The sequence below is a fragment of the Cyprinodon tularosa genome, unplaced genomic scaffold (genome assembly GCF_016077235.1).
Source record: "Cyprinodon tularosa strain WSP-4 unplaced genomic scaffold, ASM1607723v1 ctg511, whole genome shotgun sequence".
Taxonomy (NCBI): domain Eukaryota; kingdom Metazoa; phylum Chordata; class Actinopteri; order Cyprinodontiformes; family Cyprinodontidae; genus Cyprinodon; species Cyprinodon tularosa.
Genome location: NW_024039243.1, coordinates 43,908 through 332,265, shown reverse-complemented (window position 1 = coordinate 332,265; position 288,358 = coordinate 43,908). Strand labels below are relative to the sequence as shown.

General features: G+C 39.5%; 6 protein-coding genes across 12 annotated transcripts; 3 read left to right on the top strand and 3 right to left on the bottom strand.

Moving 5' to 3' along the window:
• Positions 1-26,109: 26,109 nt before the first annotated feature.
• Positions 26,110-32,866, bottom strand: mzt2b (mitotic spindle organizing protein 2B). Of its 4 annotated transcripts, none has more exons than XM_038303492.1 (5): positions 32,731-32,866; positions 32,410-32,598; positions 32,181-32,341; positions 28,165-28,302; positions 26,110-26,911 (listed from the first exon to the last, which is right to left on the bottom strand). In XM_038303492.1, the coding sequence occupies exons 2-5, from the start codon at positions 32,583-32,585 to the stop codon at positions 26,763-26,765; spliced, it is 624 nt and encodes a 207-aa protein (XP_038159420.1). In that variant the 5' UTR covers positions 32,586-32,598; positions 32,731-32,866; the 3' UTR covers positions 26,110-26,762. The 4 variants fall into 4 exon arrangements, with proteins under 4 accessions (XP_038159420.1, XP_038159421.1, XP_038159422.1 ...); XM_038303493.1 differs by having other exon boundaries at positions 26,110-26,908; XM_038303494.1 differs by lacking the exon at positions 28,165-28,302.
• A 1,219-nt stretch (positions 32,867-34,085) lies between these two features.
• trim23 (tripartite motif containing 23) lies at positions 34,086-50,055 on the top strand. The gene is made up of 11 exons (XM_038303499.1): positions 34,086-34,215; positions 37,910-38,072; positions 41,525-41,646; positions 41,722-42,000; positions 43,060-43,242; positions 43,318-43,533; positions 43,621-43,755; positions 43,829-43,958; positions 44,038-44,148; positions 47,896-48,020; positions 48,874-50,055. The coding sequence occupies exons 1-11, from the start codon at positions 34,117-34,119 to the stop codon at positions 49,051-49,053; spliced, it is 1,743 nt and encodes a 580-aa protein (XP_038159427.1). The 5' UTR covers positions 34,086-34,116; the 3' UTR covers positions 49,054-50,055.
• Positions 50,056-50,124: 69 nt separating this feature from the next.
• Positions 50,125-67,267, bottom strand: ppwd1 (peptidylprolyl isomerase domain and WD repeat containing 1). Its single transcript, XM_038303498.1, has 11 exons — positions 67,038-67,267; positions 66,804-66,906; positions 64,913-65,016; positions 64,696-64,816; positions 60,140-60,587; positions 59,868-60,058; positions 58,393-58,582; positions 58,130-58,311; positions 57,968-58,049; positions 57,705-57,887; positions 50,125-50,331 (listed from the first exon to the last, which is right to left on the bottom strand). Exons 1-11 carry the CDS (start codon positions 67,180-67,182, stop codon positions 50,188-50,190), a joined length of 1,893 nt encoding a protein of 630 aa, XP_038159426.1. The 5' UTR covers positions 67,183-67,267; the 3' UTR covers positions 50,125-50,187.
• Positions 51,827-53,909, top strand: LOC119795472 (THAP domain-containing protein 1 A-like). 2 transcript variants are annotated; one of them, XM_038303501.1, is made up of 3 exons: positions 51,827-52,088; positions 52,407-52,503; positions 53,433-53,909. In XM_038303501.1, the coding sequence occupies exons 1-3, from the start codon at positions 51,860-51,862 to the stop codon at positions 53,455-53,457; spliced, it is 351 nt and encodes a 116-aa protein (XP_038159429.1). In that variant the 5' UTR covers positions 51,827-51,859; the 3' UTR covers positions 53,458-53,909. The 2 variants fall into 2 exon arrangements, with proteins under 2 accessions (XP_038159429.1, XP_038159428.1); XM_038303500.1 differs by having other exon boundaries at positions 53,430-53,909.
• A 476-nt stretch (positions 67,268-67,743) lies between the features above and the next one.
• On the top strand, positions 67,744-140,289 carry cwc27 (CWC27 spliceosome associated cyclophilin). Its single transcript, XM_038303505.1, has 14 exons — positions 67,744-67,841; positions 67,948-68,044; positions 68,827-68,939; positions 69,087-69,230; positions 69,321-69,419; positions 69,528-69,631; positions 71,512-71,581; positions 74,345-74,424; positions 74,500-74,536; positions 74,626-74,801; positions 100,289-100,392; positions 124,458-124,564; positions 124,667-124,770; positions 139,803-140,289. The coding sequence occupies exons 1-14, from the start codon at positions 67,800-67,802 to the stop codon at positions 139,963-139,965; spliced, it is 1,440 nt and encodes a 479-aa protein (XP_038159433.1). The 5' UTR covers positions 67,744-67,799; the 3' UTR covers positions 139,966-140,289.
• Positions 140,290-165,786: 25,497 nt separating this feature from the next.
• Positions 165,787-274,845, bottom strand: adamts6 (ADAM metallopeptidase with thrombospondin type 1 motif, 6). Of its 3 annotated transcripts, none has more exons than XM_038303507.1 (25): positions 274,322-274,845; positions 271,213-271,616; positions 270,746-271,110; positions 262,401-262,575; positions 259,523-259,746; positions 259,316-259,399; positions 256,416-256,561; positions 252,321-252,364; positions 247,856-247,961; positions 242,178-242,324; positions 232,723-232,864; positions 227,625-227,732; positions 220,451-220,596; positions 218,919-218,982; positions 215,087-215,189; positions 212,753-212,886; positions 205,739-205,862; positions 204,992-205,072; positions 188,311-188,474; positions 186,079-186,217; positions 183,336-183,465; positions 174,385-174,589; positions 174,127-174,303; positions 168,115-168,271; positions 165,787-166,074 (listed from the first exon to the last, which is right to left on the bottom strand). In XM_038303507.1, exons 2-25 carry the CDS (start codon positions 271,301-271,303, stop codon positions 165,965-165,967), a joined length of 3,366 nt encoding a protein of 1,121 aa, XP_038159435.1. In that variant the 5' UTR covers positions 271,304-271,616; positions 274,322-274,845; the 3' UTR covers positions 165,787-165,964. The 3 variants fall into 3 exon arrangements, with proteins under 3 accessions (XP_038159435.1, XP_038159434.1, XP_038159436.1); XM_038303506.1 differs by having other exon boundaries at positions 274,370-274,845; XM_038303508.1 differs by lacking the exon at positions 274,322-274,845 and having other exon boundaries at positions 270,746-271,108; positions 271,213-271,345.
• Between the last annotated feature and the right edge of the window lie 13,513 nt (positions 274,846-288,358).

Below are 288,358 nucleotides of genomic sequence, written 5' to 3'. Positions count from 1 at the left end.
CAGGTAATTGTAAACTGTTAGATGGTTGGGTTGTACTCTTGTTATGTGGACTCCCAACAGGGTACTGTTTTGTTGCTGTGGTTCTCTTTGATCTTACATCCATATATTTATTTTCCTTTGATGCCAATTTTAGTTCATCTCTTTGTTTAATTTGGTTTACACCATCCTGTTGAGTTGTTGGATTTTCAATTTCATTTTTAGGAAGAAACTCTTTTACAGATGGGTCCAAACTTTGTTTCAATCCCTTTTCCTTTGTTTTCTTTTTATAGTATGAGCTCACTGAGTTTGAAGTTTGTGAGGAACACTCCAGCTTTTTATACATCTCCATCTGCAAGTCAGATTCAGCCAACTCAGTTTCCAGTGCAAGCATCTCTTTTCTTTTCCTCAATTTTTCCTCCTCTTCTTCAATAGCATGTCTTTCCTTTATAGCCTTCACACGGGCCAAAACTGAAGCCCTTTTGGCTGCTGCCTTTAACTTTACAGATGAAGTGATGCTGGAATTAACACTCCTTTGTGAATGTCCACTAACATTTGACACACTGTCAGTGGGATTTACACCATCGTCATCATCATTATCATCATTTTTGCTCATTTCAGTTTGAGAGAGCCACTTATTCACACTAGAAATACACTCATTATTAGAAATCATTTTTGCTTTAAACCATACTTCATGATTTTCTTTTTCATCATGTGGCAAAAAACCCAAAAAAGACTCATGCAAACATTTAGCATCATCACACAACTTAATCAACATATCAAGAGCACTTAAAACTTTTGTTCTTTCACCTTTAGACATTAAATCATGAATTTCATATCTTATATTACCCGTTTTGTTTAATTTTGATTTTCGTTCCTTTTGTAATGTTTCAAGTTTTTCAGCCAAGGCCTTTTCTGTTAATTTAACAGTACGTTTTTGAGTTTCCCCACCGGTAGCCATCTGTTCAATCTCAGTATTTTTGTCCATTTCCATAATGCAAGGGTCCACTTGGAAGAACGCGCGAACAACAACTAATAAATGAGCCTCGAACGCAAAGAGGTATGCCCAATTATTATTTAAACGACGCAGTTACCAATGCATTGGTTTTAATGTGTGCACACAAAACAAAAACAAAAAAAACAAAAAAGAAGGCCATCAAGGTGTAGCGCTACACATACCTCGTTGGGCGCCTGTTGACATTCCGTGATCCAATCCACGACGACATTCAAAGGTCCAGGAACTCCATCCAGCGATCTGATCCTCCTCAATCTCTGACTGTCACCGCGTCCATATGATCCGTTGCTGCAGCGGCCGCAGCCTGATGCTTAAGCTCTTGTAGCAATAGTCCAAGTGACGAACACCAGCTCATCTCAGCCCAAACTGTCTCAGTCTGCTCCACGTAGTCTCCATTACTTTGTTCAAAGACATCGCAGTTCATCAAAGTTCGAATAACAAAGGGCAAGTTTTTGACAGTATTATAGCCAGTTTCACACTGCACTATTTTGCGTTGATCCGTTGCTGCTTGTTATGACGCGCCTGGCGGCTAACGTACCTGTCGATCGCGTGTAAACGTGATTCAAACGATCCTCTTGCAGTACATAAGTTGTTCCAGCCAGATGAACCATTTTGTGCATAAAAAATCATTTATTCCACAATGCACGGCCACAGGGATAACAACGACTCCGCCACAGCGGTCAAAAACTTGTATGCCCTTCCGGATTCAACACCTGTCAATTACCTGTCATCTCTTCATTTATATACTGGAGCCGACAGCCCCATCTAGTGATCACAAACAAAACAAACAAAACAAAAAAAATAAATAAATAAAAAGAAACAAAAAATACACATATTTGGCTCCAATAGGAGCACCACAGGGGACGGTACTCTAACCATGTCTTTTTACTCTGTTCATCTCCGACTTCCAGTTCCAGTCCTGTCATCTGCAGAACTACTCAGATGACTCAAGTGTTTGGGTGCATCAAAGATAGACAAGAATGAATACAGGGAGCTAGTGAACCACTTTGTGGCATGGTTTGGAAACAAGAGAATATGAACAAAACCTGGTAGATCAATACAGATTTCAGAAGAAATAGGATAAAGTTGAATCCTATTATAACATCATGGGAGATGAAGTGAGGGTGGTGGAGGAGTACACTTACCTTGATGCTCACTTGGACCTGCCTTAAACTCAGCTGTAAAGTCTACAACGGAAAGGGACAGAGCAGAATTTTCGAGGAAGCGTAGGTCCTTTATAGGGGAACAGCTTTTTTTTTTTACAGTGGGCCCCTGATTTTACATTATTACATCATGTTCTATAGCCTGACGTAGTCCTACTCAATTCTAGTCAGAATATGAGTCTGATACTGCTCCATAGAGCTGTGATTATGGGGCGTGTTTCGAACGAACCAGGAAAAAAAATGCCTCTGCACTCAATTGGATAGACCTACAACCAATAAGAGCAACGGAGTGCGTGACGTATGTTAAGCGACGCATAGTTGTTGGCAACAAAAATCAAAACATGCAGTTGCACGCCTAGAATAAGAAGATGAGACTTGATCGCGTTTCTCTGTTCCTCTTTTAAAATTAATTTGCTGTCGATATCTTCTAGAACAGACCTAATAGCAGAATCTACTCACCTCAACTCTCCAGCGGCAGCCATTGTTGTCACCCAAGCGCGCTTTGGTGACGTGATCGATTACGTTACTGTTGATCATCTGTCCATCATCGTATAAAGCCCACCCTGACAATTTGATTGGCCCGCCATATATTGTGTGAGCATACTCGCGCTACTATAGAGCAATGCCAGACCGCACTTCCCGACCTCAAACGTTGTGGGCGGGACTAAGTTCGGAATGGCACCCAGGCTACATGTTCTACTCACCCATGTAAGTTTTGTGTCATCCGGCGTGCGGATGACGTCATACACGCGCCGCTTTGTTTTTAAAAGATATAAATATAAAAAATATAACCGCCGATGTCTGGGGGACTGTGATTCGCCAATCATGTTATAAATGCTGGCGTACCATAAATGATAAATTACTAACAGTTTAGTTTGAGCCTTCAAGTCGTTGCCCATAGGAAGACGTTACTTGGATATAACCTAACGGAATATCTTCAGAACAGCTCCAAATGACACAAAACTCATATGGGTGAGTAGAACATGATGAAAAAAACCCGGCATTTCCCTTTAATGCTTGCAGCGAGATGTTACATATCTTCTATAAGTCTTCTGTGAAGAGTGTGATGTGTTCTACGATGATCTCCTGAGGTAACACCACCAGAACTTAAAAAAAAGTTCAAGAAAACCGAGAAAGAGGGCCGGCTCTATTCTAGGAACTCCTCTGGAATCTCTGAAGATTATTTTGCAAAGAAGACTTTTTCATAAAGTGAAGAACATTGTGGACAGCAGTGAGCCTCTTCATCAGCCTGTCAAACACAAACAGAGTGTCTTCAATCAGAGGCTTCTCCAGATCCAGTGCAATACAGTCCACTACAGGAGATCCATGCTGCCTAAAGCGATCCACACCTACAGCACATGGATAAGAAAACCCTATGAGTTACTGCAACATTTGATTTCCCTTTGGGACTAATGTAGTATCTTTTAATTGAATGTCAACATTTGGTTTCCATTGTGCATTAAGATAAGATGTTTTTTTTTGGGTATCAGATTAATCCAATATGCCTCAGTTGTTTGTTTTTTTGTAAGCAATTGGGAAGGTTAGATATAATATTCCATTTGCTTTATAATTCTAAGTTACTTTCTACCTGATTAAACCACAAACAAATGTGTGGAAGTTTATGGCTGTAACATCACAGACTGAAAAAAATGCACAGTGGGTTGTCAATACTTAAGCACTGTATAGAGAACTCTAAACTGTCATTGATTGCTACTCAACAAGCAAACAAGTCCTTCATGCATAGAAAAAGCTCAAATTCAATTAAAACTCAACCACATCCAAAGATCATAAACTGAAAAGTAAAGGTGTATTAATTAAATATGCATGAATAAAGGCAATTAAAAGATCCATAGTTGAAAATACAAAGAATTAAAATATTCATTAAAATCTAACTGCTATAAAGATAGACAAGTAACCAGTGTCTCTGCCTTAATGAAAAGAAATTTTGAGCACTCCAACATGTCTGCGAACATAAAAAGCACTTTTGGAAGTCCCTTAATTGAGAAGTGATTAAACTCCTCTTCCATGTTTATACTTCAGTCAACAATTAGCAGTTCAAAATCAAAAGTAATCACATTCTTCACTTAAGTTGAAATACATATATGGTGTGGAAAAGAATTGAATCAGTAAAAGTACGGAAATGAACTCCTGAAATAAAAAAGTACAGGTTCTGAAATTTTCTCGTGTAAAAGTTAAAAAAACTAATTGTACTTTCAATCATACTTAAAAGCTCTTTTGATATAACCAAAAAAAAAGGTCTACTCTTATGAAATAGGATAGTTTTCAGCTTTAACTTAACACCTGCCCTGAAAATACTTGTTTATCTGCTTTTTTTTCTTTTTGATGATGATTTCTTGAACGGCAGAAGCTCGTGGCTTTTTTTAGTGTGGCAAAAAAAAACAGAACAAAATTTGCCACTTATAATGTTTGTAGATTATAATAGAAATTATTTGGAACAGCAAGCCTTGCAGATATTTGTCTTTAAATTCAGGCAGTAAAAGTAAGAAAATGTTAAGTACCCTATCAAAATATTTTTACTTTAAATTTTCCCCCCTACATCATAATCGACAGTTAAAAAACCATTACTTCTCCTTTACACTTACTTTACTTTACTTTACAAGAGCTCTTTTAGAAGTCACAGTGAAGAAAAATTGACAATATGCAGTTATCGGCTGGGATATATTGGTCCAAGACCAATACTTTAGTCAACAAGAGACTTAGAGGCTTAGACACTGAGAACAACTGAGGACATGTTTGTAGTGGCATCAATTCAATTTTCAATTCGGTTTGTTCATGTAGCGCCAATTCACAACACATGTCATCTCAAGACACTTTACAGTTAAACCAGATCATACAGTCAGATTGATTCAAAGTTTTCTATCTAAGGAAAACCAGTTGATTCCATCGAGTCATTGACTCAAATGCAATAACTCACACTAAGCATGCTTGTAGCGACAGTGGAGAGGAAAACTCCCTTTTAACAGGAGGAAACCTCCAGCAGACCCAGACTCAGTGTGAGCAGCCATCTGCCGAGGCCGCCTGTGGTTCAAGGAGACAGAAGCAGAGATACAAAAAGCAGCTGAAAAAGGCAGCCCCGTCCAGGAAACACACAGCCAGGCAGACAAGTTGTGAGCCAGCTCCCATGTCAGAGGATGAAGAGAGCACATAAAGTTAGTCACAGTCAGAGAAACAGTACTACACTGGAAAAACAGGCCGATCTTAAACAAAGGTGTTAATGGCAGCAGCACAGCAACCACACTAACAGCTTTTTTCTGTTCCCAAAGTCTCACGGATATTAGAACATTATTTACAAATCATTGCAACACCAAATCATTAATCCAGTGTTGCAATGTATACAGAATAAAATTAGCCAGAAAGTTAACCTTAACTAATATGCTGGAAAAAGCATGTACGTTTAATGTTTTGGTTATGAGGACCCAGAGCAGGATAAAAATCTGTTCAAAGGATGAGGGGGGAAAAAATATAAATAGTGTTAAATGAGGTGGCCCCAAAATAGAGAACAAGGAGAAAATGAGAGGAACCGATATTGATCAAAAAATTATTATTTGTTTTTTTATTATTATTTTGTCATTTTGTACACACAAATGTATACAAAAAAAATTTTTTAAGTACAGCTTTCTACACTTTTTCATTTTTTTAAGTGCAGCCTTAAGCAGCAGTGACAAACAAAATGTGATGAAAAACATTGTGGTAAAAAAAAAAAAAAAGTGATGTAAACATATGACTGTATAGTTACAGTTCCAACATTCATGTTTATTTCAATACTGCATTAATGCTATGTATACTAAAGCGCAGTGGTGGTTCTAGACCTAATTTACCAGTTTCAACTATAGTTCATTGTTTGAAATATTAAGAAAGCCAGAGAACTTTTACAATTCTGGAAGCCTCAGATATAGCAGAAGGAAACTGAATCTCAATATGACTCAAAATAAAAGTGCAAAACAACTTGATTTTTAAACAATTGATCGAATACAACAATAAAAAAGAAAAAAATAATAATAAAGCAGTTGCAATTTCTGTGGTAGAGCATATCTTCATAAGAAATGTATAGTATTATGTCTTTAGTCCAGGGTCCAGGAGCAGTTTTATTAGATAACTGTTCCCTGTTGCCACTCTAAGTTAAGCATGGATAAAGCAATGACAGGTAAACTAGATAAGATAATCTCGGGGGATAAATGTTTACTGAGTGAGAGAGAAGGTAGAGCAATCAGAAGAATGTCTAACAGAGAAAAAATACATGTGTAAAATGATGTCTAGAAAAACAGAAACATGAATAAAAAATCATGCACTGGAAAAAATCCAAATCTGATGAGTCAATTTTTCTTAAATCAATTGCATTTTTTCTTGAATTGATGAGGTAAGAGAGATACTCTGACAATGGAACAAGTGCATAATATCTAATTATCTTATTTTAAGAGTAAAATTTCTCATTACATTGGCAGATCATCTTATTTACTTACTCAAATTAAGGGTAAATACACTTAATTTAAGACATTTTTACTTATTTCTAGATTGTTTTTGCAGTGTGTACCTCAGAATTGTGACAGAAATCTCACAGCAGCAACTTGCTATTAGCAAGCATTAGCATTAATTAGCATTAGCAAATATGCTAACTTTACTTTCATAAAAACAAGAATGGTTGTCAGTATTTTGTAAGTTAAAAGAAATGGGAATCATTTAGTTAATTTTAGTGAATTATTTAAATTCTTAATGGAGTTTTCTGACAAAAGTAGGCAAAACTTGTTTGTTTGCCCTAAAATTAAGTTTTTGAATAATTTCACAGCTTTAATTATTGTTTTCTAGGGAAAAATCAGTTGAGCAAAATTGTAAATGCTTAATGTAATTCCCCCAATAAATTCTCAAAATCCAAATAATGATGACATTTATGCTGATAAGAACTGCATGTAAACTTCTGACCACACCTTACTACATTGTAATAATACTACAAAGTCATATAAAACCATCATGTTTTATTTATTTATTTATTTATTTTTTTTTTGGGGGGGGGGGGGGGGGGGGACTTTTATAAGTGCTCAGTCAGTCTGATTTCATTGTGAATTTCAATAGTTAAAATTATAATAACAGATGCAACATTTTGCAGCAAAATACCAGAAAAAGGTTTGTGATTGGACTCAAGATTGAATCTGAAACGTGACGATTTTCCCAATTAAACATACTTTAAATTATGTTTGCAAACAGGGTAAAGTCAGTGATATTTAGATAAGCACTGCCGACTGTTTATTCACAGTACCAATTGTTTACATATACATCTGCAATAATGTACTCTAACTGTAATATGCAATTACCTTCCACTGCACTTTAATTTAGATAGCTTCTGTCCAAACTTTATTCATTTTATAGTAAAACCCATCTGTATATATGCTACTGTACATAACTGTAAAAACCTTTTTATAGTAAAAGCCACCTGTATATTAAATTCGGTACATATCCAGCTGTAAATTTAGTTCATAACACTAGTTATCTATATATTATATTCATCTATTAGTAAGATTCTGTTTATAATGGTATTCATCTCTATACTTACCCAGTAGAAACCCATGTCCCGTATTTATAGAACCGTTATTTATCTTGCACTTGCTGCTACTTCTGGTTAGACCTAAACTGCATTTAGTTGCCTTGTACCTGTGCAATGACAATAAAGTTGAATCTAATCTAATCTAATAAGAACAAACCACAAAAAACTGCAGCAATGTCAGAAAACCATGAATTTGCGACTCACAGCTGTATAGCACCCCTTTCATTTGCTCTGTGTTTACGTGTGTGTTTGTGTGTAACCTGACAGCCTGCCACTCAACAGGGGTCCAAACGAGTGTGAACTCTACTCGTTCCCACAGCTGCCATTAGCAGACGGAAGAACTGCCTCTTGCTAACAAAGTGAATAAATAAATAAAGCTCAAGAAGCCATGTTTACCTCCTCCGTCGCTTGATTAGTGCTGCTTAACAGAAAACAGGATTCTCTGTAAGTGTGGATTAGGGTATATATTTACCCTGGTAATTAGAGTCATCTTCCCAATCCTGTTGCTCGGAGCTCAGAAGTACAAGTTGAATCTATGTAAAACATCGGTAGCTACAGTAAGTGACATCAGTAGTGGTTCATGCATGAATAGGGCCCAGGGGACATGGCCCCATTACAATCACTACCAATAAAAAAAAAGAAAACATACACTTTAAATGTGGGCATTAGAAAATAAAGAAACCAATCTGATATTAGTTGACCAATAAGGGTGGGAAAATTGCTTTCAACAGCAGCTTGTAGAAATCGTGAAATAAAAAAATTTAAATAAAACAATTTTTTTTTAGAACATCATACCACAACCCATTTTAAAGAGAGAAAAAGATTCACAGACATATTTAAAAGAAACCCTGTTTAGCACAAAATATTTCAGTTAAGGTCTGATTAGTTTAATATTTTCAGTGCCATATTGAGGATTCGGGGCAGTCAATCCACCCTCTTATTGACAAGAGATGCATAAAAGCAATAAAAGCTACTTCAAATTGTAATTATGAGACCATCTTTCTTTTTTTATGTAGCATGGAACAAAGTAAGTCCCCTTCAGCTATGCTGCCCTGTGCAGAGAGCCGTATGACCCATTTATAAAACATCTCTGAGAAACAGGAACCACATTTCATGTTGTTGTCTGCTTTACTTTTTCAAATAGTTTTTTTTTTTTAGTCTTTTTCCATTTAATCAAAGGCAAAATACCCTCTGACTGATTCGCAATGTATTTAAAACAACAAACAAGGCTTCTGTTAACATACATCCCTGTTTTTAGCAAACAAAATCGAATGAAAAGTGATTCCATACAGTGTTTAATTTTCTTCCCTTCAGTGTGTGGCACAAAGCCCAGGGGTTGTTTGCTCCTGCTGAGAACAGTAAATCTCTAAACTCAGATTACAAATATAGAGTTTCAGATTTAAGCTTTCCACTTAATTTGGAAAGAAGAACAGTCTGATTGGAAAGAAGTCATAGTGATAGGTTAGCTGTGCTCTAATGACCAAGATATTGGGTCATTACCATTTAATAAACTTACTGTGTCTGCGTGTGTTATCTTTGATGAGTAAGCACTTTACCCACGGCGCTCCAGTGTGACTCAGTTTTTAACCATTGGTTTATGAAGCTTTTGGCCACACAAGAGTAAAATATTGTCTGCAAGAAGATTGCATTGTTGTTGCAGAGTGTTTGATTGGCCAATATAACAAGAAAAGAAATGTAAGCTGGTGTTTTACCATTTTTTATAGAAATGATAAAGATGGAGGAGATAAAATACTTTAAAGTCATAGTTAAATGGGACATATAAAAGATTTGCATTTGGAATAGAAAACCAAGGAGGTTTCTATGTTTAGATAAATTGCAGAGTTTTACTTCATTATGTTCTGTGAACGATGTTCTCATGATATTCTTTGAGTGTGTCATGATTTTAATGCATAGATCTGATCCACATGCAGAAAACCAAACAGTGAGACCAGGGGAAGGTTTCACAGGTTTATTGAGAACTGGTAGAGATGGGTCCAATGCTGCTCTGAACACTGGCGAACCGGGACTGAAAAGTGAAGGGAAGTTCCTGTGGTTAGTTCAGGCCCAGTGGGAAATTTGAGCTTCGATTTGCAAAAGGGAATTAAGGCAACAGGACTCACGTTTCCAGAAAAGGTGTCATTCTCTGAATCCAGTTGGTGTGGGTTGTTCCAGTAATTGACTTGCTCGTTGGAGGGCGGACAGGGTTTATCCAGGTTGAGGTGTTTCCTTGAGGAACAGAGGAGCTGACTGCCACTTGGATTTCCTATGGTACTTGAACGGTTTCTTGTGGAGATTAGTCCCCTGCTCAGTGTGAAGCTCAAACAATCCTTTGGGGGAAAGTAGTTCCAAACCTCCAGTTTGAATCCCCAGCTCAGTTTGAAGCTCAGACAATCCTTCCAGGGGGAGAAGGTCCAAAACATCCAGTTTGCAAGATGACTTCCTGCCAAGAGGCAAAGACAAAAACAACAAGGTTAGGCTCAGGTTGACAAAAACTCATTTTGACTCAGCAAAACTCAGCTTGGCTAGAGTACCCAAAACTGGCAAACACTCTGGCGTTGAGGTAGTGGGAGTCAGCAGCTTAAGAGTCCTCCGGCAATAAGGCAACCATCCGCAGGTGTGTGAGAAGGCCAACGAGAACCAGGCGCCACCTGGTGGTGGAGGGAAAACACACAAAAACACAACCCACACAAACTGGATTGCTAACAGAGTGATCTGCTATAGTATGCTGCATTGGGCCTTTATTAAACACTAATTTCCCACTAGATTAGATGCCAGTTGGTAGAACAGGTTGGGCCCCTCAGATCTGCATCAAATTTACTTCAGACATGATAGCATCATGCAGTTATTTTATCTTTGACTTCACAATTCAAACATGCACTGATTGACCGAGATCTGGTTACCGAGGAGGCCATTAGGATACAGCGATATTATCATTTTAAGAAAAAATCCTTTAAGTTGATTTGATCTTTTCTATGGTGCATTATCCTGTTGGAGCTAGCCATCAGAAGGTGGGAAGACTTTGGTTAACAAGAGACCTATATGCTCTGCAGCAATACTGAGGTAGCCTGTGGTGTTTCAGTTACAATCAGATGGTATTAATGTAAAACACTCCCCACAGAATCACAGCAAGTTGATGAGAGGCAGGGTGGTTTCTCTTTTCAGATTTATGCCAAATTCTGACACCAACCGGATGTTGCAGCTTTGATCAAGGTTTATTGGAACCAAATGTGAGTCGTAGTTAGACTTAGACAAACTTTATTGTCGTTTTGTATACACAGAGTGTACCAAATTTCGTTTTTACACTTTTCCGACAGTGAATGAGCAGCAGCTTAGCAGTGAAAAAGAACATTTTCCATAGTTTATGGTCCTGTTGGGAGAGGAGTCCCCCGGTGGGTTGTGTTCTGCAGCTGTAGTCCCTCAACTTTAAGGTGAGATGTCTGGTGCCTTCAGAGAATTATGGAGATAGCTTTATTCCATGATTGGTGCAGGCAAAGAAGATGTTTAAAAAGAAACAAAGAAAAAGAGATTAAAAAGAGTATGTTTTGTAAATAGAAATGAAACTAATGCAATCCAGAAAATTGGAAAATCATGATAAAAATGCTCTTTACTAATATATAGTTTTTTTTATTATTATCCATTTTTCAAATATTATTTTCTCAAGATTCATTTGTTAAATTTCTCTTTTTGTACTTTTTTTTCTCACTTTTTTGCCTTTCCAGTACCTGGAACCAATGCATTGGTTCCAGTACCTGGAACCAATGCATTCATTCATTTAGTCATAAAGCAATGTGTAAAACTACTAGATATGGTACTTAAACACCCCTATCTGGCATCTTATACTTGCAATATTTAATTCTATAAAATCCTTTCAAACTTTGATGCAAACCCAAATATCCAGTTAGTCATCTTTACCATTTCTAGACACTCAAATTTATCTAGAAATTTGTAATCTGCTGCTTAGTTATGGCATCTTTTATGCTTATGAAGTATCGTATGAAGTACAAATTCAAGCCCCACTCCCACGGCCTCCACTCTGGGTCTCTGAGCAAGACCGTTAACCCCACACTGCTCCCCCTGGCGCACCACGATGGCAGCCCACTACTCCCCAAGGTGATGGGTTAAATGCAGAGGTAAATTTCTCCAATATGAGATTAATAAAGTTCAATTATTATTATTATTGTTTGAATAAAATGCATAGACATTTTCCAAGTTGGAGTTACTTTAAAAGTCCACCTTTGGCAGCTGTCAGCTGGAAAAACAAACCCCTGCATCTTCAAGATAAAGATAAAAACAGAGTTATCTACTGCTGGTAAGATAGCAACCATCTGTAACCTCCCGGTTGATCCCCACTTTAAAAAGAAATAAAGTACATATCTAAACTATAATGTACGTTTGGGATAAAATTCAAATGACATTAGCCTTAAATTACAAACCAAAGTGAAAAAAGTCCACAGCCTTAATCAACGAGTGTTTAAAAGTTGGAGGAGAGCTCATCTGATAGCGATCCTGTGTTTATCTTCTATGTGTTTTAAATGATGGATTTAGCGTCTGGACTTCTGCTTCGTCCACATTTGACAGACTTATGCAGCGTGTTCACTTTTAAACCAATGTATTTCAAACCTCAAACTACCAACCTGTTCTGTGTATCCTTGGCATCTCTGCATAAAAAATTTGTTACAGTAAACTGAAGGTCTGCTAATAAAAGCCCTCTTGTGTGATACCATAGAGCTGCTTTCTTATTTGCAACACAGGCTGTCTCTGAAGTAAAAATGTGCCACTATCCTCTGTGAACTCTGCAGCTCTTACCTCCCTACTGCTGAATAATCAAATGTTATTAAATCTCGATATTATGAATAGAGGGTCAGGGCACAGAGATTTGGGTTTCTTTCTTCCCATTGTCACTGCCTAGGATGCAGTTGGAATTTGTTTTGTAATCTACTGTACACTTGGTCTAACTTGCAGTCTAACACCTCATAAGACCCTGCATTGGGGATTGACTATGATACATTATCTTAACCACTTTTCTATTCCCTTAGCAAGCTGAACTATCAGCTATGCTGGGTATGGTTTTGTCTACTGTAGCACTGTGCACACGCTGGATTATATGCTTGAATATATGGCATTTAAGATGGACTAAACCCAAACTGTAAAGGCTAATTAAATGGTTAAAATGATACTTATTAAACTGTGATACTGAGAAAACATGTGGTGACAGTGGGAATCATCAACACCTTTTTAACAGAGATCAGTCTATAGTAGGGTGACCAGACGTCCCCGATTTCCGGGGACTGTCCCCGTTTTGGACCACCTGTCCCCGGCTAAAGCTGTCCCCGGAAATGTCCCAGATTTTACCGAGGCGAAAAATGTTGCGTGTAGACTGTTATTACAGTAGAGCTGTTGCGCGCAAAAATAGGTATTACGGTAGCTGGTTGCGCTGCTGATAACATAAAGATAAGGAACAGAGCGCACCACAATAAGGGCGGTAATGATCCTTTTGGATGTCAGCTGCCATTAAAAGACAAAGAGGAAGAAGAGCGCATCACTTTTAAAACAGAAGAAGAAGAAGAAGAGGAAGTTCGTTTTTTACAACCTGTGGCAACTGATGGGGAGCTACGCTGAGTGATGGTAAGTGTGTTAATCAATTAATTTTATTCTGATCGGGCTGATCTTGTGATAAATGTTTGGTTTGTGTCCAGGTTAAAACAATAATAAAAAGTAAGACAAGACCACGAGTTGAGCATGAGTAAAAGACGCTGGGTTAAAATGTAGCAAAATGATTGAAAACTCCTTGTAAGGCGCTAATCTGGTACGCTGGTTCTCCAGGGATCAACAAGGGTTTGTATAAAGATGATTTAGAATGGATAGGTGACCTTTAGTTTATATTTCAGATAGTTATTATAAGTAGAGTTATTTCAATTTGTTTTGATGATTTATGGTTGTGATTTATGAGCATAGACTTCCAGTTTTTGGTGTGCTTTTTTTCTGCTCAGTTTGGATATATATGAAAGTTCCTTGTGAAAAAATAGGAGTCAGTAACAGGAGAACTGAATAAGACAAGATCTACATGATTTGAGAATGATGGAGATAACCACCTGTTTAATGTCCATTTATTATGTGGTTTTTGCTTGTAGCTCCTAATATTGTGGTAATTAGCATTTTTAGTATTTAGATGAGATATTAATAATAATAAGTTTTCATGTTGCACATCCTAATTTTTTTGGAGGTGATTTTGATTATATAATGTCTCTGTTTTAGAATAATGTAAGATTGATGCTGGAGGAGTGAGGAAGAAGATAGAAAGACAGAAAGGAGATTGAATGAGAGAGGAGGAAACTAGGAACTCTGATAGAAAAAACGGTTGACAAGAAGGGAGAAAAATTTACTTTGAGGAGTAAAGCAGAGAGCAGGAAACATAAGAGGAAGCCTTAATGCACAATACAGAAGCTGTGAAAAGAAGGAAATTATATATGTATATGTTATTGCTGTTTATAAATATGGACTATTCTTGGATTATATACATTGTGTTGATGTTAAGCCTATTCTGCTGTTCAATGGTTAAACTTGTTTAAGACATTAAAAAGGTTATTTTGCTTTTTACTTGCTATGTCTTCTCTTATATTATTTTACCCAAATTACCAAGGCCACTGCCTCAGACCCTGTTCAGTTAATATTTCTGTTTCAAACATTTAAAATGTATAATATGTATTAATAAAGTTCAAGTGATAAAGCGTTGACATGATTTGAGTGATAAACTAACATATTGAGTGATGTAGTGTGCAAAGTATGCTGTGGAACACAGAGTGGCTGTATACTCAGGTTAGTAGGAAAAATGAACCTGCTACTTTGAGACACACAGGCCCCTGATGGGGAACCAACTACCAGTTTTAGTCCGTGAGGCAGACACCCTGTCTACTTTTAAGGCTAGGCTTAAAACTTTCCTTTTTGATAAAGCTTCTAGTTAGAGTGGCTCAGGTTATCCTGATCTATCTCTATAGTTCTGCTGCTATAGGCTTAGACTGCTGGAGGACATAGGGACCCCTTTTTCATCATTCTGCTTCATTCTATCTCTATTCTCCCACTCTGCAGAATCTGTTAGTTCAATCTCTAACGTTCTGCTCTCTCTGCTTTTCCTCAGAGTAGCTTTGCCTCGTCTGTTCCTGTTTGGCTGTGACTCCATCCTGGAAAGAAACATCAGCTGTGCTGCTGCCATCAACACCCTTGTTTATAGATGTTGGAGATCGGCCTGTTTTCCAGTGTAGTCCTGTTTCTCTGACTGTGACTAACTGGATGTGCTCTCTTCGTCCTCTGGCATGGGAGCTGGTTCGGAGCTCGTCTGCCTGGCTGTGTGTTTCCTGGACGGGGTCGCCTTTTACAGCTGCTTTTTGTATCTCTGCTTCTGTCTCCTTGAACCCCAGTGGGCCTCAGCAGATGGCCGCTCACACTGAGCCTGGTTCTGCTGGAGGTTTCTTCCTGTTCAAAGGGAGTTTTTCCTCTCCACTGTCGCTACAAGCATGCTTAGTGTGAGGGATTGCTGAAGAGTCAATGAGTCGATGCAATCAACTGGTTTTCCTTAGATAGAAAACTTTGTATTGATTTGACTGTATGATCTGGTTGAACTGTAAAGGGCCTTGAGATGACATGTGTTGTGAATTTGGCGCTATATAAATAAACTAAATTTAATTGATCTGGCTAGGTGACAGTAAGAAACATATATGAACCTTTACCTGCAGGCTTGACTACTACTTGTTTTTTTTATGTTAATGAAGAAAAAAAATATTTCTTATAGGTATGTAAAGTAGATGTAAACAGAATAAGTATTTGTTGCACTTTTTTGAAGAGGTGGGGAAACTCTGTCTCAACAGACAGCCACAGGCATAGAATAAATGTTTGTATTTACTTTTCTAAATTTCTTTTCCTCATGTCACTCTCCCCTTAGGAGGCGGCAGAGCTCATTGGGCCCCCAAAATTGGAAAGCCCTGCTAATGACCCTTGACCCCTCCGCTCCCACCCCCACCACTTTGCCCCAACCCAGAGACACAGTTCTAGTTTTCTACTAATAACACTATTCATGTTATTAATCTTAGGATATACTAAACGTTTGGAAAGGCACATTCCTGGCTTTTACACTTGATTTTTGTTGTTTAAATATTAATAAATACGTAAAAATATATGAAACCATTACTGTCCCCGTTTCCTAATTTCATCTCGATAAGATGTATTGATTTTTATCCACGAGCAAGAAATGTCCCCAGATTTGATTTCAGAAATCTGGTCACCTTAGTCTATAGAGATGCAAAGCTCATACAGTAGGATGCATTAAGTCAACTTTGCTAAAAAAAAAAAAAAAGTAGTTTCAAAAAATAAATGTTTGTGTACTTAAAAAAAATGTTAGTATGTGCAGTATGCACACATTAAGTTTGAAAAACTCAACTAGCTTACTGATTTTGAATAGACTTAACAGTTAACTAACTTCAAGCTAGCCTGAAATACTGTCAAGCTAACGGCTAAAGTTAGCCTGGAATAATTCCAAGCTAACGGCTAAACTTAGCCTGGGATACTTCCAAGTTAACAGCTAAAGTAAGCGTTGAATACCTCGAATACCTCCAAGCTAATGGCTAAAGCCAGCTAACGGAAGGTAGCTTGACCAAGCTAACCAACTAAAAACAGAGAAATACTGGCAAGGGCGTATTTTCCAAGCAGTTCTTACTAAAAATTATTCTGATACTGCCCCTCATATACTATATGAATTGGTGGTGATTTGCACTTGGCTGTGATAACAATGAATCAGCACTCATAGCACAAATAGCGAAGAAAGTCAGGAGTGATTAATGCAGCTTATTACTTAACTCACAGTGTATGAATGACAGGCTGATTGGTTCATGCTGTCAGGTTGTCACATTGCTGTTAAGTCTTCTATTTTGGCCAGGAAATGACCCCTCTATCCCGCCTTTGTCCTGTATTAGCTTTTTCCCCATATTATTGTATTACCAAATTCCGTGGCAAAAAAAAGGGGTAGGTAGGAATAGAGATGCTGCTATATCAGAGGAGCGCAGGAGTGCGTGCTTACATGGAGGAGCAGTGGTGTTAAAGATAGACTCATGTAAAGTGAAGCGCTCAGGAGCCCAAAACAGGAAAAAAAAAAAAATAGGCTAATAGGTGAAGGAGAAAGATGTTGCCACATTGAAAGGCAACTTATCCAAGTGGCTAAAAGAGGGCAAGTAAATGAAGCATAGCAGCTTGAGCTTCTGTAAGGACTGGTGGTTTTTACACATAAAGGTTAGCCTAAACTGCCAGTAAAAAAGCAGGTTACTATAGTTTGCAACTATATACTGAATAGCATTAATCAACTTTATTAAATAAATTAAAGGAGTGTTTTAAAGTTATTGTACAGGTAATTATCAAATTAGTTAGATGGTGAATCATTACAATGGTAAACATTGTTTTTAGTGTTGCACCAATACCGATACCAGTAACGGGCAGGGCCCAGATCCAACACTAAAATGTTGGTATCGGTATCGGCAAGTACCAACAAATAGGGTGCTGACGACATTTAGAGAACCAAAAGTTTATTCAACTATTTTCACCCATTCGTGGTAGGCAATAAAAAGTTCTACTGGATTCACTTTGTGTTAGTCTTTTTCCTGCTTTACCAAGGTAGGCAGCAGCAGCAAAGGTTTTAATGGGCAATTGAAATGTGAGAATGTGGTTGAAAAGTTAAATAGTATCGAGGGGAAGAAGATTTTTCGTTATTTTTTTTAGATACTTGGATCATTATGAGAATGTGAGGGATAGATATTAGGATTCAATAGATGGCAGTAGTACAAAAATAATGGATGCAAGCGACCATTTAAACCTAAAGAAGAAGAAGTTCGTTAGGTCAATTGATACTTCAGCTGGTTGTGATAGGTTTGGTTTTGTTGACCTCATTTTGTTTTTGGGCCAAGATTTATGTTAAGCGTTCATATTTTGGCTGGGGGCTTCGGCATTGCGGTGGCTCGGGGGTTTCCTCGGGGTCGTCTCTCATCTTTCCTGGGTTGGGGGGTCAGATTTCCTTGGTTGGCCCCTCCTGGGCGCCTTTGCTCTGGGGATCTCTTTGGACGTCTAGGGTTTTGGGTCCCCCGGCGCTCGCCTCGGTGCTCTGGAGGGGCGCGACTTTGGCTCTTCACAACCACTGTTGAGCATTTTTCCTTTGTATAAACTTTACATGCACAAGTGCACTCTTACAAACAATTACAGGTGCTTGGCTCCAGGTACTTAGAGATTCACTTCCATACAGAAAACCCATATTCTTATCTTCAGCTACCACAGTATACATGTCAGATTAAATAATACCATTACATACTTCAGCGATAGTATCAAGGTGCCACTTTATTGTATCTCTTATACTATATCCGTTGGTTGTGCTGTTCTTTTTACATCTCTCTCTGTAGGTGATGAAGCAGACTGAAGACGTTTTATCAATATCCCTCTTTTATCTCCTTTCTTTCATCTTTTCTCCTTTTTCCTGTTTTTCCTTTCCTGTTCTACTTACATTGCAGTGTCCATATAATCTGTAAAACTCCCTGCATGAATTATAATGAAGCTATTTATATGCATAAATCAAGCGGAAAACTATGGCGATAGCCGTACTGTTCCACTTGTGAAAGCAAAATCTGTTGGGCTCTTTTTGGCATCAAGACAATTATTCTTATTGCCAGTATGGACACTGTAAAAAAAATAGAGTGCATATTTTTTGTTGTTAAAAAAAAGCAATTTCTATTTGTTTCCCCTCAAACTTCCCTGTGCTTCTCTGATTTTTTAGCTCAATCCCTCACACATGTCTCATGAAGCAATTAGCAGATCTGGCTAATTGTAACAATAACTTCTCTCATATTGTTGTTTGGCCAACAAATCAGCCATTGAGGTTACTATAATCTACACACATCTAATCAACTATTAAATACTTGATTTTTTTACGTGCAAATTTGACCTTAGCAGATTTGAAGTTATCTAACAGTTCACTGCCCCTTTTAAAGTTAAAAACAAGTTGATGAGCAATGAGTTCTGTTCACTTTAACTTTGACTGAATGTTGGGTTTTACAGAAAGTGACATGAGGTTCTGCAAAGAACTGACCCAGGACAGAAAAATACAAACAAGTTCATTATTTTTACTAGAAAGGTTTAAAGCAAATGTTGTGATTACTTGGTGTTGGACCATTATATACGTATAATCCTTCTAAAACACATAGATTGGCACCATGGGAGAAAACACAGCTTGTTAATGCAAAGGTTTGAGGTTTTACTGCACAGATGACAGTCAGTTCCCCTCTATTTACAGCAGAGAGCTCAGCAGATCGAAGCGGCTATATCCGCACGGCTTGGCCCCACTACAGATAAGTAAAAATAAGGGTCGCTATCCTAACCTGTGAGGACTGACCCTTTCGTTTTAACATCGTTGTTGCTTTTAGAAGGTAAGAAAACAAAAAGAAAAAAAAAAAGAACAAGAAAAAAAAGTGACATTTATGGTTTTAAAGTGCTGATGGAGCTACAAAAGGGACCAAGATAGAAGAGGAGGATCAGCAGGAAAAAAATGTTTAGCTGGTGGATGAAAGACTGTAGAGCGAGGAGAGAGTATAGAGAGTGAAAAGAGATAGAGACAGAGGATAGAGGGATGGTGGTGGTGGTGGGAGGGGTGCTGCAACAAGATGGAGAGAGACTGCCTGCACATACTGTCAAGGCAGTTAATATAAGGCGTGGAGATAAGGCCCCACAGACAAACATTGACCAAATCAGGCATTTCAGCAGCGCAGCCCCAACTGTCAGTCAGCCTGAGAGACAGACCAACAATCAGCACTTTACTGCTGATAAGGGCTCTACTGGGCGCGTGCAGGAAATAGCCAATCTGCGCCCGGCCTGGCGAGGAGGGTGACGGCGGAGGAGTGGGGTTTGGAGGGGAAGGGGTGGGGTGTAAAGGCGGACCAGGATGATGGAGAGTGAAAGGGTTAGAAGAGGGGAGTGAATGCAGAGAGACAACAAGAGGAGGGAGGGGGGGAATTTAGACTCAGAGTTCACAGGCTATTGAGAGGTTGGTGAGAGCAGACTGGAAAAATGGGATGGTATTCCTCCACACCCAGATGCTCTTGAGGAGGAAGGAGATTCAACAGGGAATAAAGTGACAGGATTTCTTTCTTTTTTTTTTTTTTTAATAAAAGGAGGGGACCAGAGGTGTGATGTTGGCTCCTAAAATAGCGTCTCTTCCCAGGTTTTTGTCACCTGGGAACAGCTTGCTCAGAGAGGGTGTGAGGAACTTGGTTTAGACCAACACCTTCCATTAATGATTTGCCAACAGCTTTGACTGGCTCATTCTTCAACGCGCCGTTCGCCCTGCCTCGCCTCACACACAATGGCATCATTTCATCCTCTCTATTGATTAATGGTGCATATAGTGTGCACACGAGCAAGAGTCGCGTGCATGAGTGCCTGAGAGAAGGATAGCGTAAGCAGTTTAATGGAAGTATATGTGCAGGCTATGAAATTCCCCCATAACAAAATAAACACATCCAAAAAAAAAAAAAAAAAAAAGAGAGAGATTTCTGGACATGGGATGCCTTTGGAAATCCAAGGAAGCCAAAGGTCAGGCCTGTGGTAGCTTAGGTATGCACTGACCCCTGCAGGCAAGTAGGGGTACTGCAGGATGCATCTAAGTTTTGAAGGAATAAATTCCCAGTCTTTTACCTTTGTCAAACACATTTAGCCAAAAAAAAAAAAGCCAAAACAAAAACACAGGCGATCATCACAGCTGGTGAGTGTTTATTTTCGGAAGCGAAGTCGAGGGGGGGTGTCTGAGCCTTCCTTGATCATGAACCAAACCTCCATTAGCATGACCACAGACAAACAGTAGGAATCGTAAACAAGCTAATCACCCAAAGCATATTTGTATTCTCATTTGTGTTTGCATGCACTGATGTGCAGGAAGGTTGGGGGGGGTGAAAGGGTGATGCGAGTGTGAAAGGGTTAAGTTCCTTCCCTGGTTGCATGCTGCTTTCCCTTGCTCTGTCAAGCCCCATTAAACCTGCTACACCACAGCAATATGATGCCATCAATTACAGGCATGCTGCCATCAATGCAGCGCGCGGAGAAGAGGAGAGGAGAGGCAGGGACACATAAACAGGACAAACGGCCACATAAAAGCCCTGCAGCCTTCCTCTGTGTCTCCTCTCCTCTTGTCTCCTTGCACCTTTCACCTCTGAGGTGTCACTGCGTTTGTCAGTGAGCAAGCTGCAAACAGAAGCCAGAAAAACAACAACAACAACAATCCGGCACATGCTTCAAGTTCACTGTCACTCATGACACAGATCTGATTTGTTAAAAGGCCAAAAAAACAATTCAAATCCAAAAGGCAAAGGCATTAATTGGAAATGTGCCTCTACTGCCCCCATGTGATCAGAATTAAACTATTCAGGGCAGCAGAGAAAACAGAAAATTCTACACAGACAAGAAAAAAAGAAAAACACATCTGCCACTTCTTATACTCTTGGCTTTTATTCTCACCGCCACAAAAAAATAGTGAAAAAAAATCAATAAGATCATGTCATTGTAAGAGCAGTACAATTGGGATTTCAATGTCGGCAACACTTTAAAATCTTTTTCCTGCCCAGTGCAGAGGAAACGTTAATTTCTCAAGATGTTGGAGTTATCAGCCTTTGAAGACAAGGAGGATGAAGAAGCCACTCGTTTAGAGGAACACAAAGAAGTGTTAAACTGAGATTTGCCAGATCTGTGGCCAACAAGCACAATTAAATCAACTCTTCCTTTGCTGGAGAGTCTACGGTAAAAGCTTGAGTCTTGATACTAAAGAAAAAGAAGATAAAAAGGAACTAAACAAGGGGGGGAAAAAAGAATTTTGAAGTATCTGTCTGCAAAATGACATATGCTTTCAAGGAGTGGGAAATATTCAAAGCATGTTCATTCAAATTAACAGTCATGAATAAACAGAAAAAATATATAGGATATAGGAAGATATTTTACCTAAAGCTTAAAATGATAAAACTAGAAAAAGTGACTCTACCGTTAGAGTAAATGTAAAGAAAAATGCTGTACATTTACAAAACAAAGGGTGAAAATGTCCAAATGAGTAAAATAATCTAAGAAGATGAATGAAAAGGTCATGTATTTTTGTCTATATAAAAAAAAGTCAAAAACAGGGGAGCTATGAGCACTGTAATTAGTGCGTTAGAGTGTTTTTTGGGGGGAGTAGTTATGGGAGGAAGGATCTATAGTAATGCTTCTTTGTGCGCCTAGAAAGAAGCACTAACCTTTTTAAAAAGGTTGTAGATTAAATGTTTTCTCTCTCTAATCTGGCCTTATTCTACATTACGAGACTCTCACATGTACTCTTTACATTTTTATTGAGGTAATGGTCCTTTATCTACTTCATTTTGTAAAAACTTCTGTAGTATGACAGCTACTCATCTTCCCATTCAATATTTCACATGATTCTTTCCTTTGTAAAATCTCTCCAGATTATCCAGAATCCTAGGTTATCTTTTAATCTTTCTTCTCTTCAGTGTACCTCATTAGTTTTAGGGAGGAGGAAGGCTGATTTATTTAATATTTTGTCATGTTTTGGATCATTGTCCTACTGAAAGATTTAATAATGAGCCAGACTCAGCTTACTGACCAGGAGGCATCCAAAACAGATGCCCGACCCACCTCAACTCGCTCCTTTCGACGTGGAGGAGCAACAACCTTTCTTTATATATTAATCACATAAATCTTCTGAGCCTATCTGTTAAAAAGCTGGTCGGCATGTTACAGATCTTCTAGAGACTTGGAGCCCAAAAGATGACACTCTTTATCTTCTTTACATTGCTAATATTGTCCATCTAACCAAGTCTTACAATATATCTACCTAAATAGTCCATTAGATCGGAGGTTTTCAACAGGGGGTCCGTGACCCCTAGGGGGTCCACAGAAGTACTGCATGGGGGTCACAAAAACTTTGGTTGATTAGACTTTTTTTAATATTCCCTCTTGCAATTTTTTCCACTAATTGAAATGACTTTAAATACACATTAAAATGAATTTAACACACTGTAGTAAACAGATAAATGGAGGCAGAAGATGTCTTTCAGCCATTAATGCACACACTCAGTGACACACAGGAGATCTTTTAAGCTGGGCACCGTTTCATTTACAACACCTGTCCCATCAACCAGGAATCAGAATCAGACATACTTTAATAATCCCAGGGAGAAATTACTTTCATTACATTACTTCATCTGTAGCAGAGTGACTATACGATCAGTTTGATATAGATTTCATACAATATATATAATTAGGGGGTCCCAGCTCCATCTCGCCATCAGTTTGGGGGTCTTTGGCCTGGAAAACATTGTTAGAATAATAATTAATCTTTAATTAAAATTAATCCACTTCTGACAATAGTCTAGTCAAAATAAATGCAATAATCTGCCAATGCAGTGAAACAACTGCACTTGGTAAGACTCTTTGTTTTGATAATATATATCATGATTCCATCAAGTCTTACAAAGTTAGGTTGTTTCACTGCTTTGACAGATTATTGCATTTATTTTAACCAGAATATTATCAGAAGTAGATTGGTAATCTAACTGAATCTGCTCCTGCTTAGTGTATCAGGCAAAAGAAGATCAAAAACACTGTTGGGATAGATATAACATTTTAAGATTTGGTTCAGTTTACCAACCTCTGTAATGTGCAGCTGAGTTCCATTTTTTTTAATTATTCATTTGATTTCAACAAGTTCAGACAACTAACTGCTTAGCTGTAGCCTTTTTCTGGACCTTTAATAAACTCATACACTTTACCTGAATAGCATGCTCTATGTTCTATTCAATTATGAAAAACAGTCTTCAATGTTACTTTAAGGGTCTTAAATAATGATGTGTTCAATTCATTTCCAATATATTTTATTACTCCCAAAGGGAAATTCTAATTTGCAGTAACTTTCTTAGATGGCAGGAAGGATCTCCTGTAGCAGTCTGTCCGGCACAGATCTGGAAAAGCCTCTGACTGAAGACACACTGTTGGTGTCTGACCCCCTGATGAAGAGGATGTTTACTTAATGTTCTTCATTTTATGAGGAATTCATCTTTGTGAAATCATCTCCAGGTGATCTAGATGAGTTCCCAGAGCAGAGCCAACCTTCATCATCAGATTATTTGTTTGTTTGAAGTAATTTGCTCTAATGCTGTTATCTCACCACTAATTTCTAGCACTCTGATTAAACCGGAAAAGTAAAGGAAACAATTTGGAAATGAAGAATTAGAAGGTGTTAATTAGAGAAGCAACTGAGAGTCCTTAAGTATCAATAGTTCAGGTCGATAGGACCCTAATAGTAGAGAATTCCTCAGAAAGAAAGGTGTCGAGATAAAAGGCCCACTTGCAATTAACTGGCAGTAATCTGTGGACAGAATGGGCGGCTCTAGACAGGGGTCTGCTATGGACCCCTTACTAAACACATAATGCTAGATATAACACATGTAATACACATAACATAATAGTAATAATGCACATATTAATATAATACACATAATACTACAACTTGGATACTGTATCAGAGTTTTCATCTGATAGATATGGGATCTCAGCGCTGGAAAAAAAAAAAGTAAAGTATTGCTCCAGTTTTCTAATTCTGATTTGATTGAAATGGAACATTTTCATTAAAAATAAGTCAGAAATATTTACTATTCCCGAATCATGAATGCAGATTGAGATATTTTAAATCATATTTTTAATTTATCTTTAGCTTTATTCGAAAGGCTTATAAACATAACTTTGTTTTGTAATTAATTTTCACTTGGCTGCTCAGTGGAGCAGTGGGTAGCACTCTCTCCCTTGCAGAGAGAAGGTTCTGGGTACGATTCCTGGCCGCGGGCCTTTTTTAAAGGAGTTTGCATGTTCTCCCTGTACATGCTTGGGTTCTCTCTGGGTACTCCGGCTTCCTCCCACAGTCCAAAAACATGACTGTCATGTCAATTGGCTTATCTAATTCTCGTGAGTGTTTGAATGGTTGTTTGTCTCTGTGTTGCCCTGTGATGGATTGGTGATCTGTGCAGGCTGTACTCCGCCACTCGCCCACTGACAGCTGGAGATAGGCACCAGACCCCTTCGTCACCCCAGCAGGGTTAAATGTGACGGAGGATGGATGGATGGATAATTTCACTTCGAGCTACTGTTATTGACCATAGGGACATTACTTGAATCACAAAAACTTTAAAGAGCTGTTTATTCAGCTCCATTATTAGAATTATGCAGTACATAATCTACAGTAATCTGAAAGCTAATTTCATTTTTTAAATCCCCTCTTTCCCGACACGTAGAACCCATTATTTTTTGCAGTTTCTCATGTTATTGAATAACTTGGCCACATCCATCATCAAACAATTCAACCAACCAGGTCACTTTCACCAATAAAGGTGAGCGACATTAAGCGGCCGAATACATCCTTTTGACTAGAGGTAGGTATTTGTTTGGTATCTGATCGTTTAGATGATTTCTTTCATAGTAATGTTTTAATTTTTGTTAAAGTGAAATTAACATTTTCAAACCAGAAATAGTAGTTTCTTTTGTTGTTTTTAGTGAAAGATCAAATTTTTATAACTAAATGACATGAACATTTCACTTCTTTCAGTGGCAAAGCGGCTCTTTGATTCTACGGCTCACTTAATATCAATTGATGACCAAATGACACCTGGACCTACTGCGGAAATAGATCTCCCTACTCTGATCATCACCTTGTTCATTATAAAAGACACCGGTGGGAAGATTTTCTGTGGCTGAAAATGTGTCCATCCTGAAAGAAACCTAAGAGGCTGCAAGAGACACCGGCTGTTCTGAAGGACCGCACTATTGTATGTTTTAGGACTTGGTTTGCATCAACACACCTGAAACAGGTAATGGTTTATCAGCAGGCCTCTGCAGATCTTGGCTGCACCAATGACTTAATTCAAATATTTTTGATCTGCAGACTTGGAACAAGGATTCAAATTAATCTGCAGTTTGTCCTTGAGGCCTGGAGATGGACATGCGTAGGTTGAACAAGCATGTTTAGGTGCTAGAGTTGCCTAATCAGAGCCCAGGCTAAAACCCAGGAAAACCTGTGGAAAAAAAAAAAAAAAAAAGTGCGCATGGTCTCCATGCAGTCTGAGTGAAATGGAGCTTTTGATGTATGATTAATTTGAAGTGTAATAAATAATGTAACCAACTGCCGATGAAAATTAATTCAGCAAAGTTTGGTTAATGACTTCTGGGTAAATATCAGAACATTACTTTCAAATTATTCCATAAGAAAAATATAAAAATCAATGAGCTAATTTTGTAAAAAGAGAAACCAAAGGTAGCAAAACTTAAAAAACAAACAAAAAAACAAGGTATTGTGTACTTTAATCAGAGCTTTTATTTGAGTTCACTGGTATAAAAACATGCATGCATTAATGCATTTGGGTTTTTAAATAGAAAATATTCAGATTTAAGCTTTTTTTTAGCACCTCAGTCCATAAACATTGCAGCTCATGTTCCATTTATATGCAATACTGATAGAATTTTTTTTTTTTTTTTTTCAGAACAAGACAGAGTAATCCATTGGACAAACCTTACGCTAAAATCACTAAAGAAATCTGCAAGCAGAGGAATGTGTTGCTATATCATGTAAACATGTTTTGAAACATCTTTGCAGTGCAGTCGATTATTTTGCATGGGTGGGTTTTTCCAGTTAATTTGCTCCTAACTTCAGATGGATTAAAGTATGAAATTAAATACGACACATTGCATACATGTTGTGTTGGATTTTTTTGTAAAGGCATATTAAGATGACATGGGTTTACAGATTTTCCAGTCACTTTATATCATCTCTTCACAAACACTTCTCTCAAAAATATTCTCATAACATTTACAACCAAATGAGAAAAAAACACTTAAATGAATAAAAAGAAATGCATTTTTGAAGTAAAACTGTCACTCTGGCATTTTAAAACATTATTTATACGAAACCAAACCTACATATTTACAAAAGGTCCCCCACAGATGACACTCAGGAGGAGTTTATCTGTGAGGAAGAACTACTGCTGCCAGAGCTCTTAGTCTTCTGCCCCCTGGTGGCGCTTGGCTGCCGCTGCACCTTCTGGCTGGAGGGCTCTCGACTCTTCTCACTCTGGCCGGCTCCAGCTTTAGTGCGCACTGCTAAAAAAAACACACACACAAAATCAGTCCAGAAACTAACTACAGTTGACAAAGTTGTTTTCTTGTTCCAAGCAGAATTTGTGGAGTTAGGAAAAGATGGAGACGGATGCAGTACATATATATCGTAACGAGGACCATTTTCAATTTTCACACTTATAAAGTGGCAAGAAAATTATTTTTGTGTTTTTTGATTTTATTTCATAAAAAATAAAACAAAAAAAGTTACTAAATCTTGAATGTTTTTAATAACCTCAATAAAAAGTTTTCTCAATGCCCGATTAACGGAGTCTGTTTTTGCTACTAGCTGTTAAAAAGGAATTATCAACCCTTTTACTGTGACGTCAGTCTCTGGTCGGATGACTGACCTCATGGACTGAAGCTACTATAAAGTAGTAATGGTTTGCTGCAAAGTGAATTGTGTTCCATTGTTGCTGCATGCAAAGAAAACATTTTAGAAAAATATGCATTCAAGAAATACCATTTTGAAAAAGCTTTTAATCAATAAAAGAGTTGCTGTTTTTCCAATACTTACAACTGTTCTTTTCAAGTTTTTCGTTATTACTTTTTTTTTTTCTTTACAATTTTTTCCAGACTGAGTTGCATTAAAATTGCATTTCCAGCCCAGTACAAACCCTCACTGATGCTCATAAATAAAAATTAAATAAAATTGTTGTTGCTAACGTCCAGCTGACCAATAGAGACGAGTCTCTGCTCTTCACTCCAGAGGAAAAGCCCGCCCCAAAAAGTGAAGAGACTTTTTTTTTTGTAAAACTCAATCTGAAAGAGAAAACGTTGAAAAAGATTTATTTGAAAAATAAAATATGGATTTTTTCTAAAAAAACCTAAAATGTGAAAGTTATTATTTTTTATTTATTTATTTCTGGATTGCACTTTTTTTTTTTTTTTTTTTACTTCCACATACAAACCTTGTTCTTTGCTTTCAACAATAATGGAACAAAATTGACTCCATAGTTGTAAATTGGGTTCAAAATAAATAATCTCCATTTATGAGTTGTTTTCCCCCCATACATTTAAGCCACTTTTAGAACAAACATTAAACATAGAGCAAAAAGAAAAACTGAAAGCATGTTCCAAACATGCAACACGTGCCAACAAAACAGTTTCATTCATCATGATGTATGAATTTAAGAAGTCTGGGTTCGTATTGAAAATTAAATAAAGAAAAAGAAAAATGGTGCATGAAGAGCGGAGCGGGTAGATGGAGGCGAAGAGGGCAGTGCTGCAGAGGGGACCTTGAGAGTGCGGAGAGCTAGCGTCTTGGGGGCCGTAGACCACAATTTTAGTGTTGACCCTTGCGGATCTGGGGGCCGACGCTGAATGGTGAGCGGCGGCAGGCTTGGGGCTTTTCCCAGAGACCAAAGGTTCTTCATCTTCGTGAAACACGAGGCAGGGAGAAAAGAAAGAATTTGTGGGGAACAGAACAGAAATGTGAAGAAACACATGCACAGAGCTCGGCTCGGCTTTAGTTTCTAACAGCTTTGCTTTATGAGGTGCCCCCAGGGACATAAATCAGAATTAACTTGCATATACACATATTAAATTACACTCTTCCATATAATATACTGAAAACCTCACACAAACACTAGTAAAAAGCTCTCACATAAACTAGTGAAAACATTTACCTCTTATATAATCTACTCAAAAGCTCTCATACAAAGTAGTGAGAACTGTTCATATAAACTGGTGAAAAGCTTTACCTCTCATATACACTATTAGAAAGCTCTCATACTTCATTCTCACTACTTTGTATGAGAGCTTTTGAGTAGATTATATAAGAGGTAAATGTTTTCACTAGTTTATGTGAGAGCTTTTTACTAGTGTTTGTGTGAGGTTTTCAGTATATTATATGGAAGAGTGTAATTTAATATGTGTATATGCAAGTTAATTCTGATTTATGTCCCTGGGGGCACCTCATATTGCTTCGTCTTCATTTCACTCCAATATAGAGGGAAAGCCTTTACTGGGCAGAGATGAAGGCAGGAGGAGTTGGAGTGACGGATTACACAAAGAACAAGAGCCTGATCTAAGGAACATAGGCATTTTTCTGAGCTGAAACAGGAGCAAAGATTCTCAGAACTAGAAATATCGTTCCTGCAAAGGAAGGAAATTTTTTTCCCCCATTTTACTATTATTTTAGTTGTGTCTCTGGAGCAGAGTCCTGCACGGGAATGATGTTTCAAAACTATATCCATACCAACCCATAGAGTTCAGAACCCCGACTGCTTACCTGCAATTACCTCAATTCAGTCTGGGACTGAACTAACCCATAAATAATGAAGTGCGACCCGACCCATGATCATAAAGTGTACACGCAGCAACCGCTTCAGATGTGATCAACTATTAAATGGCCATTATTAGTGGTTATCAGTCCCATAAGGCTCCAGGCTGCGCCTCCTCTACCTTCTAGTAAGTTCCTTATGGTTGATAATATGCAGTTTATTGTCTATTAACAGCCGCTTCATCCAACAAAACCTCAAGTTTCACTTTCTTTTTACCTACTTTATATTTTTTTTATCTACTTTATTTACAGCTTTTCTTCTTAAAAAAGAAACAACTGAGTTTTAAAGCTTTACTTTGAGTGAATTCCACATTTTTCAGTCACATGGATTTAATGTGGTATTTAAAAACAGCTCAGCAGAAAGGATATGGGATTTTTTTGGGAGTCGTTCGATATGAGCGACATGTCAATCAACTTTTTCTTTTTTTTCTTTTTTACAATAGATGAAGAACTGCTACAATTATGCTCAGTTTACAGATAAATAGAACATAATTAATCAATCATTAATTCTGCAGGTAAAAAAGGAATAACCTTATGGTTAGGATTAATTTGGTGATAACAACCTGCTAAGCCTAATAACGGTCATTTAGTGGGATGATAACATCTGAAGCGGCTCTACGCAGCCATTTATAATAATAGAGACAAAAGAACATTGCTTCACGCTCACATCCAGTGCGATCTGCGCTCATAAGGTTTGCCTCAATGCTTAAAAAAAATACCGATATCTGGATATTCTTGAATCAATTTATTTTTTTAAGATGTAGAGGTAATAAATAAAAAAAATAAATATCTTTCATTGAAGCTGTAACACTATGATACCTGCATTTTGTTCATTTATACCAATACCCGCAAAATAATATGGGTTTTTTTCTCCCCGTAGTTATACGTTTTATACAAGTACCGACGAGGATAACCGCTGATGTCTAAGCTGCTGCAGGACTCTTTATACGTTTCACAACATCTGTTGATTCCAAACATAAAAGAGTGACATTTTTATTTTTTTAAAAGGCATAGGTGATATGTAAAAATGATGTTTTATTGTGATTAATCAGAAATAAAGCCTGTTGTTATGTATGCATGAATATTAAATCCCTAACATTTATCCAGCTTTTATGTTTAGATTTTGATTTCTTTGGAGAATGAAGCTTATCTGGACCAGGAAAAATTATTGAAGTAAATTCAAAAGTTCTTTTGGCTTTTTTAAATGGGTAAAAAACAGATTAGCAACTGCCAACATTGAAGTTTGTGTTTATTATTGGGAAAAATGTACTGTATTAATCCTGTTATAAATTTGAAATCTTGATTTTCTGTTCTCTGTCCATTCTGCTGTCCACCTACACCTTAAAGACAAAGGACATTCATCTAAGGACCAGAATGTTCACATTTTGGACAAAGAAGACAGATGGTTTAAAAGGGGTGTAAAGGAAGCCATTTATGTTAAGAGAGAAAAACCAACATTAAACAGAGGGGGTGGACTCAGGTTTCAGCTCTATAACACAGTTTTAGAGTTGATCCCTTCCCACTACCCCCCCCATCCTCATCACCATGCAGGTGGTCAAAACATCGTGGCCATAAGCCAGCCCAATAAAGTCCCTAACGTCTCCCCATTACAAAGGGGTGGACCAGTCGGATTTGCATGTTTTCTAAGCCATAACAAGGCTTTTGTTGGGTTAAAGCTTGTTATGCTCAGAAAACTGCTGCAGCTCTCCAAAATTGTAGGTGACTGCAGACAGGAGGCCTCTGATTGGTCAAATCTACATCCACTCTACGCTATGTGTATTTCCTGTACCTTATCGGTTTGTTTTGTTTGTGTGACCGCCATTGTGGAAAACGACTGATGAAGATGGACCAGCTAGAAGAGCGAGGTGCACAAGAACGCTGGTACCCTTTTTCCACCTGGATCCCCGCTCTTTTTGGCCCTCATGTCCCTCCGTTGTCGCACAAACTTGCCCCCACTTCCTCACCGCCTCGGCCGTATCTAAACCCACAGCTAGTTCCTGATTGTCCCTCTTGCGTTGTGGCGTGGAACAAAGCAGCACAGACCACCCTTCAATATTGGGCATAAATCAAAAAATATATGTGACAAGCTCACTGAGACACACTGCTGCGGGAGGATAACCAGCCTTTTACTCTATAAAACCTGGAGCTCCACGCTAATCCAGACCAGAGGTGTCAAGTAACGAAGTACAAATACTTCGTACTTAAGTACACTTTTTAGGTATCTATACTTTACTCCATTACTTATTTTTCTTCCTACTTCTGACTTCTACTCATTACATTTTCTTGTACTTTCTATTCCTTACATTTTTAAAACAAATGTTACTCCTTGGCTCCATCCACATCTAGTAAAACCTAGTGTAATTGGATGAGTCATATAACGCAAACACCCATTGGTTAGCTAAAGGAAATCATCAGAAGCAAGCAGGTGTTCTTCAAACTGCAAACGTGAATTGTCTATGCCATGCTACAATGTAGGATTCAGAAAAAGATGTTGAAATGTCTGAAAGGTCAGACACAGGCGAGAGCGTATCGGGAGACGGAGACCAACAAGACCTTCCTCATCCTTGGCCCTATCTCAAAGAATTTATGAAAATAGTCGTAAAATTGAGCTTTCAGTTCATGTAGTGGCATCTGGCTGTTTTTTTTTTTTTAAAGGTTACTTTATAATTTTATACTTTAAGTAGTTTTTGGAGCACATACTTTTTCACTTTTACTTGAGTAAAGAGGTCAAGTTGATGCTTCAACTTTTACTAGAGTGTTTTTAAACTGCAATATGTGTGTACTTTCGACACCACTGCTCCAGACATTTTGAATTGAGAAAAGCTTCCTTGTTGGGAAGCGAAATGTCTTCAAACTTGGAAAATGAAGTCCAGCAGATTGTTGTTTTTTTTTTACTTTTTTTGGAATGACTATGACCTGTATGACTCATAATCTTCACCAGCATATCCTAGTCTAACCAAAGACACTAACCTTTGACCTCTGTGGGTGCTGTGGTCATGCTGGTTGTGTGGGCAGCTGAGGCTGAGGTGTCTCCACAGCTCTCAGCCACTCTCTGGCCTGCACACATCGCCTTCAGGGTCTGGAAAACTGCCTGAGGGGCCACGTTCATCTTCAACAGGTCCACAATAATCCTGAAAATGATCTGAAATGAGTTCACTTCATCACAAACAGCCCAAAAAGGTCGATTAGAGACACTGACTTAAAGACTTCCTGGTCCACAGTGATCCCTGCAGCTTGAGTCAATTCAAACAGTTCACTTTCCTCGGCATTCAGGACCTTCTTCTTCTTCATGGCATATTTCTGCACGTTGCTCGTGACGACCAGCACGGGGGAGTCAGGGGCCGCGAGGCCCGTCTGCGGGGCCTGCTGAGACATCACTAAAGAAAACCTGAAAGGATAAGAACGGAATCAGAAAACGTTTAACCGCCCAGCGTCAAAATAAACGTGCATTCGGATAATTTCTTTTTTTTGTGGTAATAATAATAAATAAACTTGAAAAAAAATGTCTTAGTAAACATACCAAACCACACCGATTCAATTAACAGGGTTATTTCTGTCACTAATCGAGTAGTAGCGCTCAGCACAACATAAACAATAATGTTGGTAAAACAAGACGCGGCGCGCGAGAAATACGTCACCGCTGCGCGATCCCTCCGCGCGGGATGATGGGATATGTAGTCAGATGTGCTAGCGTATTCACACCTACCGGTGTTATGTTTACCAATTTTCTATTTTGAATAAAGTATTGTTTAATCCTGTATGGCCAAATCTAAGTCTTGATATAATTGTTTCTTTTTTTTCTGTTCCTTCCTGCACATCTCATTCCTGCCGCTCAGCTGCTGCTTTCTGAAACCGATTCTGTTCATCAAAACGTCCTTACGTCACGCGTTGTATAAAAAAATGTTAAAACACATTAAATACATTAATACAACGGGTGAAAATGCCACTGATTCACAGTTTTGAACGCAGATTTAGTGAATCCAATAACATTTATGGAGATTGATAATGCATATTTTACCAATGCATACCAATAACATTCATGCAAAAATGTGGGAAATTACAAGCCCAGTTAGAAACTTTTACTATTATTTATCTTTTTTTTTTATGAACTTTATTTAAACAAAGTAGGTGCAAACAAGTAAGGCAATAGCAACAGTACAAATCTATCGAAGGCATTGTAGAGGCAGATTTCAAAAATTGAAGTACAAGGCACTATTACGGAAGAGGATTAGGGCCACTGAAAAAAATAAAACAAAGATGACCAATTTTTTACATTTTATTTCAGTTTAATATGGGAAAAAAAAGTCAGAATTCTGACTTTAATCTCAGAATTCTGACCTTTTTTTCTGAGAATTCTGACTTTAATCTCAGAATTTTTACTTTTTCTCAGAATTCTGACTTTTTTCTCTGAATTCTGACTTTAATATCAAAATTCTGACTTTAATCTTAGAATTCTGACTTTTTTCCGAGAATTGACTTTAATCTCAGAGTTTTGACTTTTTCTCTCTGAATTCTGAATTTAATCTCAGAATTCTGACTTTTTTTGTCAGAATTCTGACTTTGATCTCAGAATTTTGACCTTTTTTCCCTCAGAATTCTGAATTTAATCTCAGAATTCTGACTTTTTTCCCATATTAAACTAAAAATAAAATTTAAATATTTGTTAACTTTTTTATCTTTTCATAAGGAACCAAAAAATAAAAGGAATGGCAGATAATAATGAAATAATTATTAACATGACAACAAAGGGATTCATGTTAGGATTGATGAACATCGGGGGGGCAAACCCATTAGTATTTCATTCCCCAGTTATAAACTTTAAACGCGTTTAATCTAGGTTCTGGGCGCTAACAGCGCCTAGCAGACGAAACCGGAAGTGCGTGGGGGATTGTCCTCCTCTGTCGTAATGGCCGCCGCTGCAGCAGGGATAAACAAGCAGGGCGCTGGAGCGACGATGGAGCCTTGTCTCCGGCATGGAAGGGGAGCCCATGGAGGCAGCGTCAAGGTTAGAGTTATGTCACCGACTATAAACAGACACAGTCTAATGGCCTCCCGGGGTTTGTTTAGCCAATTCTGGTCTTAATCGCCTTCATGGCTTCTTATAAAAAAAAGCTAATGTTGCTGCGTTGGCGTTGGCAACGGCTGCCAAAAGAGGATCTACCTCCACTTTATTAGGAACTGCGTCTGTATATTTTTTCATAATAGTGTTGCTCTCTAGTTATTATAAGAAATACATCTAAAATGTCCTTTTTGGTGTTTCCAGGCGCTGCAGCATGCTAACAGGCTGGCTATGTCTCCATCGCTACTAGTTTAGGATCACTGCAGCAAAACTCACACTTTGTTGAGCTGCAAGAGAAAAAACTGCGTGTTTGCTTAAAGTAAAACGGATAAAAATACGCTAGATCAGGGTCTGCAACGCTTCCCAGGCCAAGGACCCCAAACGGATGGAGCGGGGACCCCCTAATTATATACACTATATTGCCAAAAGTATTTGCTCACCTGCCTTGACTCACATATGAGCTTAAGTGACATCCCGTTCCTAATCCATAGGGTTCAATATGACGTCGGTCCACCCTTTGCAGCTAGAACAGCTTCAACTCTTCTGGGAAGGCTGTCCACAAGGTTTAGGAGTGTGTTTATGGGAATTTTTGACCATTCTTCCAGAAGCGCATTTGTGAGGTTGCACACTGATGTTGGACGAGAAGGCCTGGCTCTCAGTCTCCGCTCTAATTCATCCCAAAGGTGTTCTATCGGGTTGAGGTCAGGACTCTGTGCAGGCCAGTCAAGTTCATCCACACCAGACTCTGTCATCCATGTCTTTATGGACCTTGCTTTGTGCACTGGTGCACAGTCATGTTGGAAGAGGAAGGGGCCAGCTCCAAACTGTTCCCACAAAGTTGGGAGCATGGAATTGTCCAAAATGTCTTGGTATGCTGAAGCATTCAGAGTTCCTTTCACTGGAACTAAGGGGCCAAGCCCAGCTCCTGAAAAACAACCCCACACCATAATCCCCCCTCCACCAAACTTTACACTTGGCACAATGCAGTCAGACAAGTACCGTTCTCCTGGCAACCGCCAAACCCAGACCCGTCCATCAGATTGCCAGATGGAGAAGCGCGATTCGTCACTCCAGAGAACGCGTCTCCACTGCTCTAGAGTCCAGTGGCGGCGTGCTTTACACCACCGCATCCGACGCTTTGCATTGCACTTGGTGATGTATGGCTTGGATGCAGCTGCTCGCCCATGGAAACCCATTCCATGAAGCTCTCTGCGCACTGTTCTTGAGCTAATCTGAAGGCCACATGAAGTTTGGAGGTCTGTAGTGATTGACTCTGCAGAAAGTTGGCGACCTCTTCGCACTATGCGCGTCAGCATCCGCTGACCCCGCTCCGTCAGTTTACGTGGCCTACCACTTCGTGGCTGAGTTGCTGTCGTTCCCAAACACTTCCATTTTCTTATAATACAGCTGACAGTTGACTGTGGAATATTTAGGAGCGAGGAAATTTCACGACTGGATTTGTTGCACAGGTGGCATCCTATCACAGTTCCACGCTGGAATTCACTGAGCTCCTGAGAGCGACCCATTCTTTCACAAATGTTTGTAAAAACAGTCTGCATGCCTAGGTGCTTGAATTTATACACCTGTGGCCATGGAAGTGATTGGAACACCTGATTCCAATAATTTGGATGGGTGAGCAAATACTTTTGGCAATATAGTGTATATTGTTTAAAATTGTGTTGCATCAAACTGGTCCTACTCACTCTGTTACAGATGGAGTAATGTAATGAAAGTAATTTCTCCCTGGGATTATTAAAGTATTTCTGATTCTGATTCCTGGTTGATGGGACAGGTGTTGTGATGAAACGGTGCCCAGCTTGAAAGAGCTCCTGTGTTTCACTGAATGTGAGCATTGATGACTGAAAGACATCTTCTGCCTCCATTTATCTGTTTACTACAGTCTGTTGAATTCACGTTAATGTGTATTTAAAGACATTTTAATCAGTGGAAAAAAATTGCAGGAGGGAATATATAAAGTCTAATCAACCAAAACATTGGCAACCCCCCATGCAGTACCTCCATGGACCTCTAGGGGTCGCGAACCCCCTGTTGATGACCTCTGATCTAGAAGTCTAGTGTGATTTTCAAAAAAGGTCATCTGAAAAGTGTAGCATGTATTTATGTCTGCCAATTCTTTAATCCAGTAATCAGAATCTATCGGTGTCATTTAATCTCAGAGTAAATCCATATTTGTTTTAAATCCGAAGCAAACTGTACAAAGACTAGGGCTGTGTAAAAAAAATCGATTTAATCGATTTTGAATCGATTCTAGGGAATGAGATCGATGAGTTTTACAGTGACGCCTGTGACGTTCACATTAAAATGAGCAGGAAAGATGCTCTCAAGATGACTTCAAGCCAGACAGCTGCAAATATAGCCAATAGGTTGACTGAAGACATTAACCAATGGAGGCTGACCAGAAAACACCCTGTAGTTGTTACTGACAGCACCACAAATATGGTTTGCACAGTGGAGATAATGCAGCTCATGCATGTCTGCTGTGTCCCCGCTGTGTCACGTCTGCTTGCTCGAGTGAGGCTTCACTTTTCAACTTTTCACAAACAAGTTTGCACTTTTGAGACAGCTTTGTTCACATCTCACTTAAACCCCTTGGGGTCGCGGACTCCCTATTGATGACCTCTGATCTAGAGGTCTAATGTGATTTTCAGAAAGGTAATCTGAAAAGTGTAGCTTGTATTTATGTCTGCTAATTCTTTAATCCAGAAATCAGTAATCTATGGGTGTAAATTAATCTCAGAGTAAATCCATATTTGTTATAAATCCTAAGCAAACAATATAAATACTAAGGATCATTTCATATAATAGGTCAGGGTTAAGGTTTTGAAACTATATGCCAGGTAGGGCTGCAACTAATGATTGTTTTTCCTTAATCTATTAATCCGTAGATTATGATGGTGAAGATTCTCACTCATCCAGGTCATACTAGTCATTCCAAAAAAAAGATTAAAAACAAACCCCTGGACTTTGTTTCCAAGTGTGAAGACGTTTCGCCTCCCATCCAGGAAGCTTTGTTTCCACATTTAGAATTGAAAAAAAACTAAACATGTTCAAACTTGGATATATGTAGTTTAGTTTTTCAATTAAATGACGAATAATCGATAGCAAAAAGTTCCTTAAATAAGATGTTTTACAGCATTAAACCTGGTAAAACTAAATATTTTCCACTTAAGGAGTTCTGGGTAGAGCATATTGACAGACGGAAAAGTTTTTTTTATCTAAAATAGAAAATTGTAACATAATTCTTTTACAATTTTGTTATAATTACTGCTCTAAATGTGTTTTTTCTGTCAGCTACAGGTCTGTTTTAGAGTTTCCAGTTAATGATTAATTAAATACTAAATTAGTTAACGGTTGTTTCAATAATGATTTATCTAATTAATTAACTGTTTTAGCTCTAATGCCAAACTTTGGACATGACATTTAGCTGTTAATCTGTCATCCTGCAGTGGACCCCCTGTTGAAGAGCTCCGCTCTAGGATTAAAGTTGACATTATGATCTTGATCGGTTTGACATCATGTTGGAGCAAAGCATCCTTCTGCCTGAGCTCATAGTGAGCGCTCCCCCCCCACCATGCTGCTTCCAGGATCACTAATATTCATTCACTTTTGTCTCTTGCAGGTGTTGGAGTGCGGTGTGTGTGAGGACGTGTTCTCCCTGCAGGGGGATAAGGTCCCTCGCCTTCTGCTCTGCGGTCACACGGTGTGTCATGATTGTCTCACCCGGCTGCCTCTGCACGGCAGAGCGGTCCGCTGCCCCTTCGACAGACAGGTCACAGAGCTGGGTGAGTTACGCATGGATGGTTGGATGGTTCTCCTGCACACTGGATGCCGATACAATCTTTTTAGGAAAGTGAAACCAAACTGACTAAAGGTCAAGAATTGAATTTCCCAGAGTGCTTTGCAAATGATCACCTTTAATTGGATTTTTAGTCATTAATCATCTAGGGCAGGTGTCTTCAATGATTTCTGGTTTAAGGACCCCCAAACTGATGGAGTGGGGACCCCCTAATTATATATATTGTATTAAATTGTGTTATATCAAACTGGTCCTATAGTAAAAACAAACAAAAACTGCAAAAACAATCTAGAAACAAGTAAAAATCTCTTAAATTAAGAATATTTACCCTTAATTTGACTAGTTAAATAAGATGATTCGCCAATGGAATGAGATTTTTTACTCTTAAAATAAGATTATTAGATAACATGCACTTGAAATAAGATGATGCATTTGTTTAGTCTTATCTTAAATGTAACTGGTCTCGTTCCATCGGCAAATTCCTCAAATTAAGAAAAAAAATCACTTTAAGAGAAAAATGACTTAGATTTCAGTGTTTTGCAGTGTATGTTTGATCATTTCATAGTGAACACGCGTATGGATCCCAGCAGGAAGGCGCCGCATTGCCTGAATATCAACGCTGCACAGTTTGCATAAATATATAGTCTGTCAGGGAAATTAAATAGCATCAACTTCCATCGTCGTAACGAATGGGGAAAGGCGAGGGTGTAGCTTTGTGATGAAAGCTGGTGAGGAGGTGGAGGCTGATGGAGTTACTCGACACAAACACTTTCATTAGGTTTTTATATTTTCCAAAAATGAGCTCAGACATATATTTATTGAATGCTTTCCTATTGTTGAGAACATAGAAGAACCAAAATACACTGATATTTATGTTTATGGGTATTTAGACATTAATGTATTTAAAAAAGGATGAATAACAGCCAACAACAAAAGATTGTTTTTGCTAATCATAGTCATTCCATTAAAAAATAAATAAATAAAAACAATTTACTGGACTTTATTTCCAAGTGTGAGGACGTTTCGCCTCCCAATCCAGGAAACTTTTTTTTTACATTTAGAACTGAAAAAGCGAAACATGTTCAAACTTGGAAATCTGTAGATTTGTTTTTCAATTAATGATTATTAATCTACGGAGCCCCTAAAGAGACATGGAGAAAAAAATAAAATTTGCAAGATCCCACAATACTTTTGCGAGATCCCGCAATATTTTTGCGAGAGCTCGCAAAACGCTTTGCCATGTCAGCGAACCGGAAGTTAAACAAACACACAACAGTGGAGGTGCAAAGTGTACTGCTATGGGAGGATAATACGCCCATGTGTCAGCTATAACCATGGAGGAAGATTTGGAGAGGTTCTTAATTTATAGACAAGTCCCAAAACACGACATTACACGAACGAAGAGAGACAAGGTCAGTATGCAATCCTACGGAGCCCCTAAAGGAACATGGAGGGAAAAAACGAACTTTTAAGAGCAACAGTTTTGCGAGCTCTCGCAAAGGCGATGTCCCTTTAGAGGCTCTGTATTAATAATAGCAAAAGGTTCCTTAAATAAGATGTTTTGCAGCATTAAATCTGGTAAAACTAATTATTTTCCACTTGAGGAGTTCTGGATAGAGCATATTGACAAAATGTTTACATATTTCTTTTGCAGTTTTGGTATAATTACTGCTTTAAACGTGTTTCTCTGTCAACTAAAGGCCTGTTTTAGAGTTTCTATTTTCCAGTTAATGATTAATTGAATACTAAATTAGTTAACGATTATTTTAATAATGATTTATCCAATTAATCAACTGTTTTAGCTCTAATGCCAAACTTTGCTCATCACATTTAGCTGTTCGTCGGTCATCCTGCAGTGGAACGAGAATGGCCCAACCTAAAAGGAGAACATTGTTCAACAAGAAAGACCTGTTTAATTAGATGGAGCTTCAGAAATGCATTAAAAAAATTAATTTAAAAAATAAGGCTATAAAATAAATAGGAAAAAACATAAGAAAGGTGGTGGAAAGGTTCGAGTTGCATGTGGGAAAAAAATATAAAAGCTCTGATCAGATGATCTCAAACACAGAATCCCTACAGAGATGCATGGTGGTGGCAGCATTATGCTGTGAGGCTTTTTTACAGCATTACATCTTTTGTTGATGTGGTTTAAAAAAAATCCAATAAAAATCATCAGAAAACACTCCAAACTGAACAGGTTTTAATTAGGGCTGGGCGATAATTCAATAACGATATATATCGATCGATAGACGTGTGGCGCAATAGAAAAAAAGAGGGTCGATAAAAGTTCGATAAAAAAGAAACGCAGTTTTCCTTCCTTCTCATTGTAGCCTAGCATGTAGGTTTATGCTAGTCACTACTTCCTCCCAACCAATCACAATCGCGGACCCAGGCACGACGTCACCAAGCGCCGCCCTCTCACACCACAACACAGAGCACATGAAGATGTGCAGCAAGGAGAGGCGGAGGAAATTGTTCCAAAGAAGGGTTTTTGTAGTTCGCCAGTTTGGCAGTATTTCGGTCATGGCAAGTCGGACCAAAAACAAACCACAGTCATCTGGAAAATGTGTCGGGAACCAGAGAAAACCAAGTCTGATAACACAACCAACTTTTTTTTATCATCTCAGCCGCTCACAGCCGCAGGAGTACGAGCTGTTTAGGCCCCGGCGCGGCTCTCCTCCGAGGAATCTTCGGAAAATATATATATATATTTTCAGTTCTGGGTAGTTTCCCACGTAGTTCTAACAATTGAGATAAAAATGCTGAGGGGCCAGAAACTTCAAAGTAATAACTCAGGTTAAAGCAGGAAACGGGGGCGGTGGGGGGGGCATTTATTTATTTGTTATATTTATTTTGGTTACTTTTTTGGTCACTTTAGTTTATTCTTTGTCAGTATTTAATAACATAACTTAGGTCTCTTAAGTTATTTTTCTTTAAAACAATTCTGTTATGGTTAAAAAAGTTGGTTAAATAAAGATTTAATTCGAAGTCTGTGTTTTTTATTAAAATTGAATCATTTAGCAATATTATAAAAAGTCCAACCAGAGCTGCACATAAAATATGGTTTCAAATCTTTTCAATAATTATCGATATCGATCAATATGCATTTTTTTTTTATCGATAAGCTTTTTTTCTATATCGCCCAGCCCTAGTTTGAATACTTTTAGAAGGACCTGCAGGTTTTAGGACTGAAAGGTGTCTCTACCTGGACAGCCAAAGAAAAAGGTTATCACTATTAATCACTATTAAAGCAGAAGTAGCAAAGGCACTGTGATATCTTTCAATTGGTTTTATTGCATCAGGCTGTTATTTTCACTGAAGCCTTTGCAGTGCAGGTATTTCCTAATTTTCCTAATGTCATTATTGCAGGAAGGATTCTTTTAAACCAGCGGAAAACATAAAAAAGTAAAATATGTTTGTTTCTGTCGGTCTGTGTAGGGGACTCTGGAGTTTGGGGTCTAAAGAAGAACTTTGCTCTGCTAGAACTCCTGGAGCGACTCCAGAACGGAGCGAGCAACCAGTCAGGAATGGCGGAGGATGTTTTGAAAGGGATGGGAGAAGTAAGGCGGTCACCTTCACACCTTCTTCCGTCTCCTCAGCTTATTGGTTTTAACCGTATCGCTTCCTCTCCGCAGTGTATAATCCGCTGCGACGAGGACGAGAGCCACACGGCGTCCGTGTACTGCACGGTGTGCGCCACGCACCTGTGCGCCGAGTGCTCCCAGCTCACCCACTCCACCCGCACGCTGGCCAAACACCGGCGAGTGCCGCTGGCTGATAAACCGCACGAGAAGATGCTCTGCCCGCAGCACCAGGTTCACGCCATCGAGTTTGTCTGTCTGGAGGAGGCCTGCCAAACGGGGCCTCTCATGTGCTGCGTGTGTAAGGAATACGGCAAGCACCAGGGACATAAGGTGGGTTGAGAGGCATACAGGGAATGGCTGAAGGACTCGCATCTTCTGAACGTTCCTGCATTTTGTTAGGTTCCAATCGCAAACAGAATTAGCACCTTTCATTCATGCAGCTCAGGAGCTTTGTGTGGTGGCAGCATCATGCTATGGGGAGGCTTTTCTGTTGCAGATGCTGATCCTTTGCCATTATGATCTCTTTGTATTCCACAGACCATTTGGACTGCAGTGTTTGTTAGCTGATATCATTTCCTGCCAATAAAGATATTCAGCCTGTTGGTTAGAAGCTCAATGAGAAACAAGGAGGCGATTTAAAGTGGAGCACTTTGATGAGAAGGAACCAATCCGAATCAGGGGCAATAATTCAAAACTAATATTAAAGTATGGAGTGAAATTTGGTCCATTATTTTTGCAACAAAGAACATGTGTGTAGATGGAAATTTGCAAAAAAAAATTCAAGTGAAATGAAACTTTGAAGAAATCTAATTAAAAAGAGAAAAGAAGAAGAGAGTGTAACTGTGCTGTTTTTTCAGATTTTATTCTTTTTTTTTATCTTTTTCCATATTTTGTTTAATTATTATTATTTTTTTTAATTTACTTTTGGAGAAAAAAGGCTTTAAGAGCAACTTTTCTCATATTTCGTTAATTTCATGTTTTTTTTGTTTTGTTTTTTTCATTTGATCGATTTAAACACAATTTGAAAAGAATGCAATTTGTGAAAGTAATGAAAATAAAAATTTGGCAATTTAAAATATGTAAAAAAAATTGTAATTTGAAAAAAATGTCAATACTAAAATCTCAGAGAACAAAGAACATTTTAGAAAACTGCAAGGTTAATAAGTTATGTTTTAAAAAAAAAAGAAAATTTCAAAGTTTTGTCTTTGGATCTAATGTTTTATTTCTTTTTCAGTTTTCAAAACATGTTATTTGCCTCCAACAATAATCGAATTAAGTTCCCTCTTATTTTTTCTCTACTCCATTAAACCAGAAAGCTGTATAGAGGTGAGCGGGTGTGAATACTTTCCTGCTCCCTGTGCTCTGAATGAGCCTCTGTTGTCTGTGCAGCACGCCCTCCTGGAGTCAGAAGCCAATCAGATCCGTGCGTCCATCCTGGACATGGCCCACTGCATCCGTACGTTCACCGACGAGGTGTCGGAGTACTCCAGGAAGCTGGTGGGCATCGTGCAGCAGATCGAGGGCGGCGAGCAGATCGTAGAGGATGGAGTCGGAATGGCGCACACGGAGCATGTACGACGCGCTGAAAGGCTTTTATTTTTTAAACCTGCATGATGGGTTTTTTAAACTCCTCTCTTTGTCTGACAGGTTCCCGGCACAGCAGAGAGCGCTCGCTCCTGTGTCCGCGCTTACTTCGCCGACCTCCATGAGACCCTGTGTCGGCAGGAGGAGATGGCCCTGAGCGTGGTGGACGCTCACGTCAGGGAGCGGCTGATCTGGCTGAGGCAGCAGCAGGAGGACATGACCATCCTGCTGTCTCAGGTCTCCACTGCCTGCCTGCACTGCGAGAAAACGCTGCAACAGGTCCGGAAACCTTTTTAAACACCAAAAAAACTTTTTTTTTTTACATCAAAAGGTTATAAACTGTCTGTCTCTGCCTCTCTGCTGCAGGACGACTGCAGAGTGGTGCTGGCAAAGCAGGAGATCAACTGTTTGTTGGAGACGCTTCAGAAGCAGCAGCACCAGTTCACTGAGCTGGCAGATCACGTTCAGCTGGACGCCGGCATCCCTGTCACCTTCACCAAGGTACGCACCATCGGCCGCCAAACCATAGGCGAACAGGACAGCCAGAGAGCTGAGGAATACGTTTTTCTTTCAGGACAACAGAGTCCACATCGGCCCAAAGATGGAGATCCGAGTCGTGACTCTGGGACTCGACGGGGCGGGAAAGACCACCATCCTTTTTAAGCTGAAGCAGGATGAGTTCATGCAGCCCATCCCGACCATCGGTAAGCGCTTCTAAAAGCGCCAGACACCCGGCAGCAGAACAGTCACTTGAGTCAGAAACGTTTCTCCTTTTTCCTCCAGGTTTCAATGTGGAGACGGTTGAATATAAAAACCTGAAGTTCACAATCTGGGACGTTGGCGGGAAGCATAAGCTGAGGCCTCTGTGGAAGCACTATTATCTAAACACTCAGGGTAGGTGGGGACGCAGAAAAGCTGACTCATGATTGATGGTTTTACAGTTTGATAATGGAGGAAAGGGCGGTCAGGTGAGATGAAGAAGACAAAAAGCTCTTAATTTAAGCAAAGGGGGCTTTTCTTCACATTTTGTTAAATGAGGGAAAAAAGGCTTCATAAAAAAACAGCTGTGACTTCGCCTGAGAGGTTTAATTCAGAGCTTTGATTTGGTCTAAAGCCAAACTGCAAAAACAATCTAGAATAAGTAAAAATGTCTTAAATGAAGTGTATTTACCCTTAATTTAAGTAGGTTAATAAGATGATTTGCCAATGGAATTAGTATTTTTCCTCTTAAAATTAGAAAATATGCACTTATAATAAGACAATCTAATATATTTTCTTTGTTATTTAAATATAAATTGTAAAGTTCCATTGGCAAAATGTCTCACCTGCTGAATTCAGGAAAAAATGCATTTATTTTAAGAAAATACGACTCTTTGAGATTTAGTTTTTTTTGCAGTGCATGAAGCCTCCTGGGCTCTTTATTAATATTCTGATGCCTTGAATAATTTTACGTCTCATTTGAAGTCAAAATTCTGACAAAAGTGTAAAAAAATACTCACACCACCCATTGTATGTAAACTACTTGTGCATTTTGAACGTTTTATAAGTGCAGATTTAAACCAACACTAAGTCAATTTTCAAACTTCATAAAATATTTTCTCAACTTTTGTGATTATATGTTGACTTACTATATGAATGATACCTCTGTCATGGAGTGAGGGGGTCTGCATCACTTTAACCTGCCCTTAAAAACTTTGAATGTGGCAATAACCCTGCCACACAAAACAACTACAAATGTGCAGACTGCTTTATGACATACGTCACTTCCTCCTTTCCCCATGCTACTAAATTTCCCTGACAGACTATATATTAATGGAAACTGTGCAGCGTTGATATTCAGGCATTGCGGCGCCTTCCTGCTGGGATCCATAAGTTCACTATGAAATTATCAAACATACAATGCAAAAAAACTGAAATCTAAATTTTAATATATTTTTCTTGAAGTATTTCACTTTGTTTTCTTGATTTGAGGAACTGCGACACTTTGCCGATGGAACAAGACCATTTACATTTAAAATAAGAATAAACAATTGCATTGTCTTATTTCTAGTGCATGTTATGTAATTACCTTATTTAAAGAGTAAAACATCTCCTTCCATTGGCGAATCATCTTATTTACCTACTCAAATTAAGGGGAAATACTCTTAATTTAAGAAATTTTTACTAATTTCTAGATTGTTTTGCAGTGTAACTTTATATTTATCTGTTTAAAGGCTCTAAACTCGTCAGCTTATCAGTCCCTAATGAGTTCACTGGAAAAACGATCTAGAAATAAGTAAAGATTTCTTAAATTAAGTGTATTTACACTCAATCAGAGTAGCTAAACGAGAAAGTTTGCCAATGGAATGAGTATTTTTACTCTTAAAATAAAACAACTAGATAATATGCACTTGAAATAAGACAATGCAATTGTGTTTTCTTATTTTACGTGTAAATTGTCTTGTTCCATTGGCAAAATGTCTCTTTAACCTCCTCATTCCAAGAGCAAATGCACTTATTTTAATAAAGTCATGACTTATCTAGATTTCGATTTTTTTTTTCCCACTGTTGTGTGTCATGGCGGTGCAGGAATATGGTACAAAACCAAAGTTAAATGTCTCTTATTTTCAACATCGTCATATAACATTGTTTCACCTTAATTGGATTCATTATCTCGTCGATATTCATCTTTCACACAGCGACTGGAAACAGAAATGTAGTTCAATGCAACTACAGCTAACCAGGAGATCAGGAGTTTACTAAACCATGCTCTGTTCCTCATGGGAAATGCTGTCTTCCTTAAGGCAAAACAATACAGCTTTTGTCCACCGTGGGGAGCTAAAATCAACAAAAACTGAGAGTTCTTTAGAACTGCTCTAATGCTATGAGTAAAGTTGTGCCAGTTCATAATTAAAAAGAACTAAGGTCAGTTAACACAGATTAAAATGAACTAGCTTATGTTCATAGTTCACTTTTGATAAAGTGAACTAAGTTCACAAACCTATAAATTAACTAGTTTAAGTTAATTTGGTAAATTTGTTCCTACACAATAACATCTCATATTTCACCCTTTAAAAGTGTGATGATGATGTAGAAAGAAATGAAAAAATAACTAAAAATACTTGATGCAGTCAAGGTATACTGTATGGCCATTTTTGTCAATGGAGTTGTAGGAACTCTTACCTACACGCTCTGAACCAACAAAGGATAAATGTCTCAAGAGGAGGAGTTTCCTGAAAATAGCCAATCACAGAAGGTTTACTTTCTCAGGTTGGTTCCATCCTCAAAGTATCAAAAGTTGACATGATCCACAGGAGAGAATCTCCAGGAGCATAAAAAGCAAGAGAAGAATCATGAAGTCATGGTGTTGAATCTGAACACGTAGAACCTTCTAAATAAAGATGGAGAATGTTTTCAGTTTGCTAGTTTTAATGAAACTGCTGGTATGAGTATTTAGCAGATATGTGAACTTTTTGGCTCAATTCTGACTTCGTATAATTTGCTCCAGTGTTTTTAGGTTTTATTACCAAAAAAAAGGGATCTTTATTTTTATAAAACTGATAAAACAGGAAAACCTTAAAAAAAAAATGGGTTTGATTCGTTATAATTGCTGCTGAACGGCAGCTTCCTGTTCTGCAGAACATAGGGGGAAAAAAACTTAACATTTTAACATCAGACTAATGTATACAGACAAATAATCTTTATGATGTAAGATAGCATTAAAAGCTTCGATGTAGCTGGATGATCTCAGTTCCTAACAGCTTTTAACGATGGCAGAGAAAAAGTTCAGGACCGAACAGGGCAGACATTTTCCTGCTTTTATTCAGTTTTGAAGAATTTAAAAGTACAATTTAGAAATTTCAGATGCTGTAAATAAAAGGCAACGCATTTTAGAAAAATATTTACAACTTTTCCAGTGAAAAATGTAGACTTTGGATAAAAGGTGAAACAGAAAGATGTCTTTCTTGGTGAGAAACAGCCAATCAGAGGACAGGGTTTCTATGGAAACGGTCCTACTCCCTACGCCCGTCACAATAGCACATGATTTCTGCATGATAAATTATCCCAGAAAAGTTTGCGACAAAACATAGTATTGTCATTCGCTTTAGTCCTCCCACACAGCTGTCACTTTCCACGTTTAGTAGACGTGGATTATTAAAATTAATCGTGCAATTAATTGATTTATTGATTTATTGTGACAGGCCTACTAGTCCCGCCCACTGAGATTAATGGGTGAAGTTGACAGATAAAACATTTTATGATAAATCTGCTGCGCTGATGCCATGAAATTAATAGTGAAATAATGAAATGTATATCTAAAAACATTTATTAAAACATTTTTTATGCTTCTTTGTAAAAGATGTATTTAATTTATAATTCATAATATTAAAATATATTTAGATGTATATCATAAATACATTGTATATTTAGTTATTTAATGGTAGATTTGTTTATTTTACATCCATAATTTAATGTTTAATTTTATTTTGTTCCCTCTAAGCCTCCGTACATCAAATTCACAATTTAAAAAAAAACTATGATTGTTGACCACCACGTGTTTATCTGTTCATTTTATGAGATTTCTATAAAATATGCCGAGGATGAGCAGATCCTGGATCATTTAAGCTCACGTCTGCCTGTGGTGTCCGTTTCTCCTCCCAGCTGTGGTGTACGTGATCGACAGCTGCCACAGAGACCGACTGATGGAGGCGCACAGCGAGCTGGCCAAACTACTGACGGAGAAGGAGCTGCGCGACGCTTTGCTGCTCATCTTTGCAAACAAGCAGGTGCTCAGATATCTGGAAGCATATTTATCCTTGGCCTAATTGTGAGATAAAATGTTTTGAGTGTGCCTTTTCTCTCCTAAATAGGGGTGATCTTTAGAAATCTTGTACCAGTCTCTATGCTGGAGTTAATTTATTTAGGGAGTTAACCCTATAATGCCAAATGTATCATATTTGATACGTACGGTTTCTGCAATGTTTTGCATCTGACACCTTTTGCATAATTTAATGGTAAAAACTTTGCTCAAAATCCTATTTTACACAATCAGATATACCTGATAACAGAGGGCAGAAGACTACACAAAAAATAATCTTGACTTATCGCATAGTAATAAATAATTAATATAAAAAATGTATTTCTGTTTTTTCTTTTTACATATTTTGTTAAAAGGGCAAATAAGAAATTCAAACCAAAAAAAAAAGTAAATTTCTGTTTTGTTTTATTCTTGGATCAGGCTTTAAAGGGTTGAGTGGGAATGACAGAAAGCAGTTGCCTCCCTACTCTAGACAAGGGTGAAAGGACAAGCATGAGAGATGAGTATAAGTTCACTGTGCTTCCTTCATGCCGTGAACGGGAGTGTTTATCTGACTAAAATCTATGTCCTTGATGAATTGAAGTGTTTTTTCTTGGGAATAATCAAACGTGTGAGAAAGTTCTTAGTGTAGGGGTGGGATAGTTCCAGGGAGAGTGTCTGTGTTGGGATTTTGTAAGGTATAAATGTATGTGCTGAGGTAGCCTCAGTCAGAGCGCTATCTCTCCGTCTGAGGATGTTAAATAAATTTGAACATTCTCTTGCAAGAGTCTATATTCTCCGCAGTTTAAGTTTTAACCATCCCCATGCTGTTTGCCTCACAGGACGTTCCCGGCGCGCTGTCTGTGGAGGAGATGACGGAGCTGCTGAGCCTCCACAAGCTGTGCTGCGGGAGGAGCTGGCATATCCAGGGCTGCGACGCCCGCAGCGGGATGGGACTCCACGAGGGGCTGGACTGGCTCTCCAGACAGCTGGTGGCAGCAGGGGTCCTGGATGTAGCCTAAAAGCATCATCATCATCATCTTCTTCTCCGTATACTGACTAATCCAAATAAAAACCCAACCCTCCTAACCCCAACATCTACTCTCTTCAAACCTCCAGGCTGCGGCTGAAACCCTGATCCTCCATCTTTCTTTCTTTGGGGAATTACGCTGTTACACTTTCTAAATATCAGAATGAACCGGTCATTCGCGACCATCCACATAACGAAGCGTTTCCGGATGCCTCCTTCCTTAACTAGCTGAACCCATTTACTCCAAAACGCTCCTTCTTCCTCCAGTCTGGAGCAGATATGCTCTTTCAAACCTTCTTATTCTGTATATTGTTTAATCCACTAACCATTAGATAGTTCAGGTAAACGACTACAGTGACCTTGAAGTAATCAGAAATATTAATCCGTTATCGCTTCAGTGAGTAGAGTGGCTTCTAGTTGCTGTTCATTTCATCGCCTGACGTAAAACAGTATCTGCTGTGGTGCAATTGGCTCTTTTTCGTCAAGCTTGTTTTGTTTTTTTCTGTAAAGCTTGTGAACCTGTTTGAAACTCCAGCTGGATTTGAAGGGTTGCACCGCTTGAGCGCTTTCTGTTACGCAGCAACTGTTTACTGAATTTATTTATAGACAGGAAGAGGATGTTTCTGTGACCAGAGAATGAAAACGAGATTTCAACCAACTACGTTTAAAAAAAAACAGGACATAAGTGCAAGTATCTTCTCGCCTGTTGTTGATTTATCTGGTCGTAGTTCTACGATGTGAAACCTTAACACTGACACTTCTTAATGAGAAACCGCGGTTTGAGTTTATTCATTGCTATGTAATGTTTACTATTTGTATCCATGTATTATAAAAAGAAAAAAGATGCACGTGTGAAAAGCCTTTTCGTGTCGTTTGTGAGAACCGAAGCAAAGTACGCAGCCAAACCTTTGTTACAAGTGGACTTGATGACTTTGGCTTTTGTAAATTATAAAGAATGTGACGCTGTAAAAAAGAATTAAACTATTTGACATCATTTGAGCGGCTCAGGTTTGCTGCTTTTTGCTTGATGCAAACATTTTTTGCAAAAGAAACCAGAACTCAGTGGGTTAGAAATCATTATTCTTTAATAAGTTGGTAAAAATGATGGAAGAAAATGGCGAGAGAATCACTTTATGGTGATGTTGATTATGCTGATGTCCTCGTACGGTTTGTCGGTCTTGGGGTTGACTTTAGCGTTGGAGATCCTCTGGACCACCTCCATGCCCTTGATGCACCTTCCAAACACCGTGTGCTTGTTATCGAGCCAAGGCTGCGGGGCGGGGGGGAGTATAAAAACACAATACAGTCAGCTGAGAGGCCTCAGTTTGCTCAGATTACAATCTTGTCTGTTACAGAAGCTAAAGAGAAGTTAGGCTAATTCCTTTTTTATTCTTAGTGCTGCATAGAAAACACTTTCTTCTAGCATCAAACTGAAAACTAGAGTTTTTTTTACAAACCTCTGAGGAGCAAATTGTTCTTTCAATCTAAAACTAAATTCACTTCTTTTGCAGAAACTGTAAATAGAGCCTTTAAGGTAAACTTTTCATCAAACCCAAAAATAGAATATCTCCAGATTGGTGCAGAATAAAATAAAAGTTTAACTTTAACAAAAAGAAATGAATACTATAGTATATAAATAGTTTTATACGTTTTGACGAGTCCAAAATATATATAAGCATTAGCTTCTAGTTATGATAACAACATGAAGGGATTCCACGGCAACAGGAAGAATAGGTTGAGACTAGGGTTGTCAAAAGTATCGATACTGAAACGTTGTATCCGGATACAATACTCGTTTTTAAAAGTATCGATACAGTGCCACCACCAGTCGCACCTAAGCAGTCATTCATCTAAAGTGCAGAATAGAGGACAATGCACTTTCTGAACACTGTATGATTGAATAATTCTACGCACTTTTTAGTTTCAGACTATTTTCTGTAACAGGTGCAGCTGATGAGAATTATTTGTGTTTCTTAACCGGTTTGGCTAGTGTCATTGCTATGTGTGCAAAGCATAGCCAAGTAAGGAAAACTTAATTTGATAAAAAACTAAACTTTTTATCAAGCTTGCTTAATATTGTGCACAGCATATAACCTCAAAATATTGTTCCTATTGTTTATTGTATTTATTTATTGTATTTTATTTATTAATGAAAATATTTCTGTAGAATTTTGGAGTCTTTGTTTTTATCCTTGTGGCATCGAAAATGGTATCGAGTATCGAATATTTTCCTCAGTATCGGTATCGAGTTGAAAAGTTTAGTATCGTGACAACCCTAGTTGAGGCTGAGCTGTTGGCAGGTGGTTGTAGATTTTTAATTGTGCTCAGAAATGGCTTCAGGGATATTTCTCAGACTCCAGTGTAGCTAAACCTCAAGTTACAGCTCTTAACTTTTCCTTGCTGATTTTTCTTTCACCTTTCAGAGTCAACAGTATAAAAGATCATCAGGGGTAGGAAAGGAGCTCAGGACTGCTGCGCTGAATCTGGACAACCTTCAACCTTACAGATGTCATTACACACTGGTCAAACTGGGATTACAGCTTCCCAAAGAAGAACTACAAATGACGAGTTACACTGAGGAAAATAACATCTGTCACACGCAGAAAAAAATCATGTATTTTGGTTAAACTCGGTGAGGTGAGCTGCGCCTATATGGTCCTATACGTTATTGTTCCTAGCTCTGGCTATGCTAAATGAATGGGTGCTAGGAAGCTTCCTGCTTCCTCCTCCTAACTCCTTACTGACACCATTATAGAGGGATTATCAGGCAACGTCACTCTACGTCACTTCCGGCACCAATGCGCATGTCGCCTGCAGAAAGAGCCGCTAACATGTCTTGTTGTGCTGTCGGTTGCACGAACCGTTTTGATAAAAACAATAAAACGCGCAAGTTTTACCGAATCCCATCAACTCGCACCCCTTTCAAGGCAAACAAGAGACGTCTTTGGTTGCAAGCCATCAGAAGAAGCGATTGGAACGAGCAGATGATTAAAAATGCATCAATCTGCAGCGATCACTTTATATCAGGTAAGTCTTATCTATAAAAAAGCTAAACGGCATCGCTGGTTTTACAAACAATGGTTTTACATACAATTATTAAGTATTACATATATAAACGGGATTAATGAATCGTACAAAACACATTGGAGCATAACTAGCATACAAGCTAATGTACCTTGATTCAGTCTTATCAAGTTGCAACTCATCGGGTCAGCCATAAGTTTTATCATTAACATCATCACGTTGTCTGGTCTAAACTTCTCTGTGTGTGCTGTCTTTTCAATTGATTGACTAGTGTCTTAAATAAAGGTTGATGATGATTGCGTCAATACATTATTTGTACAGGAGAGGCATCAGACGACATCGACAGCCCAGACTTTGTCCCGTCTATCTTTCCATACTCAATCCAGCCCGGCAAAGACGGTGTTGCAAAACTGGAGCGGTAAGTATCACATCTGTGTGCTTGATTGTTGTCTGATTACAAGCATGACTCCACATAGTATGACTGGAAGTGCAAAGAAAAAATATTGATATATTGTAGCTATATAGGTTACCCCGGTTAAAGGTCAGAGCATGTAGTTTTTATTAGACATCTGATATGGAGAGTTGGGATGACTGAGCATGTGATTTTTATGGACTTGAATTCAGGAGATAACACCTGTGGAACTGTTTTTTTGGGGTTTTTTTTTTTTTTTTTTGCACTAAATCATTGTTCTCCCCTGTGTGTTTCAGATATAAAAGAAAAAGAAGAAGGGATGCAACCCCCAGCAGGTGTCCAGAAGATGGACATCAGTGTACACCCTCTTCCATCTGTCCAACTGAGTGTGGAATAGAGGCTGGTGCTAATCTATATAATGGTATGAAACCTTATTACTAACCTGACCAAGACGGCCTGCAAACTCATTTGGATTTTTATAAAGGGACGTAGATCTGTGTGTTCCTAAATGTTAACATATTAATTATTTTTTAAATTTTTAAATTTTATTTCAGTTTAACATGGGAACAAAGTCAGAATTCTGACTTTAATCACAGAATTCTGACTTTATTCACAGAATTCTGACTTTAATCACAGAATTCTGACTTTATTCACAGAATTCTGACTTTAATCACAGAATTCTGACTTTATTCACAGAATTCTGACTTTATTCTCAGAATTCTGACTTTTTTCCCATACTATACGGAAATAAAAAAAAAACAAAACAGTTAACTTTTTTTTTTCCAGTGGCCCTTATCCTCTTCCGTACTAGTGGGATTAATCAGTTAGTAATGTTTATATTTGTTGCGAACAGGTATTTGCCCTGATCACCCAGAATGTAACCATTTGTTTTTTGTAAAGATAAGAATGTAAAATTTGTATTTATTTTTCAGAAGGTATGGTCCCAAAGACTGTCCATGATGACCTCCAGCTGAAGTACAGCCAACTTCATACAGAGTGTGATAACCTGCGTGAGGACATCAACAAACTGAAAACAGAGAATGAACAATTAAAAGAAATGCTCGGGACTGCACAGTTCTCTTTTGCGTCACTGCAGTGTAAAGCAGCACAGGTGCTGTTTTTCACAGGTCTAACCAGTGCCCTCTTTAATTGGGTCCTGCAGACGGTTAAGGACAGTGTTGAGGTCATCCGTGGCTCTCTGACCCTAGAGGATCATCTTTTGGCTGTACTCATGAAACTCAGATTAGGACTCACCAACAAGGATATTGCATTCCGATTTAATGTTAACGAATGTGACATCTCTAAAATCTTAAGAAGTTGGCTGCCTATTATGTCTCAGATTTTGAAACCTTTGATCAAGTGGCCAAGTAAGCATGCTATATTAAAGAATATGCCAAAATGTTTCAAACCTAAATACCAGCGTCTCAGGTGCATTATTGACTGCACAGAAATTTTTATTAATAGACCAACAAATTTAACAGCCAGAGCCCAAACATATTCAAATTATAAGAGCCATAACACGGTTAAGTATTTGGTTGGCATGTCACCTGCAGGAGCAATTACATTTCTGTCTGCAGGTTGGGGTGGGCGTGTTTCTGACAAACAACTTACAGCCGAGTCTGGATTTTATGACCTTCTACAAGTAAATGATGGGATACTAGCAGATCGTGGTTTTACCATTAGAGATGAGCTTGCCTTGCGTGGTGCTACCCTGAGGATCCCTCACTTTACCAAAGGTAAAAAGCAGTTGTCCGCTCAAGAGGTGGAAACATTGAGGCGTTTGTCCAATGTTAGAATACACATTGAAAGAATAATAGGGAGATGGAAAACTTTCCGAATTCTTACTACTGTTATTCCTTTATCACAGGTGGACCTGTTAGATGACATTGTAATTGTTTGTGCAGCATTGACAAACATTTGCAAATGCATAGTCCCTAGAAAATAAATTAAAAGCCCTTAATTGAATTGTGCCAAAATTAAGGCCTTAATGTTGTTAACATCTATGAATTGAGGTTTAAATGTCATTGAATATTTTTTTTTTTTTTTAAATGACTGCCTAAGTATTTTCACTGCATAAGCTCATTGAACATTCAAAAGCTGTGGTTTAAAACATTTTGCAGCAGTTTTGGTTCAAAATGTGTGTTGTATCCAGTTTGCTTTTGAATATTGAGATTTTTCCTCATTCCTCTGTTGTATGATATATTTGAAAATCTTAAATGAAATATGCAGATATTTTGCTTTGTGTTTTGCCATTGAAAATAAAACAATTCAATCAGCTGATACCTGTGTAAACACGGTGTAAATATTAATAAAGTATTCAAGAGTCAAGGAAACATTGAAATATATTTATTCTTGTGCATGTAACCAATAATAAAAATAACAATATTAAACATTCTTGTCATAAGATGCACACTGAGAACCTTAGTGCATACTTTGAATGGTAAGCACAGGTACAGTTACAACTCTATGTTTCAGAGTGCATTTTTTCTAGTTTTTCTGTTTTTTGCACTGATCACAATACCATTCTTTAGCCTTTCTTTTTACTTTTGCACATTCGTAGTGGAAATGCCTATTGCACTTTGCACAAGTGGGAATGAATGTCCAGCCACTGAATTTTGGGCCATTTTTTCTCGTCATTTATCTACTCACCGGCATGTAACGCGTATGGGTCATTAAGACGTATTGCATTAACTAGTGTTAATTTAGCAGCATAACTTATTTTATCACTAGGTGATAAACTGTTGTAGTACGCTGACAACATCGCTAGCTAGCAGATCGCAACTGCTGAATAACCGCGTATAATCAAAACATTCAACCAGACGCTTTAAAGTACCAGGCACTTTTTGCAGTCAAGATGCGCGCGCATCCGCCGTGTTGATAAACAAATAATCCCTCTATTAACACTTCTGCTGTGACCTCTGTGTGTTCAGAGAATTTAGTTATTCAGATCGAACTCTGGTTTCATTCTGCCTCAGTGCTGCCCTCTATGGTTTGAAGCTCAGCTACTGCAGATGAAATTTTCTATGAGTTAAAGCTTTGCCTTGGCCCCAAACTTCATTTCTAATTATTAGTGCATGTGTTTTTTGTTTTTTTTTTAAGTTACATCTACACCTTTTTTAAGGGAAAAGGTGAGGTTTAGTTTTCTTAACATCTTTTGTAGTTTTACTAGTTTTAGTGTCATATATATATATATATATATATATATATATATATATATATATATATATATATATATATATATATATATATATATATGGTAAAAACATGCAAAGTATTTCTGCACTTGACACATGAGGTTGTGTAATAAATAAATTTATTTATTTAGTTGCTAAATCTAAATAAATAGGGTAAAAAAATACAAAGGAAGGATAAACCAGACAAAATATTATAACATGCTCATAAATAAATACTTAAAGAAATAAGTAATAAAGTTGAAGAATATAACTGGTAATAAATAAATAAGGTAAATATTACAAAGGCAAAGAAGCTAATTAAAAGATATATATTTATGTCTCACTGTATAATTTATTTTTTCTCTACATTCGTTTACTGCATTGGGGAGCAGTTAATTGTATGCTTATTTATTTATTTCTGTATTTTTAATTATGGCACGATTGGTCCTCCAGAATGGATGAGATGTGTATGTGTATATATATATATACACTATATTGCCAAAAGTATTTGCTCACCCATCCAAATTATTGGAATCAGGTGTTCCAATCACTTCCATGGCCACAGGTGTATAAATTCAAGCACCTAGGCATGCAGACTGTTTTTACAAACATTTGTGAAAGAATGGGTCGCTCTCAGGAGCTCAGTGAATTCCAGCGTGGAACTGTGATAGGATGCCACCTGTGCAACAAATCCAGTCGTGAAATTTCCTCGCTCCTAAATATTCCACAGTCAACTGTCAGCTGTATTATAAGAAAATGGAAGTGTTTGGGAACGACAGCAACTCAGCCACGAAGTGGTAGGCCACGTAAACTGACGGAGCGGGGTCAGCGGATGCTGACGCGCATAGTGCGAAGAGGTCGCCAACTTTCTGCAGAGTCAATCACTACAGACCTCCAAACTTCATGTGGCCTTCAGATTAGCTCAAGAACAGTGCGCAGAGAGCTTCATGGAATGGGTTTCCATGGGCGAGCAGCTGCATCCAAGCCATACATCACCAAGTGCAATGCAAAGCGTCGGATGCGGTGGTGTAAAGCACGCCGCCACTGGACTCTAGAGCAGTGGAGACGCGTTCTCTGGAGTGACGAATCGCGCTTCTCCATCTGGCAATCTGATGGACGGGTCTGGGTTTGGCGGTTGCCAGGAGAACGGTACTTGTCTGACTGCATTGTGCCAAGTGTAAAGTTTGGTGGAGGGGGGATTATGGTGTGGGGTTGTTTTTCAGGAGCTGGGCTTGGCCCCTTAGTTCCAGTGAAAGGAACTCTGAATGCTTCAGCATACCAAGACATTTTGGACAATTCCATGCTCCCAACTTTTTGGGAACAGTTTGGAGCTGGCCCCTTCCTCTTCCAACATGACTGTGCACCAGTGCACAAAGCAAGGTCCATAAAGACATGGATGACAGAGTCTGGTGTGGATGAACTTGACTGGCCTGCACAGAGTCCTGACCTCAACCCGATAGAACACCTTTGGGATGAATTAGAGCGGAGACTGAGAGCCAGGCCTTCTCGTCCAACATCAGTGTGCGACCTCACAAATGCGCTTCTGGAAGAATGGTCAAAAATTCCCATAAACACACTCCTAAACCTTGTGGACAGCCTTCCCAGAAGAGTTGAAGCTGTTCTAGCTGCAAAGGGTGGACCGACGTCATATTGAACCCTATGGATTAGGAACGGGATGTCACTTAAGCTCATATGTGAGTCAAGGCAGGTGAGCAAATACTTTTGGCAATATAGTGTATATATAAATATATATATGAAAAAATCACTAACCAGGGAGCACCAATATGGCGGACGGTGACTTCACTTCAACCCCGTACTACCAACGGGGTAGAGATCAGTGTAGCAAACAGTACAATTAAGGATGTAACAAGAGCGAGAGTGCAAGTGTGCCACCTACTGGCCAGGAGGAGTAAACTTGTATCTAGCTCCTATAAGGGTTCTATCTTTATGTTCATCAATGGATTGAAGGGCCTTTTGCGTAAATAAATGGGGAGCACATCTAACAGTTAACCTCTAGCTAATATAATGACTTACTGTTGGTACAACGGTGATGAAAAACTGGGATCCGTTGGTGCCGGCACCAGCGTTGGCCATGCTGAGCGTATACGGGCGATCGTGCCTCAGGGTGGAGTGGAACTCATCTTCAAACTCGCCTCCCCAGATGCTCTCTCCTCCCATGCCCGTGCCGGTGGGGTCTCCGGTCTGGATCATGAAGCTCTGTATGGAAATGGAGGCTCAGACTGAGACACAGCGTCACAACTGTTGACCCTCCAACTGAGGTGATAAAAATATCCCACCTTGATAACTCTATGGAAAATGTGATTGTTGTAATATCCGTTCCTGCTGTGAACGCAGAAGTTCTCCACTGTTTTGGGACACCTGAACCAAACACAGATAAAGAGTTGTTTGCTTTTTTATTACAACTGTTAAAAGGAGATCTGTTCAGGTTTTCAACCTACTCCACAGGGAACAGCTTGAGATGGATGTCTCCCATGGTGGTGTGGATGATGGCGCTGTCCGACACCCTCTTGGGCCCCTCGGCCTGAGTGGCGGCCATAACTTCCTCCTTGGAGGGCTTCTCGTTAAAGATGTCTCTGTCCGAGTCGGCGCTCTTTGTGTCTTCCGGTTCTCTTTTTGTAAACTGACAGAAGAAAACGAACCGATGACGACAGAAAGGAAATGTTAGAAGCTGCACCTTAAAGCGAGCGTCCCGCCGTCTCACCATGTAGAAGCGGTTCTTCTTAAAGGCGGTGCAGAAGATGGTGGGGTCGGGCTCTCTGCTCTGTAGGGCGGGGTTGTCGGAGGCTTTCATCTCTATCGTGGGGGCCACCTCCATGGCCTTTGCGACGCCCTGGAACAGACACAGCTGGACCACGCGGATGTTCTCCTGCTTCCCGAGGATTCGCACACATCTGGTAGAGAACAGACAAGTCTGTGAGGTCTGGTCCCGATTTTAGGATGCAAATGTGGACAAAATTGTTTTTTGCCCTAATTTGCCCACAATGCTCGCAGGATAACTTGAATCTGACAAAAAGTAATAATACAAATTCTAAAAACCCATCAAACGGGCCTGGACAAAAAAATGGCAACCCTAGAAAACAATGTGACCAAAGGGACAAATCAAGGTGTGATGTTATGTTATTTTTTAAATTTTGACTAATTTCATTGATTTCTGTGGCCATTGTTTATTTTTCTTAACTTTGTTCATGTGTGTAAAAACTAGGGCTGAAACAATCAGATAAATCGATTTAAATAGAGATTCTAAAACATGCGACCCACTTAGAACAGTAATTACATAAAAATTGTAAAAAATATATATAACATTTTGCACTTAAGATAAAAAAATGTTAAAATATTTAATCTGTCTATATGCTCTATCCAGAACTCCTCAAGAAGAAAAGTTTTAGTTTCACTTGGTTTCATTCTGTAAAAATCTTCTTTAAGGAAACTTCAGCTGTTAATTGATTGATCTAAAACATAATCGACAGATTAATTGATTTGCAAAATAATCGTTAGTTGCAGCTTTAATAAAAACATGATTTTTAGCACCATGGTGAAAAGATGCTACAGCTGCTAAAACTTCTGATTTTATTTAAAACTCTTCTTCTAATTCAACGGCCGTCACTAAAAAGTAGAGATAACGTCCATAAACCACAAAGAACCAAATCCACTGGAGGACGTGTGAACGGGAAGCCAGAGGCAAGACGGAAAATGTACTTTATAACGATTTAAAGTCGTTAACGGGGAGAAGAAAATAAAACTGCCACCTCAGAACTTTTCATTGGAAATATTTAGTTGGAACCAACTGCTCAACCTGCACACTTTGATTTGGATCAAAGAATAAACACATGAATGGATAAAAAAAAAAAAGATGGATGATCCAACTATTAGAAAACATGACAGAATAAAAAACAGCATTTTTTTCGATTTGTTTTCCTTTTTTCTTACATATTTATACTAATGTAGATTTTCTTATTATCAAACTTAAACATTTTCTTGGTTGATATAAATCCAGAAAAATCATAACAACCTGATTTTATCATTTAGATGCTAATAATATAGCCACTCATTAAAACCAACGCTTTGTTGACAGTAAAACAGAATCAGATTCAGAGACGGGAGAAGTTCTGGTTCCTCTGCTGTGTTTTTAGGACAGGATGTGATGTCGCCTTCGGGACGGACACATGAAGAACCCACCTGTTGGTTTCCACGTTAATGACCTTAATGCCCAGCATGGTCCCGTACAGGACGAAGTGACCCGTCTCGTCAAAGATGATGTTGGTCAGCCGGACGCCGTCCACCTTCTCCAGTTCCCGCTCCACGGCCATCCGCCTGCCGAACTCCATGTCGGGCAGCTGCTGCCTCATCTGCTGCAGCTCTGTGAACATCTAACGGACGGAGAGCAAGCGGGTCAAACGGGGCGCGGCGAAGACGAGGCAGAACCGGACGGATAAATAAGAAAAACTCACCGTCAGAGACTCGTCAAACACTCTCATCAGCTTCCCCGTCAGGAAGCGGAAGATCCTCACTTTCCTGTCAGACGCTATGGTCGCCATCTTCTTCCCATCGGGGGAGAAGGCCAGGCTGATGGGGTAGGTTTTATGCTTCGCAAATTCATACAAGTCTGTGTCCGTTTTGTACTCCCAGTCCACATGTTTGGGGAACTTGAATTCGTTCGGGAGGCCCGTCCAGTATTCCAACATTCCCGCTTTGTCCGCCGACACGATGACTCGGAATCTTGCATTGAGGCGGATTTGGGTGAGGGGAGAGGAGTGGAGCTTGTCAAAGAGGTGAAGGGGCTGGTTGCTTCCTCTTCCATTGTACACAAATATCTTTCCTGTGGGTTTTTCGGAGCAGGCCACGGTGCAGATGGCATCCCCGGGATTGTAGATCCACTCACACTGGCCTGGATGAAACCTACAGACACAAGGAGGCGCTATTATACAGCTTTTCTGAAGCAATCACACCCCTTGATCCTTGTTACAAACAAAAACATGTATGTGCTTTCATTGGACTTTTAAAACACATTTTTATAAACAAGATAAAATCTTAAACATGAATTTAAAAGCCCGGTCGCTTTAATCCAAAAAAAAACTGATTACAAGTCACCTAATGAGTCACTTCCTGTCATTAAATCTCCTCTGTGAAGACCTGGGAGGTTTGTTAGAAGACAAACAGCATCACAAATGTTAAATCACTTCACCTAAACCAACAGGGCGAAAGAGGAGAGCCTTAAAGCCGCCACATGGTTTCTCTGAAGGAGCTCATCCAATGTGCTGGTATTAAATTGCAGCATATTTCAAGAAGTAATTTTTCAGCAATAATATTGACTTTAGAGTAAAAAATACCAGGAAGAAGTTTCCTTATCTTCAGTGAGAAGCAGCCAATTAGACATCAGGGTTTCTAGTCCCGCCTCTTTCACTTTGATGGATGTCTGACAGATTGAATTCATTCAGGAAACATGAAATCATTTATTAAACCATGAAGGGCCCAAAATGTTAATTGGCTTAAATGGGATTAATCAATTATTGAAATAATCAACTAATTTAGTGATCGATGAATTGTTAATTGGAGTATAGAGACCGTAAAACATGCCTTTAACTGACAAACAGAGTACCGTGTTTTCACGACTATAAGGCGCACTTAAACGTCTTTTTTTTCCCTCAAAATGTGCGGTGCGCCCTATGTGTGTTGTAACTGCGACTTTTGAGACCACCTCATTGAGGAGATGATGAAAGAGTGGCTGAATGTAAGGAGACCAGGTGTTTTTTTTTTCCACCCCTCACCATCGCTGTTAATATGTAACTCCATGCGTGCCCATCTCACAGCTGATGTGAAAAACATGGGGAAACAAATTAACGCTGTGCTCGCTGTTCAACCGCTCAACATCGGTGTGAACCGGACCCAGCAGGTGCAGCAGAAGCAGCGAGTTTACATGCAAAGTCAATGGTTGACGCGCGTATAGGCGCAGCAAAGGTCCTGCAGCGCGTTTTGAGCCGCAGGTGCAGCACGTCGGGATCGTTTAAGTATCTGACGCACCACCAACGCGCTGCTGCTGCTCGAGATGGAAAAATTTAAGTTTTGCTGCTGGACGCGCCGCATCAACCAATCAGAGAAGCTGATCTGGGAGCTGACAGCGAGACAGACAGCGCTCTGATGACATATTATATTAAATGAAAAAGGCTGGATGGATGAGGAGATGATGAAAGCTTGGCTGAGGCAGGTGTATGTGAGGAGACCAGGTGGTTTTTTCCACGCATCACCATCGCTGCGTGCCCATCTCACAGCCGATGTGAAAAAAGGTGAATCAAATGAACGCTGTGCTCGCCGTTATCCCGGGGGTTCAAAGTAAGGCTGCGAGCGGCGTGGGAGCGATGGATGACAGACTGAGATCACAGTTTCAGGATAAGTGGAAGGCAGCGCCGGGCAAGTTACGCCACCGTTTGCGGATGGATTGTAGATGCTTGGACTAACGTGTCTGCTGGCTCTGTTGTTCAAGCTTTCGCAAAAGCCGGCATTATTTCTGAGGAGCCGCGCTGCACGGAAAGTGACTCTGACAGCGAAGAAGGGGAAACTGGCATGTCTGATTTAGCGCAGCTGTTTAATTCAGAAACAGAGGATGATGACTTTGATGGGTTTGATTAATACTTTGTAATAAATACATGAATAAAGCACAATCACACTCAGTTTTGCTCCCGCTCTATTTTTCTACCTGAAAACTTAATTCAACAGCAGGGCGGGTCTGGGCGGGTCTCCTCCTCTTCACCGCTGTGGCTGGCAGGTGTTTTTTCATCTAAATAATCTAAATCTTGCAGCTATATTTGCTGTGATCAGGGGGAATAAAGTAGTTTTAATATGTTTTTAAGTGAGAAAGTCCACCTGAAAACTTCATAATTGCAGTCAGTTCATCCAGATTATCTATTTCTGTCGGAGGCGCTCAGACCCCCACATACCAGCGGTGCACCGACAGTAGAAATCCTTTCGTTCACCGCGGCTGCTGGCAGGTGTTTTTCATCTAAATAATCAAAACTGCAGGCACCAGGATACCGGTAATAAAAGCGAACATATTCTGTCGGCAGGTTTCAGGATTTTAAGTTAATTTAGGAGTGATCACAGCGCTGTGTCATCTGCGATGTGTCTGTCTCACGGCCAGCCGCCAGGTTTGATTAATACTTTGTAATAAATACATGAATAAAGCACAGTCATACTCAGTTTTGCCCCCGCTGTATATTTAAATACGCAGTAGAGGTATTTAAAGGTAGTAGAGGACTTGTACCTGTATATAAAAAACGCGCCCTATAGTCCGGTGCGCCTTATGTGTGTGTTAAATACAGAAATGGGACACATAACTGAGAGTGCGCCTTTTAGTCCGGTGCGCCTTATGGTCGTGAAAATACGGTAGTAATCATATTAAAGTTGTAAAAAAGTAAAATACAATTTAAACATAATGCAATTAAGATAAAATAGACTTTTTAATCTATCAATATTCTCTATCCAGATCTCCTAAAGTGGAAAAGTTTCACCTGGTTTGATTTCGTAAAAAATCTCCTTTAAGGAACCTTTGGATATCCGATTATTAATCAATTAATCGAAAAAATTATCTATAGATTAATCAATTTGCAAAATAATCGTATTTCACATTTTAAAACATTTATTTCATAGGTTATTTAGTTACAGCATTACGCCACTCATCATCGGGGATATTCATATAACCCCAATTTGTTTTATGAAAGCCACTAAGCCAAAAAATTGTGTCCTGTAGAGAAAAGTCACCCTTAGTCCAGGTATTGCTTTCAAGTAGTGATGTCATGAGATGAGCCAAGGCTTGAGGCGTGTGTCGAGTAACGGAGGGGGCGTTTCCATGACGCGCGTGTCGAGGCGTGATTCATTTAGAGGAGGGGCCAAAATTGATGACGTCCGAGACCTCGCTACCGTGATAGTAGTAGTATTATTCAGTCAAGATTTGGGAGTTTGGAGGAGAGTTTCTGTCAGCTGGATAAAGCTTGGATAGATTCTAAGAATAGATTGGTTGTTTTTCTAACCAATCTAGTTGCTTAAAACTATTTTTGTTAGAATAAAAAATGTAATGATAAAAATCTTTGTTAACAGTTATCTACATAGGTGGCGTCAATTGTAAGACTCAGACTCTCACACTAGAGGTTGATGGTTTAAGACCCGTCTTTGCCTTTTGAAAGTGGCGATTAAACTTAATTATTTTGGCTGATGAGACTAATTTGCATTGTTTTGCCCGAGTAAAAATATAGATGGGTAAATTAGGTCTGTTTAGCCAAAAGATTAGTTGAACACAACTTCCAACCCGATTAAAACCAAAAAACGTGGAAAAACTATCATGTTTGAACAAAAATGCACCTTTCATTTTGCTCATCATTGCCCCATTTAAACAAACACTTTCCCTGCCTGCTTGAGTTTATTTCACTAAAATGGAAGAAAAACTGCACCTTAAATGATTGTTCTAAGAAATTTTTACACTTAAAACAAATGACAAAGGATTTTATTATACACACCAACCATTAACAATTTCAAAGAAAAAGAGGTGAAAAAAAGAAAAAAAAACTGCAAAAAATCACAGATTTCATTACAAACTGTAGTTCTGCTGTCCACCAGTAGGTGGTGCCATGTTCACATGGAGCCTTATGAACTGTGGGGTTCGTTGAAGCAATTTGGCCAAACGCTTCAATGCCTCACGAGGCTTCATCTCACTATCACTACTTTCAAGCCACCATTTTTAAGAATCCTTTTGACAAACTAATATATGCAGAAGGTGAAATATAAAGTTCTACGATAGAAGAATTCAATGTTTTCTAAACCAAACAATGACATACTATAGGAGGGGTAAATACAAACGCTTTGGACTACTTACTGTTGGTCTATCAGAAAAAATATATTCTAGTTTGTTTGTAACATGACATAATAAAAAAAAAGCTTCAGTCAGGGTTTTATACAGGTTATAATAAAGAAAACAGACCAATATCTGTGGTGTCCTGCAAACGGCACTCAGACTCACCCCAGCTTCAGCATGTTGATCATGTCAAAGTTGACCACATCAAAGACCTTCATGGCCTGATCGTCGCCCACAGAGCAGAAAAGAGCTCCCTCAGCGCTCACCGCGATGCTCTCTATTACAGCTGCACACCACAAAAAATGAAAATCAATAATTGTTCAAAAGAGTCAGTTGAAAACCAGGGAGAGGCTCTGCTGATCAGACTGAATCCACTTCATACCCAGATGACTTCGAAAGTGTTTCACAAACTCGATTCCCTCGTCCTCCTTCTTCTTCCAGAATTTCACGTGGCCGTCCTGGCTGGCGGTGATGATGAAGTCAGTCCTGGGATAAGTGAATAATAAAAAAAGAAAAAAGTCTTAAGATCCCAGTGGACTTTTCAGATAGACTAAAAATGTTTTCTAACCCTTTACCGAAAAAATAAGACACTTCTAAGATTTCAGACCATCAACAAATCCTGACTACCAGATATATTTTAAGAGAATGAAGTTATCCAAACCAGCCCAGTCCTATGTGATAAAGTAGTTCCCTTCTTTTCAATATATATAATTGTTTTGGTTAAACTCATATTCTGTTCCATTTTACCGGCAACAACAGACCCTAAGAATGTTAAGAACAGATGATAAACAGTCAGTCATTCACAGCTATTATCCACAAATGGAGAAAGGAGAACAGTGATGAAGCTTCCCAGGATTGGCTGGCCAACGCTGCTCAGATCATCATGTCAATTTTACTGTACACAGTGTTAATATCACAAAGGACTTTCTGGAATATGGTAATAGGAGCTTATTAGAATATTGACAGCTGTTTTGAAATCAAATTTGCATGCTCAATCTTTTTCAGCCGTTAAGATAGGAGTCAGCATTGAGCAGACGCCCACAGCTGAACCAGATCCAACTGATTATCCCCAAACACCTCAAAGAACAGACTTTTCCCCACTGCCATTAGACTGTTGAATGTTATGTAAAATGGGTTATAAAAAAACAAAAAAAAACCCCAAAACTTAATGTTAGAACTGTAACTACACAGTCATACTGTTTTTTTCATCACAATGTTTTCATCACTGCTGCTTACCTTATTAAGGCTGCACAAAAATGAAATAGTCTGGAGAGCCGTACTAAACGAAATTTATGTTTGTTTACACTTCTGCGTACATAATGACAAAATAAAATCCGTCTAAGTCTAAAAGTGGAGACAATGGGTGCTTAAAGAATGAGATCCCAGATACAGGCGAATGAACTGAGTTTTTTTTCGTAGTGTGTCTGGGATTTCCCTTAGAGATAGGATGAGGAGCTCAGTCATCTGGGGAGGACTCAGAGTAGAGCCGCTGCTCCTCCACATCGAGAGGAACCTGTTGAGGTGGCTCGGGCATCTGATTAGGATGCTTCCTGGACGTCTCCCTGGTGAGGTGTTCCAGGCACGTCCCACCAGGAGGAGGCCCAGAGGGAGACCCAGGACAAGCTGGAGGGACTATGTTTCTCGGCTGGCCTGGGAGCGCCTTGGGATTCCCCCTCGAGGAGCTGGCCAAGTGGCTGGGGGAGGGATGTCTGGGCCTCCCTAATGAAGCTGCTACCCCCTCAACCCTACCTCGGATAAGTGGAAGAAGATGTATGGATAGGTACTTATGCGAGTGACAGTGAAATTTCCTTCTAATAATGTTGTTTTTGCACAATTTTCTAATTATCATCTAATAGTAAAATTAGTCTAAGAGAATATGAACCCAGAACAAGATCTAATGCATGCAGCCAAACTGATTTCCTGTCTGAGTGATTCAGCAGGAAGACTGGATCAGATAAGATTCAACCTCTTTCTTAATGCTAATCCCAAAGCATATAATATTTAGTCTTGAATCATAACTGGAAAACAGCACAGCATGCATGACTGAGTACCAGATCTAAAACCACTGTTGGGCCAAAAAAAAAAAAAGAATTTCTTACACCAGGACTACTTTGGAGTTTAAAATCCAAAATGCAAAAACTCACTCAGAAATTATGTGAATTATTTCCAAACATTTAAATACAGCATCTTCATTCCATTTAATTTTAATTGTTGAAACAGAAATGTTCATGGTCATTACAATTTAAATTAATTTATTTTTGTTTGTCACTTACTTTGAGCAGACCAAGTGTGTGATGACGTCTCTGTGCATGTAGCTCCTCTCATACATGGCAGCTGAAGGCAAATTATCCAGGTAGACACGCTCAAATTCGAGCACTGATGGAAAAACAAACCCAACAACAAAAGAAAGGAGCAACAAACAGGATTAAAGGTTTGTTATTAGCAAACGGTAGCAGAAGTTGAACACGGCCGCCATAATGTTGCTAATTCTGTGCTGAAAACACCACCTTTTCTTTTCTTCGCCTTCGTGGCTTCGCTCGGCATGGGTCCCACCCAGTCCGCATCTTCTCCATCTCCATCCGTATTTAACTTCTGTTCCTGTTCATCTTCGGCTTTTCTCTTCAGCTCCGCGCTGTTCTCAGCGGCCGCCATAGCTGCAAGGCTTCCGTCTGGTCCGTCTTTGGTAGCGACACTTCCGTTTGTTATGTGTTTTTCGTCTGTTTAACTTAAAACCTTAGAAAAATATTATAATTAAACAACATTATTTCCCCAATATATACCGAAGTACTAGTTTAAATTATGATCAACTGTAAGCATTTTTCTGCTTCAACGTGAGGCTTCCAGAACTAAATAGAAACTGATGTTTCCGCGGACCAGTTATCATCAGCACTCAGGTTAAACCAATCCTCATCCATAGAGGGGTGTCCTTGAATGAGTTTAATTTCATATCTCTCTGTGTGTAGCGTTCTTTTGGTTGGATACACTTGTACTTAAATCAACATTATGTGTTTACATATATTTTCAAGTTTAGGGTCTTAAATGTACTGAATAAAAAATAATTATGAATATACTTCTTGGAAGCTACCCGGGTTCTTGCACATAAACACAGCGCTAGTCAACATGGCTGTAGAAAGGAAATCTTAATATTTCTCACTTTTACGAAAAGCATCCTTCAGTGTTAAGATTACTAGTTAATAGTTCTTCTGAGAGATAAAGTTTACTAAAGTGATTGTTGTACATTACAGAAAAAAAAATCGTAGCTCGTCAAAATGAGCAACATTTACATCCAGGAACCTCCAACAAATGGAAAGGTGGGCGCTTTTCTTTTTTATGTATGTTGGGATATCTTTGAAATAACTGTATTTAGTCATTAGAAGATAATGTGAATGCGTTTTTTCATATTTGAATGCCTTTTAGGTCCTATTGAAGACCACAGCCGGGGAGATTGATATCGAGCTGTGGTCCAAAGAGGCTCCTAAAGCATGCAGGAACTTTGTGCAGCTGTGCATGGAAGGTAAACAAGTCAATAAGTTTAGTTATATAGCGCCAATTCACAACACGTCTCATCTAAGGGCACTTTAAATTTCAACAAGATTATACAGTCAGATTGGTTAAAGTTTTCAATCTAAGGAAAACCAGTGGATTGCATCCACTCATTGACTGGAATGCAATCCCTCATACTAAGCATGCTTGTAGTGACAGTGGAGAGGAAAAACTCCCTTTTAACAGGAAGAAACCTCCAGCAGAACCAGGCTCAGTGTGAGCGGCCATCTGCTGAGATCGAATGGGGTTCAAAGAGACAGAAGCAGAGATACAACAAATTGCAGAAAACAAAAAGCTGAATTATTTTATTTCCAGAACACATGTCACGGGACAGGGTTCTTTTTTCCTGTTTTTTTTTTAAGTGAAATATAAGTCAATAAGAGAATATATATTTGAATATACGCTGTCATTTTAAATAAATGTTAAATATTTCGACCAAAAGTTGACATACCGTATATTTTCTTCCTCTGTGTTTTGGTTTTATTGCTCATTTTCAAACTATGTGTTTGTAGAGGGGAAAAAAACCTTTAAGTGTACAGTATACATTTATAAAAGATTTTAAAAAAATAGCAAATTGCCTTTTTTATAAAGTAGTTGTGTTGTTATTGTTTAGGGTTTAAAACGAGGAAGTACAACTACTGTATATATTGATACTATGTACATCATTTTTTACTAATCTAACATTATTTAGTTTTAGTATTTCATTGAAAAGCGAGGTTGCCTTGTTTTATAAAGCAGTTCTCTTTTCCTTAGGTTACTACGATGGGACCATTTTCCACAGAGTGGTTAGGGATTTCATTATTCAGGGAGGGGATCCTACAGGAACTGGAATGGGAGGAGAGTCCATCTATGGCCACCCGTTTAAGGTCAGGAGGCTTTTTTTTGTTTTGTTTTTAATTCCTGAAGTGTATTGAAATCTGCAAACCAAAACTTCTATGGAGTAAACAAACAATTCAGCTGACTCAATGTATGTTTGATCTTGAACATCTACAAAACCTTCCATAAAACTTTAGGATGAGTTCCACTCCAGGCTGCGCTTCATTCGGAGAGGTTTGGTCGCCATGGCGAACGCTGGGCAGCATGACAACGGGAGCCAGTTTTTCTTCACTTTGGGGCGTGCAGATGAGCTCAACAACAAGCATACGATATTTGGAAAGGTATTATATAAAGCATAGCCTTTTCTCCACACATCGATACAGGGACTCAGGATATTCTTAACATGTTAGCCCTCTGTTCTCTTGTTGAAGGTCACTGGAGACACCATTTACAATCTGCTCCGGTTAGCAGAAGTTGAATGCGATGCAAATGAAAGGCCTCTAAAGCCGCACAAGATAAGAACAGCTGAGGTATGTCTTTGAAACGTTGTGTCTTTTTATATATATATATATATTTATATATATATATATATATAATTTTGTGTTGAATCCAGCACTGATGTCGCTAATGTTTTCCAGGTTTTACATTCTCCTTTCGATGACATCGTACCTCGGGAAACCAAAAAATCCAAAAAGGAAAAGGATAAAGAGGAAGCTAAGAAATCTCAGTCCAAAGCTACAAAGTGAGTGTTTAAGACACCGTCTTCATCTTTTTTTCTTTTCAGGCTCATTGTAGCTGTGCAAAAAAACCCTTTTTTATAAATAAATCATAAACATACAAACATTAAATAAATAGACCTTCAAAATGTCTATTTGTATGTCTCAGTCTCGTTTTAACAAAAACATGGTGTAAAATTGTGAACTGCATGGAAGGCAGTCTGTTTGAATCCATTATTTTGGATCCATTCTTATATCATATTCTGTCCTGAACATTTTTGCAGTTAAGTTCAGGTATTTATGTGGTTTAAACTATGAAAACATTTTGGGTCATCTCTATCCGATCAGGACCTGAGTGAAGTTGGCCCCCCAACCCTCTTCAAAGCAGTACAAAAAATGTACATATTTTAAAATATGCATTTGATTATTATTATTATATTTTATATTATTTTATATTTAAAATTAATTTTAACATTTTATATTTTTGTATGGCAAACATTTTCATTTTTACTGCTGTCATTTTAATGATATTAATAATATTTTGTAGAGGTCATCAAAGGTCAGTTAACATCTGTTTTTGCTGCACAAACCAGCACAAACGTAGCACAAATGTTTGACACCAATTTTGTCTAATTTGAAGAAAGTGGGGGGGGGCTGGTTGACCTTTGATGACCTCTAGAAACATTTCTTTTTATCTTTAAAATGATAGTGGCACAAACGAAAACTTTTGCTGCACAAACGTAGCACAAAGGTTTGACACTAATTTTGTCTAATTTGAAGACGGTGGGGGTGGGGGGGGGGGGGGGGTGGGGGGGGGGGGGGCTGGTTGACCTTTACATTTTCCATTAATATCTTCAAAGCCAAAGCAGCACAAATGACAATTTTTGCCGCAAAAACAGCACAAACGGAGCCAAGTTAATCAACACCCATTTTGTCTGATTTGAAGAAGGTGGGGGGGCTGGATGACCTTTGATGACCTCTAGAAATATTTATTTGTATCTTTAAAATGATAGCGGCACAAACGAAAATTTTTGCTGCACAAACGTTTGACACTAATTTTGTTTGATCTGAAGAGGGTGGGGGGGCCAACCTCACTCAGGTCTGATCAGGTATTTTAAAGATGCAGGGATTTGAAAATCTGGGACCAAATCGACCTCTAATGATAATAATACCGCTGTAATGGCTGATAACGCTGGCATTGCTTATCTGCAACAGCTAAACACCCACAATCCTTTGCTGCATAAGTATCACCGTCAGATAACCAAACAAACCGATACAACTTTTTCATTTCTGATACATTTGCAGGAATCATTTATAATTTGATCACTTATTCTGTAGGGAAATGATTGAAAATGATTGATCAAGTCTTATAACTCAAACAGAGAATAGTTTTCCTCAGATATAAGAACAACTGACCCTTGTCTTATTAACCAATGAGTTACAGAAACTTAAAACAAAAGCAGAATGTTTTTTAGTAGCTTGCTGATATGAGACTCGAGATTAGGGCTGATGTATTCTGATATTAATTTATTCAATATTGGATCCTTTTCCTATTTTAATATCGAAATCGGACATCCCTAAAGCCCAACACAGCCGTCACCTTTCCCTCCTGAAACATAGGCAACTACTATATTGAAATAAACACTGGTTAATTATATCAGCCCTATTTTAGTGATTGGATCAACCTGTCTAAAGATGAGCAGCTTTGTCTGATAATGATGGTAATGCTGATATATCTTCCATCCCTGAGGATTTTCTCTTGGTGAAATTTCCCTTGCTGATTTTCTCTTCTTTTTTTTCTTTCCTTCTGACTTATCTATAGTGCCTTTGGGAAAAAAATGTCACCTTTATGCTCTTAAGTTTTGTTTAATGGTGATGATTCAGTGAACATTTTTTATATTTGTAGGAACTTCAATCTTTTATCGTTTGGAGAAGAAGCCGAGGAGGATGAGGAGATGGTGACCCAAGTTAGCCAGGTACTGATTAGCTCTGACTTTCTCTCCAGCTCCAACCGCCCATCAGTCACCCATTTTTAAACCTGGAATTGCATTTAGAGGAGAAGAAGAAAGTACCCGTTAAAGATTAGAGCTAGATTAATGTTCAGGGGAAGCTGTGCTTCACTTCCAGATATGAAACACGCAGAGTTTCTACTGAGCTTCTTTCTAAGGATTTAAGACTCAGATCAATAAACTTTCAATCTAACCATTAAATATAATTTCTTTGACCATAAATGATATATATATATATATATATATATATATATATATATATATATATATATATATTTATATATCTTATTACAATAAAATAAAGTTTTTTTTTCTAGATGCTCAAGGTTTTCTTTTTATTTTTCATTTTATTTTCTTTATAACTTACGCTCAAGAGCAAAATTGTATCCAGGGAATAAGCTTTGTGTTGATGTGTTCAATATATGCTTCTGACGCCTCTGCAACCATCAAATCAGTCTTGTCTCAAAAAAATTCTGACTACGTGTCGGACGATCGCAAACCCGCGCAGACTTTAAGCGGAAGTGCACAGATTCTCGATTTGGTGCCGGGTCGCAACATTTTTAAAAACCGAGGAACAACTACAGTGGACGACTACGACGAAAGGTTAATCGAGGAGGTACAATCCATCAAAGTTCTTGCATGTTCTCGAATAGGCTGCCCCTTGCGCTTTGATGGGAAACTGCTGTGCGTCCCTAGAAATTCCGGACCGACGGTGAAGAAGCATAGCAGCAAAACTGGTTTGCGACCAGACCCAAGAGACATTTGATGTGTGCAGTTGCAGAAGTCTAATCTGCCCTTTAAGCCACTGTCACACCCTGACGACTTAGACCAACATATGCCTGACGTATGAAAAACCTTGTAAAAATGCTGGCATATGTTGGATAAGTTATGGATCAGTTTTGTAGAAGTTGAAGCTGGCAAACATCGACATACGGCAAGTACGTCTATGTATGCCATACGTGGGCCTGGGCCATACGTTACAGGTAAGTTATCTGATTGTTTACATACGTTAAGTTTAAGTTACTCATAAGTCGTGGTGTCTGGCTTATCCAAAACCTATGAGTAACTTGTGCATAACTGATGCACAACTTATGAAGAACTTCTCTCCAACACATATCAACGTATCTGACGTGTTTCTAACTTACAGCTACTGTATAACGGCGTATTGGCAGCATTTTAGTATAAAAGGGGGTTCATAGGAGGAAACCATCAGTTCTCCTCCAGACTTCATCCCCATCATAGGGTGAGCGAGAAGCTGAGTGTGATGGATCCTCCCTGCATTTACGGCCATGACCACGACCAGCAAACTTCCAACAGACATTTTTTTTTTTTATTCTTTTTTTTTTGGGCGGGCGATAAACAGCAGCCATCAGATCAATCTTTTTATTCAGACCGGGCGCCTCTGTGCACATTAAATGATACACAAGCATCATTTTATAGGCATTATGCTGCCGTGCGTTATGCATAAGTTAGGCTGTCGTTGGGCATAAGTTCTGGACTCGTTATGAATACTCTATGTTTTCACCCAAAGCATAAAAAATCAAAAAGTTCGGCATATGCCAATTTTTTAGGAAATTCTTGGACGTCAGGCATACGCTGGCTAAATCGGCAAGGTGTGACAGGGCCCTAACACGTCTAAGCATTTGATATATAAAGAAAAAACTATTCTTTCCCTCTTTAACCCACAAATAACCACTCAGAGTCATTACATTATCCACAGGAGATCCTTCTTTCCTACAGTTATTGGCAAAAACTCAATGACAAAAAAAAACAACTTAAAATACAACATTTCATTTCCCTTCAGGATCAATAAGCTATTTTTGAATTGAAATAAATTAAAGGGGCATAGTCACGTTACATGACTTTTTTCCACTTCCATTTTTATGCCAGTAGCTCATTCTAGTAACATATTAAATCTGAAAGATTATGTAATCCTTTGTTATTTTAGTAAATAAAGCCCTTTGTCTATATTTTCAATAACAAGACTGAACCTGTGCACATGGAGTAAACAGGGCTCTTCCTAGCATGTTTCAGCAAAAACGCTGTTAACACTGTAAGTTTTCAAAATGAAACTGAGACTAAGCCAAAACACAGGCTATTAATGAGTGTAATGGCTGCAAAAAAATGTTTTTTAAAACACATTTACCCCCTTTGTTTGCACTTATAGCTGAGAAAATGCTGTGAAAACGTGAACCCTAAAACTTTCAGACTCTGTAAGGGCAGATAAACACATGTGGTACCAAACTGCCAGCAGACAGAGAATCAGATTTGAGGTTCAGGATTCCCCAACAGCTGGTTTGTTAATCTGAACAGACCCACAGTCAGACTGTTTATCTTTTTACCAAAGTAAAAGCAGCATTGCACATCCGTTTATGTCTGCTCATTGTGCCCTTAGCTGGAATTCCATTTAGGCTTAAAGCAAACCGTCTGAACACCATGAAGGCAAACGCCTCGTGTATACAACTATTTATCAGGATGAAATGCTTTTTGCTCTTTTTATATAGAGGCATATAATGTGACTGTGAAGTAAAGCTGACAATTTTCACTCGATGTCTGATTGATTTATGATTTATGGTTGTTAGATGGAAAACAGCCCTGCTGCACGTATATTAAAGGAAATCCTTTTATTTAAGTTTCTGCTTTGTCATTTCTAACTATATTTTAGTCAGTGGAAGAATGGCTCAACAGTTCATAAAATCAAAGGTGTTTGTTTTGTTATTGTTTCCTCAGTCATTAAAGGGAAAAAGCAAAAGCAGCCATGACCTTCTGAAGGACGATCCCAGGCTGAGCTCCGTTCCAGCTGTTGATAAGTACGCGATCTAAACAGTCAATAAGAGTTCAGATCTTTCTGAGTTTTAACTCCATCTTTCTCCTACTTTGAAAAGGGGAAAGAAGAAAGCGAGATCTGGGAACGCAGCCGATGTAAGTCGTCCAGGATGTCAAACATAGACGGACAATGTCTCCTTTTATTATTTTCCCTTACAGCTGTGGTCTGCTTTGATTCTTCTCAGTCAGGCAGCGAGGCAGAAGGTGATGTGGACCAGGAAGGACTCAGCGGCGAGGAATATGACTCGGACGAGCGAGAGAAGATGAGAGAACTCATCAGTAAGAAACTTAAGAAAGAGAAAGGAGGAGAGAAAGCAGACGAGCAAGGCGAGGAGGACAGAGAGAAGAAGACCAGCCGCAGGTACGGAGCAGCGCGTTTTCACTCTTATTGTTATTTATCTACTCTTTGATGAGGCTCCAAAACATTAAAGCAGGATAATGAAGCTGTTAGTTAGCTTGTAATGTAAGCTGATGGCCTGATGGTGGTGCTGTGGGACAATGTATGAAAATAATGATTGCCCTAAAATAGAATCCCTATACCTCTGTGACTGTAGACTGCTCTGATATTCTCCAAAATATTGTTTATGTATTGAACATTAATAATAGAAAAACACTGAAGAGGTTTTTTGTTATAGGACTTAAAAAAAAATCTGATTTGACTGTAAATTGGGATTTTTTTGCCCTACCTTGAAATTTCCCCGACCACATGAAGGGATTCCTAAAGGAATAATGTGACAGCTTCTGGGCGAGCCCCTCTGAAAACTATTCTGAACTTTGTGTCATTTTGTGGCAGGAAATCACTGCTAGAAAGCAGCTTGTTGTGCCTCCTGGTTACTCAGAGGTTTGTGGCGGGTTCTTTTTCCTCTCAGCAAACAATAAACAAAGGGATATGTGTTTTATAGGTTGAAATAAAGCTGCAATATGTAATTCAAATGAACTATAGACTGGTTGTAGACTAGGAAGGTTTTGTAAAGGAAATTAGGAAAAATTTCAAAATATTTTTCATGGGTGCAACGATTTATCGGCCGGCCTCGATTTTCTTAATTTTGGGTGATTGGTGACCGGCCAATACATGATGTGAAACCGATCTTTTCCGCCAATCAGATCAAACTCTGTAAACATCTGAAAAACCAGCCTCTGTCAATGCATTGCATTTAAGATTTTTTTATTGTTTCACGGTAATTAAAATAAGTAAAATAAGTTTGAAATATCATGGTTTTTTGTGATCTTATAACAACTGACAGTGTCAGTTATAAAAAATAAATCTGTATAGGTGAAAATCGGAATTGGCATGTATGGCTTTTGTAAAGATGGACAATCAGTGATCGGCCAGAAACCTGTAATCGGTGCACCTCTATCAGTTTCATCTTGATTTAACAAACAGGAACCAAAACAGCTGTTTTAGGAAGTTTGAAGGCTGCTAGAGATAAATGTCTCGGCCAAAATTTAGACATCTTAGAGATTTGCAGTATTTAGAAAATCAGCTGTTGAGGAATGGCTGCTGAATGCTGAAAACCAATCAGCATAAATGTACACAAATCAGCCTAGTAGAGCCTTTAGATCTAGCCTGGGTGCCATTCCGAACTTAGTCCCGCCCACAAGGTTTGAGGTCGGGAAGTTCGGTCTGGCTCTCCTCCATAGTAGCGCGAGTATTAAAGCCCACTGTCAGGCGATTCCAATCAAATTGTCAGGGCGGGCTTTATACGATGATGGACAGATGACCAACAGTAACGTAATCAACCACGTGACCAAAGCGCCCTTGGGCGACAACAACAATGGCTGCCGCTGGAGAGTTGAGGTGAGTAGATTCTACTATTAGGTCTGTTCTAGAAGATATCGACAGCAAATTAATTTTAAGAGGAACAGAGAAACGCGATCAAGGCTCATCTTCTTATTCTAGGCGTGCAACTGCACGCTTTGATTTTTGTTGACAACAACTATGCGTGGCTTAACATACGTCACGCACTCCGTTGCTCTTATTGGTTGTAGGTCTATCCAATTGAGTGCAGAGGCATTTTTTTTCCTGGTTTGTTCGAAACACGCCCCATAATCACAGCTCTATGGAGCAGTATCAGACTCATATTCTGACTAGAATTGAGTCGGACTACGTCAGGCTACTTTAGATCAGGGGTAACCAATTAAAAATCATCAACCAGTAAAGATTTTTAATTATAATCTGTTACTTTAAACAGAATTTACCAGTGAAATAAAATGAGGTGCTTCTCCATTGTGTTATAGATTGAATTTTTACATTCAAAAAATATATTTAATAATAGAAAATTTTGTGGTATTTTTTAATTTAGAGAACAAAATTCGCTCAGTTTGGTATATAGACAATTTCCTGATTTTATAAAACACCTAAACTGACTGTTTTTTATTTTCTTTCTTTTTTCTGTCTTAATGAAAGCAGTGGGCTTTATGCTGCCCTGCAAGGCTTAAACCTGGGTTTGAACTAACTGAATATAAATATGAATGTAAATATATGAATATAAACTAACAATATAAAGTAGATTTGAGCAGATATTTTTGGTTCCAAGCTTCAAATCAGAAGTTTAGGAACTATAGAACGACTGCGCTTTTCAGATTGAGAGGAGTTCAATTTGGCTTCTCTACCTGAAACAGACAAACCGTTAATGATACAGCCATGATGTTGTCTGGGAATCAATTTAACCTTAAAAAAACAATGTAAAGTAGATTTGAGCAGATATTTTTGGTTCCATGGAGACAAAGCCATTCTAAAGCACATATCAAGGACCTCATTTTGAGCCTGGATCCATATTTATTTTGATTCTGTTCACATTGGAGAATCCTGCTTCACAGCAGCAGGTTGAGCCAAACATCCTCTAAATGTTCAGTGTCATCTTTGAGCACCATTTCACTTTTCTTTCACCAGTTCACCACAGTTCTTCCAGCAGTCCACACTTTCTCTGCTCTTTTTCTCATCATCTTCTCCTTCTTTCTCATCGCCCGGCTTGCCACAGGTTTGCCTGCTGTGTCTAAAAGTAGCAGCAGCAGCAACCCAGACTGACAGCAGCTCATTGGATAATTTCTATCACATGCAGCCTGTAGCCTGTGAAATTAGACACTGTCGTCAGACAACATGCGGTAATTTATAAATGTTTTAAATCAGGTTGGGTCCGGATTAGCGGGCAGGTTGGTCTGGATTCAGAACGTGCTCTGCTAATCCATGACCTCTGGTTTAGGGCAATGTATTTCTTTTTTTTTCACCACATCATTAATAAGAACTTAATCCTAAAGGTTGAAGGTCAGATATTCATAGATTTCTGTTTTCATATTTGTCCTTAGAATCAGTAAAACCCTCTGCCGTTTCTATACAACTTTATATTGTTCTATACCCGGCGGGTTTCAGGTCTAAAACTGTTGAATTGGTTTAAAGTTAAGTAATTATTACTGATTTTACTCAAATTTAATGAGAACTTCAGCAAATTATGTTTGCTGTTTTAAATGATGCTGAATAAGCTTAAATTACAAATCACTGCTCCATCATTAGACCTTTCATAAAGCACTTTGTCATTTTGCTGGACATTAAATTGACCCAGAAGTTCTTGAGATAAACATAAAGTTTTTGCTTGGAGACCATTTTTAACTAAAATGATTAAATTAGCATAAAACACAAGTACACCCATCTCAAAGATCGATAAAACGTCTTCTTTAAAACATTTTCCACTAGAGCTGGAAGACATTTTGAATATCTTAAAAAAAAAATGAACGACTAAATAAAATGAGTTTTTGTTTCTGTTAACAAAAGTTGAATTAAAAAGCAAACAAATAAAAACACAATAGGATGGAAAACACAACAAGAACACAGCTCAAATAAAAGGGGTTATGAGTTCCCTGTAAACCTAATTTCACTTCACAAAATATGAATCATTAAGCTCAGAGAAAACAAGAGAAAGTTCCAGTTCCATGAACAAAAAGTACAAACTAACAACAAAATCATTCACTATGAGGAAGAGCAGATGCCTCATCACGACCGTTGGTGAGGAATGTTTCCCCAGGTAATTTCTACTGGGGATCTAATGCTTGAAACCTTTTTGGAAATGCTGGATTTTTAATGACACTAAAGGTCTTTACAGATGAAACAAACTACACCGTCTTCAAGGTCTCACCATTGTGTTTCTGTTTTCTGTTTGGTTTGTGGATTAAACATGGAGAAGATCTGTGAAAACTTGTTTTAGGTGCAGATGTTTGTTGTATAGCTACGCCTGGTTTATCACAAACGTGACTAACCGGCTTGCAAAGGTTAGGTGGTTTACCGCCATCATTCAGTTTGAATCCAGATGACTCCCACGTTCCAGCTTTCGCAAAAACCAACTCCATCTTTGCTTTAACAAATCTCAGATGGTATTTACTTGGTTGGTTCTTTGCTACATTCTGAGTTAAAGGTATTGTTGAGGATTTTCTCGAATTATTTTAAAAGTCCCGCCCTCTCCAATTAAAAGAAAAAGCACATTTGAGAGCATGCACAAGCCCATTTCTCCTTGTGCACACTCTGTTTAAAAGTTGCTGTTCTCATAACTCATACAGGCGTACTGTTTCTGAACGTCTGCCGTAACCCCTACTCCACAGTCTGCCAGGAGCCGATGCAAACACACTATACCACTCTATCCAGAAGCTTTATACCAGCTGTCCCCAACCACCGGGCCGTGGACTGGTACCGGTCCGTCGGTCATTTGGTACAGGGCCGCACAGAATAATTTATCGACGATCAGAGTCTGAGTGATGTTTTGTTTTGAAAAATATAAAAAAAATGCGGTATTGTCTCCCAATTACATCAGTCGGTGCATCTGTGCCTCTTGACTAGAGGTGAGTATTGGCATGAGTGTTGCAATTCGATACATGTCGCGATACTTGGGTCACGATATGATATTATCAAGATATTGCAGTATCACTATATATTGCCATATTTTCCCCAGCTATCAAAATCAAATGATGAGATAAAACAGCAAGTGCTGTATATTTTCATCAGAAAATATTGATTAGGTATTATTATCCATGTTGTTTGGGGTTTTCTTCCACTGTGACTGCCTTAAATACAGATTTGGTGCTGCACGCACAGTTAAAGGGCTCCACAGCGCTTTCTGCCAGAGTGGTGGTGCAGAGGTAGCCCATTTTCCCATCAATGTTTTATGTAACCATATTTTTTTTTTTAAATCGATACTAAGAAGGGAAAGATCGCCAAAGCGATTATTTCCCACACCCCTACTCTTGACACAGGTTCATTCAGTTCAAGACTCATCCTATCTATAACATCCTATCTTTGTGAAGCGGGATTTTCTGCAGTTACAGAGACCAAAACAAAGCTACAGAGCAGACTGGACATCAGGAGCACACTTTGTGTGTCATTGTCTCTGATTTTGATCAACTAAAAAACTGTCTCAAACTGCTGCCAGTTTCTCATCCATGTTCAAGGTGAAGTTGGATCAGTGGAACATGGACTGTGCAAGAGTTCACGTTGTTTTACGGGATGACGCTCATAATATCGCCAAAGCACTGAATGATGCCAAATTGTTGTAAACGAAGGACTGCCATGCACACCTTTGAAGGAGAAAATTGTTGCAGGAAGATCCAGATGTAGGACCTCCTGACATTGATGAACCTGCACCCAAAACGTGTAGTCAGTCTATTGTTAGCAGGAGATGCAGAAATCCTAAGGGAGAACATAGGTAAGGAGAACTGCTCTCCAGCCCTTCAGCTGTGCAAGAACAGAGCTACCTTTCTGAAGTTCCCATCGACCTTTTGGCCTACTGGAAGCTCAATGACATCTTGTCACTTTCCAAGGCCTATTTCTCTGCCTCATGCACAAGCATTGAAAGTAAGCACCTGCTTAGTTTGGCTTTTGTTTATCAATAAGTTAAGGAGAACAGCCTACCTGTTCCATTTTAATTGTTATTATTTACCCTTTGAGTTTTGAAACCGTTATATTGGCTGCATTTTATGCTGTAGATTGTTTGACTTTCACAAGCAGATTTTCTAGATTGTATTTGCATTTTAAATCGCCAAAAAATCAGCGTTTTCATTTTTCACTTCAAGAAAAGCTGTAACTCAGGTCACTTAATGGTATTTAGGCTCCGTCCACACAAAGTCAAAATGAACACGAAACGCTAATATTTTCCAGAACGTTTTTTCTTAAAGACGGAGATGTAAAATAAATGTGATCGACCACATTAATGCATGAAAATGCTGCAAAATGTATGCCAGGCCTGTAAGTGGCGCTGTGGTGCCAAAGCAAAAATAGGCGAAAACAGGCAACGAAATGTTGGGCATGCGTAGTAATATTTATACACGGTTGCCCTGCGGGTCCATTTTCGTGGTTCAGTCAAATTCAGGTGCTGAACTATGTCGTCGATATTGCTCTGTTCTTCCTGGAGATATTCCAGAAGAGGAAGATTCTGTTGTAAGCCCGACAGCAGGGTGAGTAGCATGAGCAGCACCCATTCAACACAGTACGGCGCCATTGTTGTTGTGATACTGTGTCGCGCATGCGTGTTTAGAGGCGACGCTATGACGCATGCATGTAAAAAAAAAATGCGGTTAGAGCTTAAAGATGGAAACGCGAAAACGGCGTTTCAAAATCTTCCCACTCTGAAGGCTTAATAAAAAAAAGATCGTTTACAGACCCCCGAAACGCCGGCTTCGTATGGATGAGAGGCTGGTTTGGTGAAAAATTAGTGAATTTAGGCCAGGGTTTGACTTCGTGTGGACGGGGCCTTAATCTTTCCCCAGCCGAGTTTAAGATTTAGTAAAAACAAATCAGCCAATTTTGGCCAAAGGTTTGAAACAAATCTAACCTTTTGTGCTGGTTTTGTTTTCATAATGTCAAAAATATGAAAGACTATATGGTATTTAGTTCATTTATTAGGTGGTCAGCAATTTTCAAAATGTGTTATTTATATATGAGAAGCTTTAAAGACCATATAACCCCGGAAAATATCAGTTCTAGAAATATTAAATTGGTATCAGTGGGTCTGGCTTTTAAAGATCGGTGATCGGCCAGAAAACTGCAATCAGTGCACCCTTACTTTTCATGATGTCAGCGTATCAAAGGTCATACAATTACTTAAAGAAGATGTCATGGTTTATGATGCTCTTGATTTCATGACCCTAACTTGTATTTTTAGTAGGATGGGTGACTTGGTGCGTTTTTATAAAGAGAAAACGATTAAAGTGAATTGTAAAGATGGGTTGGTCCCAACGGGTCTAATTTGGGGATATCTCAACAGATTTTTATCTTCCTGATCCTTACTGCCAAAGTCCGCTTTCCTGACCTCCCCTTTTTTTCACGTTTAGTCCCGTTTTTACACCCCATCGCCAAAAAAACACACACCCCTCAGTTATAGCTCACTGGACCAACATCAGTCGACCTGCTTTTGCAAGTAGGAATGTTGGCACGCAACGCAAATTACTTTCTCTGTTGAAGCAAACAGCGAGTGTGTCTGAGCCAGCATGGCTGTGTGAGTGTGAAAGGAAGGTGATAGTGGAAGGTGACGGTCTGTGGGACGACAGTGGTCTGAAAAAGGAACAGATGGTGATTTGTCTTTCATCTCTCTTTGATGCTGCGGGTCGCTCCAGTTATTTCTCCTCTATATCCTCTGAGCAGGTAGCCCTCAACACGCACAATGAACATACCTTTCTCTCATTAGCACTAATGGGATAAGGAGCAGGCTCTCACTCGGTGTGTGTATGTCCTGACTGACAGCCAGCCCAATGTAGGCAGACTGTAGTATATTAAACACAAGCGCAGATTGTTTGCCACAAGAACTGTAACCCAACACAGTGGTTTGTCTTGGCAGGAAATCAAAGAGCAGGCTGGTAGGTACAGTGTTAGTCCAGGACAAAGGGGGCATTGTTGCAGGGTGAGCGCCGCTCTCCCACCGCTGCTTCGCTGTGGGCTTTCAGCTCCTCTTTTCACAAGGACGAACTCCGACTGCTGTCCAGTTATCAGGGTAGAAGGAAAACACAATGGTACCATGACTTATAAAGGTGTTCTCCCCAAAGTTTTCCACATTTCATTGAGTCGAAACCCCAAAATGGAAAGTTTTTTTAGCAGAATTTTAGGTGGCAAAGATAGATCAACACAAAATGTGCACAACTGTTAAGAAAAGATTAAAGTTATACAATCTATAGAAATAGAGATCTGCAAACATTGGCATTAGGGCTGAGAAAAATTATATTAATGTTCAACCAATATTGCAATTTTATTTTGATTTTCCTTTGCATTAACATTTAGATGTTGAACTCCATGGATTCATTGCTTTCATGACCTTGAAAGCTTGCTTGTTCAGAGTCCATTGTTGCAAAAACCAATCAAACATATACAAAGTCATCACACCAGTATATTTATATGAATGACAACAACAAGAAACATTATAAAAACACTTTAAAAAAAAAAAAACATGATTTCATGAACAGGTTCACTTTTTGTACATAAATGTTGGCCTTCTGAGGCTTTGAGAAGGCAACTCTATGTTTTGCATGGTCCAATATTTTTTTACAAACCTAAGAAAAGTTTAATAATGGAGAAGCTTTTAGTGAGTTTTATATTTTTTTAATATAAAAAAACTATTTTCTCAGAATGTGTTTATTTATAAGCAAATTTGAAAATTAACAAAAATCTAGAAAAAGTACACTATATTATATTGTTTGCCATGTGACATCCAGATTGTTCATGCTTCTTTGCCTTTTCTAAAAAGTGCTTTAAATAAGTCCTAGCTGTCTTTATCCATACTGGGTCGGATCATGACGTTTGAAAAAGGAGGCAGGGAAATCAGAATAAAGCTACATACAGTTAGCCAAGCCTTCCTGCTAAACCAGGTCCTGGAAAAGGACGTTTCTTGCACCATTTCTCTCTCTCTGTCAATCACCCCGCAAAAACGTTTGCACTGTACCGGGAGGTGGTGAGCAAATATACTTCCTGTCACCTCAGGGTGCAGCTCTGGTGCAGAGGAGCTACTGCGCATGGACAACTTTTAACAAGAGATTTTTGCTCCCTAGGGCGGAATTACATCACCAATCCGATGAAAAATGGAATGACGCTTTACTTGTCTTTGTCTTTACTTACTTTGTCGTTAAAGATACAATATGTATCTTGCACATCTAGCGCCCTCTATTGGCCAGCCGCCACTGCCCTAAAGGCCAGTACACATTGGACGTCTGGTCTGAAGTAAAATTCAATCATTTACATCTAATTGAAATGCATAAAGATGGACGGAGTGTAGAAGATTCTCTCTAGGAGTGCTGGCATTCATACCGAGGTAGAGCCCTGGTGTTTTATGGCGGGAGCTATGCCAAAATTTGACAAGGATGTCAAGATTCAGAAAAGAGGAAAGTTCTAAGTAAATTCTCTGTATCTTGACGTAAACCATCCAAGTTTGTTCCTATATTGGTTCATCTGAATATACACATTTAGAGCAAGTAGGGCCGACTGGTACAAACACAACCAATGCAACATTGGAACAACCATTTAATTCAACCAAATACTGGGGGAATTTCTGGTACAAACTCAACTGCGACTGCACAGTGATGCATATAATGCATCACTACCAGTACTGTGCAGATCTGCTTGGAGCTCATAGAGTCAATGTGTTCCAGTCTTAAGTGGTAAATAGCGTAGAGCTATCTAAGTTTAGCAAGAATACAGCCATTCTACGATGAAAATGACTTTGAGGTTTGTTGGAGAACGTTAAACAATAAAACATTAAATGTTTTGCAGGAAGGTGAGCTACAGGTTTTGATCAGTGCTTTGTGAGATGCTCTAAGCTTGTGAGACATTTTTATACACTGGAAAAATGATATAGAAATATGTACAAATGTCTTAAATTAAGTGTATTTACTCTTAATTTGAGTAGGTAAATGAGATAGTGTGCCAATGGAATAAGCATTTTTACTCCTAAAATAAGATAATTAGATAATATGCACTTGAAATAGGACAATGCAATTTTGTTTTCTTATTTTAAGTGTAAATCGTCTTGTTCCATTGGCAAGATGCCTTTTTCCTTCTCAATCCAGGAAAAATGCAATTATTCTAAGAAAAATGACTTATTTAGATTCTGATTTTTTTTCCAGTGTAACTTCACACTGCTTTAAACTTCTTTGCAATTTTTTTTTCCTGACCTTTCTTATGTGTTCATTTATCTTCATCTTGCTAATTTTTCACTAATGATCTTTCAAAACCTTCAAAGGAGAGCTGAAAAATGGATTTTATTTAGAGGTGGGATGTTAAAATCAGGGCTAAATACAAATAAGAATGATTTAATCTTGGCTAATTGCTTAACTTCAGCTGTGTGCTAAAGTAAAACGGAGAAAAAATGCAGAATCTTTATCATCAAAGACGAGGCTGCTGGGAAGCCGTGGCATTAGGAGTCCCTCTAAATACCAAATGGTTTTCACATTAAGGCAAGTCTTTTGCTTTTCTTTCCAGCCACCCGATGATATGCTATTCCACCATAATATGCCATGATTACAAAAAAAAGAAAAAGATGCTTGGACTTGTTCTTATTGAAGAGAATGTTACCAAATGATGGTTACCTTTACCTTGGCAGAAAGAAATATGGCAATAAAAAAAGGGATGTGTTTGAATCCCTTTGCAGCTGCAGTTTTTGTATCTTGGAGGCACACTTGGACACTCACTTTGTCCTCCTATTGATCAAATCTTAGTTTTGTGTGCAAAAAAGGCCTCTTTAATGGTAGGAGGGGTGCTTTATAAAAGACACCACAGTCCCAAAAGCGATGTATGTGGTAGTCGCCACTTTTGTTAAACCTCGACGGGGCATGACTAGGGAAGCAAAATGCTTCCATATGGCGGCTCCTGCCAGCAGGGCCCTCCTCCGTCTGCTGCTTCTGGTAATCGCTTTTTAAGTTTCTGCAGCCAGAGGACAGTGATAGGCCTGCAGAGCCTGGTATCCACACTACTATAGTTATACTTTACAGATTTTAACAAGGCAAGCAGGGATACTATCCATAAAATTCAAGGTGGCATCTATTTTGGAGATTTTCCAAGGAAACTTATTACAGCATATTCCTAATTAAGGAATATCATCATTTTGCATTATAACTTTCTGCTATACGTTTTTTTTTTTTTTGCCACTGTGATTCATTGAGATTGCACACAAAAAATACTGTTCTCTTCATGCATTTAGGAATAAAAAAAGCTTTCATTTTAGGTTTATACCACAAGTAATGGTTTTACAGATCAGTGGTTTTATTGACTCAAAAAGTAACAAAATACCCTCTTAATTTGAATGATAAAACATGTTTGAATATTAAGCATTACTACACTTACCCACTGCAAATGTGAAGCAAAAGAAAAAAATATAGGCAGATTTTAATAACTTTATAATTAGTTAGTCCCTATAGTCTTAAAGTTTCCATCACAGTCACAGTTGTTTGAGGTTATTCCAAAGGTATTACATTGAAAATAATAATAACAACCTGAGAGTAATCTTTAACAAATCTCACCACTACAAACAGCCGCCTTTATTGAACACTAGTTTCCTAACTGCTTCTCCTTCTAAACTCTTGGATTCACAAGTTTAAAATGGTAAATGACACATACTTATATACTGCTTTTTGAAGTCAGAGGACTTGACCAAAGGGTTTTACATTAAAAGACATCTTGAAAGTCTTTATTGAAAGTTGCCTTTAAGACTTATGCCATGCGGTATGTTCTTTTAGATTTCTTTAGGCTGACATTTAGCTGCACAACAAAAAATGCCTTCTAAAAATAAGAAAAAAATATAGTGTTTTAAGTGAATAATTGCTTATTTTGAGCAAAATAATCTGCCAGTGCAGCAAGCAAATGAGACTTGGTAAGATTTCTTAAAACAAGAACATAATATCCAAGTAGTAAGCATCTAAAAAAAACTTCAATCAAGTATAAAAATCTATTTTTTCCTTTTACTTGTTAAGATTTCTTCTCTTATTTTAAGGAATTTATTCTCATTTATTAGTCATTATTGCTTAGAATTAAATGTCCTCTAACCAATTATTGCTCAAAACAAGCAGACAACAGGCTTAAAAACAAGCCAAATGTACTTGATACCAGTTCATTTAAAGGCTTAAAACTAGTCTGTTTTTCTTAGCTATAATTCATTTCATTATTTAGGTGTAGTGAATGTATTGGAAAAATACACTTGACAAAAACTTCAAAACGTTTTTTTTATTAATTTTTGGGCAGAAATGTCACAGAATTAAGTGAATTCCCATCATCATTATTGTCTTGAAACAAGTAAAAATGTACTCACAGTCTAAATGTTAACGCGACTCAGTCCACAATTTGTGCTATTTTATGAAAAAAGCTGCTCAGAATTAGTTGTATTATCTACGTAGTTAGGATGAAAAAGGTGAATTTTCTTAAAACAAGTCAAATAATCTTAACAATATTCAGTCTTACTAAGAAAATACATTGAAAAACAAGTGTAACAAGACCAAAATGCTGAATTCAAGTTTATTACACTTGCATATATTTTCCTTTTTCGCAATGTGAACACTTAGTTGTAGTTCTGAATACTCAATCAGTGAAATATCTCTGATTTTTATTTCAAGCTTTTTATAAAGCTTTCTATGCTACTTATTCACTTTCCTGCTCATTGGCTATAGTTCCTTTTTCTGTTTGGGACATCCTGAAAACATTCAGAAAGTAGTCACTTAGTCTTAAGAAAAAGGTGATTCAGAGGGGACATCAGGCCCTAATTATCCTGACCAAGGGGGCATATCCCAGACAACATGTTACTGCGTCTTAATTGGCTGCACCTGTCTCATGTCATCGGTCATAACCCAGTGAGTTCTCAGGGAAAGGTCGCCGAGATCAAGAAGGTTTTCTGCACCATGTTTGCGCTGAAAACTACATGAGATAATCCAGTTCTTGGCAGCGAGATTGTGTATGTTTTGGAAAGGCCACAGAGTATCAGATCTTCAGGCCCTCAAATGGGGCACTTTCTTACCAGCGTCTGGCAGCGATGCAGAATGACCACGTGGAAGTTACATTCAAGAAATGAATTCAACAAAAAAAAAAAAAGAAAATCTATGATAGAAATTCAGAAATTCTTTATCTGATAAAATATTTCTAAAGAGAGCGCAGGGACCACTGCACACTTTAAGGTGCTAATCTTATGTTGCCTTTTTTCCTCAAAGTCCTTCAGATCTCGATCAAAGATTGAACTCCTTGACTCCTGCACAGTCCTCCACTTCTCTGTGTCTTCACTCAGACCATCGAAGGCCCCCAACTGTTTACCCAAACACTTGTTTTTCAACCACATCATCAGCATCACCTTTTACGTCCGTACACTGGCTTAAATCCACTGCTGTCACGCTTGCTATGTGCTTACTTTAAACAAGACTAGGAGGTAAATTTTTAGATTTAAACATATGTTTGACTCATCTAAGTAATCCCTTTTGCCAATGTTTGAAAACCGAAGTTTCTTGATTTTTGTCAGTATTTACATTTCTTAACGACAGCTGAAGGCTATAAAGGAACACAAAGAATTCCTCAAAAGGCAACTACGTCTGTTTTTGCATTTTGGAAAAGCTACTGAATTGTTTTAATGAACCATACAGTCATCACTGTGCTATTTTTAAGGTTGTCAAATTCCTGTGTCAGCTGTAGACTTCTAGCAGACGCTGCACGGTTCGGGATCATGAGGGATTTCTTGGTCTACTGCCAGTCACCTTATATGCTTTCTTTATGAAAAGTTAATCATCCACAGCTTTCTGGTTTTCAAGTTTTTGTGTTTTCAGAAGGAATGACAGTAGCTGGCAGCCCCCAACTAGAATCTGTCTGCCAGCACAAGTTGGGAATTACAAATAGGATTCAGAAAGACTGTAGCCTTGTCAGTTTGGTCTGTTTATCTGGAAGCATTACAAAAGATGAGTGAAGAATGAATGGATAACAGAGGAAGGTTGGACACATGAAGAGAGTTTTTGGTGATGGCTTCTCTAGATTGATACTTAATTCTCTTCAAAACTGATTATTACCTTCAACCATTTTTCAGTTATGGAAGCTTAGAGCGGTCGTGTCCTTCCACTACTTTTTCACGGTGGTTTTCTCGTGAAAACAAGTTCATTTTCTAATTGTCTGACGATTATGAAAGCCATTTTCTCGTGATAACAAGATTATTGGTGTGTGTTAAAACTGATTACATTCTTCAATACCACAACAGCAGGAGGGGATTAATAAGTCAAGGCGGCTTATGTTTAATTCTGTAAATAATTACTTTTAAGGAAACAAGACAACGTTGTTGGTTTGATGATTTGCTTTAATTTCTGATTCATAAGCAATTAGACCTTTGCGTTCAGTGCCTCAGCACGGGGTGTTTTCTGAACAGCCCCGGTGTTACGCCTGTAACTGGTATAAGATGCATTAACCCCCAAAATGAGTCCAGATGAAAGATTTCCATTGAAAAAACATATTTGATTCTACTGTATTCCATGCAATCCAGTAATCCACGACGAACTGGCAAGGAGTAAAAAGGAAACTGAAAAAAAAAAAAAGACTATTTGCGCACACATGGTACCGCGACTGCTAACTACGGGCACTACAGGCATGAATTGACTGGGAATCCTGGGCTTTTGGCCAGCCTCATTTATTACTCATACAGGTAAATCATCTCATTATCTCAAGAAATCAATATTCGGAATCATTTCCCATGATGACGAGATAATTATCTTGTTATCTCAAGAAAACAACTAATGGTTAAACCGTGATAATGACATAGTTAAGTCATTATCTCGGAAAGACAAAGGAAAAAAAATAAGTCTAGTAAGACCGCTCTCGACTGCCGAATTCAGTGAATTCTCTTTAAAAATTGTAATCACTCTGATATCAGGTTTTAAAGGTACATGTATACATTCTATGCCCTTACTTAATAGACAGAAACCCAGTTGAGTTTAATAAACATAAGGCTATATACTCAATGCATTCATCCCGGTAGTGTTTCAATAGTCCTTTCTGAGATTAGAACTGCCTCTAATGTAGAACTACCAGCAGTACTTTTGAACTTACAGAAAGCCAGAAGGTGAGCATTGATTCATCCACTAAATAAGTCCAGACCGTGCTTTAATACGTTGTGGAAAACCGACAGGTAGGAAGAAAGGGCTTAAAAGCATTGCTAACACCAGTAGTACTATTAGTAAAGACGTGTATTCACATATCTTTCACTCAATAGAATGCTTCCTGAGCTTTAGTGAACTCCAACGGTCATGTTGTTTTCCCAGAGAAAACCCAAGTTTTTATACTTCTTGGAATCAAACATTGTCTTGCCTCTTTTTTACACTTGATCTTGGACTTTTCGTTCTCTTATGCTGAGAGTTCCACACACGCTCGTCGTCATTGCTTTTGCTTGTTGACCAATTGTATGCATACACAGGGACTTAATCGTAGCAAAAACAAAGCTTAAAAGACAAAAGTAACAAATACTATTAAAGGAACATGCTGCAATCGGTCATAAATAGGTTTTATGCAACCAGAGTTACTAGTGTATAATTTAAAAAATGTCAAACATGATTATGTACCTCTAAGTTTTTAGCCAAACGATATGGAAAACATTATGACTGAGGAGTGAGTAATTGGAGCATTCTAAATAAGTCATTATTTTTCTTAAAATAAGTGCATTTCTTCTTGAATTGACGAGGTAAGTGAGACACTTAAGACAATTCACACTTAAAATAAGAAAAAACAGTTGCATTGTCTTATTTCAGGTGAATATTATGTACTCATCTTATTTTAACAATAAAAAACTCATTCTATTGGCAAATCATCTTATTAACATACTCAACTTAAGGGTAAATTAACTTTATTTTTTACTTAATTTTAGATGTTGATGGTCAAGGACAAGCAGGGAAAGAAAAGGTACACTGAAAAAACTAGTTAATCTTAGTTACTATTTTGTTCTTAAAATAAGTGGATTTTTTCTTGACTTGAGCAGGTAAGGGAGACATTTTGCCAATGGAATAAGACCATTTATATTTAAAATAAGAAAAAACAACCGCAGTCTCTTATTTCAAGTGTATAATATCTAATTATCTTATTTTAAGGGTAAAAAAATACTAATTCCATTGGAAGATCATCTTATTTTCCTGCTAAAATTAAGGGTGAATACACCTTTTTTAAGACATTTCTACTTATTATTAGAATTTCTTTGCAGTATAGGTATGAATTGTATGGTAAGTCTGAAAGAGGCAAAGGTCAGAGCATCTCCAAACCTGCCGCTCTTATGTATGCCAACTGCCTGGTCTGTAATGTTCCAAGAAAAGGATAATTTCACACCAGTAGCCATGTCTTTTGGTGGGGAGGCAAGGTGGATCGATGTGTGTCATCATTGAAAGATGTTGATTGGTCCAGTGAATGATTAACACCCAACCAGGTGTGTGCTATGCCCACCAGGATCCACTAGGATACAAAATATGAAGAAAATGACAAGCCGGTTGAGGCACAATGATGCTCTCAGCAATAATATGCTTTGTTCCTGCTATCCATGTTTATGGTATTTTGATGCCTATCACCTATGATGCTGTGTACCGTATTTCATGGAAACAGTATTTCCCATTAGATGTGGTAATTTACCTTCCAACAAAGCAAACCACTTCAGGAAAGATTCTGGCTCAGGAAATATATTTTAACTACGTTACAGGTTTGTTTGAGCTCCACAGATTATATCAGGGAATTGGCATGAGGCATGTGGAGCCTGGTATTTTCTACCAGAGCACTCACTTTGTTAAAATTCCAGTTATGCAAAGTGGTTTACTCTGGAAAAACAATCTAGAAATAAGTAAAAAATTTCACTAAATTAAGTGCATTTACCCTTTTATTTAAGTAGGTAAATGAGATAGTTTGCCAATGGAGTGAGTATTTTTACTCTTAAAATAAGATAATTAGATAATGTGCACTAGAAATAAGACAATGCAACTGTGATTTCTTATTTTAAATGAAAATTTTCTTGTTCATTTGGCAGTCTCTTTTACCGCCTCAATCCATGAACAAATGCAGTTATTTGAATAAAAAAAATTGCTTATTGAGATTTCGATTTTTTTCCAGTGCACATCAGGAGAAAAAGGTTTTATTAGTTTAATCAGACATATTTGTACATATAGTTGACTTTATAGTATGTCCATCATTGAGTCTCACTTCTGCATTGCAACATATGATCATTTTCTACATGCCATGGTGGCACTTAGGAAACAGAACAGGTCCTACAGAAAGTTATGGGAAACCATGATAGATTTACTCTTACCATTATAGTGAGGGAAGCCATTGCATGTGAGTTGACCTGGATGAATAGATCAATTCACCCCTACTTTGTTGATGGACCTTTGTGTGGTCCGATAACTTGCCCCCACATTAGCTGATTGGCTCCAAAATACCTATTATATTAGCAGTTTCAGAACTAGTAACACCAAAACTTAAAGGACTTTAGCCATTGTTTTAGAATTTGGGGCTATAACACATAACCAATTTTGTTTCACATATAAGCTTTGCATTTTAAGGCTGTTGCTAGTGAGTTAAAGGCACAGCAACATGTGGTGTGTGCTTCACTAAGTCCTTCCTAACCACAAGGAAAAGCATTTATTGCTCAGAACAACTTCTAAAACCAAGACTTTGACATGTGCTATTAGGTGCTCACAGTCAGCCTGTGTGAAAAAAGAACAGCCAATATTTGGGCAGAGGCTGAGACATGCCTGCTGTTGTAAATAGTTGTGACACACACTACGAAATGTCGCCACCTAACAATGAGCAAAGCAGGTTAATATCGTCCCAACTGCTAAGTCATTGTAACCCTTTCATGACTCGCGCTCAAGAGAAGAGATCATTCTGACCACAGGAAGGCTTTATGAAATTCAGCTGTAGAGACAACAGCAGATGTCACAACCAGCAACAAGTTTTTCTTTTTTTCATCTTTTTATTGACAGTGTAATCACTGTCACAAGTACAGAGCAACGAAATTCACACTCTACATTTAACCCATCCCCTTGGGGAGAAATGGGCTGCCATTGTGCGGTGCCCAGGGAGCAGTGTGGGGGTTAAGGGTCAGAGAGCCAGAGTGGCAGTCTGTGGGAGTGGGGCTTGAACTCAGAACCTCAGGATTCCAAACTTTATGCCCTAACCACTTGGCCGCCACTCCCCTTATTAACTTTTTTTTCTAAAGTCTGAGTCTAATTCTACCCTCAGATACATACTCATGTGGAATAAGTACCCACAAACATTTTCTGTATACTGAGAGTGTAAGTGTGCAGGAGAGTAGCCAAACACCAGGCTGTTAAAGGAACTATAGGCAACATTTCGCCACTAGGTGGGCTGTTGAACACTGTCTGTACACCCAAACAGAACAAGTGACAAGCAGCACATCTCTCTAGGTTCACTCCAGCTGCAACCTTGCCCTGAGACCCCTCTGTCTTACCCTTTTCACCAGTCTCCATTGCGTGTATGTGCATGTTAGTGAAGGATAAATACTAAAATTTTTTGGGGCGGGGGGGTTTTAGGACAGTAGGTTGACAATAAAGGGGGTATGAGAGTGGGGGAGAGAGATGCGGCAAAGGACCCCAGGTCAAATTCGAACCCGAGTCGGCTGCGTCGAGGACTAAGGCCTCCATACATGGGCGTGTGCGCTATCTACCGTGCCACCAAAACACGCCCATAGGGGATGGAGTTTGATGCTTCCTGAATTGCTCTAGCTCATTACGCATGATCTGCAGCTGCTCTAGCACAAACAGAAAATGGGGGCCGAATACATCCATGTGCACTGATACGACCTTCACATCCTTCGAGATTAAAGAATAGAGACAGGGCTCCATTTCCAGGTCTGTGGCGGGGATGAGAAACGACCACACTGGTGAAAGCCCACATGAATATTAGTATTCTTTTTCTTCAGGCTGAAGATCTATTTCTTTGGCCATTTTGGAGATGGCTAAGATAAGAAAGGCAATATTATTGGTTGTGGATTCAGACTAAGGGGCATCCTTATAAAGTTGAAAAGTTACTCTTGTCGTGTTCCTAGGGGAGGGAGGGCACAGGCCATTGGAAAAAAACTGCCAGATTAAGCTGCCCTCCTAAGAAATGCCTTTCACCATTACTGCCAAACCAGTAATGTCGGAGCATGTTGTGGACAGCATGACATTCCAGTTTCTGTCATGTCTGTCACATGTGCTCAGTGTGAATCGTTTCTCATCTGTGAAGAGCACAGGCTGCCATTTGTTAAACTGCCAATCTTTGAGTTCTCTGACAAATGCCATTTGACTTGTAAAGTGTTGAGCTGTTAGCACAGGCCCCACTCATGGACGTCAAGTCCTTGTACCACCTTCAGGAAGTCTGTTTGTGACAGTGTAAGCAGAAACATGCATATTGTTGGCGTGTTGGAGGTCATTTTGCAGGGCTGTGCCAGTGCACCCCCTATTCCTCCTTTTACAATGGAGTCCTGCTGTTTTGTATTTGTCACTCCATAGTTCCATTAACATCTCTTGATGTACTGAACCAGGAGATGGGCAAAAGTGACCAAAAAAATGAGCCAAAAGGAATGAGAGTGGAAAAGGGTTCTGTGGTCAACGCCTGCAGAACCACTCCTTTTTCAAGGGTTGTCTTCACCTGTTAGCTTTTGCATAACAGCAGACAGATTTTAGCATTGAGATGGAGTCAGCATCGCTCTTTATCCGGACAGGTTGATTTCACAGGAGTGTTGTGTGTGACTTTGAGTAAGTTATATGTTGTTTTTGTGAACAGTGTATATTTATTCTAGATGTAAGTGTAGAGAATTAGGCAAACATTGTGTTTTCCAAGATTATAAGCATTTCCTACTTAGATGATTGCTCTTTGTAAAGGTTTTTTTTTACAAAGATTTTCAACTGTAGATAGAGTTAATTTTGTATTTATATGACAAGTCAGCACACATTTTGAATATATAGCGTCCCCTTTTTCTGTGAAGCAAAGGTGTCCAAAGATGGTTCTCAAGGCCTCAGCCTACGTGTTTTATGATTGCATGCTGCGGCTCACCAGAGTTGGACAATAACAGATTAGAAAAGAGTCGCCTGGTCTCAGCTGCACCATTCAGAAGGTGGGATGAGAATTTGAAGTAAACAACATGTGTGGGATGTTTTCTTTCCACACTGTGGGTGCCCTTAGCAACAACTGAGCATCATTTGAACACCGCAGCCTACTATGTTATGTATTGTTGCTGACTTTGTAAATCCCTTCATAACTACTGTGTACCAACCTTCTGATGAATACCTCTTGCAGGATAACGTACCGCAGAGCTTAAATGAGTTCCAACTGGTTTCTTGAACATGACGACAGTCTTTTATTATGCAGGATTATTTACTTCATGGATCTACAAAAACTACTGTTCTTTATACAATTATGTCAAAATATAACAACATGTCTGAGGAAAGGTTTCAAACACTGTTGCATCTATAATATAAATATGACAGATCTGGGGTGAAAGGGGTTCAAGCTGATGTACAGTTTAATGTTATGTTTTCACATCTGTGGAGCATTACTATTACGGACATGATGTTCCATAATAAAGGTTTGTTTTGAATACCTCTAAATAGAACTTTGGGATGTGACTTCCTGATTTCTCTAGAATTTTTTTTTTTAGGAAGCTAGACAATGTGTAGCTGTATGACAGTTTAACAGTGGAAATTAAAGAGAAAAAATCATGATATTAGGGTCATGCTAAGCTGGTAATGTCCCACTTTAAATGGTCTTTATACAGCAAACTTTCTCTTTTAGAGATTTTAACTGTGTTATATTCACATTCCTTTGTCATAATCATGCGCATTATGCTATTTTGCTTGATTCATGCATGTCTAAATAATTAAAATATTTTTTCTATTTTAGAATAAGTTATTGTACATTCCACCTTTGGACAATCATCAATACTTTTGACTTAGAGAGGTACTCCTGGTAAGACAACATGCCCAAAGGGGAACACAAGTTTAAAAAAAAAAGGTTGGGAAACACTGAAATAGATGACAGGTGTACTAGGGCTGAAACAATTAATCAGATTAATCATGATTAATAGATTATTGAAATAATTGACAACTAATTTAGTAATCAATTAATCATTAACTGGAGTAGAGAGACTCTAAAACATCCCTTTAGCTGAAAGAGCAACCCACTTAAACCAGTAATTAAGACAAGATTGTAAAAAGAAATATGCAAACATTTAGCATTTTAGATTAAAAAAAAGAAAACATTTTCCACCAATATGCTCTATCCAGAACTCCTCAATTGGAAAAGTTTGAGTTTCACCTGGTTTAATTTTCATGCATAGAACAGGGATTACTGGTCCCCCTCCACGAAGCACCTACTGCACAGTAAACAGCATTCCTTACTGTCTCCAACATGTGGTAATGTGAGGCAGAGCAGGATCGTTTCTGCTTAAAATTGAGACCAAGAGGCTCAATTTGTAGCTAATCTGAACAGCAACAGATACTATTGTTTTTTTTTAAACTAATGTCTAAAGCATTAAAAGTATTCTTCTCAAAGAAGAGCAGAATCACTAGAATCGAAGCTATACTGCAGTTCCATGAAGTAACTGGCTGGTTATACTCCCAGCATGTAGCAGTGGGCTTGTCGCAGGTATAACGCAGATATTTTTGATTTATGCCCTATTTTGAAGCGTGGTCGTCGCTATGTTATTCCACGCCACAACGCAAGAGACCGTCGCACAGAGCTACAAACTAGCATCCTGCACGGTGTCTGGGATAGTGTCCAAGGTTTGCCAGATGTTGTAAACGACACTACAGCTAGTTTCTGCCATTAGGTACCAAACATTAATTACGCATAGTGTAGAGCAGATGTAGAATTGACCAATCAGAGGCCTCCTTTCTCTCCACCCTGCGGCACTGTCTGCGGTCATCTACAATTTTTGGCAGATATTTATGCAGAGTGAAGTTCATTTTGTTCCATTTGTTAATATAAACACTAGATGAACTCCTGCTGTTATCACCTATATGGCGCCCGTTTAGCCGTGCAACATGGCGGAGCGGCGTCGACTTCTCAGCTGTGTTTAGAAGGTGAGGATGTTATGATAGAAAAATGTGAGGCCCTGAGCAAAACAGTTGTAACATGATAGAAAAAGTCAGTCCAGCAATAAGCTTAATAATGATTTATTAGTTTTACATAAAACTAGGCTTAAGGTAGGCTTAAGCCTAGTTTAAGCCCCCTCTCGACATTTATGCCTACAGTTGATTTCGGAAGGCCTAAAAAGCATGATATAGAACCTGCTGCTTTGCTCCCGACAATGTCTGAATTTAAAAAGTGTAACGGGAGCTTCAAACGAGTAAACAACATCTTTAGATAAAAGTACAGAAAAGGAAAGAAGTGAATGTGAGTCCAGAGCCGCAGATGTAAGAAACAAACGCTTCCATTGTTTGCTCTGGAGATTGCTTCTGGGCCAAGAGCCCAGACTCTGCAGCTTACCTGTGCTTTTGGGCAAGTCAGTGGGACCAAAACGGAGTTGTCAGGCAGTACAACAATATTATTATTTCCTGACATAACATTTCTACTATGCAACTATTATTCTTTTATCTTATGTCAGAGAACAATATCTGGCATTGATGGCCTCCTTTGGTTTGGGCCGTCACCCAACAGGGACAGTACCTTGTGTGAAATAAATGCCTCTGCCTGCATCTGCTGTTCTGTTTAATGTTTATTGGAGAGAGAGGCAATAAGCGTTAATTGTAAATGTTAACGTAGTGCCAATTTGAGCAAAGGAAATATAAAGTCTGTTTATTACCTCTGGCACTAACATTTTTCAGTTTCTCTACTGCAGAACATTTTTGTAGTCGTCATTCCATCACCAAGCGTGGACACTTTAGAGACAAATTAACCCAGAATGAATAAAGTACTCAGAGAGAACCCTGCATCCTTCCTGAGAACAAACTTTATAGAGAAATAGTGAGTCTGGGATACAAACCCACTTCTTGGAGTTTAATTTCTCATGATCAGCTTTTAAAATACAGTTAACAAGCTTTCTAGTACTTCAATAATAGCTTTTTTCTGTCATTTACGTAGTGGTCTTGACTTGCTTGGTTATTACGGATTACAGACACAACATCCAAAATCTGTCTTTATAAGCTGATAGTTTTGAAATATTTGCAATTTATTTTTTCTGCCTATTCTTCATTTTTTTTTCCACTATGGTTCTTATGAAATTTTTTCAGCTTTCTGTAAACCATTTTCCTTTTTATTCCCAACTTTAAAATTTTTATTATTTTGACCTAAATATTCTATTTAATAAAAGCCACAAACTGTTTTTATTTTGATGGGTTTTTTTCATTTTCTATACAGTTGTAGTTTGTTTTTAAATATATATTATACTCTTGTGCATACCAGTCAGTTTTGTTCCATCTATTTGTCACGTTACTTTTGAGATTCTCTGTGCGTCTGTTCCTGTTTGGCTGTGACTCCATCCTGGAGAGCAATATCAGCTGTGCTGCTGCCATCAACACCTTTGTTGTATATGTTCGGGGTCAGCCTGTTTTTCAGTGTGGTCCTGTTTCTGTGACTGGGTTGCTTTCTTCATCTTCTGACATGGGAGCTGGCTTGGAGCTCCTCTGCCTGGCTGTGTGTTTCCTGGACGGGGGCCGCCTTTTACAGCTGCTTTTTGTGTCTCTGCTTCTGTCTCCTTGAACCCCAGTAGGCCTCAGCAGATGGCCGATCACATTGAGCCTGGTTCTGCTGGAGGTTTCTTCCTGTTAAAAGGGAGTTTTTCCCTCTCCACTGTCGCTACAAGCATGCTTAGTGTGAGGGATTGTATTTGAGTCAATGAGTCGATGCAATCAACTGGTTTTCCTTAGATAGAAAACTTTGAATCAATTTCACTGGATGTTCTGGTGAACTGTAAAGTGCCTTGAGATGAGATGTTGTGAATTGGCGCTATATAAATAAAATGAATTGAATTGAACTAAATTTTTAAACTCTAACATCCAAAATTTCCAAATAAAGGTTTTTCAATTCTACTTTATTATCTTAAAGGAATAGTACACCCAAAACATGATTAGCCTTCATTTTCTACTCACCCCCATGCTGAACAACACTCTGGAGTACTTTTTTGATATCTCAGATGCATCTGGAGATCTGGGAGGCTTCTTGCTGTCTGCTGAGCTTCAAATAATGGAGGTCTATGGCGCCCGAGGCAGAAAGGTCCATAAAAGTCCACAAAAAACGTGTCAATATTCCTCCATACTGCCGGTCCAATGTATTCCAAGTGTCCTGAGTGGGTAACGCGCCTAAAAGCGCGCGCCTGCGCGTTCACGACGCTACGGAAACCGCGGCAGACCAAACCAGATGAAAGCGCATTCAGCGTCTGCTCTGCCAATAATGCAAGTGTAGAAGAAGAAATGTGCTGTTTACCTGTGCAAAGAAAGAAACAACGAAAGAAAAATGTCTGAGGACTTCAGTGTTGAGGAAGAGCATGAGTTCTTTGCCGAGCTGAATGCGCACATTCGTCTGGTTTGGTCTGCCGCGGTTTCCGTAGACTCGTGAACGCGCTTTTAGGAAATCCTATACACTACTGTTTATGCTCTAAAAACATTCTAAATGACTTCGTTTCGAGTAAATTCTGGATGCTACCCACTCAGGACACTTGGAATACATTGGACGAGCAGTATGGAGGAATATTGACACGTTTTTTGTGGACTTTTATGGACCTTTCTGTCTCGGGCACCATAGACCTCCATTATTTGAATGTCAGCAGACAGCAAGAAGCCTCCCAGATCTCCAGATGCATTTGAGATATCAAAAAAGTACTCCAGAGTGTTGTTCAGCATGGGGGTCAGTAGAAAATGAAGGCTAATCATGTTTTGGGTGTACTATTCCTTTAACTTTACAGGGATCAGTTAAACACGTTAGCCTAGATATATTGTAATGTTACTATTCATTTCAAATTTGGAGTCTGTTATGCTCATATTTAAATAATGTATACTTTGGTATATTTTTCACCTGTGCAATGCATGCTGGGTAGCAGTTAGGTCTCATTGGACTTTATGTAACTTAACATGCTAGTTATTAATGAATTTTTTATAAATATAAACCTGATGATCAATAATGACATTTGGAAATGCATCCTTAATGTTTTTTCATGGCAGTCTTATGCTTAATTATATTTGGGACGACTCCACTCAAAGTATATTTTCTTATTTGCAATTGAAGCCGGTGAGATAAAATGCTACATTTGGCCTCTATTTCAGCATTTTCAAGGGCAGATTAGACTTCTGCGACCGGACACATCAAATGTCGCTTGGATCTGATCGCGAACCAGTTTTGCTGCTATGCTTCTGTACCGTCGGTCTGGAATTTCTAGGGACGCACAGCAGTTTCCCCCCAAACAGCAAGGGGGAGCCTATTCAAGAACTTGCAAGAACTTAGGCGGATGGTCACAAGAACTTCATTTTGGCAGAGACATTGGCTTGTCTTTTCTGAGGCATCCTATAATGGGTTGTACTTCCGAACCTCCTCCATTAACCTTTCGTCGTAGTTGTCCATTGTAGTTGTGCCTCGGTTTTTAAAAATGGCGCGCCCCGGCACTGAATCAAGAAGGACGACCACACAGACAGCCGGAAAGGCATACCAAGGACCAATTACAGCTGCTTTTTGTCTGGGCACTTCCGCTTGAGGTCTGTGCGGGTTTGCGACTGTCCGACGGTTGCAAAACCTCTGCGTAGGGGGCGTGGTCGCGCACAGAGACAGATTTGAAGGTTGCAGAGGCTAAGCTGTCAGAAGCATAAATTGGCCTTTACCCTCTACCTGTTTATCTATGGTCTAGGACTGGTTGATATGGTAATATTCTGTATGTCTCTGTATCTTTGTTTTCATAAAGTTTATTTCTTTGCTTACAGTGATGAGTTGAAAAAGGAGGTCCGACAGCTGAAGAAGGAGCTACAGGCCATAAAGCAAAGGAGAGAGGAGCGTTCAAACCCCCCCGCAGAAGAAGTCAAGGAGGGTATGTGTGTATAGCTTTTATTTGTCTGTATGTACATATAAATGTTTACTAGTGTGACCGTTAAACATTGAATTTATTGCTGCTCCTGGACAAACTGTACATGCGTCTGATAATAACTTAGGAGCCTTTTTTTTATGGTTTAAAAAGCTCTCTGTCACGATTCCAGCTTTCAGTGTGAACACACGCTCTAAGAGGGTGGTCCACGCCGCATTCTCTGCTAATGTACACCAAGTCAGACAACCCTCTGATTTAGTCAATTAGTTGCAGGAGTTTATCCTCTCCCCAGGGGTCTGCATTTTTGTGTTGAAGTTGCTGAAAATTGCACGGTTAGAAATTGTTGAGCGGTCGCCACAGTTGCGTATCACAAAACCAGAGGGCGTTTGTTCGTTTGCAGCTTTGGCCAACGTGAATCTGTTAAAAACCTGACCCCGAATCTCCTCAGGGTCCTCACCACACTGCAGTCTGTCATACTGTTGTCAGTTCTGGACTTTTTTATTTATTTATTTTTCTGTTGAAACACATTTTTAACATTACAATAAGCACTTAGGCTCAGAGGTTAGCCTCAGGTTTGTGTTTTTGTCTCTCTGTCTGTCTGTGTGTTTGTGTGCTGTTGTGTGACGACACAAAAATGGCTTGCAGGGGGTTCTTCTGGGACCAGCCTAGCTGTGGGATTACCATCAGCCAAAGTTTATAGGAAGCATGATGGGGGTTCGGTTGCTCAAACATATTTTTTCTCTCCACAAACACGGATTTTATGGTTTTGAGTACAAAACCTGAAACAATCTTCAATTGTAGTTTATTAAGATATATTTTGTGAAAGAAAGCAAACGGCAATTGAATGTTTTTTCTCTGTGCTGAACAAGAAAAGTTCATTTAGGAGAGTAGAACCCCTGTCATTGTTTTAATAAATATTCCAAACTTTTGTTTTCCTTGTAAGGTATGTAAACGGCTAAATTATGAGCTTCCTTACCGGCTCATCCAGAGGCAGGAGTTGATTTTAAGAGGCTATTATTACATCCCCGTGTTGGGAGAAACGGTTAATTCAGTTAGATGGAATCTGTAGATGTCATGGGCCAATGACCACTGCAGGGGAGACGGATGTCTGCCCAAATGCTGTAAATCTCTGCACTCTGCTCGGCCACAGGCGAGCACTGTGGTGAGGATTTGTTTCATCTCGTCCCACTGGGGAAACTGCAAAACTGAAAGAGCTGCACTCATTATAGGGCTGATATTGACAGCACCATCGCTCAAACCTGGGTGAGGATGTGCCTGTGGTCGGTCAGTCCTAATGTGGACGAGCATTCAGAGCAGAGGTGTCAAATAACTAAGTTTAACTACTTCATTATGCTGCTTAAGTAGAATTTTTTGGTATCTGTACTTTACTTGTGGATTTATTTTTCTGATGACTTGTTACTTTTTCTCCGTTATTTCCTGAGATGTCAAGTAAAAAAGTACAAATACTTTGTTACCTTACTTAAGTAGAAATGTTGCCTTTCTATGCTTTACTGAAGTAATTATTTTTAAATCATACTAAAAATATATATCCCATGCACATTTTTCTTTCTTTGGCACCTTAATCTTCTCCTTTCAATTATTTGAGATGATGTAACGAGTAAATTTAAAATCCGACATGGGCGAAGAAATATAGTCAAAACTTCTATCATGTTTCTTAATTTTGGTCGATACGATATCATTTCAATATTGCTATATTTAGTGGGGGATGAAGTACTCGACAGTAGTACTTAAATAAAACTACTGATACTCAGTCAAATCTTACTCAACTACAAGTAAAAGTTGCTCAGTCAAACATCTACTCAAGTTAAAGTATTGAAGTACTCAGTCTTGAGAATACTTAGGTATTCAAAAATATTTAATTGTTAAAAAATATATGTACATTTTTAACATCAGAACTTTGCTGTATAATTTTCATAGTATTTTTTGTTTTATTGATCCGTAGAACCACCTGCTACAAATTCCACACCATCTGTAAAGAACTTCCATATAAAAATGCCACAAAATAATAACAGCTATTTTTATTATTAATTCTTATTTCAAAAGAAACCAGGAAAGTCTTTATTCTCTTCACACTTTTAATATGGAATAGAAGGTTATGGTTGAATCTATTACCACAAGGCAACAACTCACAGCTTGATAAAATGTATAAACTACAAATAATATCTTCCCTGAGTTCTCATGTTCTCATATTAGTGGAATTTCATGCAAAGCTCAAAAAAATTTGTCCTTATTCAGTCCTAATAGCTGCTATCTTGCATGTTTAAATTGCATTTCAACACAGCAAAAGCAACAGTAGATCACAAAGCTAAGCTGAGCCAAAAGAAACAAGTAACGTTTGGCTTCCTAGAAATGTAGTGGAGTAGAAAGTAAGCCCCCAAAAAATGACACTTAAGTAAAGATACTCAAAACCAGTACTTAAGTACAGTAATCAAGTAAATATACTTTATTTTCTACCAGAAAGTAACAAGACACATAAAACTGCATTTCATATTACTGATGAAATCTGTAATAATAGACCAAAAGATGTATTACATATTAAAAAATGTGTTTTAAAGTCATTAGGCTGTTTTGAATAAAATTTAATTAAATTTAAATTCACGTCAACTAAATGCCTTCTAAATTATTAGCAACCATAGCATTCAGGTTCAGTTTATTCTTGGTTAAAAGTTAGCAACAGTTTACAGGTGATTGCTTTGTGTTATATCCCTCATATCCAGCATGCACGAGGTGAGGGTGGGAGAAAGAAACGCCCCTTTAACAGGAAGGAACCTCCAGAAAAACTAGCCTCAGTTTGAAAAGTCTCCTGGCTCTGTGTTTAAAAAAAAAAAAAAAATACTGGACATCCTCCAATGGATGGGATTGAGGTCAAAGGTCAGAGAGGCTTATACACGAATGAACATTGGATTGTTTTGTGTTTTTTTTTTGTATTAAATAATTTGTTTCTTTCTTCAATTTTTTTTTATGAAAGTAAGTCAAAGCTACATGTCTGCTGTTGCAAAATATTTGAGTTAGGAAACTGGTGTTCCTGGAATGTTCTGAGTAGATAATAAAACTTCTGGGTGATACGTTTTAAAAATGTAGTAAAGAATAATGTTGCCTCACAGCTTGGCCTCATCCCACCATGACTTCTCTTTAAAATAGTTTGATTGTTTAACAGATAAGAAATCTTTAATCTCTGAGGAGCAGCGTTTGTCATTCACAACGGCCTTTGGTTGCTACAACATTAGCTGCTTGATTTGTTGCCTTTCAGGGCCCAGGTGACAGGAGAGGGGCAGGAATGCAGTTAGAGAGGCCATCAAGCTCAAAGCTAGGAGCTGCTGACAACAGCTGGAGAGGGTGATGTGTGTTTCTCTTGTAGAACCTGAGGGCATCATCAGTCAGCATGTCCAGCAAATAGGCCAAGTAGCAGAGGTGACCAAGGAAGGGATGGGAAGAAGATCAGTTGTGGGTCTCGTAAATCAGTTTGAAGAAAGTTTACCCTAAAGCAGTGCTGCAGAAAGCACTGTAGCACAAAAACCATGGATCAAGGATTTTTTCCATCCCAATGGACAGTTGTACATGAGAAGGGTCTTCATGCTTCATTTTTCTCTCAAAACACCTACTTAGTGTCGTAGGGAAATGGCCGTTCCAACCGTTGCATTTCTTAATTCTCCCAAGTTGTGCACGACTTTTAATAAGCGAATAAAGTGAATGTGATTGGTAGCAACTTAGTGCTAGCAGGTTCCCAATGGGAAATTCCATTGGGACCAAGTAGCACTAAATTGGTCACTTAGAAACGACACTGTCAAGTACCGCTATGGACAGAGGAAACATGCAAGAGGAGGAGAGTTTTGTGTTGGAGGCGGTGGATGAGTCTCCTCCGTCATCCATTTTTTATTTAGAAGAGGAAAGCGGGGATGAAGATGTTGTGGAAGAGGACGCCAGGGCGGCAGAAGCTTGGTTTGGTGTAGAAGGCTTCCAGCCGTACATGTTTGAGCCCTTGCCTCGCAACGCTGCCAGTTCTGTTAGCTCTACGCCTGCTGAAGACAGAGACGTCCATCCCCGTGAACACTGGGACGGAACTCAATGGGAAAGGAAATTATTCTTATTTCTTATTTTAACAATTGCGTATATTAGCTGCGACATACGAATCACGATGCTTTGCCCAAAAAATTTGATTCACAGATGCCCGTTGATATATGATTGGCCAAATTTAGGTGTTCAGGCTGACGTATAACTAACTGGCCTGTATAAGATAACGAAAAAACCCCACAGATTTTAAGACAGGATTTTTTTTTTATAGAAATGTTCTAAATTTTGGGACAATATGGTCTGATAAAGAGTAAATTTATAAACATGTTTAAGCCAGAATGATTTAACATTTAAATAAGACTTCCCTACGACTTTAAAATTAGAAGGACCATTAATCATCATCACATTAGGGACTGAGCTGGACTTACTTTAAAACAAGCGCTCATTTATTCATCTCACTATTAGAATTTTGAAACAAAAGAAGGTGTCCTTTGCACTAAACGGGTTAATATTGTTGATGCATGTTATCAATTAAGGATTTAATCGAAAGTTAATTGATCTTAACTTTCAATGATTCAATGATTTTCTTAAAAAACCAAGTTTTCTTTTGTATCAGGAGGAACTTTTTTTTACAACATGCTGTTAAAAATATCACATTATAACAAATTTTTTCAGCTAGCTTTACCAAATGCTTACTTTAAACAAAAAAATTTTGTTTTCACATGATGAAACGAGACCTTTTTAAAAAATTATAGCAAATCTGGAACCTAATAGATGAAATATAAAAAATGAAATAAAAAAAGGCTAAATACTTCTGACTTCTAATCTACAGATGTTTAACTGTCATTAGTAGGCAGGGTGTGTCGCTCCGTTATGCGGTCAGACCATTAATCTCTTCATTTGGATAAAGTGGACGTTAAGTCTGGTATAGTGACCTGTTTTTTGTGTATTTCAGCATTTAGTGCTGGGGTACACTTTGTGAAGGAATTTTAAAACTTGTCCTATAAAGCTACAGTGTGTAATTTTCAGCGACATCTAACGTCCAGACTGCAGACCGCAGCAACAACAACACCCCCCCCCCCCCCCCCCCCCCCCAACAGTACGGCGAGCGTTACGGGACAAAATGTCTTCCACGACGTCCGCATCACCTACCTTCTCAAGTGATGAGGTTTGTTTACATAGATAATTTTACTGATAGTATTTCATTAGTCTGTGTAGGGTATAGATTTCATGTAGAGTTAAGATAATAAATATACCCGTTATTTTTTTCTACATCGTTGTGACGTTTTGGTGAGCTGCTTTGCATGGTGATATGAACAGACGAAGGCGCAATCGCTAGCTTGTTGGCTCTGCGCTGCCGTAGCGCAAAGATGTCTGCCTCCATGGCTGCGAGACCCGCTCCTATGTAATTATAAATAACGAATTCTAAGGCAACGCAAATATTAAGGTTAAGAGGCTGAGCTCGTAGATGATGATAAATAACATAGTTATGTATATTACATTTCTGACTGTATATCCCTGTAATTATTACACACTGTAGCTTTAAACTAATTGGATTAATCATGATAATCGATCACTGGCATTATTTAGTAATCGATTAAAGGTTGAGTGGGGATATATATATAGACTTGAACAAATGACATGAGCTGAATGACCCTCCTACTCAGGGCAGTTTTTAACCGGAAAAAGAATATTTAAAATGAAAAACTTATTTTATATCCTTAAATATTCTCTATCCAGAACGCCAGCTTTAAATCAACATGGTTTAAAGTCTGTAAATAATATTCAAGGCACATTTTGCTTTCTAAATATTAATCAGAAAAATACATAAGATATTGATTGATGAACAAAATAACCGTTTTTTTACAGCCCTAATGAAACATTCCCCATCTACCATGCTAATTGCTGGCTCCTTAGCTTTTCCATCATTGCATCCTCTCGTTCCAAACATGGCAGAGAAGTCGATGCTGCTCTGCCATGCAGCATGTCTAAAAGGGTGCTATCTAGGCGATGACTTAAGGAGTTGATCCAGTGTTTATGTTAACAGACAGACACACATAAGTAGGGATGGGGATCGAAACCCAGTTCTATCAAGGACCCGGTTCCACTTTTTTCAAAACCCGAAAATCAATAACGTTTGGGCTTATGGATACCACTATCGAGTCTTGTCGGGTTTTTATTTCCTCCGGAAAAGCGAAATGCAACTTATGTTGCAAAATCATCTCTTTTAAAGGGGGGAAAACAACCTCAACGGCCAAGCACATTAGTATTGTGCATCAAATAAAGGCCAAATGCAGTACCTTCAACTGTCTCCGGGTTGAAAAGACTCCTCCTTCTCCTGCTGCTGCTGCCGCACCACAGTCGGGCCCGTCTTCATCATCCACTCAGAGTACCACCGGTAAGCGCGCACACAGACTTTGTAGCTTGTCCGGTCAGTTAAAAATAGTAATTGTGAAATCCCTGTTGTAATCGGCAGCATACAAGCTAGTTAGCTTGAAAAGTAAATAAAGTTTCAGACGTGCTGCGTGATGATGTGTTCAGATTGGCTCAGTAAAACGACAATTAGGTTATCATGATGCGTTCAAGTGTAACATAAAGAAAGGGGAAAGTTTTTGGCGAGAAACATAAGTAATACAGTTGTATGTTGCTCTAATTATTTTAGAATATATAATTAAACTACTGATGCCAACATTTATTAAAAATTACATTCAATTTAAAATACAAATATTTATTTGCTAAATATTTTCCTAATCACTAAAAACATGATGAAAAGTGACAGTAGACAATACATTAACAAACAATTGTGAAAATTTATATATTTTTTTAAACCAAAAGAAGAAATTTCTTCAAAATTTAGGACATTTCTTCAAATATTTTTTTTTCCTACTTCCTTTCTGTCTGTTAAAAACATCGTCGCATCGTCTTTCCACCAAATAACAGAAAAGTATCGATAGTGGTATCGATAAAGACTCGGATCGATAAGGAGTATCGATAAAGGTATCGATATCAATAAATACACTATATTGCCAAAAGTATTTGCTCACCTGCCTTGACTCACATATGAGCTTAAGTGACATCCCGTTCCTAATCCATAGGGTTCAATATGACGTCGGTCCACCCTTTGCAGCTAGAACAGCTTCAACTCTTCTGGGAAGGCTGTCCACAAGGTTTAGGAGTGTGTTTATGGGAATTTTTGACCATTCTTCCAGAAGCGCATTTGTGAGGTCGCACACTGATGTTGGACGAGAAGGCCTGGCTCTCAGTCTCCGCTCTAATTCATCCCAAAGGTGTTCTATCGGGTTGAGGTCAGGACTCTGTGCAGGCCAGTCAAGTTCATCCACACCAGACTCTGTCATCCATGTCTTTATGGACCTTGCTTTGTGCACTGGTGCACAGTCATGTTGGAAGAGGAAGGGGCCAGCTCCAAACTGTTCCCACAAAGTTGGGAGCATGGAATTGTCCAAAATGTCTTGGTATGCTGAAGCATTCAGAGTTCCTTTCACTGGAACTAAGGGGCCAAGCCCAGCTCCTGAAAAACAACCCCACACCATAATCCCCCCTCCACCAAACTTTACACTTGGCACAATGCAGTCAGACAAGTACCGTTCTCCTGGCAACCGCCAAACCCAGACCCGTCCATCAGATTGCCAGATGGAGAAGCGCGATTCGTCACTCCAGAGAACGCGTCTCCACTGCTCTAGAGTCCAGTGGCGGCGTGCTTTACACCACCGCATCCGACGCTTTGCATTGCACTTGGTGATGTATGGCTTGGATGCAGCTGCTCGACCATGGAAACCCATTCCATGAAGCTCTCTGCGCACTGTTCTTGAGCTAATCTGAAGGCCACATGAAGTTTGGAGGTCTGTAGTGATTGACTCTGCAGAAAGTTGGCGACCTCTTCGCACTATGCGCGTCAGCATCCGCTGACCCCGCTCCGTCAGTTTACGTGGCCTACCACTTCGTGGCTGAGTTGCTGTCGTTCCCAAACACTTCCATTTTCTTATAATACAGCTGACAGTTGACTGTGGAATATTTAGGAGCGAGGAAATTTCACGACTGGATTTGTTGCACAGGTGGCATCCTATCACAGTTCCACGCTGGAATTCACTGAGCTCCTGAGAGCGACCCATTCTTTCACAAATGTTTGTAAAAACAGTCTGCATGCCTAGGTGCTTGAATTTATACACCTGTGGCCATGGAAGTGATTGGAACACCTGATTCCAATAATTTGGATGGGTGAGCAAATACTTTTGGCAATATAGTGTATTAACGATCCCCATCCCTACACATAAGTTCATTAATCCTGCATCCTTGTAGCCATCGTACAGTAAATAACCCCAGACTGTTTCGTAGTGTTATTACCAGTAAGCCTCCGAATAAGAATGAATATCATCACCATCTAATGGATGGCAGTAATATTTCAACCCTGAAAGAATTTATTTCTAAGCGGTTAACCTGATAAAACAACTTTTAATCCTGAAAACCATTAATTAGCAATTAATCCTACGTGCATTATTTGCTTAGGTACCTAATTTATTTGCTATTTCTATACCTCTAAGGAAGTAAGAAATTTGTTTCTGTTTTCAAGGTGGCAAATGCAAGATAAAAAGTTCACTTTTATTTATTTTACAAGAGAAAATCAATTGCCTAACTCAAAGAAATGAACGTCTACTGTGGATTGATTAAGGAGGAAAAAGACGAGGGCAAAGTGCTTTATATTACTAAAAGCCGTGTCCTTTTATAATTCCAGTGCCTTGGCCAACTCGTCCTTAAAAGAACTCCGGATGTCACAGTATCTGATTTTCCTGTGCCACTGTTGCCAACTCCTCAGAAATCAAAGTGGCTGATGGATGTCCTAAAGGTTGCCAGATGATATCACCTGAATAAGCATATTGTGTTATACTTTGATCCAGGTTTTAGGAGATGAATAATACCTGTGGAAAGACAGATAGAGATTAAAGCACTATATATGTTTAAAACTAGGGATGGTTTATTTTAGCACAACTGTTTTTTTAATTACACTATAATTAACAAGAGTTAAACACTAAATATCTCCCTTCAACCCTTTAGGTGATGATTAAACACTTAATGTGGGTTTGTTGCCACACAGACAGGTAAAGAAAGTTGCAGCTAGAACCCTGATCCATGCATGTAAGTAGAAGTAAACAGGTTTTCACACAATTGTTACTTTGAAGTCCTGTTAAAATGGACTTCATAAAAAACCAAAAAGCCTGAGGTGAAACATCTACAAGCTTGGAGTTAGTGCAAAGGAAAATTAGAATAAAATCGCAATCGCAATATTGATTAAAAATAATCACAATTTTGATTTTTGGCAAAATCGTTCAGTCCTACTTAAAACTACAAACAATTTTTTTTTTTACTGATTTGTTGCAGGGTATTCACTAACAAATCACTGAGTGCATATCAGTGGATATGCCATATTTATTATGTCCAAATTTATGGATAGCAAAGGGAGCAAGCAGCACTACATGCAACTATCAGATTTCAAGGCATGGCTGCTGAGCTTCTGAGTCGTTGAAAGTATGCATGCAATCAAACCAAACAGTCACATTAAAAAGAAAACACCAATATCAGCCAAAAGTATCTGCCTATCTCTAATTCAGGCCTAAAATACTTAAATCAATTTTGTTACATAGAATATAACAAAAAAGGAATTTGTTGTCACAATAGGGTGGCGGTTTAAAAGGACCCAAAAGCAGACACAAAAGCTAAGGTGGTTACTTAAAGATTTATTAACAAAAAGGGGAAAAGAAGCAAAAATCCAAAATATAAATCTACAAAATCCGAAAAAACATACCGAGAACCAGAAATAGTCACAAAAAGGGGATAAAGAAATGACGACAAACCAGCAAAGAGGGACTCAACAGGAGGAGAATATGTGGGAGAGAGAAACAAATATCAGGCTAATTAGCAGATTGGGAGCAGGTGTAAACAGAGGAGTCTAGAAAGGAGCTAGGAAAAAGGAGACTGACCCAAGAGGGCAAACAAGAAATACCTAAGAACTCAAATACAATCAAAACTAACTAGAACAAAAAAATGGAAAAAGACCAATGAAAACTCAGAGATAAAACTTGAACAGAACCAAGACCATGACATTTATCAGAGGCACACATAGTGAAGAAGGTGAATATGGGACGTTTTCATTCAAATGCAGGGATTCTTTTTAGGTTTCAGAGGGAAAAAAATATTTACACTTGAAATAATATCCAATAATCAAGAATCGGTATTGCATTAATAGACCTATATTCGAATTTATTTATAACATTATTAGAATATCAGTAGCTTTTATTTGTCCCAGTTAGGGTTGTCAAAAGTATCGATACTCAAAAAGTATTGATACTGAAACGTTGTATCCGGATACAATACTAATTTTTAAAAGTATTGATACAGTGCTACCACCAGTTGCACCTAAGCAGTCATTCATCTAAAGTGCAGAATAGAGGAAAATGCACTTTCTGAACACTGTGTGATTGAATAATTCTGTGCTCTTTTCAGTTTCAGACTTTTTTTGTAACAGGTGCAGCTGCTGAGAATTATTTTTAACCGGTTTGGATAGTGTCATTGCTATCTGTGCAAAGCATAGCCAAGGAAGGAACACTTAATTTTAATTTAGTAAGTTTTTTATCAATCTTGCTTAATATTGTGCACAGCAAACAATCTCAAAATATTCTTCTTAATGTTTATTGTATTTATTGTATTTTTATTATTAATGAAAATTTCTGTTGAATTTTGGAGTCTTTGTTTTTATCCTTGTGGCATCGAAAATGGTATCGAGTACCGAATATTTTCCTTAGTATCGGTATCGAGTTGAAAAGTTTAGTATTGTGACAACCCTAGTCCCAGTATGGACAATTTTGAAATGGGCTGAATATTTACATTATCTTTGCATCCCGGTTTGTAATCCAGGGCAGAATCATCAGCAGTCTTGCACGTGCCTTTCAAACTGGAGTCAGACTCCTCTCTGACTCTGATTGCAGGTGCAGAGACTGACTAGTTGAAAGTGCTTTTGGAGGTTAAACAGACTCACTGCAGCTCGTCCAGCTGACTGAAAATAGCCTGCAGATCAATTGCTGCTTTCAAGCTTAGTCGCCAGTCTGCAATAACAGAAGGAAAAACTTCATGTTAGTTGCTAAATACTGCAACTATAGTGCTAGGTTAGAAAAACTTTGCACTGTACAGATTTTCATGCACCAAAAAGGGAATTCGAAAAGTGCTGCTGGATCATGGCTGCTTGCTGCGGAGCTTTAATTAGGCGAGGTAGGGTCCTGAAGCTTGGACAGGAGCAGCAGATCAGATCCCTGACAGAGAGACCACAGAAGCAGGGATGAGGAAGCCCGACGGGCAGAAAGCACAAGAGTACAAGGAGGCAACTGTTGATCGGGACTAGCTCTTCAGGATAACAGCACGAGATTGGACAATGGTAGACCGTGAAAGCCCATCGGGCAGAGATCACCAGAGAAGGGAAAATATTCTTCTGCCTCTCTCCTTCCCTTGTGTCCTGCCCTGGCTTTCTGCACTGGAGCTAAGGAAGAATAACGAAGAGTCCTTCAAGAGTTAAATTAAAACGGCATTTATATAAACCTCTTTAGACACTTCCCTAATTTACCGTCTGTCAACTTTATTTTCTCTATGTTCCGTTTTGTTTAATAAAAAGCTTGTCTCCACTGCAGTCCCTCATTCTGTGTCAGCCACATGTGGTCCCGGATTGGTTGTTGTGAGACAAATATATGCAAAGTTTTTAACTTGCCCTCCCTATGTCCTTCCAAGATGTGCCTTTTACCTGGATAGAATCGCAACCTTTGCCTTACTAATCTCTGAAGTTTCAGGGGTTAGGAGTTCAGAACTGGCTTTAGCACATTTCAAGTGACCTTTTTTCTCTGAACGAAGATTCGTTGTCTTTTCTCTTTCTTTTTTTCTCCATATAATAATACCTCTGCATTTAACCCATCCTCTTGGTGAGCAGTGGGCTGCCATTGTGGGGCATCCGGGGAGCAGTGTGGGGTTAAGGGTTTTGCTCAGAGACCCAGAGTGGCAGTCTGTGGGAGTGGGGCTCGAGCTCAGAACATCAGGATTCCAAGCTCTATGCCCTAACCACTAGACCGCCACTACAGTGGGGCAAAAAAGTATTTAGTCAGCCACCAATAGTGCAAGTTCTCCCACTTAAAAAGATGAGAGAGGCCGGTAATTCTCATCATAGATATACCTTGACTATGAGAGACAAAATGAGAAAAAAAAGTCCAGAAAATCACATTGTCTGATTTTTAAAGAATTTATTTGCAAAATATGGTGGAAAATAAGTATTTGGTCAGTTACAAACAAGCAAGATTCCTGGCTCTCACAGACCTGTGACTTCTTCTGTAAGAGGCTCCTCTGTCCTCCACTCGTTACCTTCATTAATGGCACCTGTTTGAACCCGTTATCAGTATAAAAGACATCTGTCCACAACCTCAAACAGTCACACTCTAAACTCCACCATGGCCAAAACCAGAGAGCTGTCAAAGGACACCCGAAACAAAATTATAGACCTGCACCAGGCTGGGAAGTCTGAATCTGCAATAGGTAAACAGCTTGGTGTGAAGAAATCAACTGTGGGATCAATTATTAGAAAATGGAAAACATACAAGACCACTGATAATCTTCCTCGATCTGGGGCTCCACGCAAGATCTCACCCCGTGGGGTCAAAATGATCACAAGAACGGTGAGTAAAAATCCCAGAACCACACGGGGGGACCTAGTGAATGACCTGCAGAGAGCTGGGACCAAAGTAACAAAGGCTACCATCAGTAACACACTACGCCGCCAGGGACTCAAATCCTGCAGTGCCAGACGTGTCCCCCTGCTTAAGCCAGTACATGTCAAGGCCCGTCTCAAGTTTGCTTGGATGATCCAGACGATGACTGGGAGAATATCATATGGTCAGATGAAACCAAAATAGAACTTTTTGGTCGAAACTCTACTCGTCGTGTTTGGAGGAGAGAGAATGCTGAGTTGCATCCAAAGAACACCATACCTACAGTGAAGCATGGGAGTGGAAACATCATGCTTTGGGGCTGTTTTTCTGCTTAGGGACCAGGACGACTGATCCGTGTGAAGGAAAGAATGAATGGGGCCATGTATCGTCAAATTTTGAGGGAAAACCTCCTTCCATCAGCAAGGGCATTGAAGATGAAACGTGGCTGGGTCTTTCAGCATGACAATGATCCCAAACACACCGCCCGGGTAACAAAGGAGTGGCTTCGTAAGAAGCATTTCAAGGTCCTGGAGTGGCCTAGCCAGTCTCCAGATCTCAACCCCATAGAAAATCTTTGGAGGGAGTTGAAAGTCCGTGTTGCCCAGCGACAGCCCCAAAACATCAATGCTCTACAGGAGATCTGCATGGAGGAATGGGCCAAAATACCAGCAACAGTGTGTGAAAACCTTGTGAAGACTTAGAGAAAACGTTTGATCTCTGTCATTGCCAACAAAGGGTATATAACAAAGTATTGAGATAAACTTTTGTTATTGACCAAATACTTATTTTCCACCATATTTTGCAAATAAATTCTTTAAAAATCAGACAATAGCTACGTTTACATGCGCAAAATTTCCCCGATCCGATCCAAACCTTGGTTGATCGGAAATTCAAAATCTCAGTTTACATGGACACTAAATGAAATGATCCGATCATGACGTGTGTATACATGTACCAAGCGTTGGATCAGATTAAATCTTTTAAGCATGCGCAGAACTTCCTGCCAAACTTGGCAGTTCTGTCTGCGTCTGGTTTTTGGGAGGCCTGACAAACGATGCGCTCGGAGCGAGCGGAAAGAAAAAAGGAGAGAGGAGGAAAAAAGCGCTTGGCAGCGAAATGTCCGAGAGAAAATGTAGAGAATGAGCGATTGAACCGGCGTGGGAGAGCGAGTGGGCTGTGGAGAGAGAAAAGAGGAAGAGGAGGAGGATAAATTCCTGCTTCCTGCAGCTTTAAATGAACTTGAGTCGGCATTCCTAGACTCCTCCCGCCATGTTGTTCACAACAAGAGCGAGAGCGACCGGTGGTTTCCTGTTGTTGACAAGGCGGAAAAACGTCACGCTGACGTCGCACACATGCGCAGTGAAGATTATTTTACTCTTAAGATCCGAATGGGTGTTTACATGGACGCCAATCGGAATGGCGATCGGTAAAAACCACCTCTCTCTTTCGGAAATAAATTTAGATCCGATCGGACCGAATCGGATTAGAATCTTCAGTCTGACATGTTTACATGAAACATTTTTGATCTGATCAGGCCTTCAATCCGATTAGTTGTGTCCATGTAAACGTAGCTACTGTGATTTTCTGGATTTTTTCTTCTCATTTTGTCTTTCATAGTTGAGATATATCTATGATGAAAATTACCGGCCTCTCTCATCTTTTTAAGTGGGAGAACTTGCACTATTGGTGGCTGACTAAATACTTTTTTGCCCCACTGTACCCTATCTCCCCTATATCCTACAACAAAGGGTCTTTTCTGATTTCCGAGGAAGATCAGGTTGACCTTGAAGATGTCTGGAGAGAAATGCCTGTTAACGAGGAAGGCCTGCTGTGTTGTCTTGATAGAGGGGATCCCTTTGCCAGTTAATTGAGAACACATAGTAATGTGATGCGTTTGAAGACTCAAAGGCTGGTTATACTCCCGCAGCAGTGTGTCACAGTGAGCTTGTCGCATGTATGACAGAGATATTTTTGATTTATGCCCAATTTTGAAGCATGGTCTGCGCTATGTTATTCTACGCCACAACGCAAGAGGGACAATCATGAACTGGCTGTGGGTCTAGACCAGGGGTGGGCAAACTTTTTGACTTGCGGGCCAGAATGGGTTCTAAAATTTGACAGAAGGGCCGGGCCAGGAGCATTTGGACAAGCAATGTCATTAATTAAACCTGGGGATTGAAATGTATAAAAAAACAGACAATTTTCACGACCATAAGGCGCACCGTACTAAAAGGCGCAGTCTCAGTTATGTGTGCCATTTCTGTATTTAACACACACATAAGGCGCACCGGACTATAGGGTTTTCTTATATACAGGTACATGTCCTCTACTACTTTTAGATACCTCTACTGCGTATTTAAAAATACAGCGGGGGCAAAACTGAGTATGATTGTGCTTTATTCATTTATTTATTACAAAGTATTAATCAAACCTACGTGCTGGCCTTGAGACAGACACGTTGCTGATGACACAGAGCGCTGTGATCACTCCTAAATTAACTTAAAATCCTGAAACCTGCCGACGGAATATGTTCGCTTTTATTGCTGGTATCCTGGTGCCTGCAGTTTAAATTATGTAGATGAAAAACGCCTGCCAGCCACCGAGGTGAACCCGGAGGCTGCCCGGCCTAGAGGCTGCTGTTGAAGGGGTTTCTACTGTCGGTGTACCGCTGGTATGTGGGGGTCTGAGCGCCTCCGACAGATATAGTATAGGCATGATGATAATCTGGATGAACTGACTGCAATTATTAAGTTTTCAGGTGGATTTTCTCACTTAAAAACATATTAAAACTACTTTATTCCCACTGATCACATCAAATATAGCTGCAAGATTTAGATTATTTAGATGAAAAAACACCTGCCAGCCACTGCGGTGAACGCGGAGGAGACCCGGTCCAGAGGCCCCCTATGGAGGGGGAACAGATTATTTCAGGCAGCTGAAATATATGGTTCCCCCCCTTTAATTTTTGCAAATAAAATATGACCAAATCCACAGGATTTGTTCTCGGTGGTGAGTGGAATAAGCACAGTTAAAGACTTGCAGGTAAATCAATTTCTTCCCCTGTTATGGAGGGGGAACAGAATATTTCAGTAAGCTGAAACATCCATTATCTCCTCTCCTCCTCCCATATCTTTGGGAAATAAAGAGCAACTGTTTCCAATTTCTCTAAAATTGATATGTGTGATGTGGTATACTATAAATGTCCTTAATCCAGTAATCTGTCATATTTTACATTAGAAGGTGATTAACCAGAAATTCTACTCTCATCTTCGCAGGACGTCTTAATCTGTGTGCCCTGCTATCAGCCAGTTTCCATCCTCTTATATCAGCAATGAAAAATTAAAAATACACTACGTGTTGTTGTGTTCGGTGACTGACGTTTATTTCTGTCAGGCTGAAGGGACAAAAGTTGGAGAAATACCGATTCTCTTGGCGTTTAAAAAAACACAAAACAGCGTGAGGACCTCGTTAATGTATTTATTTTACAATTTCTTAAAAAGAGCAACCGATTAAAATGGATGTTACAAAGTTGAGATGATTATATGAGCTGTTTTTACCGAAAAATGATCAGGAGCGCCTTAACAATGGTCAGATCCGCCTCTCTGGCTGCAATGCGCGCTCCCGACACAGGGGGAACAGATTTTCACGGGGAAACAGAATTTCTCACAAGACCTCTTCACACCGATGTCGAGCGGTTGAAGTTCCTTTGTCAGACCTCCCAGGATAACAGCAAGCACAGCGTTCATTCAGTCACAGATTAACAGCGATGGTGATGCGTGGAAAAAACCACCTGGTCTCCTCATACACCTGCCTCGCTGTCAGCTCCCAGATCAGCTTCTCTGATTGGTTGATGCGGCGCTTCCAGCAGCAAAACTTCTATTTTTCCATCTCGAGCAGCAGCAGCGCGTTGGCGGCGCGCTCCCGAAGCGCACCGACGTCGAGCGGTTGAACAGCGAGCACAGCGTTAATTTGTTTCACCATGTTTTTCACATCAGCTGTGAGATGGGCACGCATGCAGTCACAGATTACCAGAGATGGTGATGAGTGGGAAAAAAACACCTGGTCTCCTTACATTCACCTCCCTCAGCCACGCTTTCATCATCTCCTCAATGAGGAGATGAGGAGTTCTGCATGGTGCATGGTGGTCTCAAAAGTCGCAGTTACAACACACATAGGGCGCACCGCACATTTTGAGGAAAAAAAAAAAAAAAAAAGACGTTTATGTGCGCCTTACAGTAAAAGTGAAAATAGGGTAATTTGGACAAGTTCGGCGGGCCGGATTAAAAAGCCTAACGGGCCGTATACGGCCCGGGGGCCGTAGTATGCCCATGTCTGGTCTAGACACAGCCAAGGCGGTGAGGAAGTGGAAAAACTCAAGGGGCAAATTTGTGCGACAATGGAGGGACATGAGGGCGAAAAAGAGCGGGGATCCAGGTGGAGAAAGCATCCCAGCGTTCTCGTGCACCTCGTTCTTCTAGCTGGTCCAACTTCAGGAGTCGTTTTCCACTATGACGGTAATACGAACAAAACAAGCTGACACGGTACCAATCAGGAAATACACATGGTGTAGAGCGGATGTAGATTTTACCAATCAGAGGCCTCCTGTCTGAGGCACTGTTTGCGGAAGGGGCGGGGGTATATATGCGTTAACTGCGACACACATGCAGACGACCTGGTTTCTGAGAATAAACCAGCCTTCAGTGTGGGCAGTAGAGCTGGGCACAGTTTAGAGCTAACCTCCAGGAAAAGGCAACATCATTGCTGTCTTCCACTAATCTCTCCTTTTTGAATCAGAAGGATTATGCTGCTGTAATCACATGCAGTATTTACACCAACAACACGCACAAAAAAGATTTGCGTCTTTGATTTTGGCCCTGTTTATAGCAGCTTCTATGAGTGCAGCTAGAGGTATTAGCCTGGTTGCTAACACCCTTCTATTCAGACCACAAAATGATTGCTACATAAAAACGTGATGCTGAGCCAGGCTGGAGGAAATGAGTGCCTTTGCCCTTACATTTAAACCAATTAAGTGTTAGTTATTGCCTGGAGACATATACATATTTCACATATGATAAAAACAGCTCTCCCAAAATGTTTATTTTACATATTTAGCTAAATAACCCATGACTAAGATGAAATTTAGCCTCTCAACATATTCCGTATTTCTTCAGTCTCAAGTTTTTTAGGTATTTTTATTTTCACCATGCTTTTTCATTTGCAAGTCTCTGTCAGTTTGCCACCTCTTGACATACTGAATCCTCTATATTTTACACCTCGTAATAAATGGCTGTATAAATAAACACACAAAACAGAAAGAGGGGACACTGACGCTTAAACCTTCATGAAAGCCAGCAGCCTGGTGTTTGCTTTGTTACATCATCTATTTGGTTTCACCTGAACGTGTCTGAGCATCCAGCCGCTCTCGGCGCTGCTCCAGTCCAGTCAGGTAACCTTAGCTCTCTTTATTTTCTCGCTGTTGGTGTGACATCACATTTTGTTGTGGAAAGAAAGAGCTCCTCCAGCCAGCAGACAGTGCTCATCGTCTGCCACCCTGACTTCACAGGCTGTGTGCCGGAGCACAGATTTACGGACTGCTGACCTCATGAGCTACCAGTGCCAGCATGAGGATCGTCAGTGATGAATGTTTTCACATGTAAGGACTGTGGACAGTTTGGTGGAAAGTTGGCTTTAGCTTTACATGTTAACATCATCATATTATCTGTAGGGTTGTAGCAAAGCTTTTTTTCCCCTCCTACAAACTGTGTCTTTCTCACCAAAACCCCAGTTTGCTGCCTAGACATGATTTAGTTGACTGTCTCCTCAACTTTCTGCTGTTTATTTCTAAATCACCCATCACAGTAAAAGTCAGCTAATGATTTTCTTCTTGTTTTAAAGGAAAATTCTGTCACATTCAGAGTACACACTTCTGAAAGTACTTTAAATATGAAATTATAACATACTGTTTAATAAATGATAAGTGTATTTAATTGAGAGTAATTTATATTGAATGTTCTTTACTGGAGGCATCCATGTTTGTCAAAGCACACTACTGCCACCTACCGGTTTGTGACGTCACAGTGCTGTATCGGCTGTTGAGCAAGTCCCAGTGCTGTATCTGGTGTTTGTCAAATTATCCAAGTCATCTTGAAAACATTCTTCTTCCAAATGTTGGCTACACATTGTGTTTTTTCTCTGGCTTGAAGTTCAATGGCAAATCCTCCCTCTTGGTGTTGGCAATCCAACGACGAACCAGTGGTAGAGGATTATGAATCAGAAAAGGTGAAATAACTCATTTGTTTTTCACTTTTACCCAATGTGGGAATTGTAAGTTTAACCATAGCTCTCGCGAATTTCAATGGTGAAGTTCTCTGGAAATCTAAAATAGTGCAGATGTGTTTAGTAGTTCCCATTGATTTTGCTCGTAAACTAGGGAGAATGACGCTAGGCTTACCGCACCGCGTCGTCACTGCCGGAAGATGACAGCAGTTAGGCATTACCAGATTTGGGCAAAAATTGCCGATCCCGGACTCGGTGATCTCGACAAAAATCATAATTTTTATTTTATTACTTATTAACGCTAAATTGATTACATCAACGTAAACATATTAGTTTTAGGTAAAAATAATGATCCATTGATTATTCCTTGCTGACCAGACTTTTTCTAAAAATTACCTAATTTCACAAAGCAAAGTAAGTTCTGGGATCAATTCTTGTATACAAACATTAAATTACGAATTTCTCAATATGTGTACTTTTTTGTTCTCATGTGCTTGTGAAGTATCATCAGCCTCAACCCCAGCATTGTTCCAGTTCACAAGAACACAAGACAGAGAAGGGACAAAGACCCATCCCTCTAACAAGCGCCTCTTTACGACAGAAGCTAATTAAGCTAACAGTTCTTGTTAGCTAACAAGATGAGACATGTTTATTATCTCTCCCAATGTTTTTATTTGACCACTTTAAGAAATATAAATTTCATGAGGGCTGTACAAAAAATAATTTATTTTTGAATGCACTCTGTCTATACAAAATTACAATAAAGTTTGTCTAAGTGTTTTGATGTAGGATTTAAACTAGGAGGGTGACTGTTTCTGTCATGATCACTACCCTAATAGCTGACCTAATTACTCGTCTCATTCATCTGCCCACATGTCTGGTTCCCAATTATCACTCATCTTATCCGCCTGGTCCTGCTACTTTATAAACGGTTCAGTCCCAGACATCGGGGCCAGATCATTGATGTCGTCTGTCGAGTTTGAGATCATTGCATATTCCAAAGTTCATGTTCTCGTTCTCGGAGGCAGAGTGGCGAGAGGTTTTTAGTTTTCGTAGTGTTCCTGATCATGTCTGGTCTCTTATCCACTGAGCACGCCCTGTTTCTGTTTTTGGCTCAGTGGAGGGAGCGGGTTTTAAAGTAGCGTAGTTTTCCTGTTATCATGCCTTGTTCTGCCTCTCAAATACTGAGTTTGCCTATTGCCATCTTGTGCCTGAACTCTCTGTTGGACTCATGGAACCCTGAGCCTGCCTGTTCCTGTTCTGATCGGAGCCCCTTAACGCGTTACGGACTACTGGATCTCTGAGCCTATCTGTTCTGAACTGTATCCCTGACCTGGCTCGGATTCATGCTCGTTGACTGGGGCTGCTTTGGCTGATCTGTATACATCACTTGGTGGTCAAAGACTGCTTATTTAACTTAAATAGATGAGATGAATGAGTCATGTGACCCAGAGCGCCTCTTTACGACAGAAGCTAATTAAGCTCATAGTTGTCATTAGCTAACAAGATGAGACATGTTTATTGTTTCTCCCAATGTTTTTATTTGACCACTTTAAGAATTATAAATTTCATGAGGGCTGTACAAAAAATAATTTCGTTTTGAATGCACTCAAAAAATTTAAATTAAAATAAAGTTTGTCTAAGTTTTTTGATGCAGGATTTAAACTAGGAGGGTGACTATTTCTGTCATGATCACTACCCTAATACAGTGGGGCAAAAAAGTATTTAGTCAGCCTCCATTAGTGCAAGTTCTCCCACTTAAAAAGATGAGAGAGGTTGGTAATTTTCATCATACATATACCTCAACTATGAGAGACAAAATGAGAAAAAAAATCCAGAAAATCACATTGTCTGATTTTTAAAGAATTTATTTGCAAAATATGGTGGAAAATAAGTATTTGGTCAATAACAAAAGTTCCTCTCAATACTTTGTTATATACCCTTTGTTGGCAATGACAGAGATCAAACGTTTTCTGTAAGTCTTCACAAGGTTTTCACACACTGTTGCTGGTATTTTGGCCCATTCCTCCATGCAGATCTCCTCTAGAGCAGTGATGTTCTGGGGCTGTCGCTGGGCAACACGGACTTTCAACTCCCTCCAAAGATTTTCTATGGGGTTGAGATCTGGAGACTGGCTAGGCCACTCCAGGACCTTGAAATGCTTCTTACAAAGCCACTCCTTCGTTACCCGGGCGGTGTGTTTGGGATCATTGTCATGCTGAAAGACCCAGCCACGTTTCATCTTCAATGCCCTTGCCGATGGAAGGAGGTTTTTACTCAAAATTTGACGATACACGGCCCCATTCATTCTTTCCTTCACATGGATCAGTCGTCCTGGTCCCTTAGCAGAAAAACAGCCCCAAAGCATGATGTTTCCACCCCCATGCCCCCAACTCAGCATTCTCTCTCCTCCAAACACGACGAGTAGAGTTTTTACCAAAAAGTTCTATTTTGGTTTCATCTGACCATATGATATTCTCCCAGTCATCGTCTGGATCATCCAAATGCTCTCTAGCAAACTTGAGACGGGCCTTGACATGTACTGGCTTAAGCAGGGGGACTCGTCTGGCACTGCAGGATTTGAGTTCCTGGCGGCGTAGTGTGTTACTGATGGTAGCCTTTGTTACTTTGGTCCCAGCTCTCTGCAGGTCATTCACTAGTTCCCCCCGTGTGGTTCTGGGATTTTTACTCACCGTTCTTGTGATCATTTTGACCCCACGGGGTGAGATCTTGCGTGGAGCCCCAGATCGAAGAAGATTATCAGTGGTCTTGTATGTTTTCCATTTTTTAGTAATTGATCCCACAGTTGACACCAAGCTGTTTACCTATTGCAGATTCAGACTTCCCAGCCTGGTGCAGGTCTATAATTTTGTTTCGGGTGTCCTTTGACAGCTCTCTAGTTTTGGCCATGGTGGAGTTTAGAGTGTGACTGTTTGAGGTTGTGGACAGGTGTCTTTTATACTGATAACGGGTTCAAACAGGTGCCATTAATGAAGGTAACGAGTGGAGGACTGAGGAGCCTCTTACAGAAAAAGTTACAGGTCTGTGAGAGCCAGAAATCTTGCTTGTTTGTAACTGACCAAATACTTATTTTCCACCATATTTTGCAAATAAATTCTTTAAAAATCAGACAGTGTGATTTTCTGGATTTTTTTTTCTCATTTTGTCTCTCATAGTTGAGGTATATCTATGATGAAAATTACCAGCCTCTCTCATCTTTTTGAGTGGGAGAACTTGCACTATTGGTGGCTGACTAAATACTTTTTTGCCCCACTGTAGCTGACCTAATTACTCGTCTCACTCACCTGCCCACCTGTCCGGTTCCCAATTATCACTCATCTTATCCGCCTGGTCCTTATACTTTATATACGGTTCAGTCCCAGCTATCGGGGCCAGATCATTGATGTCGTCTGTCTAGTTTGAGATCATTGCAGATTCTATAGTTGATGTTCTCGTTCTCAGAGGCAGAGTGGTGAAAAGTTTTTAGTTGTCGTAGTGTTCCTGATCATGTCTGGTCTCTTATCCACTGAGCACGCCCTGTTTCTGTTTTTGGCTCAGTGGAGGGAGCGAGTTTTAAAGTAGCGTAGTTTTCCTGTTATCATGCCTCTCAAATACTGAGTTTGCCTATTGCCATCTGAACGATTTGCCTTAACCCTCTGTTGGACTCATGGAACCCTGAACCTTCCTGTTCCTGTTCTGATCGGAGCCCCTTAACGCGTTACGGACTCCTGGATCTCTGAGCCTATCTGTTCTGAACTGTATCCCTGACCTGGCTCGGATTCATAATCGTTCACTGGGGCTGTAGCATCTGCTTCACTACTGGCGGCTCCCGCTGTATCTCGTTTGGTAGTCCATTGGTAGGATTCTGCCTCGTTCTGAAAGGATGGACTGAACTGTTAAACCAGGTAAGTGACCCTCATGCATAATCATCTAACGTCAGATGATCATGGTCACTTACCTGTGTTTCTCCCTAACCAGAGTACCAGAGTACCAGTGATGGGCGGTCCCCCCGCCTCCCCTCTGCTGCAGATCCACAGCTCCACATCCTGATTATTTTTAATTAACGTGTTGAATCTTCCCAATGTCTGTCTTGCCTTGAATATTGGGTCCTAAGTTCTGAGCTCATTACAGTTTCTTTGTCTTTAAAAGTAACTCCATACCTTCTTAGTCTGCACATCCAAAATGGCCTGTTAGCAGATTCAAAAACACAGATGGAGGCTGGTTAATTTTGGGACAGTCCAGAAGTTACAGGTCTAGCACCCCTAGTGGCTAAAAGTTATTGTGCTACTTTAATCTAGAACTGGGCAATTTATGGATAAGCTGATTCGTCGAATTTTCTGTTTTTGATATATTTAATTTTTGGAAAATCTGGACTTTTTTTCTACCCCCCATTGCACTCCTTGGGTTTTCAAAGATCAGGCCAGCATTGGTTCATAACTTTTTCTTATTAGATGGGTATTTATCACTAATAAATGTGCTGTCTGTGTAACGCCACTAGCTGAAAATATTTAGATTGTAAAATGTTCATTGTTTGTTGTGAGACTTTGTTTTACAAGCATTTTCACGGCTTGAATTTTGTTGCCCATTAAACTAAGGTTGCCTCCCAAAGGGGGTGATAAAAATAAAAGCTAGTTTGTGAAATTAATGTATGTTATTTGTTTGTTTTTGTCATGAAACATAAGGGAGAAGGAAAAAAAAATCAGATTAGTTGGGAAAAAAATCCGCAAATTAGATTTTTAAGCAATATCACCCAGCCCGACCTTAATCTTAATATTTTCCGAGGTCTTTTATGGAAATTTACATGGAGAATTGTATTTTTTTTTTTTATCTACAATCTGTATCATACTATCATTCTTTTTTTTATTCAAATTCTTCCAGATAGACTGAGGGGACATCAGTATCTGCTGTGAATATTGAGCCATTGTTTTATTTTCCTCATGAGTGAAATAATATTGGAATGAGGAGGAAATAACCTGCAGCTGTTTTATCTCTGTCATCTTTCTGATACAGAGAAAAAGCCAACCAGCGAGGCCGTGGCAGAGTACCTGGAGGGAAGAAAGAAGTACGAAGACCTCAGGAAACAAAAAAAGAAAAAAGGTTCAAACAGAGAAGAACAGGTAAAGAATCAAGCATGAGGTCTTCTTATCAAAATCCATCCATTTGAGCAGCTCTATTCAAGCTTCTGTAAAAGCTAAAACCAGTGTGTAATGAATCTGCAGACATTGGCGCTACTCAACAGCTTCAAGTCTAAGCTGTCATCAGCGATCACTGAGGGACCAGAGGAGGATGTGGAGGAGCTGGCCGAGGATGATGATAAAGGATGGTTAGTAAGATTAACCTTTTTATTTCCTGTCTTTTATCGAGACTGTGGGATTTCAGCTCTTATCAACATATTAGCTGACATATCGGCTAACCATTGTTCTCAGAGTCACTGTTTCTCATTGGATATCATGAAATGTTAGGCTGGTTTAAACCTGTTTTTTTTAAACCTAAGCTTTCTTTAACATTTACATCCCCCCTCTGTTAGTTCAGTTGTTTATTTGACTAAAACATGTTAATCCAATAGAAGCATAGTTTCAGGCTTTGAAGGTAAAATTGCTCTGGTTACATCGAGTCACGTGACTTGGACCCAAGTCCTTGATTAGCTATGAGTTGACTTGAAAATATATATTTTTTAATTTGTATTTCTATACCAGTGACTTGAATTGGTTTTATTAAGTTTTAAGAAGAAAAAAAAAGATTTTAAAAAGAATGCATGGTCAATTATTTATTTTTAACATTTTAAAACAAAGGACTCAAACGGACTTGAAACTCACTTTTTCAGACTTGAGACTTGACTCCTAACATAATTAGGAGATTTAATAAATATAAATGACCAGATAAGCTGTAGGCAGTGTGAGGTGTTACAGTTAGGGCTGAAAAAATAAATCAGATTAATCATGATTAATTTTTTTTTTTTTTTTTTATAATCTTCAATTTATTTAGTAATTAATCAATTGTTAACTGGAGTATAGATACTCAGATTTAGAGGTGAGGCCCGTACCACAAAGGGAGCTCAACCTTGCAGGATTATTCCCAACCTTTGCAGTTAAACAATTCCAGAACAATGACAATCAGGATCAGCAGTGAAAATATTTTAACGAATCCTGGAGAATCAAAAATGTAGAACCGCTTTTGTTTGATTATCAATTCTTGGTGCTCGACACTATTGACAGCACGTTCATTTAAAACATAAATGTTAATGTTTTACTTTTTTCATTTGCAATCATGCATCAAATCTAAAGTACACTCACATACGTTCTGGTCCTGCGGTGTGTTATGAGGACCATGTGTTGACTTCCATTGATTTTTCAGTCATTTTCAACCCTTTCTAGGCCCAAATCCTGACAACAACCCTACTTCTAATGACTACCAGTCCATGCCTGGTAGGGGATTGGCGCCCTAGTGGTTAGGGCTTAAAGGTTCTGAGTTTGAGTCCCACTCCCACAGAGTGCTACTCTGGGTCCCTGAGCAAGACCCTTAACCCCTGATTGCTCCCCGGGCGCCGCACAATGGCAGCCCACTGCTCCCCAAGGGGATGGGTTAAATGCAGAGGTAAATTTCTCCAATGTGAGATCAATGAAGTTCAATTATTATAATTGTTATTATTATACCTAACCCTAAACCTAGTCCAAACCTTAGTCTTAAACCATAGCTGTTAGCTAAAACGTAACGCCAGGCATAATTTCTTGACTTTGGCAAAAACGGTCCTCAATTTTTTTGTGAAAAAATAGAGACCCCATTGAAACAATTTTACACCAAAGACACTCCACTCGACATTTAAACCTTTCAATCATTCATGCTTAGGTTCTTTTTCACGTTTTTGTCAACCTTTCATTTGACATTTTAAATTCCAGGTTTATTGGCATTTATTCCTTTAAATTTAGTTAATTCCCAGGAATGATTTTTTAGCTTTGAAATTTAGTTACTCATACACAATATGGCAAATGTGCAGATTGTGGTTAAACTACAAATCATTTTTTTTGTAAAAGTAAAAGTAGTGAAAAAAAATAGCGAAATGTCATATGTGACAAACGGGTCCATTATTCTCCTGGGAGTGATGAACCTGATCTGTCGCACTTCTATAGCTCACTGCTATAGATGTGTGTGAAAGTTGCATTTGTGTGTCTATATCTGAATCTGTATGTGTTTGTCAGGCTTAGAATCATACAGCCACCAGATTGGCCATCAGGAAATCAGTCCTGACGCTGTGTTTTCCTCTCATATTCTGTTTTTCACCAAAGATCTCAAACTGCACAGAGCGAAGTTTTGAAATGAATACCATGTGTGTGAATTTGAGTAGAGTGTCTGCAAGCGAGCGAGAGAGAGAGAGATATTAAAATAACAAAATCTGTACTTGCTATTAGTCTTGAGACCCACTCTCGAAGTGCTGTCTGGCAGGGTGTGGGGGGGGCCCCCTAATGAATTTGTGAGAAGCGTGGTCTGGCACTTGGCGCTTCTCTCAGGCAAAGATACTCCTCACTATGCCAGGTAGGGTAGAGGGGTTAGTGGGGAAGCATAGGAGTCTTAGAAATAAAAAAGTGTGGGAAGTCTGTGCCACTCTACGGGAACTGTGAGCAGAATGTAGGTTACAACAGGTCAGAGACTGAAAGTCAAGTCTGGGCCAGAGGAGGTAAACTATTCCATCTGTCTCTGTTTCTACGGGTCCTGGCTTTCCCTCTTCGGTCCCTCCTACCCGTCAGCTAGCGTTCATATCCACACAAAGCCTATTACAGGACTGATTCACGAACTGCTACTGCTCTCACCATCACCTCAATGTTGCCCCTTTAGAAAACGCACAAACTAATTTTGAGAAACTCCTAACGCTGAGTTTTAGCACCATGTGTGACGCCGAGGCCGAATGGTCGGCAGGCTGTCATCACTGAGTCTGGTAGACAAATTATCCGAGGAGGCCTGCTCACCCAGCAGGAGTCCTTAGGGTCTGCCAGACTCTAGCAATGACATCCTAGATGAGCTGTCACAACAAATGAGCACAGAGAAGACAGTCACACTCACACATTGAGAGGCTGATATCAAACCATACTCTGAATAATTCACCAAGCCAGAAAAAGGAGTAAACAATCTGCAGATATAAAATACTATATATGTTGCACAGAGGAATGTGCAGCAGCACAGTTGGTAGAACTGTTTCCTGGCAACAAGGTCCTGAGTTCAAAATCCTCTGCCGAGATACTTTTTACTATGTCGGTGTTCTATCAGATGAGCATACCCGGTCAGACCAGCATACTTATCGTCAATACCTGTTTATCTCTTTAGTTTATCCCTTTAGTTTTTTAAGAAAAATACACTTTAAACCACCTCAATGGGCGTGTATTCGTCGAGTTTTCCCCCGGGGGGTCACATTGAAAAGTCCTTATTTTTGAAGGAAAAGCACTGTACTTTTCAATGAAGATAACTTTAAACTAGTCTTAACTTTAAAGAAATACACTTTATACATTGCTAATGTGATAAATGACTGTTCTAGCTGCAAATGTCTGGTTTTTGGTGCAATATCTGCATAGGTGTATAGAGGCCCAGTTCCAGCAACTATCAATCCAGTGTTCTAATGGTACAATGTGTTTGCTCATTGCCTCAGAAGGCTAATTGATGATTAGTAAACCCTTGTGCAATCATGTTCACACATCTGAAAACAGTTTAGCTCATTACAGAAGCTACAAAACTGACCTTCCTTTGAGCAGATGGAGTTTCTGGAGCATCACATTTGTAGGGTCAATGAAACGCTCAAAAGGGCCAGAAAAAGAGAACTTTCATCTAAAACTCGACAGTCTGTTCTAGTTATTAGAAATGGAGGCTAATGCATGCAAGAAATTGCTAAGAAATTGAAGATTTCCTACAACAGTGTGTACTACTCCCTTCAGAGGACAGCACAAACAGGCTCTAACCAGTGTAGAAAAAGAAGTGGGAGGCCGCGTTGCACAACTGAGCAAGAAGATAAGTACATTAGAGTCTCTAGTTTGAGAAACAGAAGCAGAAACAGATGGTGGTGGTGAATTAGTGTGACTTTTCAGGAAAACACAAAATTGTATGGGTGACCCCAAACTTTTGAAAGGTAGTGTATACCAAAAACTAATCAAAGTTATCACACGAGTATATTTATATGAATACAGCAACAAAAAAACATTATAAAAACACAAAAAACATTTTCTGAGACTGTGTTTATTTAACAAACACCTAGAAAAAGTACACTATATATGATGTTATTTTCCATGTGAATCCCAAATTGTTCATTTCTAAAAAGTGATTTAAATCAGTCCTACCTGTCTTTATCCATACTGGGTCAGATCCTGATGTTTGAAAAAGTACTCTTCGCTATAATCTCTACCTCACTGCCTCACTGACTACTAGCTACATCACTTATATCACTGTAACAGGGGCGAAAATCCCAGGACCCCAAACCCATAAATTTTGGTGATGCTAATTGGCTAAATATTTCACAATAAACACTTTTTGAGCACCAGGTTCAAATGCAACGTCTATAGGAGACGGCATCAAGAGTGCAGAGAGTAGTTTGAGTCTTGCTGTATTTCTAGCTTTGGGAGCAGCACATTTTGAGCATTCAAGTATCCAGCATTCAGAACGGTGGACTTTGGAGGGAGGTATCCTTTTTATAATTTTGCACTTTTGTGTTAAGGTTTTCTGAATTGATCAAGAAACTACTTCTGTTAATACTTGGAAGCCTGAATGGAGTAAAGCTAGAGATAAGCCATATGTGGTTGGATCTTAAAACTGTGTTTTTCTCCTTTTTCTTTGTATGTTAGTTGTTTGCAAAGCCGGGAGTTTAAACCAAAGAGTCTTTCTCTCTCCGCTAGATAACCATGCTTTTAAGCCTGCAAAAACATCTGAATCACAAAAAATAAATCAGTTTTCTCTGAACACTTGGGATTTCCATCCTTGGAAGTTCAATAGAAACTGACTTTAGAAACAACTATGAAATGTACCCTAAAACAGTTCTCTAAGGAACTACATGCACATTAACTTAAAAATAGTGAAACATTGAGCGCCAATCAGCAGAGCAAAGGAAAATACCTTCTTAAAGGAATAGTACACCCAAAACATGATTAGCCTTCATTTTCTACTCACCCCCATGCTGAACAACACTCTGGAGTACTTTTTTGATATCTCAAATGCATCTGGAGATCTGGGAGGCTTCTTGCTGTCTGCTGACATTCAAATAATGGAGGTCTATGGTGACCGAGACAGAAAGGTCCATAAAAGTCCACAAAAAACGTGTCAATATTCCTCCATACTGCTCGTCCAATGTATTCCAAGTGTCCTGAGTGGGTAGCATCCAGAATTTACTCGAAACGAAGTCATTTAGAATGTTTTTAGAGCATAAACAGTAGTGTATAGGATTTCCTGAAAGCACGCACATGCGCGTTCACGACGCTACGGAAGCCGGCAGACCAAACCAGATGAAAGTGCGCATTCAGCTCGGCAAAGAACTCATGCTCTTCCTCAACACTGAAGTCCTCAGACATTTTTCTTTCGTTGTTTCTTTCTTTGCACAGGTAAACAGCACATTTCTTCTTCTACGCTTGCATTATTGGCAGAGCAGACGCTGAATGCGCACTTTCATCTGGTTTGGTCTGCCGGCTTCCGTAGCGTCGTGAACGCGCATGTGCGTGCTTTCAGGAAATCCTATACACTACTGTTTATGCTCTAAAAACATTCTAAATGAATTCGTTTCGAGTAAATTCTGGATGCTACCCACTCAGGACACTTGGAATACATTGGACGAGCAGTATGGAGGAATATTGACACGTTTTTTGTGGACTTTTATGGACCTTTCTGTCTCGGGCACCATAGACCTCCATTATTTGAATGTCAGCAGACAGCAAGAAGCCTCCCAGATCTCCAGATGCATTTGAGATATCAAAAAAGTACTCCAGAGTGTTGTTCAGCATGGGGGTGAGTAGAAAATGAAGGCTAATCATGTTTTGGGTGTACTATTCCTTTAACAGGTTGTTGTCTCTTCTGACCTTCCACATCTTATACTTATGTACTTTGGGTCTGATTTCTTGAAGTAAAGCAAAAATCTGATGATGGTGGAATCGTTGGTTTGCTTTAGCCTGGGTGGTTGAAATGTGGATCTGCCTGGAATGTTTGGCAAACTCTTTACACTCATTGTGTGCAGGTTCCCTTTTATACCGATCAGTTCCAACATGCCTCCACTGTGACTGACCATACACACGTGCATTTAATTTCTGATTTTTTTCACTGATAGGATAGACAGCGATAGAGACAACCTCACTGAAGCTGACCAGTTAGAGAAATATGTGCTTCTGAGGAGGGGGGGGGCAGCTTCCCAAGGCTTTTTATGCAAAACACTATATTATGTAAACTGGTAGAATCCTGGAATGTATTTGTTTCAAACATTTACTGTGGGAAGTTGGCAGGTTTTGTTCTTCAGATGCGTTGGGTCTTGAACACCTTTTAAGAGATTGTTGTGTAGGAAGTTGACAAATTTGGTGAAAAATCAGTGTTTTCCAGGTTTGGATAAAAAATACACATACCGTAAATTCCGGACTATAAGCCGCTACTTTTTTCCCACTGTTTGAACACTGCGGCCTATAATACAGTGCGGCTAATACCATGGGCGTAGGTTTGCATAGGGACCATAGGGACATGTCCCTACCAAAATTTTGAACCAACCTAAATGTCCCTACCAATAATTGGATGTGAGCAACATGTTTATAATTTACAGCAGTAGTTGTTGCAGCAGAGGCTTCTTTTTCTCTCACAGCTCCTCTGCCTGGTCTCTCCTGTCCCTTTCATGTAGCAGCGCATGGAACTGTGCTGCGCTGTTTAACTCAACTCTCATTGGTTGGTCTGCCTTAAGTTCCGCCTTCTCTCTCTCTGATTGGCTGTTTTCTAGTCAGCCTGCGCTTGGAGCACAACATTGAAAATTTATTCACACTAGAATGCTGCGGTTACTACAATTAATATTAGGCTACAAAACTAGTCCCAATAAAAAAAATGAATATCATGTACACTAAAAAACAAAAACCTTTTTTTTTTTCTTTTATAAAACGAAATATTCTGAGTCAGCCAGGAGTTCTGAAGACTGCTGGAAAAATGGGCAAATAAAGGCTGTAAGCATCAACATTTCTGATTCTTAGCCACAGCCACCTAAAAAAGAAAATGTGAGGGTTTCTTTTTTACCGATATTTAGTTAATATTACTGTTTTCATTTTTTTGTTTTTATTTTTACAATTTTGATATAATAACTGATCTAAGTGGGTTGCTCCTGGGGAAAGGCACATTTTACATTTATATTACTGTATGTTTTAAAGTCTCTATTCTCCAGTTAATGATGAATCACTTACTAAATTAGTTGACAGTTTTTGAAATAATTAATTAATATGATTCATTTTTTTCAGCCCCAGATGAAATACATGAAATGGGCTACACAGAGTAACTACAGCCCAGATGTTCAACTTTTATAGTGAAGTTAATATTTTAATGAATGTATTATTTTGCTTGATACAGAGAGAGAATAGTAGGTACAAATATTAGAGTGGGGTTTAACTCTGCACAATTCTATATCTTCAAAAGAAAATACTGTATTTACCTTCTCTCTTAGTCGTTCAAATGAAACCATTTTCAAAGTGGAAAACAGTCCTAATTCCACATTCATCAGAGCCGGTGATACTTCAAACATTGATAAACAGCATCTAATGAGTGTAGAGCTTATAACATTTTTATTAATGGAGCAAAATGTTTTTCTCTTTTAACAATGAATTCCTCTTATCAGTACGGATGCTCACATTGAGCATAAAAAAGGACATGCATATTGCATAGCACCAATGACACCAGGCCAATAGTGTCCCTACCAAAGTTCAAATCAAACCTACGCCCTTGGCTAATACATGTTTTTGTTCATGTCACAAAAAACAGACCAATAAAATTTATGAGTATTCACAGAGGCCAGTGGGTTCTCAATGCTAGGAGCCGTGTGAAAACATCCAACATCACCGGCGGGTTTCAGAAGGCTGGGCTGCTGCGGGATGAAGAGGACTGCGAGTGCTCAAGTGAGAGCGACAAAGATGAGACTGAAGTCAGTGACAGCATCCTAAGCTGTTCCATTCAGACACAGAGGAAGAGGACTTTGAGGGTTTTAGTGCGCAGGAGGAAGAAGAAAGTGATTAATGACTTTTCCTGGTCGGCTGCAATGTTCTGTGCGTTGTTCAATTAAAAGTACCGGTATATGCAGCGTTATTTGCGTGTTACTGACACATACGTATATTTAAAAGTGTTACAGTTTGAAAAAAAAAAGCATTCATAATATGTACCGTATTTGTTTGTTTTATCATACGGATTAAATCAAATGTTAAAAAAATGCTCACATGTAATATCTTTATTTGTAAATATCTCATACAACGTTGGAAACCTGCGGCTTAAAATCCGGTGTGGCTTATAAAAGTACAAAATTGATTTTCTTTCTAAAATTAGAGCGTGCAGCTTCTAATCAGGTGCGCTCTATAGTTCGGAATTTACGGTACTATATTTCTATATGGAAATAGATATATTATCTTCCTTCTTTTACTCTGTTTCTCTTTCTTTTTTCCTTCCTTCCTTCTTTCCTTCCTTCCTTCCTTCCTTCCTTCCTTCCTTCCTTCCTTCCTTCTTTCCTTCCTTCCCTCCTTCCTTCTTTCCTTCCTTCCTTCCTTCCCGTTCTATTGTCATTTTCTTTCCCTCCTTGTCTACTACCTTACTTATTTTCTTCCCCTGTCTTTTCTTTTTTCTTTTTGGTGATTTGTTTTACCAAGTTAGGTATTTTCCATTGTAGAAGCATCTGCCATAAATATAGTGGACTCAGTAGTGTGAAAGTCTGACAGCTCTGGAAAGCGGAGACTGGAACAATCTTGAACATGCGTTGGAAGCCTTTACGCTGATTATTTTTGTAGATTTTTAGTTAATGGTGTTAATAATAGAGCTGATAAGTGGATGTGTGGAAACAGCCAAAGGAACATCTGCTTGAACTTTCAGTCGAAGTCTTTCCTCAGACATAGGAGCACGTAGCTGTTTGACAACAGACTTTCTCCCCTTCGTTCTCGCATCAGTCTTCTGTCAGCAGAAGAAATGTTGTCGTTTGTTATCCTTGAAATGCCTGACACTGATATTTTTCCAGAGGAATGTAGTGATTCTTGAAACTATCTTGGTGGTGAAATCAGGGAGCATCTCTGCTCACAACTCAGACAGATCAGATCCTTGTAAATGGAAACATACGTATCCAGCCAAATTTTCAATGTGTCTATTTTCATTTCATCCAGCTTCACTGTTTTGGTTCAACTTGTGTTGTTAACCTTGGCTAGTTAACCACTTAAGCCTGGCATAAACTGTAAGTTTTTTGTTTTTTTTATCGTTGCATGCAGCTGCAGCTCACACTGTACGACTAAATCGCAGGGTTTAAAAGTTCACAGCTCACGATGTATGTTCTCACACTGTGCGGCCCGACGCTCTGATGCGATCTTCCTGCTCACACTGTACGTCTTAAAACCACGTCTGACTCAGCTCCGCAGTGAGATGGCGATACTCGGAAGTTCTATCTGGAAGCCAAACGCGTGGAACCACAAAAAGACGGAAGTGTCGATGCCTCCTGATAAATATGAAGCTCACTAGAGAGAGAGTTGCTGCCTTGGCAATTTGTGCAATTTTGTGCTGAAAGCCGCTAAAAGAAAAGGCAACAACGTATTTGGACAAAGACATGGCTGAGCAAACATGGCTACTAAAGTCTGTGAATTTTAGAGAAAGAACTGCATTTCACTCGCACCCCCGCGACGCTTCTATGTTTTCGTCTGAGAGGAAGAAGAAGAAGAATCCTTGTTTGTGCACTGGGTGATTTACCCACGACCACCTTACGACGGCCGACTAAATTCAAACATTTTTACTTTTTCCCGACATTACAATTCCTGATCAGGAGGTGGTCGTGAGAGGCTAATCGCCCACCGCTACCCAATGTATACTACACAATGAACGACGCATGATCCGGCTGAAAGTCGGCCCGATCGAAATATTCTCGCACGACTGGAGGGGAAACGTCGTACAGCGTATGCCGGACTTTAACAGATAAGACAATCATAACTGGTCACCAATAGATAACTTTCTTCATATCTTTGTATATCATTATAAATCTTCCAATTGACATTATTGCAATGTTATGAACCTTTAAAGTCATAAGGAAGTCATATTTAAATGTCTAATCATTCTGGCTTAAACATGTTTATAAATGTGCTCTTTATCAGACGATACTGTCCCAAAATTTGGAAAATTTCTATTTTAAAAGAAAATCCTGTCTTAAAATCAGTGGGGTTTTTTTTTATTATCTTAAGGCCAGTTAGTTATATGTCAGCTTGTACACCTAAATTCGGCCAATCATATATCAACGTTCATCTGTCAATCAAATTTTTTCAGGCATAACATCTCAATTCATATGTCGCAGCTAATATACGCAATGGTTCGAATAAGAAATAGGAATCATTTCCTTTCCCATTGAGTTCCGTCTCAGTGTTCACGGGGATGGACGTCTGTGTCTTCAGCAGGCGTAGAGCTAACAGAACTGGTAGGTTTGCGAGGCAAGGGCTCAAACATGTACGGCTGTAAGCCTTCTACACCAAACCAAGCTTCTGCTGCCCTGGCGTCCTCTTCCACAACAACTTCGTCCCCGCTTTCCTCCTCTAAATAAAAAATGTATGATGGAGGAGACTCATCCATGACCTCCGACACTAAATTCTCCTCCTCTTGCATGTTTCCTCTGTCCATAGCGTTCCTTGACAGTGTTGTTTCTAAGTCACCAATTAAGTGCTACTTGTTCCCAATGTAATTTTCCATTGGGAACCTACTAGCACTAAGTAGCTAACTGGTTAGCAAGATGCTTCCGATGAACCTTGTGAACCTTCCGCCACAACAATCCCGCCCTCATGATAAACGACTCACATTAACTTTATTCACTCGTGTAAAGTCGGTCACCACTCAGGAGAATTCGGAAATGCAACGGTTGGAACGGCCGTTTACCTACAACTTTAAAAGTCTTCATGTATTAACTATTCCTAATTTTCTAAAAGTAAATCTTAATTTTGCTTGTTATTTCTTTCTTTAACTTACATCTTTTTATACAGTAATTAACAGGTAAAAACACAATAAACACTGTAAAAACCAGCACTTTTGAAGAATGAACTGGAGATTTTTTTTTTATTAAACAAAAAAATGTTTGCTTGTGTCTCATGGACTCTTTGAACTATGCTAACGTAAAGAGAGCTTCACTTTATCTTAATACTGTTGCTTTAAAAGATAAGTCCCTTCATGATGCCCATCTCCTGTTTGAACAGGGTGTACTGTAAAGGCATTCTTCATGCTGTGTACTGTTACAATACTAAACATGCTTGATGAACCCAGTAACCTCAGCTGACAGCAGTTTGGGCTCTGATCACCCTTTAAATTGGATAAAAATCTGCCCTCTGGCTAAATTCCTTTAAATGTTCAAACTGTTATCTCATAATTACATTTGTCCAATTGGTAATTGTCTTTATGACCCTTGTAAAATGTTTGCGTTTTTTGTCAGTGTTCTCAGAGCTGAGGAACCTCATTTATATTAATAAAGCTGAGATTCAGGAGGATTATGCAACTTTATGTTGTCAGCGATTCGTCTTAGTGACATAGAAACATGTTTTTTTTCTTAGAAATCTCCTGATTTTATTAACACATCTTTTCAAATTAGAAGTATTAGAAGGATTTTATTAGTGAAAGAAAGTTAAAATTACTTTAATTACTTCCAGCGGTAACTAATGAATCAGCTGTGATTAATCCGTTTTTGATAAGCTGTGTTTAAAGGGTTATATAATAGTTTTTATTTTTGTCTTTGAGGAATCAGAATACCTCCTCAGCTTTAGGTCCTGTTTCATGAACACCAAAGCTCATATAGTTTCTGAGCACTATTTGTTCTCCATCCCTCATGGAATCCAATATTGCTTTTCACTTTTTCACATCGTATCTTGGACTTTTCCTTTTTCTTTTGGCACCAGGAACACAATTGCTGATGGTTTTCCTGTTTTTCTTTTTTATTTCTTTTATTATTATTTTTATTTTTTTCCAGTTTTTATAAAAAAGCTTGAGTCACCTGGTCTGGCTATGGTATATTTTTAAAAAGTGTTCTGGCTACTAACAAATAGACCAAATGAATTGTAACAAAGATGAGTGAGTGAATTAATTTAGGTATGTATATATGTGTGTGTATATATATATATATATATATATATATATATATATATATATATATATATATATATATATATATATATATATATATATATATATATATATATATATATATATTTGGTTCACGGTTTCGTTGTCACGGTTTTCGGTTCGGTTCGGTATATGTTTATTGTTACACCAAAAAAAAAAAAATTAATAAAAATTATTAAAAAAAAGAATGAAAAAAAAAATGAATGAGATTAATGAAAAAAAATCCCCAAAAATTAATGAATTGTAATTATTTTTATTGATTTGCGGAAACCCTGGATCATTTCCGTATGTTTTGCTGCTTTGAATTTAATCATCTCTCGCATGCTCTCTACGATCTCCAAGGAACTCAGAGCGGAGCGGACGGGAGCCACAGTGGAGGCTGTAGGCTTTGCTTTGAGCAGGCAGTCTGGAGCGCAGCGGGGTGGAGTGGAGCGCTGATGGAGTATGTGGGATTTCGGGGTTAGCATGACATGTTGGTCGTGTTGCTGTTAGCATAAACAAAACGTGTTGCACAATGCTTGCACACTGTTGCACTTTTATCCGCAACACCCCGTTACTGCGCGTTACTCAGGTCGCACAATGAACCTTTTTTTTCATGATAGGACTCGTGCGCGCCTTGTCATGAGAGAGGGGAGGATGAGAATGGCTGATGTATAGTGAGATTCCGTCTCTCAGTTGGGTAGGTGGGTGTTTCCACTGGTGGGTGTTAACGTACAGCACACACAGAGAGATGGAGAGTGAGTATGACTCCAGCGGCAAAAAAACGTTTTCCAGATGGAAATACTGGTGTTACGTCGAGCTGCGTGTCCCCATCACATACGGTTTCCTCTGCATCTCCGCACAGCGCAGGATTCACCGCGCAAGCGACAGGAAACGCGCATGCCCGCTAAAGGCGCGCAACAGTCGCCCTGTGCTCGCGCCACAGGAGAACTATGGAGAGCCTACATGGAGAAAGGGAGAAGGATGGATGGATGGATGGATGGATGGATGGAGACTGCCTTTTCAACCTACTGTATTTTTTATTTTAAACATTATTTGATGGCCTTTTTGGCAGGGATGGAGATCCATATTTTATGTCACACACAGAGTATACATCTAGATAGATAGATGTTGCAGTATCTATAACAACCCAAACACACAGGATTTCAGAATTAGACATCCCCAGTTATTAATTTCATATACTCACCAGATCTGAATGTCCTGTTAAAAAACTTCACATGGCGTTCCCCCCTGATGTCATTTATGTTGAGTTGCAATAAATGCTAAACTCTCTGCAGGTTCTTGTCTTTGTCGTCCGCTCTGTTCAGCTGGCTTTGGAAACACACGGCGAGAAGGTGGGGGCCGGGTGGTGAGGGTTACAGGGGCGAGAAACGCAAAAGTAACGCAATAGTTACTTTTACTAGTAACTAGTTACTTTTATTGTGGAGTAACTCAGTTAGTAACTCAGTTACTTTTAGTAACTCAGTTACTTTTTGGGAGAAGTAACTAGTAACTATAACTAATTACTTTTTCAAAGTAACGTGCCCAACACTGTATATATATATATATATATATATATATATATATATATATATATATATATATATATATATATATATATATATATATATTGGGGTCACCCAAAAAATTTTGTGTTTTCCTGAAAAGTCACACTCATTCACCACCATATGTTGTGAAATGAATAGAAAATAGAGTCAATACATTGAAGAGGTTAGAAATAAATATTTGTTTTTGAAATAAGATTTTTTTTACATCAAACTTTGCTTTCATCAAAGAATCTTCCATTTGCAACAATTACAGCATTGCATCCTTTGGCATTCTAGCTGTTAATTTGTTGAGGTAATCTGGAGAAATTGCACCACACGCTTCCAGAAGCAGCTCCCACAAGTTGGATTGGTTGGATGGGCACTTCTTGTGTCCATACGGTCAAGCTGCTCCCACAACAGCTCAATGGGGTTCAGATCTGGTGACTGCGCTGGCCACTCCATTACCGATAGAATACCAGCTGCCTGCTTCTGCTCTAAATAGTTCTTGCACAATTTGGAGGTGTGTTTAGGGTCATTGTCCTGTTGTAGGATGAAATTGGCTTCAATCAAGCTCTGTCCACTGTGTATGGCATGGCGTTGCAAAATGGAGTGATAGCCGTCCTTACTCAGAATCCCTTTTACCCTGTACAAATCTCCCACCTTACCAGCACCAAAGCAACCCCAGACCATCACATTACCTCCACCAGGCCTCCCACTTCTTTTTCTACTCTGGTTAGAGCCTGTTTGTGCAGTCCTCTGAAGGGAGTAGTACACACCGTTGTAGCAGGACCGCTACCTCCATCTTTGTGCAAGGAGGAACAGGAGGAGCACTGCCAAAATTACCTTCAAAAGGCCACAAATGTGCATGGGTCTGCACAAATGAGGATGTATGAGGGCCTGTCGCCCACAGATGGAGGTTGTGCTCACAGACTAACACCATGCAGGGTGCTTGGCATTTACCAGAGAACACCAGGATTGGCATATTCGCCACTGGCACCCTGTGCTCTTCACAGATGAAAGCAGGTTCACACTGAGCATATCTGACACAGAGTGGAGAGCAACCAGCAGTATGCAGCATCCCTCAGCATGGCCAGTGGGTTTGACAGTGGGTCAGTAATGGTGTGGGGTGGAATTTCTTTGGAGGGCCACACAGCCCTCCATGTGCTCAACAGAGGTAGCATGGCTGCCATTAGGCACTAAGATTAGTTTTTCCGACCCCTTGTCAGACCATATGCTAGTGCTGACACAAAAAAATGAAATGAAATGAAAAAGAGGATCTGTAAAGGATTTTGGGGGTGGGGGTGGGGGTGGGGTCATCTTTTTAGTGGAGTCAGATAAAAATAATTTTTTCTCCCATTTAGCTTTTTTTCCGGTTGTTCTCCTTTTTTGTTGCAGTGATTTTGGTTTGCAGATGGTTTTAACATGTACGGATTTGCCTCTAGGAAAAAGGGCTTCAGAGGGCTGATTTAGTGGATGTTCCTGTGCTGTGCTTTGAACTCTGTCCACCTCTTTCTATCTGATTTAGGATGGCCCACGTTCTGCAATTTGATGAGCAAAGCAGAAAAGTCAAGGATGCCAACATGCAGGATGAAGATACATTCGAGATCTATGATCCGCGCAACCCAGTCAACAAGCGAAGGAGAGAGGAGAGCAAGAAGATCATGAAGGAGAAAAAGGCCAAAAGGTGAAGTGCTGAAGGGTCAGAGGTGTGTTCCTGCCAGGGTCACTCAGCATCCTGCCTGGCCACTTTCCCATCGCTTCAGAAGGGCTTTGCTTAATAATCTCTCATGTTGAACATCTGGGTTGAGGATGCCGGGCTTAGCTTATCTGTGATTGAACAGCTGTTCTGGTTGCTGCTCAGCTCCTCAGCAGAAGTAACACACTGCAGTCATTAAAAGGTAGATGATTACTCGGTGTACCGTTCATTTCTGACTTTATGTTTAGGGTTATTTACACTGTGAGAAAAAAATCTGTAAAAGTTTCCTGAAACAAAATAAACCACATTCTTTTAAGTGTTTTGGTTCAATGGCAATTTTTTTTTTCTTTTTTTCTTTACTCCTGGAAAAACAAAATTGAAACCTGAAGTGAAAAATTTTTCGTTTTATGATGTAGAAACCTTTAAATCTTTTCCCAGTTTGTCTGCTTCATTGGAGTTTTATTCAACTGATCAAAAATCAATAAAACATTTTTCTAAGGTGTAATTTATTTTCAAAACATGTTACAAGTACATATCTGACAAAATTCGTATTTACAGGTGCTGGTCATAAAATTAGAATATCATGAAAAAGTAGATTGATTTCAGTAATTCCATTTAAAAAGTGAAACTTGTATATTATATTCATACATTACATACAAACTCATATATTTCAGATGTTTATTTTGTTTAATTTTGATGATTACAAATGACAACAAATGAAAATCTCAAATTCATCATATCAGAAAATTAGAATATTGTGAAAAGGTTCAAAATTGATGGCCCCTGGTGCCACACTCTAATCAGCTAATTAACTCAAACCACCTGCAAAAGCCTTTAAATGGTCTTTCAGTCTAGTTCTATAGGCTACACAATCATGGGGAAGACTGCTGACTTGACAGTTGTCCAAAAGACGACCATCGACACCTTGCACAAGGAGGGCAAGACACAAAAGGTCATCGCTAAAGAGGCTGGCTGTTCACAGAGCTCAGTGTCCAAGCACATTAATAGAGAGGCGAAGGGAAGGAAAAGATGTGGTCGAAAAAAGTGTACAAGCAAGAGAGATAACCGCACCCTGGAGAGGATTGTGAAACAAAACCCATTCAAAAATGTGGGGGAGATTCACAAAGAGTGGACTGCAGCTGGAGTGAGTGCTTCAAGAACCACCACACACAGACGTATGAAAGACATGGGTTTCTGCTGTCGCATTCCTTGTGTCAAGCCACTCTTGAACCACAGACAGCGTCAGAAGCGTCTAAAGAGAAACAGGACTGGACTGCTGGTGAGTGGTCCAAAGTCATGTTCTCTGATGAAAGTAAATTTTGCATTTCCTTTGGAAATCAAGGTCCCAGAGTCTGGAGGAAAAGAAGAGAGGCACTTCATCCACGTTGCTTGAAGTCCAGTGTAAAGTTTCCACAGTCAGTGATGGTTTGGGGTGCCATGTCATCTGCTGGTTTGTCCATTGTGTTTTCTGAGGTCCAGGGTCAACGCAGCCACATACCAGGAAGTTTTAGAGCACTTCATGCTTCCTGCAGCTGACCAACTTTTTGGAGATGCAGATTTCATTTTCCAACAGGACTTGGCACCTGCACACAGTGCCAAAGCTACCAGTACCTGGTTGAAGGACCATGGTATCCCTGTTCTTAATTGGCCAGCAAACTCTCCTGACCTTAACCCCATAGAAAATCTATGGGGTATTGTGAAGAAGAAGATGCAATACACCAGACCCAACAATTCAGAAGAGCTAAAAGCCACTATTAGAGCAACCTGGGCTATCATAACACCTGAGCAGTGCCACAGACTGATCGACTCCATGCCACGCCGCATTGCTGCAGTAATACAGGCCAAAGGAGGCCCAACTAAATACTGAGTGCTGTACATGCTCATACTTTTCATGTTCATACTTTTCAGTTGGCCAACATTTCTATAAATCCTTTGTTTTTATTGGTCTTCAGTAATATTCTAATTTTCTGATATGATGAATTTGAGATTTTCATTTGTTGTCATTTGTAATCATCAAAATTAAACAAAATAAACATCTGAAATATATGAGTTTGTATGTAATGTATGAATATAATATACAAGTTTCACTTTTTAAATGGAATTACTGAAATCAATCTACTTTTTCATGATATTCTAATTTTATGACCAGCACCTGTATATTCAGCCTCTACAATACCTCTAAATGAAATCCTTCCATTTACCGTCACAAGTGACCTAATTAGTAAATAGAGTCCACCTGTGAGCCAATGAGTGCTTGGATAGGTTCATCTGTTTAGCAAGGACCTCATAGTTGTTTTAGTAACTCAGGGCGGTTCCAGTCCCAGCCCGTTGACTCTCAATCCCTTTCCAAAAAGGAGTTAAAAAATAACAATAAAAAATGGCTCAACTACAAACCTACCAAAACATGGCGGAAATGACCCATTCAAAATGGATGCTGTCACATCTACAGTAGTTATATTTTCCTCCTAACCCTTTGCATGTATGTAGTATTTATATAGCATATTTCAAATCAGAAAATAAAAATAAAGTACCATTGCAGCTGCACAGAGGCAACACAAATAATTAGAGAATAAAAGTGAATAATTAGAATAAGATTGGACTGAAAACAGATCCATAGCATACAGGTACGTTATAATAATAATAAAAAAAAAATCTTAATTGAAAGCAACTGACAGTTTCAGCACTTATGTTACTTATGTTATGTTTCAGCACTTACTAATGTTTTCTGGAAGTATCTTCCAAATGGGTGGAGCATAAGAACCTAAAGCTGCTGCTCCATGTTAGGTTCTGGTTCTACATCTCCAAAGTAGTTTTCTATGTATTGCATCCTGGTGCTGAGTCATGCAGGGATTTATAGAGTGACACAAGGAAGCATGAGATACAAGGAGCTAGCCATAGATTTTAGAGCTGGGATGATGTGCTCCACTTTCTTAATTGTAGGGCCCTGTCACACCTTGCTGATTTAGGCAGTGTATGCCTGATGTTCCAGAATCTCCTAAAACATGTGCATACGCTGAACTTTCTATGTATTTTTTCAATTTTGGGTGTCTACATAGCGTATTCATAACGAGTCCAGAACTTCTGCCCAACGACAGCTTAACTTATCCATAACGCACGGCAGCGTAATGCGCATGAAATGATGCGCAAGCCAGTGACCTGAGGGGGGCAGCGATGTGCCAGGTCTGTATAAAAAGATGCGTTTGATCGCAGTATAAACCTAGTTGCTGTTTACCGCCCGCCAGGAAAAAAAGAACAACAAAGAAGGTTTGCAGTTGCAGCAGATCAGTGTCATTGCTAAGTAGTTTGTTGGTCGTGGGCGTGAACGGAGGGAGGATCCATCACACTCAGCTTCTTGTTCACCCTATGATAGGGATGAAGTCTGGAGGAGAACTGACGGTTTCCTCCTGTGAACCCCCTTTTATACCAAAACGCTGCCAATGCGCCATTTTACAGTAGCTGTAAGTTAAAAACACGCTCAGCAGGTGGCTGGAACACATCAGATATGGTGATGTGCATCGGAGATCAGTTCTTGATAAGTTGTGCATTATTTATGCATAAGTTCCTCATAGGTTTTGGATAGGCTGGACACCACGAATTATGAGTAAATTACAACATATGTCCACGATCAGATAACTTACCTGTAACCTATGGCCCACGCATGAGCATAGGCTGGCATACGTCGGTGAAGAGGTTGTGAAGTGAAGAGGTTGGGTCTTTTCAAAGATTCACAAAAATCTTCCACAATACCTTTAACATTTCAGTAGATATTGAATAAAAGGGACCCTAAGATGGACCCTTGGAGAACGCCACATGATTTTTGTGGTTTCTAATGTAAAGTTACCTGCTGACACAGAGCTCCTTTCCTTCAATATGGATTTAAACCAGTATAGACTGATAATGGAGTCATCAACAGTGTGGAATCCTGCACTAAGGTCCAACCAGTGAAACTAAGTGGCAAATAGTCTGACAGCTTGTCAGAATGAGGTATGCTGTCTTTAAATGACAGTTTTACATCTCTGGATATTTGAAATAATAAGTGATTTAGAGTTTTTGTCATGTTTATTTTTTTTTGGTTTGTCTAAAAACATCTAGTTTAATAATGTGTAAGAAAACCTTCTTGTTTTTGAAACACACTACTGAACGCATAGAAAAAGTTTCCAAACTACAAATTGTTTTTGCTTTTATTCAGTTTTTTTTATTATTATTATTTTATTATCTAATTCATGTAAAGTACTTTGAATAATACATGCACTGAATTGTGTTATATTAATAAACTTGCTTTGCCAAATGCAAAAAATAGATGCAAAAAATAGAGAAAGCTTCAACCAGGGACACTTTTTCTCCCTGTGCTCTGAAATGCTACTTGCTGCAGCACTATTTGTTCTATTGCTGTCCTGAGATTGTGCTTCAGTTTTTCATGTAAAGCTGAGCTGATCAGTGTCCACGTGAGGCCAAAAATGTGAAACAGGCGACACAGCAATTTAACAGGGTTTGCCTTTGGGTGCTTGACAGGTTAAAATGTGTTTGTCTTGACTTACTCAAAAAAGTGAAGAAAAAAAAAGATAATAAATAAGTTAAAGCTTTTAAGTCTGAGTTCAAAGAGTTCTGCATTTTCAGGGTCATTTTTCTTCCTGTCCAGAAGTAGGCTAAAGAGGTCCCCTTTTACAGTAGGGTCTCCTCTTTATGTGGAAAAAAATACCTCTTTCTCATTAATTGTAGTCCTTTTAGTGCATATTAACTTTTTTTTCTTTAAACGTAAATCATTTTTTCTACAGATATATCTTTGGGAATATCTAAAGAATTTTTTCTTGTCTGAGCATCTCCAGCTTTCAGCGCTCAGAGCTTTTTTTTTGGTGTTGTTTCACATATGGACATGTCTTTTACTCTTTTAAACTTCAAAGAATAGAAACCTTTTGATTGAGAAGTTTTCGTTTGATTGAAGATGAGCAGAAAAGCTTTGACTGCTTTTTGCAAGGATGTTGCCTGACACATAAATCAGTAAATGACGGTTAAAGTGAAGGACAGGACATTGTCGTATGTTTCCAGGATGACCGTGAGAATATTTCTCTGAGTCACAGCTCTCTGCTTATAGCATAAAAGCTTTGTTGAAGGCATTTTGATAATTTTATGCATCTGGGAGAACAAGAGATCTCAATTAAAAGGAAAATAATTAATAAAGTAATATTAATAATTAATAGTCTGTGAAGACTGAAAATGTATTTTCTTAAGACTTCAGTAACTGCAGTACTACCTCCAGAGCTGTCCTCATCTCCACAGGCTGAGGTCCTGCTTCAATGCTTCAGCCATGTTTGACCAAGCCATGAGAAAAAGGAGGCTGTGCCTTTAAATAAAAAATAAAATAAAATAAAAAAAAACCCCACCAAACTGAATTAAATAGCTTAATAAGTTGATTCTGTTTGGATAAGAACTTTTTTTTTTTTTTATTAGAAATGTAATTCAAAAATACTGTATTGATATTAAAGGGATGTTAAATGTTGTAAGCTCTAATTGGCTTTTTTCATGGAGTTTGATACACTGGAAGAACAATCTAGAAAAAAGTAAAAACCTCCTAAATTAAGTGTATTTACCCTTAATTTTAGCAGGTAAATGAGATAGTTTGCCAATGGAATTAGTATTTTTACTCTTAAAATAAGATAATTAGATAATTTGCACTTGAAATAAGACAATCCAATTGTGTTTTCTTATTTTAAATGTCAATTATCTTGTTCCATTGGCAAAATGTCTCTTTTACCTCCTCAATCCAAAAACAAATGCACTTATTTTAAGAAAAAAATGACTGATCTAGATTTAGATTTTTTCCAGTGTAGCTGTAGGCAGGAAGGATCTTCTGTAGCAGTCTGTGTTACCCTGCATCTAGAGAAGCCTCTGACTGAAGATCCCGTGTTTAAGTCTCCTGAAGAAGATGATCATTGTTGTCCAAAATGTTCTTCCTTTTATAAAGATTATTCTTTGTGAAATCACCTCCAAAGGTTCTAGAGGAGTTCCTCCTTTTAGTATTCCAACCTTTTTTAAATCTGAGGTCTTTCAGATTTAAAAAAAAAAAGGCTACAGAAGGCGCCTACAGAACTGTATGTCTGTCAGGGTGCTGACCACACTGACAGACACACAGTTCTGTAGGAGCACATACTAAAGTCTACCCGTCCGGTACGCAATGATCCAGGACACGATGAGGGCCTCCTCCTGCATCGCCTGTCTGGTCACCTGTCACCTGTCATCACCTGTCATCTTCTCACCCAGTAGAGCCGGATGGATTGGGTTGAAAGCACTGCAGAAATAAAAAAACATGATTCTCACAATGAACTGCAGTGGATCAGTGAAGGGTCCGACCATGGGCCTTAGCTGTTCCAGGACAAGCTGCTTGAAGTTCTTCATGATATGGGACGTCAGTGCCACCGGTCTGTCGACCTGTGGGCTGCTAGGACCCGCCATTTTTGGCAGAGGAACGAGGCACAACGTCTTTCACAGCCCGGGGACTCTCTGGAGCTGCAGGCTCAGGCTGAAGACTATAGGCTTAGTAGTCCACACAGTTGAAAGGCACAAGCTTTGAGCACCATACACCATCAGGGCCTGCAGCTTTTCCAGAGTGGAATTGTAATTCTATTGCTCCATTTCGACTCAAATCTCCTTAATTTTTGCAATGTATTACTTTCTCTTGCCTGTCTTCAAGCACTAAAGGAATACTCACTAATAGATAATGTTCATCACAGCATGTGCCTCTAATTTAAGATAAAAACAATCACAAGTGGAAATAGACTTCAGGACCCCCAAGTATTTTAGTTTATTTATTTTTTTACATAGGAAATGCAATACTAGCTTTATCACTATAATTAGTTAGCACCTGCAACAACTAGTAAATAGCAGCGAGTCTTTTGACTTGCAACTAAAACATGATCAGCTTAGGTGCATTTTTATCCCTAATATCTGAGTTCTGTTTCTAGAAGCAAACTGATGGATGTAGTATTAGACGCCAGAGACTAAAGCACTCTATTTGCTTTGCAGACATGTTTGGCCAACTGTCCCTGACCTCTTGAACTGCGACTGCTTAAAAGTGACTTTTAGTTCAACACAAGGGATATTGATGATTTTCAAGTATCAAACAAAAGACTCTTTCAATAAACACTAAAAAACATTTTATGCATCATGGCTGCTTGTTCTCAGACGTCCAAGGACGGAACAGAGAATGCATTTGTCTCTGCTGTCAGCTCTTTGTCTGCACCTCACTTCTAAGAACAAGATTCAAAATGTCCCAGCCTCTACTGATGCAGCAGACATATGGCCATGACTACATACACTAAAACACGAGATGATATGTTCATTCTGGCTCTGGAGAAAGCCAGACTCTTTACTGTCACTGATGGAGAACGATGAATAATATTAAATAATGGAAAAGACCTGAAGTAGCTTAAAAATGTAGATTGACAGTTTATGGTGAAAAAATGTATTTGGTTTAATAAATAGTAGGATATTTAAGAATTAAAAAAAAGGGCCAATTTCGGATCTATTTGGGATCAGATTCATTCTTATAATGTCAAATAAATGTAAATGTAAATCCCTTTTACTGTCCCACAATGGGGAAATTTACTCTCTGCATTTAACCTATCCCCTTGGGGAGCAGTGGGCTGCCATTGTGTGGCGCCCGGGGAGCAGTGTGGGGTTAACCCTCAGTAAAATACAGTGAAATACTTTGAAAATAAAAATTTTCAAAGTATCTTGTCCTGGATTCCAAGTGTTGTTGGAATTCAGGACAAGACCTCATTACCTTTGTAACAATCAAAAAATATGGATATTTTGATGGCAAAAATTTATGTCAATGTAAAAACGAGAAACGCCAACTAGCCCGAATATATTCAGAAAAATATCAAAAGTGTTTCTATAAGAAATTAATGAAAAACACTCTTAGAGTGAAACAATTTTTTTTTTTTTGGTACAACAGAACCTTAGATGCATTAATGCTGATACTGGCACTTACATTGTTTAGTTTATAAAGATAAATATAATTGTTAAATAGGCTTATTAACTTTTAACTTTACTTTTTAACTTTTCAATTAGCTTTTTCCCTTTTTTTCTTAACTTTTTTTTCTTGTGCTTCCTGACCTCACTGAGGGACAGGGGGGAATCCATGTGTAATGGGTATGCAATAGATCAAAAACTCTAACTTTCCCTATAAAGGGTTAAGGGTTTTGCTCAGGAATCCAGAATAGTTGCCATAAAACAGTTATGGTATATATGCAGCCATATTGATAGGTGCATTGTAGCTGCTAGCCTTTTTTCAGACATAGTTGATGGTTAAATTTGATCATGTGAGTTTTGTGTATCCAGCCACCATGACTGTATTAGATCTGTGGCTGTCAGTTTGTTGGCCAGTCTAGCTGCTTGGCACGAGAAAAAAATTAACCACTGGCTGCAAACAAACGCTCATAATATCACTCAAGAGGATTAGAGGCTTAAGTTTTAATCAAAGGTTGCCTCAGCTCTCTCTGACAGCAGCCCTCATTTTGGTTTTGTTGAGCTGATGTTATATTCTGAGTTGAAAAATTTGGAAAGGGAGCAAAGCCGTAAAAGTGAGCCATCTAAGATCTGTCCGCTTTGCCACCACTGAACCGACATATTAGAACAGCTTAGTAGAAAGAAATGTCTCTTTAAAGGTCTAAAATCCACTTGTGTCATCTTCCTGGATCAACTTTGGACCTGGATAGTTCTGGGAGGATTTATACGCTTCCATTTTGAAGTCAGAAAGCAGGGCAAGACTTAAAATAAATGAAAAGACAAAATGTATGATGGACAAAACCGCTTAAGTAAAATTTTATTTAATTTCTTTCAATAGCATGGAAACCCCTGTTTTTCTGGAGTGGAGTCACATTCAGAGAACATTATCGATAGTAGTTGTTTGGAGATAACCAAGGCATTAAATGTTAACTCTGCTTTCTCTCCTTTTTACACAACAGGATAATCTGGTAATCAGTAAATGAGTCAGACAGAGGACTTAGATTTTGTCTTTTTAAACATGAAGGAACAACACCAGCTGTATTATTTTATAGTACAAATTAGGTTTAATTATTGTACTTTGGCCAAATGTTTAAATACATCTTTATTAGCCGATACAGAACATTTTAAATTGGCGTTTTTCTCTGATTTTTATCACTCCATGGCCATGCTGCATAATCCTCATCAGTGATAATTCATTATTTTCTCTCTAAATGTGTCCTCGGCACGTCATAGAGATGTTCCAGGATCTGAGACCATTGAGGCGTCTGGAGGTGATGATGGGGCTGAGGAGAACCCAGCGGAAGCTGGCAGGAAGCATGAAATGGAGATGCTGTCATTATCTAGCAGCCTAAGTAAACTTCCAAAATGTCAGGGTTTGCTTCATATAATCTGTAGAGGGTGAAAGATGAGGTCTGAAGCAGCATAGCTCTTATACTAGCTTGGAGCAGGCTGCCTTCCTCATTTCCTCCCCCAGAGATGCTCTCAGTTCATCAGGTTCAGGAGTTACATCTGGATCACTAACTGGGCTTCCCTCTTGGACCTGAATCTATCCTACTTTGGAGACAGATCGCCCAGATAAGAGAGCTAAGGTGAAAATGGCACTTTGGAACAGGCAGAGAGTTTACCAGAACCGGGCAGAGAATTTACCAGAACCGGGCAGAGAGAGAACCAGAACTATGCAGAGAGAGAACCAGAATCGGGCAGAGAGAGAACCAGAACCCAGGCAGAGAGAGAACCAGAACCCAGGCAGAGAGAGAACCAGAACCGGGCAGAGAGAGAACCAGAACCGGACAGAGAGTGAACCAGAAATGGGCAGAGAGTGAACCAGAACCCAGGCAGAGAGTGAACCAGAACCCAGGCAGAGAGAGAACCAGAACTGGGAAGAGAGTGAACCAGAACCCGTGCAGAAAGTGAACCAGAACCCAGGCAGAGAGTGAACCAGAACTGGGCAGAGAGTGGACCAAAATGGGCAGAGAGTGAACCAGAACACAGGCAGAGAGTGAACCAGAATCGTGCAGAGAGTGAACCAGAACCCGGCAGAAAGAGAACCAGAATCGTGCAGAGAGAGAACCAGAACCGGGCAGAGAGTGAACCAGAACCGGGCAGAGAGTGAACCAGAACCCAGGCAGAGAGTGAACCAGAACCGTGCAGAGAGTGAACCAGAACCGGGCAGAGAGAGAACCAGAACTGGGCAGAGAGAGAACCAGAACCCGGGCAGAGAGAGAACCAGAACTGGGCAGAGAGAGAACCAGAACTGGACAGAGAGTGAACCACAACCGGTCAGAGAGTGAACCAGAACTGGACAGAGAGTGAACCAGAACCGGGCAGAGAGTGAACCAGAATTGGGCAGAGAGTGAACCAGAACCCAGGCAGAGAGTGAACCAGAATCGGGCAGAGAGTGAACCAGAACCGGGCAGAGAGTGAACCAGAACCGGGCAGAGAGTGAACCAGAACTGGCAGAGAGTAAACCAGGACCGGGCAGAGAGAGAACCAGAACTGGCAGAGAGTGAACCAGAACCGGGTAGATAGTAAACCAGAACCGGGCAGAGAGAGAACCAGAACTGGCAGAGAGTGAACCAGAACCGGGCAGTGAAAGAACCAGAACTGGCAGAGTGGACCAGAACCAGGCAGAGCGTGAACCAGAACCGGGCAGAAAGAGCACCAGAAACGGGCAGAACGGCTGGCCATGTTATCTGTAAATAAGGAGATTGGAGCAATTCATCAAGCAGACAGAGCGCTAAAGCAGGGAAGAGGAAACGGATGCGGGGGCTAGCTCTGGAAGCTAACAGCTCGATTGAGAGGAAAGTGGTAAATTGTCAGACAGAGAAAATAGAAATAGAACTTTATTAAGCTCACAATGAAAACATTTATTCTCTGCATTTAACCCATCCCCTTGGGGCACAGTGGGCTGCCACTGTGCAGCGCCCAGGGGAGCAATTAGGGGTTAAGTGCCTTGCTCAGGGACCCAGAGTGCCGGCTGTGAGGATTGAACCGGGAAATTGCAACCCACTCAGAGCACAAGCACACTGCTCTACCCACTAGGCCATGACCCCCCTCCACCCAGCACCACCATAACGGGGGAGCAGCATCGCTGGCTGTTCGGTGTCTGAAGCACAGGGAGGACAACGAATGACAGATGATTTAACAGTCCTTCTAAATGAAACAGCCTTTCTTTAAGCCACCCAAAAACCTCTTAAGAGCTTTTCCCACTTCATCCTTTGTTAACATTATTTTCTTTATCTTCCACCATCTGGAATACGTTCATATCATTAACAAAGTGACTCCCAAGGAAATATTACCTGAAAACTTTCAAAAGTAGTTGATAAACTGGTGAATTCTGTTTCTCTCAGCCGCTGAGTGTCTTCTTTTAAGACATAACTTTAAAAAATAGTTCTCCAGCAGTTTTCTAAGGTCTTTGAGGATACTGTCACGGTGCAAATAGAGACAGTAGAAGCAGCTTAGATGTCCAAAAAGGAACTTTCGAAGACTTTTAGAAAACTTGAGGTTAATTAAAATGACTTTGAATTATTAAAAATTACAGGCTGTAAAGAAATTAGGGTTGGTTTAATAATTTTGTGGAAGACTCTTGATCAATACTTGGCTTAGGTCAAAAAGCTTGAAAGCGCACTTAACAGATTGATATCTAGGAGCCAAATGTCAGTTGTTTTTGCTGGGCTGAGCCAAACGAGGTGCTGTCATCTTTTGCTCTAACTCTTTATTTTTGAACTCTCAGAAACGTGAGAGGGATTTCGGCAGTGCTAAGGTATGGGCAGTTTTTTTTTTTATCTTGATATTTTTAAAAGATATTTCCACATAACTGTCTTTCTTTCCAATGTGACCAGTTTTGTCAAGGGCACCAGTCTCTCTTGAAGCGAAATACGGACCCCCATGGCTACCGACAGGGGGATAAAGCTGTCTATCGTCCCTGGCTTATGATAGAAACCCATTGCAGAGCAGTTGAGACATCAGGATCGAGAGACTTGCTAAAACTTTATTCTTTCTCCATCATAAAAAAACTATACCAAGCATAATAACTTTCTTGCAAGGCTTGGTACTTTATATAGGATCTGCCTTACATCCTTTTATCTGAGTCATGCTTTGTACTTTTACTTTGACCATAGCTTTGCCAATACTTTCTTTAAGACAGATAGAAAAAGAACCAGGACTTTCAAAGTGGTCCAATTAAAGATTTAGCCGTTAAATTAAATGAATTCCCCTTAGGCTGATCATTTCATCTTTACAGCCTCTGTTTCACTGTAATGAGAAAGTGGAGAGATAACACTCACAGACCTTATAAAAAAGGATGACTCAGTATAATTTTTTTGATACTTCAGAACATGATTTGAGAGAGTTACAGGTCACTACAATAATAGATCTCAGAGAACAGTCGCATTAGAGTAGCTGCCAAATATCTCTACTGGAGAGACACGGCTTAATATGATTTTATGAAGAGACTCACCTTTTTCTTTTCTTCTGGGAAGGACATGTGAGCAATTTAACGGAACTAAAGTGTACAACTGTCCCGTCATCGTCTATCCCATTTAGCTTGTCATTTATTAGCTGAAGGGGAACCGGACAGTAGAGGATAAAACCTGACATTATTAATTCGTCATGCTCTTAATAATGGTGGTACACACGCATGCCTCATCACAACAAAGAAAACGCCCTGAAATTCACTTTAATGGTCTGAGTGATTCTTTGTACACCTAATCCACTTACCTGCCCTCTCTGCAAACTGACCGAAACCCGTCGACAGGGACAGTCGTACTACTTGAAGGTAACTTTCCTCAAAGCTGAATTATGATACATGCAAATCCAGCAGACTGAAACCTTTAATAAGGTTGTAGTGCACATCATTTTCATTCCGGAGAAGGACTCTAAGCTCGTTTAACTCAAGTTCTGTCAGACTGTAAGGAGAATATGTACGACAGGCCTGTCCGACTCTGCCAACAATCTAAATTGCTCTGCATCGACCACATCTATGCTCTCTTGATAAATGATTGTAGACAAGGTCTAATTATAAAAAATAACTTTGCAGCTTTATTAATACTGAATAGCTTGCTGAGTTAAGTATCAGTCCTTGCTGAAAATAAAGTGTGTAGCTAACCAACAAGTCTATGTGAAAGTTTTATTGGTAATTATTAATCATTTGTTGATGTTTATCGGGATACACAAAGTCGGCCAGAGTTTCACACTGCAGTAATTAAACTAAAAAAGTATTTAATATTGTTTTAGTTCGATAGGAGACAGACAAGAAAGGGAATTGGAGAGATTGGCAAGATTTACTGCAGTGGTCAACAGGCTGGGACTAAAACAGAGGATGGAAACATTAACGACTAAGGCCTCTGCATCTGAAACAAGAAAAAAATGAGCAAAGAAAAATTGAAATAAGTGTATTTACCCTTAATAAATTAGCATTTTTCACACCTAAAATAGGACACATATATATACTGCATTTGGAAAAAAAAATAATTGAGATTATTCTTATTTTTTAATTGCAAATACACTTTTAGTTTGCTTTTTAAAGTGCAGAGTTTTTTGGCCTTGAATTCTGTCTTGGAGAAACAATTATTTTCTTACTTCTGTAGGGCTGCATATTGGACATGTTACTGCCACCTATAGGGCTGGAGGGAAAAATGATGTGTCTTACCATTAGGAAATGCACAAATCTATGAAGGGCATTATCTTGGGGGGGGGTTAAGGACACCTGGTGGGGGCTTATTGTGTTGAATGTGTGTATGCTGTTTATTTATACTGATATGGACTGGGTGATGTGTTAGGAAAAAAGGATGCCACATCATTTGATGAAAATTAAAATAATCAACCTACAGAGGGCTGAATTCAAAGACGCCCCAAAAATTACACTGAAAAAAGGATGCGGCAGGCTAGTCCATTTTGCTGAAATTTCATTGCAGCAACTGAAAATGGTATTCAATAATTTGTATGGCCCCCACGTGCGTGCATGCATGCATGACAACGTCGGGGCATGCTCCTAATGAGATGACAGATGGCGTCCTGGGGTATCTCTTCCAAGATCTGGACCAGGGCATCACTGAGCTCCTGGACAGTCTGAGGTGCAACCTGGCGCGTCGGATGGATCGAAACATAATGTCCCAGAGGTGTTCTATTGGATTTAGGCCAGATGAGCATGGGGTTCAATCAATGGTATCAATTATTTCATCCTCCAGGAACTGCCTGCATACTCTCGCCACATGAGGCCGGGCATTGTTGTGCACCAGGAGGAACCCAGTACACACTGCACCAGCATAGGGTCTGACAATGGGTGCAAGGAATTCATCCCCATACCTAATGGCAGTCAGGGTGCTGTTGTCTAGCCTGCATAGGTCTTTGCGTCCCTCCATAGATATGCCTACTCAGACCATCGCTGACCCACCACCAAACCGGTCATGCAGAATGATGTTACAAGCAGCATAATGTTCTCCATGGCTTCTCCAGACCCTTTCATGTCTGTCACATGTGCTTGGGGTGAACCTGCTCTCATCTGTGAAAAGCACAGGGTACAAGTGGTGGACCTGCCAATTCAGGTGTTCTGTAGCAAATGCCAATCGAGCTCCATGGTGCCAGACAGTGAGCTCTAGAGGATGTCGGGCCACCCTCGTGTCTGTTTTTGATTGTTTGGTCAGAGACATTCACACCAGTGGCCTGCTGGTGCTCATTTTGTAGGGCTCTGGCAGTGCTCCTCCTGCTCCTCCTTGCACAAAGGAGCAGATACCGGTCCTGCTGATGGGTTGTAGACCTTCTAGGGCCTTGTCCAGCTCTCCTGGAGTTACTGCCTGTCTCCTGAAATCTTGTGGAGGAGCAGTGGCTCTGCTCTGAGTCCTCCACGGATGACTGAGCTCCTCACCCTATCTCTAAAGCTGGGCATACACTGTGCGATTTTTTCAATCGTTGCACGCAGCTACAGCTCACACTGTATAGTGTGAGTTCATAGCTTACGATATATGTGCAGCACTACGCTCTGATGTGATCTACCTGCTCACACTGAACGTCTAAAGCCCACATCGGACTAAGCTTCGAAGTGAGATGCAGCTACTCTGACTCGTCTATCTGGAAGCCAAACGAGTAAAAGAGGAATATGAAGCTCACTAGAGGGAAAAGCGCTGCCCCGGCAATTTGTGCAATTTTGTGCTGAAAGCCCTAAAAAGAAAAGGGCGACAGCGTGTTTTGGACAAAGTGTGGCTAAGCAAACGTGGCTACTACGGTCTGTCAATTTCACAGAAAGAACTCCATTTTACCCACACCTCCACCATGCTTCTGTGTTTACATCTGAGAGGAAGAAGAAAAAGAAGAATCTGTTGGGAGCTGGAGAAGTACCACCTTCCTCCAGCAGAGTCCGCCGTGGATCCTCCTGAGCTGAGCCTCCTGCACAGCTGCAGCCCATTCCATCATCAGAGGATCCACAGTACTTAAGCTGTCTTCAGACCTTGCCTCAACGCCGCAGTGTTGATCCAGTTGGTTAGCACCTAAGCCTAGTATCTCTGAGAACCTTTGTTGACTTTGAATCCAGACTGGATTCTAACTTTTGTCTCTGTCTACCAGGAAACCAGTTTTTCTCCTGTGAAGCTCAGGAAGAGCTTAACCTGCCGAGCCAGCCCTCTGAGCCAAACCTGAAGCCTCTCTCTGAACTTCCATGCAGCTCTGGACCAAGAGCTGGAAACTCAAAGTTAAGGTCTGCTCACTCTTAAGAAGTAAGACGCTGAAGCAGCTTACGGACTCTGCTGAACAAACCATCTCTGGACCCAACAGTTTCCCTCTCAAGGCTTTAACCAAGAACCCTCAAGGTACAAATCTGAAATTGTCAAGAATCAAACTCCTATGCGCAACGCTAACTGAACTGTCTCTCACGCAGACTCCGGTGAACCAGTTTCCCAGGCCTGAACCAGAACCAGTCATTCTCTCTGTGCTTGTGACAATAAACTCTGTTAAACCTTTTACTCCAGTTTCCGTCTCAGTGGTGTTCTGCATTATTGGGTCACACCAGTGAACCCATCATGACAGAATCCTTGTTTGTAATGATTCCTGATCGGGAGTTGGTCGTTAGAGACTGATCGCCTCTCGTTATCCCCGGTACAATGCACGACACACAATAAAGACTGAAAGTTGGACCGATCGGAAAATTCGCGCACAACTGGAAAATCGCCCCGAAAAGGGCAAACAATTGCACAGTGTATGCCTGGCTTAAGGGAGAGTCCAGACACACTACGGAATTATCTCATTTTGGCTGCTTGTATCTGGGATACCGTTCATTACCCAAAGCTCATGACCATAGATGAGGTAAGGAACGTAGATCAACTAGTAAATCGAGACCATTGCGTTTTTGCTCAGCTCCTTCTTCACCACAACAGACCGTTACAGCGCACACTTTGCAGCAATGGCACACCAATCCGCCAGTCAATCTCCCGCTCCATCTTCCCCTCATTTGTGAACAAGATACTTAAACTCCTCCACTAGGGGGAGTGCATCCTCCCCAACCCGGATACGGCTCTCTACCCTTTTCCAGCTCAAGACCCCGATCTCGGATTTAGGGGCACTGATCCTCATTCCGGCCGCTTCACACTCAGCTGCAAACTGCTCCAGTGAGAGCTGTAGAACAAGCCCTGATGAAGCCAATAAAACCACATCATCCGCGAATAACAGAGACGTGATCCTAAGCCAACCAAAACGGATACCCTCAACACCTAGAATTTCTGTCCATTTTTCTACCACACAGTATTTTGCAAGAAGGGGGGGGGGTGTTGGCCAGGAGGTTCTCCCACGTGCTTAGTGTTTCCTCTACATGGCATTTAGCAAACTTCAAAGCTGATGTCTTTCAGCATTCATTTTCTTCCAAGCTTACCTATAAAGCCTGTATATGTTAATAACGACTAGTAGTCCAGAAAGGGATTCTCTTATTGGATTGGGTTGGGAATCTCTGCATTTTATCAAGTTACCCTGGGCTTCTTGATCAGTGCTCCCAATCATGTCTTTGTCGCCTCTAATCTTTGGATGACGGATGGAGCAGAGCTCCTTGGAAAATTTCTTATAACCTGGCTTAACTTTAATCTCTCCATAGCTTTCTCACTGACCTGCAGCTGTGTTTCTTGTTCTTTTTGTTGCTGTTTGTTCCATGATGTTCTTCAGCAAACCTCTGAGTTCATCACAGAATAATCAGATTGATTAAAAGAATTAATGACATGCTCGTGCAATTACAAATTTTAAAATGAGTTACTGCAACATTTAATTTCCCTTTGGGATTAAGAAAGTATTTTTGAATTCGAATTGGATTATAAGATCAATAAGACTCTTCGTTGCTCTGGAGTTTATTTATTATTATAAATAAACCTGCATGCAAGTTTTGTAATGGGAGAAGGTTAGTGGCAGGGCTTACAGTTCAAACCAAACACTTCTTTTCGCTCATGGTTCAAAACTGTGCAGAAACAGGTAAACCACCTTTGATGTTTCTCCATCACCTATAATCACAATGAAATTAACTTTTACTTTTGAATAGTCTTTCTCAGGTCTTTATCGTCTATTTCAGAATAACTAGACAGAGATCGGCTGATGCTTTACCGACTATTGCTTACCATTACAGCAGCTGGTGGGGGTGAGTGGGAGATCATACCCCACAGCTGAGGCTTTTCTTTGCACATCCTCCTAATTTAGTTGTTGAGTCTGTTTCGTTTTCTCTTTTTCAGAGGCTTTGATTTCAAATATAGCGGCTTTTTCTCGAGCCTCAGCTGTGGGAAAGAGCAGCAAGGATTAACAGGACAGCGGCCTGTTGATAGTAGGTGCTGAAGCCGTGACCTTCCCATCCCAGGCCAGCATTCCTGCCACACATACCCCCCACCACCACCACCCAGGCCTGTGAATACACTATCTCCAGCCACACCATCTGGGGCTGTTTGTTCTGCAGCGCCAGGTTTGGATTGGAGAGTGTTTGGAGTGCTTCAGTCACTCAGCACTCACAATCCAGGTCCACAACTACTTTGATGTAAAATTATGATTCTTTCAAAGACTCTCTACATACATGTCCTCCAGGCACATGTTAATCTGCACACGACTGCTTCTAAGCTGAAATGACAACAATCTGATTTGTCAGCAAGATCTCAAGCTGAACCAATGCTATAAATCTATGTGGTATAATATGTGGGATTCCATATAAGAACCTATTTGAAGGATTTCAGCATAGCTCCTGCAATCGCTGCTGATAGGATCACCGTATCTGCAAGGCTTTGTTTTAAAGTTTTGCTCCAAAGCTATTTCGTTGCTGATAAGCAGATGCTGCAGCTTCTCTTAATCGCTGCAGTTTCCATTTAAAGAGCAGAATCCCAGAGAAGAGGAGAAATCTGTTCCCCATCCTCTCCACACCTCTTATCACAAGCAGGCTGTGAACACTATGTCTCCGCGACCAGATGCACTGGCAGTCGCTATGACATTTGTCCAGTTAGAGACACATTTTGTACCAGTCAAGGAGACTAATGGAAAAACGGTTTTGCTACTGTCAACAGACTTGTTGGAAAACTACTTAAACCCTTGCTACCACTGTGGGATTTAAGAGGGAAAGCACACCCTGATCATTAGCAGCTGTGACCAACTCTCTGAAAGCAGAAGTTTCAGCAGGTTTTCTGATGTGCAGAGTACAGATGTGTGTGTTTACACAATTCCAAGAAGGAAAGACACCCGCAAGGACTTTAAAAAGCAACGTTTATCAATCTGACAAGAGTTACAAGTGATTTTCTAAACTATTTGAAGTTGAAGTAGGAAAGCTTATGACCAAAAGGAAAGTGCTTGGCATTGTCAAAGATCTTCTTAGGCCCAAACCCACCTAAGGGTCCAATGATGAGAGAAATTACTACCCCAGCAGAAGCTTTTTAAACTCTTAGGGCCTCAGTGAGCATATTAAAATGTTACATTTCTCAACTATAAAATCAGAGAAACACTGAATAGCTTTGGCTGCTTTGAATGAGCAGAAAGTAGAGTAGCAGAAACTTCTCTCTCTTTAGAGAACATGATCACATCACGTAAGTTATATAGTTGAAAATAATCACAAAATTCTTGAAATATGACCTCTGGATGTTAAGATCAAAGCAGGATCAGTAATGTTCTGCCATGATGGACAGTACTATGCTTGCTTGATAAATTCCTTTATTTATTAAGTACTTTAGAGCACAAAACTGAGCCAAAAAGCCATACAAATTATTAAAATGCCAACCTACCAACCTACCAGCCAACCAACCAACCTACGAACCAACCAAACTGCCAACCTACCAGCCAACCAACCTACCAGCCAACCAACCAACCAACCAACCAACCGACTGACCGACCAAACAACCAACCAACAAAACAAACAACCAACAAAACAAACAACCAACCTAGCTTCCTACCAGCCAACCAACCTACCACCCCACCAACCAACTGACCTATGAACCAACCAACCTACTAGCCAGCAAACCAACCAACCTCCTATGTACCAAATAACCCTAAACTAAACCTAAACTACCTACCTTTCTACCTACCTACCTACCTACCTGACTACTGAATGAGCTTTATCCATATACAGAACTACCCACCTGTCCAACCAAGCTTCTGAACTACCTACCAAAGTACCTACTGAAACAAAATTATTTTGACTCTATGTAGGCAATAGACAATTCATTTTAAATTCAAACCTTAACCCAACTCCTAAAAGTTTAAATCAATATGTCTTTACTGAAACTAGATTTGTAACCAGCAGAGGATTCCCCATCTCTCTCTTTTTTTCCAGTTTCCCTGAGCTCTGCAGGGTAGAACTACTGTAATCCCAGGACTCTGCATAAGCCGGCCCTGACATATAGCCCATGTGGTTGCACTAAGCCAAACAGGCCATCAGTCTCTTTCTGTAATCGGACACTAAGGATTAGACGGAGACGGCGGCATTTTCCAGCCGAGTGGGCTTAGTTTCTGTTTATTTGGACTTAATTACCAAGGAGAGAGGAAAACCTACAGCTTCTTAAAAGGAAGCCCACTCAGAACGAGAGGAAGGAGAGTAGCAAAGGGACAATTTGGCCACACAGCTTAGCTAAGAAAGCACAGGGAGACGTCTGACGCACCTCTAGGTACTCCACGTTTGTTCTGTTGAGTCTCAGAAGATGACGCAGGTTGGACATGACAACTTGAGTCAGTGTGTTAGAGGATCACTTTAGCTTTGATAACTTGTATCCTGACTTGATGCCAGCAGTTACTCTCTAGCGGTGGGTGCTTTCCAAGTGCTGAATGAATGAGCAGTTTATTTCTCTTAAAGAGATGCCAGCTGTTCCTATCTGCTGTGCAGCGTCTGAGAGTGCCTAGTGATGCAATACTAATAAATATAAATATGTATGCCCCCAAGACTCTTTAATTAATCAGGTTATGGTTAATATGAGCTGTTTTTATATACCGCAATTTAAAAACAACAACAACAAAAAAACTGTAAATGATGCAACTAAAAAAAAGTAAGTATATATACTTATCCCCTTTAGGTACAATGTATTAGGATGTATCTTTGTTTGCAACGCAGCCGTAAGTTTGTGTGGAAATTTCTCAAACAGGTTAAAATATCTAGGCAGCTTTTCTCTGTTTTTTTGTAGAAATGTCATGATCTTGGCACTGATGTCTGGTCTGATTTCTCATTCCAAACACCTTCGCACCTCTGCCCAGTTCTCATTGCCGCTCATCTGATCAACCTGCTTCAGCCTTTATTTAACCAGCCTTCTGACCAGTCATCAGTGCCAGATTATTTGAGCCTGTGGTTAGAGTTCCCTAGCGTACCTGTGTTTCTGATTGGCCGATCGTGACCATTATTATCATCCTCCACCAGATAGACGTGGTCACTAACCTGTGTTCTCCTTCTGCAGAGGTTCCTGCCTTAGACGGGGACACTGTTCACTGCAGTTCTGTCTTTAATTAACGTTTTAATAAATCTAAATGTCTGTCTGCCATTAATACTGGGTCCTGATTGTTCTGAGCCGGACAGAAAACTATGGGATTCATCACTAACATCTCTCTTTTTTTTTAATCCAGCAACAAACTAGTGAAAGGATTTACATACAGGATTTGATTTGCCGACTTCAGACCATTCCCCTTGTTATCTTAGACCCATTTCTGTGTAGCTGTCGCCGCATACTTGCGCTCATTATCTTAATGGAAGACAGAGCTCTGCTACAATGAACTCTCAGCCAAAATATAATCTTTCTCCAGAACTTTGGATTATTTTTCTGCATTCGTGTTCCTCTCTGCCTTTGCCAGCCTCCGAGAGCATGCTTTTCAGAAGTGTCCCCAAAACATGCTGCAGCCACCACCTTGCTTCATGGAGGAGAATATGAATTCCTGAAGGTTTCCTCAAGGTTTGCCAAGCAGAGCAGAGTTCTTTCGATCAAAGGGCTTCAAGTCTATAAAATGTCTTTGGGTAAATTTTAGGCAAACTTGAGAAAATCCAGTAAAAATAAACCAGGCATCGTTACTTTTAAATTAAGAGTGACTTTAAGTACTTTGCTGTCCCATCTTTGTCTTGCCCATTGTGTGTTACTGCCACACTTCTTCCTTATCTAAAGGGTGGATTAAACTATAAGCCATGACAGATCCATTATATAGGAAAATTTTTGGGAGCAATGTTCTTTTATTCTCAGTGATCATTTCTCTGTGCTGCTTGGAGCGCTGTTTTGTCTTCCCATTTCAGTCGTCGCAGAAACACTGATGATCCAGAGACCTCCTGGGAGCAACTGTTTTTATGCTGCAATCACTTTTCCATCAAAGGATGGCTGGTAGTCTGTTGAATTAGGTTAGTCCCTTTAAAGGGGCCACCAATGTTTATGTAATCATTTATTCTATACATTTTTAGTACTCCCGACATTGCAGATAACAGACTTTAAAGGTTATTTTGTTATTTATTATCATCTATAAACTGAAAGTCTCAATTTTTATGTATGGGTTACCTTAGAAGTATCAATAGGAGTTGATTTTCATCTGTGGAGGCAGACATCTTTGCAGTATGGAAGCACAGAGCTGACAAACTAGTGACTCTAGATATGGCCATTACAATGTGAGGTCAGGCCTATATCCAATCCTACACAGACTAATTAAATACTATTTCTAAAATTATCTATGTGACCTAGACTTAATCAGGCTCAACTGGCTGGTTATTATGAAGACGACCGATTTCAGGTGACGGTTGTTGTGCTTTTTATAGAAAAACACATACAAATGGTCTCTGTAAAAGGTCTTTTTATTGTATCTACCTTTAAAAATTGGTGAAGAGCTGCACCACTGCACTTTCACTATGCTTGAATTCAGTTTACATGCAGTGAAATGAATGTACACGTGAGACACAGCAATAAATTAGGACATTATTAACATTTGAAAAGGAAAACAGTAACAGCCGACCAACATTAATACTGAATATAAAATAAATGCAATTAATCACATGATGCTTATCATTTTTCTAGCAATTTAGGTACAGATACAAGCAAAGTGACATTCAAACATCCGAGTTCACAGCAAATGAGCACCAGCTCGATTGAGTTCAAATCCTCTTTCTCTGAAGGCTGGGTCGGCCCGAGCAGTTTAAAATGCTTCTCAGCATCCTTGCTGAATCTTCTGTACCTAATAAAAGTCTGTTCGTCATCGTCACATGGAAGGAGGCTACAAAAAATGTAGCAGCAGCAAAATCAGAACACAGTTGTTAACAGCCGAAGAGACACGTTAATGCACTCCTGTGTTGGCGCTCAGATTCGTTTTCCTGTACCTCACTGTAACGCAACAGGCGTGTTCCCTTTCACACCACCGGCAGAAATGTCACTTGGATAGAAAAGGTTGGTTACATTTGGAAGAGGCTCCATTTTAGAACTTGAAAAGACAGCTTTACCTTTCTTTTTTTTTTAACAGCAAACGTTCCCAGTGTGAGGCATAAACAAATAAAAAGAAAATAGAAAAAATATATATGACCAGCATTTACCAGCAGAGATATCAACAAGTATATCAACTTGAAATATTTGGCTCATACTTTATTTCTAAGCACACTGGAGAAGGTTTGAAAGGAAGCACCTTGTTGATAGCACCAAAAGCCTAGTTAGGCCCTAAGTCTTGGAGCATAGAGGGAGAAAATAATGGATATGTAAAGAATTCATGCAAAACAAAAAGGCACTACGATGAACGGTGGGAATCACTTCAAGAGATAATACAGAAAGTTTAAAGGTTCTGTTAAGGAGACTGTAGTTAACAAAGAGTCCAAGAAGGGCTAACCCAAAAAAGTTTCTGATTATCTAAAACCTGCGAAAATAAATGAAAAAAAAATTCACCTAAAGCTCAATAATACTTGATCTTTTAGCTATTGTAGCTCTGTTTCACTTAGGAAACTTACTGCTTTGTGTCCTGTGTGAATAATTATCACCTTCCCATCGTTAGTTATAATGTTTTCCTAAAGTTTGTTGGCATTTTCTGTTTGAAGTTCCGTAGAAATTTGTGTTCAGTTGGCATTAGCTTTAGCTTTAGCCTCTGGTTCATGCTAATCAGAATTTACACTGAAGATTTCACCAGAGTTATTGACTTTAAACAAATACCTTATAGTAGTAAATGGGTATAAATGCTGTATGAGTTCGTTTTATAGAGATTAAGTAGAGAAAATAAAATCTAACCCTCAGAACAGCTCACAAAACATCTTGAACATTATGATACTCTATGTCGACATTCTGTTGTTTGGTATTCAACTTTCATGACTTTATATACTGTTAGAACAGTTCTGTTTTAAAAGTAATAATTTGTCCATCGATTAGATTTATCCTGTAAAAACGTTTAATCAACTAAACTGGACACAAACAGTAAGCAGCATATCCTCGTTAAAGGTATACTATGCAACCGGTGTTGATTTTCCAGCGAGGCTCCCCCCAGAGGGCGAAAGTAAAAGTGCACTGTCGTAAATATGCTCAGCTGTTCTCCTGGTTTCTCCGTCAAGCCAGGTGCGGTTGTTTTGAGCTTAGCAGACAGGCGAACGCAACGAATCAACATGTCTACTGCGGTAAGTGACTATTTTGTTTCAATTTTCGAGTTAGAAAATTTAGCATGTTTTCATACATTAGTTGTTATGCATGTGTCTAAATAACAAAGATTGTAGTTAGCCAAGTTCTCGCCGTAAAGCAAGACCAACTCTCGCGATGCCCGAGACTTCTGAGCCTGTGGGTGCGGGCCGAGGGCTCCTGCAATTGCAAGTACAGTATTTCGCGTACAGACCACCAGGGAGGCCGAGAAAACCTTTGTTCGACCTGAAATGACTCATTTAATCATCCAAAACATTATGGAACACATTAATTAACTGAAAAATGTTGCATAGTATGCCTTTAAGATTTGACAGGATGCTGACGATGGAACTGGGACTCAACTTTAGATATTATGAACGTCATTGTTGTGCCAAAAAAATGGTTTGAGAAAAAAACTCCAAATAAAAAGTCCACATAAGGCTCTGGAACAGGGATCTCCTCAGATCCAATAACCCTGGTGATCAGGGACTACATCTTTTAGACCTGCTGTAAAACCAAGCCTTTCCAGCACCTAGTGGCTGCTAAAGCAAATTTAACCAGCTGTGTTGGAACAGAGATGCGCCTAAAATAACAATAATGCATCCAGAAAAAGAGGAATGAATGTTTTTTTTTTTCAAAACAGAACTTGACATGAACTTTCCAGACCAGAATGCTGTTAATCTGTAAACCTTAGGTCATCCCCGGATCCACAACGCTGGATGATGCTACAGTACATGCATAGAAGCATTAACAATATCTGGCATGCCTCAATGTTTAATTAGATCTATAAATGTCGACGTCCATTACCGTAAGATGTGATGAAGCTTAGATTTCAGTCAAATCAAAACGTTATCTGGCTGCATAGCTCATGTTAATGCTTTTCTAAAACAGCCAAAAAGAACGTGTTTTAATTTTAGCTCAAATGAACAGGCTGCCTCTAATGCTCCCTTAAAAGGAATATTTCACATGTGAGTTATAAGCTGCTTGAATAGAAATTAAATAAACTCTTCTAGCTGGCAAAATTTCATGTGGCCCAAAGAAAACCAGGCAGAATATCTGGGATTAATGGGAAATTCTGCCTGACTGGGTGGAGCTAAGGCACCAAACTGGGAATAGAAATGATAAATTCTTCTATAACCACGTGGTATTTTCTGGTTTTAGATTAATATAATTTATAATACACAAATCCTTACAGTATACAAGGGTCTAACATAGGTTACGGTATAATTTCATTCCAGCAGACAACGTTATTGTTTATACCTCAATCATATTACATTCCCTTCCATGACAGTAGGCTACTGTTTGACAGAAACATCAGTGGATGCTCTGTTTGGAGTTGTACAATAAATATACAGTACACTGAGGAGGGGAGGGTTCTGTTCTATGTCTGAACTGTAAATTGGAGTATTTACATGAAAAAGTGCACTGAAGCCAGATGTCACCACGCACCTTTCCAAAGGCGGGAGTCCGACATGCTGGACTCCCGCCTCCCTCTTAATCTGCTCCTCTCCTGGGTGCATCACACGTGAGTGAAGCATCCAGCCCTTGACATTTACAACACAAAAAACATGCAGGAAGACTGATAATGATATCATCAATTATTATTATAATAAAAATAATATCATCAAGAATTAATCTTCCTAATTCCACTTCACAGAAGCGAAAAAAAAAAATAAATAAATAAAAATGGAAAAAGTTTGTTTCAGCGTTACGGGCTGAGCAGTGGTTAGGTTTCCACCAGAAAGGAGGGCAGGATGAAGGGCTCCGACTGTTTTAAGGTCTGGGCAGCAGCTCTGGGCTCTTTTTCTTCTTTTTACCTTTAAGAACTGAGCGAGGAGTTTTTTTTTTTTTGTTTCAGCCTGCCTCATTTTATTTTTTGTACACCATTTAAGTGCTTTATCCCTCCATCTTCTTTGCCTTTGTATCCATCTCCTGTTCTTTATAAGCACCATTCCTTGGTCAGTGCCCCTGGCAGGTCTTGCAACACATCTGTCTGAAGTATCCTCTGCTGCAGAACTTGAACTTGAGGACCAGAGGGCAGTACGCCACCTTGTTTACATCTTTGCATTCTGAGGAAAAAAGAAACAATGTTTGGTTACTCTGAGAGAAAAGCTTTCATTTGCATGTCTGCCTTTTAAATAGTTGACCAGCGTGTATCTGTGTTAGAATCAGTTAAGATAATGAGAAGAATCTAATATTCATTATCTAGTGGATTATTTAAAGGTCATAGCTTCAAAATAACTTTTCAAAGATATTTGAATCCAAAGAATCCCTACAGTGAATAAAAGTGTTTATTTTACTGAAAAACAAACCAACTAACATTAAAATTGTTTTCTAGGTTTTGGCAGGTCCAAAATGCATATATATTAACTCATCTTTATGATGCAAAAATCAACATAAAGGATTATACACTGATCGCAATAATAGGTAGATGCCAAGTGAGCTTGCGTTCAATCATTGCCACTTCCTTCTAGCTCTGTAGCAGAGCTGGGAACTTACTTCTAGGTAGCCTAGTAAACTAGCCCCACCTGCCAGCGGTTGCCTGAGAGTTGTCTAGCCTCGATCAATGCTCCAGGCCCTAGAACTGGCGGGCCAATCACAACGCAGAATGTGTTTTGAATTTTTGGATGCAGAGCGGGCGGGTTTTGAGGGCGTGACGACAAAGCTGCACGACGCTGGAGAAATCACAACAAGGAAGATGGGAACAACTATTGAACAGTAGCATGCACTGCGGCAGCAGCAGCAGGTTTCAATTGAGCATTCCATGGAAAGCTAAAAGTTCCCTTTTCTGTTGCTGTTATTCAATAAAGGTACGTTTTAAGATCATTTGAGGCGAGAACATTATATTTTAAAGCGTCACTATATGGTCCATTTACAGATTTAATGCATAATTAAAAAAACAATTTCCAAAGTCACGGGAGCCCGGGCTAACCACAGCCCGTCTGCAGCGACTCTCTCTCGGCATAGTCGGGTGTGAAGGACTGCTGGCTATAATGGAGATTTTTGACTCAGCTTTGGAATCAGTTTTTGGATGGATTAGACTTGGGGTTTTCGATGAAACGTGAGCACAAAGAGGCTCTACGCTCATTCATTTTTAAGAAGGAAGTATTCGCCGCTTTACCGACAGGCTTTTTGTTTACAGTCCCCCACCAGCTTTCTGTCGCGCTTACTATGTCACAGTCAGTTGTGCTGATTGGTCAGAGCGTTGGCCAATAGGCACAGACATGGTTTAAAACACAACAGGTTGTTTTCATCAACAATCTTCCGATGTCACACATTTAATCTCACATTTAGTCTGGTTTATCAGGCTAACTTCTGTGTACATTTCTTAGATAAAAGCATCATATTTTCCTTTTTCATTCTCAAGCTTAGCTTTGTTTATTGATCGTGATTTAGTGAACTTAGAAAGTACAAAAAATACAGTAGGGCTAACCTGCTGAAGGGGGGCAGATTATCCCCCCTGAGCATCAGTAGAGTAAAACTCTGCAGCCGCACTTGGATACGGAGACTAAGACTGAGAAAGATGCTGGCCTCACTCACTAACTGGGCAGTTTGCCATTCCTAGGTTACAAACGTCATGCTCCACCTCCCCCATCACACACACACGTGCAAACTTCTTTCTGGATGCCGGACAGGCAGCGCTCTATATGCCTTATCATGATCAGAGTGTCTTCCCTTATTAGGCTTTGGCCCCTTCCTCTTCAGAGCCAAATGAAACTAGACATTGCCTCACTGCTCTCCGTAAAGGAACAATTAGCCTACAGCTAATCCCATTAGCCAGCCTGTAAACGCTGCTCACGTTTTCCATTCGGGCTAATCGAAAGGCCCCTCTGTATGCATCTGAACAGCCATCCATCATGTGTAAGCGTATATGGAGGCTCGAGCCGCCTCGCTTTGACTAGGAGTCCACATTACTGGAAAGATTAATGTAGCTGGCAAAGTGCAGAGGTGTGTGTCATCCCCGAGTGTTTAGGTCACAGCAGAGCTGTGAAGTTGAAGACAGAGATGGTGTATAACCTTTAAGGTTAAAGAAAACATCAATGCAGAACCAGTATGTTTGGTGACATGTTTGGATTCTGTTGCTGCCTCGTTTTTAATGGGGGTCTTACCATCGCTGTTGGAGTTTGGGATGGCGTCACATTTGCTCTCACACTGCTGCATGGTGGCAGGCCGGAGGGATTCTGGACACTCATTTGATGGCTGTCCAGTATAGGACAGACAGGTGACCGTCCTCATCTGCTGGCCCAGGCCGCACTGAGCTGAACACTGAAACAGGGAGACGACAGCGTGTCATGATGATATTAAGGTCTGCATTCATCTGGATATGGGGTGGATTCTGGGGATGGTGTGACTGGGTTGCTGTGCTCTGTACCCGAAATCTAAGCATGTCTCTTTGGCCTCTGGGCCACTGTTCCTTTTTCACATGAAGCCAGGGAGGGAAAACATCCCATAATAATAAAAATAAAAAAAAAACTTCTAGTAGTGCCAAGTAGAGACTTAGAAATGGACAGCTGAGCAAGTTCTACAACTTATTGTTTTAGGATACAAACAATTACCAAACTTTTATAGGCAAATATAAATATTTTGCACGGTACACATCATATTTGCAGGAAATAATTAACCAGTTTGTGGCTGATTAAAAAGAAAAAATTCTTTTTTGGTCTTTTGTTTAAAGGAATAGTACACCCAAAACATGATTAGCCTTCATTGTCTACTCACCCCCATGCTGAACAACACTCTGGAGTACTTTTTTGATATCTCAAATGCATCTGGAGATCTGGGAGGCTTCTTGCTGTCTGCTGACATTCAAATAATGGAGGTCTATGGCGCCCGAGGCAGAAAGGTCCATAAAAGTCCACAAAAAACGTGTCAGTATTCCTCCATACTGCTCGTCCAATGTATTCCAAGTGTCCTGAGTGGGTAGCATCCAGAATTTACTCGAAACAAAGTCATTTAGAATGTTTTTAGAGCATAAACAGTAGTGTATAGGATTTCCTGAAAGCGCGCACATGCGCGATCACGACGCTACGGAAGCCGGCAGACCAAACCAGCGCATTCAGCTCGGCAAAGAACTCATGCTCTTCCTCAACACTGAAGTCCTCAGACATTTTTCTTTCGTTGTTTCTTTCTTTGCACAGGTAAACAGCACATTTCTTCTTCTACGCTTGCATTATTGGAAGAGCAGACGCTGAATGCGCACTTTCATCTGGTTTGGTCTGCCGGCTTCCGTAGCGTCGGGAGCGCGCATGTGCGCGCTTTCAGGAAATCCTATACATTACTGTTTATGCTCTAAAAACATTCTAAATGACTTCGTTTCGAGTAAATTCTGGATGCTACCCACTCAGGACACTTGGATTACATTGGACGAGCAGTATGGAGGAATATTGACACGTTTTTTGTGGACTTTTATGGACCTTTCTGTCTCGGGCACCATAGACCTCCATTATTTGAATGTCAGCAGACAGCAAGAAGCCTCCCAGATCTCCAGATGCATTTGAGATATCAAAAAAGTACTCCAGAGTGTTGTTCAGCATGGGGGTGAGTAGAAAATGAAGGCTAATCATGTTTTGGGTGTACTATTCCTTTAATAAGAGGTTGGTGTGTTAGCAAAAAAATTACTAAATAGGACTCCTTCAACATATCTCTATTGGCGTAAGAGTAAAAAATATCGATACAAGAAATTACTTTAGTATGAATAACATTCCTGTACTTAAGTACTAAATAACTATTATTCTAAAATGCAGTATGTCAGACTGACTGTAATGAAAAGTTGTGTTCACCTTTTGTTTTTAAAGTCTAACATAAAATAAGACTGGAAGAATAAAAAATAAAATCAGGATTTTTTTTTAAGCAAACATCTAATACCATTTCACAGTAAAAAAAAAAGCATGTAAGATCTTAACACTAAAACAACAAAGATTGTGTACAAAAAAGGGTACTGATTTTAGTGAAACTGTGTCTGGTGCCGAGGACAGAGTAGAGATACATCATGATACTATTACTTTGGTAAAAATAAAAAGTAGGGTGCAGTTTAACTACTCCTAAAAGTACATTTTTGTCTAAAACTTACATAAGTAAATGTAAAGCGGTAAATGTAACTAGTTACTACGTATGTCTGTGTTTTATGAGTAGATATTGCCTTAAAGACAACAAAACACCTGATAAAATGAGGTTTTACATTAGTTTTTTCATTTAAAATTACACTTTTAACAAGGCAAAATATTAGAAGCCTTAATTCATGAACGGAGTCTGGTGTGGTATTGCTTGGTTGGAAAGAAAACCCGCAGCTACATGGCCCTTTCTGGACCCGGTTTGAGACCCCTGCAATTAGAATAGAATTCAACTTTAATGTCATTACATTGTCACGAGTACACGGCAACAAATTTAACTCTCTGCATTTAATCGATCGCTTTGGAGAGCAGTGAGCTGCTATTGTGAGGCGCTCGGGAAGCAATGTGGGGGCTAAGGGTCTTGCTCAGGGACCCAGAGTAGCAGTCTGTGGGAGTGGGGCTTGAACTCAGAACTTCTGGGATCCAAGCGCAATGCCCTTAACCACTAGACCACCACTCCCGCATATATGACTCATATATGTCTGCATAATTTCAGGTCATAGCTTAGAGATCGTTTGAGCTAGGAGATAATTGGAGTTTTCGAATTGGGAATATAAATTAACTAGACCAATTTCGCCAAGAAAGTGAAAGTGGTCTAGATGAATGCCAGAAAAATAGCACGCAGTAGTGGCTTCAGATCAGTGCATGTTTTATCAAACCAAACAAACTACGTAGAATTGCAGGTGAAACTGAATCTGAACTTTTATAACTAAGAAAGATATAACTAAGAAACTGTTTTAGTGGGATGTGACCAAAAGTGTTTCCTTGTCTGTCAGGCTGCCAATTGTAATAAAAACTCATTTCTAGCCCATAAAATTTCTCTAAAGAAACAGAGAAACAAACAAAGGCCAATTAAAACACAAAGACTGGAGATGCCAGCTCACCTTTGACATTACGGCAATAAACGACATATTCCTAGAATGAAGCAGCTCATGAAAGCCGATGTTGGCAACACTGAACAACACACCTGTCAGCTACAAACAGTCAGGGCCAAACGTATTACCAGGGTTTGGGGGATCTAACTTTAACAACATACATTTATTTTGTTTATATGGTTATTAAGAAAAAAACACGGCTTTTATTTGCTAGCAATCCTTCAAAAATGTAGTTCGTTAAATTTGATATGGTCTTATCTGCACTGCTGTCCATCTTGTTCTGGGAAGGCTAGAAAAAAATTTAATTGTAAATTCTAATCTGTTCTTTAAAAAAATAAATCTAAACAAACCAAGTGAAAATAAAATTCATGATTTGTCAGCGCAACAGTTTGCAAAGCACGTCTGCACTAACGTCCTTCTTTCTGTCACCTTCAAAGATTTCACCTCACTGCGGCAGATCGGTAATCTTGCATGTCATCCCTTCGCAATTACAACGTCTTTATTATGACCGGTCCTGACAGACGCCATGCGTCAGTGGAGAAGCTTATGTGGGGTTTGAAGTGTCGACCTTTTGACCCCAGAGTGGAGACTCTCAATCTCTCTTTTCTGAGCATCTAGTTGCCCATCGAGGATGAAAGCTTCTGCCTCCGACGTGACAAAGACGTCTGAACGGTGACATCATCCACCCGGCAGAACTGCCCTCCAAACAAGGCGAACGCTCTGTTTAAATTCTTCACTTTCACTTTAAATTATTGACAAATCCTACAAAATAACAAGCCATACTTTCTGTAGATATAACTATGTATGACGCACAACTTTTTGGCTTCTTCCCGCCTCTGTGAATCAGCTGTGCTGTAATGTGTTCAGCAGATTTTTCTGCACGCACTCAGTCATGTCAGGGTGAGCTTAAGAATGCTACTCCTCTGTCTCTCCTTCCAAATCGTGTTCCTGGAAGTGACAGAGAGTCCTGCTCCGAGGCAGAGATAAACTTCAAACAGCCAGGAGAATATTACTGCCAACAATCACACACAGGCCTGTTGGAACACTTAGACCCACAAACACAGCCGCTATGCACACACACGTGTTACGGGCCGGCCTAGAACTCCCCGTCAAACATTTAGGGGTAAATTATACAAACATTACCTTGTTTTTTATTTAAAGCTTTAAAAAATATGAAACTATTTTATACTTTAGAGTTTCTCACTGAACTTAGATTGCCTTGCAAAAAAAATGTTACCCCATACTTTTTATGCTTTTTCTCCTTGAGATTTTATACGACCAACGCAAGTAGTGCACTTTATAACCTGGGCATGTATGGAGTGAACGTGGTTCCATTATTTTTGCAAGAAAGAATCACAGTTTGAAAATGAACATTTGCAAAGAAAGTGCAATCCAGAAATTAAACAAAAAAAAAGTTTTCAGAGCAACTTTGCTGTTTTCTAAGATTTTATTTCATTTTTTTCAAACTTAGTTTTTACATTTAATTTTTTTTCAAAAAGTATGTATATGTGTGTGTATATATATATACATATATATATATATATATATATATATATATATATATATATATATATATATATATATATATATATATATATATATATATATATATGTATACTTATTTTATTTTGTTCAAATTTCTGTTTCTTGGATTGAGTTTTACAAATTGCATTTTTTCAGATTCACTTTTGGGGGCGGGCTTTCCTCTGGAGTGAGGAGAGAAGACACATTTCTATTGGTCTGCTGGACGTAAGCAACAATATTGTATTGGACAATTTGTGAAACAATAGGGAGCATTTGAATTGGGATTAAAGAAAGAGAATCTGATCTGTGAAACGTAATTTGAAAAGAATAAAACTTAATCTGAAAAATGAGAAATTAAAACAAAAATATATGAAATTAAAATAAAATTGCTATTATCTGTTGAAAGATTATTTTGGAAAAACTTCATAAGGTAGTCAGTGGTTTTGAGGTAATGTCAGACAAAGGACTCCAACTCACCAGGAAGGGACATTGCAAGTTTTCTGTGCCTAAGGGACTAAGGAAGGAAACATAGAGGCTCCTTTTCTTACCTCCTTCCTTATTGCCAGCACTGTTCATACAGCAGCTCACACGGCGAACATTGATTCAACGAGTCATGCCTGGTTTAGACCAATTGAAACAAAACATAGGCTCAATCCGAACTGGGAAGATTGGTAAGGAAACTTGACTCTAAGCCGAAGTTCATTAGCGGTCGCAATTAAAAGTGCTGTCTGAATGGTGTTGGCAGTATGGAAGGAGGTAGGAAGATATTGATAGCTCATTTAGCACAGGGACATCACAACATTCTTGATTTCTTCTAGTTCTTTTCTGAAAGGCTATAGGCTCTTGGTTTTAACAAACATAATTTATGTGCGTTTCTGTAAAGTAATGATATAGGTAAGGCCAAAGACGGGTTTTGGTATAGCAGTCTGGAGCATCTTCCCTACCCACAAAAGTGTTCTTAATGTTGAACCCACATAAAGTGTAGAAAGAGGAGATAGGAATAGCAGCCAATTCTGAATCAGCCATATTGTCCGAACTGAGGAATGGAGCCAGACTACCTGTACAAAGCAGATCCCTGCAGTTTAAAAACATGCAACCCTCATGAAGAACCAAGGACAGGAGGCACCATTGCTCACAGCTACTCTACTCTGCAGCCCAGAAAATATTCCAAACACCACTCTTTTATGCCAGGTGTGTTATAAAGTAAAAATATAAAAGGTGTCTAATTTTCCATGAAGTCCCCTGAGTAATTAGAATGTGGAATTGCCTTTGACCTTTAAGGGAACGTGCCAGCTTTTTTAAGATCTACATTTTCCAATTCTTTGTGAGCTAACTCAGACTGGATGGAGAGCATCTCTGAACATGGTACTTGGCTGCTTTTAGTTTTCTGTAAATGAAGCGAAAGGCCAGATGTATAGAGTTAAAAACTAAAAAAACTGTTGTGTCACCAGTTTCTGCCAACTGGGCAGTGGATCTCTGATCCTCGCCTAGTGGAGCTTGTCAGTTTGTTGACCAAATCTGGCAAAAGGGGTCGACTACTGACCCACAGCTTTGTTTGAAATGTGAAAAAGTTAAAGGGTATGAGTATTTGTGTATTGGGTTCCAGTCATACCTGTCCCCAGTCACCAGGGATCCAGCGGGGAGGAGGACATCGCCCTAAGCTGCAGCGCATTCGGACCGGAGGTTTGTTGTGGCTCGGGCAATGGGTCGGCGGGAAGGTTTTGGTCAGATCGCTGCTCTTGCACAAGGCAATGCGATGCTTGAAACCTGGGCCACACTTAGGTATACACTAAATCCCAAGAAGAGAAAGCTGAAATATAAAGATTTCAACAGCAGTAGTAGCTAAAGGAAACAGAAAGCATCACCTCACCTCTGACCATTCCAGAGTTACCCACTTTGGGGGACAGGACTGATTATTGCAAGACTCTCTTTCAATAGGCCGATGCGTAAGGCAGAAGGTGTCCTCCAGGGTCTCCTCCTCAGCAGGGCCAATCTTCCTGATACACAGGACAGTCCTGGTCCGTGTCCCACCGTCACACGTCTTTCCGCACTCTGACCAGTCACCAATAAACCACCTAACAGAGTAAAGGTTTAAGGTTAATAAGACGAACAGAATAAAGCAAAGGAAAATCACATTATTGCTTCTGACAATTTTTTTTTTTTTTTCTATTTTATTAGTTATCAAATTGAAGTTCTGTAGCCAAACATTATGAAAGGGTTGTGTTTCCATCTTATAAGAGGAAAAAACACAGGTTTCTTGTCCGATATGGTCAGATAATGTGGAGGCTGACCGTTCAGACCACTGCAGTTGAACACAAATACTTCAAAATGAACTATGGAATCTATCCACTGAAGGGACAGTGTAAAGCCAGTGTTATTAGTTTGTTTACTGGATTTAGTAAAACATCCAGCTGCTCCATTCTTAATCCCTTGGAGGAGTCAAACTCTTAATTAGTCAAAACAAAATAAAGAAAGCATGGCAGTAATCTAGGCACAAGGAAACCCTTAATAAAAAAAAACAAAACAAACAAAAACGAATGAAATGAGATCTTGTTTTCCACAAGGATTAGTATGAGGACTTTTATTATTAAGTCTTTATATCAAAAATCTTCCACTCTATTGATAACAATGGTAAACAGGTCGGCGTTAAATAAGCTAAAACTGCAGCAAAGCTAGCCAGACTGCTAAAGAACCTTTTCATTAGCTTCATTAGACGTATTATTTTTTGTAATGCAAATAAAATGAAATCAAAGTACAATGGTTTTCTCTTAAAAGGACATGGCAAATGATCCAAATGTGAACTTTTATCAAATATGTTGGAAATATTAAAGAAAAGGTTAAAAAAAAAAATTTTTCTGGTCACGTCCAAGATTTTTTAGGCCTGCTGTGATTCTTATCAAGGCTTGTTGAGTCTTAAAAAACAAAAACAAAAAAAAAGATTGTAGGATAACAATGCACTTGAGATTTAATAAATGTCTGTCATTACAATTTAAGACTGTTTTCAAATGAATCTTATTCAACATCGTAAACGGTCCAGCCCCTTCTCCTCTAAGATATTTTTTTGCCGTTTTTGTTGTTTTTCAGGCAATCAGCCTCATCAATGGAACAAGATGTGTAATGATGTGAAGAGCTGTAGCTCTATCATGTTCTCCAAATCCAATCTTAAAACCTCCCACAGTTACTTGTTGTTTTCCCTGATTAAGATGTTGTTACATTACAGTGCACGTGAGCTGAAGGTAAATGCATCAGTTAATATGTGTGTGTGTGGTGTTGTTGTTGGCTTAGATCATATTTTCTATAATATACTAAATCTGTTCTAAAGCCTGTCTTTGTGAGGCCTGTTGCAGGGCTCTAGATGTAAGTAAGTTTACAGCTTTAATTGGGTATCCTACATCCAATAGTGGCATTTATGTTTGAGCTAAGGTAAAGTGTCTGATGTGTGAGTCAAATCGCAAAGGGGTATGTAATATTTCTGTGTCTTGGCTGCTGAGTGAAAGGAAACAACAACCAGGTTGATTTTAAGATGTTAGTTGTTAGAAGTCAGAGACAAAAGGCAAGAAAGCCAGTCATACACCAATAACTATATGTAATCCGCAAAGGTATGAACATACTATACCTATATGGAAGTCAAGATAAAACTATATTGTCCAAGGAATAAGCTGGATGGAATGCTATGAACTAGATCGTCAGACTAGCAGTGGGCTTATACTTAAAATAGATGTGTTGTGTAATAAGCTCAACATAAAAGGGACTGTAAATGACAGCTACAAATGGGAAAAGGCCAACAGAAAGGTGCAATGGCAATGGCTTGGAACATTTGTCTTCATTAAATTTGAATTGAATTGTTATAATTATGAAATTGGAGGGATTTTTAGATTTTCAAAGCAGTTCATCACTAACCAGGGATCAAGAATGAAAGAAGATTTTACTGAAGATCAATTAATGATATAATATAGGAGACAAAGGTTAATGGTTTCTTGATGTTGAAAGTGATTGTGTAGCATGCTCTTCTCCTTTTGGTTAGTCAATATAAACCTCCCTAGTGCCAATGCAACAACAACATCTTCCAACTTTCCTGTGTTGCGTCACAAGCCCATATGCATGACTTTTGCAGGTTGCTTGGGTGAAGCATTGAAGCTATGGGAGCAATATTGATTCAAAATGATTTGCAAATGTGTGTGGAGAGTTGTGTGTCTGTATCTCGCTTTGTGTGTGTGCAGTGGGATTTAAAAATGTGTAAATAAATCTGGAAATGCATCAGGAGATGCAAATGTGTAAAACTATTTGTGTGTGTAATCCGGTTTGCAAATGTGTAAAAAATTCCTCAAATGTCATGGTCTTGGTTCGGTTTAAGTTTTCTTTTGAGTTTTCAGTTTCACATTGATCCATATTTTTCTTTGTTTTATTGGTTTAATTCCTATTTTGTGGTGTTTTCTGGATGTATTTAAGTTCTTAGGTGTTTCTTGGTTGTCCTCTTGTGTTGGTCTCCTTTTCCCTATCTCCTTCTAGCATCCTTTGTTCACACCTGCTCCCAATCAGCTCATTAGTCCTGTCTTTGTTCAGTCTCCCATATACACTCTCCCTGTGCAGTTCCTCAGTGCTGGTTCTTTGTCTACGTTCACACTGCAGCCTGAAGTGAATTCCAATTTTTTGGCACATATGCGACCTGGATCTGATCTTTTCATGGCAGTCTGAACAACACAGATCAGATTTTTTCCAATCTGACCCAGGCCACTTGGCTATGTGGTCCTGAATCTGATGCGACCTGTGTCTAAACGGCCAGGTCGGATTCATCCGACCTGAACGTCATTAATACTGGACAAAGGTCACTATTCTGTGTCTTGCTATGCAGAAGCGGCAAGAAAAACAACAACCATAGCAGATGATGATGCGGAGAGCAGTATTTATGTATAAACATATTGAAAAGAATGAGTTTTTATGGTTGGAAAAGACGCGCGCCAGCACTACATTTCCGTAAACATGGAGCACGCTGGTCTGTGACGTCATCGCGTCCTCTACTGCGCATGCGGGACACTTGCGTTGTATGACTGCAGTTCACACAGGAGATCACATAGAAGTCGCATGTATTTGAAAATGTGAACGGCAACGCAAAAAGAAAATCGGATTTCACAAAAAAATCGGAAATGAGCATCAAGGCCTGCAGTGTGAACGTAGGCTTTGTCTTTTCCTGGCTCCCCACATGAGTTTTCCCATGAATTTGTCTGGTTTTCTGGTTCCATGTATTGTCTACTTTGGTTTTTGCCTCAGTTATTTGATTAAATGTACAAGAACTCACCTCTGTGGCCTCACCTCTGCATTTGGGTCCTCAAAACCCCAACCTAACCCTACCAACAACTCTGTATTCAGATCTACAAATGTGTACTAAGATTTGTAAATGTGTGGATCAATCTTTAAGCACACACAGAGACACTTATGTCTGAAGTGTTTTCGCTTCAAGACCCAGAAATATAGACAAATCATCAGTTACAAGTCAAGCATTTTCTCGGTTGGCTATACATGTGATTTTTGCTACAGTTCTGACGTGTGAGATCTGCAAATGTGTAGAGAAGAGTGGTTTGAGTAATATCTGGATTTGCTGCCCTGCACAAGTTCAATACAGAATGACTAGAGAGGGCCAGACGTTGCCTCCCTGTTTGTCAAGCTCTTTAGACTTAACCTAATCCCTTCGCACTCTTGAAAAACTGACTCATCTTTTGACTGCTCTCATATGTTTACTGTCAACATCTTTTATGAAGTCAGAATGTTCGGGAAACCCCACCTCTTGAGAAAGTATGTTTTTTTTTTGTTGCAATTTAAGACCTGAATTCTGGCTTCTTATCAAACAGCCATCTCTGTTATCAACTGACTAGTTTATAAAAACACAAAAGGAAAATTGCCTAACAGAAGATACAAATTATAAATGTGAGTTTTTATCTTCAACTATAAAAACAGATTTCATTCAGGGTATAAACAGTGAAGCTAATATTAGCTTTTTACAATAATCCTATTAAACATTTTAGAGCATGTTACCACTGCTGTTAGAACATATATATGATTGTGTTAAAATCACGAGTTTACTTAACGAATTTTTAACTCTTTTAAAGAAAAGTGATTAGCTTAAAGATACTTTGCTAACGTTACTAGTCGAGGACTAAGGCCTCCCTACATGGATCATGTGCACTAACCACTGCGCCACCTGCACGCCCTTCTGAGACAGTTTTGACGCTTCTTACATTTTCTTTGTTAAACTGCTTTTCTGACGTCATCATCAGACATGCGCAGAGCAGTCCAGCAAAAAAACGCTATAAACTCTGCATGCCAGCATCTCCCCACACACCAATTAAAATGAAAAACAAATCAGCTGTATCTGCATTTTTTTAATTATGCACAAAAGCCTTTAAAAATAAACACATTTTATTTAGTATTGTGTGTTTCTTCTTTGATTCCTGTTTGGTTGTTGGGATCTTGTTAAAGGTCTAATACTGACCCTGATATATGATTATATTATATGCACCCTATTGGTTTTGAATGTATTTTAAACATATCGTGATTTTTATCGTGTATTGTGATTAAAGCTAATATATATCATTATATTAGATTTTCTTCATAATGCCCAGCCCTATGTTAGAGACCACTGCACTAACTCTTACCCCTATACCTAAAGAAATACTTTCATACATGTCACCATACACTCCTAAAACTATCAACAATAACTTTGTTGGCTAAAACTGTCATCAAAGGTCACAGTCACGTGATGCAATGTCACCTACCTGCAGTCAGTACATGTTAAATATGTTATGTGTTGGGCACACAGGTCTGTCACAAAACAAACTACTGTATCTATCTACTGAAAGCAAAGTAAGAATAATGAAACTTCTAATCTGAAAAAGAATGTTAAACACATATTTAGGTCCAGATATCCATACGTGTCCACTACAAAATGAATGATCTCAGAGAGCCGATCGTTGTTACTTGGCAGTCAGGAAATAATGAGTGTATTTTAGTGTCCAGTGCGTCATAATTACTGGCTAGAAAGCTTTTGGCCTCATGAAAATATGAGACATATTCTTGTTCAGCTCTGTCTACTCACTTAAACATTAACATAAAACAACAGCCCTCTAAACATATTGAGCCAGTGAGATATTACATCATCTGCTGGAATGTATACAGAATTAACAACATGTTCAAACATCTGTGTCAGCTTTCATTAGCAGAGCCCATAAAACCTGGCTATTCTAAAACAATGATGTTTATGGTCTTCTTTAGATGGCCTTTTCTGACTCTGTGAGGGGTTGTTTGCCTTCCTTAACAAAAACAAATGTCATACTCAGTGCTATAACTCAGTACAGATATGCAAGGCTGTAGCTGTCATCAAAATAAATGTGATAAGGCATGTTTAAGTCCTTTGGATACAAATGTGGACGATGAATAACCCAGGACAATCATCATATGAATTCAAAATATGGTTGAGTAAATTTATGAGACCAAATGGTGCTAAAAACATATCCCTTCGCTTTATTAGGTGCATTTTCCAAGCCACCCGCTGTGAGCTCACAGATCAACAAGGTGTCATAGACATTCCCCCAGAGATTTATGTCCGTTTTGACATGATAGCATCACATAGTTGCTACTGATTGGTTGGCTGCACATTTCCACTGAACCACATCCCAAAAGCATCCCATTGGACTGAGGTTTGGTGAATATAAAAGCCACTGGAGTACAGTGAACCCTTTGTCCTTGTGAAGAAACCAGATGAGTTGGAGCCTTGTGACATTGTGCGTTATTCTGTTTGAAGGGTACCCAATAGTCATGGAGAAATTCAACATGGTCAGGAACAATACAGAGCTAAGCTGTGGTCTTCATCACAGTTATATCACTACCAGACTGAAGCATTGATGGATCCAAGCGTTTCTAATGTTAAAATCAAACTGCGATGCTACCTAATAAAAGTTGTGGCCGGAACAAGAATTGGTGAGCCTGGCAACAGTTTTCCAATCTATTATCATCCACTTTTTACGTAAAAGTCTAAACAACAATCCACTGGACTTGGTTTCCAAGATTTGAAGACGTTTCGCTTCCCCTCCAGGAAGCTTTCTCAATTCAAATGTCTGGATCCGCAGTGAGTTTGAGTTTTCATAAAGACAAGGCCTTGTATTGCTTGGAAACATGCAAATGAAAACCGACGAGTGTTTTGTTTGGTTCCATTGTTAGCCTGTAATAACTGAAACCTGTCTATGATTCTGAAGGTCGGTCGTCAAAGGGGGGGGATTGTCTCCTGTAATACCTGAAACCCTACAGGAGACAATCCCCCGTTTAACGACCAACCTTCAGAATCATAGACAGGTTTCAGTCGGTTTCCTTTGCATGTTTCCAAGCAATACAGGGCCTTGTCTATATAAAGACTCAATCTCACTGCGGATCCAGACATTTGAATTGAGAAAGCTTCCTGGAGGGGAAGTGAAACATCTTTAAATCTTGGAAACCAAGTCCAGTGGATTGTTTTTTAAACTTTTACGGAATGACTAAGACCTGGATGAAAGAAAATCTTCATCCGCGTCATCCACTTTTGGTCAGGCTTTGGGAATTATAGCCGTAGTATCGTCTTTTAAACTAACAAGAGTAATATATTTTGGAGATTTTTAAAATGCTGTTATTTTTTTTATTTGTAACCAGTCAGCTCATTCCTCCCTGACCTTTGACTGACCTTTGACATCACTGTGTACTTGTGCGTCCTCGTGTGCTTGTGAAACGTCATCAGCCTCAGCCCTAGTACTGTTCCAATTCACAAGAACAGCAGACCGAAAAAGGACAAACAACAGATGAGGTTCTCACCCCTCCCTCTTTACCCACAATGCATCAGAGCAGACTTGTCCGTTCTTGAGATTGACAGCTGTCCCAGCATGCACTGTGGCAGCAGCTTTCAATGGAGCGCTGACAGAGTTAGAAGTTAAAAGTTCTCTTTTCTGTTGCTGTTCAATAAAAGTACATTTTAAGATCATTTGAGGAGAGAACATTGTACTTTTAAACGTCACTATATGGCCCATTTACAGATGTAATGCGTAATTTCGTTTTTTTTTTTTTTTTTCCCCTTGCGTAATTTCCAAACTTAAGATGACTGATGCAACCAGCGGACCTCCAAGGGTAATGGCAGCCAGGGCTAACCGCAGCCCGTTTGCAGCAACCCCCTATTAGCATAGCCGTATGGGACCGCTCTGATGGTGAGTTTTTTTTTGTTTTATTTGGCAAAATGTTCATTTGATTTGTGTTTATCTGACTGTGTTAATATTATTCCCCCAATAAATGAAAAAAGGTGACGCCACGAGTACGCCTCTGTTTCAAATGACCCATATTTATGCTGCGTGTTCCCGTTCTCCACGAGTCGAGACCTTCCTGTGTTCTTCTCAAAGACATACTTGGTGAAGACACAAGTCCATACTCTAGTTCTTGTGAATTGAGAAATGACCCCAGGTTCTCACTCACTACTTTCACCATCAGGCTCGGAGGGTGGCTTTATCGGGCAGATTTTTGTGTTTGGCTCATTAATTGACATCAGCTAAAATGTGTCAGAAATAAAAATTCAATTTTTGATACAAACAGGTGAAAGAAACTTCGGCTGTGATTCTGCTCCTCCTCTTCTGAACGATGAGCTGGTCTCTGCCAACCCTGACCCCCGCAAACACGCACAAACCGCTGCTGCTAGCATTAGCATTGAGGTGAACAAAGAGCGAGAAAGTGTAGTTCAGTGCCGATGACAAAAAACATCCTCGTGGAAACACAGGCACATTAAGGAGAGCCGACAAGTTTTATATGCGCTTATTTTAGCAAATATATTAGCTTAGTGTAAGTTTTGCCTTTTTGTGAAATAAACATAATTTTATAAGAAAAATTAAATTATTATGTCGTGTTTATCCACACTGGCTGGAATGAACGTCTGTACTGGGGCTCAGAATTTAATGTTTTTCATTAAATTCATTTTCAAAAGGCTCCAACTTATTTTTGTTTTAAAAGCTGCAGCATTGTTACTTAGATTTAGTTTATTCCCTTGTGTTTAGTGGAGGAAGGAACTTCTCAGTTGCTTGTAAATATTACAAATGTATATTTCTGAGTGTTTTTGTGATTGAATCAGAAGTAAATCAGATACAAACAATCTTCCATTAGCCAGTGTGTTATCATGTTTAGCCTTATGCAGTCACGTATTTTAATATTTAAATGCTCATCTGTAGAAGTGAAATCTAATTATAAAAATACACTAAATGTTTATATATTCATTTCACAGGTAAAGGAAAACAGTCAGGTGTGGAGCCAGTTCATAAAGGATGTAATAGGAGTTGGATGCAGCATCTGCAGTGATTAAGTTAGTCGAGAAGGAGAAAAAACACCATCAATTTGATCTTGAACTGATTTTTTGCAAAAGATGAAAAAGGAACCAAGCAGGACATCTTCTGAGATCAATATCTCAGATTTTCAACTACATTATAAATGAATAAAATACATTAATGATCAAGGTTTGTAGTGAGAAAAGAGGAATGTTGTTTATGAGGTATGTTCATAATGATGAGCACAAACAAAAGCTTACATGAAGACAACTTTGTTGGCTATAAAACTATAACTTGTGTGTCAGCAGCACAGAAACACTGTGCTGAAATATTTCATCCAAAATTAATAGGCAAATAGTGTATAGTATATCGCCTCCATGCTTCTTAAAAATGACAGCATATAACTAACCATTTTAGAAGAATGCATTTTAAATCTTGTCTATAGTTAACTCTATTAAATACTTTTAATTTTTTTTAGCTTTTGGGTGTTACAAACTTTACTCACTCTGGGGGACACGGCTCGGTGTTGCAGTCCCTCAGGTTTTCCGGTGGTTTGCTGCCTGTCTCACAGTAGCTGTTCTGCACCACTGAGTTGTCGTCGAGCCTCTTACACACCACCTCTTGCTTCTGGCTGCCTGAATTTGAAAAAAACACACACACAAAAAACCTCCAGATCAATAAGGCAAGAGAGCTCATCTTAATAGCCCCTCCGAAACACTGAGGTCAGCGGCGTGTGCCAAGAGCCGTGTTTGGGTAGGGATGGTATTGTTTTCATTCTGTAGCTGGTCCAGACATGTAAATTCCTGATTCTTTGCAGGATATGTTGGCAAATCGTTTTTACAGAGCAGGGAGCTCTTTACTTTGGCTCCTGCCGGAGAGAACGAGGGCTACCGTATCAGGGTTGCACCTTCCACTTTGAATGTATGCAAGCATGTGTGTGTGAATGCCACGCTAACTTATACCGGGTCTGCATGGACCCTCAAGGGACGTATCCAGCCATAGACTTGTCTGGCAGATGTAATGAGATATGGATATGTGTGTGTGTAGAGCATAGGAAGTCTACCCATCTGTGTTCTGAGTTAACCACGGTAAGGATGAATAGCTTAGGCGTTGTGGTTAAACAGTTCCAGTTGTAATGTGTCAGAAAGTGTTTGTTTTGCACATATTATTAGTTTCGGAGTATATTAAATACAGCTTAGTAATTACTTGAACTAGTCCTACCAAAAGGGAGAATGATTAAAAACCATTTTGATGATTTAAATCTCTGAACAGTTGAGAGACACAGACATTTGGCTGCAGTTTTAAAATTTAGATTTACAATACAAAGAAGGGTTTAGGATACAGGAAAAGCCAAATGTGCTTCCCCACAGAAAAAAAAAGATCTGCTCTCAACTTGGAAGTCTTTCCTTTAGAATAAACCACATGCTTATTCAGTCATGCTTTTACAAAATATTACAAAACCCTGTCCAGGCCACGTTTGACAACTGGGTAGAAGCACAATTTATTGTTACATGAAACCCACAGAATTTAACTGTGGTTTCAGACTGAGAATGTCTGAATTTTGCAGGACGGGTAGTGTTGAGGAAGAGTGGTTGCATCTCTAGACAACACTGGCCATGCAGTAGAGGATGGATGGATGGATGGGTTGGTGGGAGAATGGATTGATGGATCGACAGATAGATGGATGGATGGATGGATTGACTGATGGATGGATGGGTTGTTGGATGGATGGATGGATGGATGGGTTGGAGGGTGAATGGCTGAATAGATGGACGGATCGACACATGGGTTGATGGATTGATGCATGGATAGACGGGTTGATGGATGGATGTTTGGATGGGTTTACTGATGGATGGGTTGGGTGGATGGATGGATGGATGGATGGATGGATGGGTTGGTGGCAGGATGGATTGTTTGATGGATGGATGGATGGATGGATGGATGGATGGATGGATGGGTTGGTGGCAGGATGGATTGTTTGGTGGATGGATGGATGGATGGATGGATGGATGGATGGATGGATGGATGGATGGATGGGTTGGTGGCAGGATGGATTGTTTTCGTGGGTGGATGGGTGGATCGACAGATGGGTTGATGGATGGATGGGTTGGTGGGTGGATGGTTTGGATCGTAGGTGGATGGATGGGTTGAAGGGTGGATGGATGGATGGATAGACACATGGGTTAGTGGGTGGATGAATAGATGGGTTGATTTAGGGATACATGGGTCGATGGATGGATGGAGAGATGGATGGATGGATGGATGGGTTGATGGATTAATGGATAGATGGATGGATGTTTGGATGGATGGATAGATAGATGGGTTGGTGGGTGGATGGTTTGGATGGTGGGTGGATGGATGGATGGATGGGTTGGTGGCAGGATGGATTGTTTTCGTGGGTGGATGGATGGATCGACAGATGGGTTGATGGATTAATGGATAGATGGATGGATGTTTGGATGGATGGATAGACACATGGGTTGGTGGGTGGATGAATAGATGGGTTGATTTAGGGATACATGTGTCGATGGATGGATGGATGGATGGATGGATGGATGGATGGATGGATGGATGGATGGACAGATGGGTGGATGTCTGGATGGCAAGATGGATGGATGAACGGATGGATGGATGGATGGATAGATGGATGGATGGATGTATGGATGCCAATTCCTTAGCCAGACTTCCCCACTGTTGGATAAAAAGAGCATTCCCACACATTGCATAAAACTTCACCTCCACTGTTCATCCAGGACTACAACATTATCAGTTGTTTAAACCAATATAGGCAGAGCTGGATTTGTGTGCAGATTTGATTTCCTGTTCACTGAACCATAACTTCTTAAGCTGTAATTTTTTGACAAGACCTGAAATGCCAATAAACAGATTCAAGTTCAAGTCACTATGTAACAACTCCTAGGTGGTCCTGATAACAGAAATGATCAGTGTAAATAAACACACTGACAGAGCCCCATTTCACAAACATGAATGTAGGTAAATGTGAAAATGTATGTAACGATCCTCTGAAGCTTTCTAGATCTGCTTTTCCAAGATGTTTGATGCTTTGATTAGCATTAATGAGTGCATAAACCAAAAGATAACATCTTTATAGTCTGATAAGCTGTCAGGATTTTGGCCACAACTTTCTCTCACATCTGTAATGCCTTAGTAGCAGTTGTATTGCAGCTGGAACTGACACAAAACTACATTTGAAGACAAAAAAAAAATGACTTTAATCAAAGACTTACCACCAGCACAAGTAGCTGAGCACTCGGACCATGGCAGGTGGTGCCAGGCGAAGCCTACCTCGTTGTCACCGCTCCCTGTCCGGTGGATGGGAACATTAAACTTGTAGCGTATTCCAAGGTTCTGCTCTTGAAGGAGAACCTGAATAAAAGGAGGGAAACATGTTTATGTGGCTACTTAAACTCATTTTGCAATATTTGTCTTAAAAATGTCTCAGAATTTCCCTCTTTGGTTGAATGGTTATTGCAGAGGAATTTCCTATATGTAAGAACTAGTGTTGCACAGAGACCGACACCAGTATCGGGCAGGACCCCGATCTAGCACTAAACTGGTGGTATCGGTATTGGCGCGTACCAACAAATAGGGCACCGATACCATTTTGAGAGCCAAAAGTTTATTCAACTATTGTCACCCATTCCAGGTAGGCAATAAAAAGTTCTACTGGATTCACTTTTTTATTAGTCTTTTCTCTTCTTCACAAAGGTAGGCAGCAGCTTGACAAAGCCATGATGGCTATTATTTTACATCCAAGTAGTATGCAGTTCTTCGTATATAGACACACGCATCCACTTCAAACAGATGGTATCGGTATGGTATCGCCAAATGACTGCACAGCAAGGTATCGGGTTTAGGTATCTGGGCCAAAAAATAGCCTCAGCGCAACACTAGTTAGAACGGTACATGCTTCTTTTACAGATACATGCTAATCGTGTTTAAGTATAAAAGCAAATCATTCTGACACACTGCTACCGAGCAAAGTGTCTTTACCTCCACGGCTAAATCACTGCTAAATCAGCAAATCAGCCTTAAAGCAAACAGCTCGAACTAAGGCTTCAGCCAACTGGACTCAACAGGGTTGGGGTGAAAAAATTCTTTACCTTAAAAAAGATCTGTTCGAAGCATAACTTTACTAAGTCTCCATGTTTCAAGCTAGGCTAAGCTAAGCTAGCTGGTGCCTGCTCTGATCCTGACCTGTTTAGGGTCTCTTGACACCAACCATTTTGGTGACATTTTCAGATATTTGTGTGGTGGTGGGGTGAATTACACTGTAAAATGAGGAATGCATTAGAATTAGCTTCCCTGCTTAAAGCTGTCAAGCTAATTTGGCTTGAAATCTGGCCACAGATTCCAAAAAAGTAAAAAAAAAACAACAAACAAACAAAAAAACAATTCACTGGAATTGGTTTCCAAGTTTGAAGATGTTTCACTTCCCATCCAGGAAGCTTTTTCAATTCAAATGTCAGCATTAGAATAGAATTCAAAGCTTTAAAAAGTAGCCCAAAAACTTGTTTTGGCTTAAATCTCTGCTATAAAATTCACTATAAAGTCTACTATATAGTCCCCACTCTATATAATGATTGAGGGATTTAAGGGTTAGCCTGGACGTTTGGCCTTAGTTTTTCATTTGATAAGAAATTATTCCACATGTTTTGCTAAGAAAAATCTTGGTAGGTGTGGAATTGAGCCACGCTCCTTCCAGCTTCACATGATACATTAAACAATGCAGCTTAGTGATATTTCCTTATTTTGGAATAGTGCTCTTTAAAACCTAACTCTGCTTTAACATTCTCGTCTTCTTTCTCCATGCTTTATCCCTTCCATAGATGAAATTACACTCATATTGTTTTTATTAACTGGGAATAACCAATTGCTTTTGAAATCAGTTGGTTCTCTAGATTTTATTCAGGGACATAAGAGTAAATGTGTTTGATGATGAATGCACACAGCCAACTAGTAAAGCAGACATATATGGGTTCTAAAATGTGCACTATTTTGTGTGGATCTATCATATTTCACAAGGACTGAATACATTTGTAAAGCACTGCATATGCCGCTAACAGTGCAATAGGTGGACATTAGAGTTGTAGACAGCACAGGCTCCTCTGAATCACTGCACTGTGCTTTGTTCTGAAAGCTTAAAACATACAGTAATCCACCAACAAAGGAAAAGAAAAGAAAGATCGAAGGCAAGTTCATATAAACATTACCACCACTGGGAGTAAAATAGTTTTATGATCACATTTATTGGAGGTCAAGTGTACTAAAGCAGTGATTTTATTGGTTCTACCAGATTTTATGAGGAAAAAAGTTGTTTTTTCAAAGTTATAAGCACAACCTTCAAATTTATTTAGCAAATTCCACATTCTCTTCACTATTGTGAAATACGTGTTTGAATTTATCACTTTTTGTGTTTTTACAGTTCTGAGTTGACATCAAAAAATCAGCTTTATTACCATAACAAAGAGGTTTTCAGTGGTAGGTCCCAGCGCCTCCAAGGACTCGGGTTCATCGGTAGGTCTCCTGTAGTGGAAGGCCGTCCCTGCGATGTCAAACTTCCTGGGCCAGTCAATGGTCCAGGCTCCGTTGATGAAGTAATCATCCTCTTCAGATTTTAGAGCTGACAGATCACAAGATAAATTCATTTAATATCTTTCAGAAAGCTAAAATCCAAAAAAGGCTAGAGTTCTGGTCAGAAGTTTGGATATACTTATCATGAGCATGAACAACATTATCTTTTGGGAGCTTAAATGATATATTGGAACTTTTCTTTGTTTTTTGTGGCCCGATAATGATAAAACTATGTGTGACTACATGGGAAGAGTATTAATCTTACAAATGAGAAGTTGTGGGTTTAAGTGTACATGTACACTTAAACCCACTTAGACGGCCAGCACTAATTTGTGTATCGCTTTATGAAAATTGTGAATGAGCATTTACTGTCAAATTGCTTTAAGTGTCAACCATGGGTAACCAAATAAAAATAACCAAATAAAGAAAATACACAACCAGTAAAGGTCTGGAGACATTTCTAATTATAATCCATTACTTTATACAGAATTTAACACAGAAATAAAATGAGGTGTTTATGCATCCATGTTATACATTGACTTTTTAAATGAAAATATATATATATAAAAAATAGTACATTTTTCCATTTTAAAATCTAAGGTGTTTTTTTTAAGGAGAGAACAACAATCGTTCAGTTTGGTGTATATATATAGACAATTTCCTGATTCACATATTTTATGAAACACCTCTCGTTTCGTTTGTTTCTTTTTTTTTTCTTTTTTATGTCTTTATGAGAGCAGTGGGCTTTAGGCTGCCCTGCAAGGCTTTAAACCTGGGTTTGAATGGAGACAAAGCCATTTTCAAGCACATATTAAGGTGGTGATTTTGAGCCTGGATCCATATTTATTTTTTATTAAATTCATGGCGGAGAATCCTGCTTCACAGCAGCAAATTGAGCCAAACATACTCTAAATGTGCAGGGTCATCTCTGAGCACACTATTTCACTTTTCTGTCATCAGTTCCAGCAGTCCACACTTTTTTTTCACTTTTTCTCATCATCTTCCCTTTCTCACCCATCACCCGGCTTGCCACAGGTTTGCCTGTTGTGTCTAAAAGTAGCTAACAACAGCAACCCGGACTGACAGCTCATTGGCTAATTTGTATCTCGTGTAGCCTTGTCCCAGGTCATCTGGATGGCTTTACCATATTAACAGGAGATGATGTGATTTATAAAGGTTTTAAATCAGGTTGGGTCCGGATTAGCCAGCAGGTGGGTCCTGATTCGGACCGCAGACCACTAATCCGTGACCTCTGACCTAAACTACCACCATATATCTATACATTTCAGACCAAATTATCCTGCTGGCAAATTTGAATTTAAAACAACTTTCAATATTCCCAATTTGTTTATTCTGATTTAAATCAGTGGGTTGAACTGCAAATTGGGATGATGGCAAAGAGGGTTTTCAACTGGATGGGGACTTCATAAAAGATAAATCACTGAAACACCAGTAGAAACTTGGAAAAATCTCGTCAGCAACTGTGATTGATTATTGAGTGGGTATGGATCATTTTTAACAGCTAATTTTTTCCTGGATCCTGTAAGAAATTACTCTTTCCTAAACAAGGTTAAGTTTATAGTTGAATAACGGCAAATCTACACTGCACTGGCCACTATATGATGTAGAGCTGTCTACCTGCTCGATAAGGCACATTTCTTGTCAGCCAATTACATGGCAGCAACTCAATGCATTTAGCATGTAAACATCATCAAAGGTGATTTAAGTGACTTTGATCGTGGCATGGTTAATGGTGCCAGACGGGCTGGTAGGAGGATTTCGGAAAATACTGATCTACCAGGATTTTCGTCCATCTGTAGGGTTTAATAAGAATGGTCCAAAAAAGAGAAAATATCCACTGAATTGCATTTTTGTGGGTGCAAGTGCCTTGTCGATGCCAGAGGTCAAAGAGAATGGCCAGACTAGTTTGAGCTGACAGAAAGGAAACAGTAACTGAGACAACCAGTCGTTAGAACGGAGGTATTCCAAAGAACATCTCTGAAGGAACAGCACAACAGACCTTGAGGTGGATGGGCTACGGTAGCAGAAGACCACTCCTGTCAGCTAAGAACGGAGGCCATAATTTTCTTAGTCTCATTCAAACTGCATAATAGAAGATTTAAAAAATTGTTGCCTGTTCTGACGAGTCTCGATTTCTGCTGCAACATTGCGATGGTAGGGTCAGAATTTGGTGTCAAGAAGATGAAAGCTTGGACCGATCCTGCCTTGTATCAACGGTCCACGCTGGTGGTGGGGTCATGGGGTGGGGGATATTTTCTTGGCACACTTTGGGCCCCTTAGCAGGAGTTGAGCATCATGTCATCATCATAAACATAGTATTGTTGGTGACCATGTCCATTACTTTATCACCACAGTTTACCCATCTTCTGATGGCTACTTCCAGCAGATAAGATGCCATTTCATAAAGCATACGTAAATAATCTCAGACTTGTTACTTGAGCATGACAATGAGTTCACTGTCCTCAAATGATCTCAATCCGATGGAACAATTTTGGGATGTGGAGGAACAGGAGATTCTCGTGATGAATGGGCATCCGACTAATCTGCCGCATCTATGTGATGCTATCTTATGAATATGGACCAAAATCTCTGAGAAATGTTTGCAGTACCTTGTCAAATCTATGCCATGAAGGATTATGGCCAGTGTTGTGCATGAACCAGTTCAATGGATGGCGTTCATTTAATATGTTCATATTTTTAGTGAACAGTGAACTGAATTAATTAGTTTTGAAGTAATGAAACTAGACTACAGCGATATTCACTCTGAGAATAATGAGCAACACACAGCTCACATTCGCCTTCAAATAATAAAAACACTTTTCATTGGATAACATCAGGTTTTACTACAGCAAACAGCATGACAAACCAGTATATCTACTGCTAGTACTAGTCTGTGGGATTCAGACTCATCTGCTGGTATTTCTGATGCCAGTTTTGCAGAGCGCATGGCGGAGTTTTATGATCTAACAAAGGAAGACTTGGAACACTTCTATGCAAACTGTGCCCATTAAGACTTAACAAACAGGTCCATTCGTCAGAAACATCCATATTAAATTTAAAGCGACACATTGACTTAAAGCATCCGAGCAATGTTGGGAAATATCTGCCACTGAATAAGGAATGTAAGAAATCATTTTTTAAGCAGATCTTTTTAGCAGAACCTGAATGTGCCCCCTATGTTTCTGAAGTTCTGTGTAATTTGGCTAAATAAAGGCTTCACTGCATACTATACTACACTATACCTTACCTGCATCAAGTATTTTCAATTTCTTTCTATATATTATGATCACACATTTAGAGGTTGAAATATGAGGTTGTATTTTGTAGGATTGTGACTTAATTTACCAAATAATCTTGAACATAAATGAACTAATTCAATTATAGGTTTGTGAGCTTACTTTACATTAATTTTCAGAAAAAGTGAAATATGAACATGAGCCAGTTCATTTTCATCTGTGTGTGAACTGATATTTGAACTTGTTCTTTTTAATTATGAACTGGCACAACATTGATTATGTCAGTTTTGAAAGTAAAAGGGGGTCCAATCCAGTACTAACAAGGTGTACCCAATAAAGTGGGTAAGCCAAAATCTTCCAGAGGTTAGAACCCCTGAAGGCTATCTGTTTTATTGGCAAAAAACAACTTTGGCTTAGCTACCTATTGTGTTTCAAAGCAGAGTTAGACGGCCACAACATGAGACTCTGGGTCACATGACTCATCCAGTGACAGATCCGACCCTCTCGAGTCGCCTAGGTGCGTTTTTTTAAGAAGGGCAATCCTTATGAAGCATCAATACCCAACAAATGCTGTAACTCCCTTGATAAACACTTTAATATATATTTAATAAAGCCAAAACTTGGGTCAAATGCTACACAGAGATGTTTTAAAGCTCTACTGGCCATACGGACAAGCCTTCTGGCTTTTACGGTCAAATGACAGAAGGATTTAACTATTTAGCCAAAATGACAAGAATCCACATAGGGAATGGTGCTGTATAACAAGCAAGTAGTGTAATATTCAAGATAAGGACATTTTATCTAAAAACTCCAATATTTTCATACTCATAGAAACACTCTGCTTCTGTTAAAAGTTCCTGTAACTGATCAGTTTATTTTACATGGGTCAGTTGCTTTCATAACTTTTATTGCTGATCAAGCTTTTCCTAACATTCTACACAATAAAATAAATACCAATGGCCGCTATGATTCATACTAGTATCCTATCGGGTTAATATCGGTATCAGCCAATTCTCTAAGCTGCAATATCGGTATCATATCGGAAATGAAAAAGTTGTTTCGGGACATCCCTTCCAGTGAGAGTACCTGATGGCTTCCAAAACTATGTGATAGAAATAGGATCTACTATTTAAAGAAATATTGATGGGAACTCTATGTGGGAGTGTTGGCCTAGTGGTTAGAGCAGTATGCTTGTGCTCAGAGAATGTTGCAAGTAGCCGGTTCAATCCCCATAGCCTTTACTCTAGGTTCCTTGAGAAAAACCCTTAACCCCACATGATGTGTTAAATACCCAGAGCGAATTTCACCAATGGGACATAATCCATCCATGCTTTTTCTGTCACTCTTATCCCAAGCAGGGTCGCTGGTGCCTATCTCCAGCTGTCTATGTGCGAGAGCTGGGGTCCATCCTGGACACGTCGCCCGTCCATCGCATGGTAAGACAGAGGCTATTCACATTTAAGGAAAATTTAGAAAGCCAATTAACCTTATCGTCATTTTTTTAGACTGTGGGAGGAAGCCAGAGTACCCACAGAGAACCCACACATGCTAAGAGAGAACAGGCAAACTCCTGGGAATCGAACCCAGAACCTTCTTGTTGCAAGGCAGCAGTGCTGCCGACTGCATCACTGAGCAGCCCAGTATGAGATCAATAAATTTCAATTATTAATATTAAGTCGGACACTGTTTGAATGAGTAAAAGAAATCCCTGTCAATTAAAGCATGTGCACCCAAGCACCCAGTCATTACATCCTGATAGAGAATGACTTGAATCTATCTTTGAATCACATTTAGCTGAAGATTTGGTATTAATTTCAGCTCATCTTGATCCTTTAACCTGAAGTCATTAACAACATCGCATTACAACGAATACACATACCTCCCCTGTAGGAGATGCATAGGAAAAAAGAAGTTTAGGTGAAAGCCTTAAAGCCTCATAAATAAAATAACAATAGGTGTTCCTTTTCAACAGATCTAGATAGCTCCTCTTTTTCTGCACCAAATCATTGTCAAATTGGAAAAGACAAAGCAATCCAGCCACTTAATAATCTGTCAGCCTGGTCCATGTTCTGTAAATACTCCTTCGCAGAATTTACTTGACGAACAATGGTTCACTGCTCCTTAACATACCACAGCCTCCTCCTTTATCTACAAATCCATTTTCAGCACATCTGGCACTGATTGTGAGCATTGTGATTTTTTGAAGAGTGTAGTTTGAACAAGTCGTGCGCAAATATCACCCTCTCTATATTTATGCTTCCTCATGCAGACCTAATAAAACATCGGAAAAAATGCAACATTTTCATACTAGAGGAGCAAAGAGCCAGGCAACGCTACATAAGAAAAATATTATCACTATCACTGAGGTCACAGAGGAAATTCATGACAAAGCTACAAACTGTTTGGACGGGTAAATAAAAGCCAAGAAATGTGAGTCTTTAAACGGTGATATATGAACATCATATCCTCCATGTTCCCGGCGGAGCAGGCAGCTGTCACCACGGCCCTATAAATCCGACACAGCTCTCCACTTCAGAGTGTGGCTTAAGTCCTCCATCACCACCATCCGCTATAAATTCAACATGCTGTCACATGTCTTTCTCTGGTTAATGATAAGACGCAGGGCTGGCTTAATTGAATCCGGTTGTCTGATTGTTTTGCTTCTGACACTGCCAGCGTTGCAAATGCTTTCTTGTTTAGTCTGGAACAAAGTGGATGAGTCTGGTGCCAAGACAGTTATTAATAGGTTTCAGGGAAGTTTATATATATATATATATATATATATATATATATATATATATATATATATATATATATATATATATATATATATATATATATATATATATATATATATATATATATATATAAAACTGTTTTATAGCTTTGCATTAAGCAAGAGGAGATTAGATGAAGAAATTCTCCAATTTTCTTTTAACAAAGATGTGAGGAAATGCAAATGACAGACAAGAAAATATGAAACAGATTAGTGGTGCAAACTGCCAAGCCATCACACTGTAGTTAATTAAAACCGATTCACTTCAGCAAATAAAATAACAGATGATCTGTTAAAGGTTATGTGAAGACGTTTTAGGCTAGTTCTCTAAAACAAACCCTTAACCTGAAACCACAGTACTTAAAATACTGCAATGCTTAAATGTAGCTTTTGCACAAGTCCATTTGTTGATTTCTGTCTTGATTTGTTTTTTACATCAAGAAAACAATTGTCTAACATATTAAATCGTTGCAGTGGTCCAGACTTTGACAGAACCAGTGCAACACATTGTTCCTCCTTTTTTCAGGTCAATCTGTTCTAAATTTGCTGCTGTGCTTGGAATCATGGTCCTGTTGCATGACCTACTTTCAGAAATGGGTAAGAAAAACTCAAAATAATGTTTAATAGTTTTTTACTAAAGACCTTTTGAATATTTTTTATGCCTTATTCTTAATGGGGACAGAACCTGCATTAAAATATATAAAAAATTATCTGGAAAATAGTTATGCTCTGCAAGGTCACAATATGAAACAAGCACTAAATGTCTGTAGCAAGATCTTTATGGTTAATGGTCATGGTGGCAGTATATACAGGCCTAATATTATCTTGGCTAGCACCCATCAAAACTAAACTGTTACTCATTACCAATTGTAAACTAACTGTAAACCAATGTCAATTTGGTCAGTTTGTCTAGAATTCGATCAATAAGTTGCTTCCTTCTCACTTCCATCATAGATATGTTTGTTATCATGTATTTCACGTCGATTCAACTCAAAATGGGCCCGGATTTTAGCTCCATTCCACGTTTGGTGTTCTATTCCGAGGCTTCAAAGTATGGAACGGTCTCCCCTCCTCCTTTGCTGAACCCTCACAAAACCAGTTCAAGAACAATTTATAACTTTTCCTGTTAGATAAATATAGTCTGTCATTTACACTACTGTATACTGAAATTATGTAGCAACATATCACATGCACGCTTTCATTGAGGTTAAATATTTACACATTTGTATGGAGGTTACCACTTTTTTGGTAACCTTTCCTCACATTTTACTGTAAAGGTTAAATCTGATATTGTGTATTTTACTGAAAATAAACTAAACCAAACTAGAAAATCTGTTGGGAGCTGGAGAAAATACCATTTTTCTCCAGCAGAGTCCGCCGTGGATCCTCTGAGGGAGCCTCCTGCACAGGTGCAGCTCATCAAGACCATCAGAGGATCCACTACTTAAGCTGCCTTCAGACCTTACCTCAACGCCGCAGTGTTGTTCCAGTTGGTGACTCGTGCTTCCTCCGTTCTGCTGCCCCGATGGCGGGGCCTCCTAGAGGTGGGGGGGAGATGGACTCTCCTGACCTTTCTTCTGTTCCCTCTGAGTATCACGACCTAGCCCCCGTTTTCAGTAAGGTCAGTGCGACGTCCCTACCTCCACATAGACCCTACGATTGTGCCATAGAACTTTTACCCGGTGCTCCTCTCCCAAGCAGCAGACTGTATAATATTTCCAAACCAGAAAGAGAGACTATGGAGAAATACATCAACGAATCATTGGCTGCTGGAATAATCCGTCCTTCATCCTCTCCTCTGGGCGCCGGTTTTTTCTTCGTGGGCAAGAAGGATGGTTCTCTGAGGCCATGCATTGACTATCGAGGTTTGAACCAAATAACTATTAAAAACAAATACCCACTGCCTCTTCTCGCCTCAGCTTTTGAACCAGTGCAGGGTGCAACTGTCTTTACTAAGCTGGATTTAAGAAATGCTTATCACCTCCTCAGAATTCGAGAGGGTGATGAATGGAAGACAGCCTTTAAGACACCCTTGGGCCAGTTTGAGTACCTGGTGATGCCCTTTGGTTTGACTAACGCCCCAGCCTGTTTCCAAGCCCTTGTGAATGATGTTATCAGAGATTTCCTCAACGTATTTGTGTTTGTTTACATTGATGACATTCTCATTTATTCCAAGGATCTCCATGAACACAAGAGACACGTCCGTCTCGTTCTACAGAGACTACTGGAGAATAAGCTGTTCGTGAAAGCCGAGAAATGTGAATTTCATCAGTCTTCCATTACCTTTCTGGGGTTTGTGCTCGAGGGCGGCCAGGTGAAACCTTCTGAGGACAAGATCAAGGCAGTCCTAGATTGGCCAGTACCTGAGAATCGAAAGCAATTACAGAGGTTTTTAGGGTTTGCTAACTTCTATCGCCGCTTCATCAGGAACTATAGCCAAACCGCCCTGCCATTAACCTCACTAACTTCTTCCAAACGAGTTTTTCAGTGGACTCCCGAGGCCCAAGCTGCATTCGAGAAATTGAAATCCATGTTTTCCAGAGCACCCGTGCTAATTCAACCTGATCCTTCGAGACAATTCATCCTTGAGGTGGACGCTTCAAATTCCGGTGTTGGAGCTGTTCTCTCCCAAAAAGACGACTCAGATCAAAGAATACACCCTTGTGCCTATTTTTCCCGTAAGCTCTCCTCTGCTGAACAAAATTATGATGTGGGTGATCGTGAGCTCCTGGCAATCAAACTGGCGTTGGAGGAATGGAGGCATTGGCTGGAAGGAGCTGAGCATCCGGTCCTTGTGTGGACTGATCACAAAAATCTGGCTCATATCCAGTCAATCAAACAAGCTAACCCTCGCCAATCCAGGTGGTCCATCTTTTTCTCCAGATTCAACCTCATTATCACCTACAGACCCGGATCCAAGAACGTGAAGCCCGATTCTCTCTCTCGTCTCTACTCTGCCGATCATCCAGAGACACCTGAACCTGTCCTCCCAGCCTCATGCACCGTTGGAGTGGTCAACTGGGAAATAACGGACCTAATCAACTCAGCCCTAGCCACCGAACCAGATCCAGGTACCGGTCCGTCTAACCGCACATATGTTCCTTCTTCTGTCAGGTCCCGTCTGATCCAGTGGATGCACGCCGCAAAATTCTCCGCCCATCCAGGAGTGAGTAGGACTGTCGCTCTAATCTCCAGGCGCTTCTGGTGGCCCACGCTCCATCGTGATGTTAGAGAGTATGTGTTGGCCTGTCCCACATGTGCTCGTAACAAGGCTTCGCATCAACCTCCTTCTGGTCTCCTTCAACCTCTACCTGTTCCCTCGCGCCCATGGTCCCACATAGCCATTGATTTCGTCACCGGTCTCCCTGTCTCCCGAGGTATGTCCACCATACTAACCATTGTCGACCGTTTCTCTAAGTCTTGCCATCTAGTCCCCCTGAGAAAACTTCCCACGGCCTTCCAGACAGCCCAGCTTCTTATCAAACATGTGTTCCGGCTTCATGGCATCCCCCAGGAAATTCTATCGGACAGAGGTCCCCAATTCATATCCCAGGTATGGAAGGCTTTTTGTTCTGCGCTCGGATGCAAACCATCTCTCACCTCAGGTTACCATCCCCAAACGAATGGCCAGACCGAGCGTATGAACCAGCATCTGGAATCCACTCTCCGCTGTCTAACGTCCAATAACCCGGTGGATTGGAGCCTATACCTTCCCTGGATAGAGTATGCCCACAACTCTCTCCGTTCCGCATCCACTGGACAGTCGCCCTTCCAGGTCAGTCTTGGATATCAACCACCTCTTTTCCCCGCAGATGAGAGAGAGATATCGGTGCTGTCCGTTAATCATCACATCCGTCGCTGTCGAAGGATTTGGAGGGAGACCATTGCCACACTCAACCAGTCAGCTGAATCAACCAAGCGTTTCGCTGACGCCAAGAGACGCCCCGCCCCTGAGTATTCTGTGGGCCAGGAAGTGTGGCTTTCCACTCGAGACATCCCCCTCAAGGGGATGTCTCGAGATTCATAGGCCCATTCAAAATCTCCCGTGTCATCAACCCGTCAGCTGTCCGTCTCCAACTTCCTCCTTCCCTCCGAATCCATCCGACCTTCCATGTCTCCCAGATCAAGCCTGTTTCCTCGAGCCCCTTGTGCCCGCCATCCGACTCCCCACCAACCGCCCTGGAAGTCGATGGCCATCCAGCCTTCACGGTCCGCCGTATTGTAGACTCCCGTCGACGAGGTCGCGGTTGGCAGTACCTCGTCGACTGGGAGGGCTACGGACCAGATGATCGACAGTGGGTCCCAGGCTCGTACATCCTCGATCCTGCCCTGATCGAGGAGTACGAGCGTTCCCGTCCTTCCACTTCCTCCGGACCGCCAAGGGGCGGTCGTTGAGGGGGGGGGTACTGTTGGGAGAGTCCAGCAGAGTCCGCCGTGGATCCTCTGAGGGAGCCTCCTGCACAGGTGCAGCTCATCAAGACCATCAGAGGATCCACTACTTAAGCTGCCTTCAGACCTTACCTCAACGCCGCAGTGATGTTCCAGTTGGTGACTCGTGCTTCCTCCGTGAAAGCTCTGGAAGAGCTAACCTGCCGAGCCGACCCTCCGAGCCAAACCCTGAAGATTCTCAGTCAACCTCCAAGCAGCTCTGGGCAAGAGCTAGGAAACCCAAGCCAAGGTCTGTTCTAATAAGACGTGAGACGCTGAAGCAGCTAACGGACTCTGCTAACACATCCTTCTCCAGAACCAACAGTGACTCTCCCAAGGAGAACCTCAAGAACCCTCAAGACTCCGGTGAAACCAGATTCCAGGCCCAAACCAGTCATCTGCATATTCTGTGCTTGTGCCAATAAACTTGTTAAACTTTTCATCCTGTGTCCGTCAGTGGTGTTCTGCATCTTTGGGTCTCCATTAGAGAACCGATCATGACAGAACACTGCGGCCAAACTCAAGGCCCAGCAGATCACCATCTCCGTCGGCTAGACGAACAGGCTGCTCAAATCCAAGGATTCAGCCAGGCCTTACGTGAGTTGAATGCACATATTGAAAGACAGAACCAAGCTATTCAAGGCTACGTTAGCTACTTCAATAGCGCTAATGCTACATCAGCACAGCAACCATTTCCGGGTCCAGTTCCTCCCCCGAGGTCACAACCTGTGACGTCATCAGAGTTCCGTCCTAGTCTGCCAGAAAAATTCTCTGGTAACATGAAAGATTGTAAGGGTTTTTTATTCCAGTGCCGGCTGATTTTTCTGAACTCTCCTAGTTGTTTTTCTTCAGACCACAAGAAGATATCGTTCATCCTCTCTCAGTTAACAGGAAGAGCTTTAGATTGGGCCCAGGCAAGATTTGCCACCGACGACGGTGTAAATTGCCGTTTTTCTGACTTTATTGCTGAATTTTCCCAGGTATTTAACCAAGAGACGGACCAAACGATCGATTCCAGAGCTCTTTTCAACCTAAACAAGGTAATTCTTCTGTGGCTGATTTCTCAATTAACTTCCGGGTTAAAGCGGCAGCTTCCGGATGGAACCAGAGCGCTCTAAAGGGAGCATTTTTCATGGCTTTAAATGAACAAATCAAGGATGAACTTGCTACCCTCGATGAACCAGCTTCCCTTGACGATTTTATTCGTCTCGCCATCAGATTAGATAACAGAATTCGAGCCAGAAACACCTCCAAGAAGCAAAGTAATTTTTCCTCCGCCACTCATAATATGGCTGTTCTCTCTCCCTCTACAGAGCAGATGTCCACACAGAGATCTAAGCCACAGACTCTATCGTTGCCTGTTCAGGCCTCTCATTCAGGCAAAAGGAATAATGAGCCTATGCAGGTGGGACACACTAGGCTTTCTCCTGAGGAGAGACAGAGACGTTTTCTTGGAAAACTTTGCATATACTGTGGTGAGAGTGGTCACTTTATCGCCTCCTGCCCGGCAAAATCAAAAGCCGGGGCCCGCCAGAGGATATGAGGAGTCTGGCGGGCCATATAAATTCAAGTAAATCTCCTCAACTTTTGCTGCCAGCAACTTTGTTCTGTAATAACCAGAGTCTCTCTTTCTCCGCCTTCATTGACTCAGGCTGTGAGCGCAATCTAATCGACTCTGAGCTCGTCCAGCAGCTTCAGATTAAAACCATTCCCCTGTCTCAGCCTCTCAGTGTGTCTGCCATAGACGGAAAGAGACTCCATCGTGTTACCCACCAAACCCAGCCCCTCGAGCTACTTCTGTCAGGTAACCACCGAGAAACTATCACCTTTTTTGTGTTTCCTTCTGCATGTTCCCCCCTGGTCCTTGGATTCGAGTGGTTGGAGAAGCATAACCCTCACACAAATTGGACCAAACGTCTCCTGGAATCTTGGTCTACTACGTGCCACGAAACATGCCTTCGTTCTGCTGCCCCGATGGCGGGGCCTCCTAGAGGTGGGGGGGAGATGGACTCTCCTGACCTTTCTTCTGTTCCCTCTGAGTATCACGACCTAGCCCCCGTTTTCAGTAAGGTCAGTGCGACGTCCCTACCTCCACATAGACCCTACGATTGTGCCATAGAACTTTTACCCGGTGCTCCTCTCCCAAGCAGCAGACTGTATAATATTTCCAAACCAGAAAGAGAGACTATGGAGAAATACATCAACGAATCATTGGCTGCTGGAATAATCCGTCCTTCATCCTCTCCTCTGGGCGCCGGTTTTTTCTTCGTGGGCAAGAAGGATGGTTCTCTGAGGCCATGCATTGACTATCGAGGTTTGAACCAAATAACTATTAAAAACAAATACCCACTGCCTCTTCTCGCCTCAGCTTTTGAACCAGTGCAGGGTGCAACTGTCTTTACTAAGCTGGATTTAAGAAATGCTTATCACCTCCTCAGAATTCGAGAGGGTGATGAATGGAAGACAGCCTTTAAGACACCCTTGGGCCAGTTTGAGTACCTGGTGATGCCCTTTGGTTTGACTAACGCCCCAGCCTGTTTCCAAGCCCTTGTGAATGATGTTATCAGAGATTTCCTCAACGTATTTGTGTTTGTTTACATTGATGACATTCTCATTTATTCCAAGGATCTCCATGAACACAAGAGACACGTCCGTCTCGTTCTACAGAGACTACTGGAGAATAAGCTGTTCGTGAAAGCCGAGAAATGTGAATTTCATCAGTCTTCCGTTACCTTTCTGGGGTTTGTGCTCGAGGGCGGCCAGGTGAAACCTTCTGAGGACAAGATCAAGGCAGTCCTAGATTGGCCAGTACCTGAGAATCGAAAGCAATTACAGAGGTTTTTAGGGTTTGCTAACTTCTATCGCCGCTTCATCAGGAACTATAGCCAAACCGCCCTGCCATTAACCTCACTAACTTCTTCCAAACGAGTTTTTCAGTGGACTCCCGAGGCCCAAGCTGCATTCGAGAAATTGAAATCCATGTTTTCCAGAGCACCCGTGCTAATTCAACCTGATCCTTCGAGACAATTCATCCTTGAGGTGGACGCTTCAAATTCCGGTGTTGGAGCTGTTCTCTCCCAAAAAGACGACTCAGATCAAAGAATACACCCTTGTGCCTATTTTTCCCGTAAGCTCTCCTCTGCTGAACAAAATTATGATGTGGGTGATCGTGAGCTCCTGGCAATCAAACTGGCGTTGGAGGAATGGAGGCATTGGCTGGAAGGAGCTGAGCATCCGGTCCTTGTGTGGACTGATCACAAAAATCTGGCTCATATCCAGTCAATCAAACAAGCTAACCCTCGCCAATCCAGGTGGTCCATCTTTTTCTCCAGATTCAACCTCATTATCACCTACAGACCCGGATCCAAGAACGTGAAGCCCGATTCTCTCTCTCGTCTCTACTCTGCCGATCATCCAGAGACACCTGAACCTGTCCTCCCAGCCTCATGCACCGTTGGAGTGGTCAACTGGGAAATAACGGACCTAATCAACTCAGCCCTAGCCACCGAACCAGATCCAGGTACCGGTCCGTCTAACCGCACATATGTTCCTTCTTCTGTCAGGTCCCGTCTGATCCAGTGGATGCACGCCGCAAAATTCTCCGCCCATCCAGGAGTGAGTAGGACTGTCGCTCTAATCTCCAGGCGCTTCTGGTGGCCCACGCTCCATCGTGATGTTAGAGAGTATGTGTTGGCCTGTCCCACATGTGCTCGTAACAAGGCTTCGCATCAACCTCCTTCTGGTCTCCTTCAACCTCTACCTGTTCCCTCGCGCCCATGGTCCCACATAGCCATTGATTTCGTCACCGGTCTCCCTGTCTCCCGAGGTATGTCCACCATACTAACCATTGTCGACCGTTTCTCTAAGTCTTGCCATCTAGTCCCCCTGAGAAAACTTCCCACGGCCTTCCAGACAGCCCAGCTTCTTATCAAACATGTGTTCCGGCTTCATGGCATCCCCCAGGAAATTCTATCGGACAGAGGTCCCCAATTCATATCCCAGGTATGGAAGGCTTTTTGTTCTGCGCTCGGATGCAAACCATCTCTCACCTCAGGTTACCATCCCCAAACGAATGGCCAGACCGAGCGTATGAACCAGCATCTGGAATCCACTCTCCGCTGTCTAACGTCCAATAACCCGGTGGATTGGAGCCTATACCTTCCCTGGATAGAGTATGCCCACAACTCTCTCCGTTCCGCATCCACTGGACAGTCGCCCTTCCAGGTCAGTCTTGGATATCAACCACCTCTTTTCCCCGCAGATGAGAGAGAGATATCGGTGCTGTCCGTTAATCATCACATCCGTCGCTGTCGAAGGATTTGGAGGGAGACCATTGCCACACTCAACCAGTCAGCTGAATCAACCAAGCGTTTCGCTGACGCCAAGAGACGCCCCGCCCCTGAGTATTCTGTGGGCCAGGAAGTGTGGCTTTCCACTCGAGACATCCCCCTCAAGGGGATGTCTCGAGATTCATAGGCCCATTCAAAATCTCCCGTGTCATCAACCCGTCAGCTGTCCGTCTCCAACTTCCTCCTTCCCTCCGAATCCATCCGACCTTCCATGTCTCCCAGATCAAGCCTGTTTCCTCGAGCCCCTTGTGCCCGCCATCCGACTCCCCACCAACCGCCCTGGAAGTCGATGGCCATCCAGCCTTCACGGTCCGCCGTATTGTAGACTCCCGTCGACGAGGTCGCGGTTGGCAGTACCTCGTCGACTGGGAGGGCTACGGACCAGATGATCGACAGTGGGTCCCAGGCTCGTACATCCTCGATCCTGCCCTGATCGAGGAGTACGAGCGTTCCCGTCCTTCCACTTCCTCCGGACCGCCAAGGGGCGGTCGTTGAGGGGGGGGTACTGTTGGGAGAGTCCAGCAGAGTCCGCCGTGGATCCTCTGAGGGAGCCTCCTGCACAGGTGCAGCTCATCAAGACCATCAGAGGATCCACTACTTAAGCTGCCTTCAGACCTTACCTCAACGCCGCAGTGATGTTCCAGTTGGTGACTCGTGCTTCCTCCGTGAAAGCTCTGGAAGAGCTAACCTGCCGAGCCGACCCTCCGAGCCAAACCCTGAAGATTCTCAGTCAACCTCCAAGCAGCTCTGGGCAAGAGCTAGGAAACCCAAGCCAAGGTCTGTTCTAATAAGACGTGAGACGCTGAAGCAGCTAACGGACTCTGCTAACACATCCTTCTCCAGAACCAACAGTGACTCTCCCAAGGAGAACCTCAAGAACCCTCAAGACTCCGGTGAAACCAGATTCCAGGCCCAAACCATTCATCTGCATATTCTGTGCTTGTGCCAATAAACTTGTTAAACTTTTCATCCTGTGTCCGTCAGTGGTGTTCTGCATCTTTGGGTCTCCATTAGAGAACCGATCATGACAAAATCACTCAGAGAGCACAGAACAACAAGCAGCAAATTTTGCCCCAAATCATGACTTACACCTATAGCTAAAACTCTCACATGATCTGGATCATTACCAAATTTTATTTATTGTTCCTTGACGTGAGGCACACCTTTATTTGAAAATGTCCTTTAAAATTTTTCAATTGATCATGCTAACAAACCAACGACTTTCCCCTTTCTTGTGTTTTTGTCTTCAGTAAAATACCTACGGACGTTTTGAGTCCGATGATGAGGCTGTCAATAGTCTCTGCTGCCACCCTCTGGTTTAGTGGGGAACTGCTTGTTCCGCCAAATAGGCCGATCTCACAATGTTAGAGAAACTTAAAAAAAATTCCTGTACAATAAATCCATACCTTTTCAAGTTGTCTCCTAAACACATAATCCTTAGCGGAGGTAAAAAAAAACCTAACACCAGATGAATATGTACAATTCTCAGATAATATGTTGCATAAAAAAATATTTAAAAGGCACTTAAGAAGGAAATTCCACTGCAGAAAGAACACAAAATCAGCTCAATTGTTTTTATAACGCACATTCAAGACTGGACGGGATTCATCCAGAAATTTCAACACTTCCAGCTGATTTTGCCAGTAAAAAAAACAAAAAAAAAACACAACATATTTTGATATCTCATCCTACTGACTTGGTTGTCAGGTTTCCTTTATGTTATCATAACACAGCCTTAATTAAGTCCGATACTCACCTATGTAGTTCTTTGACATGGCAACTTCTCTAATCTCAATGTGAACTGATCCTTTCGGGATCTGCACCACATCCATGTAACCTAAAAGCGAAAAATAAAGGAGATATTTTAGAGGTATAGTAACTTTCCACCTCAACCAATCTTCATCTCTGTGTGACATATTACTTCAGCAATTATGAGACATGAGCTGACGTATGATTCTAAGTAGGAATACATATAGATTAAATTCCAAATCACCCAAAAAAGGATAAAGCAAGTCCTGCAGGAGGACAAAACGGCTCAGTTTTTTTCTTTTTACAGTCCATCATGCACACATCGTATTTTTAGGTGGTTTATAAGCCATACCATAGAAGGAGAAATATGTTTTCTCCTACTCATGCTCTCGATAGACCAACTCAGTCTACACTTTACGCCGTAGGCCTGTCTGCTGATTTCTGGCTCCCTGATTGAATTAACAGGAAATATAAGTTATGATCTGTATCTTGACAGAGCTGCAAACATATGCTGTGTAGCTGGGTGACAAAGGAAAATGACCCCCCTGCTTCTGAGGCATTTAAGGCTGTAAAACAAGGGGCTGAATCATTTTGTTGATCTTATACACGTCTGCTGTGTCACATATGGTCACAGGAGCTAAGGGAAAAGTACTATCTCTGTCCTCCGCAGCGTATCTGCTGCTCTGACTAAACTCTGATGGGACAGAACATCCCTAAGTCCCTTATCTTAAAACTCAGGGCAGACATTTTTTACCTCCTCTAGGCAGAGACTCATTGAAGAGCCCCTCTGTGGCCTCACAGGTGCTGCCGTCCCCTCCGCACACACGACATCGATCTTCTTTAGCGCCAGAGCCCAGGATGTTGTCGCAGCCCACATGCTTTGGAGTCAACAGATGAAGAGATTCAAGATTTTAACTTATTCCAGGGAGTGATTTTTTTAAACACTTTTTATGCATTTCAAAAGTTTTAACGTCCCAGTTGATTTTTTTTTTTATTTGGCAGATTTGGCCTTATTATGACAACAAGCAAGGTTGCTCCTGTTCGGTCAGTGTGCAGGAAATATTGCTTTTCCTTGTGACAGAAAAGCAAACCTCATTACAAAAACAAGCAGGATAGCTGAAAACATGTAAAAAAAACTATTTTCTATCAGACTAATTTATAAAATCACACATTTAATACATTTCATGTGATAGGCAGGCTCCATGATGCGCTATAGGGGCTTTTAATAACAGCTAAAAATGATATAAATACCCAACAAATGTAGTGTATTAGCAGAGTACCAGTCTTAGAAGCTTTACTGGAGTTTGTAAAGAATATCTCAATTAGATATTCACAATAGTTTGACACTAAAAGGACCAGAAATATGTTTTTAGATCTATTTTTCCAGTTATTATTATTATTATTATTATTTAAAATTATGTGTTCATACTTTATCTTTATGAGAAGTTTAAAGTCTTTTTTTATTTTTGAAGCTCAAAATATAAATAAACTATTGGACGTTTAAAATGGCAACAGATTTTCAAAAGTAGAAATAATAAGTTGTTGTGCAATATTTTGCAATATTGTGTAATTAAAATATATTTCCAGCTGTAAGTGACTCTTACTGAGACACAGGGCAAAATGGCTCTTTGGGTTTTAAAGGTTGCTGAGCCCTTTGATGGGCCAACACAAGGTAGCACATAAATGAAAGGGAGAAAAAAATACACTCACTCATTCAGTCATTTTAATTTAGAAAATGTTTTTAAAAATCTAAAACAAAGTGTCTCCTTAGTTCTGACCAGCTGTTTCTTCTAGAAACACGGCATGATGCTGCCACTACCTTGTTTCGATCTGTGTCCAGTGTTAAGTTGTAAACACAAAGTGTGTGTGATGTAAGCAGGTTATGTGATTTTTGTTAAATAGAAGCTGCAAAATTTTATCTGAAATTACAACTTCCACCTATTTTCCACAGCCTGAATATAGAACTACACCTACTGCGTTGTTAGCATTCATACCTGCGTTAGCAACTTGTCCACAGCCAACAACATTGATAAAGCAGGCGCCATCTTAACATGTTAATTGGTTACCATGCTAATGTCATCTTAAAATGACTTTAGCTAAAGCAGGAACCACTGAGTACTGCAGGTAACAGACATCTGTACCATATTATTTCAAATGTAAATGTAAACAGAATTTATTGTGCTTGGTAATGACGTAAAAGTATATGAATCAAAGGTATTAGTCATCCTGGTATGTTTTGGATAATTATTTTGGTGGATGAAGAACCTCTGCCTCCGTCCCATTACATTATACCACCACCACCATGTATCACAAAGGGGTTTTGCGTTCAAGAAGTTGTACACTTAAAAAACATCCCAGCAGATTCTGTTCAACAATTAAGCAATTATCATTTAGAGGGATTTGAAAACCAAATGCGAGCCTCAAGTTTCAGATTTTATTTGTTAAATATCATGTGAATCTTCCTGTTGGATTGCAACATGAAATTTGAATAAGTTTGTGGTTGTTAAACAACAGAATATGGACAAGTGATGTTCTTTTTAATGTCAGGCAATTGTAACCTGAAAAGAAGAGCTTCTAAAATAAAGTGGTATGCTGGAAACAAAAACATGCTGGAGAGGTTCTGGCCATTTAACAACGCACCGTTTTGTGTGTCTGTGTGCGTTGGTTCTCGTCTCTTCTTTATGAGAATCAGATTAAAGCTGTGGGCAGAGCCCCTGTATCTTTGTGCCAAGCTCAAATCAAATTGTACGGTCAGGTGGAAGTCAAAGCAAACACTTTAAATTAAGAACCAAAATCATTTCAGCTGCATCTGCAAGATTACATTGGGGAAAAAAAAAACTCCTGCAGACACACACACAGAATCACACCAGCCCCACAACATGATTTATGCTCATGGAAACAAAGCGAGCATCAACTGCCAACTTCTTTCAATAAAACTGTATTTTGCCTTGTTATTAAATCAGCCTTTTCAAATATAAAGAAAAAAACGTTATTCAATAAAAACAGGAATTTTTCCTGTTTTATTTACCTTGAGACAATCCAGATTGAGGCTGCAGGGCCCTGATAAGAGCTACTCCGGCCTCATTCGATTACAATCAGCAGCTCAAAGAACTGATTGTTTCTCTCCGGAGTTGTTTCTTTTTTTTTGTTTTTTTTGTTTTTTTATTGTGTTTTTTTTTTTTTTTCTCTGGAAGTTGTTTATACAATCAGTATCCAGCACGCAGAGCTGTCAAAGGAAACCCAGCAAAAAGGCAGAGGGGAGGGAGATAAAATGACTGACTCATTTATTCGACTAAATTAAATGGCTAACGCTCCCAATCAGAAGAGCGCACTTAAGATAAAGTGCTATCACAACCTGCTTGTGTTACACTTGTGTGATGAATGTGGGCTTAGAGTGCCGGCTCTCAGCTTTAAACCAACAGAAAGAAGCGTTTCTCCTTACTCTACCTACTCTTCTTTTCCAGGGAATTAACTATAATTGGGCAAAACTGTAAATGTTGACTTTCTTCAGGATTATTTAAAGGCTGTTGCTGCATGAAATCTGGATACCAAGATTATAGTTAAATAATGAGTTTCCTTGCTTATGTTGCTCTGCCAGGCAGATTGTGACTCTCCCTGCCTTTAGTTTTGTCTGAACTGGGTGAAGAGTAGCTCAGCGAGGGTTGGATCAGCCAACAAACTCAGCCGTTGCTAATATGTTCCGTCTATTTACCTACAGGGACTCCTCGGCTGGTTTCTGCTGCATGTTTTGAGACATTTTCCAGCTTTGACATGTGGGGCTGTGTAATCAACTTGTTGGATTTCGCTGAATCCGATTTTGGCTGTTTACTCCTCAGCCGTCGTGAATTCGTCCAGTTGTTTCCATCTTCCGTCACACTGCTTAACTCTAGCGACATTAGAGTCTCTGTGTCTCTTTTCCATCGCTTTAGGCTCCATCCTTTAGGGATTTATCACCCAGAAATCTGACTTTTTCATGTTAAAACGATTCATGTTCAGCTTTAGTTAAAACCTGCTGCAAAATCCAGAGTGTGCAGGTGGCATAAAAGTTTACAAGAGCCAGCTCTCCACAAAACGCCATTTTGGTCCTCCTGTCCTGAAAGGGTGCTAACAACAGCCCGCCTTGCTAATATTGCTCCCATCTCTATTCTACCAAGTGTTGCTGATTGTGTAGCTTTTTATCTATTGTGTATAAAAACCTAGGAGTGATGGTTAAAGAATCATGGCAAACTTCTAATGTTGCTAAAGCTACATCCACATTAGCGGCCATATGGCCACATTCTCGTGAGACTTCTGAGAGAAATGAAAAGGGATGAAATGAAGAGATGAAATTATAAGGGGTCCAAATGAGCTCTATTTACTATTTATTATATTTTTTTCCCACCCATAAATCACATGTTCACTTCCTCTGCCCTAGGAATAATTTTTATTAGATCTTAGGTCTCAGGAAAAGGACAGAGCTTTTTTTTTTTTAATTGAAGTTTTAACAATACTTTTTTTGAGGAATATTTATTTTTTATGTTAATACGAAACTCTAAAATGATTGTAAATTATTTAATTTTCATATATTTCAATAAAATATAGTCGCACAGACGTTGCGATTTTCTTTATGCTGCAATGCATTCTGGGTAAATGATGTATGCTAGGTCCAGTAGCACTAGCTCCATCCAGCCAGCTTCAACCAGAGGGTGTTGAAGTTGATGAGCAGGTATAATGCTACATTCAAATCTAATGCGATTTGAGTAGCAAAAAAGCGCCTGCTGTTTCATTTTTAATGCTTGTACGTATTCAGAGCCGACGTGCCTCAAGACCATCTTTGATGCTCCTGAAGCTCGTCCAGTAAAGTGCGTGAAGATACGTCATAGGCCTCTGCTCCTCCTGTGTTCAATGGCAGAGAGCAGTTTTACTATTATTTGTTCTTAAAAGTTGATAAGATGTAGTTTTAAGATGTTTTTAAGCGAGAAAGTCCACCTGAAAACTTAATCTGTGCAATCAATTCATCAAGATTACAATCCTGCTTTCAAATATTATTTCACTGTCAAACCACCATAAAGGTCTGTGTACCTTCAGGCAATTCGTTTTTTTTTTTTTTTTCTGGAAAACCAAAACGAAAAACGGAAACTGCTTCCGTTTTTCCATTTAAAATCAAAAATGGAAAAAATGGAAATCAAGTTGAAGTTTTCCGTTTTTGTTAATTTAGAAACAAAAAACCAGAAAAACTAAATGAAAAAAACGGCCCGTTTTTTGATTTCCCCGGTTCTTTTTTCCATTTTCTTTTTAGGACTGAAAGACGAAGACGGTTTCAGGGACGGCCCAGAAGTGCAGGAAAATATTTAAAAATAAAAGCCTAACATAATGCAAGCCTGAAGAAAAGAATTATGAAGCGTAATGAAACAAATTGGCTGAAGGTAAACGGACCCATAAAACCCTTGTACACTGGAGGAGCGCTGTCACTGGAAATCCACAGCAACCAGTTTTTCAATACTGCCCATAGTTGCTGGAAGGAGATGTTAGCATTTTCCATGTACGTAACCCAAACAGCAGGCACTAGAATAATAAAGGTTTCGACATTTTAAGTAAATTAAGGGGTTAATAAATTGTTTCAGTGGAGTGATAATCAGCATTGCTGTGTCTGTCTTCCTGCTAGTCAAAGCTCAGCTTCTCTGATTGGTTGATGTGGTGAGTCGAGCAGCAAAAGTTAAAAAAATTTTCCTACTCCAGCAGCTGCAGCTTTTGAAGTGCGTCACGCCCATCAGATGCTCAGAAGCCCATGGAAAGCTGTTTCAGCTGCCTAAAGATGCACTACTCCTGCTGTTCGAAACTCGCTGCAGGACCTTTTGATGCTCCTTGATGTGAATCAACCATTGACTTTGCAAGTAAACCAGCTGCTTTTGCTGCCTCGATCGCATGAGGTCTGAACGTAGCACATGTCCCAACAGGAGGAAGAGGGGAGAGTTGGTCGAAGAAGCTGGTGTATGTGCGGCTGTTTCTTGGAGAAACTAACCCAGATGGAGAGCTATGATACAAAGAGCTCCAGCTTCTAATTGAGGCTTTTTACAGTTAGCATTGTGAGCCAAACAGTTTTGAGATATATTAGAAGGAGGTTTCAATGCCTGAAAGATGTTTCACTGTCAATTTAAAGTCATAGGGAAGCAGCTGTTCCAACGGTTGCATTTCTGAATTGTGGTGCCAGACTTTAAACGAGTGAATAAAGTGAATGTGATTGGTCGTTTATCAAGGGAGGAGGGATCGCAAGCAAGTTTGCTTGTGGCCGCTTTCTCGGAAGCATCTTGCTAACCAGTTAGCAACTTAGTGCTAGTTCCCAATGGGAAATTCCATTGGGAGCAAGTAGCACTAAATTGGTGACTTAGAAACGACACTGTCAAGGAACGCTATGGACAGAGGAAACATGCAAGAGGAGGAGAGTTATGTGTCGGAGGTTGTACGATGACAGAGGATTAGTCTCCTCTGTCATCCATTTTTTATTTAGAGGAGGAAAGCGGGGACGAAGATGTTGTAGAAGAGGACGCCAGGGCGGCAGAAGCTTGGTTTGGTCTAGAAGGCTTAAAGCCGTACATGTTTGAGGCCTTGCATCCCAACGCTGCCAGTTCTGTTAGCTCTACGCCTGCCAAAGACACAGATGTCCATTTTCTACATTTTGGGACAATATACTCTGATCAAGAGTACATTTATATACATGTTTAGGCCAGAAATTCAAATATGACTTTCCTACGACTTTAAACAGGCATTTATTATCTTGCAACTTGTCACATTAGCTTTTGTACAAGCCGTTAACTCTAGCTAATAGAGTAAACAGTAGATTACAACGGCTGACGTTTGTTTTAATGTCCAATGAAATCTTTGATACAGCGACGCAGTGTGGCATTGTCTAAATTTACACCATTCAAACCGGACACAACAAAAAAACAATTTGGATAATGTTAGCCTTATTGTGTTTATTCTGCAGGTTCTAGTCCAGTAAGACCTAACAGCAACATCCCAGCATGCATTGCCCTGGTAGAAAATGGTAACCTGCATGGGTGAAATCTTGACCAACCAAGCAGATATTTTTAGTTTGTCAACGCTAAATTCTCACCTAAATCATCTTTATATTTTATTGTATTATATTTTCTAAGACCTGTGAACTGATATGTTTCTGTTTCCTGAGACCTGATACCAGAGAACCTTTTATCTGAGAGCTGAGAATGTCATCAAATGTAAACTCCTCCTACCAAAGTTTGTACCTGAATCTAGTTCAGAATGTGTTGCACAAACTAATAATCGTTTTCTAACAATCTCCATCTAATCTGACTGAACTTTAAATATTTTGTGAGGAAGAATGAGCAACAACTTGAATCTTCAAATGTGCAAAGCATGTAAAAGTGCTAGACTCATGTCTCTGAACAAGAGGATATAACACTTTTTGATGTTCTGCTTAACTGTTTTCCCCTCCATTTTTAATCAGTCTTTGTATCAGCCTGCCAAATTATGTTCAAGATAAAATGTGAGGATGTTTGTGGTTGTGACAAATTGTAAAAAGCTTATGGGGTGAGCATTCTTTTGCAAGAGGCTTTCTTAATTACTAAATAACCTTAAATAACTACTCAGATCTGCAGAAATTATTAAACCAAATTTCCCCAAAACTGCAAAATTAAACCCCATTTGAAATATCTCAATATATTGTAGAAGTTGCTTATGAAACCAAAACTAAGATACAAAGTGGTTTTATAAATCTAAAATCACTGATCGTCCCTGATATATGTAGCCTTACCTTACACTCCCCATTGATGCATATGTCCAGAGAGTCAGCGTGACATCGGGTCCCGTCAACGACAGCAGGGGAGCGCTCGGTGTAGAAGTTATAGCCCTCTGCCAAGCAGTTCAATGCGCAAGGTTTCACACTGCCTGAAAAACACACAGAACACCTCATTACCTCCAGCTGGGCCTGTACTCAGAGAACAAACAGCAGACCCTCCTCGCACAAGCAAACAGCACGGGGAGCCCAGCACATGATCATCACTGGACCAGGAATTACGGCCAGCTCTGGCATCTCCATATCCACTTGTTCACGAAACTAACCATACATGACTTCACCATAAAGCTGACATCAACAGAGACGGAGTGACCTGCCAGCAGCAATTATTCTGATGCAGGTTTATGGTATTTGCATGACGGCTTCCAGAACGAGCACCGTCTATGTCAGGAGGGGAACGATTGTACATACAGTGGGGAGGACAAGTATTTGATACACTGCTGTTTGAAAACCAAGTCTTCAGTTTGTATCAAAGGTATTCTTCAAATGAAAAAAAGAAACAGCAAAAAACCCTGAGATAAATCCCAGTGTGTGACTTTTAACTTGCATTTAATTGTATGGCATGAGCACTGGCCAGTAAGACAGGTCTAGAGTTCTTAGGGGCCTGTCATACCTTGACGAGTTAGACCAGCGTATGCCTGATGTACGGAAAACCTGGCAAAAACGCTGGCATACATTGCATAAGTTATGGGTACGTTTTGTATAAGTCATTAGCACGTTGAAGTACACTGGAACAGACTGGCACACTTAGACATACGGCGAGTACTTCAAAAAATTTTTTGCATGCTCAAAATTTCAGGACGTATGTCAGCATATGCTAATACGGGGGCATAAGTTACAGGTAAGTTATCTGATCATTAACATACAGGAAGGATATTAAGGATGGGGTTGTGTCTTCTAGCATGACAACCACCCAAAGCACACAGACAGCAAGTGGCACCATAAGCATTATCTCGAGATTTTAGAGTATCCTATCTAGTCTCCGGACCTGAACCCAGTCAAAAAGCTTTGGAGGAGCTATTGCCTGGCGACCACCTCAATACTGAGGTGGAGAAGATCTGTATGGAGGAGTGGCCCAACAATCCCAGCTGCAGTGCTTAAAAACCTTTTCAAGATCTGCAATTCAAACAAAGAATTCTTTATGAAATGTTCAGTTTTGTTTTTCTAATGTACTAAATACTTTTCTAATTTAAAAAGCAAAGAATAAAAAAAAATGTATGTTCTATGAACTTTTCTTTTAGATTTTGTCCCTGTTGAAGAGTACCACTGATAAAAACTGGAGTTGTGCATGGTTTGAACATTGAAACCTGAAAAAAGGGTATTCAATTCTTGTTCTTCCAACTGTAACAGATTTTTTGATGAATAATATTACACTTGAATAGTTTCATCACTCGTAGAACATTGAAGCATTACATCCTTTAAACATTTTTTCTCTTGTTTAATGTGTTAAATGGATGCTTTCCACGATCAGCTAAAATAAACAGGTCAGACTTACTATTCTTTAGACACAGACTGATTCATCTCATCCTGAGAAGTTGAGGAAAAATTACTCAGGCACTTGTTGGATTCTTGTTACTCTTGACCTGCGATGTATCAAGTCAGGAGTGCTATACAATCAGATCTCCAAGTTTGGTCCAGCAGTAGCAGCTGTAGGGATTTTGAGGAATCTCAAGAATTCCTCCAGTCATCAAACAGAACCTTCTCTTTAGTCGTGTTAAGACGGAACACAAGCCAGACAGGTCTGGAAGTTGTCGTTGGTGACTCGGGGAGGGTGACAGGTTTTACAGCTCAGCCCTTCAAATAAACAGGACTCCTATGCAGGTGTGTGAGACTGAATAAAGTATGTTTGGTATTTATGAAAAATGAAAGTAGAAAATTTGTATTTTACGAGTTAATTTCTTTCTCACAGTCTCCATCCATCCATCCATCCATATAAAGCCTGACGATTGTAGTAGTAGCTTCCAAAAAACATTACTTGAATTTACTAAACAGGGCCGAATAACTCTGTAAATCTGAGTGCATTAAAGTGTAGAATATTCAAGAAAAGTGTGTCAAAAAAATAATAAAAACATTAGGAAATTCTTTGCTCTTATTTTGGTTAGTCCGCTAGCAACACAATTTTAGTATTTGGTCGGTGAAAATGTATAATAATAGGTTAAAACCTTGCATAGAACCCATAAGGTAAGTCTTCAAAACAGATATTCAGTGGATGGAAGGGGGCTCTATTTTTTTTTCTGCACCTTAAGGGCTAGTTTTAGATTGATTTGATTCACGTTTTAGTCCTTAACTCACCACCAGTGTAAGGCTTCCAGTTGTAATACTTCCCACGGAAAGGCATGTTATCAAAATCTGCGCACTGCTTCTCTCTGAAATCCTGAGATCCAGCTGGGCATGCCTGGAAAAGTGAAAGAAAAGAAAAAGAGACGTTTTACGTGTTGATCTCTGATACTAGATGCTTCATTGATATTTACTTATTCATACATTTTAAAGATACTTAAATTCCTAAAATGAGAATTAAGAACAGACCCCATCCTTCTTTGTCCTACATAGGAGGATCTTTTCACTCCCCGCAAACCCACTAACTGGTATGTTCCATTTTAAACCAGGTATCAAATGTTTCTTTTTTTTTTTTAAGACTAAGAGTCCTTGTTCTGATACATTTTACGCATTATAAGATTCAAAATACACCAACTTTATAATGCAGAGTGAAATATCGTCTTTCAAAGACTTTCTGCACTTCTTCCTGCTTTATGTGTCACTGTGAATATGTGAATGAATGCAATCAACCCCTTACGTCTGTGTGCTTTTTAATCCTATGATGAACAAAGTGCATTAGAACAGGGGTTCTGTTTCCTCCTCTGCAGCCAGAGATGATATAAAATCCTTTCAGTATGTAAGTTAAGTGACATAGAAGCAAATAATGGAAAGTTTTTGCCCAATACCTCCAGTTTGCAGCAAAATGTCAACAAAAACAGGACCTGATCTTCCAAAGACAACAACATAAGATATATGGTTGAGAAATACCATCTGACTATTATTACATTTTGTTGTTTATTCAAAGTGAAATATGGACATCATTCATTTTTAAATTTCTCAGTCAGAGATTACTTTTTTATTAGGAATTGGTTTTATAATAAATCAATAATTTGATTTAGTAACAGTAACAACACAAACCGCAGCCTATGGGGGTAAGTATTCATATTTTTGTTGTTGTCCCAGACACACTAGACATGGATGGTATGAAATTGCGGTTAGGCCTCTTGTTTGGTTTCCAAAGTAAACATTCGCTTGTGGTTAAATGTCTAGCAGAGCTTAAACTGTTGCAGTTTTTACCGAAAGAAAAAACAAAAAACCTTCGAAATAGTTGAACAGAGATCTCAACTTGGAGCCATGTTAAATATTTGTATGAAACAAAGCTTGGAGAAAAACTCCAAGCTTTGTAAATTCATTTTTTTTTAAATGAAATCCGCACCGAGACTGCTACCACTGGTTGACCAAAGAAGTGTCAGTACTGATACATAACTTATAATGTTGCAAAAAATAAAAAGGAGAATAAACAGAGAAATACCGGGGGAACACTGAATCACAGCACATTCTTTTAGTTCCAGGGAAATGTTTTTGATAGTTTAAATGTAGTTTTTAAGAGAGAACCTGTATGAATATCACTGTATAAATAAAACCATTCTTAGCCTTAATTAAACTATAACTACTGACTTCTTAAAATCATGCATTACCTGCTGCTAAACTTACTTTTTTGGTTCAGTTTAATGAGCTGCATCCAGGCCTGATTACTACCTAAAGCTCTAAATAAGAAATCCACAAATAAAGAAAATTTTTTAACAAAAGCAAAGAAATCTCGATTCTAGACACATTACGGTTGACCTCAACAGCCTTCTAATGCTTAAAACCCTCCTATGATTCTGAATTTTAAAAATTCACAGAAATGAGAGACAATAATAAAAGTCATCCACAGGGATGATAACAGTTAACGCCAAACTGAAGGCGAAACAGGAACTCTCATGTCTGAAATATATATATATATATATATATATATATATATATATATATATATATATATATATATATATATATATATATATATATATATATATATATATATATATATATTTCCTCAAGTTTTATTTTGACTAATGTCAATATTGAGTTGAAAATCTAAAACATTTGATATAAAAAGCAGAAAACAGGAAGAAATCAGTAAAGGGGTGTAAACAGCTGGTGTGCAGGAACAAAAGATGGATTCTGCAATTTCACATGTGCCGATGGTCCCAATTTTCTTTACATATGTTACCATATGTCTGGAGAACCTTAATTACCTAATTCTGTGCTTCCATTCCTTCAGCACACTGATCTGAAAAGCTTTATAATTTCAGGTGGGTGAAAGTTCCCTTGAATGCGGGAGAGTGAAGCTGGTCCAGGAGCTAAATGAAGGGGATCTTCGAAAGATGATTGGCTTCGGAGAATTTGATTGACTGGAGCTGAACAAGAGACATCGCAGCTCATTCAGGTGAAGCTGATGAGAGTCCAGATTTAACTTTTGTTTAAGCTTTAGAAGTTTTTACGTTTTTTAGAAGCAAATTTTACATTTTCAAGTTTAATTTTCCAGTTTAATTTTTCAATGCCAAATCTCACATCGATGTCAATGCAAGCCGTCACTGATTTGGCTCCATATTATACTTGTATAAAACTAGAGGTAAAGTTTGGAAACAGTTCAGAAAGGTAAACCATACATCCCACCAATGTGGAACACAGTGTAACATGACTCCGCCAGATGGATTTGCTGGATTTGCCCCGCATATCCATCTGGAAACCTTCCGTTGAAGTAATTTTGGGAAGGGGTGAAAATACTGGTTAGCTGATTGGCCTATGTTGGTGATAGACGGGCCAAATAAACCAATCAGATCAATGAAGCATATGACGTACTAACAGAGCGACGACGAAGACGAGCCAATTGATAGATCAAACTCTTGCCGAAACCAGTCGGGAGAAGAGCAAAAACATCTTTTCCTCTGAGAAAAGCCTCCAGAGCAGTGTTTTGCTCTTCTTTCAGTGAAGAAATACTCTGTAATTCCGATAAAACTTGCTTGATAGCCACGCTAACGCTAGTTTCATCGGCTGAAGCCGCCATGTTCTTTAGACTGAACTGTCGCGCTTCTTGTTGCGTCACACCTCAACCCGCCTCAAAGCCAACGCTGATTGGACGTTCATTTGGTGAACAGCTCCAAATTTTCTTTAACGGAGAGTCTCCAGACTGATCTGCGAGCGAAACATTGAAAGCTCGCGAGATCAGGATGGTCTCACGAGGCTAAACACAGTGGTGGAAGCATCATGCTCTGGAATCAGGATGTTTGTCAAGATGGATGAAATTTTGAGCACAATTACAAAACTTCTTTACCAGTTTTACTTTTTTGTTCTTTGTGACCTACTGGTGGGCCTTCAGTAACATAGATAAGAAACTTCCTATGCTAATTCATTGCAGATCAAATGTGGTTAGCAAGCCTGAATATTGACAGGTCAGGAATAAAGACTTTGAGTGTCTCATAGTCTGAGAATCTTTTGGCAAACTCCCAACAGCTGGAGGTATATCTTTTAATGAGGAAAGGGTGTTGATGCATAAAACAAACCATAATTGGTAGAATGCTTCTTTCATGGTTATTCGGTTGCAAGGTTTTCCCATTACCTCAAAGGAATTCTGGATCCCTTTCACTGTGATCATCATCCGGATGGCTACCCGTCAAAGCAACGCCCTTTGTCTCCACCGCCTTAGTTTAGAGGCTAGATATAATACGCTTGTTGGTTTTTAACATTTTTCTTCTAATTAAGTGTTATGAGGTTTCCTTGTCTTTCTAAGGCCAGAGCTGTTTTTAAATGTCACAAGCTCATAGTTTTGTGATATTACACATCCGTTCTTGCACCTTATGCAGATAGATGTTTCAGAAATTCCACTGAAGAAGTACAAACTGACAGTTTATTTAGATGAAAACAGTGAATTCTTGTCCTTTTCTTTTTTGAATAGTTTAATGTCATAAATACAGCAGGAATATTACCATGTAGTTGATCTAAATCTAAGTAAGACAAGGAGGTAACGTAATGAAGATGGACTCACATCAATGTTACAGGATCTGTATCGTTTTCTCTCTCCAAGACAGTACTTTCCGCCTCCAGATGGGCTGCAAGAAAGAAGAGATTTTAATGAATGGGGAGTTCAAGAGGGAAAAAAAAAAAAAGTTAATTTAACATCTCGAATTTCAGGCGCTTACAATGAATTACAATGAGAATTTATTTTTACGGCTGTAAGCTAAGACGGAGGTTTGACGCCACAAAAGCACAAGTTTGGTGACAGAGTCTCTGCCAGAACACAGAAGTATGTTTGTGTGTGATTTTTGCTGCTTTGCTGAGTCTGTGTGCCAGCGGTTCATTCATGAAACCCAAGCTGCTGTAAGACCTCTTAAGTGTGACACGACATTTAGATTTGGACGGGAGATGCAGTCTGTAACTTCAGAACAATTCTCTTTACAGGTCCCCCCCCCTTGTCGAGACTACATCCACTCCATCTTTTCAGGGATTTATTTTCTTTCTTTTATTCTTCCTTTCACCTTCATTAGCCTCTCGTTTTCCCCATGATTATTTCCACTTCATTGCAAAGAGGCTCCTGTAATGAATGTGTTAAGAGGCTCCTCTGGCTGCACTCCACTTTGCACCGATGCCTGAGCTGAGCTGATTACCTTACACAGGTGGTCCACATTACCCTGGTGCCTTCACTTTTCCACCCTTTCTTTTTTCTCCCCTCTCCTGTCTTATTCACCTTCGCTTTCTTTTGTCTTCTAATAGCATGTCTGACGAAATACCTAGCTTCCAAAACGAAGGAATACGACAGTGGAAGAAGGATAAAGATTCCAGATGTCTGCCTGCAGGCCAGGGATGCTCTGGTTAGTGGCTTTAAAACAAAAACATTTTACCACCTCATAAGCTCCAGGAATGATCCTCTTCAGGTTTGACCAGTCTAAACATTTTAAATGTTTAACTCAAGATGATCAAATGCAACAGAGCACCAATAGAAAGCTTTAGGACAGATGGAAATCTCGGCATTAGCAGCTAATGAGCAACTAATTGAGGTATTATAACAATGTTTTAAAACTGCAGAACTACTGAGAAAAGCAGTGGGATTATTACTATAGTCTCTTTACTATAGTTCTGTTTTACCATCTATCTGCATTGAAACAGTAAATTGTGTTAATGCATCTTACTTTTATACCATACATGTTATATAGTATACAGTACGTGGCATTGCTCCATTTCATTCATTACAATGCAGCTGTTTTGGTGTTTGGAAAGCTTTTGCTGTTTCACCGATGTCTAGATTGTGCAGAATAAAAGTATCATTATTTTAGTGTTATTATTTCAAATAAATCTTATTATTTCTGATTAGTATAATAGAAATAATTGTTTTATCCATTTTGACAGGCCCAAAATATATAATTACTTTCTGATGTACTTCAGAAACAGATTAATTTCTGTCCCTCTGTAGCCACATGGATATAACACACATGCACATACAGATTACACACAAACACACACTTGAAGGCAGGACCTGGATGCGTGTGTTCGGCTTGTTGTGGCTTACTTTTGCCTACTTACGCTGGGCTGTCACAGTGCCTCATGGAGGACGAAACACCTCCTCCACAGGTCCTGCTGCACTCTCCCCATAAAGACCACGGCCCCCAGTCTCCATCTGCACTCTGAGGCCAACTGCCAAACGCAACACATTCTCCTTGGTAGCACCACTGGTCATGGAGGGGCAAAACAGAAAAAAATGAAGCTTTGATTGTTATGACAGTAAATCAATTAATCTTTCCAGGCTTTTAAAAGTAGTTATTACATATTGATAAATCTGACAAACACTTGATGGAAAAAATGGTTAGTGGGGTTTCTAAAGACTCTGTAGTCGGCCCACTGAAGATCAAGTGATATAACAGCCAAATTAAGTAGGATTTTATATAGGGATGCACGATATAATCGGCCCCCTATCGGTATCGGCCTGTATCGGCCTTAAAACTAAATATCGGACATCGGCCACCCCACCGATATTTAACCCGATATTTGATTAGCTTCTGAGTTTCTAAAGTCAAAAAAAAAAAAAAAAAATACTACTTCTTCTTCTTCCTCAAAAATGTCTTTTTACAGACTTAAAAACTTCTAAAGACGAGGGAAAAATATTGATACATTAAAATATCACAATATCTTCATTTGCTGATATATTGCCATTTAAAAACACCATATCAATCTCTTTTACTAATGAAATATTGCTATATGTCATCGTTATGCTACGAAATCCCCCCAAAATTCACGAAATTTTGCCATATTTTTATATGTTGATATATTGACGCGGCATCGATCTATTTTACTAACAAAATCTCACAAGAATTTGCAAAATATCACGAGAGTTTGTAACAGAACGATAAAAGTTCACGAGATTTTGAAAGTAAAATAGATTGATACCGCGTTTTTAAAAATCAATTTGATATCAGCATATGAAAATATATTTGAGTATATTATTTTTCAAAGTTTCAGAAATGGAAAACAAAACTGCTATTTTCAATGACTACTTATTTTTGTCCAGCTTTAACATCGGTATCGATGTCGGTTATCGGCTACATGAGTTTTAAAATATCGGCATATCGGATATCGACCAAAATCCCAATATCGTGCATCCCTAATTTAATAAGTGTACTACATGCAGTAAAGCTGTGGAATAACTCGGATTTGAAGTTGAAAAAAATGCCAACTAAGAATAATCTTTTTAACACATTATGAAGAAAATTAAATTTTGTATACCTCTGGGTTTAATGATTAGACTGATTTTTGTGTGCAACGCATACTTCAACTTTATAATCAGGGATAAACGGGCAAACCTTTGCACGATTTCTTTCCTTGTCACGCTTCCATTTTCACTTGTGCACAAGGTGTAACGTGAGAGCTTGTCTTTGTGACTTCTTGATATTTGTTAAACCAAGTGAACAAACTGGTGGATTGATAGTTATTCAACCTCTTCAAGGCCTTATTATGATTAATACCAAAACCTTTATGCTGATGACACACAACTTACTATATCAACAATGTTCACTTAGTTACTTAATTACTAATTCAATATGTCCAAGATGTCAGTAACCAGATGGGTTAGAATTTCCTTCATCCTAATGCAGAATAGATAGAACTGTCGGCTCTGCATTCAAAATGCTCTGTTTCAGAAATCTAAGACTTTGCATAAATCTGAGTCAATGTCCTAACAGTGAAACAGGCTGTTGGCAGCATCATGCAGCGGACATGGATGTCTTAAACAGTGTACGAAGGGTTGGTCATATTTGTGGGAAAAAAATGAAGAAATTTTATAGTAATTTCCCTTTTTAGGTAACTGTATGGTGCAAGAAAGAGCCTGGTTTATTTTCACCAGGCTATGCAGTAAAGAAAACGAACAAAAAGTACTAACCACATCGCCTGTGGTTTTAGAACTGCTTTCACAATTTAATGTGCGATCGTCTCCAAAGCAGGAAAGAAACAAAAAGATTGCTGAGTAATGCTTCAGAAGCAGTTGCAACCTCCAGCTAAGCTGGTCAGCGTCAGCGATGGAGGAGGGGATCAGAAACTAACCTTTTGTCTCTCCAACTGTGTCAGTGGGTTATTGTTCCACTGAAACTGACACTGAAACAGTCAAGGTGAGGGCTTGGCTAGGCTACTGCCCTATTTGACGGACTATTCATGTGCTGAGGCCGTGTCTAAACAAGATTAGCAGAGCTAGAGTCAGAGGAGAGAGGGAAGAGAGTTGGGAAAAAAGACAGAGGGATCAGTACTGAAAACCTTAGAGTGTAATGTATATCTGCGGATCCATTTGAACTCCGTGAAAACCTGAAAGCTTCTGCTTGACTTTTATCTGACCTGTTCCTCCATCCTTCTACTTTTGTTGGGAGAGCCTCTTTTCGTCATACGCCAGATAAGAAATGGCTGACAATCATTCCTTCGGCAAAGGCAGACAGAGTGAGCCGTGGGCTTTCCTAAAGCTGCTCCGAAAGCTCTTCTAAAGCCCCCGTGGTTTAACCTGGGGCCCCCTGTGTTGTCCAGGACCCTGTACGTGGGCTCCGGTCCTCAAAGGCTCCAATGAGCTAATGGTAATCATGGACGACAGCTCGTGACAATCTCCTATTCTTCCCTTTTAGAACTAGGACCATCAACAATGGCTGCAATAATCCGTGTTAAAACTGTCTCCCCCTAACCTGGTTGGCATAATCAGAGGCCTGATGACCTAAAGCTTCCAAAGACTAAAAGCCTCCTATTTTAAATGAAAGCTTTCTTTGTAGCTTTGATTTAGGAGTTCATCAAAAGAGATGTCCAGGTGAACACACCTTAGAGTGCCATATTGGGTCGTCTCTATTTGATTGAAGTTTCAGAACAAACGTATCAGCCAACACGTTTCACATCTATGTGAAGACGTGCTGGATGACCGGGATCATTTTCTTTGGCTTTTTCAGTTGAAATGGCCAAATCAATGGACCATCCATACTGTGTTCGCCCAATGGAAGAAAGGAAGTAACAATGGACAGAAAAGGAAGTTCCAAATGGTATAAAACAAGGGTGTATGTCAAAAATATCTAAAAAGATCTTTGAAGATTGCAATAAAGGGATTTTATTACATACAATAAGTAGGCGTATTGCTGGTTTAATTCCCAGCCTGGCGTCTTTCTGCATGAAGTTTGCTTGTTCTCCCTGTGCATGCATGGGTTTTCTCTGGGTACTCTAGCTTCATCCCATAGTCCCAAAAACATGACTGTTAGGTTAATTTGCTTCTCTAAACTCTCCTTAGGTGTGTCTGTGAATGGCTGTTTGTCTCTGTGTTGCCTGATAGATTGGCAACCTGTCCAGGGTGCACCCTGCCTCTTGCCAGGAGACAGCTGGAGATAGGTACCAGCAGGTCTTGTGACCCCACCTGGGATAAAGCGTAATGGAAAATGGAAAAAAAATTTTTTACGGAACTGTGTTTCATGTTGACATGAAATGTTAAGTTACCATCTCACCAGAAAAATGACTTTAAATAGAGCCAAAATCCTCTTTAAATGCAAATCTTTGTTTCATTGTTCTCAAGAATGTTAGGGAAGACTGAACGTAATGCTTGCTGCTTTCTGAAAAGCCTTAACCAGGGTACTGCCTATGGAAGGACATTAGGACATGGGAATCACTCTTCTCTGTCAGGGTACACTAAATCACAACTTGGAGTGACTTGAAGTCATACTATCTTGGTCCTTTACCATATCTGTGAAGATTCTCAGTCATCCAGGTCATGGTAAAGCTTGAAAAGTTCAGTTTAGGCAACAAGTGAGGTTTTCTAGAAGACGTTTTGTCTCTCATCCAAAAGAAATGTCTTCTAAAACTGACATTAATTCCTGAACATAATACAATGGTTTGTAATGGTTCAAGGTCTGTAGATTATAAAAGAACTTCAAACGCAGCTGTCTCTGGTTCATTGTTAAAGGGAATCTGCACAGGACGAGGGGAAAATTATTATTCTGATTGATGTACGACGTAGGGAAATGATATGATCTGTTACAAGCATCATGACCACCTCCCATGGTTATTTACAGACATGATATTGGTGAGATGACTTCAACCATTCTTCCCGGCTAAGATGTTCTAATTAATCCAGAGAAGTAATAAACACATGTAGACAAAGAAATAAATGCATAGTCTGATAATTACCATCTAACAATATATCACAAAATGCTTTAAGTGTTGCCTGGGACATCTCCTTATTTTCAAAGTTCCACGTGCACACAGACAAAAACAGCTTGAGGGATAGAAGTAAACTTCCCAGAGTTATAACTCTGAACTGCTAAAGGCTGTTTATTAAGGTCGGACTTCACTAAAGCATCCATAACATTTGCAGCAGTGCGACCTCAGAATTAGAACTAAATTAAATTTGCATTTCATGGAACAGTCAAACCTAGACTAATTTGTTACCTTTGTTGATGACTGTCTCTTTTCAACACAGGTTGTGACTGTTATTGTAATTTAGTTGGATTCTTGTGAGGCCGAAGTCGTATATCATCCCAATGGGCATATTAGGGGACTCCATGAGCACCTCAATGCTTTGAAATTTATATATAAAAAAATGGAAATGAAGGCTATATATCTGTATAATACTAGCACACCATAAAAATACATTTAACATATATAAGCAATATAATATCACAAGATTTCAATAGATATTGGTATTGATTAAAAATAGGAGTGTGTGATATGATGATATTAGAATGTGAAGGTTTAGAACAAGTAGATGATCTGAAAGGTAAGGAGATCGTAGAATCGTTTAGGTCACATTTGGATAAAATTGCAGTTCTATGCTAATCCACCAAAGCACCAGATGTACTTCATAGTTCGTCTGACCAACCAATCACAGCGAATAACCGGAAGTGGCGCACTTTCTTACCTGCCTCCTTGTTTATGTGTATAGTGTTAGCTGCATGTAGTGACAATACTTCCATTATATGAAACTGGTTTGGCTTTTCTTCTACAGATTTTCCCAAGGCACAAAGTCCTAATTCAAAAAACAGATGAATGGAACTTAAATGTAAAAAAAGGCAAGCATCCATGTCATTGTCTTACTTTTATATAAAACTTTTAAACCTCCAGCCACTAGTTGGCAGTGCAGTGCCCAATAGCCTATTATTTAGCTGCTCTGAACCAGCAAAAGCAGAGCAACTACAAGATTTTGTGAGGTCTTCCACAGCTATATTATTATACAAACTGCAATATATCGTCTTTGTTAACGTATCGGGATAAATCATATGATGACACTTATCGCCAAATTCTGTCATGATCTAGCCTGTTTGCTATCCCTTAATTAGTCATTCCTCTCACCTGTCTGTTTTCCCTCCCTGCCTCAATTATAATTTATTCCTCTCACCTGTTTGCTCTTGGTTATATTCAGTTCAGCCTGAGCATTCAGGGCCAGATCATTACGTGTCTTTCTGTTAGCCTGTCTGTTATTTTTATTTCATGGTTCATGTCCTGGATCCTTAGCCTGGGTGCCATTCCGAACTTAGTCCCGCCCACAAGGTTTGAGGTCAGGAAGTTCGGTCTGGCTCTGCTCCATAGTAGCGCGAGTATGATCGCCCACCCTCTGGCGATCCAATCAAATTGTCAGGGCGGGCTTTATACGATGATGGACAGATGATCAACAGTAACGTAATCAACCACGTGACCAAAGCGCGCTTGGGTGACAACAACAATGGCTGCCGCTGGAGAGTGGAGGTGAGTAGATACTGCTATTAGGTCTGTTCTAGAAGATATCGACAGCAAATTAATTTTAAAAGAGGAACAGAGAAACGCGATCAAGTCTCATCTTCTTATTCTAGGCGTGCAACTGCACGCTTTGATTTTTGTTGACAACAACTATGCGTGGCTTAACATACGTCACGCACTCCGTTGCTCTTATTGGTTGTAGGTCTATCCAATTGAGTGCAAAGGCATTTTTTTTCCTGGTTCATTCGAAACACGCCCCATAATCACAGCTCTATGGAGCAGTATCAGACTCATATTCTGACTAAAATTGAGTAGGACTACGTCAGGCTACTGGATCCTAGCAGCCAGTGGAAAGAGGGTTTTTGTGTTTGTCTCGTCTCCTGATCGTCCACTGTTCCTCCCCCGCGGAGTCCTCTGGGTTTTTGGCTCAATATGGGGGGAGGTTCAGTTTTTATCCAGTAAGCCTGGCTCCAGGGAGGAGACCAGTTTAAAGTCCTGCTTCAAGTTCCGGTTCGACGTCCTGTCTCGGCTACCCTCTTGCACTGAGCCTGCCTGTCTGCACCTGATCCTGTCTGCTCCTGTGCGTGACCACCTGGTCATGCTTTTGGTCCCAGTTGGACTCTGAACCCTCCTGTCCCGGAGCTCTGTTAAAGCCTGGAAGCCTGGAACCTGCTACCTGTTCTGTTCCTGCCTGATCTGCAACCTGTTCTGTCTGTTCCTGCCTGATCTGCATCCCTGATCAGGATCGGCTTCCCCCAACTCCTCCGGAGCTGCAGCACTGGGGACACTCTGGGTGACGCGAGCTGCGTCAGCTGTCAGGCCATCGGCTGGATTGCACCCCTCAAAGGGTATGGACTGAACTGCTAAACCAGGTAAGTGACCACGATCATCTTCAGTCAGATGATCGTGGTCACTTACCTGTGTTTCTCCCACTACAGAGTGTCTGAGATTGGGCGGTGCCCCGCCCCCCCGCCTGAAGTGTCCGCGTGCCACAGCTCCGCTTTTGTTTTGTTTGTTTATTTAATAAACGTTTTGAACTTTCCTACTGACTGTCTCTCCTTGAATACTGGGTCCATCTGTCCCCGGTTCATGACAAATTCTTGCCAATTCTCACTCCTATAGTTGATATAGATAACCAGGGTAAAATGTAGCTGTGTTCAATAACGATAGGTATTTAGTCTGGAGAATACATGACTGTCCTGTACTTAGAATTTCCAAATATATATTCAGGTTAATTTGTGATTTTGAGATTTCCTCAGAATCTTGATTGGTGGGCTTTACTTTTTATAAAGGCATAGTACGATATCAGACATGAAAGTTAAGAAGGGTAAAAACAATAACCTCTTTTTTTAAAGTGTATCTGCAAAAAAGTGGGATTTTATCTTTTGACCATAATCCTGTATGAATTTTGTGTGGCTTTTTTTGTAAGGAAAACCTTGGAACAGTGAGTGTGTGGGGGGTTAGGGACTTTTAGGTTATTTGCAATCATATTCAAATGCAGAAGAAACATTTGCTGACTTACCCCTTTCTCAATGCTGCCAGTCTGGCACAGGGTCCCTTCTGCAGCTGGGATACTGTTAGTTACACAGCGGTTGCTTTTGCTAAGGCACCAGAGCTCTCTACACACTTCCTAGGAAAGAAGGCAAAAAGCAAGTTGGTCAGAATAAATCAAATCGGCAGACTGGGGGGTTGACTGCTGGAAAACCAGCGAGTAAGATTTATCATTGGATTTTTGTGGTTTTCCTCTTGGTGTTTTACCTCTGCTGTCTGACAGTTGTGAGATGAGCAAAAAAAAAAAAAGAAGACAAATGAAAGAAATTAATCTCTAAATCGACATGATTTGTGATGAAATCAGAAAAGGGGGGGTTGATGAGACAGCATCTTGACTGCTGAAAGGCTTCTGACATCAAGAGCCCATATGCTTTGGATCATAGTGAATCTTAAGCAATAAGCCAAGGGGTCATCTGGTGCTCTTAATGTGCTTTTATGAGAAATGAAGACTCAGCTGGATCAACAGCATGACTAACTTTTTTTCACGTTTACCTCAGAACCACACGGGACCGTGACATCAGTTCAAGAAATCCCTTTTTGGCGTCTAAAGGGAAACCAAGAGTGAGCAACATGCCTCCCAAGTCTCAGATAAAGACAAATATCTGCAGTTTTATTGAGTAGTCTGAATAAGCACAATTCCTCCGTCTAGAACGGGGAATCCATTTAGATTACTGAAGTAATAGGAGGCAGCAGTGAGTTGCCCCCAAATAAATAATGCCATAAATGGATTATCATACTACAAGGACATTCCTGTATAACCTTGCATTAGATTTCCCATTAAACCAAACCGGCTTGCCCCATCTTTCAACTTCAAAGGCTTTTAACAGGACAGTTGTGCGCTGCAGAAGAGTAGACTCATGAAAGAGAGTTACGATTCCACACGTAGATCCTTAACCCCAGGGTCAGAAAATATGCCACAGGCCTGCAGCTCTCTGAGTCTGTCCAGATTAAATAAAGCAGCAAACTGCCGCTCTTCAGTTGCAAGGATTACCCTCTCCCAGCTGCTTTCAATAAGCCACCATGTTGCTCCATTCACTATCATCTGCCAAGCTCGTAGGTCAGCGGTGCAGACCTCAGAGTTCAGGGATGAGAGCCTAATGGATTTATGTTAACAGAGAACAAGCTAATAATAAAAAGAGCTGGAGGACTGAGTAAGGACTTTGCTAATACATCCATCAAATGGTGTTTGTTTATTTTCATAGGTTACAGCTTCCGCTGATGACCTAGGAAGCACTCCCATGCTAGATTATGTTGGTAGCTTTGAGGGTGACTAAATTACTGCTGTAAAGTCACAAATATACTCTGATGTCTATTCCCACCTCTGACGAAGTCTCATACTGAGAGTTAGATTCCATGGCGACCCCCTAGTGCTCAGTCATCAACAAGGCTTAAGTTACTTAAACTCTCTGAAGGCCATAGTCAGTGAAATATAACTGCTCTGTTGATCTGCATTGGTGTTTCTGCAGTTATTCCAACATATCAAAACACAACTGAAAAATATTGCCTATAAAAGCTTCAACTCAAATTTATTTTTGTTGCTTTTGTTTCTTTTTTTTAATGTTTTATAATATATTAACAAGTCTAGATTTAACTGGTTTCCTTTCTTTACAGTTCATGCTAATCAATTAAATCACCATAACTTTTGGAAATAAGGCAAAAAATGTTTCTAATGGAGTATATTTTTACCTCAATCAATACAAAGGAAACAGAACAACAAACCATAACTTTTTCTGCAAGTTTCTAGCTACATCATAGCACCCATCATAATCCTAATACCTTAACGAAATAGATATTTAATTTTCTGGTAGCATACCAATATTTATGTATTTGCAGTCAGGGCCAAACAACATCACACAGTGGCAAGCATAGGTTCCAAGCATAGCTGCATGCTCTTTCATTGCGCTCTCTTGCTATTTATGCACCTGTAGATTCTCTCCTACTTGTGTTTGGACCTATTTTTGAGCCCTCGTTTAACCTTTTTTTATTTTGAGGGTGGAACCCTTAAGGGCTGGTTATACTCCCGCAGCAGTGTGTCGCAGTGAGCTTGTCGTTGGTTTGACACAGATATTTTTGATTTATGCCCAATTTTGAAGCGTGGTCTACACTATGTTATTCCACACCACAATACAAGAGGGACAATAACGAAGTAGCTGTGGGTCTAGATACGGCCGACGGGGTGAGGAAGTTGAAAAACGCAAGGGGCAAGTTTGTGCGACAGGACATAAGGGCTAAAAAGAGCGGGATCCAGATGGAAAAAGGGTCCTAACCTTTGTGCATCGCACTCCTCTAGCTGGTGCATCTTCACGAGTTGTTTTCCACAATGGCGGTCATACAAAAAAAAAAAGCCGGTAAGGTACCTAACAGCAAATACGCATAGTTTAGAGCAGATGTAGATTTAACCAATCAGAGGCCTCCTGTCTGTGGCACTGTCTGCGGTCACCTGCACATTCAGAGACATGCACCAGAGTGTCTGCGGAAGGGGCGGGGGCATATCCGAGTTAACTGCGACACACACACAGGAACCCTGGTTTCTGAGTATAAATCAGCCTTAAAACCTTAAAGAAATGGATATTTAATTTTCCGGTAGCATACCAACATTTATGTATTTACAGTCAGGGCCAAACAACATCACACAGAGGAAAACATACATCCCAAGTATAGTTGCATGCTCTTTCACTGCACTCTCTTGGTATTAATGCACCTCTAGATTCTCTCCTACTTGTGTTTGGACCCATTTTTGAGCCCTTGTTTAAACTTTTGTCATTTTGAGAGTGGAACCCTTGGACATTATAAAAGAGCAGATACAGAATTGGCTGTTGGTGCGCATAAAGTACGGCAGCCATCTTGGAGCGGTCCTCCGACTTTCACAGACGTTTCTTCCCTTACTCCTGCTACTTACAGACAATTAACTCCACATGAATGCCTCAACACTTAGTGTCTCATTTGTGTTGTAATCGACTATTGACATCAGAGCTCAAAAAACTATTGACATCAGAGCTCAGGGGATAACTTTTCAAAACTGAGAGCCTCACACTGTTTATACTATGTGATATTGATATAATTATAGTTATTTTCACCAGCTAATATTAGCAGGGAATAGTGCTGGATGGCTGCAATCAGATTGCTAACTGAGATTTACGAAATCTCAGTTATTCCCTAACATTGATTAAGACAAAATATCTAAATTTAAAATGTATCGGTATCAGTATCCACAGTACTGGCCCTGTATTTATTTGGTATTAGATTGATATCAAATAAGCTGTATCCAACACCTTTATTAAATACTAGAGGCCAAAGAATATAGAAACTTATTGTCCTTTAAATTGACAAGGCTTGAATACAGTTTTAATTAACTTCTTTCATTTTGATCATGGCATAGGCTTTCATGACATTATGTATTGACTCACCTTATAAGGTTAAGTCAGCTTATAAGACTTACAAAACAGCAAAACAAGAAACCTGTCTAACATGCTAAGTAAAGTCATAAAAGCATTTATTCTTATACCTAAATAGAAAGAAACAGTAATATGTTTAAAATGTGCTAAAATTATACGCTGTAGAGGTCAGACGGCTCTCTTTAATGACGCAGTTTTATGAGATCATGTGTGTTTGAAACCAAAACAAAACGCAGACGTTATCCATGTGGGTCTTTATGCTGTTAAATTTTACATGTCTGAGTAATGTGTGACAATGCACCAACAACTCATTACTCATTACCTCTGTAATTTAGAGCCAAATAAAGGAAAAAGAAAAAAAACATAAACTCTTTAGAAGCCAGTTCCAAACAAGCAGTCAACTCTTATTATTTTAAGTGAATTTTTACCCTCTTTTTTATTTCTTTCCACATATAATGCGAATTAATAAATAATGAATGACATGTGATGAACGGTGTGTACTGAAACTGAAATCTCGATTACAATGTAAATTGTAGTTGACAATAAAGAAATTGATTGATTGATAGCACGTAAGGCATAAGACAGATGAAGAAACAATTTGACCTTTATTTATTAAAGGAAAGCCACAGTTTCCCCCTCTTGCTTGTTCTTCAAATCTCCACTTATGCAATGTGAGATAACGGCATCATGTGCAACTCTTTGTTTTGTTTGTTTATGAAAACCCCAAACTGATAAATCATTTTAAAAAAGGTTGGATCCAATTTATAAAAAAAAAAAAAGATAAAATGATCAGAGTGAATCTGCATTTTTCCTCTGGATATTTACCAGCTACAATCTCATTTATATAGCTAATATCTATGTAGCTGGCTAATAATAATGCTCAATGCTTAGTTGCTATGTTTCCTCACATTCAGATTCACTTCTTCTAAAACTTGGTATGTAATGAAAAAAACTTATTTTTACTGTTTTATTTTTGTACAAAACTAAACAAGATTTGATCTTGTGACTAATTTAGTCAAAACAAAAAGCTGATTTCTGTTGTTTGGACAACAAACTTGTACAAATAAAACAAAATTAACCCGACAATACACAACCACTGAGGATATCTTACGTGGAACGGTTAAGCGCATTTGTTCAGGCTTTATATACCATCACAACGGGGCTGTTGTTCTCAACAAATTGGATGTTACGTCATGTGGGAACTATCCATTAGACCTGGATATCCCCGGCACTCCTCTGGGGTTGTCATGCTGGTCAGATCACAGGGTACATCTCCTCCATGCCAGGCAGTGTGATCTGATTACCGTCTCAAAATAAACTGCAGTTTGGCTGAGTTGAATCATTCCCGTAAAAGTCTTACGTCTTTCATCCTGTTCTAAAACCACAATTATGAGCTTAGGGGCCAAAATAACAGGACATGATTTCGGAGCTTGTCATAATGTGCTGTCAAATATTTTTCTTGGATAAAATGAAATAACTTAGTTCATCTCTAATAGTCGGAGATAATCTCTGATTTGACTGCATACAACACAGAATGTACAGAGGTGCAGTTTGTGGCATTACAAAGATGTTAGACAAAAGTATAACGAGTGTTTTATCATTGATCTGACCGTCTGATAGGTCAGAATAAGGGATTTGTTTATTAGTGAAATGGGCGAGATGCTGGTTTCTTACCCCATACTTGCACTGACGCGAGGATGTTCCGTACTGGAAGCGGCACTGCTCGTCTGCATCGTACACCTGCCCCGGGGCCATGGTTGGATACAGGAAATCTCGTTTTGGGGGCTCATTGTCCAGACACGTTCCCCGACCTGAGCTGTCAAAAAGACAAACCTACATTAGGACTGTTTCTAGCACAAAGGAGCCTTTGCTTCAGCCACTTCTCATCTGCTGCCGTTTGACTCATGGAAGCTTGTCAGAGGTCCAAAATAATATGTCATTAATGTTGATATTACACACTGACATCCAATAATCAAAGGGAGAGAGGCACAAACAGAAACGCTTCACCGGAGGCAGCAGGAAAGAGCTGACCAGCCCTCTCTGATTATATGCCTCCTTGATACAGTACTGACTCTGCTTGTACTGTATTCATGGAGGAACCAATAAAATGGCAGTGCAGCTTGATAGTGAACGATCCGTAGATTCCAAGTCGGAACCACAGTTGGGATAATATTTAGTCTGATTGTCATAGAGACACACACACACGTGTGAACAAAACCTTTGATCACACGTTATGTTTTCCATCAATTTGAGCAGGTCATGTGTGGATACATCTGTTTTCAGGGACTTACTGAATGAAACTGGGACTTGTGATACCTCCTCTACTTTTACTTTGAAAATATGACAGAATATTTAGAGAAATAAACTGGATCCCTCAGAGAGAGAGAGAGTCAACATTCATGACATGGTTGAACATGGAGTAAAAGTAACAAAGAAAAAATATTTTTATTTTTTATGTTTTTAAATTATATTTAAAAAAATTATGAAACTCCCTTCAGGTTTAATTGAATTTCTTTGTAAAATTTATAAGCTCCTAAACATCTGACAGAGCAATGTTCAACCCTTCAGCTGAAATAAAAAGAGAACAATTCCACTGCAAACCTACCGTATTAGGAATTAGAGCATGGAGAGCACCATTCAGACAATCAGCCAAATAACTCTGGAGGTGCTGCAAAGTTCCGCTACTCAGGTAGGAAACAGCATCGACATAATGACGGCAACTATTACATTGGAGAATAAAGCTCAGTCTCTTTTTACTCTGCACGGTACCACTGAGAAAGATAACTAAAATAAAAACCATAGACAACTAAATATAAGAAATAAACATTACCCCTGTACCACCCAAGGTTTTAACATGAGGGATAGAGAAAGAAGCAGAGGGGAGAACAGCTGTCTGCTGAAAAGGTTGCCTGAAGAAGTTTACATATTTTGCCATTCTCAGTTTAAACAATGATAATGACGTTAAAGTGCACAAAGTCGCTTCTGCTATCTGCCAGCCGCCTCCTCCTCCTATGGTGGTTAATATAGGGGCCATAAATACATTTTTAAACCAGGCATTTTTAAGAAACAATTATTAATACTTTTCCAGGGGTGTGACCCAGTGATGCAGAACACATTAAAAGACGTAAATCAAACATGTTTCTTATTGTCTGATCTTTGGGTCACGGCCACCATGTGCAGCAGAAAAGGGAAGAAAAAGAGCAGCTTCTCATAGAATGACAGCTGATCATCAGAACTAGCATTGCCACCACTGATTAATGCAACGTTCATTCTGGAGGCCTTGATAATCAATTCCGTTTTTTTGTGAGATCCGATTTTTTTTTTTTTTTTTTGCGTTGCAGCTCATATTTCCAAATATATGTGAATGAATGTGATCTGTTGTGTGAACTGCAGTCATGCAACGCAAGTGTCCCGCATGCGCAGCAGAGGACGCAATGACGTCACAGGCCAGCGTGCTCTATGTTTACGGAAGTAAACATGGATGTAGTACCGGCGCGCATCTAGCGGTCTTTTCCAACCGTAAAAACTCAATCTTTTCAATATGGTTAAACATAAATACTGCTCTCCGCATCCTCTTCTGCCATGGCTGTTGTTTTTCTTGCCACTTCTTCATAGCAAGACCCAGAATAGTGACCTTTGTCGGGTATTAATGACGTTCAGGTCAGATGAATGCAACCTGGCCGTTCAGACACAGGTCGTATTTGAAAAGATCAGATTTGTATCTGAATCAGGACCACATAGCTAAGTTGCCTGGGTCGGATTGGAAAAATCTGTGTTGTTCAGACTGCCATAAAAGGTCTGATCCAGGGCAAAAAAAAATCTGATTTGGGTCACTTCAGGCTGCAGTGTGAACGTAGCCTAATGGTCTGTTCGCATCCATTGCATTTTCAGCGCCAAGGCTTCTGGTTTACATGAAAAGTGTATGGGGGCCCCATCAAGGGGCATTAAAAAGTCTTGCAGCAGGATTTGAGCATTGAGAGCAGCATGTCTTGAAGCATTTCCAGATTTTTGATTTTTTAAACATCCAAAGTGACAAAGTTTGGAAATCTGAATGGTTGCAGCTCAATGCAGAGCTTTACCAATGGATGCCTTTTTGATGCTACAAGCACATTTGGTGTAAATGTACCGTAATACAGGCATAAGTTTGTAGTAATCCATGTCAGTTTCCAGAGTGATACACTGTACAGCGTGAGACAATCCGGCTGGCCAGTCTACTGAGGAGCTAACTTAGCTAATTAAATACAGTCAGATGGAAATAGAAGGTCAAAAAATCTATTTTCTTTAGTTTTTCTTTTTCCCTTCCTGCATGGTTCATGGTTAGCAAATTTAAAAATTCTAACCTAGTTTGACCCAATGTCTTCAATGTGGTCATTTGGAACTTTTTCCTTCAATCCCACAGCAAAGACCTTCTCATTTCTCCTTATGTCATGACCAGTCAATTTACAGCAGTCTGTTTGTGTTACATTACGGTACTAAAAAGGAAAGTCCAACACAGAAAAGGAAATGGAAATGCAACCAAAGTGGGCTGTTTGCAGTGGAGTCAGTCTAAGTAGAGCTACTGGAAATAAGGCTTATTATTCCTAAATTACACAAATCTGGATGGGAACAGAAAAACACTATTGAGGGAGGAGGATATGCCTAAGACATCTAAAGCCAGGTCACACCACTTGTGTCCAGCTCTGCAATGTTTTTCTTTCACACTGGCCGCTTGGAGGCTCCCACTGCACACAGTGTGACCAGATGTCCCGATTCGAGCAGGACTGTACAGTATTGTTCAATTGCTGATGTCACAAATAACCTGAAAATATCCAAATTTTTCTTGCACAAACTAGTAAAAGTCAAATAAAATGGGCTAGGCCAATGAAAGGTGATTTTAAGAGCGCTTTTTGTGAAGTTTAATGAAGTAAAACAGATACTGTGCACATAGTCCATGAGAATTCTAGTTTCAGATTAGTATTTTTAAAGCTTAGAGAGGATCGCTATTTCACTTCATCTGATTTGTCCTACTTAGCTCCGACTATTGGTAAAATGCACTGCTTATTAACAATGTTTATTGAATGTGTATGTCTCCACTTGCTATGCACACTCCATGTGTTTCCAAACGGGGCGAACCTGGCTGTGATTCAAGGTTTTACTTTATATTTCCCCAGTGTGGATGTGTGCCCCTTTTCCTGTCTGATACATGACATGTTCACCAAATTGCTCTGACCAAGACAGACAAGGAGGTCACAAGCAAAGTTGCAGAGGATAGTATGCTGTCTATCAAGCCCATTAACATTTCAATAAGATGTAATTACAAGATATGATTTTCTGTGGGATCGGACACCAAATTGTTTATAAAGATCATTTCAACTAACAAAAAAGGAAAGTCAGACAAGAACACAACTATAAACAACAGCTATTTGCCAAGCAGTCGTTGATGCTTCTGCTGTCTCTGTAGATGTGTAGTGGGAGGCCTGGCAATGACGTACATATCTGAGAAAATGTTGCATCATTTTTTAGACTGCAGATGCTTTAAAAAAATATATGTATTAAATTTAGTACCGTATCTTTAAATGGCTCAAAATGCTTTCTTTGGAGGGTTAAAACATTTGGATTGGTCCTTTCAGACTGTGCAGACTTCGGGCAAACAGATGGGATTTGCCTCCATAGTGACTGTAGCCTTACATTGATTTGGTAAATGGCAAGACTTTACATTTTCACTCTGCTTAGAGTTTTGTACCATTTTTTGTTTTGATGTATAAGATCCTAAAATAAGATACATTTATAGTTTCTTTAAGGTCATAGGGAAACTGCTGTTCCATGGTGCATGGCCTTACACGAGTTAACAAACTGAATGTGATTGGTTGTTTATCAAGGGGGCGGGGTTATTGTGGCGCAACCAAGTTTGAATGTGACTTATTTCTCCGAAGCATCTCGCTAACCAGTTAGCAACTTAGTGCTAGTATGTTCCCAATGGGAAATCACATTGGGACCAAGTAGCACTACATTGGTAACTTAGAAACAACACTGTTAAGGAACGCTATGGACAGAGGAAACATGCAAGAGGAGGGGAGTTTTGTGTTGGAGGTCATGGATGAGTCTCCTTCACCATACATTTTATATTTAGAGGAGGAAAGCAGGGATGAAGATGTTGTAGAAGAGGACGCCAGGGTGGCAGAAGCTTGGTTTGGTGTAGAAGGCTTACAGCCGTACATGTTTGAGCCCTTGCCTCACAACGCTGCCAGTTCTGTTAGCTCTACGCCTGCTGAAGACACAGACGTCCATCCCTGTGAACACTGGGACGGAACTCAATGGCAAAGGAAATGAATGATTCTTATTTCAACTGTTGCGTATATTAGCTGCGACATGAATCAAGATGCTATGACCGAAAAAATTGATTGACAGATGACCATTTATATATGATTGGCTGGATTTAGGTTTTCAGGCTGACGTATAATTAACGGGCCTGCATAAAATAACGGGGGGAAAAAACACACACAGGATTATTTTTTTTTAAATAGAAATTATCTAAATTTTTGGACAATATGGTCTGTTAAAGAGTACATTTATATACATGTTTAAGCCAGAATGATTTAACAGTTAAATATGACTTCCCTATGACTTTAAATATAATTTTGTGCCTTTGTCTCATGAGTTCTTTATGTTAGGTTGGTTTCTTCCCTGTTTTTCCAAGTTACTTACTTATTTCACCCTGTGTGTCGTTTAGCCAATTGTCTGCACCTGTTCTTTGTTGCTTTAAAACCTGTAGTTTTTCTTTATTTGGCACTTGGTCCTTAAGTTTCCCTCTTGTTTCCATGCCCATTTACACCCCTAATCAGTTTTTTGTATATGTGTGAATATTTTTCTCCTCATTAAAATCCCCTGATTAACCCTGCGCCTTCAGATTGTTTTTTAGTGCAGAATCATTTGACAATATGATGTAATGTAGTATAAGATTATTTTACTTTTGAAAGCCACTAAACACCGTGAATTGTATTGTGTTTATCCCTTAAAAAGAAATTAAACATGTAAGCAGCCAAAACTTGCTTCATTTAAAAGAAGAAGAAAAAAAAAGCAGAAACCACAGAACCGAGAGCAACTCATCATCTTCTCTCTTATGAGAATCTTTCATCAATGAGGGAAGCAGACAAAACGTTCTCTGGGCCCCCAGACTCCCTGGACTCTCCAACCGCTCTATTTATTGTCTTGGAGAGAGACAAAATAATCAGACCTTCAACATGGCAGCTAATATCTGACATAGTCGCCCAGACTTCCTGTCTGCTGTATACAGCCAAATTCATTAAGCAGAAATATCCTCTAATAAGCACGATTATCAGCTATCCATGAACTTGCACCGCGCTCATTGACGTCACCGCAGAGAGTATACTGGCAGTGTTGGCTCAGCAGCATGATTCATTTGGAACAAAAATTATGAAAAAAGAAAAAGCCTCGTATGGACAGAACACTAAACTGAAAAGACTTTCGGGGAATTTGGATTTATAACAAACTGGCAAGGAAACTGCGAGAATGTACAGGATTCCAGTAATGTAAGGGAGCATATTCGTAGGCCATCCCTAAGAGAAAAACTAAACAAAAACAAACAAACAAAGCACCGCTTAAGGTTCAAGCAAAACAGTGAATCTAGGCCAATAGCTCGCCAGAGTTGTTTACTCGGCAGAGAGAAGCCTGTGCAACATCCAAAACTGACCGAGAAAAGAAGGGAGCATACTTAGAGTGACACAGTGAACCCTTTTGAAAGACACTGGAAAAAAAGGCAATAAAAACCACACCTAAAACAAGCTCATCTAGGGCGAATTTATCAAAACTTTTTCATATTTTTAATAATAATCCTCATGCACTCTGGCCTGAATATAACAGAACCTGATGAAAACGTGGAGAAGCAGCTCTTTGTGTATTTGCTGCAGGCTGGCATCTAATACTACTATTTCTGTCACAAGCCCTGTTCGGCGCCCTTCCTCTAACAGCTTTCAGTAAGAAACATCATCTGACAACCGTAGCAACCTTTATCCATTTTCTTGGAGCACCTCACTAAAGCACCATGAAGACACACACAGAGGCACAGATAGTCTCCGACAACTCATAGCTGCCACAGAAACACACAGGAGTGTCAGCAATGCAGAATAATGCTTTTCTTTTGGATTCACAACACTGGTACAATAGGAAATAACAGATACAAAGTGCAAAAAAAAGAAAGAAAATTGCCTCATACAGATGTATTTTTATTTATTTTAATTGGATTTAAAACTTAACTTTAACGAGGTCACTCCCAAACTTTTTTTATACCATTCAGAGGTAGACTTTTTTGTGTGTTTTGGATATTTCTCTTGCTGCATAAACAAAGATGGCAATAGCTTGAAGTCAAAAACCGATGGACAGAACTATCTGGGTTACAACCTCTTAAAGTCTCAGGTTTTGCTACTTTCTTTCCTGGGAAGTAAAAACTAAGTTCACCAATCTGATATTTCCCATTATATTGCTGCTAAACAGTAGCTCCCATCCTCTGAGTCCAACTCTAACTGGTCCCCTAAGGCTGACTCTGCCTTTCAAGAACTTAAGAAGTCCATCTCATAAGCTCCATTCTTAGTTTAGCTTGACCTCAAGAAATAATTCACTTTGGAGGTTCGTACTTCAGTTTGTTTTGTTGGAACTGTCCTGTCCCAACACACAGAATCTGATGACTAACTCCATCCTTGTGCCTGTTTTTTCTTTCTTGACATAGATGGCTACCTTCACACCCCTCACAAACCACCTATCTTCTTGTCCAAAATGTGAACATTGTGGTCCTCAAAAGATTGTCCTTTTTTTGGACATACAGCAGAACATAACAATGAGAAGATTAAACACAAAAATAATGCCATCCCATATGTTGCTGGAGTCTCTCAAAACTCAAGAGAATTTTCTCCAAATACAAAATCCCAAACCAAACAACCTCTCCACAGATGCATAGCCAAAACTCGGCAGTACATCTATACCTTAACGACATAGGACATTCTTTCAAGGACCAGAATGTTCACATTTTGGACAAAGAAGACAGGTGGTTTGAGAGGGGTGTGAAGGAAGCCATCTATGTTAAGAAAGCAAAAACAACCTTAAACAGGGGGGGTGGTTTCAGCTTTCAAAAAACAAACAATTCAGCGATTATGTTGATTCCTTCCCGCTATCATTGCAACCCCCACACCCATACAGGGTAAAGGAACTCCTTACCCAGCCAGGCTAATATTTCCATTTACCCCCCCCCCCCCTTTAGAGACATAGACAGGTATCGGGTATTACTGGCTAACAAAGAACCCAAACGACCCCAATTCCAAAGGGGGTGGATCCGTTTGTCCCTTTCAATTTGCATGTCTTCTAAGCCAAAACAAGTTTTTGTTTTTTGTCCACTCTGTAAAGCCTCAAACTCAACACTATTTCTGACATTATTGAAAAAGCTTCTTGGTTGGGAAGCGAAATAACTTCAAACTTGGAAACAAAGCTCAGGGGATTGTTTTTTTTAAACTTTTTTTGAATGACTATGACCTGGATGACTTGTAATCTCTACCAGCCTTAGTAGGATTGCGCCATTGAGATTCTGCTCTGGACAGATCACAAAAACTATCTTATGTCCGGATTTCTAAATGCCTCAACCCCCAAAAGCACCATAGGTCACTATTCTAGTTTGTTTTATCATCAACATAACTTCCCATCCAGGAACAAAGAACATCAAACCCAGCACACAACAATCTGAGGAGAGACTCCATTCTCCTTCCATGCTGCACCATTTTAATTCGGACTTAAAAAATTGACAATGTTGTAAAGGAAGTTCTTAAGGCTGAACCTGATTCTAGGTTTACTATGATTCTCCACAGAAAATCACCACCATCTTGCCTTCCACAGAACCTTCGCATTCATTCCACTTTACATTCACATTAAACCTGTCCAACCATCTGAGTTCCTTCCTCCCACCTGGGACATTGATGACCATCTACCTCATTTGGTCCAATGGATAATAGTCTCCCATTGTTGAGGTAGTGATTCACAGTAGTGTTGGTTATGGCAACAAAGACCACTCATTGGTTCCTTCATTCTTCGTTTCGGGATAAAATCCTAATCCAGTGCTTTGAGTGGTTTCGCCATTTTACTTGAGTCACGTTACCTTGTGGTTAATTAAGGGTAGGCTGTAATGTCGAGATCTGGCTGTGTTAATTATGTGTGAGGCGTTCTCTTTCTTAAAGCTGCAAGGTCTCATGGTGGGAAGAGCTATTCAGCAAAATCCCACACTTGCTTCTAAGGCTATGCTCACACTGCAGGCCTTGATGCTCAATTTTGAGTTGCTGTTCACATTTCCAAATATATGCGACTTGTAGGCTATCTGATCACCTGCTTGAACTCCATTCATACAACCTAAGTGTCCTGCATGTGCAGTAGAGTATGCAATTACGTTACAAGCAAGCGTGCTCTATGTTTACGGAAGTAAACATAGATTGTAGTGCTGGAGAACATCTAGCGATCTTTCCAAACCTTAAAAACTAAATCTTTCAAATGTTTTTGACATGTTGTTGGATATAGGCCATGAAGAGTTAGGATATTCACTAATAATGTGTACCTAATAAAGTTGCCAGTGAGCGTAGTTCCTAAAGAGAAACCCGTTGAGTGATACTTCACTAGTAAAACCTTGAAGCATGCTCAGTGTGAGGGATTGCCTTTGAGTCAATGAGTCATTGTAATCAACTGGTTTACCTTAGATGGAAAACTTGGAATCAATTTGACTATGATCTGGTTGAATTGTAAAGAGCCTTGTGATGACATGTGTTGTGAATTGGCGCTATAGAAATGAACTTAAATTGAATTGAATTAAAGGCTCCTAAATTATCAGTCTTGTGATATAATGGTGCAGACTGGAAAGCACTTAGAAGTTAGGCAGCGCCAGAAGGAGGTCTGGCAGCAGTCTGTTTCAGATTGGTTGTGAGTGGGGAAGACCCAATGTTGAACACCAGAGGCAGCCAAAGGCAGCAGGTTGTAAACCGAGACATCTGGGAGCAGGCAGGAAAACATTCAAGCACCTTTTCCTTTTCAGCTCAAACGCACACATGCAGGCAAACACAAACCCACTCAGACAGTCCCACAGGGAGCAACCATCATCCACTTACTCGAGAAAGCTGGTGATGTAGTCTTTGCTGCAGGCAGACCAGGAGAAAGGGTTGGTGTTGGCTGTTATGTGAGCGGCCATCAGCTTGGCTGTTTCATGGCCTTTGGTGCCGCAGGTGTTGCCGATCCCATCGTGGTTCATCCCAAAACTGAAACACACATACAGAAACATGCATTAATGCAGCTGGGAATGATGATCCGCCAGTGTGGAAGTGCCTTTCTATTTTCTGCCCTCAGCTTTAACAGCTCTGAGAGTAGCTCCAGGTCGCTCACAGAGGGATATCCTCCTCAGTGGATCTGGCTGTAAAAAGAGAGCTATGTGGCTCTGAAACAGCTGTGTGGCGGGGTCAGAGGTCAAACCCTGTCTGGGCGCTCAGCAGTAACGAAAAAGTTCTAATCAGCACTCGGATGCCTGCCTGTCAATCAGAAGCTGCAGGTCTGAGCAAGTCATGAGGGAAAACCACTGCTGACTGCAGCAAGGACACAGGAATCCTTTGGATCAGAGAACAGAGGAACCCTAAACAGCCTCTCTTGTGTTCAGACACAAAAATATGGATGTTGCTTGGAATTTCTCCTGAAGATAAAAAAAAAAGATCAAATAATAAAAAAAGGCCTATCTGTCAGGAAAGACAATTTTATGTTCGAGCAGGATGTCAAATCATACTTTTCCTTACGTTCCAGGAGCACAAATCAGGTCTAATGTATATAACAAACCCAACCACATCGCACAGTCTGAAACTGTTTATCTAAGCCTGGCGTTTATGACATTTTACCCTCCTCTGGAAATAAATCAGGCTGGTTGAAACCCCGCTGCAGCGTGTGTTTTTTTTATACATCCTCCAGAAGCAGAGACTATTTTTACAACTGCTGCGCAACAGAAGCAGACACGAGACATAATAAAGGAAATCACCATCTTTCTGGAGAGAGGGGGATACGCAGACTAATACATCATCATTATTTGGCTTTATATTCAAAAAGGGGAAAACTGCAAATATGTGGAAGATATGATTCAGGATGTCTGTAGGGGAGGTGAACCAGAATAGGAGGTAATGTTTGTTTAAGAGAAAGTCGAAGTTGTGAAAGGGATCAAAGGCTTTAGGATGACCTGAGCTGAGTTTCACCTGCCCAACTGAGCCTTGAAATTTGACTCCCACCCATAACAACACAAAGCCAAAAGGAGATTTCTTCTTAAGTTTGCATGGAAGAAGGTGCTCTGGTCACACAAAAAAGAAACATTTATGCCCTAAACAAAACATTATTTAAAGGGAAAAACATCAGATAGTGCACATAAAAAGTAACACCATGCCTTCAGTTAACCCTTTAAAGCCTGATCCAAGAATAAAACAAAACAGAAAATTACTTTTTTTTTTGTTTTGAACTCCTTATTTGCCCTTTTAACAAACTATGTAAAACACATTTTTGATATTAATAATTTATTACTATGCGATAAGTCAAGATTATTTTTTGTGTAGTCTTCTGCCCTCTGTTAACAGGTATATCTGATTGTGTACAATAGGATTTTGAGCAAAGTTTTTACCATTAAATTATGCAAAAGGTGTCAGATGCAAAACATTTCAGAAACCGTATGTATCAAATATGATACATTTGGCATTATAGGGTTAAACAAAAGAGTATCAGCATCATGCTGTGGGACTGCTTTTTATGTACGGTAGTTAGAATTCTGTGTACATGCGTAATAAATATGTCAAATACTCCCCATACACATTATGCGTGCAGATTCAATACCATGAGACCCCCAATATATCACAAGCATGAGTGCATGCTACTTCTCTGTGCCCGTGTCTTTCTTTTTAGGAGCTGATTCTCTCCTATCCGTGCGTACACTCATGTCAACTTTTGTCACTTAGAGGGAGGAAGTAAATGAGAAAACAAACTGCCTGTGGTTGACTACTTTTCAAAATTCTGTCTCATGTAACACCACTGTTTTCTTCCTAGCTGAGGCATGCTGATAAAGTTAGCAAACCATTTTAAACGCTAACAGCTGTTCAGTTTAAGAGTAAAATACATACTTCATATGCATCCTCAACTGACAATTTTGTAAACCTAATACTGGAAATGAGAGAAATGCTTAACGTAGTACAGAAATCATATTTAAATGTCAAATCATGTTTTAATACATTGGGTAAAAGAGAAAAAAAAAAAAAAATGTCACCTTTTCAATTCATGATCCTCCAAGGACATTTTTTGTATTTGTATTGCTAACTAGAAGAGGGAAGATTTGTCCCTGAACTTCTGGCCAGAGTAAAAACACGTAATATGTAGCCAACATTTTGAAGAAGAACTTTTTCAAGATGACTTGGATAATGGCGCGTTATGACAAATACCAGATACAGAATTGGGACTTGCTCAACAGCCGATACCACACTGTGACATCACAAACCTGTAGGTGGCAGTAGTGTTCTTTGACAAAGATGGATGCCTCCGGTAAAGGACATTCAAAGGAAATTACTCTTTATTAAAAGCACTCATCATTTATTGAAAAGTATGTAATAATTTCATATTTAAAGTACTTTCCGAAGTTTGAATTCTGAATCTGACCGAACTTTTACTTTAACATATGTCAATAATCAAATAACTTACCTGTCCCACGTATGAGCATACGCTGACATACTTGCCGTATGTTTGATGTGTGCCTGCGTGCTTCAGCGTACTTCCGAGTGCTCCTAACTTATACAAAAGTACCCTTAACTTGCCATCTATGCCAGTGTTTTTGCCAGATTTTTCAGACATCAGGCATATGCTGGTTAAATTGTCAAGGTGTGACAGGGGCTTAAGATACTTTTTATAAGTTACTAGCTGCAACTAGTATGAAAACACTGCTTTCTCAAGAGGCAGGATTTCCTGAAAAGTATCCAATCACAGTCCGTTTACTTTTTCAGGTTGGTTCCAACTAGTAGGACAAAAGCTACAAGTGCTTAAAAAACAGAGGAGGAGCATGGCCTCATGCTGTAGTATATAGGTATGGAATCCGCATGCATTAAACCTTCAAAATCCAAATAGAGAGCAGTGTATTTTCATTGAAGCTTTTATGCTTGTATGATTATTTATAACACGGTAATTTGGCAGAGTCCTATCTTCGTATATTCCTGTATACTACAATGATAGCAGATAAATAAAGGACAACTCTGGACGAAAATTATTTCATTCCACTTTACAATTTTATACAACTCTCTTTTAGTTTATTACATAAAATCTCAATTAAATATGATAACCGTTTCAAAAAGAGGTGACAAAATAAAGGAAAATTTGACTGGCAGGAACACCTCTGTAATGTGGTAAAACATATCTCGTAGAGATTTTTATTTTATTCTTTCTTTGAAAAATTCTCCTTGTTTTAAGCAGCAATTAAACTCTCACACCCATTAAATAAGCTAAATAAAATTTTGGATGCTTTTGTGTACCGGCTTAGATTTGGAAGGGGACTATTTATGTAATCTGCTACAATACTTGCATTTTTAGAACAGCAGTGGCAGAATCATGCTGTGAGGATGTGTTTCCTCAACAGTGAAAGGGAAGTTGGTCAGAGTGGATTAAAAGATGGATGAAGACAAACTAAAAGAAAAAACCTGTTAGAGACTCCAGGTGGAAAACATGCAACTAGAGATGCAGTAGATGGTTTATTTTAAAATTAATTTCCATATTGCAATGGCCTATTCAAAGTATCCACCGTAAAACATGTTCTTAAGTTTTCAAATTTTATTCAAAGTTTTTACTTATTCATCACTTTTTAAAAGAGGCTGAGCTATTTTGCATAAAAGAAGTTCAATAAAGAATCGTTATGGTCATTATGAAATCATGACCAAAGTTTTCAAAAACTGCTTTAGATAATTACTTTCCATTTAAAAAGGAATTGGCTAATAATACAAACAATCTGTAGAGATTACATGTTTATTTATTTATTTTTTTTATTTTTTTTTTTTTTTTTTTTTTTACAGTGTCCTGTCTGGCAAGGTGGCAATAAGAATAATTGTCTTGATGCCAAAAGGAGCCCAACAGATTTTACTTTCACAAGTGTAGCGGTATCGCAATTGCCATACCGCTCCACTTGTTTCATGTATATAAATTGCTTTATTATAATTATGCAGGGAGTTTTACAGTTCATATGGAGAGATTACATGTTTAGCCACATAGTGTGGACCAAAGCACTGGACAAACTGACATTTGCTCCTGATTGTTTGGGTAAGATGAAAAATCAGGGAAGGCTAAAATAGTCTTGATTGCCTGTACTAAATTTCATGGCAATCCATCAAGATCCTCTTGGGATATTTCTTTAAGAAACACGACTGCCAACGTCAAGGTGTGTGTAGCAACCTGATGAAGAACACCTGTTCATGAGCTGCCTTGTGAGAGATCTGGTCATGGAAACTTTTAAAGGGATGGTTCAGGATTTCAGCACAGCTAAGAGACTCAGGAAGGAGCTGGCAGGACTGAGGTGGACAATATGCAAAGTAGAGACTTCATTAGTCTTCAATCCATCATCACAAGATTATTTATAGAGAGGAAAAAGATTACTTGCATTATTTTTAACTTACTAATCTATTAGCTTTGAATCTGCTGTCAGATGTCTACACAGAAATGCCTTATATGTTCTTTTGAATGCTAACATGATGTCAGTTTGAAGGAGCATCAAACTGCATTAGCATAAACCGCTATGATGAAAAGGTTGGCTTAGGCCTGGGTTACTGTCTGACCAGCTGTTAGCTTTAACCAGCTCATCTGAATTTAATGAACTAAGAAGGTGACATTTAGTCCAGCTGAAATACAAACTACATTACTATAAAACTCCTGAATTATCTATTTAAGCTTCTGAAACGTCCGAGCACTTTTCCTTGATGTTACAGATGATGAAATAATGTAGGAGTTACGTTACACGACAGAAGGTGTAATTTGTAATGTCAGGGTTTGGTTGAGGTTTTGAGGACGCAAATTAACGGCAAGGGAAAAAAGTCAGGCTCTACAGACCTTAGTTTGTATGAAAAATTTAAAAGTTCATGACAGGACCATGACAAGAACTAATAAGGCTGGAGAATAATGGAAGAGGTGACAGTAGGAAGAATTGACTCAGAAGAACATGCAACATGCTAGGCAGTGAAGTAAAAGTTATAGCTAAAGGAGAGCAAAGACTTCAGGATTTGGCCAGTGGAGAGATGAGATGAAGGTAAAGACGATTGGTTAGAATGCACAGTAACATGTTTGGAGATACTTAAACCCAGCAAACACCTATTATGATCTGTAAAAGTTACATAGTCATGCTATTTCAGTTTTTTTTATTGGTATTCCAAGAAGTCACTCTGGTTTACATACAATGTTTTTAAGACAAAAGGAGGTGACTGCAGATAAGCTGAATTTTATGATACCAAAAATTTGGAACAGAGGCTTTCTCACAACAAAAAGACTGACAAAAAACATCTGATGTATATTATCATATTTTGTTTCTCTGAATGATTAAGAATGATTAAGATAAAATGTCCAAATTTAGAAAGATCGTTTAAATAAATACTATTATTTCTTTGATTTTTTTCACTTTAGAGTCAACCGATCTGATGCTATAAGTCACAATCTTCATTTCATCTGATCTGTGTGCATTTTGCATCAAGGAATAACATCAAAACTAAAACTTCTTTTTAGCACCTTGAAGTAAAAAAGCATTAACACTCACTTGTGGCCTATCTCGTGTGCAATGGTGAACGCTGAGCCAAGGCCGATGTCTTCGTTGATGCTGCAGCTTCTCTCCGGCTCACACATTCCAGCTACTGAGGCCAAGCCTGCAGATCCACACATGCCACACAGACATACAAACACAGGGTCAAGGAAGAGCGTTGTATATAAAAACAAAAACAACAACAACAACAAAAAAACTGAGATTTTAGATCAAACAAAAACATAGATTCAAGATGGCGATTTTAGCTTGAAATCATATGAGTGACTGAATTTTCCGAAGGACAGGGCATGGATTTGGACATACAGGTTAGTGCCTACACTGCCAGCCTAGTTAGGGAATGCTAAAACCCCTCACTAATGGAGCGCCCCAGCAGAAACCTGTCTGACACATCTCTTTTTTCCCCCATCGGGGGGTTAAGGTGAAAATCCAGGTGTCGCAGGTCCTTTATTCTCCTAAAGCCTGGCAGGTCAGATAAAGAGACCCGCTGGCAATTCTTCACAGATTACATCTACCTGCCTGAAAGGGGATCATATAACACCACAAAGCAGGTGTGTGTGTCTGTTGGAGAGTGTGTGAGTTCTTGTGTAAAAGCTCACCTTGACTAAAGCATGAACACAGCTTTACCGTATGTGTGTATTTTTTTATTAAGTAGCTCTGTGCTGTGACCATAGCACCTTCTCTGGCGTGATTTAAAAAGCTGGAAACTTATTTGTTGTCAAGAATTTGCAAGCTAAAGATTAAGGAGCCATACTTCTGCAAGACAGGAAACAGAGGAATATTTAATTTAATTGATTGAGGGTCAGCTACATGGACTAATTTTTCAAAATAGTTTGTTGGTTTTTGTTGTTTTCTGTTGTTGCTTTATTTATAGCTCCCAATTGGTGGTACACCCTTAAATGTGAATGTTTTGAAGGAGATTTTATTAAATAGGTCTTTTCTAGTACAAAACCAGGAGGTGGACACCAAATTTTAATCCTTTTTTCAAATTTTTTAAGAACTAAAAACAAAAAACAATCGAAAAAATTGAGCCATGCATTTTTGGACAGGGCTGGACTGGGCATTGGGCATACAGGACATATGCCAGGTGGGCTGCATACATTGTCATGAAAAATGTATTTATCATTGCTATCTTCAATATTTTTTCAATTTTCAAAATGATGATCAAGTCAAAGGGATTTAAAAAGAAATTTACATTAAAAAAAAATCAGTAAAGCATTTTTTTGTTGGTTTTTTTGTAAGAATATATTATTTTGTGTATTTTACATTATCAGATATTTGCCAACAACTTTATGTTTGCTTTATTACATTTAAACTAGGGATACAGTGTACGATCTTTTCAATTGTTGCATGCAGCTACAGCTCAAACTGTACGACAAAACCGTGGGGTTTAAAGGTTCACCGCTCACCATGTACGGTATGTTCTAACTGCTAACACTGTACGTCCAAAAATCACATGTCAGACTCAGCGCCGAGAGATGGCGTTGGTTGGACTCGTCAATCTGGAAGAAGAACAACTCCCTTGTTTGCACATGCACTGGGCTCGAGGTTCTGGTAAATCGGCTCATAGCTCTGCTTCAATAGCAGGGTTGGCCCACAAAAATCTTACGAGGGCCAACTGGATTGCAAACATGTTTGATTTTCTCCCGACCTTAAGATTCCTGTTTGGCCAATCGAAACAATTCTCGCACGACTGGAGAATTGGCCCAAAAAGGGCAGAAAAATTTTATAGTGGGCAAATAAATGTTGATCATTTAATTAATATCTAAGTGTCCTTTTAATCAAATAGTTTTTTCCTTCGCTTGAGTTATTTCACAACATATTTATTGTTAGGAATCCAGTTTGTGTGGGTTGTGTTTTTGTTTGTTTTTCCCTCCACCACCAGGTGCCGCCTGGTTCTCGTTGGCCTTCTCAAACACCTGCGGATGGTTGCCTCATTACTGGAGGACTCTTAAGCTGCTGACTGCCACTACCTCAACGCCAGAGTGTTTGCCAGTTTTGGGTACTCTAGCCAAGCGGAGTTTTTCTGAGTCAAACTGATTTTTTGTCACCTGAGTCTTTGCCTCTCGGCAGGAAGTCATCCTGCAAACTGGATTTTTTTGGACCTTCTCCCCCTGGAAGGATTGTCTGAGTGTCAAACTGAGCTGAGGATTCAAACAGGTGGTTTGGATAAACTTTTCCCCAAGGATTGTTCGGGCTTCACACTGAGCAGGGGATTCATCTCCACAAAAAAACATTCAATTACCATCGGAAATCTAAGTTGCAGTCAGCTCCTCCGTTCTTCAAGGAAACACCTCAACCTGGATAAACCCTGTCCGCCCTCCAACGAGCAAGTCAATTACTGGAACAACCCACACCGACTGGATTCAAAGAAAGACACCTTTTCTTTAAACGTAAGTCCTGTTGCCTTTATTCCCTTTAACAAATTGAAACACAAATTTCCCAACAATCAGTTGCCTTTGCAGTTGCTGATTAAACTCCATCTTTAGGTAGTCTAACTAGTATAAACCCATGTGTTCTTTGAATGCCTCAAATCTTAAATAGACAACATTATTGAAGAAAAGACAACATTAAGCCCAGGGACCAAAGCATCTAAAGCATCTTAAACATCTCATAAAACAGCTTTTTTCATGAGGAGCATGGTGACCTTGGAGGAACTGCAGAGGTCTGCAGCTCAAAAAGCCAAATCTCTCCACACCATCTGCTGTCTTCTTCAAAAACATATTCTTTATGAACGAATAGACAAGAAGGAAGCTTAGGTCGGTTAAAGACCATAATAAGGTTTGGTTTGTCCCCTCCTTGCAATGGACACAGCAAACATGTTTTAAGAAGCTAAACACTGGGTAATTGTAGAAAGAAACCTGCAGGTGATGGGAGAAGGCGTGACACTGTAGCACAGGTTAACTTTCCAAAAGGAGAACAAACCAAAACTTCAGGAGTTTCCATGGATTTGATCAAATGATAGTCATGTCTATGAAGGGAATAGTCAAGGTCCAGACCTACATAGAATGTAGAATTTGTTTAAAAATTTGATTTGGCTGAATTTTCTCCATCCAATCTGGATGCCGATGAGCAAAACCTACAGAGACTTACCCTAAAATCGGGGTAAGCCTTAAAACTAAGATGTTCATCCATTAAACCTTTACAATTTGATCCTACTTTCCGTTGGTCTTTAACATAGAAAACTAATGGAATACAATAAGATTCCCTGATCTTAGATTGAATAACACAAAAAGGTGAATAATAAAGGATGTAAATGATACTAAAGTTAGTTTAGTTGTGAGGACAACATGGCTGACATCTTGGATCAGTTATAAACTCTCTTTCACATTTTAGAGTAGTGCCAAACAGAGCTCCCTACTTAAGGTGGCTTGGCTTTAGTATCCTCTGCCCTAAGAGGCTAAAACAAGAATAGACACGCAAGTCAGGAGGCTACTGGAACCATTACTGCAGGAAAAGAGGGAGCCTGGAGGTGAAGAAAGGAGGAGGTGAGGGAGGGAAAGGAAGGAGTGTGGCTACTCTGCGATTAGTTGTGGGGTTGGGGAGGGGTGGGGGTGTTGAGTGGAAACCCACACTGCATTGAAAGCTGTTTTCTTAACACCAGGGCGTACTGTGCATTATCTCCAGCCCCGTGATTACTCAGCGACCCTAAAGGTCTGCCCCAATCTGACCTCTGAGCATGATCCTCGACGAGGAGAGGGAGGTGGGGAAGAGGGGAGGGGGACGGTGAGGAAGCCAAGCAGATGCTTGGGCAAATAAAGCGACCGGGGGAATGTGACGAATGCGGTCAATCTGTCAAAGCCCCCCCTAAGGTCACAATAATACCTCAGAGATATACTGCGGAGCCTGCAGGGCCTTCACCATGATAAGACGGGAAGAGATGGACGGGGAGCAGGTTTGAGATGGATCTAAAGTAGCAGTTTCTACCACTGCTTGGTGTCCTTTCTCACCCAACACCCCCATATCAGCCAAAACTTGGTTATCATCCCCTTTATCTCCCTCCTTCATTCTCTAACGCTCCCTGTAATTGTCCTTTTCCCCTTCTATGTTCATTTCGGCTCCACCTCCTTGTCTCACAGTATATCACCCCTTTCTTTCACCCCTCCCCACCCTACGCTAAAGCCGCCAGTGGAATTGTAAACACCTTAAACAAACAAAGGTTAGAGCCGAAGGACAGACAGAATGGTTTTATAAACCCGAGCCCTGAGAGACGTTGACCACAGGTTCGGGGCTCCAAGCCTCAGCCAACAAGCGGGGGGCCGTCAAGGAGCTGTAATAACGCAAAATGAAAACATCCTTCTCATTATGTCTCACAGGAGCCGTCTGGAGTTCCTCTAAAGGAGACAGAAAGTTGCTAAATAAGGTTTGTCTGAGGACACACTGAAGGCTGAACGGGAAAAATTAACACCTTTCTAACCAGATTAGGTGATCAACAGCGTTGGTGAGAAACGTATGATCCACTCACCTAAAGTCCCACAGGGTTTGTTCTTGTAGGTGCAGATATCGTACCTAAAGAAAGAGGATAGAGACACAAATATTAGCATTAAATGAGCCCTTTTCTTTACCATCTACACAGCTTTTCCTCCACTGGCTGTCGGCCATTCCATTCTTTCTCTGTTTAATCACACAGTCTGGCCAGATATAATCTCAGCCTTTACTATAACAATGGTGAAGTCATGACAGGTTTTCTTCTAGAAAAACACCTGGTTGCCTCCTCAGTCCACTGCTTGAGCTCTTAACAAACTTAACTACAGCGCTAAAACACAAAGTTGGAAAAGTAGAAAGGCTTTGTTTAGGCCTTGTCCCTGCCGGTAACTTCAGATGGAGGTAATCCAATAAAGCAGAAGAACACTCAAAGCCGCTCTGCTGTAGCGACACATCATACATTTCAAACAAAGCATCTAATCATTGCTGAAGCTTTTAATCTATTAGATTCAAGGGCACCGATAATTAAATTTCATTATCCTTCTTCTCCTCTGTCCTCTTCTCTTTTTTCCCTGAATGAGGTGCGGTCACAGTCTCATTCATGACATCTATTTGTTTAATGCAATTATCTAAATTTTTTACTTTTTTCTGGAACTTAAAACTCAGATATCCAACTGGGTAAAAAGACTATATCATGACAGGGACCGACCGGCAAACAGGAATACCGTACAGTTTCTTTTACACTGAAATTAGCGGGTTAACATGGGATTTCCCAACACGGGTTGACCCGCCAACAATTGCCATTTGGCGCCCTTTTGCCATTGGCAAAAAAAAAGCTGGGTCTGACCTCCCGCTGGCAAGCTGCATGGCTCCATCCACCCAATGACACCATCACTCTGAGTCGGCTTTTATGATGTCAGCAGTGCGACAGAAATCAGGAAAGTAAACAATCAAGAGCAACATGGAAGAGAACCAGGCTGTAGTCAGTGGGCTTTATTGTTTCATTCTTTTGTCCCTCTGAATCTCTATCTCCTTGGGTCACTTTCAATAAGCAGGTTTTCTGAAAACTCTATGGATTCTAAACCTGAAATACGGTAAGTAAAACTCTTGAGGTTTCCATTTCACAAAGAGAGTTTACTGAGTGTTTACTGTTTGCTTTCTGTTGCCACAGTAACATTCTACCCAGAGCTAACCTGGGTAGCAGCAGGTTTTGTTCAGTAAACTAAAAAAAAAAAGAATAATTACCTAGTTCCGTTAGACACATTAGACGAGGACCTTATTAAGGAAAGATCTGCTTTAATTCACAGAGAATTTAGTATTTATAGAGAAGTTTGGTTTGTTTAACATGAGCATCATGCGGATCATTCTTTTTTTTAAGGCACACGAACAACTACTGAAATTATTTTCAGATTAAACATAAATAGATTAATTAATTCCATGGGGGGGGCTGATAACTGGCAATAACGCCCATTTATTAGGATGATAACATCCAAAGTGGCTGCAAATAGCCACTTAGATTTACTGTGCGATGGAAGACAGAATCTACATGAGGAGGAACTCCATGAGATGATGAACAGGTCCTATCTAATAAAACAAAGTTTTTAGACTTCAGTTTCAACATACTACGGAAAGCTAGTAGTAGTAAGCTAGTTTTGATATGCATTAATTTTGACTGAATATACTGATATCTGGAAAAAAGCCCAAGTTAAAATTACCATTTCACACAAAATGACACTCTTCACATCTAGAATAAATACTATGTATGTCGAAAAATTAAATATAGATCTCCATATTTCTGTTGTTATTGGTCATTATTTGTATTATTTTATTTATTTTAGATATCATAAATGTATATTCAGTCAAGCTGATAAAGTTTGAATGATCACTTAAAATGTGTTAACATTTCTAGATGTATAAAACTTATTTCTAACTGTTACAACTTTCTGCTGTAAAAATGGAATTTAGAACCTTTATTATTACAGTTCCCACTGCGAATATGATTTTGATAAGAAAGAATCCTATTTTAGTGATCTAAAAATGGAACAACATAGAGGAGAGTTTCTTTAATTAGTGTTAAAATGGCCTGTCATAGACCAATTCGTATAAATCTACGCATTAACTTGAGCAGCAATTTTCTCCTACGCTATTTTCCTCTCCTTTGCAGCTGTAGCACTGTTTCTTTGCCTTTTAAATGAATTCTGCATGTTGTCATGGTGACTTGTTGAATCTGGGCTCATAATGGCTTTTCATACTTGTTATGTTCGCTCAACTCTAATTGGATCTACTTAAGAGTTGATTGAACTAATTCACAGCAGCCGTTGTAAAATCGAAAACTCTGAGTTCCTGACTTTAGGCTAGAGTTTGGGGATTTGAATCTGAGTTTGTTAAACCTGCTTACCGAAACACACCCCATTGTTGCGCCATATTATTGAATGTTAACAGAGTGAGTTTTGATTTGTTAGATCAGACACGACTGGCGCGGTGCGTTGATGTCCATAGTTTGAGCTCAATGGTATCATGTAAATTAGCGGGTCAACTCGGATCTGATGTTCCCACCCTATGCCGATTGGGGCCAAGTCGTTTGAAGGTGATTTTAACACGGGTCGCTTGCCGAGTTGTTTGACATGGGTCAGTGGGCTATTCGCTCCACCACCATAAGATTGTTCCCAGATTTAAACTGTTTTTTTAGCCGGTGGGAATGTTGGATTAGAGTCACTTTGTTTGAGATAAGTAAAAAAAAATCTTACAGTAAAAAAGGTGAAAATTTAAAATGATTGTTACTCCTGTGATGGTTTTGTACGTAGCTCATTGTGTCATACATCGCTAACAGTTAAACACATTTTGAAAAGTACATCATGTCTGATAGCAGGTTGAAAGCATCTGTGACATTTTTGTGTTTTCACAAACACATTCCTCTAATCCCACTACAGCTTTAACTGTTTGAGACCAACCCAAAACAGATGTAAACATTTTATGTATATTACATTAGCACACTTGGCTCTCGTAGCTGCCCAATTATTTAACATCACATTGATATTTAAATAGTATTTTCATGAAAATTAAATTGTTATTTTTGTGTTTTTGGTCTTCTTCTATGTTTTCTGCTACTGTTTAATTTGTTAATTCCCAAAAATGCCCTTTTATCTAGAAGAAGTTACTCCTGGTTAAATAAGACATACTGCAGATGAAATGATAAAGGAGAAAGCAGAGTTGGAGCGCCCAAATTCATCTCTAAAATCCTAATACATCAGATGTGAATTCACTTAATGAACCACAGCAAATATAAAGGATTTCTAGATTTCCACCATAGATGGTTCCATGATGGTTCCACTCCTTCAGACATCAACTGCCGACCAGATGGTGAGGGCCAGCTCTTTGCTCACAGGCTGGAACAGATCCATTCTACTGCGTTTTACTAAATCAATGTTTTGAAATCAAAATTCCCCCCTTTATTCATGCATTGAATCAAACTATCTGACACTGTCAGTTGCATGTTTTGGTCTTTAAAGCTTCAAAGCTCCTTAGAACATAGTCAAATAGACATCTTTAAACGTTGGATCCTGCAACTCTGTTTACAGACGGCTATACCAAGTTCAGCTGAAACCAATAACTCCAAGTAAAAGAGCCTGGAGTATATCAAGTGACAAAAAAACCTGAGAGCATTCACAAAAATGGAATTACTGTTTTGCACAGAAACAAAAAGTCATAAATACTAGCTTTATGTCCTGTCAATCAAATCCTTTTTCCCCAGAGAAAACCAGTTGGAGGATACACTTTCTAGTTGCTTGGTTACATGGCCAAAACACTTCTGGTTACAATGAAACCTTTTCCAGGTAATGTCAGAGTTTTGCTGTTTTATGCTAACAGCCTTGACATAAATTGCAGGGTGACAGGTACAGTATGTCTGTAAAAGCACAATTTATTTCCAGAACTGAGCTTTTTTCTTTGACACGCAGGTATATACCGTGTGGACGTGAACCAGATCGAAGCAGTAGTGAATAGCTGCTGGCGGCTGCTGAATAACCTGCAACCCATTTGCTCAAAATGAGAAAATTACAATGAATCAAACGCTGGATCGTTAAACTGGCATTAAGCAAAATGTGCTGCGTAGTCGTAGCTGTGAGCCAGTTCTTACCGGGTGATTAGGACAGCATTGTCGTGATGAGCCATTCCATTCTCTGGAATACTGTTCCCACTGCGGTGATGAGACAGGATGGACTTTTGCCACTTACAGAAACTGTCCAGAGACTTGTCAGCATGATGATTAATTTCCAGGTTTGGCTGAGAGAGACACACATGCAATACAGTGCAACATGAAGCAGTTGTATACGGCCAAGTGATATATACAGTACAATACAGTACAAACCTTTTCTCATCAGTGCAATATCAACTTGTTTCAGACTGAAATCTGTCTCAGCACAAAAAAATTAGTTTTTAGTTTGGCAGATGATTTTTTTCTAATAGTTCTAATGCTGTTTGTGGTCTCTCTGCCACAAACTCCACAGCCAAGCTGTTCACCATGTTGTAAATGATGGGAATAGTTACTTTGAAGTTATTTATTTGAATTTATAAGGTCACAGCAAGGTATGTGGCCTAAATAAATAATAAATGAATAACAAGCAATCTGATCAGGAGTTATAATATATAATTTTCAAAGAAGGCCTGAATTTGGAGGGAATTTTATTCCATTATCGTTGTAAGCAAATAGCATGTTTTGTAACTGGAAATGTAACGAATGTGATCCAGAACTTAAACTTTGAAAGAAAAAAAACATCCTGATCAAAAAAGGTTTTGCTTGACTTTGCGGTTTTGTTAGATTTATTTTTTCTATTTCTTTTCTTAATTTCTTTTAATTTTTTCTAATTTAAAGAAAAACTTTATGTTTTTCCTAAAAATATCTTCAAAATTGCCTCTTTTTTATACTTAAAACCTAATTTGATAAGCAGACTGGAACCTCAGTCTAAAACAGTTCAGCATCGATGCATCTCTATAAGCCTGTTGTTGTTCTGGTGAAAATTAAAAGAGAGATCATATCTCTCCTATCCTGGCTTCTCTTCATTGGCTTCCTGTTAAATCAAGAATAGAATTTAAAATCCTCCTTCCACATATAAAGCCTTAAATGGCCAAGCTCCATCTGATATCAGAGATCTGATTGTTCCTTATGTCCCTAACAGAGCACTTTACTCTCAGGTTTACTAGTGGCTCCTAGAATTTCTAAAAGTAAAATGGGAGGCAGATCTTTTAGTTATCAGGCTCCTCTACTGTGGAACCAACTACCAGAAACCTTGTCTACTTTTAAGACTAGGCTTAAAACGTTCCTTTTTGATAAAGCTTATAGTTAGAGTGGCTCAGGTTATCCTGAGCTATCTTTGTAGTTATGCTGCTATAGGCTTAGACTTCTGGAGGACATAGGGACCCCTATTTCATCATTCTGCTTCATTCTATCTCTATTCTTCGACTCTGCAGAAGCTGTTAGTTCAATATCTAACGTTATGCCCTCTCTGCTTTGTTTCATGGTGGCGTTGCCTCCTCTGTTGCTGTTTGGCTGTGAAGCCATCCTGGAGAGAAATATCAGCTGTGCTGCTGCCATCAACACCTTTGTTTATAGATGTTGGAGATTGGCCTGTTTTTCAGTGTAGTCCCTTTTCTCTGATTATGACTGGCTAGATTTGCTCTCTTCGTTCTTTCGGGTGGGGGCTGGCTAGGAGCTCTTCTGCCTGGCTGTGTGTTTCCTGGACAGAAGTAACTTTACAGTTACTTCTGCTTCTGTCTCCTTGAACCCCAGTCGTCCTCGGCAGATGGCCGCTCACACTGAGCCTGATTCTGCTGGTTTCTTCGTGTTAAAAGGGAGTTTTTCCTCTCCACTTTCACTGCAAGCATACTTAGTGTGAGGGATTGCTCATTGTATCGTTGGAGCGGATCTCACTGGGAACACTCAGTGTATCCTGGACTATGGAGGACCAGGAGATTCATAGCCATTTAAAATTTAACATTTAAATCATACAATTACTTATCCAATTTGGAAAATGTATTAATAATTTTTTTAATGGAAATAACCAGTTCCATGGTTACATCTGAGGAGCAGCTGTGATTGGTTTAACTGGTTTTCAGAGTGCTCAGGGAACAGAAAAGGTTGCTATAGATGGTAAAGCAAGAAGAAAATGCAACTACATAAAGAATTTGAAACTGCTAGGTGAAAAAGAAAATGGAAATGTTATAAGGAAGGTTGCATAATCAAATGTATAAATTGTAGTTTTTAAATATCCATTTAGAAATAGGACATAAACATACATCTTTTAAATGCAGTATTCAATGGTGGAATAATTAATACAATTTACAAATCCTATTTATTAATTCAACTTAAATGAAAAGTTAGAAAATGATTTTCATTTTGGATTTCTATTTCAGTGAGTGAAATGTTAAATTTGAAACAACTGTTTTTCTTCATCAGTGATTGTTTTGGTTCTCCATGCTCCATACCCAAGCTTTCCAAGCTGGCTCCACAGACACTCAACTGTTGCGTGTTAAATTGTAACAAAATTGACTAATATGGCTTTAAAAAAAAATATGTTATCAATGTTATAAATTTGTTTTGAAATAACAGGAAATTAATCAGTGATGAAGTGTTCGTTCAATAACTAAAATTGATAAAAGAAGCTGTAGAATGTCTTTTGCTTTCATTTATCAATCTAAATCATTTAGATTCAGGTGAGAATGCTGATATTTTTACTTTGATGCTGCAAAAACAGCTTCCAATGCCCTATTTGAAAAGGCAGGTGTTTTTTCCATCAGACATTCGGTATGAATGTGCATCTAAAATCTTCAATCGAGGCTCCCTGAGGTACACAGCCTTCATGTGAAGCAGTGTCCATATGGTGGGTAGTCCATCTTCTCTCTGCCTCTTTAGCCATGGCAGTCACATAAAAATATGGCTGCCCACTAATGCCAAGACCATCAGTTGTGCACTCACTCCAGGCAAAAGATCTTGAAAAAGCGAATGATTAATGCATAAAAAAAAGAGAGACGTCAACTTACCTGATCTTCAGTAAGAACAATTAGACGGGTCACAATAATGTTCACAACATTTCCCAGGCTGGAATCACGGTACAGTTTGGCAACCTGACCTCCAGAAAAGAAGGAAAGACATAAAGTCAGATGTCTTAGCCCCATGAGTCTATAAATCCCTCTCTAAACACAGACATCTGCGGCGTGTTAAGAAGCAAAAAGCAGGACCAAACTTACAATATTCATCACAGACAAGATGTAGTGCTCAATATCTTTGCGGCCGTGGTAGCCGACCATCATCTTATCGGCAACCACGAGCGTCTCCACGAAGCGCTCAGAGCTGACCGACCTCCTCTGCCTGTGCGCGCCTTTCGACTGCTCGCTGACGTTTTGAGGGACAGGGGACAAGTGAACAGGGGAGGGTGTTCCAAATTGGCAAGGTACGTTGCTTTTCATGAGGTCTGTGAATGACAGGTAGGCAGGGTGCTTAAAGAAGTCATGAAAATAATGACATATTGTCATAGAGAAGGGCTGGTTGCTGTATGATAGAGGCAGATCGGGAATGCTCCCCTTTGAACTTTCCAGCATTTGTTTTATGATCCAGATGCTCTAAGAAAAGCTTTGACACCGTACATGTTAGAACAAGTCAATGACCGTTGTTCCTGTTTCCTTTGCCTAAGTAGAAAAGTATCCAGATGGGCATTTTTCGCTTTTTACTATTTCTGCACAGATAGCATTTTTTGTTTCAACCTGAATTAATACATTTTTTCTGTTTTAAGGGTTAATTTTTTACCTGAAAAACCACATTTAAAAACTACCAATAGTACTTGACAAATGTCTTAGACTTTATGTAGATTTTATGTGATAAAACTAGATATACATTTTCACCAAATATTTTTAAATGTGTAACTAGTATTTGTATTTAGTTTTTTTTCTTTTTTTAGGAATTTCCTAAATAAATTCCAGCAATACCAGATGTCAACTGAAGATCCCAAACTCGGGGGAAGTTAATCTCTCTATAAAGCAAAAAACACACATCATTGAAGAAGTTGCAAAACGGTTCGAAGTTGGGTTTGATTTTAGTAAATCCCACCTCTTTTTTTTCTCCTTGTTGCGACCAGTAACGTTAGCAAGTATGCAGTGTTGGCCTAGTGGGTTAGAGCAGTGTGCTTGTGTCCTGACAAGGTTGCAAGTGCCCGGTTTGATCCCCACATCCTCCACTCTGGGTTCATGAGCAAAACCCTTAACCCCACACTGCTCAATGGGTGCCACACAATGGCAGCTCACTGCTGCCCAAGGAGATTGGTTAAGTACAGAGGTGAATTTCTCCAATGTTAGATCAATAAAGTTCAATTAGCAAAGCATCTACAGGTTAATTGCTGTTTTTTTCAAGTGAAGTCATTTAAAAAAAAACTTAGTTTAAGAAAGTAATTTGCTCTGACAGCTGTAGCCATATGCTCTAAAATTATTCTTAAATTTGGAACTCCATATCAATTAGGCTTACATTAGCTTCACTATTTATACTGGGGAAAGTGAGGCTTGAATGCACTGGCTAGCAACTGGCTAGCTCAAGTGGTAAGTCACCCATCCTGCAAACAGGAAGCCTGGGTTGGTATCCCAGCTGGGGGGAAGGAGCTACCAGTGTGGGTCCTTAGGCAAGACCCTTCACTCTAATGCCTGCTTTGAGGACCGGCGCCAAGTAGTTAGGGTATTGTGCTTGGAATCTGAGTTCAAGCCCCACTCCCACAGACTGGCAATCTGGGGCCCTGAGCAAGACCCTTAATCTTCACACTGCACCCCGGGTGCTGCATTATGGCAGCCCACTGCTCCCCAAGGGGAAGGGTTACTCTGTACTTGAGACAGTGTAATATCAAACACTGGTAAAACAAACACTGGTGGCAACTAGACAGAAAAGGTGGGATTTCCTGAAAAAAAAAAACCCAATCACAGGCAATTTATTTTCCCAGTTGGTCCCATCTTCAAAGAAAAGTTAACATGAATACACAGAAACAGTCCCACACTAGAGTAGGAGATAATCTACAGGAGCATAGGATAAAAAGCAAGAGGAGCATGAAGTCTTTGTAATATATTGGAGCCTCATGGTAATTAATTTATACACATAGCCAGTTCACAGAAAGTAGTTTACATGTGTGTGTTTAAAAAAAAAATGCTTATATCTGTAATTATCGTGCGTGCGTCTGTTTAGCAGAATTCTGAATTTATACCCTTGGCAACTACTGCAGAATTTCAAAGCTAATTTGTTAAGCCATGTACTTTATGTATTGACTGTTTATGGATAATTGGCATAAAAAAGCCCCTGGCAGTCCCTCTTGTAGTCTCCAAGGTGACACAGCAAACATGAGGGAGATGGTGCTTAGAACCATGCTGAATATTCTGACTTATATACAAAAAGCTACAGGTGGTAATTACACTGAATCTGGTTGGACCTGATTAATGTAAGGAGATGCTATAAGACTTGAATGAGGTGGAGGTTCTAACCCTAAATCTATGTAAGGAGACTTAAAAGCTGATGTTAACAAACCCTCACCATCCAATTTGACTGAGCCTGATGTGTTTTGGAAAGAAGAATGGGTAAAAACTTCAGCCATTGGTAAAGCTGGTAGGGACATACCCCGAAGAGGTCATTTACATCTGCAAGTACAGTTAAAGATGGGAGCAAAGTAGAAAGCTAGTTTTAGGGGATTCATACAATATGTGCACACTTTCAAGTTTACATTTTTAAAACTCTTTGAAACTGTTTTATTTTGATTTCCCCTCAGAATTATATCATACTTTGAGTTAGTTTGTCACACAACATCCACAATTATGAAGATTAAAAGTTGTGGTTACAATGTGACAAAATGTGAAATACTAAGGGTTTTGTAAGGCCCTGTATGCAATGAATGGGCTTTTGTGAAAAATAAAGCAACACTTAGTCCTCCAGGTTGAAAGGTGACTACCGCAGGAACTCGTTTGGCTCAAAAGAGGTCCAGTTATGTCTACCAGAACCTGGGCCTAGTACCAAACCAGCACTTCCTCTAATCTGCTATGTATAGACCTTCCTTTGCGTCAGCTCCACCCACACAGAATCCAACCCAGATGGAGGTTCACCAACCTGAAATGCCACAGCTGAACTCCTGGCTTTGCTCTTGCGGTGAGGGGATGGCAGACGTTTTATAAATAACATGTTGCTGAGCTCCTTCCAGGTTCCATTCACTGGAGGTGGTGGAGGAAGTGTTCTTTAAAGGCTCTATTAAATACTGTTCTTCCTCCGTTGTTATGACACCATGCTTGTTGGAGAAGAAAATGACAGTACGAAACAGGTTAGAAACCGCAAAAAAAAAATCATGTTAAATTGATAATCTGAGTACAAAGGTGCAAGATATAACCAGCTTAGTGTTAAGAGGCAAAATATTGAACATTTGCAAGTCTGTCTCTGTTCAGAAAAATCCTATCTGCTTAATTATTGTGCAAAGATGAGAGTAAAAGCAGTGACACAGAAGATGAAAAGCAGATGTTTGGATGCGGCAGGAAGTTTTGAAATCATATCTTAATAAATTTGGCACCATATGTCAAACCCTGGCAAATTGATTGCCTTCCAGTCTGAATACCTACCTTGCCAGAGTACAAATGATTCTTTGTATTAGAAAGTAGTTTGTGTTCATACGGTTGCTAGGCAATTTTAAGGCACTTTCAAAATACACCTAAATGGAAAAAGCTCATCTGGCATCCTTCCACTAATTGGTTTGGAGTGAATTGCTTGCTGAGAACTGTCATCACATGGAGGGGATGTTTTCTCTCCACTGCAAAGGCCCCAACACACCAAAGATTGTAGGAAAATGTACAGTGCCTTCTTTTAAAATATAAGTCAGAGCCCAATATTAAGTTGTTAAATTACAATTCTGTTTAATGGCAAGAATATTTACTTATGCAGAGGTACACAGAGTTTACTATTTCTCTCTCCTTAGTGAACTTTACAATTTTCTGTGTACAATCTTATATAGTGGCTTGTGGATAACTATTCCCTCATTTTTTTCACATTAACAAACAACAATATTTTGTATTGGGATGTTATCTGATTGATCAAATTTCTAAAAGTAGAATGGGGGTAGATATTGTAGTTATCAGGGTTCTCTCCTGTGGAACCAACTACCAGATTTATTTTGTGAGCCAGACCCCTTGCCTACTTTAAGACCAGGCTTAAAACGATCATTTTTGATAAAGCTTAACCTAAGAGTGGCTCACATAAACTATCTCTATAGTATGCTGCTATGGGCTTATGCTGCTGGAGGACATAGGGACATTTTTCTTCACTCTGCTACATTTTACATCTTTTCTCCAATTCCACGTTAATTCTCAATTTAATTTCTTTTGCTCTCTCCTGATCATTGTAGCTTCATCTGACCTGGTTCTGTTTGGCTTTAATGTCATACTGGAAGGATGCATCAGCTGGGCTGTTGTTGTCAACCACTTCCATTATATATATGTGGCCTCCATGTCTCACTCTGTTTTTAGCCGGATTGTGATCTGATCTTAGGAGGAGTTGCGGCCTAGTGGTCATAGAGCTTGGAATCCTGAGGTTGTGAGTCCAAAACCAACTCCCACAGACCTGGGTGTCTGAGCAAGACCCTTAACCCCCAATTGCGCCCCACGAGGGCAGCCCACTGCTCCCAAGGGGGTGGGTTAAATGCAGAGGTTAGTTTCTCCAATGTGAGATCAATAAAGTTCAATTATTATTATTATCTGACCAGTTAACCATTTTCACAATATATAGGTGAAAAATTGTTGACCCCATGCACCCTTTAACTGCCAGATTAGGTGTTTCTTTGTGTTGGTCTATCACTTGAAATTCAGAGAAAATTAAAAACGTTAAGGAGGTTTTTTTTCATGGCACAGCAGGGTGGAAAGCATCGTGTCGATTCAGATGAAAAGTAATTCACAGAGAAGAAATTATGGAGCTTCAGTATTGCTGACAATAACACCAAAGCAGGAGTGCTAGCATCCAACTGAGTCTGTGTTGCCCTCTGCACAAAATATATTTATGTACTTGCATATGTTTATTTTAACAGATGAATGTTGTCCCTTAAAGCATCTGAAACAGCCCATTGTCTTCCTGGTCTCTTGCCTCATTTCCTTTTACCTTTCCATGTTTCACAAAAGAAAGCAGTGTGTTTAAGCTGTTGTTTGAGATTGGTTACCCTCAATGCATGCCTTCAATCTACTAATTTATTGTGAAAACCGCAATTAAAGTGGCAAAAAAAAGGTTTATACATTTTAAAACCAAAGGTAAACTGATTTTTACTACAAAAAAAAAATATTAAGTTAAGTTAAATGCAATATGAAGTTAGAAAAGTCTGATTCTTCTGGAAATCTCCTTTTCCTAAACAAAAAAATACTGAACTCACACAAGTGGTACAAAGAACACACCATCAAATACCTGAGTGTCCTAAACTTCAAAAAATTTGACAACAGCAGTTTTAAGAGTTTACGATAAAACTGATTTTCAAGTGGTTGCTAGTTTGACATGTTATGAAAATGTAATATGTACTGTTTTAAGCTCCTATGATGTCATTTTATTCTATTCAAATCTGTTATATTAAGTGTTCTCTAATGTAATTTCTAGTAGTTCCCTTTAAAGAGTGTTTCACATATATATATTATTTGCAAATATTTAGTTAAACTTAGGGATCTCAAACAATCAATTATTCCGAGGCAACATTGAAGCATTGTTTTCTTTTTTCAATAGCTTTTGTGGAGCATATAGTGCAAGAAGCCCCTCAGTTTGGATTTATAGCAAGAAAAAAAAAGCTGCCTTGGCTGCGTAAAACCCACAATAAAAGCAATTCAACACATAACACACTCATGAAGAAACACGCTCGATGCACAGGTTTTACAAGTGTGTGATGTCAGCTTCTCATACCGTCCAGACAGCTGATTACATTAAAGCACAGACACAGTTTTTGTCCATTTTTGGTGCTGGAGGGGAAAAAAAGAGCAAACACTAATTCAATTTATGATACTCAGCGCAAGTCCTGCCAACACATTTGGCCACATGTTTGCTCCCCATGAGTCTAGTTGCCAATAAGAAGCTGGGCCCTTTCTTCCTTCTTTAGAGTTACTCGAAGCACGGAGGGATAGCAGCTATTAAAACCACGTCCAGCTCCTTGATTAGCAAGGAGACGCTGGACAGTCACAGTCTCTGGATGACTAAAAGCCCAGACACAATAATTAGGCACTTTATTAGCGCTTCTAAGATTTATTTTACAGTGCCTTGCATAACTATTAATATCCCTTGATTTATTATTATAATTTTTTTTTTTTACAATTTTCTAACAAGAAAACCAAAAACTCTTAATTATTTCATTAGGATTTTATGTGAAAGACTAACACAAAATTTTGCATTGTTGTAAAGGAAGAAAGAAAAGCAGTTAGTTTTAAAAAAAGCAAATAGAATACAAATAAATACGACTGAATAGAACAGAATCTTATCGTCATATTTTGTATTGTCTGAGCTTTTAGGCTTCTATGACCTAGCGGCCTTTTATATCACAAACAGAAAGTTAAAATAACAATTTGAATTAAAAAAATACTATTAAGTCTAGGGATACACGATATAATCGGCCCCCTATCGGTATCGTCCTTAAAACTGAATATCGGACATCGGCCACCCCACCGATATTTAATCCGATATTTGATCAGCTTCTGAGTTTCTAAAGTCTAAAAAAAAATGAAAAATACTACTTCTTCTTCCTCAAAAACTTCTTTTTTACAGACTTAAAAACTTCTAAAGATGAGGGAAAAAATATTAATACATTAAAATATCACAATATCTTCATATGCTGATATATTGCCATTTAAAAACACCATATCAATCTCTTTTACTAATGAAATATTGCTATATGTCATCGTTATGCTACGAAATCCCCCGAAAATCCACGAAATGTTGCCATATTTTTATATGTTGATATATTGACGCGGTATCAATCTATTTTACTAACAAAATCTCACAAGAATTTGCGAAATATCACGAGAGTTTGTAACAGAACGATGAAATTTCACGAGATTTTGAAAGGTAAATAGATCGATACCGCGTTTTTAAAAATCAATTTGATATCAGCATATGAAAATATATTTGAGTATATTATTTTTCAAAGTGTCAGAAATGGATAACAAAACTGCTATTTTCAATGACTACTTATTTTTATCCAGCTTTAATATCGGTATCGATATCGGTTATCGGCTACATGAGTTTTAAAATATCGGCATATCGGATATCGGCCAAAATCCCAATATCGTGCATCCCTAATTAAGTCCTAAATTATTTATATGCAACTCAAATTATTTTCTTTAATCAAATAAGAAGTTCGTTTTTAAAGGAACGGGGTGGGTGTCTTTCAAAAGATAAGAAAACTGTTATAAAAGGATCATCCATGTGAAAATTATACATTTCTCTGGTTTACTGATTTGCAAAATCTAATGACCTCTATAATGTTTTAGTCTGGCTCTGCCTTGAAAATGACACAAATATTAAAACTCAACCAATCTTTTGTAAGTAAATAAAATAATAATCAAAAAATAGTTTTTGAAATGCTTTGAAACACTATTTCTATTTTTATCATTTCTTCACTATGTCTATTGCAAAATCCTTAAACCATTTTTACAGTTTCTGAACATCTTTTTTTGTTTTTTTCCACTAATTCTTTGACAATATTCGTTGCTAATTAGCAGTATTTGTAAGAAGTGGAAAGGCTTCATTGCCATGCCCCTAATCTTAGAGTCTCTAACAGACTGTGACTGGGCCTTTTACTAAATGTTAAAGTTATAGCCAATCATTAAAACAAAGACATTCCATTAAAACTAAAAGCCTTATTAAACCTGTAAATCCCTTTATTGTCCCACAATGGGGAAATTCTCTCTCTGCCTTTAACCCATCCCCTTGGGGAACAGTGGGCTGCCACTGTGCAGAGCCAGGGGAGCAATGTGGGGTTAAGGGTTTTGCTCAGGTACCCAGAATGGAGGCTGAGGGGTTACTTGCAACCTTCTCACACTGCTCTAATCCAATAGGCCAACACTTGCAGGGGTATAAAAGGGGTATGATTAATTTTGGACCTGTCTGTACTGTAGCATCAACAGCATCCAGTGCAGCTTGTGGCTCCCATGCAAACTACCTAGTAAAGAATCATGGTTATTAAGTTCTCTTAAAAGGACAATATAATAACTATAATTCGTTACCATTCAATACGCGTTATCATCAATGAAACATGGTTAAACAAACTGTTTTTTGTTTTTTTTAATGTTTTTTTTATATAAACCTCTTGCTTCAATACTGAAGACACTAATTACGCCTGCTATCAGTCTTGGTAGCAGTGAAAGTAAATGTTATAAGTGGATGCATTTGATCCGCCAAAATACTCATAACTCATATTATTTGTGATATTTTAACTGGTGCTCAGCAGCTTACAGGGATATTTTTGCCATATTTTACTAAGTGTGTGCTTTCATGCCACTGTTATTCCCCCAAATCAACAAATAATAATAAATTTTAAAACCCTCACGACATGCTCTTTGAGTCAGGTCTCTTATGTTCTAGTCCATTACAGAAAATAAGAGACCTGACTAGTTCCTAAAGGAAAGGATTAGGGTCATACAGAGATGGGAAGTAACGAAGTACAAATACTTTGTTACTGTACTCAAGTAGATTTTTCTGATATTTTTACTTTACTTTACTACTTATTTTTATGGCGACTTTTTACTTCTACTCCTTACATTTTTACACAAATATCTGTACTTTCTACTCCTTACATTTTAAAAAATTGGCTCGTTACTTTAGTTTTGAATCATTTCAATGGAGTTACCGTTATTATTTTTCACGTCATCAATACCAAATTCAATCTAATTGGATGGGAATCTACGTTGCATTTGACGCACCACTACAAGATGAATCGACAGATTCGGCGGTATTCATTGGCAGCAAATCATTGCAGCTTGGTGGCGGTGGCGTTAGCATAGTAGTATGGACGACGAGATGAACACAACGGAGATCTAGTCCTATTGGCAGACATCCATTTAAAATGTAGGTAACGGCATGAAAAAAGTGGTTTCTACTTTTACTTTTATACTTTTAGTACCGTACATTTACAAGCCTGTACTTTGGTACTTTTACTTGAGTAAAGAAGTTTAATCAGTACTTCCACTTTTACCAGAGTATTTTTTAACACAAGTATCTGTACTTTTACTCAAGTACGGAAAGTGAGTACTTTTGCCATCTCTGGGGTCATATAGAAGCAACATTTTCGGCATACATGCAAAATGGAGGAAAATAAAGTCTGAACACACCCTCCTTGTGGTGGCAGCATCATGCTACAGGGACAATTCCCTTCAGGAGGTTTAAAGAGGCTGGAAAGGTCTGATGAGATGATGGGAGGAAAATAAAAAGTAATCCTGGAAGGATGTGGCTGTATCTCTAAAGGTACATTCACAACGAATGAGGTGAACTGTTCCAGAGTTATTTCTACAGGTTTTATACACGAATGAGGAACTCTTATTTAATGCTTTATAATGCTCTTTTAATGCTCTTAGAAATAATATTAATGGCATCAACAAGTACCCATTACTCTCATATAAATATATATATATATATATATAAACACATCAGAATCCTTTTCACCTGAGTCATTTTCACAGTCGACAGGCTGCAGACATGTCACGAATTCCTCGTTTTCTAGCCACTTTTGTTAAAATTAGCATTTTCCCCATTCTCTAGCCTTTCCTGCGCTTTTTTTTACGAACCCTTTCCGGAAGCAGTTCCGCGCAAACACATGGAACCAGTTATATCTGATATAATATATCTGACAAAATTGTTTTTATATCTTTTTTTTTTTTTTTAGTAAAGCATTTTAAATGCCACGATAATCACATTTAATGAATTTTAATGCCAATTAAGGCCTTAATAAAAAAAAATTAATGGCTTTTAATTATTTTTAATGACCCGCGAAAACCCTGTTCTATGCAAGGATGCCTTAAAGGAATAGTACACCCAAAACATGATTAGCCTTCATTTTCTACTCACCCCCATGCTGAACAAAACTCTGGAGTACTTTTTTGATATCTCAAATGCATCTGGAGATCTGGGAGGCTTCTTGCTGTCTGCTGACATTCAAATAATGGAGGTCTATGGCGCCCGAGACAGAAAGGTCCACAAAAGTCCACAAAAACTTGTCAATATTCCTCCATACTGCTCGTCCAATGTAATCCAAGTGTCCTGAGTGGGTAGCATCCAGAATTTACTCGAAACGAAGTCATTTAGAACGTTTTAGAGCCTAAACAGTAGTGTATAGGATTTCCTAATAGCGCCCCCATGCGCGCTCACGATTCTACGGAAGCCGGCAGACCAAACCAGCGCATTCAGCTCGGCAAAGAACTCATGCTCTTCCTCAACACTGAAGTCCTCAGACATTTTTCTTTCGTTGTTTCTTTCTTTGCACAGGTAAACAGCACATTTCTTATTCTACGCTTGCATTATCGGCAGACCAGACGCTGAATGCGCACTTTCTTCCGGTTTGGTCTGCCGGCTTCCGTAGAATCGTGAGCGCGCATGGGGGCGCTATTAGGAAATCCTATACAATACTGTTTATGCTCTAAAAACATTCTAAATGACTTCGTTTCGAGTAAATTCTGGATGCTACCAACTCAGGACACTTGGATTACATTGGACGAGCAGTATGGAGGAATATTGACACGTTTTTGTGGACTTTTATGGACCTTTCTGTCTCGGGCGCCATGGACCTCCATTATTTGAATGTCAGCAGACAGCAAGAAGCCTCCCAGATCTCCAGATGCATTTGAGATATCAAAAAAGTACTCCAGAGTGTTGTTCAGCATGGAGGTGAGTAGAAAATGAAGGCTAATCATGTTTTGGGTGTACTATTCCTTTAAGGAGGGAATATAAAGTTGGGGATACAAAGAACACATTCTGAGGAAAGTGAATGGAGCTGAAATCTGGTAAAAAAAAGTACCCTGAATGATTTGCTGATCTGAGCCAAGAACTCCACTGATTGGAGTTGTTTTTGCCCTAAAACCTTAATGAAACAAATTGACAAATTTGCTCAAAAAGCACTTAAGCTTTTGCAAGGCAAAGTTAAACTAAGAGTTTGCATTTGGCTGAGACACATGAGCTGAATATGACATCTAGAGAAATTTGATCTCAGCTGCTGAGGTGTCACATTCTCAGATCACTGAAATTGCTAGATTTTTCTTCTTAAGCATGACCTCACTCTAATCTACCAGAAGATTGAGAGTGCCAAGTGGAAGGAAGCCAAGACAAGCATTCAGATCTTCTCGGCTGAGCAGCCGATATGCATGTGTGAGTTGTCTGATATTTATATGAGGGTTTGAGGGGATTGGTGTGAATCGTCATGTACCTTATCACAAACCTGTCCCTCAGAGGTGGGTTCTACTCACCAGGCCTTTGCAGTTGCTGAGCGCCACTCTGGTTGTGCTGTGCTGGTTTTGCAGGAATCCAACATAGTGACAGTTATCAACCATATTATGACGCCACTCTGGCCCTTCTTTACCCCAGTACTCCACTGTGAAATGTTTTGACACCAAGTTGGGGTTAAGTGTCAGGTTTAAGTGAAAGTGCTTCCCGTACGCTGACAATCTGTAAAAGATCCGAGACTCTGAGGGATCTACTGCGGTGTCCCCCAGAGCACGTCTCCGACGGCCCGGCCGCTGGTGCTTCACAGCGTAACTCAGGAAGTTCCCATTCTCATCCACCCGCACCGGGACTGTCAGCTGGTAGTGCTCCAGGTAAGACATGAACTCCTCTTTCACAGGAACACCGGAAATGAGAAGAAGAGAAGAAAGGATAAGTCAGCAGGTTTTGATAGAAGCTTTAAGCCATTTTTTACAATTTGTTCCAGTCATACCTTGAGAGCTGTGCGAAAGTCTTTGAAATTCAGAAGCAGCCATCACCACAAGGCTCAGAGTCCAAGTCATTATCTTCCACAAAATTTCCATAATTCAGGGAAGGATGTGACATGGGGTGAGGGGAGGGGGCGCTGCAGCTGGGTTAAAAGCACAAAGTCAGTCTGATCCCACGCCGTAACAGGTTCATTGTTTCTCTTCTTCACTAAAACACTCCCCGCCTACGCTCCGCTGCTCATCCAGGTCTCAGAGTTTCCCTGAAGGTGAGTCCATCCACATCGCAGGGGCTTCTGAATGCATGTCAGCAGCTGGCATAAAAACACCTCCGTTCTCCATCAGTTTCAGTTGGAAGTTTAAATCAGAAACTCTGCCTGGGAAACCTGTCCCAGCTGATCCATCTGCACTCCTGTGAAGAATATTAAACTGTTTTTAACTATTGCTTTTCCACTTGTTCTTCCTCATATAGTCCATAGAAGCTAATTGCTGCTATAGTCTTAGGCTGCTAGAAGACATAGGGACAACTTTTCATCATTCTGCCTCGGTACTGCCTCAGTACTAAGTGTTGTATCTCTTGTTTTCCAATTCTGCGGTATTTGTTAGTGTTAGTGCAACCCATAACTTCTTGTTCTCTACGCTTTTTCTCATGATAGTAGCTTCATCTGGAATGTTACTATTTGGCTGTGATACCAGTCCGGAGAGAAATATCAGCTGGGCTGCTGCCATCAACACCTTGGCTTGTTTTTCAGTACTTAGTGTTGTATCTCTCCTAGAAATAGCTGTGGGTTCAAGTTTTACTGTTACTAACTATATGTGCTCCATTTCATCACTTTGGCAAGAAGATTGGCTCAAAGCTTGTCTGCTTAACAGTTTCTTTCCTTATTTCCCTGTCAGGGCCACCTATGCGGCTAATTTACCATTACCATTTCTAACATAGAAAGCAATTATAGATCAGTGCTTCTTTGTTCCTTTGGTGTGTCTTCCCCTGTCTCCTTGAACCCCAGTCGGCCTCGGCAGATGGCCGCTCACACTAAGCCTGGTTCTGCTGGAGGTTTCTTCCTGTTAGAAGGGAGTTTTTCCTCTGCACTGTGCCTGCATGCATGCTTATTGTGAGGGATTGCTAAAGAGTCAAACTTAACAACACAAACTAACACCTAGTGTTGCCACATGCTCAATCAAAAGTAGTTAGGCAAAAGAATTCTGCAAAGCCAACAACTCAATTCATTCAGATGCCTCTCCTTAGATAGAAAAAGTTTAACCTGACTGTATGATTGGATTGAATTGTCTCTATAAATACATTAAGATGATATGGTTTTGTAAATTGGAACCATGTAATTAAACTGAATTTAACTGAATTGAACGAATACCCCAAAACAAATCAATTAAATCTAAATATAGACAAAAATCACCTGAATATTGAAAATATTCAACCACTGTGTGCTATGATCCAAATTGATATAGCTGTTTTGGGAAGGCCTGTTCAGTAGAGTCCCTAAGGTAACTGCATGAGCTGGTAAGTGGAAAGTTAGAGGTTCATTTCTAGCTGTTTAAGTATCCTTGGGCAAGAACATTACTATGCCTACATATCTGCATGTAGGTGAATTAATGTCTTAATATAAGTGGGGACACATTTCAAAAGTGCAATTTAGTCAGCTATCCACTGGTTAGATTACCTTAGCAAACAATCAGCCCCATGGAGAACACAGCAGATAAGTCAGAGAAAAAGATAGTCAGAAGCTTGGTTAATACACATAGCCTATCTAACAGCTCATACAAATAATGACTCATATGACAATGTAAAATCTAAGCAAAACTGCACTGATAATCTTGGATAAAAAAGCATTACTTAGCCATATATACTATATATGTAGGAGGAGCTGCAATTATCCTGAACTCAAGTTGAGGAGCCGAAAGAAAGGGAATTTAAGCAAAATGCTCTGGACTTGAGAGGTAAAAAGGAAAGTGTTGTTAAATTGATTATATAAGCAGCCCTGTGGGTTGTCAAATACCCTATGGATGACGCATTAGTTATGTGGAAGAAGGCTAAAATTGGTTTAAAAAGAGGTTGAATATCAAATGCTGCCTATTAACCTGGTCACATTGTGAAGCAAGGTGGTGGGGACATCATGCTGCGGGATGCTGATTGGGGGGAATGGGAGTAGAGTTGGACCCTTCACAAAAGGACCATTAATAATCAGCAAGACCAATAATGGGGTGCCTACCTCACTGGAGCTCTCCATGCAAACTGATCCGCCTAATAATTTAAGCCTTACGAGATGGGCGGAATATTTGGTCTAAATGTCTGAAGATGGTAACTTCAAGCAAAAGAAGGTTCCTCAAAAAAATAAAAAATAAAATAACGTATCTGTACCCTTTACTAGAGACTTTATCATTTTTTGCAGATGTTTTTTAAGTTAACAAAAAAAAAAACTGCGGCTAAATGAATGAAAATATATTTCAGTTTAAAAAGGTCCGATTATGCATTTCGCTTTTATACCTCGATGACAGTTAAATGACGGTTGCAGTGGGACTACAAACGTGTTGAAAGGCAGCGTGAATCTTAAAGTCTGCATCCTCATTTTTGAAATTTCTCTTTGCTCTTACAAGTTCACGTGATAATCTGTGATAAAGCGTGGAAAGTGGGCTGAAAGTGACTCCAGAACCATAGCGGACAGCCGGGCTTTGCGTGTATTTCCCCAGCTGTGGAGCTCAAGCGCTCCAGACAGACAGCGCAACCTACTTGGCCGCTCTGACCCAGACAGCTGGCAGCCGGCCCGCATGCATTACACCGGTACCTCAACGCAACCCTCCGGGAGCCCCTGCAAATCAAAATACACCGCAGGCTTTATTATTGTTATCATCCTTGTTGCATGCAACGTGGAGCTCTTTAACTTTTTGCGCGATAATCTGCAAACTTAGTAACGGTGCGTAAAACCTGACTTCAAGTGCGCATTTTTATTTAATTCTATTTTGTATTATTTTGCCTCCATGCAACATGCAAAGAAGCTTTCTTTTAAACTCGCATTGCCTTCAAATAAGCTGAAGCTGCAGCGCAAACTCAGTCTGTGGGGATTTAACTGCACGCACAGATAAACTCAGCGCTAAGATACCGACCTGATCTCAGCAGACACTGAGATGTAAGAAGTGTTGGGCGAGATTTACCATGCTCATCTTCATTGTCAGCTCCAGTCCAAGCGTGCAAAGTGAGGCTTAGCAAAAAAAAAAAAAAAAAAAAAGTTCTCTGCAACCTTTTAAGTTCCACACACAAACCTCCTCCACTGTGCTCTTCTCATCTCCTTTTTGAACTCTGCCATCCTCTGGATTTACAGTGAGTTCTCCCCCCCATCCTCCCACCCCAGCCTGGACACCCTTGCAGCAGTATCTCAGCCCCAGACACTGAAAAAAAAAAAAAAACTAAAAAAAAACCTCTTATTCAGCTTTTCAGAGTACTGGACTTCCTCCAGTAGAGGGGTCCATTTGAAGTCTATCTGCCATCTTTTATAATCTGGACTGTATGTTTGATGCTTTGTGGCTCAGCGTAGCTCTGAAAGCTTGGATAGAGGAGGGAGGGGAAAAAAGGTGCATCAAACAGCAGCTAAAGTTGGCTGGGAGCTGCTGCTCCTCACAGCGCAGCAGAGCAGAGGAGAGGGTATGTCCAGGAAGGCTTCAAATTGGCTGCTTTTGCAGGGGAGGGTGACGTCAGTGCAGATGTGCCTCTCTTCCATCAGCTGTGCGCATGTCTATCAGTGCTTAGAAGCCCCCAAAACAATTAGCAGACTGTAAAAAAGAAAAGTATTAACTCCACACACACACACACACACACACACATGAATATATATTTATATATATAGTAAAATACAGATGTATCCAAACCAAATTGGCCCTTTGATTAAGATTAAATGCCTATGGTAGATATATCTTATTTGAAACATTGGAGGGTGTTCAAGCAAGTAAATCCTAATGATGGTGATGTCACATCATCTCCATTTAATTTCGTCCATACTCTGAATATAGCGCCATCCAATTTATTTTCTGTTTGATTCAGACGGAGAGCAGCTTATGTGGTTTGGATATTTGTCATCATACGTAATAGAAGTGTACTAAAGTTTAAAGTCATAAGCTGATAGAAGGGAACTCCCCCCAAGGGTCCTTATTAAGTGCCTTGAGATGACATGTATTGAGAACTGGCTCTACATAAATAAACTGTATTGAAATGCATTTTAACAGAGTTCACTTCTTCATCCATTACATCATCCAAGTCACACTACTACTGAGATGTACACCTTACAAAAAGTAAGGAAGGTGTACATCTCTTTTTTTTTTAAATCATAATGACATTGCTTAAAGTCAAACCTTTAAGCTTTGCCCTTGACCTAAGTCAGTGAGATATATTGTGTAGTGTTTTAGTGAAGAAGATACCAGCCAAGACCAAGGAGTACAAAGACAAGGGCAAAACCTTGGTAGGCAAAAACCATTATAAAACCAAGACCTTTAGAAGCTGAAACAATGACAAGGCCAAAAACTTCTGAGCTGAGACAGAGACAGTGCCAAGATTTCTAGAGACCGAGACAAGACCAAGACCTTTAGAGGCCAAGACCGAGACAACACCAAGGCCTTTAGAGGCAGAGACCATGATTAAGACCAAGACCTTTAGAAGCCGAGACAACTACAAGGCCAAAAACTTCTGAGGCTGAACCGAGACAATGCCAAGATTTCTAGAGACAGAGACAAGACCAAGACCATTAGAGGCAGAGACCATGATTAAGACCAAGACCTTTAGAGGCAGAGACCAAGACAAGGCCAAAAAGTTCTGAGGCTGAGACCGAGACAATGTCAAGATTTCTAGAGACCGAGACAAGACCAAGGTCTTTAGAGGCAGAGACCATGATTAAGACCAAGACCTTTAGAGGCAGAGACCGAGACAAGGCTAAGACCTGTAGAGGCTGAGACCATGATAAGACCAAGAACTTTAGAGGCCAAGACCGAGACAAGACCAAGGCCTTTAGAAACAGAGACCATGATTAAGACCAAGAACTTTAGAGACCAACACCTTATATGGTTTTGGTCTTAGCCCACAAACGTCTTGGCCTTGTGTCGGTACTTTAGGTCAGTACTCCATGGTGTCAGTTGGTGAGGTCTTGAGTACAACACTACTGTTGTGCATTACTTTTTTTTTTTTCAGAAGCAAACTCCTGGTTGATTCATTGATCAACTCTAGGTGTTGGTAACTTTATAACTTAAACACTGTTCACTATTTGTGTTACAAGCCATGTATGTGGCACTCCAAACTGATTAATATTGATTTCGTTTATTGTCTGCACCAATGTTCTTTGACATGAGCTGTTAAATGGTTAATTAGCCGTTTGCGTAGCTAGAACAACTGTAGGAAATTGATAAAACGGGGTGGGGGGGGTTAACTCAAAGCCAAGGTGGATTGGATAGCCTTAAAAAAAGGAAAATTCAAGCCTTATAAAAAGCTGCTTCTCAATGTATCTTCATTAGGCAAAATAACCTAAATTGGGTTGTTTTCAGTTGAGCAGTTATATTGCATGTAAATACCTGCCAACTTTTTATTTATCGGAATCTTTGTCTATAAAGTTTATATGACTTCAATCACTTCACAGGCCTCTCATTGCACTGAATATGAAAATTATGTAGAAATCTAACAATGTGCTTTGGTATTCAAATCTGTGTTAAGTTTTTAAAAAGTAAACAAAGAGATATTTAATTGACAAAATTATCAATTTGCCAATATTCTCTACATCTGTAGCTTTACTACCTAAAAGTATAAGAAACATTAGATGATATGAGGATCTTTTCTGATGCTAGTGTTTCTGCTGTCAAGGTGTTCTTAGGGGTTTAAAAAGTTGTGATTCCTATAAAGTCACATTTTCCATCTTGGAAGTCTGGTTTAAGGTCCTCTTAATGTAAATGCCAGTGGAAGCCTCAACATGACATTTTTGCCAGGAATTTGGGTTTCATTTGACTGTATAAGCATCGCGCAATGTGGTTCTGCCCCTCCCCCACCTGTTCCTTAACACTGTTGATCACTCCACTGAGAGAAAGGAACTATATATATTTCCCTTATTTATAATAAAGATGTGTGCAGCTGTTTAGGAACATTTCCAGGCACCAAACACTGTAAATAAGTATTTCCATTGGGTAAACAGTGATACTGTGACACTCAAGGTTGTGGGAATCTCATAGTATCCAATGATCAAATAGGTGTGGAGTTTAAAAACTAATGGCAATGAAAAAAAAGGATGGATCTCAAGACTACAGCTATATTCAGTTGTTAAAATGTATTTAACAACATACTGTGTCTGTAAATTCCCCTTTAGAGAAGCTCTGTTTGTCACAGTCAAGCACCAGGTTGCAGACGCTGATGCCCGGGAGTTCCAGTCTAATGACAAGCTTGTTCAGAGTCATTTGGACCACGTCTATCTTTATTCTGTCGGAAATTGAAAATCCCTCCCGTTCCTGTGTTTCAGTTACAGCTGCTCATTATGTTAGGAGCCCATATCATTAAGCCAGGTCCTTATTATGTGAGCTCCTGCACAGAATGGCTGAGGTGAGTTTCATGGAAAGCAGCACCACCCTGTGTGCAAAAGAGGGCACTGCAGACATTTAGAAACCTTTAGTCCCTGCAATGGTTTAAGAGTTAAATGAAAGAAAATAAAGTGTGTATAAATGTATGCACCCTGCTCCTTGTTCTATATCATGCTGTTGTAAGAGGATAAGGTGTGCCGATGGATGGATACTAACTAAGCAGATTGAAGCTCATTAATGCATTAGAAGTACAGACCTAAATTTAAGGGACTGCTTTTAAAATAATTTCCTCAACTTCACAACTGAATCTTTTTCTGCTATGTACAAAACAATTCAATATAAGGATTTGGGGGTTTGATGTGACATATATATATATATATATATATATATATATATATATATATATATATATATATATATATATATATATATATATATATATATATATATATATATGCTTCAAAACAAATATTTAAAATGAAATTAGTAATTTCTTTTTTTTTTAAGTATTTTAGCTTTGTATTTCTATTTAGGCCCTGTTTTAGCACAGTTGCTAGCATTTTTAAAAAGTAGCAAAAGGGTGCAGAGTTGGTTACTATTTAGCATATGCTGAGTCCATAGTTACAGGTTAGATTCCTGCTTTAATGCAAATTTACTGTGTCCTCCCTCTCTCAGCCCCACCTTTGGTCCTGTTATTAATGATTAAAGGCCAATAATGTCCAAAAAATTTTGAAAAAGGAGGAGTTCCAATGTCCAAAGCCCTATTAAATCCATTTTGAACAGAGATTGTCTTTAAATGAAGAACTTTACCACTAAGTTCTGTTGTAGTGACAGAAACCTGTACATAAAGTGCAAAAATAATTAACATGGCGGAGAAAAGCCAGAGAAACTGACAACCTTCGTATTTTAAACCCCTGTGGGACACCATCTGGACACCCCTGGTCATTGAAATAATTTTGTGTAATCCCTGGAATTGTATGAATAAATTGCATTATTGATCATTGCTGATAATAAGGGAAATCTCTGTTCCCATGCATAGAGATGTCTGTGTCATGCACTCACTTAACATAGGCCTACGCAATCCTACAATAACATTTTTACAGTTGATTTATTAAAAATGCTTTTCAGTAAAAGTCAACAGCAATAACTCCAATAACAAACTATAATTTTATTCAAAATGTATTTATTAAAAATGCTTAACATTTCCTGTAATGAATAAATACCACAATGAAAGAAATAATGTCTCATCATCGGGATTTGCTCCTTGATCAGAGGAAATGTTACTTGGCGCCGAACAGTGGTGAAAATTGGAAGTTCAGTTTAATATAATACAAGTCTGTGAATAGTTCCGTCTGAAATGAATGAAAATAGTTGTTTTAATGGTTATACTGTAGAGACAGATATGTGGCGGTAATGTTTGGGTTATCTAAAGGTTTTAATCTGTTACTGTGTAAATGGGTTTGGCTGTAATTTAAGGACAGATTCTAATAGATCTGCAGTGTGTGTGTGTGGGGGGGGAATATAAATCTGATATTCCCTTTCACACCTGAAATGTTTTATTATCTACCTCTAACAAACATGTGGGCCCCTCTAGCTCCATGTTTTTGTTCTAAACTAAATAGGAAGATGGTCCTGCTTCCTTTGCTTCTGTACTCTACCTCTAAATGTCTCTAAAACTTGTGTGAAAAGCCAGTTAGAGATTGAACAAGAATTCAGGTCCAGATGGTCCAGCAAAGCAGCTCTGTGGGATCCCTCTGCACCTCTCCCAAAACACTGGAACTTTTTTTCTTTATCATTAAAATTTTTAATAAGGCAGGAAGTGCTGCCATAACAATCCAGGATATTCTAAAGCAGAAACATAAAAAAATTAGCTAAATTAAGCTTAAATTAAGTTTTTTTTTGTTAGTAATAGACTAAAAAGATTTTCTTCATCAAAAAATAGTAACCGTTTCACCTAAAAAAATTTTAATTTGGACAATTATTAAGTTCTTTTCTACTTCTGTTAACTACTAATGCAATAAAAGCTACTGGAAGGTGCCTATGCCCCAAAGATTTAATTCCCAGTTCTTTGCCGAGGGGAAGTTGCTGCTTTTCACCTCACTTTAAATAACTTAAATATAGTAAATGACTATAAAACAAGACCTAATGTTTAACAGACTGCATTTCTAATTGGACAAACAAAATCATGACCCTTTGCTACAGCCCAGTGCATTAAGTTGTGGAAAACGTATAACCATCTAATCTGTCTTCCTGTAAGCTCTGTAACCATGGTTTCCGCCATTAATTTTTGCTATCTTACATTAATCGCGTATGTTGAATCCTACCTGTGCTAAAGGGCAGTCCAACATCAACACATTTTTCCACGGCTGTAAATGTAACTCTGGCAATCCAAAATGCAAAAAAAAAAAAAAAACAAGTTGGCGATCTTATTATAAAATTTAGCTCTCGTGGCCAATGTTTTTTTCATCGATCCGTTGTCTCTGCTGGCCTAAAGACAACTTTACAGTAAGTATACACACATTAGCTAAAAATAATATACCATAAATTAAGTAAATTAATGGTATTATGATGTCATGTTCTGTTAGCAAACTGACACATTTTGGGAAGGTTAGGGTTTACAATATATTACATTTTCAATTTAAAATGTCAGTAGAAATTTTTAAATGCTTTCATCTCAAAACAATTGTTAACTGTATAACGTGCAGTGATGCTTTATTATGATTCTCCTCTTTTTTAAAGTTGTCTTCGGATGAGCACCAAACCTAAGAGCCATAAATGTATGGGATATGGGGAGTGGATGGCAAGGCTCAGGGCATTTGCATCTGACCTCTTCATCAGCTGTGAGGAGCCTTAGCAATGCTTCATCCCCCTGGACCCCAGCACACACCTGCAAGTAAGTTTCATCTGTAAATACAACAGTTTTTCTTCATGAAAGTAATGGAGTTATACACTACCGTTCAAAAGTTTGGGGTCAGATTGAAATGTTCTTATTTTTGAAGGAAAAGCACTGTACTTTTCAGTGAAGATAACTTTAAACTAGTCTTAACTTTATAGAAATACACTCTATACATTGTTAATGTGGTAAATGACTATTCTAGCTGCAAATGTCTCGTTTTTGGTGCAATATCTACATAGGTGTATAGAGGCCCATTTCCAGCAACTATCACTCCAGTGTTCTACTGGTACAATGTGTTTGCTCATTGGCTCAGAAGGCTAATTGATGTCAGAAAAACCTTGGGGAATCATGTTCTCACATCTGAGAACAGGTTGGCTCATTACAGAAGCTACAAAACTGACCTTCCTTTGAGCAGATTGAGTTTATGGAGCATCACATTTGTGGGGTCAATTAAACGCTCAAAATGGCCAGAAAAAGAGATCTTTCATCTGAAAATCGACAGTCTATTCTTGTTCTTAGAAATGAAGACTATTCCATGCGAGAAATTGCTAAGAAATTCCAGATTTCCTACAACAGTGTGTACTACTCCCTTCAGAGGACAGCACAAACAGGCTCTAACCAGAGTAAAAAAAGAAGTGGGAGGCTGCGTTGCACAACTGAGCAAGAAGATAAGTACATTAGAGTCTCTAGTTTGAGATATAGATGCCTCACAGGTCCCCAACTGGCATCTTCATTAAATAGTACCTGCAAAACACCAGTGTCAACATCTACAGTGAAGAGGTGGCTGCGGAATTCTTTGCTTCAGGGCAGAAAGGCAAAGAAAAAGCCATATCTGAGACTGGCCAATAAAAGAAAAAGATTAAGATGGGCAAAAGAACACAGACATTGCACAGAGGAAGACTGGAAAAAAGTGTTGTGGATGGATGAATCCCAGTTTGATTGGTGTTTGGATCACAAAGAAGAACGTTTGTGAGACGCAGAACAAATGAAAAGATGCTGGAAGAATGCCTGACGACATCTGTTAAGCATGGTGGAGGTAATGTGATGGTCTGGGGTTGCTTTGGTGCTGGTAAGGTGCGAGATTTGTACAGGGTAAAAGGGATTCTGAATAAGGAAGGCTATCACTCCATTTTGCAACGCCATGCCCAGGGGCGTCTTTAGGTTTAAGAGACAAGGGTGGCTCAGCCCCTAGAAGATATTGCGCGTGCGCAGCACGCGCCGAAATTTTTTCAGTGCACCTGCTAAGGCGTTGTCTAAGACAAGGGTGTAACTTTGTGTTGAAAGTTGGTGGGGACGGCTCATAAGGAAAGGGAGCTACCTGCCTTTTTTTTTTTGTTGGAAAGGATAAAGCCAAAAAAATGCGAATAACATTTATCATCTAAACAGACAGTACAAATCAAAGAAATCAAATAAATATATCAATTTTGTAGAACATTTATTGACAGTCAATTTTGGGTCACTTTTTAAAATTAATTTACTTTTAAACCAGGACTCGGACAAGATCTTATGGGGCCTTAAGCAGAATATGATTAAGCAACTCCGTCTTTCTGTCAAGAACATCCACCAGCAGGGTATCCAGGGGGGGATTTACCATTAGGCAATACCAGGCAGTTGCCTAGGGCCCCAAGTTCCTGGGGGCCCCATAAAACTCTGTTTCCATGTATGGTTAATACAACTAATCCTTATTTGTGCACATTAATTATGTTTTTGATAAAAATCCTTTGGCTAAAATGCCATCAGAACGCTGATAAATAGAGAGGAAAAAGGGACAAGAAGAGAGGGACAAAACCTAGAACAAATAATGGATGTCTATTCTATTAACATTTATCTGTCTGTAGAATGGGTCTGTTTTATGGGTTTTCTTCTCAGGGGGCCCCCTGCCTGTCTTTGCCTAGGGCCCCAAATTTCCTAAATCCGCCCCTGAGGGTATCAATACTGATTTGATAGAATCTGGGAGAGCGGACTATGTTCAACCATCCATTTTCTTTAACCTTATCCCTCAGTGGGATCAGGAGGTGCTGGTGCATATCTCTAGCCACGTTCTGGGTGAGAGAGAGGTGGGATCACCCTGGACAGGTCACCAGTCTGTCGCAGTATGTTCAACCAGCTTAAAAGTAATCGGTAATCAGATTTATTATTTGCACTTTTACTAAGTGAACTTTCTAACTCCCTTAAATCTGAAATTCCAATGCCAAAATTGTTTAAATCTTTTATCTTTGGACCCCCTGCAGAGTGACGTCACACCTGCAAGATCCTATCCTTACCTTCCTGCTCCTTCTCCTTGAACCCCAGTCGGCCTCAGCAGATGGCCGCTCACACTGAGCCTGGTTCTGCTGGAGGTTTCTTCCTGTTAAAAGGGAGTTTTTCCTCTCCACTGTCGCTTCAAGCATGCTTAGTGTGGGGGATTGTATTTGAGTCAATGAGTCAATGCAATCAACTGGTTTTCCTTAGATAGAAAACTTTGTATCGATTTGTATGTATGATCTGGTTGAACTGTAAAGTGCCTTGAGATGACATGTGTTGTGAATTTGGCGCTATATAAATAAACTGAATTGAATTGAATTGAAATTGAATTAAATGTTTTAACTAGTGTGTCAGACTCATTTTGAATTGACATTAGCTTGGTACAACGTTAAGTAGCTTCTGATGTAGTTAAGCTACTTTTAACACATTAGTGTAACTTAGCTTGCTATAATTCTTTAGGTGGTAGCTTTGGTGTAGTGAAGCTTAATTTATTGTTGAGTAACTGATAGCTTAGCTCACTACACTTGACAAGTAGCTTGCCCTACACTGCTACCTGGAATATAAAATCTCAGAGGTGAGATTGGACTCATTGTGCGGCCCACATTTACACATTTATAGAACACCATTTCACAACAATGAGTGATAGATGTTCTTTATCGGGTTTCTCAATAAGCCATAAAATATTTCCGCTTAAAGTCAAGTTAAACAGTAATTTTCTGAGGACGTGTCTTCAAGTTTGGCTTATCAACTGTTTCAGGGAGTGTCAAGAAAACTGTGCCGAGCAGATAAAGATTAAAGACACATCAAACCCTGTCGGGATGGAATGACTCACTGTGGTTTAAGGACACAACTGAAAATGATGTAACCTTTGAATTTATTCTTTATTCTCACTTTAGCGTGTACAGAAACCAGCATTCACCAAGAACCAGTCCAGGAAAAAGCAATGTTACATCAACAATAAATAAAACAATCCTCTTGAGTATTTTCTTCTAGATATATTTACTTTTGCTTTTTTTCACAGTAAGATGTTTCAGATCATCAAGCAAATTTCGAATGTCAACGAGTAATGTTAGAAAAAATACTTTAAATATATAAATTATTTGAGAATAAGAAATCTTTCTAATTTAACACGTTCTTTCAACACAAGTTTTAACAAGTTCCTTTTTTCATTCTCTAAAATATAACCACAACCATCAATCAATCTATATATACAGTGATGGGCAGTAGCGCCGCTACATGTAGCGAAGCTATTAGTTTAACTACATTTTCCAGTAGCTTGACCGTAGCGTCCCTGCTTTATTTATGAAGTAACTTTCCTGTAGCGACGTTATTGTTTTGATCAAGTAGCGACGTAGCGTCCACAAACGCTACAAAATCCAGGGCAAAACTAAGTAAAGAAACCAGGTTTTCTATTTTGAAACAACAATCAGCCACAAGCTACTGTAAATAGCAGTTTCAGCTGACGCTCTTATAAGTGGCGTAGTAGCACAGGCACACTCAGTAGGGTTAAACAAGCGCACCCTTTCCCAGGCTGTCGTTCTATTGGCTGGGATGGTTGCTAGGCGACGATCCAACTGCAGTCCGAGAGAGCAAAAAAAAATCCGCAAGCAGAGCCTACGGGTTTGGGAGCGTATCTAAGACTCGTGCAGAGCGCGGATTGTGCGCGATCGCTGCCATCACCGACGGTTGATCGACCGCTGAAGCGGGCAAAGGCTCAGAAGAAGCTGCTGTAGTTTCCCTGGTTAGCAACTGGACCGTGAAGGTCTTCGAAGCCAGGAGGATGCAATCAGCTTCCTCCTGGGGGTCATTGCTAGCCTGGGTCATTGCTCGCCTGGTGGATGGCGGATCCAGGGTGTATCTTAACGGCCACAGCAAAAGAAGCCATAGGAGCCGGTGGAGATCCACCAGAAAGGGCAATCGGCTGAGAGGAGCTGGGCAGGCCATCAGATGTGGACATGTTGGCTCACAGGGGTCACGAATGTGGAGGAGTGAAGATGAAGGCACAAAACAGGCAGGTTTAAACAGTTCTTTACTCTACTCCAACTGAGAGCAACTGTACAGAAAACCCATATACAGTATACAGGTGCTGGTCATAAAATTAGAATATCATGAAAAAGTAGATTGATTTCAGTAATTCCATTTAAAAAGTGAAACTTGTATATTATATTCATACATTACATACAAACTCATATATTTCAGATGTTTATTTTGTTTAATTTTGATGATTACAAATGACAACAAATGAAAATCTCAAATTCATCATATCAGAAAATTAGAATATTACTGAAGACCAATAAAAACAAAGGATTTATAGAAATGTTGGCCAACTGAAAAGTATGAACATGAAAAGTATGAGCATGTACAGCACTCAGTATTTAGTTGGGCCTCCTTTGGCCTGTATTACTGCAGCAATGCGGCGTGGCATGGAGTCGATCAGTCTGTGGCACTGCTCAGGTGTTATGATAGCCCAGGTTGCTCTAATAGTGGCTTTTAGCTCTTCTGAATTGTTGGGTCTGGTGTATTGCATCTTCTTCTTCACAATACCCCATAGATTTTCTATGGGGTTAAGGTCAGGAGAGTTTGCTGGCCAATTAAGAACAGGGATACCATGGTCCTTCAACCAGGTACTGGTAGCTTTGGCACTGTGTGCAGGTGCCAAGTCCTGTTGGAAAATGAAATCTGCATCTCCAAAAAGTTGGTCAGCTGCAGGAAGCATGAAGTGCTCTAAAACTTCCTGGTATGTGGCTGCGTTGACCCTGGACCTCAGAAAACACAATGGACCAACACCAGCAGATGACATGGCACCCCAAACCATCACTGACTGTGGAAACTTTACACTGGACTTCAAGCAACGTGGATGAAGTGCCTCTCTTCTTTTCCTCCAGACTCTGGGACCTTGATTTCCAAAGGAAATGCAAAATTTACTTTCATCAGAGAACATGACTTTGGACCACTCACCAGCAGTCCAGTCCTGTTTCTCTTTAGCCCAGGCAAGACGCTTCTGACGCTGTCTGTGGTTCAAGAGTGGCTTGACACAAGGAATGCGACAGCAGAAACCCATGTCTTTCATACGTCTGTGTGTGGTGGTTCTTGAAGCACTCACTCCAGCTGCAGTCCACTCTTTGTGAATCTCCCCCACATTTTTGAATGGGTTTTGTTTCACAATCCTCTCCAGGGTGCGGTTATCTCTCTTGCTTGTACACTTTTTTCGACCACATCTTTTCCTTCCCTTCGCCTCTCTATTAATGTGCTTGGACACTGAGCTCTGTGAACAGCCAGCCTCTTTAGCGATGACCTTTTGTGTCTTGCCCTCCTTGTGCAAGGTGTCGATGGTCGTCTTTTGGACAACTGTCAAGTCAGCAGTCTTCCCCATGATTGTGTAGCCTATAGAACTAGACTGAAAGACCATTTAAAGGCTTTTGCAGGTGGTTTGAGTTAATTAGCTGATTAGAGTGTGGCACCAGGGGCCATCAATTTTGAACCTTTTCACAATATTCTAATTTTCTGATATGATGAATTTGAGATTTTCATTTGTTGTCATTTGTAATCATCAAAATTAAACAAAATAAACATCTGAAATATATGAGTTTGTATGTAATGTATGAATATAATATACAAGTTTCACTTTTTAAATGGAATTACTGAAATCAATCTACTTTTTCATGATATTCTAATTTTATGACCAGCACCTGTAACTACAACCTCTCCATTGAGTGAGAGTGGAGCCCCCTAGTGGTCCACCACAATATATTGTTTAGATTTACTTAAATATTTCTACCCCTTTTATAAATTAGAAAATCCCTTTATTGTCCTACAATGGGCAAATTTACAGCATCAGAAAGATTATTGAAATGGTCACACAAATGTGAACCTTAGAAAAATGTATAAGAATAACATAGTAGGGAAGAGTTATAATATAAACAATACAATTCTGTAAAGTGTTTTAACAATATAAAACTGGAGAATAAATAACCAATATCCAGCTACGGACATTTTTACAGTAATGGATATTAGAAAATAGCAGCGACATCAGAGATGTGCAAAATTACAGCAGCATGTTATTTAACTGACTAAGGTTTCTATCATTACATTTGATTTTATTTGTTCATGCTCCTGGTGGTTGGAACTTTTATTCCACTCTGGATTCTCATCATTGTAGTCTTTGTTCACTTTATAATAAACAATAAATAAATAAACAGTTTTGGAAATTTCGGTTTTCATTCTTTTCCTGCTTTGTGTGTCAACTTGGTAAAACCTGCTGAAGGGTAGACCTGTTCGAATTCACAGCCAAAACTCTTCCGGTCTCCTTATTTTCAAGGACTTCGAAGGATCCAGTCTAGGTAGACTGCGTCCTTGTAGGATGCAGCCCAGGATTTCAAACAGAGATATAGTGTCCTTTGGCTTCGCCTTCCATAAAACCAATCACGCTGTTGTTTTTCCTGATTCATTCAGGAGAGTTCTTCCTAGTTCTGTGTGAATAATGAAAAATATTAGTCACTAGGTCCGTTAGACATTTTAGATGTTAAAAATACAAACATATTTTCATCTGACAAGGATCCAACAAAAGAATAGGTGGCATTAATTCACAGAGAATTAAATATTTATAGGGAAAGGGTTCTCGAACTGTGTATAGATGGACTTTTTTTATTCATAAAGGTAAATTTATGAGTGCTACCATTTCACCTCACAATCTATCATATACAATCACAACCTTTTCTGTTCTCACATTAGCAGAATTACACAGATTTGTATTCACATTTATTTAACAGAACTTGATATAGGTGAGGGCGCACTGATATGTAATAACAGTGTTATAGAAACTGCACAGTCAAAGTGCCATTTAGTATTTACAATGTAATGTTAAAGAGAATTAAATGAAGAGGTACTGACAGGGATCAAAAGGTTATCATCCTTTTTATAGAGAGAGTTCACTTAGGCCTAGTTGCTATATTTGAATATATATGTACTTTGTGTTTCTGTTAAAAAAGTCATGTGGCATCGACAGATAAAAACATTCCAGCACCCATGTGCACTGAAGATAAACAATGGTGAATAGTTCCATGTAACAGAATCAAATTGTGGCTCTAGTTACAGATTGATAGGGAGCCTGCAACAGATAAGATGCTTACCAAAGAACCTCATTGGCTGAGACACTCTGTGAAATGTTGAAGATAATTTTTTGCGATAATGACGGCTGTAAAATAATCTTCCCATTTCGCAGGAAAGAGATGACAGTTTGTTGAATACTTGTTTCTTTAAATGAAGTCTCTCCCCATGAGGTGATCCACAGGTCTTACCTGTTTGAACAACGTTTTTATGCTTCAGCAGCGTCTTCTGCCAGGCGTTCGTTGAACAGATTTTCAATTCAATTTGATGTCAAACATCTATAAACAAAGGGATTGCTGGCAGCAGCACAGCTGATATTTCTCTCCAGGATGGTGTCACAGCCAAACAGGAACAGA

Excerpts from the sequence above, each read along its gene's own strand:
- mzt2b (XM_038303492.1), bottom strand. The coding sequence starts at position 32,585 with ATGTCTCAGCAGGCCCCGCAGACGGGCCTCGCGGCCCCTGACTCCCCC. Across the intron at positions 32,342-32,409 it reads GTGGACCAGGAAGTCTTTAA|GATTATTGTGGACCTGTTGA; the intron begins GTCAGTGTCTCT and ends GATCATTTTCAG. Across the intron at positions 26,912-28,164 it reads TAGCTCTCCGCACTCTCAAG|CAGTGCGCACTAAAGCTGGA; the intron begins GTCCCCTCTGCA and ends TGTTTTTTTTAG.
- trim23 (XM_038303499.1), top strand. The coding sequence starts at position 34,117 with ATGGCCGCCGCTGCAGCAGGGATAAACAAGCAGGGCGCTGGAGCGACG. Across the intron at positions 34,216-37,909 it reads CCCATGGAGGCAGCGTCAAG|GTGTTGGAGTGCGGTGTGTG; the intron begins GTTAGAGTTATG and ends TGTCTCTTGCAG. Across the intron at positions 38,073-41,524 it reads CAGACAGGTCACAGAGCTGG|GGGACTCTGGAGTTTGGGGT; the intron begins GTGAGTTACGCA and ends CGGTCTGTGTAG.
- adamts6 (XM_038303507.1), bottom strand. The coding sequence starts at position 271,303 with ATGGAAATTTTGTGGAAGATAATGACTTGGACTCTGAGCCTTGTGGTG. Across the intron at positions 262,576-270,745 it reads TCAGCAACTGCAAAGGCCTG|CATGGTGTCATAACAACGGA; the intron begins GTGAGTAGAACC and ends TTCTCCAACAAG. Across the intron at positions 166,075-168,114 it reads CCCAAACTCCAACAGCGATG|AATGCAAAGATGTAAACAAG; the intron begins GTAAGACCCCCA and ends TTTTTTCCTCAG.
- ppwd1 (XM_038303498.1), bottom strand. The coding sequence starts at position 67,182 with ATGGCGGCCGCTGAGAACAGCGCGGAGCTGAAGAGAAAAGCCGAAGAT. Across the intron at positions 60,059-60,139 it reads TGTTTGACGAGTCTCTGACG|ATGTTCACAGAGCTGCAGCA; the intron begins GTGAGTTTTTCT and ends TCCGTCCGTTAG. Across the intron at positions 58,050-58,129 it reads CTCAAGCTGTTCCCTGTGGA|GTGTCCCAAAACAGTGGAGA; the intron begins GTAGGTTGAAAA and ends TGTTTGGTTCAG.
- LOC119795472 (XM_038303500.1), top strand. The coding sequence starts at position 51,860 with ATGCGCATGTCGCCTGCAGAAAGAGCCGCTAACATGTCTTGTTGTGCT. Across the intron at positions 52,089-52,406 it reads CAGCGATCACTTTATATCAG|GAGAGGCATCAGACGACATC; the intron begins GTAAGTCTTATC and ends TTATTTGTACAG. Across the intron at positions 52,504-53,429 it reads GGTGTTGCAAAACTGGAGCG|AAGGTATGGTCCCAAAGACT; the intron begins GTAAGTATCACA and ends TTTATTTTTCAG.
- cwc27 (XM_038303505.1), top strand. The coding sequence starts at position 67,800 with ATGAGCAACATTTACATCCAGGAACCTCCAACAAATGGAAAG. Across the intron at positions 68,940-69,086 it reads TCTATGGCCACCCGTTTAAG|GATGAGTTCCACTCCAGGCT; the intron begins GTCAGGAGGCTT and ends ATAAAACTTTAG. Across the intron at positions 74,802-100,288 it reads GAGAAGAAGACCAGCCGCAG|TGATGAGTTGAAAAAGGAGG; the intron begins GTACGGAGCAGC and ends CTTTGCTTACAG.